At 37.2% G+C, this 276,372-nt stretch overlaps 8 protein-coding genes across 13 annotated transcripts in view; 5 read left to right on the forward strand and 3 right to left on the reverse strand.

Annotated features, from left to right (window-relative positions):
• The window catches only part of LOC306851595 (BCAS3 microtubule associated cell migration factor-like), a 242,230-nt gene extending 194,068 nt beyond the window's left edge, over positions 1-48,162 (reverse strand). For all 3 annotated transcript variants that reach the window (XM_079387976.1, XM_079387977.1, XM_079387978.1), the window contains exons 1-13: positions 48,082-48,162; positions 47,321-47,409; positions 47,059-47,113; positions 46,753-46,828; positions 45,759-45,865; positions 32,541-32,622; positions 27,918-27,990; positions 14,108-14,215; positions 13,919-13,995; positions 11,233-11,309; positions 10,400-10,483; positions 7,316-7,486; positions 4,654-4,747 (exon numbers count right to left, since the gene is read on the reverse strand). In XM_079387976.1, the coding sequence (XP_079244102.1) occupies positions 4,654-4,747; positions 7,316-7,486; positions 10,400-10,483; positions 11,233-11,309; positions 13,919-13,995; positions 14,108-14,215; positions 27,918-27,990; positions 32,541-32,622; positions 45,759-45,865; positions 46,753-46,828; positions 47,059-47,113; positions 47,321-47,391 (1,075 nt within the window). In that variant the 5' untranslated portion in view covers positions 47,392-47,409; positions 48,082-48,162. The remainder of the gene's footprint in view (positions 1-4,653; positions 4,748-7,315; positions 7,487-10,399; positions 10,484-11,232; positions 11,310-13,918; positions 13,996-14,107; positions 14,216-27,917; positions 27,991-32,540; positions 32,623-45,758; positions 45,866-46,752; positions 46,829-47,058; positions 47,114-47,320; positions 47,410-48,081) is intronic.
• A 411-nt stretch (positions 48,163-48,573) lies between these two features.
• Positions 48,574-56,858, reverse strand: ppm1da (protein phosphatase, Mg2+/Mn2+ dependent, 1Da). Its single transcript, XM_079387273.1, has 6 exons — positions 56,289-56,858; positions 52,778-53,006; positions 52,130-52,254; positions 51,487-51,668; positions 51,172-51,402; positions 48,574-49,769 (listed from the first exon to the last, which is right to left on the reverse strand). The coding sequence occupies exons 1-6, from the start codon at positions 56,767-56,769 to the stop codon at positions 49,389-49,391; spliced, it is 1,629 nt and encodes a 542-aa protein (XP_079243399.1). The 5' UTR covers positions 56,770-56,858; the 3' UTR covers positions 48,574-49,388.
• Positions 56,859-58,415: 1,557 nt separating this feature from the next.
• ccdc9 (coiled-coil domain containing 9) lies at positions 58,416-73,108 on the forward strand. 3 transcript variants are annotated; one of them, XM_079388318.1, is made up of 16 exons: positions 58,417-58,499; positions 58,948-59,003; positions 59,280-59,384; positions 59,588-59,737; positions 61,149-61,466; positions 61,837-61,920; positions 62,019-62,186; positions 62,617-62,798; positions 63,214-63,272; positions 63,521-63,568; positions 65,476-65,590; positions 66,456-66,594; positions 66,724-67,186; positions 68,381-68,512; positions 68,617-68,715; positions 71,599-72,902. In XM_079388318.1, exons 2-16 carry the CDS (start codon positions 59,001-59,003, stop codon positions 71,601-71,603), a joined length of 2,070 nt encoding a protein of 689 aa, XP_079244444.1. In that variant the 5' UTR covers positions 58,417-58,499; positions 58,948-59,000; the 3' UTR covers positions 71,604-72,902. The 3 variants fall into 3 exon arrangements, with proteins under 3 accessions (XP_079244446.1, XP_079244444.1, XP_079244445.1); XM_079388319.1 differs by having other exon boundaries at positions 58,424-58,499; positions 63,524-63,568; XM_079388320.1 differs by lacking the exon at positions 63,521-63,568 and having other exon boundaries at positions 58,416-58,499; positions 71,599-73,108.
• Positions 73,109-89,305: 16,197 nt separating this feature from the next.
• Positions 89,306-106,524, forward strand: LOC306851145 (interferon-induced GTP-binding protein Mx-like). Its single transcript, XM_079387266.1, has 12 exons — positions 89,306-89,344; positions 96,352-96,562; positions 96,679-96,816; positions 96,935-97,089; positions 97,208-97,346; positions 97,437-97,635; positions 98,447-98,525; positions 99,464-99,586; positions 100,179-100,320; positions 100,545-100,703; positions 103,715-104,010; positions 104,381-106,524. Exons 2-12 carry the CDS (start codon positions 96,367-96,369, stop codon positions 104,612-104,614), a joined length of 1,860 nt encoding a protein of 619 aa, XP_079243392.1. The 5' UTR covers positions 89,306-89,344; positions 96,352-96,366; the 3' UTR covers positions 104,615-106,524.
• A 3,809-nt stretch (positions 106,525-110,333) lies between these two features.
• On the forward strand, positions 110,334-140,782 carry kiaa0753 (KIAA0753 ortholog). Of its 2 annotated transcripts, none has more exons than XM_079387128.1 (17): positions 110,334-110,764; positions 110,926-111,457; positions 111,538-111,644; positions 112,380-112,442; positions 112,537-112,758; positions 112,836-113,019; positions 113,425-113,594; positions 114,129-114,262; positions 114,378-114,524; positions 114,708-114,788; positions 115,425-115,512; positions 115,687-115,740; positions 115,941-116,111; positions 118,082-118,157; positions 118,383-118,503; positions 135,650-135,871; positions 139,362-140,782. In XM_079387128.1, the coding sequence occupies exons 1-17, from the start codon at positions 110,648-110,650 to the stop codon at positions 139,498-139,500; spliced, it is 2,628 nt and encodes an 875-aa protein (XP_079243254.1). In that variant the 5' UTR covers positions 110,334-110,647; the 3' UTR covers positions 139,501-140,782. The 2 variants fall into 2 exon arrangements, with proteins under 2 accessions (XP_079243254.1, XP_079243255.1); XM_079387129.1 differs by having other exon boundaries at positions 110,349-110,764; positions 114,132-114,262; positions 139,362-140,776.
• Positions 140,783-142,556: 1,774 nt separating this feature from the next.
• LOC306851137 (membrane-associated phosphatidylinositol transfer protein 3-like) lies at positions 142,557-224,205 on the forward strand. The gene is made up of 19 exons (XM_079387253.1): positions 142,557-142,816; positions 156,638-156,733; positions 169,937-170,041; positions 183,730-183,800; positions 183,890-184,110; positions 192,249-192,438; positions 194,114-194,221; positions 195,293-195,465; positions 197,693-197,850; positions 197,983-198,153; positions 203,589-203,789; positions 204,437-204,585; positions 206,519-206,635; positions 216,994-217,110; positions 220,958-221,106; positions 221,336-221,485; positions 221,842-222,025; positions 223,578-223,706; positions 223,817-224,205. Exons 1-19 carry the CDS (start codon positions 142,792-142,794, stop codon positions 224,135-224,137), a joined length of 2,835 nt encoding a protein of 944 aa, XP_079243379.1. The 5' UTR covers positions 142,557-142,791; the 3' UTR covers positions 224,138-224,205.
• A 15,819-nt stretch (positions 224,206-240,024) lies between these two features.
• LOC306851711 (uncharacterized protein) lies at positions 240,025-257,384 on the forward strand (the record flags this gene model as incomplete). Its single annotated transcript, XM_079388152.1, has 35 exons — positions 240,025-240,165; positions 240,391-240,492; positions 240,723-240,791; positions 241,030-241,178; positions 242,386-242,428; positions 242,566-242,610; positions 242,857-242,954; positions 244,249-244,346; positions 244,462-244,575; positions 244,887-244,954; positions 245,427-245,535; positions 245,628-245,703; positions 245,788-245,857; positions 246,639-246,771; positions 247,070-247,164; positions 247,844-247,918; positions 247,996-248,250; positions 250,810-250,816; positions 250,910-251,079; positions 251,595-251,696; positions 251,813-251,881; positions 252,784-252,932; positions 253,071-253,113; positions 253,231-253,275; positions 253,365-253,462; positions 253,551-253,648; positions 254,267-254,380; positions 254,601-254,668; positions 254,762-254,870; positions 254,956-255,031; positions 255,216-255,285; positions 256,219-256,351; positions 256,452-256,546; positions 256,629-256,727; positions 257,082-257,384. The coding sequence occupies 35 exons, from the start codon at positions 240,025-240,027 to the stop codon at positions 257,382-257,384; spliced, it is 3,588 nt and encodes a 1,195-aa protein (XP_079244278.1).
• Positions 257,385-261,804: 4,420 nt separating this feature from the next.
• LOC306851652 (multidrug and toxin extrusion protein 1-like) lies at positions 261,805-271,064 on the reverse strand. Its single transcript, XM_079388059.1, has 17 exons — positions 270,916-271,064; positions 270,151-270,252; positions 269,973-270,041; positions 269,729-269,877; positions 269,499-269,541; positions 269,221-269,265; positions 269,049-269,146; positions 268,868-268,965; positions 268,635-268,748; positions 264,273-264,340; positions 264,090-264,198; positions 263,862-263,937; positions 263,362-263,431; positions 263,015-263,147; positions 262,586-262,680; positions 262,438-262,480; positions 261,805-262,340 (listed from the first exon to the last, which is right to left on the reverse strand). Exons 1-17 carry the CDS (start codon positions 271,021-271,023, stop codon positions 262,126-262,128), a joined length of 1,635 nt encoding a protein of 544 aa, XP_079244185.1. The 5' UTR covers positions 271,024-271,064; the 3' UTR covers positions 261,805-262,125.
• Between the last annotated feature and the right edge of the window lie 5,308 nt (positions 271,065-276,372).

Below are 276,372 nucleotides of genomic sequence, written 5' to 3' on the forward strand. Positions count from 1 at the left end.
AACAGAGAACTGCATTTTAAGTTGTTAAATCGCTGTCACCATAAAAAAAATAAAGATATTTCTTAAATATATATATTTTTTTTTTACATAACTTTTTTTTTGCTTTTTTTTTTTAATAGCTTTTCTATATTTTATTTTCTAGACAACATGAATCTAAAATCTAAAACACTCCAGCTGGGTGTTTGTAAGTGACTCATGGGAGTGGGTGCTAGAAAGGCCACATCCGCAACAGACAAACAGGCACTTCAGATCACCCGTCCCCTTTAAGAACCCGCAAGCAAACACTTGCCTGAATGAACTGAGCTAAACCAAGCTGCCTCGCAAGAGCAGATTCCTTGATGCTTATCAGTTCCGTGATTGAGCAGAATTACAGTGAATCTCATGGGCCGTGAGACCTGTCCACCCTCGCACTGCATGCGACCGTACCCTCACACCAATCGCTCACTCTGTTATCGATTAAGACCAGTTTAGTGCCATTTAAACTTGGTAGAAACATCCTCAAAGGGAAGAAGAGAGAGCAGAAGAGGACAAGGAGTGAAAAACAGATACTCTGGCTAAAGTGAATCCTGCACGCCGCTGTTCGGAGCAGCATCCTTTAATTATGCGCCTATGAATAGAAGCTCCAACACCACAGCACAAGCGCCAGCTACCCGACTGGCTGCCATTTTCTACCCTCGCCCTTCTGTTTTTCGTCCAACACACACTGTTGAGTTGGATTTCTTACATAAGTGCTTTAGATTTTTTTTTTTTTTTTTTCAGTGGAGGTTTGCACGTTCCAGTCAATGTCAAGTCACCACATTGTTTCTTTTCAAGTCGGCCTTTTCTCTTTCTGAAATCAAAACCGTCCGGATGGAGCTGCGGTCGTGCCTGTGGCCAGAGTGACACTTTCAACTGTGGCTTCAACATAGTTAATTTTGGACAAGTCAGGCTAGGCGGCCGAGGCTAAACTTCTCACTTAAAAATCAAGCCGCCGTTCACACTCCTTCACAGTGCTGAGGAGACATTTCTTGCGAATCTCAAAGAGCTGGTTTTGATTATGTGTTAATGATGTCAGGAACGTAAATTACAGCATGAACGTGAACACCAGTCTCGGGGAACGTTCAGCCTGACCTTGTTAGTCAGCATATCTAGAGGCTTTTTTCTGTATCGAGGACTACGGGGATTTCTTCCAGCCTTCCTGGTGCCAAACAATTTCATAACTCAAAACAATTATTATAGCCCTTTCGATTTATGCCCGAGCAAATGAGGTGATAACAGACACATCCCATTATTTCTGAATAAAGTTGACAGGTGAAGGTTAAACCGTTTGAAGTTTACAGCACCCCGCAGTTATCTAAAGCAAGTCGCCTCAGAGCACTTTCCACATGAGGGCAGAGGACGCCTGACAAAGGGCCACACTGGGGGCTCAGCACTTGGGGGACCAGGACTGGGGCCTCCCTAGGCTGGGACAAAATCTTCAGAGTAACCAAAACATTACAGAACGAGGAACCAAAAAGCAGTGATTCTCAAACACAGGTCAGTATTTAACAATATTTTTCAGTTAGCCTGGAAGGATTCGAATTTAACACTCCTATTAATTGATTACAAAAGTGATTGTAAAAAACATTTACAATGTTACACAAGATTTCAAATAAATTAATCAAAGAGTTGTAGACAAAAGGGTCATAACAGTTTACCAAAAAAAAAGGAACAACTGTTTTCAACATTGACAAGAAATGTCTCTTGAGCAACAAATCGGCATATTAGAATGATTTCTGAATGATTATGTGACAATGAAGACTCAAGTAATGTCTGCTGAAAATTCAGCTTCAACATCACAGGAATAGGCTAAATTATATTTTAAATTATATTACAATAGAAGTCATATTTCATTGTATAACTGTTTTTACTGTATTTTGATCAAATAAATGCAGCCTTGGTGTAGCATAAGAGTCTTTTAAAAAAATCTGACTGCAAACATTTGAGTGGTTGTGTACATATAAAAAAAAGGAAATTAAATAAATAATCATGAATATGTTTACCAACTTTCCAACAGTCCAACTCTTGCTATTAATAAACCATTAATTACAACTTTTGCCTCAATAAACTATTAATTTGCTGCTTATTAATAGTTAGCAAGATAGTTGTTAAGTTTAGGTATTGGGTAGGATTAGGGATGTAGAATATGGTCATGATGAATATGTGCTTTATAAGTACTTATAAATAACCAATATATTATTACTAGGCATGCTAATAAACAACTAGTTAATAGTGAGAATGGGTCCCTATACTAAAGTCTTACCAAAATGATATATTACGTAACTCCTTTAAAAAGAGCTATCAAAACATTAACACATTTTTGCTGGAAAATTATGGCATATGATTGCTTATCTTCACAATTTTACTGATAATACTGGTAATGTGTCTCTCACACATGCATTTACACCATTATTGTCGAGCCCTTCACATAATTTTCCCTGCAGCATTTCAGATTGATAGGAACGGTTATGTAGTCACACTTGTTTTTATTGTGACCTTCAATTCTTTGTTGATCTAAGAAAAACACACATTTGCACTAATATTTGCACAAGTAATGTCCCTGAGCAGGCCTTGATTGTTGACTGTATATTTGCTTTGTCCCGTGATCCATAGCACTTTTCACTGACTCATGAATATAAAAGGACTACTGGGCTGAAAGTTCCAGTGCAGTTGACCATAGTGATGGGACACCGACTTCACCTCCACCTCCTGCTCCACACATGCTAATGGGGAAAAGGTGGCCTGCTACTCTGAGGTCTAAAGTTTAACCAATAGCGCCACCTAGAGACAAACATGTTCTGTCCAAAGTGAGGTCAGGACAATCTAATTAGAAGACTGTAATTCACTGCATTTTATCCCCTCATATTTTACACAAATCGAAATAATGCAATGGTTGAATAATGCTGAAAAATTTGAAGGTAAGAATATGGGGCTTCCAAACTGAGAAGAAAGAATGAATAGGATTTAATAAATTAGTACAGAAAAAAACTTGAGAAATTACTCATAAATAATAACTTAAAATAATAATAAAAAATAAGTAGATCAATGTCAAAGTCCACAATGTTTTATTTTATAATAACAAATAAAAAAAATTCATTAATTAATCAATCATAAATTAATAAGTTATATATACTTGTTCTAAACTCTTTGCATAAATCCTCTTTATAATATTACTGCACCCAAGCTCAGTCACAGCTCACAGGCACAAGTTTTGTGGCATGGCTTGGCATCAGTTCAGTATTGTGCGGTTGATACAGAACATCCATCAGGAATATTTTGATGTACTAAGATATGCACCATTTCCTTACAATCTTTTAGTAACCCGATGCAAAAATCATCTGTGCCTGGAGGTGTATACTATGTACACAATGACTCATCCTCAATGGAGTCTCCCATAGTATTTCTTAGTAAGGACAGATATGTGAAGGATTTCACTTAGGGCAATGGCTATCATTAGCTTTCAGCAACTTCTTATTAAAAGGACTCTCAATCTGCGACACACACCTTACAATGAGCCATTGTGACTGGACTGGATATCCGGAGAAACAAACATGACTATATGTAAAATTGAAAAGCGATCAGATAACTGCCTATCAAAATGAGCCAAGATGCTCGTTCAAGGGCGGGTTGAGGGCAATGCTACCATAGTTTTACTGTATTTTTCCATTAAACCCAAGAAACAGTTGGAGCCATGGCCTAGTGACAAAGTCATGGTGCTCAAGCAGGAAAGAATCATAAAATGAAATGAAATGGAATAAATCCTGAATATAAATAAAAATCAAGGTGCAAAATCCAGCAGGTAATGAATAACAGCCCTTATAATGACTAAAGCACGTTGTGATGTGGCTGTCTAAATGCGCTAAGAATTATGAGCCCGTCCTGCGCCTTCTGAATAGCATGGCTCTTCTCATCTTTAAGGTATGTAACTGTACCTGTTCAGTGCTTGGGGTATTTCATTTAAAAGAGACCAAGGGCCTTGTTGACCTCAATTCACTTCAAGAGTGACAGACATGAACAAGATCAATGAGCAGCACTAAATATTCCACTATGTGTTAAGAAGAGACAAGAGGGAAGAAAGAGAAGGAAGGATAGAGAGCAAAAAGAGGGAGAAATGACAGTGACCTATGTGCCTGGGGGTATATTCATCAGAAGACACACAATGGCTGCTTTTCAGAACAACAGATCTTAAGGGCCAAGCAGACAGTACCGCTTACAGAACAAGATGAGGTTACATGAAGGTTACATAAAAAGGTGACATGACTGACACCGCCATCTCCTTCTCAAATGGGCCTTATTTTACACATTTTTTCCCCCTGAAAACTTAAATTTTTCACCCTTAGAATTAAAGGAACAGTCCACTTTTTTGGAAATAGGCTCATTTTACAACTTACAGCTTTGGTTATCAGTGCAGTTTGGTTTATATAAATGATCTGGGTGATCTAAGAAGAGAACTTTGCATTGTGAACATAATAAATCAGCATTGTAATTTGTAAATCTAACAGTTTTAATTCAAAAAGGCAAGGGATAGCCACAATGCGTCCCCTTTAAGACCATGTAAACGCCTGCCAACCAAGTGCCTAGAGTTTTGTGCTTTGGTAGGACTCAGTGAGGCATCAAAATGAGGTGTTCACTTACCACTCGGATTAAACGACATGCAGGATATAGGCTTATCGTGTGCTGGAAAATGCGCAATCACTCCTTCTCCATCAGAATCCTCACTAACAAGAACCTGAAACATATACACCCAAAAAACACACAATAAAGCTACAGTAAGTTGACGGAGCTACATAAATAAAAGCTGACTTCTTGTTTACCTCACGTCTCAGTGTTTTAGACACATAGCTGGTCATTAACTCTACAGTGGCCTGTGCAATCTGATCTTCACAGTTACATAAGATTTAATCAGTTTTACAAAGATGTGTTTTGGCATTTTGTTTAAAACAACGTGTGTTCCAAGTTGTGCTCCATTGTATGGAGCTGAAAAGGTTTCCATGTGTGTTTTTTTTTTTTTATGATCATCATCCATTCTCCATGTCATTCAGCATTAAACATGTTGCCCTCTTGCGGGTGCTTAACAATTATCCTTGTGTCTACTTTAATCCACACTGGAAGATTTTAGCTTTAAATGACGCATGTTCTGCAAAATAGTTTCATTATGGAAATCAAATAGACATTTTTTAAAAGATGTCCGCAAATATGTTGGTGTATCTTATGAACACGGCTTCAAAGAAATAAAGACTAACCCACATGACCACTGTGATCAATGTGCATATTCTGCCAAAGCCCACATTGCAACAGTTCTATATTAGACAGGAAGAAAAAGTGCCATGTTGAAGGAGTTAAAACAAACACAGCAGGAAGAAACTCTATAGTATCTCTTCACGTTTTGATACCCAAAAGAGATTAATAGCTCCCAGTTAAAAGAACTGTAACATGAATCCGTAATTCATCCACTCATGTACATTACTACAGGAAAACAAAAGAAAGAAAGAAAGAAAGAAAGAAAGAAAGAATGAATGAAAAAACAATGTCCATTTTTTCTTTATTTATTCAATAAACAAAACAAAAACAAAAAGTAAAAAGTAAAAAAAGCAATTTTTTTTTTAATAATTCAATAAAGAAAATTTAAAATATATGAAAAACAAAACAAAAAATAAAAATAAACAAGAAAATGTACAAAAGTAAAAATAAAACAAAAACACAAAATAATGAGAATGTTCATTTTTATTTATTTAATAAACCAAATATGAAATTAAAAATCAGAAGTAAAACTTTTTTTGCATTTCAAATATCAAAAATTTCTCCAAAATGGGTGTAAATATTAAAATTCAATATAAATTCTGATATCTTTCAAATAGCCTATTAAACTCGAAAGCAAAAAAGAAAGAAAAAGGAGAGTGTGTTGCTCATAAGGGGCTATTCTCTGGTCAGTGGTCCTCTGTTAAGTTTGCTCATGAAAGAGATTATAACTAAGCCCAGACATGAGACAGCCGGAGAGAAGAGTGATAAATCTAGCAGAGTGTTGCATTAAGGAGCAAGGCAGCTTTTAATAGGATCCAGTCCAAACAGAAAACAGCCTTGCTCTAAAACCCAGACATTTATTTCAGACTGCAAAAAATGCCCCTGTGACACAAACCAGATCACTTTTATTAGGGGCAAAAACAGACAATGTTGTTCTGTACAGGAATATACTATTGCTTTTGAAAAGTATTAGTGTGCGGATAGCTCCAAAGAGCAACTTCTTGCAGGAAATACAGAGCTGCAAGAGCTGGATGATGATGATGAGGGGGTGGGGCGTGTCCCCTGAGACTGGGAGTGGGGTAGATGGGAAAAAATGCCAAGACCACTGCTGGAGTCACGGGAGAATGGCACTGACAGTAAATTCCAAAAAATGCTTTGTGTGAACATTGAAAACATAACTAGTCCGCTTTGGGAGGAGCACAGCTTCTTGTGAGGTTGGCTTTGGAACGGATGGCGATATAAAACACAGGAAACCTCTCTTAGAAAGTGTTGACTCTGGTAAATCAGAGTGGTATAGGTTAATAAATAAGCACAATAAATCACACCTCTAAATAAGAGTAACATGTCAATCGGGTCGCGGTAGACTCTCTGGGGAATCGAGGGTTTAACTATCACATTTTTAACAACCCACTAAATGGGAGGATCTATTTACATGGGTCAGAATCAACAGGATAGCGAAACCTGTTCCAACTTAACCTTTCTCCAAGTAAAAATCCTTGAACAGAAGAACTGCAAATATTAAAAGTTAGCCTTTAAACTTAGTGCTCTATTAAAGTGCTCATGTGTCACACACCTACATGTCCTCTTTTAACACACATTCATGCCTTGGTGGAAAAGGAAAAAAAAAAAATGCTTTTTCCGCAATGCTTCTGCAATGACCTGCCTGTGATCTCATGCTAAAAGGCTATGGTTGTGCCAGCCAAGGGGGAAACAGCCACAGGAAGTGGCTAAATCATGAGATCAGGAGACTGCGGCCTGGCACGGAGTCTGTGAACGAACGGTGAAGCATGTGCTCTTATGACAAGGTGATGACAAACCCCCTGGGCCACAAGAAGCACTAATACTGAACGAGTTATGAATGGGATTAATGGATTATTTATCTCGGAGAAAAGGGGAATGAATCCGGGTTCTTTCGGATCAAGGTCAGATGGATGAAGAAAGTACCATAAACAGACACACTGTTGTGATACTGTTGCGTGCTAGAAATCCCATCATTCACAAACCTCCATCCCTGGAAAAAAATACACATTATTATGTATGAGTGAGCATTTCGTACCTGTCCTTCTCCCACAGTGTGTGTGTCTATGATGGTGACCACACCAGGCTGGTGAGGGCTGCGGCGGGTGCCACTATGGGCAGTGCCCTCCTCATCAGGTGCCCCTGATGGCAGTGTACCGGTGAGCTGGGTCACGACCTTCCCCACCATTGTCAGGCCCGTCTTCAACGTCTGACAGGAAGTCAGAAACACAACAAAAAGCTGTAGTGGTTTATGATATTGACGCACATAAATTTTTAAATACCAAAACACAGAAACTAAAATTTAATTTTTACAAAAAACTACGAAAATAAAGTTTGGGCAGTTAAATTCATCTTTGGAACACAAATTAAGATATTTTTCCTGAAATCTGAGAGTTGCATAGACAGCAACGCAAATGACACATTCAAGGCCCAGTCAGCAGCACCACATAAATGCTCCGTGGTACTCTCGTGAACATGTGTCGGAGACTGACACGGAAGAGAGGAAATTGTTGAATAAAGTCATTACTTTTGTTTTCTTTGCACACAAAAAGTATTCTCGTAGCTTCGTAAAAGTACAGTTGAACCACTGATGTCACATGGAGTATTTTAACGATGTCCTTATACCTTGCTGGGCCTTAAACATTTCAGCTGCATTGCTGTCTATGCAGGGTCAGAACGCTCTCAGATTTCAGCAAAACTATCTTAATTTGTGTTCCAAAGATGAACGAAGGTCTTACAGGTTTGGAATGCCATGAGGGTGAGTAATCAATAGCAGAATTTTCATTTTTGGGTGACCTATCCCTTTAAAGATCCATCAATGTGATAAATGTTAATACAAGTCATTCCCAAGTTGCTGAGAACACGACACCTTGAACAGCATACTAAATTTAATTAGTTTTAGCTTTTCTAAATATGAAGTTGGAAAAAATAAAGTAAAAAAAAAAAAAAAAAATAGTTTGCAAAGGGTTGAAAGAAAAACATAATTCAGCAACATTTGTGCCAACTAAACATAAGTACTATTGCAACACTCAAATCAATACAGCAAACAATGTTCGCACATAGAGATTTTGTTGAGCAATGACCTAAAAAACATGTTTGCATCCAGTGTTGTTTGAGGCAATGTCAACAGACAGGTGTGTGAGTTAGCCGTGTAGGCTAACGGTTAGTGTTTGTGTGAGTGAGTGTCGATGTTTACTCTGAGCAGAGTGCTGAGAAGAGATGTCCAATTTCTGGCACGGCAGTCAGTGCAGTGTCTGCCACCAGCCAGGCAGCCCCCTCCCCTCGCCGACCCTGATCAATGGGGACTGTTTGGATTAGAACTAAAAACTCTAACTGCAGTGATTAGAAAACACATTAGTGTTGATCAATTAGGAGGCAAACGCTTCTCTTAATAATTGATGGGGCAAAGCAATTTACACACAGTCAGTTAGTGGGCTTGTCAGAGCATTCTCCAAAGGGCCCAACAAACACAGGCGCCACGAGGTATTGACGCTGCCGCTTGGCCTGAATGCCTGATTAAGCTCTCTGGGGCCTTGGCAGACAGACCCACACATAGAGCAATGCTCACTCCATTAAGTGAGAACTAGAGGAGACCCTACTTAAGCTGTGCTATCCACTTACCCCAAACACAGTTCACAATGGCAGAGGTCTGAAAACAGAGCCCTGGGGCACCCCGCTCATGCAGACTTGCGGCTGGCACAATGACATCTCTCTTTTGGTCACATCACACTCATTTACACAATCTGTGCCTTGCAAGAATTCAATTTTGCAAAAGGCACCCTCCCCCTCCTTTTTTGTGATTGTGTTACAGGATTGATGGGAGATGGCCCCCTGGCCCCCAGACGGCTGCACTCAGAGCCACTCAGCACAGGGACCGTGTGTCAGAGCGGAGGAGATGGTTATAAATCACAGCCCCGTCTGCAGACGGCCTGTCTGCGTATCAAGGCTTTTTTAACCTTGTTTTCCTCTCTGCTAACCTTTGCTATGCTCCTTTTGATGTATACCGCCATTAAAGCTAATGGCACTTCTCTCACGTAAGCCGTTAGCGCTCGTTAGGCGGTGATCAGGCCGACGGCCGGGGAATACAGATGTGGGCTTAATAAATCAATTAAGCAACAAGGAGAGGAGACTGGAACCATAAGAAAGGTTAAGCACCAAGGTTCTGGCACCACTAAATGAACTCTAGTGGGTCTCTGAATCACTGAGGACTATGCCAAGACCGCTCTGGGATGCTATATGGTGAATAAAGTGAGTGGAACAGCACACATTATGAGCTTCATTTAAAGCGGAGCAAACAGGAAAGAAAGCATGACTGAAAATACACAAGTAAGTGCAAAGAAAAAACACAATTGCAAGAGCCAGATACAACTTAAAAGGTTTAAGCTGATTCCTTGCCTTGGAAACAGGTTTATCATGAATTAATGTGACACAGCTAAGGATTACTGGGCCAATCGTGTCTTTAAAATAAAAATGTGATGATACTGAATGTCCTTAATGCGTTTTAAATAAAAAAATAAAAAAAAACTTTAAAAAGTTTGGCCAGTGTAATGAACAGTATTGATTTCATCACCATATTGAATGATTTTTAAATCGCAGTGTACCAACAGTTATAAATGTCAGATTTTACAAAAGAATGGCTGGTTTTAATCATATAAAACAAAATTAATAATGCTCATAAGAACGAGAAATCAGCAAGACACAACTGAAATAATCTGTGCATAAATCATGCCACAAGTGTTGGTCAAACGTGTGGACTAATGTGTCAAAGTGGCCTCAAATCATATTTGGACACTAAAACCACTAAAAATATATGAATTTAGAATGGATGGATTAGACAAATAAATAACGCTTTTCTCTAAACTAGACAGGTTTTAACATTTTACCCTGAATAACCCATTAATGTAAGATGACCAGAAAGTACTTTTAGTGTAATTTTTTTTAGAATTAATACCTACCAAACATTTTTTTTTTTTTTTTTGGTGAAATGCATTACTATAAAAGTTTACTTATTCTATCTATCTGACATTTATTTATGGCTTTGGTGAGCAAATACTTCTTCACACAACTACCACGTGTTGAAGCCTGTGACTTGTCACAGCAACGGTAAGAAGCGCATACTCACTTTAGCAGCACTGATGACAGTGGCAGTGTAGGACTGGGCATTATCTCCACAGGCCCCACCACGGGACTGATGACACCGGATCAGCTACACACACACACACACACAAGAGACAGAACAGAGTCACATTATCATCCAGAACCGTTCAGCTCCCCAGCACTCATTAACCCACAGAGGCCTGTCACAGCTCGCGCCAGGACGTCTGCAGGCGGGCACGGCGAGTAAGAGGAGGAGGAGGATTCCATTAGGACAACAAACAGTTCTTCAGCCCCATTCTACGACGCACTCCCTCTAGGGTCCATGTCCCAGACCTATACAACACTTCAACTGCCATTGGCCAGAAACTCATTACCTTTGCCCAGACACACTGTCCCATCTGTTCCTTATTAAGCAGCAAGTGGCCTCTCTAAGGCAAACAAACCGCACCCATTACATAAATGATGGTGAATCAAGGGTCTACTTAATAATAATAATATGTTATATTATATTGTTAGCTCATATTGATATGACACACATTGTCTTTATAATGATATGTGCAATTCGTAAGAAATAAAAATATTCATAAGATTGCTGCAGTTTGATTTAAAGTTAAGCAAAGCAAAAAAACTATCAGCAACAACTCCATCTTAAGGAAGGCCTAAACGATTAGACTGACTATTAGGTGTTGTTGAGGGTTTACAAAGGGCATGTTCTTGTGCTTAAAAACATCTGGATGGGGCACAACAAAATGTGCTACTAAACTAAACTAAATAAAATAAAATGTTGGTGTCTTTCTTAAGAAAAAAAAATAAAAAATTGGGTGCGTCTGGGGTTGTTTAAAATACTAGGTGTACTACCTTGTTCTCAGCATAGGCCAACCACCGGCTTCCCAGAGCTATAGGGTTGAGGTTGGGCCCTGGACAGGGGTAGCAGCCTGCAACACAAAGGGAAACACACAAATATAATAAGAGATAAACTAAATAACAGCACAATGAACACATAAATGATCCATCATAGCAGCATCTTGCCCACGACTGTGTTTTACTAGAGCTTAGGGTTAGAGTAATACCAGAGGTTAAATAAGGGTTATGGCATTTTGTGACAGTAGGATGGCTCCTCAGCTTATTAACTGCCAGACAGATTGACCCATGAGAGCAATACAGCCATATAATCTGTACTGATTCCACATGCCAGGATAATGCAGCTGTACATCACATGTGGGACACATACAAACAGGGCAAACATGCAAGCAAATGCAAATCAGAAAAAGTCTTAAACCTAATAAATAAACACAGAAACACCAAACATCTTTCTCTGCCTTTGCACACGGAAAGGTTATGCAAGTGCATATCACAGTGTGAAGTACGCTGACAGTAATTTATAGCATGGAGTGAATATAAAATATACACAGACAGTAATTTAGGGTGTAGAGACTGGATCTGAAACTCGGGTGAATGGGGCTTGAGGTAAGCCACAAGCTCAGTAATGCAAAAGCCTTTTGTGCCATTCCAAAGTGGAGGGAGCCAATGCAGTGAGATAACGTATGTTTAACACATCCTGTGAGCTGGGCTTGGGGGATTTTCACCATTGTTTTGTGATCTCACAGCCAGAAAGAGAAGACTTATTCAACGCTTCCACCCAGGCCAGTAGGACACATAGACCCGGTTTCACAGACAGGATTAGGCCATAGTTAATTTAGGACATTTAAGTAATTTTTATAAACATGCTTAGAAAAAAACATTACTAGGGTGCATCTTGAGACAAGGCACTGATATATTTTAAGATCAGTCAGTGCAAGTTTATTTCAGTTGAAACAGCTGAGACTTACATTTTAGTCTGGGACTAGGCTTAAGCCTTGTCTGTGGAACCGGGGGATAGTGTATAAAAGAACTCCATATTTTGTATTGTTCAATGTCTTTGACAGTGTTATTTTAGTATCCCAGAGATACTATTATAGATTTTATAATGATTTCGAATTAGTTTATTTTTCTATTTTCTGTTTTCATTTTAATTTCAGTTTGTTTTAGAAATTTTGTTTGTGTATTCTTGGCATTTTTATATATTTTTTTGTTTGTGTGTTTTTTTTCAGCTTTAAGTTTGTTTGTTTTAGTACACTAGTTAAACTAATCGAAAATGAGAAATATTTTCTTGTTAACTAGCTGATTTTTTTTATTTTCCTTTTTTCCTTATTTTAATTTCAGTTAACATTTATATTATTTCACATACTGTATTTTGCTAAAAAAAAAAAGTTTTGTTGATAGATATTTGATAGATATGATATTTTATCATTATATTGGGAAATAAATATTGAAATGTAATGTAATCCAATGAAATGTAAAATACAAATGAAATGTTTACAAACACTATGAACAGTTTCAGTTTCTATTTCAGTTATCCTCATTCCACAACAAATCTTTATAACTTAACAGTATTCAGAAAAGAGTAGGAATTAAAAATCTAAGTATAAAACAAACATAAATCATAGTGGCATTCATTATAAACAAAATTTGTTATAAAAGCCAAGTCTAAACTATTTTATTTAAAGCGAAATTAAAACTACCTGAGAAATGTGCTATATACAAATAAACTTAGGCTCACGTATGTTTCTCATCGGCACAAATCCAAATGTATGCTCTTTGCTTTGAAATACATGTTGCAGCATGTTAAAATGTGACTTATATTTCAGAAATTACAGTAAGGAACTTTTTTTATGATTTCAGTTTTCAGTTTTTTAATAGTTTAGTTAACTATGGACTTCAGTCTGTCACTTTAAAAAATTAATCTAGTCTTGTTCTTCCTATGTTGAGGAAGCTTTAGAGAAGCGATTAATGATGTAAAGGGTTATTGACCATGCCCGTTTCCTGTGGCGCAGATGTTGACAGGGAAGTCGGATAGACAATGAGAGCCATTAAAACAACACTAATGGCAATTTACAACAGACGATTGCTTAAGTGGGCAGCAGAGGCCTGGTTTCACATGGTGACATGGACAGTTTATTCTTCTGAAACCATATACGAAGACCAGTCACGCACATGAGAGTTGGGACCTTATGAGCATCATCTCCTTCAAGGGTGCAAAAAAGCCATTTGGATTTCGCCCGTGGTCTAGATTGGAGGAGAGGAAATTGCTCCTTATGTGCTAGAGCTGGGCTGAGTGACAATATGCATTTGTTTGCTATTGTTTACACTGCACGATGGCAGCTTGACACAGACGTTTCTGGTAATGTCCAGCTCTGACACACTATTAAAAAAAAGCCATTTGTGTAAACAAGCAGGCCTGTGGAGTTGTGGATGAGCTTTGATATCGTATAGCCATGAGGAGTGACACAGGGGAAAACGGCTCCATTGGTGTGACAGCACGTATGAGGGTTGTGTGGGGTTTTGTGGGTTTAATGAAGTCAGTGTGCAAAGAGGATTAATCAAGACTAGGTTTCCTGTTTTGCGAAGCTGCAGATCAAAGACGCAAAGAAGAGTTGCGTCGGAGACTAGAGAAGGTCAAGAAGGGTCAAGTTCAGCAGACACATCTATAACGTGAAGCACTTACTTGTGACAAAGAACTTTTTCATAAAGGTGCAGCTGTCAAAGGCAGCGATCTTTTCTTGAAGACTAACGATGAGGATCCTATGGTCATCAAGGTATAGAGATTGAGTCAGAAAAAAAGTGTATATTAACTTAATGCTGCTTTTAAAATTATTACGAGGTAAAATGCAGGACAAAATGTGTGTTAATGCACCTTTTGTTGCAGTGCAGATCATAGATGGGTGTTTTAAACTGTATGGACTTGACCATCTCTCCTGTCCTCAAGGAATAAAGATCCACACAACAATAAGGGGGACTTGTCCTGCAAAACACAGACAGAGCAGTGATTGGTTAGTCGAAATAGCTTTAATACTTAACCATATTATTTATATTTTTATATATTTATTTTATTTTTTACATATTTAAAAATTTATGTCAAATAATCAAGGAAATGAGTCTGAATGAATACTTTTATTCAGCAAGGATGCATTAAATTGATCAAAATTGATAGCAGAATCATTTCTGAGGAATAATGTGACACTGAAGACTGGATTAATGCTAAAAATTTATTTTAAAAGTAAATTTATTTTATTTTTTATTTTAAAGCTTATTTATTCAGCTTTCAGATAATGTATAAATCTCAATTTCGGAAAATTGACCCTTATGACTGGTTTTGTGGTCCAGGGTCACATATATTAAAACAGAAAAAGGTTATTTTGAATCAATAATATTTCACAGTATTACAGTTTTTTTTTTTCCTGTCAATTTGAAGTAAATACAGCCTTGTGTAAATACAGCCTTGGTGAACTGGAGAGACTTCATTCAAAACATTTTTTAAAATGTTTGTTGTTTAAAACAAAACAAAAAAACTAAGGATAGAAAAGAAAAGAAAAACAAAAAGCACTGCAAAGCACAGAAAAACAAAACAAAAACAAAGCAAAAAGCAAGATAAAATAAAACAAAAAAAACAAACAAAACAAACATCAAAGCAAAGTAAAACAAAATAAAACTAAAACAAAAAGGCTAGTACATTTTCATTGTAATTTGCAATAACACAAAACCTAACATTTAAGTTCCCAAAATACATTACAAGATCAAGACCCACCAGAAAACTCTCTCACACTGGCCATTCTGTAGTTATTTCCTCTCTACCTTCATCAAGGAGATGGGAGTTAAGTGAAAGCAGTGGCTGCTGCTTGTGATAAAGGCAGATATTAATCTTCATTAGGTGTTCTGCACTCAGCTGGCACAGCCTGGCCTGCCATATTAACCATCTTAACAGAATGTTTCTGGTAAGACGCTGTGCTGGGCACTTTGCTTTCCGCAGGATATTAGTCTTGTGGTAATAAACATGGCATCAGCATTGCCCAACCCAGTGGGTCTGGATCAGAAAACCAGTCTAACATGTCAGGTATTCTGTTGGAGCCGTAGCTAAGTGTACATAAGTTGCTCAAACATCAGTAATAAACTGAAGGATGTCAGGAGTCTAACTATAGACGAAACTGGAACCAAAGAGGCCAGATTATTGACACTGACGCGGAGCTGATCGAGCACTCCATGTAAATGAAGATGATCAATAGCTTGTGCTTCATTGACAAAACAATTGGCTTTGGAAGCAACCACTAATAATTTGCTGCGTCTGACTCTTAATTCGACCGACTGTCTGCCGCTTCAGAAGAAGTGATTATATCATGCATCATAGATTAGCATTAACATACAGTTTGGCAATAAAACGTATAGTGCATAGTGCTATTGGCTCTGTTACTAATGTAACACAGCTCCTGTGAAAAGTTTGACTCGGGTCTATTGACTGATGTTCTGATGTCAAAAAAGGCTAGATAGTTCCAATCCTGGATTCTGATTGGCCAATACAATACGCCAGCTATAATACACAATGCAATCAAATACGACGGAAAAACAACTATTTAGCTTTTTTTTTTTTATTGACTAATTTAACTTGACACAGTGCCTTAAAACCGCAATGTTCACTGCAGGATGCTCAAAAAAACTGAGACGCGACACACTGGCCAAAATCATCCATCTGCATATGTATGGATATATTAACGGTGCTGTAGAGGATATGAATACATAGATACAAGAGGGTTTTTACTATGCAAAACCAAACAAAAGAATAAAACATTCAAAAGAAAATGAGAAAAAAAAAGTGTAAGGATCAAGGATTTCATCGGCACTAAGAACATGTGGAAAATAAAACGCATCAAAACTGGAAACAAACAAACAAATACTTATTATTATTATGGAGAGGGAGAGAGAGAGAGACAGAGCGAGAGAGAAATAGAACAAATAGCCAATCATTAAGAGCCATCAATAATAAATATTCAAGCAGAAAAATGGCACTGAATTGAATGCAAAAAATGGCCAACAAAAGAAAGATGCGTTAATGTTTACAAGATAGCACAGCATTTTATACCTACTTGTTTAAACGTCTCATTTTAAAAACATCTCATTTTAAAAGCCCTTTTCTTTGTTTCCTCTTTTTTAATGTTGGAATATGTCATTTTACTCCTCATTAATAATTTACAAGCATGCAAACAGTGGATAAAACAGCGTGGACAGCATGTCGAGGAAAGAACTCTTTTTCCAAATATGCACATAGCAGTTTTTACAAAGCAGCCAAGACATCAAACCACAAATTGTGGAACATGGAAGTACTTAAACCATAAATGAAAAAAGCTGTGGTGTCTCTCAACATCCTATACTTTTGAGTTCTGATTCTGAGTGATGAAGAGCCAGGAAGGTTTTTAATTTGTCATTACTTTCACAGACAGTGAGTGATCTCTGAGTGAAGCCGTAACGATTGCAAATCCAGCCTGTACTTTAAGCGTGTTCCCAAACAGCTGCCATTTGAGCCACTTCTCCTCAGCGCTGCGGCTTGAGGTCAGGGTGGACATATTGCGCATAATGTTTTAAAGATAGCATGATAATGTCTTGGAGCAGGAGGCTCACTGTGTGTGTGTGATACACATCCCACTCTCAAAGTCTGGAAGGTCAAGCCAGCAGCTGAGGCTCAGTGTCTCAAATCCATCAGTGATTGATGGAATCGCCCCACAAGTCTTAAAATCGTGCTATGGCCATTTGGAGGTCTGGATTGGCCAACAGGTAGAGTAGTGTGGCAAAACTGACCCGTGGTCTGTCTCAACCCACTGTGGGAGTTTGAGTTTGCCGGCTTACCCAGGGCTGGATTACAGTATGCGTGTCAACAACACAATCCAGTGAGCAGTAGAATCCACCGCAGATACGAACGTGTGCCCAGAGCTGCATCTCTACATCGGCCAGCTGCCAGTAACAACCCTGTCTCAGAGCCACATCACAAATACAAACACACAATCACAGGGTAGCGACTGGACAGTCTAGTGAAAATAAATAAAACCAAGTCAGACAGACACAAATTCTTTCCAAGCATGTTTGAAATCAGTCGTAAATTTGTGTCAGTAACAAATAAGTGTAAAGAAAAGAAAAATAATAATTTAAATTTGTAGTTCTCAGAAATGTACTCTTTCATGTTAGTCTGATACGGTTTTGAAAAAGTTTTATTTTAAGGAATAATATCATGTAGTGTAGTATCCATCAACTAAAACAAATATATTTATAGTAATACATATTACAAATCTAAACTCTTTTTTTCCAAAAATGTAAATAAAATAAATAATAATTAATCATGCATCATCTATAATAGAAAACATGAAAAATAAATAAATAAATAACATATATATATATACACATATATATATATATATGTGTATGTGTGTGTGTGTGTGTGTATATATATATATATATATATATATATATATATATATATATATATATATATATATATATATATATGTGTATATATATATATGTGTGTGTGTATATATATATATATATATATATATATATACATATACACACACACACTCTCTCTCTCTCTACCAGTAAAAAGTTTTTGAATAGTACGATTTTTAATGTTTCTTTTCTAAAGAAGTCTCTTCTGCTCACCAAGCCTATATTGATGTCTTTATCATCACTTTTGATAAATTTACAGCATCCTTGCTAAATAAAAGTATTAATTTCTAAACCCCCCCCCCCCCCCCCCCCCAAAAAAAAAAGAATTACACTCACTCTAAGCTTTTGAACGGTAAAGTGAATAATGTTACAAAAGCTTCTTATTTCAGATAAATGCTAATATAATATAATAATAATTTTAATGTATTAATATATCATTAAATTTTGGGGACTAACATTGCCTTGCCTGCTGTGTGAACGTAGTTTAAGTGTGTCAAACGGATGACCGTAAAAATCTGTGAAAGCTATTAGTCTGCATTTTTATTCTCTTCTGCTGTCCTTTCACAGCTGCGGACGCTTGCAGTCTCGGCGAGAGAGACACAACTATCTACAAAGAGATTATCATCATAGCTAAAACCCCTCTGGATTCAGACACTGAGATTAATAGGGGCATTTAACTTCCTAAACTTGTCTTAGAGCCACTATTCATTGATTTCAATATAATCTGGGTCATATCAATCCAATTTAAAGCGTTTTAGAGCCAATGTGACACAAATGATATGCTCCCAGATTGATTAACGGGACAATGATAGCCTTGAAAAAAGAATCATCAAATTGGCCACTTCAATTGTTTGCCTTTTTGCATTGTAACTAATGGCCCGCTACTAATGGACGCAGTGCACGCTCAACATAATACAATTTCCTCTCACTGAGAATCGAGACTTCCATTTGAAAGCGTCAGTAAATTTCAATTATCGTTATAAAATCATATCAGCGTTTCAGTGTAGCACACTTTTAGGTGATATTGAGCACAGATATGATGACCTGTCCTATGGCTTCAGTCATCCGACTTTATATATGTCACTTTCATCCCGGCCATTTTTTTTAGCAAAGGCCAAGTTAATACATATACTAAATCTGATTAACATAAGGCCATAAAATTTATTGTGTTATCATAATTTTAAGGATAAAGAGCAGAGAATCCTTTTTCCCCTGTTTGCCTGAGAAATCAGGCTCTCTCTTTCAAATAACACATTCTTACTTGTCACTGACCGTTAAAAAAGAAAAAAATCTAGAAAGAAGTGTATATTTTCTTTAAAAATATGTCTCAGTTATTTTACATACTGGAAGTGGTGGTGACCTGAACTCACAAGTTCATGTCTGGTAAATTCAACCTTCTTTATTCAGTGTGACATAACGTCACAATCCTTCAAATGTGAATATCTACAATCTCAAATAGTTGGGTACAATCTCACTAAACTTCCTAGACACGCACCTGCAAAATCCATCTCCCCTCAGCATGGTAAGACAATAAAAACGGCCTTACGTCTTAGCCTCCCTTGTGGTAACCAAATGGGAAAACTCTCGAGTGGAGCATTAACAATTTTTACAGTAAAGGTTTGGCTTAATTTTAGCATCACATATGTTTACAATGGTAATTACGCCACTATGTGACGAGCTGGCCAACTCATCACTTTTATAATCTCGTAAATGTTTTGATGTCTGTATTTCAGCATGACTCTGAACCCTGTAAGATAACCATTTTGGTTCTTTTTACATTGTGAGGTTTTAATCCTTTCACTAACCTGAACAGAAACTGACAAGGGGAAAGGAATATAAAATAGGAAGTCTGGAAACTAAGAACAGTGCTAGCGAGTAAATCCATTTACAAGGCGACGTCATCAAATTTTGGCTTCAGCTACTTTACAAGCTTTCCGAACACGAACAGACAAATACATGCTCTTGAAATGCAAAACAAATACTGCCTTACCCCAAAATACCAGCCGACTTTCTGAGAAACACACCACAAAACATGAGCTTAACTAAACTCAATAAACGCACCATAAATAAAAACAAATCTGTTCAAAGTGGACAATGTTTAAGTCTGTTCAAAAGTTTAATCGCCTGCGATAAACCCACCCCACGTATTGTTTCTTCTGAGATAAGGCAAGGTATGAAGGTATTTTATTATCCTCTTAGGCTTTTTGCTATCGTTCGAGAAACATGGAAAACAGATGCTTGAAGTGCGAGATATTCCTTTTCAAAAGGTGTTTGAGGAAAATGAAGAAACAGACAAATCGCAACTCTGATCTTTGGACCGTGATAAGTCCCTCGAGCCAGCCTCGTATTGATTTATAACAGCTATTTCCAAGTACGGCAATGTAAAAACACAGATGAAAACAATTACTCTATTTTTGTAGGCAACAAGTGAGGTGGGTGGTAACTGAGACATTTTCGAGCAGAAAAAAAAAATCTGTCACAATTTTGCGCCCTCTCTCTCTCTTTCTGCCCCGGTCTTTCTCAAGCCGAGCTTCAACACACAACAAACGCTGGCCACATCACAGGCTTCTTGGGGCCTGAGGGGGCCCTTTGATTCCAGCACGCCGTGGGCATTAGCGGGAAAGTAATTAGGGTAAAAAGTTCAACCGCAGCTTCATGTCTGCAGCATTGCCAGAAATACATTTCCTCCCCTTTCACTGGGCTCTCCACAGATTCGCATGCATATTGGAAACACATTGAAATGAGGAGCCTGTTGCAGGGGCACTGGTGCTCTTGTACTGGTGTTTACAGCATTTAATTACTAAAAAAAAAAAAAATAAGAAAAGAGGAACAGACGCTGGAAAGAGAGACAGGAATAACAAAGTGAACAGGTCAGGCCTGAGAACAGCTTTTTTTTTCTTTTTTTTTCAAATGTTCTTATGAGTAGTCAATATCTAAGTGTGGCGCATTGATGTTTAGAATATAAATGGGGGGGGGGGGGGGGGTAGTAATACCTTTGTACCTTTTTGCTATTTTGTTCATGTCAAGCCATTAAACATTTAACCAATATTAAACATTTAAAAACAACAAGTTGACTCAAAGTTCTATACAATTGTAGGAAAAATTTAACAATTATCCAGATTAAAATGAATAATTAACTAAATTAAAATATATATAATGAAAAATGTACACAAGTAGCTTTTCTTAAAAATACATAAAAATATACTGTTTAAAAAAATGTTCTTGGAAAAGTTCAATTAAAGAGGTTCCTAGCATCCTATTTAAAAATTATTTTTTTAAAGACTTATTTTTTAACTTAAGAAAGGTAATAGGCACATTACTCCTAAATTTGCACAATCATGAAAAGGATGATGTTACACGCCTGTGCGCCTCCTCTGCAATTAATCGGAAAGATAAGGAGATGTATGATCATGGAAAACCGATCTGAGACAAGTTCCCTTGAAAAACAGGGAAAACTTCAAAGCCATGAGACTCCCATCCTCAGAGAGCTTGAATTATGTGGCCATCCAGTCAGCATGAAAAAGCACACAGGGATGATCTGAGAACCAAAGATGCACCTGGCATGAACTTTCCAAATAACTTGAAGGGTGGAGGATCCATCAAGGGAAGGAAATGCATTAATCTTTAACATGACTGTAAGAGTGAGGATTGTGTCTGTCAGACCTATCAACAGATCATAACGCTTACCTCAAATTACACTGAAACATGAAGCAAAAGATACATATGGTAAAATAACGCAAATGTCAGAAAAAAGAAAAAGAAAAAAAAAAGCGAATGTGTGTGAGGTGGGGTGACAAACTTTTAACATTGCTTTTTACTCCCTGAGCTTCCAAATAAAGAATTAGACATCTCAGATGATTCATGACCATAAAGAGGTTTTATTTCATCTAATCTTTTTTAATGTCCATATAAGAACCCAAAAGCAAACACTGGTTTTAAAGCAAGGCCCATGCATCAAATGCAACAGCAGAGGAAAGAGACAAACAAATCTTTATATCTTGTGTGTGGGCCAAAAAAATAGGCAATTGAGCCAGTAGCATGAGAGATGAAATATTACACTTTATCAGCACTCTGGGAGTGTAGTGTACACACACACACACAATAAACGCCAAAAGAGCTAAACAATTCATTTTAGCCACTTAAAGAATAATTCTCCCAAAATGAAAATTTGCTAAACATTTACTCACCCTTAGGCCATCCAAAATGTAGATTAGCTTGTTTCTTTATTGGAACACATTTGGGGCCAGTTTTACTAAACAGGGCAAATTAGCGCAAGAGCACAATTCCAAATCAGCGCAGATGGCCGTGAAAATGTCTGTGGGTAATTTACTAACAATGCGCAAATTAAGGAACACAGACACAACAGATCATTTACATATCGATCAACGCAATATACCAAATGCAGCACAAATTAGCATAGTCGCGAATAAACAGTACGTTGAAAAGAACCGGAGGTCAAAAAATGAAGGGTTGCAACAGTTTTGATAGAGCTGGTATTGCAAGACTCCTAGTTGAGGATTCCAAGTCGTCTTTTATTCCCTGAAGCAAATTAAAAATAACATGGCTTGGCAAATGATATGTTCGGATAACGTGTTCTTTCCAAACAAATTAATACGTATGGAAAAATCCTCTCCCTTCTACCACATGCTCTATGTTCTCTGTGTTGCCTTCTCCTAGCAACAAATTGCATCCATTTCAATCAATTTGACGAGCGCAAACGTTAGTAAAACGCGTTGCGTGATTCATTTGTATGTTCTCCTCCCATAAATTTTGCGTCTGAAAGGGAAGCTCTTAGAAATGCATATTCAATAAGGCCAGGTGCAAAAATAACTGTCCACACCTTTTCAGCGCCAATTCGTTACTGCGCGTCTTTAGTAAAACCTGCCAGTACAACTTTAACGGCAAAAGACGGTTTGCGCTGGCGCAAGCTGCAAGTTAAACTGGCCCTTGGAGAAATTTTGCATTGCATCACTTGCTCACCAATGGATCCTCTGCAGTAAATGGGTGCCGTCAGAATAAGAGTCCAAACAGCTGATAAAAACATCACAATAATCCACAACACAACTCCAGTCCATGTCTTGTGAAGCTAAAAGTTGCATGTTTGTGTTAAACATTTTTAAGACATTTTAACATTTTAAACGTCCAGCTAAAATATGAGTGCTCTTTCCACACTGCTTTCTCAGGTGAAAAAGTCATCTCGTCTGAATCAGGAGAGAAATATGCCAGATCAAGCTCTTTTTACAAGCGGAAACTGTCCAAAATAGTTCTAAACAAATATGTCTGTGGATTTTATAGTGAGATGACAACAAGGGATGGACTTTTTCACTGGAGGAAGCACTATTATAGATTATGGACTGCTTTTTTTTTTTGGCCAGAAGCGATGGTTTAAAGTTAAAACACCTTTATGATGGGTTTGTTTCTTGCAAACATACACCTTTTCACTTCACAACATGTTAATTGATGGATTGGAGTAATGTGGATTACTTGTGGATTTTTGTGATGTTTTTATCAGCTGTTTGGACTCTCATTCTGACGGCACCCATTCACTGCAGAGGATCCACATGTGAGCAAGTCTTGCAATACTGAATTTCTCCAAATCTGTTATAATTAAGAAATAAACCCATCTACATCTTCGATGGCCCGAGTGTAAGCAAAGTTCCATTTTTGGGCAAACTATTCCTTTAATATTGTAAACTATAAATAATTCATTTATAAGATGAAACGGCAGCAGTCTGAATTTTTCGGGTGAACTATCCCTTTAAATGTACTTTGTTTTCGCCCTACCACAAGTTGACATCTCTCCTATTCACCTCCATTGATCTCTGCATGATCGCACCATCTGAGCCAAGAGATCTCACAGTTCCGGGTGTGATGGCAAGAGAGTAACAGGCTCATGGGCTCTAAAAGCATCACTTCCCAATCCTCCCATAATCCTGTGTCTAATACAAACGCACAGAGATTTATCATTTAATACACTTAAGAGGGATTTCTCACATCTCAATAAAAATGCAATGAAAAGCACAGCTTAATAGCACAGTAGGCTTTAGCTAAGTCGCTTTAAAAATAGTCACTGGACAAAACAGGGTTCTGCTCCTCCCAGCTATTGTGCAATTAATAAGCAGGCAATGGGTGCCAGCAGGACTTTGCATGGATACAGCTTTGGGTAAGGACAATTAGGGCCATGGTTAAAGAAAAAAAGTAAAAACAGATCTCATTGATAACACTGGGCGGACAGTAGGATGAGGCTCTGCTCTTCAGAGCCATACAGTGGGAGAATCACTGGATCTTTGCCACCGTCCCAGAGCCAGGCACAGTGTGGCCGCTATGGAGTGAAAAATCATGGCTCTACGCCTGTGAGTACCGGACCTTCTACTGAACCTCCACGTGCTGTAGTCCCTGACAGCGGTCCAACTGTAATCTCCACAATGACAGAGGATTGCATTAGAGGATTGCAAAAAAAAAAGAATTAGAAAAAAAAAATTCATCCACATCCGCTCCATGGAGATCTGGAAATTTGAGGGGAAGGAAGAGAGGGCACTGTTTTCTGCCTGCCCAACAACTTAATTTCTCCACAGTCCAGAGAACAAAAGCAGGCCTCTTGTGGGGTGAACTTTTACCCCTTCCAAACATACTCACTACAGAAGTCACAAACGGTTAAATGGCATGCTTTTAAACCCTGCTTAATGACTAATTTTTATTTCTTAGCTCCAGATACTTTGCAGATATATCAAATGTTCTGCAAATAATTTTGTTATTATTTTTAATTTTTATTCATTTATGCATGTATGTATTTATTTACCTTTTTAATTATTTCACTTTTGGTTTTAATGTTGTTAGACCTTGGATTCATGAATTAAAAGTGAGAATTTAATGGCTGCATTCCATCTATATGCTAGCATATATACACTTTATTTTTCTTTTCATTTTTTTTTTTTATAAATTTGATTTGACACTAAGTTGCATGCATTTGGCATGAGAGAACACCGGCTCAACCTGGTCACTGTAATACCTGTAGCACTAATTTAAAAAATAAAATAACAACAATGGTATGGTGGAAAATCAAATCCTTTCCAGATACAAGTGGGAGCCAACGGTGGATTGAATAGCGCATACATTCCTTGCTAATTTGCAAACCCTACCGGCACTGCAGCACAGCACGAAGGGCTTCGTGTGTACTTTGCTGTCAGGAAATTCACCAGATCCATACATTGTTTGGACTTAAGACATAATCCCCTCCATTGATAAAATTATGTTGAATATGTCTGGCTGGAGTTCTGCAATGAAGGATTTAGCACACATGCTTTTTCCTCTTTCTGGTTTTCCTTTAATTTGCAAATCTTGTAATCTAAGCCTAAAGCTGAGTGAACCAACTTCTAAACCAGCAGTGCTGTATTGGCCAAGACTGCAATCTGTTTTCCATTTGAGTGTCAAGACAGCATCCACACTGGTGGTTGACAAAAGCTGTTATTTCAAAATGATTATATACTAAAAATCGTGTGAGGACTTTGGTAAGTTTATGAACTATTTCAGTAAAGGGGAAAGAACCGAGCACAGCGCAGCCTTTCAAAAAAAAAGAAAGAAAGAAAAATACAGAGCTAGGCTATTTACCAAACACTTCTACTGGAACGTAGCAGCAGCAACACCATTCACCCGGAGGGAGAGGGTTATGGTTTTCAACACGAGGCATGTTTTCAGCATTAGACCAACCGTTGCAGGAGTACAAAGCCAAACCGTCAGAGTCTGTCTCCATGTCGGGGCGGACACGGCGCATTTGGCTGCATAAGCGCCGGCAGAGCAAAGCTCTACTCTTGGAACGGCTGGGATGGTGGTCTCCATCAAAGTGTGCTGAAGACAGACTTCCTTATTCTATTTCCTCGGGAGGAAATATTGAGTTAAGATTTGCAGCAGCAGCGGAGGAGTTCATTTTAAGAGGTGGCAGACGTAGCCGAGGGGAGGAGAGGAGCCAATAACTGATGCGCCCTGCTCCCTCTCACTCCCTAAGGGGGCATATTTCTCACAGATTGCAGTCCGACTCTGTCAGGGGTCCAAGGTTGCAGGTCTGGCCTTCTGGAGCCGACCGGGTTGGTCAGTCAGTCAGCAGGGTTTGGCCGTCTTTCTCCAGACCACTCTCTGGCCCCATAAGATCTTTGATGCAGGTTATTATGTATAACAAATTACAGGTTTTCAAATGTACTTAGGATTTGTACCTCATAATATCTAAATGTTGCACACACTGAGGGATGTGGCTTGGACTCCACCACACATTAAAACAGGAAAACGCCATAAACCGGACAACGATGGAACATTCCATTAGCACATAGGTTTCACCTCATGAAGAGTTTTACTTGTCTCCACTCGTGTTGCACACGCCAGGAGATGAATACAAGCCTAGTATATCCATAAAACTTCACTTGGGGAAAAAAAATGCAAAGATCTTAAATGCCTCTGACCTGTATTCAACCTCAACTGGACTTTCTCAAATCAACAATAAAAATACTCAGCTGACCAAAAGTATACACTGTACAAAAATAATTTCACAGCTGACACCTTTCAACAACTAATGAATGAAATATATTTTATATATTATATTTACAAACTTCATATATTTATATATATTTGCACAAAACAAAAAAGGAGCAAATTAATGTTGACAAAAATATTCATTTTAATGACGTGTGTATGTGTGTGTATATATACAGTATACACACACACACACACACACACACACACACAGAAGTGAACTTGGGTTCTGCAGAAGGACAATGATCCAAAACACACCAGAAAATCCACCTCTGAATGGCTGAAGAAAAACAAAATGAAGACTTTGGAGTGGCCTAGTCAAAGTCCTGACCTGAATCCTATTGAGATGCTGTGGCATGACCTTAAAAAGGCAGTTCATGCTCGAAAACCCTCCAATGTGGCTGAATTACAACAATTCTGCCAAGATGAGTGGGCCAAAATTCCTCCACAGCGCTGTAACAGACTCATTGCATGTTATCGCAAACACTTGATTGCAGTTGTTGCTGCTAAGGGTGGCCCAACCAGTTATTAGGTTTAGGGGGCAAGCACTTTTTCACACAGGGCCATGTGGGTTTGGATTTTGTTTTCCCTTCATAATAAAAAAACTGCATGTTGTGTTTACTTGTGTTATCTTTGATTAATATTTAAATTAGTTTGATGATCTGAAACATTAAAGTGTGACAAACATGCAAAAAAATCAGGAAGGGGGCCAACACTTTTTCACCCCACTGTGTGTGTGTGTATATATACACACACACACACACACACACACACACATATATACATATGCACATATATACACATATATATATATATATATATATATACACACACACACACACACACACACACACACACACACATATATACATATGCACATATATATATATATATATATATATACACACACACACACAAACACACTCATATATACACACATAAATTTAATTTATGATATACAGTGGTGGCCAAAATTATTAGAACACAAGTAAATCCAGAAGAACTGTGGCAACGTCTCCAAGATGCTTCAAGAAACCTACCTCTAATGGTATAGTACTACTAAATGTTTTAGGCACTTGTGAAGATGCTGTAAGAGGATTCTGTCAAAAAATAATGTCATAAATAGATTTTCTTTATCAGTTAACTTATATTATATATATAAATCTATGTATATACACTCAGCTATTCGAAAGTTTGGGTTGGTAAGATTTGTTATATTTTTAAAGAATTCTATGATCACCAAAGCTGCATTTAGTTGATCAAAAATAAAGTAATATTCAATTATTATTATTATTATTTCTGTTGTCACTATAAACATTCAATAACATAAATTATATTGTTAACATGTTGGTCCAAAAAAACAATCCTAGTAGAGCCCCAAAACATCACTGCTCTAGAGGAGATCTGCATGGAGGAATGGGCCAAAATACCAGCAACAGTGTGTGAAAACCTTGTGAAGACTTACAGAAAACGTTTGACATAGTTGAAGTGTACCTATGATGAAAATTACAGGCCCATCTTTTTAAGTGGGAGAACTTGCACAATTGGTGGCTGACTAAATACTTTTTTGCCCAACTGTAGATAGATGCTGTGCTGAAACTGTGCTTGTGTGTAGCTGAAAAACAACCAGACGTGACCTGTGAATATGAAAGCTCCAGCACCATGTGGGACACTATGCTGAGCTGACAGTGGAAGTGACGCTGTCGTTGTGCACTCACCCTGAAGAGCCCGTGCTCTTGCACACGCCGAGGAGGGGCCGTTTCTCAGCGAAGCTGTCATTGTTGAGGGAACCTGCAGCCGGAGGGACAGAAAGGGGAACATTAACCACTGACCCGCATAAAGAGGGACATTCATTAGCCACACGCACATGAGGCCTGTTGTCTCTCTGCCAAAGCCACCCACCCACCGAACTTGAGCTTAAAAAACAGCTACCACAGCAGGAAGTGTGTTGATTGCATTACAAGATATGTGTAATCAAAATGACGCCTTGAAAACGTCCTCCAAAAAAAAAAAAAAAAAAAAACTTTCCTGTCAGTTTTGACATTCACACACCCTCACTTAGAAGAGAATAATGCCCTGTTCCTCACAGAGACTTATGGGGATCAAATGAAATTAAAATACCAGCATGCAAGACATTAAATGGAGACAGAGAACAGAAATGCCACTCAGTGCAATGTGTTGAATGCAAACCATTTCTCCTCCGACTCTAATGGAGAAAGCCTTCAAAGCTTTAGGAGGAGTCTTCTGTCTGACTGGCTTTAATTTCAGGGCTTCAGAGGAATTACAGAATGGCAAAAGGCCGGTAGGCATATTTTGGATGGAGAAAACATGTTGCAGTGAGTTTACAGATCCCATATTTATCTAATTCTCTTGATTAAAAAGAGAAGGGGGAAAACTTCCATTCATGTCCGGATAGAAGATGATGTTGGCCTTTGTGAAGCTGTAATTTGGGCAGCCATGCCATGACACTAATCAGCTCCAGGAACGTACGGTCCCTGTGGCGTGCCGTGTGAGTGCAAATGTGTCATTCTCAAGCCTTAACACTTTAAAGGGCCTCTCCTCCATCTTCACTTCTCTGTCATCAGACATTGCGACTGGTCACGATATCCAATCATAATGCAAATACAACAGGCCTCTAAAAGACAACAGCTGTCTTCTATTTGAAAGAACAATTAGGGAGCAGAAAACCACCCCGTGCTCCTCTGCATCCGTAGCTGTGTGTGTCAAAAACGGCTGGACTGTAAAACAAGTGGTTTTCATTTGTATTTTCCAGTGCCTGTTTTAAATCCATGCTGTGAAATATTGAGAGAATTGTTTTCTGGAAGACATAACAAATTTCCTGCATTTCAGTAAATAATATATTTATAGTACGAGTGCACTTTCAGCAGTGGGATAAATTTAAACAGAGGAAGCAATCGTAGATTTTTGGTCAGCTGTGGATATGACCGTCCGTAGCTGTCACCTGGAAATTAATCACTGCAGAAACAACAACAGAAGTCAAAAACAGAACGGATGCGGAAAAAAAGTCAGTTTGCCTCTTTAGAGAGAGCGGAACTTCCTCCTTTATTCTGGGAAAGACCTTGCATTATTAAAATTGACACCTATTTTCAGGACTTTCCAAATCCGCTCACCCAGCTAAAACAATTACTCTTTTTAAATCCCACTACAGTATGACACTGTTCGCGCCAAACAGATCACAATCAGTTTCCCCACTACAATTCATTTGATTTCGCTGAGAAGCGTTCTCCTCATGTGTCGGCCGTCTGCTGCTTCTTATGACAATTCTCTTTTATCTGAATCCAGCCGGCGATTAATGCCTTTATTGTGCATTGTTTAAATCTGCCAAAAGGACAGAACACAAATTCTGTGCATAAATGTCACACTACAATACGACTCAGTGCATTTCCTATTCCTTTTGTTTTTACATTTGAATATGGCCATGCCACTTATTTAGCGAGGGATTAAAAAAAAAATCTGACTACATAATTTCTAAACAGATAATATCCCATTTTAGTCACAACAGAAAGTGTGCAAAAAGATCAAACATGTGAAATGTGTAGGGCTGCAACAACTAATCGATAAAATCGATTATTATCGATTATGAAAATCATCGACAACGATTCTCATTATCGATTAATCGGGTCTGCCCACAGTGTACGTCCAACTTCAGCTGGTTAGTCAAATTACGGCACTGAATAATGCATTTCTATGGACAAAATGCATCTAAAAATAGTGGAGGAAACAGAATGAGATTCTGCCGGAGAAGCACGTGATCCAAGCTGCCCAAAACATGATAATTCTTTATTTTAAGCTTTAAGTTAATGCATAAGAGTAATGGCTTGCCCTGTCAGGCGCTTTGACAGATGCGTGTGCGTCCTCAGCGCAAAAACGTTCAGTTTACGGTCATATTCTTATCTATAAATGCCACAAATTCACGCGAGCATTTCCATTTTTGCATAAAGGTCCGTCCTGACAGTCTGTGTTAAGTTTAAAATACCGAATGAGCGCCGGCGCGGCGGGCGGACAGAACACAGTAGAGAGGGAGACAATTAATAGGCTTTTCAGCGCAAACATATCCACTGTGCTGAATTATCTGTTGTTGAAAGTTAATTTAAGGTTTAAAAGTCAACATGCAGTGCGAATATTTTATGAGAGTAGGAACTTTAAAGGGATAACAGCGTGTAATTGTCTGTCTGAATATAAACATGAGACGCTCCATAACGGCCTTTTACAGGATAAAGAAATGACGAGGTGACTGTAGTAGTTAGTAGAAAGTAGTTCCTGCAGAACATTACTCTTACCTGTTGGTTAACACCGAGTTTGTGTTTTTATTCGTCTTTATTATTATCTTTATTATTTTAATTTTTAATAGAGGTTTAAACTATATTCAATTTTTACAATGCTTAACAAATTTATGTAAGTTTAACAATGTGTTTATGTAAGGTTTGTGCCACTGCTGCTCTAAAGTAACAGTATTGGTGATAACCAAAATCATTTTTCGGCTTTCTGTACTGGTTAGTACTCCAATATGTGTAAGCTCTTTAGTAACAGTAGTAGGCTATTTTTAATGCTATAATATCATTATTGCTGTTATCTATGAAAGAAAACCAGAGCACTTATTTTTTTTTGTATTTTTATTTGAGTATTTTTTTTTTCGCGATACCCAATTGCAGTCAAAAAGTACATAAACAATACCAGCAAGAATGCAAGCTGTTATGAGGCCATTTTTTATTATTATGTCCAATAAATGACAATAACATTTTTAAATTTAAACAAATTTGACAAATTTCTAAAATATGTTTTCTCTTTATTATGATAAGTGGTCTAATAAATTAAGCACTGTATGTTTTCATAGCATTCAGTTGTCACGTTTGTTTGTAGAACATTGGGCAGAATGTGGAATAGTGTTTTTTTTGGTCAATATTTTTTAATCCGATTAATCGATTAATCGAAAGAATAATCGGCCAACTAATCGATTATCAAAATAATCGTTAGTTGCAGCCCTAGAAATGTGAAAGGGACAGTTTGGCATAACATTAATATTTAGGCATACCTAATCAGGTTGCGTGTTTTTAGTTTAAGATGTGATGTGCATTTATTTGTCAGCGTATTCATTTTCGTCCTTTAACAAATGGAATGAGAGCAGGCATGCGATGGCCAGTGAGTGAGTCGTGATGAAAGAGAAGGAAAATCTCAGAAGTCTGCAGTTCCTTTCTGCCAGAGCGGCGGTATAAAAGTCCAGGCAGCCAGCTGACAGCAAGCCAACATAATCGTGAAGGACTGATTTTAATATTATGATGGGAAAACAGCAGGGCTCTGGCGAGCTCTCTGCGCTATTAAGAAACAGAAGGTAGTCTTTAATTTAAACATGATATATGGAAAAGCCAGTAAGGAAGAGAGACATGGACCTTTATAAATTGCCACATCTCGGTCTAACTTGATTTGAAAAAGCATGTAACTGCCGAAAACTGATTTAACTTTCTGAAAATTGAGGCAAATAACAGCGGCAAACCTGACATGTAAAATAATGTGCTGTTTATGTAAAAAATGACATGAAATAAATTTAAGCGTAGCGGGAGATCACGCTCTCACAACAAATATTTCAATTTGCAGGTGGACGCTTGTTCTTGACAAGCTGAAAATTAAGATGTCATTGCAATGTAGAATTTGTAATAATATTTCAGAGCAGCAGTTTTACATGCAGTAATGAAAAAACTTCTAGCAGGGGTTATAACCCCAATATGGAGCTTAGGTATATTCTAGAAAGCAGTTGGGGGGGGGAAACAATGGTAAATGCAACCACATTTTTGTGCCTTCTTAAAATGCCAAATTTAAAAAAAACTGTCTTGCTGGTCAGTCTAGACTACCATTCAAAAGTTTGGGATCTGTAAGTTTAGTTTTTGTTTGTGTGTATGTGTGTGTGTGTTTCAAAGAGGTTTCTTATGTTACCTAATGCTGCATTTATTTTATCAGAAATACAGTAAAAAACAGTAATATTGTGAAATATTGCAATGTAAATATAAACTTTTTTTTTTTAATTGTGATGTAAATTAATGTAATAAATGTAATTTATTATCATCCTGTGATGAATAGATGAATTTTCAGCAGCCAATACTCCTAATGCATCCTTGGTTAATAAATGTATTAATTTCTTTCAAAAAAACAAAAAACATTTGAATGGTAATGTATGCCAAGCTTTGCATATTGCTATGCAGTGTTAACAAATTTCTTTGTTAGATTTCAAAAACATTTTGTTGGGGCCAATATGTGTTAAAAGTAATGCACTTATGTAGCTCTGCAGGATGAGCGAAGCCCAGGCTTTTGGGGTGTATGATACTCACTGATATGAGGTGCAGGCAGGATCCTAGCAGTTCGCACAGGTCCATGCCTCACCGAGAACAGCTCCTGTGCTTCCCCGTTCAGCTGCAGAGAGAAGAAACAAACAGGCATGCTTAAAACACACTGGACAGTGATGTTACAGCGATAAACTCAGTTCAAAGACAGCAAAGAGTACTGTGAGTGTGAGAATGTGGTGATGCATAAACTGTAAAGGTGCATATGGGTTTGCACCAGAGCCACATCACAAAGGTTATCAGACTCGAGACAAAATGGCAACCATATAATTACAGTACAGAGTTGACAGGGCTCCAGCATTTTGTCTTTTATTTGTACATCAGCTAACACATTCCGTTTGAAAGTTTTGACACAGAGTGTCCAACTGAGAAACACCCATGACGAATGTCCTAAATACTGTGGCATCCCTTTTGGAACATTAACATAAAAGTACTCGATTGTGAATCACACAATGCTCTGTTTGGTCTGCAGCAGCTGTGATGTGGTTTGATAATGAGTCACCCAATAACTAGAAGATAAACATCAGGCATCTGTGGACGAACCAAAGCAAGACATTAAAAAAAAAAAAAAAAAAACACTGCTGTGTAATGTTATCTGGCCTTCGGATATGAACAGAAAAGGGATAAAAGCTGCAAAACTCAATTCTGTCATTGACAAAAAGGCTCTTAAATGACACTTGTGCTGTTTTCAAAGCTACAGTCTGTTTTTTTTTTTTCATAGTTAAATTATCCTATCCCAGCTTAATGGAGCAGTTCACCCAAAAATGAAAATCATGGGTGAATCACAAACCCTGTATGACTTTGTTTCTTTAGTGGAACACAAAAGGAGAAATTGTTAAGTATATCCCAGCCATCCTTTTTTACATAATGAATATGAGCGAGCACTGGGACTGTCAAGCTCCAAAATGACAAAAAGGTCCACTGAAGTATTATAAAAGTGGTTAATATGACTCATACATTATATTCCATGACTTCTAAAGCCATAAAATAATAGCTTTGCTTTGAGAACACACCAAAATTTAAGTCATTATTCAAACTTTGATTGTTCTTCTTGGAGAAGTAGATGAAAATGATTGATGTTCAGTTCACAAACTAGTTATTCTTTTGAACTGGATCTTTTCAAAGAGCTGATTTATTGGTTCATCATCTGAATGTTTCAGTCACAATGATTCAGTTAACGAGGTCACAACTTCTTATTCAATTACTTATTCAAAGTCTTCAGTAGGTCGATTTCCCTGAAACGTGTAACATTGTGGCACTACTGTTTGTGCATCTTGCACATGACACTGGCTCAACCAATGGTGTGAGTTTGGGGCGGGCCTATTTAAAATCTCAGATCCATTCAGAATGAAGTCTTTTCTTGCCTCTGCCAGTGTAGGAAAAATCAGAATTGCTGATCAACTCAATGCCATTTGGGGTCAAAAATGTGGTTGCGGGACATCAAAGAACAATGGGGCACAAACAAAGAGAGATTTGTTCACACTGTAGGACAAATCAACGCAAACTGAGAGAAAACAGACTTCACGTGAAGGATGGAGGTTGAGCCAACAACTAAACCACAAAACAAAAGCTACCATATTCCATAAACGTGCTCCTCAAGTAGACAAACTGTCCCAGGCCGATATTCAGCACCTACACTCTTAGAAGAAAAGGTTAAAAAAATGAACCTTAGATTGTAACTGTGGGGGAACCTTAAAGGTTCATTTTTGAACCTTTTTGAAAAGGTTCTAATTGGAACCTTCATTTAAAGGTGCATTAATGACCCTCATGGGTTCCTTTTTGAACCTTTTTCTAGATAGCAATAGCATTATTATTATTATTATTATTATTGATGTTTTTGTTATTATTATATTATTTTTATTAATTACTAATCCAATTTCACTAAATAGACAGAACACCACGATTGTCCATAAACTGATTAATACGTATTACGAACAAACCACCAAACACATAAATAATTAAACAACAATCAAACATAAATATGTATTACAAACAAACCAACAAACACATAAATAAACAACAATCAACATCATGCATTTATATACATACATTCATTTAATCAAAAAAAACTGGCCATTGTGGCTGGCATATTGTCTTTGGCATTGTGATAAATTAAACAGTTTTCAATGATTGTTAGGGTGTCTCTCAACTTTGAAGCATAATCAGTGTTGAAGTGTAGATCTGTGTTCACATCGTCTACTTCTCAGATCTCCTCCTCCCCTTCCATCATTATTTCTAAAAGAGACTCTGCATCCAAGGCACGTCCCTTTATAAACAGCACAGTGTTGGGTGTATGTGGTTCCTAAAAAAGGAGAAAATAATGTTATACTATAACAATATTTAGTAGTTAAAGTGAAATTATTTTTTTAATTAAGATTAAAAAATGAGTCTGTAATAAATCTTTGACTATTTTTGAACCTGTCAATGTAATAAAGGCTTTGAAAAGAAAGATGAGGCAGTGTAAACTATATTAACAACATAATAAAGATAATAGAGAGGGTGGCAAGTAGTCATGAAAAACTACAAGAGCATTTTGGTTGCAAGAATCCCTTACTAAGATTATAAATTGACATCAGTGAGAAAACAATTTATTCTAAATATAACAAATTGTAATCAAAAGTATATGACCCATTAAAGGGATATTTTGTCATCATTTACTCTCCCAGATGTTGTTCCAAACAACCCTTTTTCTTCTGCAGAACACAAAATAAGATATTTAAGAATGTTAAACATGTCAATGATTTTCAGTGACATTTTTGAAAATAATTTCTTTCACAGAACAAAAAGGTAGCTGAATTTGTCCGCAAACCGCAAAAAAAAAAAAAAAAAACTGACCAAAAAAGGTCTAGCAAAAATCCAATTATTTATTTTTCATATGCAAAAGTGCAAAAAGTGCAAAATGTATTAAAAACAGACCAGAGAGCAGACGTTTCAGCCCATGATTTCTTCAGTGCTCATGAGGCAAAAAAGCAACACCACAGCTGATCGTAATCATTGAGGGATAATTGTCATGCCGACAATTTCCCTTCACAAAAAACATACAAGATCCATCTCTTCATTTAATCCTGTTGGGTTAATGATTTTAACTCAAAAATACAAAAAGCCTCTCTAAAGCCTGATTCGGACGGTAATTGTTTCTCACATGGACGTCTGTAAAAATGTATTTACATATCACCTCTGTGATAAAACTCATGGATTCGGATGGTGATTTATTCACAGTGGAGGATTGAGTTCTGTGATCCTGCGAACCAGAGAACGAGCTGCTCATGTGGCCAGCCACATGATTGTGTGCTGTAAATAAAATGAATTGTGTATTTAATGTATTTAAAAATACTTATGTAAAATATATTCTTATTATTCCAAGCATATTTTATAATGTACAATCTTATTTATTATTTCATTATTTAAATCTCCTGTTTAAAAATACGTGCTATAGTTGTATATAATTATACGCGATATATATCCGTTTATAATACACATTTTAAAATTGTATTGCATACCTGCTGCTGCCATAATAAAGACCCATTTCGAATGTTTACGTGCTTTTCTTCTCTTTCTGCTCTCACTCGCTGTGGTGGAGCAGTTATGAAGTATTATTCTTTTAAATACTTTCCAGCATTTCAGAAATAAATATGTATGCTAATCACTCCGAAGTACAACAGTTACCGTACGGTGTTCGGGAGTGTTCAAAAAGGGTTTAAACGCTGAATTTTGAATCGATTTCTTCTCGTAAACTCAGAGATGTGGATTCAGACGGCAATAAAATTACCACACGACCTTGGTGTTTGTCAAAAAACAGTAGGTAATTCGGCCGGGGATTTTTACAGGGGTGGTGAGAGAAAAACACAGACGACCTGGATTCGGACGGCAATTAAATCACCAACTACCCCCTGTAAATAGTGAAAAATCACTTGTGTCCCCCTGAGAAACAATTACCATCCGAATCGTTCTTTTGTAACAATTTTCTATCACGGTTACCACCTCTCCTATGTAAAAGTGTGCCACTATGGCCCCTGACTGTGCAAGCCTATACCTTGGTTATCTTGAAGATCAATATGTCTTGAATAATAATCCTTTCATTATTAATTGAATAACTGCTCTTCATTGGCATCCATTGATCACTGTTTGTGCTACCAGACTCTGTCTGTGACACTTACCCCTACTGGCCTTGGCCTCTTTTGATACAAATCTTGGCCAGATCATCCATCTACACAATAAATAAATAAATAAATAATAGAAAAATAAACATATACATGAAACATTCTCACATGATAATGCAAATGTAAGTATTGAAGTGTCACTTTATTTTAGCAAACCTACCTCTACAATGGCTGCCATATTTTTGATGGACTCCTGGTAAAATGATCTGTTTCCTTACTTTGCCAAACCTGCATCAAATTTAATTTATTTCTTCAACATTAATCAGAGGTGATCTTTCTTTTGTTTGAATCTGTTTTTAAGCACATCCTCAGCCAGTCTTTACTCTCAAGAACTGGTATTTGTTAACAAGGGCTGAAGACATCTTGTTGTGCTTTAGGTTTTCTTGTAAACTTATGAATTTAACTTAATCCTTAATTTTTGGGAATATTTAAGCTTTCGTAGTCTCAGGTTCATTAAAATGTCTCCATCAATTTCAGTCTCTGTTAAAACAACAGGAGTCATGAAATTATAGTTATAAAGGCAGATATAAAGTACATACAAACAGTATTATTTTAAATTCAACATATTACCTTGATAGGGACAATGGTGTCTCTTTTGAGAATTGATGATAATAGCGCCCTGCTGTCGTCCAGGTTCAGTTCTTCATGAATGAACTAGCGGCACATGACCAAGCAATCAGTGTGGCTCGCAGCGCAGCCTCTGTTGGTGAAAATAATCAATACACGAGTTCTCGTAAAGCAGCAGGCTAAAATCTTTAAAAATATCTTGAAATAAAGCATTCGAAAAAAGGTCTTCAGGTGTAGTAACCATGGTATACGTGGAATAATTAACTCTGGACCGGTAAACTGACTTAATATTGTGGCCACATTATCATTGTGTGTGCTTAATTTTTCTACAATTCTGTGGCCCGTCGACATTTATTAATTATGAAACACAATTATGACATTACGTAGCCGTTATTTTCATAGCTTTTCCAAAAAGATAATAGTTTATTTGAAAGGTTTTGTTGCCTTACCTCAGATCCAGACAGCAACATAGTTTTGGCCCGTTTGGCCACATCTGGCCCATTCATGCTGCTCCACTGAGTGCTGCTGTTTGCGCTTGAATGTTTGTAACGGTTTTTCCGCGCGACCTCTGACCTTGCGCGAATCAGTTTCAGTGCTTTACGTTGCGTTACGCACCAAGCCCAGAAACCCTCGGCCTGGTTTAAATGTTTTTGCTTAGTTTGTTTTTATTCTCAAAATCAAAACAATATAATCAAAATGGTAATAATAATAGTATAATGATAACAACAACACTAGAAAGAAAGAAAGAAAGAAAGAAAGAAAGAAAGAAAGAAAGAAAGAAAGAAAGAAAATCTTGCTGATGAAACCTTAAACACATTTGAAGGAGTGTTACAGAATGGCATAATGGTGTTCCTCAATAATATAAACGTGCCCAACCTGATCATGTCTAAAAGGTGTTTGCCAACCAGATTCATTTAAAATAATTAGCTTTGGTCACTTGTTATGTTCTGAGCTGAATTAGTAGGCTATCTGAGATCTGAAGGTTGAATGTGAAATTTTAAAGGATGTACAGTTGTAAAATATGAAGATAGCCTATTGAATATAATGTTTATTTTTAGGGGTAAGAATTTCACCCTCTCAATTTAACACAGAATAGCTTCGTGTTCATTTATGAACATAAAACTGAACTTTGATTTTTAATTTGTGTTCTAAAAAGTGACAACAACATGGTGCCCTAAAGGTTATTGTGCCATTTAGAGATATGTGAGGTGGTCATGGGGCACAGACGAAACACATTGTGTCAACTCAAAGCCTTAACATTTTGGTTAAACTGATGGAGGCCACAACTGCATCTGACATCACAATTAGTAACTGAACCAGAGTAAATTCATTTATACTAAGTATGTGAATTAATAATTTACTAACAAGCAAATGATGTTCTAACTGTACTCAGTCTAGTCTTTACAGTAGCTACATCTTAGAAAAGGTTCATGAAAGAGCCTTAACTATGCTAGGTTCTAATATAAACCTTTTACAACAACAAAGGTTCTAAAAATAACTGCCAAATAACCAGTGGATCATTATAGAACCTTTAAGTTCAACTTTGAACCTTTTTGATACACTGTAAAAAAAAAAAAAAAAAAAAAAAAAAAAAAAAGTTGAGCCAACTTAAAATGAAGGCAACCAGCTTCAGCAGATTTTTGAGTTCTCTTAATTTATTTTAAGGAGATTCTCAACTTTTTGTTGTATAAACTTAAAACAACAAGTTGAGAAAACTCAGAAATCTGCTGAAGCTGGTTGCCTTTATTTTAAATTGGCTCAACTTTTTTTTTTTTTTTTTACAGTGTAGCTAGAAGTTCATATTTGCACTTTAAAGTTATTTTTTGAACTCTAAAGGTTCAATCTCATCTAAGAGTGTAGAATGGCCAGCTACATTTGATTGAGCTATAATAACAATACAGACCTAAATCAAATGAAGTCTTAATCATGTCATTATCATACCGATACTGTAATAAGCTGGTGGAAATCCGGAGATCTGTGAAACCAAAGCTGGGGAGTGGCGCATCACATTGCAAGGGCGGAAATATTTTGATTGGCGCCCACACCCTATGGCCTTTTATTCTATCTTTTTGTTTTAAGAATTAAGCCCTGAATGTGCATCTCTATGTGTGTTAAATTACAGAAACGTCCTTTATCACATTACTGGGCATAATCCATGTGTCTTAAGAAGATAAGCCCACAGAGGATGATCACTCTTTTGGACAATTAGTAGCTTTTTCAAATGCAGGATCAGAGTTGTGTTTTTATTAAAAGCGCTCGGTGCAGACTTTGTAGCTGCCAAGTGGGAGATTAATATGGCATCTACAGCATGGGAGACAGAAGGGGAAAAAACAAGAGAGAGAGGTAGCCTAATGCACGCGGGCCACCACAAAACAAAACCCCCGGCTGGCAAATGGGGCAAAGGAATAATGGAATTTAGCGGATTGTGAGGTTTACATTAATGTGACTGACATTGTGCATTACCAGACTGCTCATCCTTGCTTTACACGGCTTTAGTGGTGGCATCCATCACCAACCTCTGAGCTATTACATTACTATTTATCACAGCAATATGCAAACTTGAGGATTCTTTTTGTTTTTCCTTTTGGTTGTTTCTAATTTCATTCACATGGATACAGTATAGTTGCTGGTCATAAAATGAGTTTTGTTAATCTCCAGCCACTCTGTGTGATGGAATTCAGCGAATCGGAGAGCTGAGAGAGAGACGGCAGCTCTGTCTGTATTCTTAGAAAGTGGAGAGCATCTGAAAGTAGAGCAGACAGAGGACAAAGCCCAGCATTAGACAAGAAAAACTGGTAACGTCGCCGTCTCCTGGCCTTCTAGGCTCTTGATATGATCGAGATACGAGCGATAATATCACCCTGCAGCGCAAGACTGGTTGCCCACTGAAGCTAAGCAGGGTTGAGCCTGGTCAGTACCTGGATGGGAGACCTCCTGGGAAAACTAGGTTGCTGTTGGAAGAGGTGTTAGTGAGGCCAGCAGGGGGTGCTCACCCTGCAGTCTGTGTGGGTCCTAACGCCCCAGTGTAGTGACGGGGACACTATACTGTAAACAAAAGCACCGTCCTTCGGATGAGACGTTAAACCGAGGTCCTGACTCTCTGTAGTCATTAAAAAATCCCAGGATGTCCTTCGAAAAAGAGTATGGGTGTAACCCCTTCATTATCATTTATTGTTTATGTGAAGGGAATTTAAAGGTTTAATCTGAGAAAAAAGGGGCCATAATTAATCCAATCCAATCCAATATTCCAATGATTTAATGCATTTTATATTTAACAAAAAAAGTATCAGTACCTACTGACACATACTCAAAATGTGTAAAATTAAATGTTGGAAAATAATATTTAAGTTAAGTTATATATATATAGTAATACTAATGACTAGCAAAATGGGCACTATCTTCTCTAATACATTAGAAGCTGTTACGCCCCTCAAATTGAAAAAGGTTAGAGAAAAACGTACTGTGCCATGGTACAACAGTTATACCCATTCTCTCAAGAAAGAAACTCGTAATCTTGAGCGCCCAAAGAAAAACTGCAGTGCTTTACAACTATAGGACAGGAAGAGCTAAATAAACTTATCATTGCATCTAAACCAACAACATGTTTATTAGATCCTGTACCCACTAAACTACTGAAAGAGTTGTTACCTGTAGCAGAAGAACCGCTTCTCAATAGGGGTGTAAGAAAATATCGATACACGCGAGTATCGCAATATTTTGTTTGGTGATACTGTATCGATTCTCCAAAACGGAATATCGATATTTAAAAAAAAATAAATAAATAAATCATACAAGATTCATGGCAGTTGTTTCATTTTGAGTTCATATCCCGACCACTAGTTTTCATCTCTGAACTTAAGCAGTGACAGGAAATACTATCATCAGGGCACTCCACTAATGTTAGCGTAATATAGTTCGCTGCCAGTAATGGAGGATGAAAGAATTGTTCTCGTTTCGATAAGCTGAAGTGTGGCACCATTTGGGCTTTTGTGATAATGTCCAAAAATTGGTTCAATAATGTTGAATGTTATAGGGACTGATTATTGCAAATGCAGATCCCAGTGTGTTCTGGTTAAACTATTTTTATTTATTTTTTGCTAAGGTTTGCATATGGTGGTAGTAACGCACTCATCCCACTATATGCACACTAGACACTTTCTATGAACACTCCCTGCTACAAAGACTCAATAAAAAAAAAAGTTTACTTGAGCATTGCACTACAAATCTTTTTGCACTATGCGCTGCTTCCCACAAAATCTCTCTTTAATCTGTACAACAATTTAATGTACGAAATATATATAAAATTTTTATTTCTATCCTTTTGCACAATTTCATGTACAGTATATATGTAAAGTTCTTGTACAGTCTCAGTTTGTGTATGTCTAGGCAACTAGGTATAGTAGTTATAGTATTTATAGTATATGTATAGTCAGATGGTTTTTTTTCCTTCTTTTTCTCTTATACTTGCATTGCTGTATGTTTATCTTATGTTTAACTAGTATGTAGCACCGTGGTCCTGCGAGACACAACATTTCATTCCACTATATGTCCACACGTGTATCAGAATGGCAAAGCTCAACTTGAACTTGATGGTGTTCTTAATGACAGCTTTCCTAAAAAATATATATCCTATTCCTAAAATAAGAAATGTCCCAATATATCGCCTTGCTTACAGTATCGCAATGTATCGTATCGCAACCCCTGTATCGTATCGCCAGATTATTGCCAATACACAATCCTATTCTCAATATTATTAACTCATCGTTATCTTTAGGTCACATCCCAAAACCATTCAAGCTGGCGGTTATGAAGCCTTTTATTAAGAAACCACAACTAGATTCTAATAAACTGGCAAATTACAGACCCATTTCAAATCTTCCATTTATGTCTAAAATTTTAGAAAAAGTTGTGTCTGCTCAATTGTGCTCCTTCTTGCAAAAAAAAAGATCTCTATGAAGAATTTCAGTCAGGTTTCAGGCCTCACCATAGTACAGAAACTGCACTTGTTAAAATCACAAATGACTTGCTTCTTGCTGCAGACCAAGGCTGCATCTCATAGTATTACTTGATCTTAGTGCTGCGTTCAACACTATAGACCATGACATACTCATAGATCGATTACAAAACTATACTGGTATTCAAGGGCAGGCTTTAAGATGGTTTAGATCCTACCTGTCTGATCGCTACCACTTTGTTCATTTAAATGGGGACTCATCTCAATTATCACCAGTAAAGTATGGAGTACCACAAGGACCTGTCCTAGGTCCTCTGCTATTTTCAATATACTGTACATGTTGCCCCTTGGTAATATTATTAGAAAATACGGGATTAGTTTTCATTGTTATGCTGATGATACTCAACTATATATCTCAACAAGACCAGATGAAACTTCTAAACTAAGATAATAGATTGTGTAAAAAATGTAAAAGATTGGATGACCAATAATTTCCTCCTATTAAATTCAGATAAGACAGAGATATTACTTACTGGACCAAAAAAACAGTACACAGAATCTCTTGGATTACAATTTACAAGTCTCTGCACTGGCTACCTATTAAGTTCCGTATAATTTACAAAATATTATTACTTGCCTATAAGGCCCTAAATGGTTAAGCTCCTACATACCTAACTTGTCTTCTACCACGCTACAATCCAACCCGCTCCCTAAGGTCGCAAAACTCTGGACTTTTGGTAGTACCTAGGATAGCAAAGTCCACTAAAGGAGGTAGACCTTATTCACATTTGGCTCCCAAACTCTGGAATAGCCTTCCTGATAACGTTCGGTGTTCAGATACACTTTCTCTGTTTAAATCTAGATTAAAAGACACATCTCTGTAGCCAAGCATTCACATAATTCATTTTATAATCTTGTACTGCAGTTATATCTGATCAAATGTACATTATTATTATTCTTTAGCTTGGGTTGAACAAATCATTTTTGCATGATGGAACAGCAGCTACGCTAATTATGTCTCTATTTGTGATTAACATTCCGTGGTAACTAGGAATTACAGAAGCTTCAGTCTGGATCCAACCCTTAAATGATCTGAGATGACCGAACACTTGAGAAAAGATGATGCCAACCCCTCAGAGGACCTCAGAGGATGCCAAAGCTCAGACAACATACAGAATTACCAAATTTTGCCATAAGTTAAATATATTAAGGTTCTGCAATATATAAATATATTGTGGAAACTTAATTTCCGGTAGAGCTGCTTTGCAACGATTTGTATCGTAAAAAGCGCTAACTTGAACTTGAAAACTGACCAAGGTGATTTTTGGCTAATGCAATAATATCTAAATTCCATAATATCTCCTGATAATTATATTATTATATCTTAAGCCAGTACGAATAAGCAGATATTTAGTTTAACTGTTATGGCTAATAACTTATAAATGGCCTCTATTAAAATGTATTTTATTTATACTATGTTCTAAATAAATTCAAACTAAAGCTAAATAAATCACTAAATTCTAAACATTACAGTATAATGTGCAGTATGAAAAACACAGCGTTATTCACGTTAATCAGTTGTTTCTTGCTTAATTTATAAATAAGTGTTTGTTCAATGAATACAATGTACAATATAAAGTGATTTTAAAGATTTACTTTAAGTGATCAAGTGATGACAAAGATCATCTAAATGTAAAAAATAATCAAATAAGAATGAACAATGAAATACTCAATATCCATCTGTATAGTATGTTCATATCACCCATCTGTATATCATACTGATAGTATTTTAAAAAATTGTAAATTATGTCCATAGTACTACTGCCTTATCTGTATATTCTGTACATATGTAACATATTGTAGGCACTGTATATCCTGTACCTCTGCTTATTGCACTTCTGGTTAGATGCTAACTGCATTTCGTTGCCCTGTACCTTACATGTGCAATGACAATAAAGTTGAATCTAATCTAATCAACTGATGACGTTATTTTAACATTAAATAGTTAATAATAATATCATGCAAAATTTTGTGCATCCCTTATCAGTCAATCACTCTTAAACATGCAATTTCTGCAGCACTATCATCACCAACACAGATTTCTCAAATACCTGTCTCTACACGGAAGAAAAAAGTGAAATGCACTGGGCTGCTTTAATGATAACAGCAAAGCAGACACCTTCGGTGTACTGCATGTCATCCCTCCACTCCAACACCACTTCAATTAGCTCAGTCTAATCTAACTGCTCTCTCCTGCCAGCCAGCAACACCTCCATCAAGGATTCTGCTCCACCAAGATGCTAATGCACAGGAATGCAGAAATGTACTACAACTAGTGCCACTCCTGCTCCTCCCTTCAACGCCATTATAGAAGGTGTCGGCTCAGCAACTGTCACAAACACTTTGCAGGCAACTTAAAGCCAGACACTGTGATGCTTTCAACACTTTCACAAAAAGTGTGAGATGTTGTGTCTGTAATGATGCTTCCAAATTCATGTCATAAGGAAGTGTAACGCGTTCCTAAAGTGCTAACTGTCAGGACTTCTAAAATACAGGCTTAGTCAGGGTGACAAATCACATAATATGACAGATATCTTTATCTCTATTACCATATGACTGAGACAGGCAAATCTGAGAAACCTTTTAAATTGAAATTGACATTTTCACTACTTTACTGGGGAAGTGGTATCATGTTTAGTTATCATTATTTTTTACATTTGACATGATTCAGAGTTTAACATGCATCTTGACATAATTTCACCCAACTTCAATACTAAAATCTGTATTCCAGGGTACAGTCTTGCTTTTGTCTATGACGACACCAAGTGGTGAAAAAGAGTCACAGCATTACTCAGCACCTGAGCAATATCAAACACAATCTTAAGGTCGTTTGAGAGTCATATTTGACTGAATATTGATTGTAAAAACCAAACTGGAATAAAAAAAATTCTAAATTCCCGTATTCATTTTCAAAACAAAGGATAATAAATGCAGTATACAACAGATAGTATGTAGTAGGCAGTACAACAGTATTGATTTCACTGCTGAGTTTCACTGTCTACACCTTATTGTCACCAAAATGAATAATTTCCATTTCCATTTGCTTTGTCAATGACATACAGAAAGAGTGGAAAAACATGCTGGCTGCATCCAAAAATCCTAAGTACTGTACTTTGCAACCGTTAGAAAATATGTTCTATATAGTATGAATGCATTCCAGAATATTTGTCATGTTGTCATTGTCATGTGACCTACAGCCTTGGTTGCATCACTTCACTGCCAATCACAACTCCTCTTCAGTAGACTCATAGGATAGTAGTGTCCACTGGCTGTGCATGTCAGAATCTCACCAGAAGTAGTAGTTTTTTCCAAATAATGTTTTCCTACTCTTTTATGAATACTGTGAATTCGGCCATACTACTCTTTTCACATTGTATTTTTAGCCTACTACATTATCAGCAAGTATGCATAGTCGGAAGCAGCCTGTGTAGTGCAGGCAAGAGAGACCATTTAAAATGTACTGACTGATATGCTCCAAATCTGCATTCCATCAGTGTATCCAATCATCAAGCAGAGAGGTGGGTCAGTGCCGCTGCCGTGCATCTCTTGGAACTCTGATAAGCGAGCCACATCTGCACACAGGGCAAGAAACTCAAGTTGTAAGAAACGATACAGAAGTACAACAAATAATTCACAAAGCAAGTAATTCAAAAAGGCTTGACGTAAGTTGTAAACAGCTCAATAAACAAACAAGACGCAGATAATAAGAACAATGGAACACATAAATAATGATTCAAAAGCTGGCAAAATATAGCACCTTTCTGATCGCCATTGTTTTTATTATTCTAACAAAAAGAAAGTGTAAAAAAAGATCATGGCTGTCAATACAAGTGCCAATAAAACTGGACAATTAAGAAAGTTATGTCTAATCTTCTGACAGTCATCTCATCAAATATGAACTACTAGCCCTAAACCACATTTAGGATTTGTGTAACATCTTGTTAAATCTTTTTTGCATTAAATTGCTCACATGGGACAGTAAATATATTTACATCACAAAATACTACAAATAAATGTTGCTATTTATAACTTTTTAATCTTCAAAGAATCCTGGGAGGGGGTAAAATAAAGTTTTTTTTACATGATTTCTGAAGGATCATGTGATACTGTAAACTGGAGTAATGGATGCTGAAAATTCAGGGTTGCCATCAAAGGAATAAATTACAATTTAAAATATATTAAAATAAAAAAAGTACATTTAAATATTAATATTTCACAACAAACATCAACGCAGCCTTGGTGAGCATAACAACTTAATTCAAAAACATTTAAACCAACATCAAGTAGTACAGCATGACCAATGTGGTGTAGTCTGATTTACAAAAAAAAGACGACTTGTATGAGCCAGTTCTTTTTAGTGAACCAAAAATATGCAGCATGACCAATGTGATACAGTCTGACTAACAAACAAATATGAGCTTGTTCTTTTAGTGAATCAAAACATACAGCACAAACTTACCATTAATGTCTGTTTTTTCAAAACGGACCCAAACTATCTTCTCTTTTTCATCATTTGGAGGTGTCCCAGTATATGCCTGAAAATTCAAGATTAATACAGGCTAGATATTTTCTAACTAAATTGTTCTTGCTCTCATTATCTATTACTTATGTCTAAAAAGAGAGTCTTTCATAGGCTCTCAATATTTTTGCAACAAAAATACACTGAAAATTAAACATAATCCAACATTGACTTTAAATTACAACACACGTTAAAAAAAGTGAATCTCCAGATTTGTACACAAAATTCCAAGCAAAAAACATTTACCTGAGGGACTACATCCTGCAAGAACGTAACTACGCTCTCCATGTATGACTGCTCTCTGCAAAACAGTAAAAACAATCCTCATGAAAATAATATAACCACACAAGAAGAGACCTGACCATTTAAACTTAAAAGCTTGAGCAGCAATGCAATATTTTATCACCTTTTTGCTTATGAGAACCAACATATTAACATTTACAATACTGATCATTGAATTGGCTTTACAACTGTAATTTCATTCACAAATGAGCCATTATGGTCTTACGTTGCAGCCTGTGCTCGAACCACAACCCCACCAGCACAGCGGCTCGGTCTGCGCGGGGAGTCAGACGCCATGGCCAACCACTCAGGATCCTGTTGGAGCAGAGCATCATGGTTTTCACATGATAATTGCAATACATATCACTGCAGAGATGCCTCATTGATCATTCTGACCTCATTATTAATCTAAATTCAACAGAAGTAATAGGCTACAAATGATATCTGCACCACTACAGATCATGCACCTTGCAGATGGATGTAAACAAATCAGGCACAGATGTGCCTGGCTCAGTTAAATCTGCACAACAGACCCATTCCTATTAAGTATTGATCCTGTAAACGATCTATAATACAGACTTGTTACGACAAGAGAGATAAACAAAATAATCAACTCCAGCAAAATTTACTAGTAACCAAATTATAAGATGTAAATACCTTTATTACCATCATAACAATATGAGTAGCTCTTGATTTAGTTACATTTTACCATAAATTTAACAATTTCATTTAAGACAATGTCCAAAGGGATATCAAAAGTGTGTCAGAGAAAACACAGCTGTGAGTTTAGCCAGTTCAACATTTCATCATATCAACTATCTCCACAGTCTGTTAGCTTAGCCAATACCGCTATCTGTCATTACAACGCTTCAAACACCATAAACTGAGCAATGACAATAACTTTTCTCACTTCCTGAAAGAAATATATATGTAATGTATGTAAGAAATCTGCAGTTGAATGTTTAACGATGCGACATTTGTACTAACCAGAGGTTTTGTGTTTTGAATTCGGATCAACAGAGGTCCTCACAAAACGCCACAGTGAACCTGACATGCAGCGGAAACAACAGATGCTTTGGCCAATCAGAGATAAGCTTCGGAAACGGATAGCCAATAGTGTAAGGACAAAGGTGGGCACTTGGACCTTTCTGACCAATAGTGGATGGCAGGGACTATTTGTGTTTTTTTTGTTCGCTGAACGAATCTGACTCGTTGTTAAAATTACCATTAACATCGTGATGAAGTGTTATATAAAGCAATATTTGTTTGGTTCACACTCATATGAGCATCTCCTCATCTGAAAATTTGCACAACAATCTGGATAAGCGCGCATGTTACACCACGTCACGCTGATGCGTTTATTTACATCGAAAAGTATCGCGTGATGAAAATAAGTTTTAGAAAGGAAAACTATGAAGGAATGTATAATGGTTCTTATCGTCAAAGGAGGTCTTGAAATTATTTAAACTAGTTATATTAAAATAACAAATGGAAATCCTTTTTTTATTATTTGTCCTTTTAACAACTTCCAATATTTTTTATTGAAGAACGTAGTTTTCATTGTAATTTGTTTATTAACCTGTTTAGCATAGCAGCACCTTCAGTTTAGAATGACAATTTCTCCTATCACAGGAAAAAAAAATAATGTTCATGAAATCCTTAGAAACATTAAAATAACCATAATGCTTAAAATCCAAAATGCATAATTCGTAAAGTTCATGCTTGCATACAACATTAACATTAAACCTTATGACACAGGGTTAAGTTACCAGTGAACACTAGAAATGAACCATTCTCCTTGTTCAGTAAAACCACGTACAAAAAACAAACAAACAAAAAAACTAACATTGATCCCAAAAAGATTAAATATAACAGGTGACATAAGCTTCAGGGAGATATCTTCTCAGAAGATAGAATTTCTTTCTTTCTTTTTTCCCCACAATCCTCCAGTTTTCCACAAAGCCTGCACAAATTCAATTTAAAGTGCAAAAATCCCTATTTGATCCATGATGTCTAGCTGACTGACCTGAAGCATAACAGAACTGAGCAGTGGAAACATAATGGAGGAAAAACTAAAACTCATTTAAAAATCAAACAACATTTTCATTAGTCTCCTAAATATAAAGTATAACAACATAACACTAACATACACTAAAAACATGAGTGTCGTGAATGGAAGCGAGTGATTTTTTTTTTTTACATTGTTATTTGGTTTTTCAGTAGCTTATATCAACTAATATCAGAGTCTGACTGTCCAGCATGAAATGTACAGATTGCATTGTAATTGGACCATGTCAGCAAACACATACAGTAGTCTTCCCATGCTGCTGAAGCAGCGCTTGGACATTTTCAGACTGTTTCTGACCATTGCTGCCACCACCACCGCTCCTCACCGACGACTGTGTGCTCTGTTTCTTTGAGGATGTACGTGAGGACTCGTTAAGAGGGGACTGGGACAAACTACGACAGGGTTTCTTCAGCACAGGTGAGGTGGAGTCCTCTAGCACCCGCTTGCCTATAGGCATTCTGTCACAATGGGCATCATTTTCCAATGAGCCATTACAAGGCAGGTCTTCAGAGTTTGTATGGCTATCGGAAGATGATTCAAATATTGTGCTTGTCTCACAGCTGCCATTTTGCTCCTCCGGGATGAGCTGTACTTGAATGTCAGGAACCTAAAAAAGAAGGAACTATATATGAAGCTTGAGTGTGGTGTTATTTTGAATCAAAATCCACAATATAACACAAAAGAAAAACAACCGCCTTCTAAAATGAAGCAGGCCTTACTTCATTAAATGGATATTTTTGTTGTATTTTTAAAAGAACGGTTCAGCCCAAAAAATAAACCAAATTCCCCCCAAAAATTTCATCCTTAGGCCACCCAAGATGAAGATGAGATTGTTTGTTCATCAGAATCGATATGAAATCTTTTAGCATTACATCTCCTGTTCACCAATGGATCCTATACAGTGAATGGGTGCCATCCAAACAGCTGATAAAAACATCATCATAATCCACAACCTGTGATTAACATAATAACATTATTATGATTAACAAAATCTTAATTTTTTCAACTTTAAACCATTGCTTTCAGCAAAAATACAAATCCTCTATTCATAATTTAGATTTCGTCAGTGAAAACGTCTCGTCTAAATTAAGAGAGAAATATGCACAGATCAAGCACTGTTAACAACTGAAAATAGTCCAAAACAGTTTTAAACAAATATGTGACCCTGGACCACAAAACCAGTCATAAGGGTCAATTTTCTGAAATTGAGATTTATAGACTTATACATCATCCGAAAGCTGAATAAATAAGCTTTCCATTGATGTATGGTTTGTTAGGATCGGACAATATTTGGTCGAGATACAACTATTTGAAAATCTGGAATCTGAGGGTGCAAAAACAAACCAACATACGGAGAAAATCGCCTTTAAAGTGTCCAAATGAAGTCCTTAGCAATGCATATTACGAATCAAAAATTAAGTTTTAATATATTTACGGTAGGAAATTTAAAAAATATCTTCATGGAGCATGATCTTTACTTAATATCTTAATGATCTTTGGCATAAAAAAAAAACATCCAAATAATTTTGACCCATACAATGTATTTTTGGCTATTGCTACAAATATACCCCAGCGACTTAAGACTTTGTGGTCCAGGGTCACATATGTCGTCGGATTTTGATGTGAAAGGACAACAGAGGATAGACTTTTTCCCCTGGAGGAAGTGTTATTATGGATTATGGACTTGTATTTTTGCCAGAACCAACAATTTAAAGTAAAAAATGCCTTATTGATGGATTTGTTTCTTATAACCTTTTCACTTCTGAAGATTTCAATTGATGGACAGAGTCTGTTGTGGATTATTGTGGTGTTTTTATCAGCTGTTTGGATTCTCATTCTGATGGCACCCATTCACTACATCGGATCCATTGGTGAGCAAATTATATATATTTCTCCAAATATATCCCGATGATGAATCAAACTTCTACATCTCGGATAGCCTGGTGTGAGTAAATTTTCATTCTTGGGTCTATGATGCCTTAAAATAGAAAATCTGAAACATTCCTAACCTGAGTGGGCAAAGAGTTGGTGCAAGATTTAGGAACGGAGCCACACTTTGGTCCTTGTAGATAATACACAGTCTCGTAAGGTGGCAAGCACTCAGAGGATGTCCCGAATGGCTCCAAACAGATAACAATGGCACTGGTATTATCAGCACGGAGCATGCGTTGACGCCATCTCAGTAAGGCATGGTTTACGAGCAGAACAGCATTTGAAACATTTTCCTTTTGGTTCTTTGCCTGTTGGAATAAACATTTAGATAAGCAAACGTTTCTAAAAAGACAAGTAAGACCTTTCCTAAAGCATACATTTAAATTATACACCTTGGCATTGTCATTTTCCTGGCAAATAGACACAGCCTCCTGTGGTGATACCATGTTCCATAATCCATCACTGCCTAAAATGACGTAACGATGCTGCTTCAAATCCAGCTTGATAACAGCAGTATCAGGCTCTGGTGACACTACAAACTCCCCGCTGTAGAAGTCATAACTCCACAGGTCACCTGAAGACACATTAAGGTGCATTAAATTATAACATTTTACATACCAGTGAAATCTCACTGTTCGCTCAGTCAGGAGCAGTGAATGATTCTCTCTTTTTATTCTGTTGCTTGATTAACATTTAAGACACATACAGCAGCTTGCTGACATAATTTTATATGCATTTGTCCATTCAAACATCATAAATTGACAATTCCGTCAACTGTCCTGAGTGTCTTTCACACGGGCCCCGGGCAACTGTTGAGCCCTGACAACAGCTAAACAGGCTATGTTGCAATTCAACATTATGTTTGTCATTGCTAAAGAATAGAGAATATCATGACGGTGTGTTGCAATTTGAAAAACAACAGAGAATCTCTGCTGACTTGTTGGATGTGTTGAAACTCACTCAACAATATAATCTGTTTTTACAATAATAACAGCAATAATGACCTCATGTAATGAAATATCATAACCCTCTTACCAAGAGCTCGGGCCACAGCCAAAAATGGGATCTGATCGATGACGGTGCTCCTTCTTACTGGTCCATTGTGTGTGAGTCTGGGTCTCTTCCACACCACCCTATTGACTCCAGACTTTTTAATGACACTAGAGGAAAGATGTGACAGTGATCAGTGTTGGGTCTCATCATAGTTAAAGAAAAACTGCTGACCAAAGATACTTGTACCTCTACCTAAAACTATGCCTGAAAACGTATTCACTAGAGTTTAAACCTTGCCCTAAGCCAAACATTTCAAGGGGCAAGACTGATACAGGCCATTGGATGCTGGTCTGTATCATGTTGACATGCTTTTTATGTTCTTTTAGGCTAAACGACAAAGAAAGCTTGTGTTTAGATTATGATAATGAGGACAAATGCCAGAGCATGTTTGGCTATGTTGTCCCACTTTTGAAGCTGTGGGTGCATAAACAAAAACCAGTCAGACCACTGTGGACACACAGGGCTGAAAGAAACGGGTAACATTTTGTGTTTTCCTGATCAGTGTTGACATAAAATAAAAGAATGAGGATGGTTACTTGTGAAGGTTAACCTAAAAAGCAGATAACATGAAAGTCTACAATCAAATTGCAAAATAATCTCATCCAGCTGCGTTTTATTAGAACAACTCACCTGCCACCAAGCCCCTCTATTCTCTCCCTTTCCTTTGGGAGGTCAGGCTTGTGGTCCTGTGTAATTTCTACAGCTCGAATGAACTCTTCAGAGGGGTGATCCTGCACCCCCAACACCACCGCCGAGTCCCCAACATGGGCAACATACATACGGTCACGTCGTATTACAACAATACTTGCAGTTGTACCCGACGTGCTGGGAAGTCCTGTAACCGTCTTTGGCCATTCCGCTAAAAGAAAGCAGATTATATAGTTTTCAAAAACAGATCAGGGATGAATTCATCTTTCTGTTTTAGATGGATGTTTCACACGAAAATTTTAATTCTGTTATACATGTGGAAGAAAAAACAAATGTTTGGAAAATATCAGTTATATATAAATATATAAGTGCATGGAACCCAAGGACACTAGTTATTCTGCTTGAACTTTCTTCCTAGAGGTCTTAAATGAAGGTAAATAAACAAAAAACATTTTCATTTTTGGGCGAACCATGGTTTTAATGCAGAATCAATGATATATTGATGCGTTTTACAATTGGTCATAATTGAGAGCATACATTTTATAGGTATTCAGTAAGTTAACATTATTTTGTGCTGTTATTATATGTAGGTACTCAGTCAATTGCAGGACAGTCTAGTCATATGTTGTCAACACACGGGTCTCCATAAGGGGGCGACCCGCTCTGCGTGGAAAACAGCTTATTTTAGAAGAATTATAAAACTACTATTCCTCTCATGCGAGTGTACATAGTTTAAAAAATATCTATATTTGAAAGAAAAACTTTTTAACTGGCAAAAAATTACTACGTGCGCCTTTAAGCAAACCAACTCAGTTTACAGGTTTCTACGGTGTTGTTTCTGTAAGCAAATCACTATTCTGATCTGGGGGCTGTTCCATAAAAGACGCTAAGAAAAGCGGGAATTAAAGTCCAAAACCTGACTTGAAATAACCAAACAAATCAATCGGGACTAAAGCGGTTCCATAAACGACAATTCAACTTCACGCAATCTGACTAATGCTATCCAGGTTCAGTGAGTCAGGATAATGTGACGTACACGCTTATTCTGAAGCAGCCCTTAATGTCGATCATGGATCAAATCGATCCACCATAGCAAACAGCGAATATTTGTGCTGTTTAACGCATTTGAAACATTGTGTTTTCCTCACTGCATAACTGATACGTCACAGGTATATTTTTTACATCTGTAAATGTCAGAAAGCCATGCAAATATATCCATTTAGCTGTCAGGAGTGGGCGAGGCTTATGCGAGAGAACGAGCGCTGCGGCGCGCATGCGCGCTACACAGACAGAGCAGAATAGAATACTAGCGCAAGAATTCTGAATAAAATATACATTCTGCTAAAATATTTGTTGTTGCACATTAAATGTGACACATAGAATTTTAATTTCCTACATATAAGTGTATTTCTATGATAGCAGCAACTGTTAATCACTAGCTCAAATGAGTTAAACGTGTGTTCCTCTTATCAGTTAAAATGTACTCTGATTTCTATTATAAATTTACATTTTTAATTCAGTGATTTTAACTTTTGATTGTGTTTTTATGCTTTAATGCTTTAAAGAGCCATTTTATATTGTAATGTTTTAATGTTCTAATAACCATAAAAGGTACAGCTGTCATAAATTCAGAGAGAAAGGCTGTATGGCTAGAAACTTCTGATCAACTGCATGCACAAGTAGCAACTATGTTAAAATGTCATTCGCCTACATTTTGGGCACAATACATTAAATACAGTTGGTTGTAGCCTATTTTTTATTTATTTGATTATTTAAGGTGTATTTTCTGTATACTTTTATTTTTGGACCGATAATAAATTCAACTGACTGTATGTGAGAGAGTCAGTGGTAATATCGATGCGTTCCTATTGGTCAGAGTTAGAGGAGCTCAGCTTAGCCTGACAGTTAGCCTGCTCTGGACCAGGGGGCTGTTCCATAAAAGACGCTAAGAAAAGCGGGGATTAAAGTCCAAAACCTGACTTGAAATAACCTAACAAATCAATCGGGACTAAAGCGGTTCCATAAACGACAATTCAACTTCACGCAATCTGACTAATGCTATCCAGGTTCAGTGAGTCAGGATAATGTGACGTACACGCTTATTCTGAAGCAGCCCTTAATGTCGATCATGGATCAAATCGATCTACCATAGCAAACAGCGAATATTTGTGCTGTTTAACGCATTTGAAACATTGTGTTTTCCTCAGTGCATAACTGATACGTCACAGGTATATTTTTTACATCTGTAAATGTCAGAAAGCCATACAAATATATCCATTTAGCTGTCAGGAGTGGGCGAGGCTTATGCGAGAGAACGAGCGCTGCGGCGCGCATGCGCGCTACACAGACAGAGCAGAATAGAATACTAGCGCAAGAATTCAGAATAAAATATACATTCTGCTAAAATATTTGTTGTTGGACATTAAATGTGACACATAGAATTTTACTACATATAAGTGTATTTTTATGATAGCAGCAACTGTTAATCACTAGCTCAAATGAGTTAAACGTGTGTTCCTCTTATCAGTTAAAATGTACTCTGATTTCTATTATAAATTTACATTTTTAATTAAGTGATTTTAACTTTTGATTGTGTTTTTATGCTTTAATGCTTTAAAGAGCCATTTTAGATTGTAATGTTTTAATGTTCTAATAACCATAAAAGGTACAGCTGTCATAAATTCAGAGAGAAAGGCTGTATGGCTAGAAACTTCTGATCAACTGCATGCACAAGTAGCAACTATGTTAAAATGTCATTCGCCTACATTTTGGGCACAATACATTAAATACAGTTGGTTGTAGCCTATTTTTTATTTATTTGATTATTTAAGGTGTATTTTCTGTATACTTTTATTTTTGGACCGATAATAAATTAAACTGACTGTATGTGAGAGAGTCAGTGGTAATATCGATGCGTTCCTATTGGTCAGAGTTAGAGGAGCTCAGCTTAGCCTGACAGTTAGCCTGCTCTGGACCAGGCTAGTTTGCCAGCATAAGTTGCCGGGGTAACTGAGTTTTAACTTTTTTAAGTTTGATTTATGAAACCGAATCTACCAAAAATAAGCCTGACTAACCGAAATAAGCCTGGCTTATACTCTAATCTTGGTTTATGGAACAGCCCCCAGGTTAGTTTGCCAGCATAAGTTGCCACAGTGACTGAGCTTGAGCTATGGTAATTTTGCTTTCAGAAACCAAATCAAGTGAAAATAAATCAGAATTACTGAAATAAGCCTGGCTTATTTGGTAAACTTGTTTTATGGTACAGGCCCCTGATGTGCTGTCACTCTAGTTCTCATATGTATTAGTTGTTTGGTGTGGCCTGCAGAGGTTGTGCAACTGCTTTTGGCGGGCGGGATGCATCTGATGTTGCAACCTTCATTCAAAAAGATCTCCGCCCTGACTCTTTCCATTGCACGTCCATAAAATGACAGAGACTTCACAGCAGAGTTAAACGAGAACATGTGTATATGTAGCGTTTCATTTCATAACTTACGTAATTTCTTCCACATGGCATGGTGACAAGAGATGAATCCCTTTCGCAGAGCCGCGCACACCTCGTCGTCGTCCTCAGACCAAAAGCCTCTTTGTTTTTTTATGTGGTCCCACAAATGGCTGCGAGCAAAGCGCGCGGCGTCCGGACCCCCGTGTCCGTCGAACACGGCGAACATAGCCACAGCCGGCGGCCGGCGGGCGTTTTTGGACGGGTGAGAGGAGGGCATCGACGCCTGCTGAAGAGTAGAGCTAGGTTCATCGTCTTGAACATAGGTAACAGTGATAGACCCGGGGATGGAGTCTTGGATCGAAGCGTCGGGGTTTTGGTCTTTTGCTGGTGCCGCGATTTCGCCACGTTCGGCGGCGTCCAGTTCATCCTCACTCGGCTCATCCTCCTGCTTCATCGTCACTAAGTCCTCCATGTATTTCCTACCGCCTTGGTCATAATAAATACTTGCCCGACATGAAAATATCCCATCCATGTTTTGATCGGGTAGAAGAGCAGCGCTTAATGTTTAGGCAGGACTGAGGCCGGGTGCGCGCTTTCCTCTTTGTTTACCTTCGATGTTGTGAGCATGCGCAGAAGCACCATGACAATTCAGGGGTCAACGGAGGCCCTAGGTTATTTGACCCTTGAGAAGAGCCTTCTTCTTTAGATGTTTTATGGCGGTTGGCAAACCAACTTAAATAGTGCATTTACCTTGAGTCCTTGAGATAGCCATAACATGATATACAATTATAAAAACTGTCTATCTATCTATCTATCTATCTATCTATCTATCTATCTATCTATCTATCTATCTATCAATCAATCAATCAATCAATCAATCAATCAATCAATCAATCAATCAATCAATCAATCAATCAATCAATCAATCAATCAATCAATCAATCAATCAATCAATCAATCAATCAATCAATCAATCATCCATCCATCTATCTTCTATCTATCTATATCCATCCATCCATCTATCATCTATCTATCTATCATCTATCTATCTACTATCAATCAATCAATCTATCTATCTATCTATCTATCTATCTATCTATCTATCTATCTATCTATCTATCTATCTATCCATCCATCCATCCATCCATCCATCCATCCATCCATCCATCCATCCATCCATCCATCCATCCATCCATCCATCCATCCATCCATCCATCCATCCATCCATCCATCCATCCATCCATCCATCCATCCATCCATCCATCCATCTTAAAGTTAGTAACTATAGTAATGAAAAGCTTGTAAAATTGTGCATCACATCACACTCATCTTTTAATGGTTTATTTAATTTCTTTGTTTTATTGTGTTCCACAGTCTGCATTACAGTAGTTTTGACATTGATAATATTTGCTCAGATGGTGGAATAATTGTGGTTATGTTTTATTTTTTGTCTTTTTTTTCCTTGCTGAGAGTGATGTATAGCAACAAATACAGCAATTTATTGTTTTATTTGAGCTTTATTTATATATAAAATGACTGCTTATAAACACACCACCCTGTAGATATACTGTCATTACATATAAGGGCATGGTAAAGATTTATACACACTATGCTACTATAAAATATTATTATATATAATTGTATTTGTACAAGCCATTATTTATTTTAAGTTACAGCATATCTGAAGGAGTCTTTGCCCTTGTGCTTATTTGTCTCAAAGGCAGTTTCCTATAGTAGTGGATCTTGAAAATCAAGAAAGACATCCAGACAGAGCTTATTGTGATCTGTCTGTCCAGTGGAACTGAATGAGATGTGCAATAATTTTAGTGGATTTATTCCAGAGTAGACAGACAGATGGATCAGATAGAAAGACAGACAGATAAATCTGCTTTACGTGTTATTCTTACATGTCAACCGGTGTCCAGCAGATGGTGCTTTAAGCCTAAAGATACAATGCACCCTGATCTGATTTTACATTGTTAGAGTATTTATGAGACTTTTAATAATAAGTCTATGAAAGTGTAGATTTATTGAATTAATTATACCAGTTCTCTTGTTTTTTAATGCGTTTCTCTTTGAACGTCCAAACTGTGTGTGGCAAATAAAATTGGTGAAATCCCAAACTAAATTACTTTTATTTTGAAGTTCCGTCTAATTTGATGCTCACAACCGTTCCGGAAGTGGAAGCTGTTGTCAACGGAAGAAGATTGAGTGATAGTCGGTCTCCGTTGATCGAGTGCACCTTACAAGCCACTTTTAGGGGTAAAACAGTGTGAAAGCGTTGAAACATTTATTTATTTTTCTATATTTCACAGACATTAATTGAATGTCTATATTTCATTTGAACTGCCTTTTTGTTTCACTTAACAAATCAAAAAGCTACGTGAGCTCGTCTCATGAATTGGGCTCAAAGACTCTTGGCAGCTTCTCTGAAGATATTGATACGTTGTAGTAGTCTTCACACTCGTTTCAGAGACATAATTTATTGTAAACACGCTCTGGCAATGTATTATTTGTTCATAGTGTTGTGTTCTCACTAATACGCTTATTCAGGGCTTTGTATAGTCTGTGTTCATAAGAGGGTTTATGATGATGCCAACCTCTCCTGTTGTGTGATTTGAATGGTTCTGGTCGCGTGATCAAGCATGCAGTTACATTGAGAAGGAAAAATGTTTTTGCTCTCATTGTATTCTTGTCTCCTCTCGCGTAGGTTCAGGGATTTCTTCAGCTCTCCACCTTTTGCTTTAGCACAGGCTTCCAGCCATGGTGAGGCTAGCTATCATCATTCTGTTATGATTCATGTCAAGATGAAAAAACTGGGGTGTCCAGATATATAAAAATCTGGTACATTTCAGATACTTTGCATGGGAAACTGTGTTTATTTTATGTTAAAAATATTATTGCGTATCGTTCCTAGACAAATTTTCCGAGACCAAGAGGTCAGATCTGGTCTAAATTGTGTTCAGCTTGCATACCAAATGTGTTAAAACTGTAATATAATCTGTGTTTTTTCACCTGTCCCTCTTTTTCTGTCATGGTCAGTCTGCTGTGGTGGATCTAAAGACGAAGGAGGAGAAAGACGCAGAGCTGGACAAAAGAATTGAAGCTCTACGGAAGAAGAATGAGGCTTTGGTCAAGAGATATCAGGTGAATTTGAGTGCCGAAATCTGATACACTGCTGCCAATCTGCCAGTTTGTTTATTTGGTGTACCGCTTATAACTATTTAATTTGACTTGAAGTATTTTTAATTGTGCATGGATTCAGTCCTTGAGATGTTCGGATTCAAGGCTTTTATCTTGGTCAGTTTTATTAATTCATTCAGCTTGCTTGTCTTCTCTTGCGTCACTAGGAAATAGAGGAAGATAAGAAAAAGGCTGAACAGGAGGGCATCGCTGTGACAACAACTCGCAAACCTCGCCCTCATGAGCCTGAGTCTGAACGGAGAAAGACGGAAAAGGAAAACTTCACAGTGACAGTTGACTTGTCCAAACCTGCTGGGGTAAAGACAGATGGCAGAATATTTTCACAGAATGGCCATTTAACATAATATTCCATCATATGGCACTATCATAATTGGTTCTGCAAAAAATTGAATGTCTTAAGTGTCAGGTGCGGTCTCTCTTGTGCAGAAACCCTTTAGAAATACTGGTTTAACTGGTTTACAGGGTCATTTTTATCTTTTATAAGATATTATTTCCCCCTAACTGTATTAAATGTGTGCATCATCTATTATGTCAAATTCTTACATTTAATCTATAAATTCTATAAGGATAACAGGACGCTGTAGAGCTGTTGCCATGTAAATGAAATCTGTGTCAACAAAATCCCTATTTGCAATGCAGAGGTGGCATGGAAGCTGCATCTAAAGTGGCATTTCGATATACTTTCACAGACTTTTTAATGCAGCTCAGAGGTGGCATTAATGCATCTACACTGCAGTTGTAGTTACATAAATAATGATATTAGATTTTAAATATTGAAATATGAATAACTGGAAATAAAACTGCCAGTAATGTTATCATAGACTATACCTATTGCACACCCCTGTAAAGAACTATGATCTTTGTCTTCACAGCCATAGAGTCCATAGTGTGTTAGATACGTTTTGCTCTTGCTGTAAATGTAAATATTTAATATTAATAAGTGTATACTATGTTTCTTAAGTCAAGTTTGATATGATTTTGAATCATCTCAGACTGCTAATGATTTGCATCAGCTCCAATATAGAACAAGAGCATGTAGAAGTTAATAAGCACTCCCATTCCTCACAGCTCTGAGGATTTTAATTTCCCACCTGGGGAAGGATGAGACAAGCTGGAGAGCATTTTAATCAATACCTGTAGGGTTTCAGTGGATCACAGATGGCCCGCGCAGCTGTAATAGATCCTCCTGTCGTGGTCTGTGAAGGTCATGCCTTTCAGTAACTGCAAAATGAGGGCATTTTCCTCAGATATACTTGTTGAACTAGATGGGCAAATGGGCATTGCCCTTTAAAGAATGTGATTTCCAGTTTTAAAAAAAGTAGGTATGGTAACATGTCTAATGCAGTGTTGATATTTTTAGCCAAAACTATTAGTTTTTTTTGTTAATTTATATAAAGAAAATCATTTATTTGAACTTCCGAAATTTAGCATTTTGGACAGAATTCAATAAAATAAGTACTTAAAATTACTACTTAAACTGAAGTAAAAATGAGTAGAAGTTAAATATTAATAATAAAAAAAAAAGACCAGAAATTCAATATTTTTAAACTGTATTGAAAACTGAAAATAGATTAATAGATACTCTTATTAGTATATAAAATGTACTAAAATTACATTGGTCTTATGAACTTGACTGAGTAGAAGTGTCATGAACTTTTTGCTCCTGGACTAAAACAAATCTAAAAGAAAAGCACACTGCCTTTCTAGGAAAAGCGTATGGTGAATGACAGGAAACCAGCTGTTCATCGCGGTGACCAGGGCCCAGAAGAAGAAGAGTCTGGTTGGCCTCATGGTGAGAGTCCCCCCCACAGAACAGGATTGGGCCGGCTGAGCAGAGGTGGCCACCGCGGCGGAAGAAGAGAGCCTCGTTCAAACAAAGGCGAACCATGGTCGGAAAGGCAACCTCAGGATGGTGAAGGTGGAGAGGGTCCAGCTCGAAGTGAACGCTCCTCTAGAGGAGGGTGGAGAGGAGGAAGAGGTGGAGGAGGAATGCAAGGAGGATCAGGCTCGGACAGGAAATCAAAGGTCACTATTGACCGCCACCAGTGACCTTTTCTAATCATTTTGTAATTGAGATATTGTAGAATACGGTTGTTACATTAATTTACTTACACAGTCATTTATAGGTGTGTATGACAAAATGTACAGAAAGGAAAACACAAGTCCCACATTGCTGTTGTCTTCAAAATGAATTATTTGTACACAGCAGTGCTTCTTCAAGCATATGTTGTATCATTGTAAGACAAAACATTGCTGTTTAAATAAATACTAGGAATTTCGCAAGCAATGGCAGGACGTATTCATAATGTTTTTTTATGTTTTAGATCTTCTTTGAAATAGCAACACAGATTTAATTTTTAAACACTGGCAACATAATTGATATCCAATTTTTCAGGAGTGGGAGGAAAAAAGAAGACAGAACATAGAGAAGATGAATGAAGAGATGGAAAAGATTGCGGAATATGAGAGAGGTCAAAGGGTATGTTTTGGTCAGCCCAACTTTCTCTTTTTATTGTATCATTCCAGTTCCAATGTGATACATGCACACATACACACTTAACATTTATTTTTTTGCAGGCTGATGGAGAGAAGAAGCCCATCAGAAACTTTCTTGATGACCCACGGCGTAGTGGGCCGATACCAGAAACTGACCGCAAGGACGGAAGCCGGCGACATGTGCGCAATTGGGGTGGTGTTGACTTTGACAATGTGAAAACTGGTCCAGAGGTTGAGAAAGAATGGACGGTACTAAGCAGATTGACTTGTTTGGTTTCATATTTCAAATAATTCCTGATATTAAAAAATTAAAATAATTAATAATCCTAAAAAAGATGTCAAAGTTTCCACAAAAAGCAGAACTGTGTTCAACATTGATAGGGGTAAGAAATGTTTTTAAGCACCAAATCAGCACATTAAAATTATTTCTGAAGGATCATTTGACTATGAAGACTGGAGTAATGGCTGCTGAAAATACAGCTTTGCCAGCATAAGAATAAATAGTTTTAAATTAAATTAGAAATTGGGTGCTTTAAATTATAATAATATTTCACAATTTGACTGATTTTAGTGTTATAATCGTACCAACCGCACACCTTTTAATAGTAGTGTAATGGTAGAGATCAGCATATTATTCATACTTTCAAACTTTCTTTCTCTCTTTTTAATCACATAACAGAATCGTAGGCCAAGCGGTAAAGGCTCAGTGGATATGACTCTGTCCATGACTGGCCGAGAAAGAGCCGAATATCTCCGTTGGAAAAAGGAACGAGAGCAGATTGACGAAGAAAGACTGGCTCGTCACCGTAATGCCACTGGCCAGTGGAGACGAGAGTGGGATGCCCAGAAAACGGATACAATGTGAGTATCAAAGACATAAAGGCTCACTATTGTAGCAAGATTATGCCATATCGCTATGGAATCCTTAAAGGGCTAGTTCATTAAAAAAAAAATTATTGTCATTTTACATACCCTCATTTGGTTCAAAACCCATGTGACTCGAATTAGAACACAAAAGTAGACATAAATGCTGCACATTCACTATGTGGCAAAGAGGCCTGTACATTTCTCTTTTTGTGTTCATTAGAACCGTATCATGAATGACATAAATGATGATTTTTATTTTTAGTTGAATTATCCCTTTAATGTCAGCTCTTACAATTCTATTTCTGTCTGAGTGTTAAAAAGAGAGGCAGATAAATACTCGGTGTATAGGAATAATTCATGCTGACAGGGTGAGAATGAGATGACCGGTGACCCTGTGGCGTTTTCACAGGTTCAAGGAGGACTCAGCTGTGGCTGGAGAGGGCACACAAGAACAAAGCAACAGGAGAGGTAAATCACACACAAATACTTCCACATCCATCACAGTGACCACCTGACACCTGATCTGCACAAACCATGAATGTCACCCCTCATTTTTAGAGTGACTATTACTTCATACAGCCAGTCAATAGACTATAATACTTCAACAAAAGCATAGAGTACTTACAAGTACATGTTTATACACATTTATAACATTTCTGCTTTGTGAAACTTGTGTTTGTGGCTCTTTGGTGATGTTTTGTGCTGTGGTTTCTCAGCAGCTAGAGGGCGCAATGCCCATGTACAGCAACGCAGTGGACCTTCAGGTCAGCTCAAGGCATGGGACTGTGTGTGTGTGTGTGGCGAGTGTCTCTTTGTCTTGCTTCACATTGGCCTTAGTCTGAGTGCAGGCCAACAGCTGTTCCTGCGCTGATAGTTTCTAATTGCTTTCTACTCCTTCATAATAAGTTACAGTGGGGAGTGTGTGTGTCTGACTGGATTATCTATTGTCTGAAATGCAGTTCACTGATAGCTGAGATAACATTTCCTCATCATTGCTTTCTGCCAGTTGCCCATCCATTATTTCAAACTTGCTTCCCGGTCATTTTGCTGAGCAGAAAACATGTACCCGGCAACTCCTTGCATTCTTGACTTGAGTGACCTTTTACTCCTTAAAAACTCCCAGTAAAAGCAACAATTGTAAAAAAAGAAAAAACATTCCCGTGGCCTGTTGCATGAAACTAGTTGAACAATCTCTAAGTTGACAAAATCTAACAAATCCAGCCTGGTTTTGATTAGGTACAGCGGGCTCACAATGCTCAATTTAAACAATCTCTGTCAACTCAGAGTTTGATCCAGAGTTTGTGATCAACTCTGAAAAGCGTGCACCTGAAAGTGTGACACGTGCAGCAAACAGCCAGTCAAGTGGAGCATGGAGAGCATTGGTGTGATTTACTCGCGAGACTCGGCACAATTCATACACAGGGGGAGTGGCTTTTTTGCATCAGATGTGTCACTTTGCTCAAAGCTGATTGGTCCAGTTTGGTTTTGCGACCTCTGACCCAGAATAAATCCTGCTTCAAAGCAGGGTAGCCGTGTAGCGTAAGTTACCCACTCCCACCTTCAGAGTTTACTCAAACTAAACTCAAACTTACATGGGTAAAAACTGAAGCCGGCTTTGTGCAACATGCCTCTGGACACTCTAGTTTTGACTAATTATTGGTAAATAAGTCTAAACCATTCTCATCATAAACAGTGTAGAAAAAAGGTCTTGTGATTTGTGGAGAAGTTTAATTTGCAAATAATTTGCTAATAGGCAGGAGATGCTTCAAGGCCTGTAGTTTCCTTAATTTAATTTTTAAATCCTCCCAATATCAAAAGCTAAAAATGTATATTTAGATTTATATAAATTTTTTATCATGTTATACAAGCATTGTGAATGTTTATTATTTAAAACTTATTTCTGCTATATTATATTGTTGTTTAAAATAATATAATTTTCTTAAACATTTAATATAAATAATATCTTTGTCACAGAACTGGTATTACATTTTCGACATTTGTCGTAAAAAAAGAGTTTTAAATTAGGACATCAGCACGTTTCACATTGGTGTTTTCGTTTGGGTACTTTTCAGATCAGTCCAGCAAAACCAAATGTCCTAATCAAAAACAATGCATTATCATTTTTAGATATGCACTGTGAGAAGTGTTCCGTTATGTTCAGGATTGTAGCATACTTCCAAATTGGCTTATACTCAAACGATATTCCCCTACTAAGGCACAATCCTCTAACTAACATCACTCTTTCCCTAACGCTGTGATTTTTACATTACATTTTCCTCTAGAATTTTGATATTCAAAAGCTGTCACTCATAACAAACCTAAGTACCTCTTTTGCATCAAAGAAAGTTTTGAAGCTTTTGACACATGCTCATTTGCTGATGTCTTGGCTTTGAGTGCTTCACAAACCCAGTATCTACCTCACAACTTTCAAGTCAAATCTCATCAGTGCTGTCAGATCAAGGGCACATTTGCATGTTTTTCTCATCCATTCTCATCCTGAAGAGTGATGCATAGAGGGGCAATCCATCAGAATGACAGGGGGCCATCTGTTACTGTGAGCTCACGGTCATCTCTCTCCAGCACAGATTTCAGACACAATTGTTGTCCAAGGTCTTGCTCAGCCCCACATCACCCTTCAAAGATAAATATTGCTGTAATCTCTCTTATGCAGAAGACGGCAAGAGGCCGCCCAAGGCACCAATCTTTGGCGACTTCTTGGGACAGGGAAAACCCAGACAGGGAGATCGTGGACGAGGGAAGGGTCGTGGTCAAGGCAAAAGCTACAGGTATGCAATAATCCTTTGCACTGTGGAAGATGATGCACACCAGCATTGCTCCTGAGCAAGGGGGGTCCAGTCTGCTCCTGAAGGGCCATCAGTGTCCTAGCGATTTTATTATGGCTTAACTAGACCATTTTTTCTTTCCCGTGTTGATGTCCTATTAAAACACGTAGTATGGGACATATCAGCCCTGCCCTATAAATTTTACAGTCCACGCTTGGGAACGCAAATGCCTCATACAGGCAACAAGTGACCCGTAAGTGCACCATTTGGGATGGCTCCATTAAAGAGTTTGTCCCTCTCAAGAGTCTAGTCCCACTAGGCTTTAGTTATGTTGTCTAAACCTTGGTCCAGTTTCCACCTGGTAGTAAGATGCATTTTCTGTGATCTGATCACAAGCAGTCAGATGCATTACTATTTCCACCTGGTATTACCATTAATTTCAAATGCATCTGAAGGAGATGAACCTATGTTACTGGGGTTAGCGGGATAGTAAGCAAATGAAAAGTATAAGGAGGAGTACATTTGTGTTTTTGGTATAAAACAGTAAAATTTAAATCACTTTTTTTGATGTGTTCTCACATTGTGTCTCAGAACGATCACATGTTAGGTGAGCGGGCAGTGAGTAGGTGGTGCTCTGGGATTCATTCAGGGCAGGTACCGTTTCCACTACAATGTGGTCATGTCTTTGACTACTTTTATATTTGGTTTCCAGGATCCACTTGTGATCAGATCACTAAAACGCATCTTAATTCCATGTGGAATCCGCGATTGTTATTTGGAGCAAGTGGCATTATAGATTGAGAAATTATCATTCTAGACTGCATTTGATGAATTAATGTTCTTTGATCAACCTACTTCCTTCCTAAAGCATGCATGATAATCGGTGGGAAGGAGAAAACGAAGAGGAGAAAGGGGGAAAGGAGGAGCAAGAGAAGGATGAAGAGAAGGCCAAAGAGAAGGAAAAGGAGAACAAGGATGACACCCTCAAGGCTTCATTGTCAGACAAGGTAAGAAGCCTGAAAACACTTATTACTGAGTATCATGGTACTAAGAGTTCATTTGAAGAGCCTTATGAATGAAGGTTGCTTTTAATTAGTCTGTGTTTCAATTGTTCCTGACCTTCTCCTGCTGTGCAGAAGACTGATGGAGGCCTTGCTGAAGAGGATGACGATGAGTGGGAGGATGCTAGCGATGGTGATGTGGAAGAGGATGAAAAAGCAGAACACAAGGAAGACTCGAAAGATGCTAAACCAACAGAAAAAAACTCTACCTCTCCTGCACCCTCTACTCCCAGCCCAAAAGAGCAACGTACCCCGAGACCCAAAGTCCACATCCCTTCCCCACAGGAGATGCTCAGTACACCAGAGGGACCTAAACCCCTCAGCCCTTTCTCCCCACTGGACAGCCACCAGCCAGTATCAGACTGGGGTGAAGAAATGGAGATGCTTTCTCCTAAGAGCAGTCTGGGCGAGAGCCCTCTGAGGCCCAGCAGCACTGAAAGCAGTCCTGCTCAGCCCAAGAATAACCCGGCTGAACATAACACAACGACCACCCCCATCCAGCCAGAAGAACCAGAAAGCAAAGAAATTACATCTACAGGTGGAATAATTATGGTCTTTATTTAGTACTTTACAGTTTCTTTATTTAGCAGTGCTTGTTAAGACACTTAATAAGGTCTGGGTTGTGCTTGATTTTTTTTTTTTTTTTTTTTTTTTTTTTTTTTTGCCATTACATTTAAGCATTCTAGCATTTTAATTTATGGTGTGTGCACACCAAAAGCAAAATTAATTATTCCCAGAAGTACATTACATACAAAGTCAATGCAAAGATGCTAATAGATGTGAATTTGCATCGAGCGATGCGATTGCTGAGAGAGCACAATAACACATCTTCTTTGTAAAGTTGAAAAATTCTAACTCGAGTGGAAAATTTGCATGACGTGTTTTTGCGTAAGCCAATCAGAGAAGAGCTTATTTTCATGTTGTATCAGAAAATAGAGAAGAGCATTACACGATGTCTTTATTCGTGCGAGTGACACAACAAACATCCCACGAGTACCCATCTAGAGTGCTAAGGCTATGTGAATACTTGCTTCGCTTTTCGTGTGCACACACCATTAGACCCGTTTCCGCCACTGATTGAAAAAATTAAAAAAAGGTTATTGCGACATTTTATCTCACAATTCTGACTTTTTTTTCACAGAATTGAGATATAAACTCGCAATTGCAAGTTATAAAGTCAGAATTGTGAGATATATAAACTCATAATTCTGAATTTGTTTCTCGGAATTGCATGATATAAACTCGCAATTGCGAGTTAAAGTCCAGTTTTGGGGTGGGGGGGCTGATATGTTCTCAGAATTGCGAGTTTATATCTTACAGTTCTGACTTTATTTCTCAGAATTGCAACTTTGTCTCGCAATTGCTAGTTTATATCTCACAATTATAACTTTTTAGCTCGCAATTGCGAGTTTATATCACGCAATTCTGAGAAAAAAAGTCAGAATTGTGAGAAAGTCACAATTACCTTTTTATTTTATTTTTATTCAGTGCCGGAAACGGGCTTCCATGGAATTCAGCTTCCATTGTTTTTATTTCCTTTTAAGATTCTTATTACTTCTACTAGTTCTTGCAAGCATCGTCCCAACTCTTAGTGTTGCCCCCTATTGGAGCCATTAAGCAGGGCAATCAATTTCATGCATGAGTGGTGTATGTGTGCATGTGTGAAATATAAATAATAGATGAAAAACTTTGGTATCCTAGTCGTGAATCTTAAGTATTTTTTCACATGCAGTGGTGGAGTCAGCTTCCTGTGAAACGCCAAAGGAGCCTGTACCAGCTGAATCTGCCAACACAACCACCTCGAGCAGCCATGACACAGCAGATCCCATAGTGCCACCCACCCCAGACAGCGCCAACCAGACCAGTAAGTCAAAACAATTCATTAACACACAAAGTTTGAATTATGGTTTTCTCCAATTGAACCATTAATTGTACTCTTCTGCATATCCTGTTTATCCTCTTATTCAGAGGACAGCGATGCCCCTATTTTAGAGCCAGATCAGAGTCAGCCTGAAAAGAAGATTGTGGAGGATATAGCAGTGGATTCTTCAGATCAACCGTCCTCAGGTGCTGTTCTTATTACCAGCTTTGAGACCGTGGCTTTTCGAAAGAGGTCCCTTACTTCAGCTGACTTCTAACAACTATCCAACGACCTCCCCTTTTCTCCGTGCACTTCAGTCTTTCTGGTCTCTCTGTCTCTCCCTCCCTGTTCACTATACTCATGTCTCCTTTATGTTACTGTGTCCATCTCTCTCATGGCATAAGATAGCGTCTGCTGTCGGGCTTGTCTCTATCGTCTTTGACAAATGTCAATGCAGCTCCTCAAGCTATGACAGTCCTCCCCTCCTCTGGGACTGACTGCTTCTGTCTGCAGCTTCACACTGGCTGTCATTCTCCACTGTGAACCTTGCACACCTCCTCCAGCACGACTAATATCCCATGTTTACTGTGCTCCCGGATTCCCCTCATTGTTGTTCATGTACCTTTTTGATTTAGCACCTTTCCTTGGATGACATGTTTGGATATGGGTTTTGGCTTTTTCCCCTTTCATGCATGTCACAAACTGCTTGAGCAAATAAGTGTTGTTTTGATTTTCATTCCATTTTTGCAAAAGCATATATATATGTGTGTATGTGAGAGTGTGGACTGCAGACGTGAACGATCTATAACAACATCCCAACAGGATCCCATTTGATCGCTGTTTAGGATCATTATCATTGAGGAGAAAGCTGTTTGGCTTTTCTCCCAGAGCAGCTTGCAGAGATGAATTACACGGTAAACCTAATGTGGTTCCAGAGACTGTATGGCGTCTTATTAGATTTCATGTCATTTTAATGTTCATCATGTATGAATGTTTATCAAGCCACACAGAATGAATGTACACCAGAGTTTAAATAGCTATGTTTCCATCCACCTATTTTTATGTGCATTTTGGAATATCTCACAAAAATGTGCATTAAAAAAACTTATGCGCACAATTAAGAAACTTTTTATCTAAGAAAAAATGCACAAACTACGATGGAAACACATTTACCGAATAAATTCCACCATGCGAGTCCAAAAATGTCATGTGACTTTGCTCAATGGGATGGGATAACTTGACTAATCTCATTCCACAGCATCTGAAACATTCTGAAAGTCTGTCATCAAAGTAAGTCTGTATAATTGTCTTAAATGACAGGATTCCCAAACAGCAGGCATCTACCTCCGAAAGCAATGACACAATTTATTTTGTTTCATCTGCTTGCTCTGAGGCGCAAGTAATTTATCATATATGAAAATTATTATATTTAGTGGCTTCTCTTACTTTTTTGATTTGATATTTAGTGCCAGTTTATCAGGAAGTGACGAATTTGTTCTCTTTAACTCATTGGATTATCATTTATATAACAGTTTTGTGCATAAGTCAAATTCGCATCTTTGGATGGAAACATAGCTAATGAGGGTAGTTTTTGCAAATAAAACCCATTGTTTATTCGTATAGACTGTAAAAAAATAAAATAAGTCCTCCGAGATGATCATGGTTTCTATAGTTTTAGAAAACCTAGAAATATCAGGAAATCAGAAAGAGTCTTTTTACTCATTTTGAATAAAAGATTTGACACGTGACGTATTTGGATGGGTATATGGTGGCTTAAATAAGCCACAGTAATCTCAGTAAAATGATTTTTAAGATTCCTTGTCCAGTAATCACAAACAACTTGAAATGTCATGGAAATTCTTTGATTACAAGAAATGGGAACCCAGAATCACATTCTGTTACAAAGCAAACTAAAAACAAGCCTAGCCAAACATGAAAAAAAATGAATTGGTGGCCTTTATTCTCATCAATTTGTTTTTTTTCTGAAGTCTGAAATTTGAATGATCTCTCCTTTTTTATTGCCCTTTTGAGGTGCGGTCACACTCACCGTTTAGCGAATTTTCACAGGCAAATCCAGTCATTTCAATAGGAATCCATGCAATCTGGAATTAAGTGTGAAGGCGAAGCATTTCCCCACAGACTGCACAATAGGTTTAAGTTGGTCATGCAAATTTGCCATGTTGACCAAAGCAAAGCTGCTTGGTTTAATTAAGAAAATGGCTTTAGTGTGAGCGTTTCATCATACATACATACTGTTGACAACAGACAACGGACCTTTCGTTCCTGTGAAATTTTGCCGAAATATCACTGATGTGACTGCACCTTATTCTGTACAAAGTACTCTGTCTCTCTAGGATTTTTACTTTTGCAAGTGTTGAATTTGTAGTTTATACTGTTGACATTTGGCACAATGCTGGAATGGCGAATAAATGTTGTGCTGCTTGTTACTTCTGATTGTCTCCCTTTCCCTTTGAGCCAATTTGAATTGAGAAACCACCCCTTAGTGTTTTGTGTTTCGTGAATGTTTGACATCGTATCCACTCCATTGCCAAAGGCTCAACCTTGTCACTCAGTCATTTGGATCACTGTCCTTCTCCAACTGCTCCTGCTTATTGCCATTACATCATACCAGTTTATTATGCGACTAATTGCTCATTAGCAACTAATGAGTGGATGTGATTTCTTGCCATTTCCCTCATTCAGATTTCCATTGTCTACTGGAAATATAAAACAAACTCTAATGGCTCAATAACAAGATTCTTGTATTTCCTTTAATTTGATTACTCTGTTACGTTTAGCCTGTTTACCAGGAGGAAACATCCAGGAAAACGTTTTTTATTGCTAAAAATGATTTTATGAGGAAACTGCAGTCGACTTTCAGATCAGAACAGTAATGAAACCTTAGAAAATCAAATGCACTTTTTGTCTTAGAGTTTCACATTAGGAGACACGTCTATGAAATAGTACCTACTACTTTTTTTTTTGCTGTTTTGTCAAACAAAGCAACTGAAATGGTGGTTTACAGTTTATTTTATCACTCATACTTCATGTTAATCTTTTCATCCTGACTGATTTATATATGTCAACAGGCTGAGGACTAAATGCAGGTGAACTCGGTGCTTCACAAACTGGAATAGGAGGTAAGCGGAGGAAAGAGAAGACATCAGGTGTAATAGACGACTGTTGACAGAAAATTAAAGGGGTCGAGGGGGCGTCTTTGGATACCTGTCAAGGCTTCATCCAAACAACTCGCTGTATTGTTTAATTATTCCTCATTCGTTGGGACTCTATGCTGTTTTCGAGCTAAGCTGCTGTTCTTTTCTTTCTTCTACCCTGGGATTAATCTGTAAAGCATGTTACACTCAAACCATAAGAATATTTTTTTATGATGGAGTGGTGGAAGTGCCTGTTCCCCAAAGTTGTTTAAACCACCCTAGACACTGAATTATTGGCACAAAAGCAGTCAGATATATGATATGAGCTCAAATTTAGCTTTGAGGGTCGATAAGGAACATATTAAGTATTTCTTTCACTAGCATGCTTCACTTTTTGCAATTCCTTTGTAAACTAGGGCATTACTTTTTTTTTCTTTTCTTTTTTTTATAATAAATCAGGGCTACTTTTGAAACTGACATTTTAATATTATATTCATGAAGATGAGCTGTGGATTAAGTTATAAATGATTGGTGCCCTAGACATTATGTACTCACTGACCAAAGATAAAATCATGGTAAATTGTAAACAGTTTGAATGAGGAAATCTAAACAATTGAGGCAGCAGAGATAGTGTACCTCATTGCTATCAAATCTAATATTGGTTTATTGACCATTTTTTAATGTTTTGTTCGTGCATCATGTTTGTTTAGTAGTCTTATGCATTTTTCGAAGGTGTATTTGTGCGTGTTCCTGAATTTAAATGAATTGAGCAGGAGCTTGAAAACTTGCAATATATATGTCTTGTAGACTGACAGACATTCCAATGCTTTGGTGTGAGTGCTTGTTCTTCTCTTCACATGTGCATTGTATATCCCTGTTTTTCAACTGAGCTCACGGAGCAGAAAGAATCATGACATTTGTGATTGTATCGCACCCAATGCATCTCCCTGCAGATGAAATGTCTTCCTGTTTGGGTAGAAAATTTATATATAATTTGGTTTGCCTCTTGTAGGAGGTTTGGTTTGGTTTTTCAGAAGTGCACGTAGCATGATACTGAAATGTTTGCAGGATTTTCCTCAAGTTTTCTTCTAAGACTACATGCAATTTTTTTTTTAAGCTTGCTGGAGATTTTTTGGTTGCTTTTATCACCTTATTATGATATGTGAACAGTAAGCAAGCAGTGCATCAGTTTCTGTACTTTGTAAGCTGTCATATCAAATAAATGACATCTTTGCCTTATGTATTATTTCATATTTTTTTCAGGATGTTGTTTTCTGTAAGACCAGGGTAATCATACACTTTGTTTCTTCCAATAAGCAGTTTTTAATGTTACTGGTATACTGATTTTAAAAATATGTACAAATAAATGTGTTAGCACTGATCATTCATAACCTATATGATGATACATACTTTTTACCTATATAATAAAATGTTAATATGAATATATTATACAGTTTCTTTACATGAGGTGCAACAAAATTTTACAGTATATTTACAATATTTTAAAATACTTAAGTTTTTTGCAATAAAGTAATTTACGACATACGTGTGATGCTGCTGTCGTAGGAGCCAGCGTTCTGATGTAGAACGTATATCTCTCTAAGTTCAGCATGGCCTATTATAACAATGTCCTTGCTACTGGGCCTTGAAAGTGTCAGTTGCGTTGCTGTCTATGCAGGGTCAGAATGCACAGATTTCATCAAAGATATCTCTAATTTGTTTTCTGAATATAAACAAAGGTCTTACGGGTTTGGAGCGACATGAGGGTGAGTAATTAATGACAGAATTGTCATTTTTAGGTATACTATCCCTTTAAGCAAGTTTTACTGAAGCACTCTTTAAATTGGTTTTCCTATTAAAATTATTAACCATTCTTCATAGCAAGTTATTGAAAATGAAATGATTAAATCAAAAGGATTTAATCATTTTAGTAGTCAATATAAAATAAAATGTCATATCTCATTTAAGAAGCTAGTTGTGTTTTAATAATTTTCCTTACAAAACTAGTATTTCAGCGTCGTATTATAATAATATATTCATAAAAAAATGTATTTCCTAATAACATTTTGTCTGAATAACAAGGCATTTCCAAATCCTAATTTCTGAGTCTTTGCGTAATATAGAAGAATTTGTTCTGGATCCAACCATTACATGATCTGAGATGACCGAACACCTGAGATGGAGGATCAGCGCCGGGAGATGACGTATGTGGCCCTGAGAATTGGCCCCCGACTGAGCCTGGTTTCTCCCAAGGTTTTTTTCTCCATTCTGTCTCTGATGGAGTTTTGGTTCCTTGCCGCTGTCGCCTCTGGCTTGCTTAATTGGGGACGCTTCATTTCCAGCGATATCATCGACCTGATTGCAAAGACACTATTTAAACTTATTGACACATTATTTTCCTTTTTTTTATATTGTGCAGTTGCTTTGACACAATTTGCATTGTAAAAAGCGCTAGCTAAATAAATAAAGGTGACTTGACTTGTTCCATAAGAGATGAAGCCCACCAGTGGTGGGGACGACAGCAAACTCCGCCCAGCGTTCAATTAACACTAGAGTGCATCTCTGAGGCACAAGAAACACTCTGATGGTGCAGGAATCCAGTCACCTGAATCAGCGGATTCGCAGCAGACCTCTCAAAGCCTCCGAGAAACACACACCGACCGCTGGAAATATCAGGAATATCCGTCATCTCAGAATGAGAGGAGACAAACCCGTCAGCACCGGCAGGACAAACGGAGGAGCGGAGCGGAGACCGAGTTACCCCGGGGACCAGAGGGTGAAACATGCGAACAGAGCCACGAAGATCTGGGTGAAAGTGGCGATGGGCATCGCTTACTTTCTGTGTGTTTCAATCGCAGCTTTCGTCTTAGCTATCTACTATGTGCTCTTCTGGACCCCAGATGGCCATAACAACGCCACGAAGACGGAGACTGCTTCGCCGGATTCAATCACATGTAACTGAAAGAAGCTGTTCCAGCTGTTTCTAACGCACTATGCAAACCGTCCCAACACAGCACACTTAGCTATCAGTGCGAATGACCTTCTTCTGCTCTGACTTTGCTTATTTAAAATGGGCGACTGATAAACTTACTTTTTATTTAATAGGCTAAGTATTATATTGTGATTTATTTTTCTATTGCACCTTAATGGCAATAATGATACGGGATGATACGATTCCGACGATGATACGATTTGTGTGTGTGTGCTATAGAATTTAATGCATAATTTAATAACATTCAGGTTTTGTTTTATAAATTCATTTTGCAATAATCCGCACATATTGACGTTAGACTTAGCTATATAATTTTGAATGCTTTCCCTAATTAATTAAAATGTTAGTTATTTTCATTTTTATTTTAATAGAGTTCAAATGCTATAGTAAGTTACTTACTGTGGTAAAAAAAAGCCTATAATTTTACATAAACAGCACAATTATAGCTACTGTAAAATCTATATCATACACAATACAGTTACTCCTTTACAGCAAAATAGTGTAGTAAAATATAGTAAAGCAAAATATTCTAGAAGTAAAAACTAGGCACCTTATAATATATATATATATATATATATATATATATATATATATAAACTGTACAAGGATGTTCCAAAAATCTCTACGTTGCATTTTTTACTTTAGTTACATTTCTTATTATTTTTAAGATCAGCTATCATAGTGGTTTATCATACATTTTATGTTGTTCTAATAATATTTGCTACTTTATTTTACTTATGTATTCATGATGTTTTCCTTTTTTTATGGTGAAAGAAATCTTTTGCTGTGGGATATAAATGTATTATAACCTCCATATGGGAATGGGAGCCTTTTTCCATTTTAAAATTAAAAATGGAAACTGTTGTGGACCTCCATGGATCTTCACAAGTTGGCTCTTAGTTTAGTTTTAGTTTTATTTATTTATTTGGAAAGGCACCATATACAATATTTAACATAAATGTTACTGCACTGTACCAGATTCAGCCAGCTGACTTTCATCCACATTGAGAGATTGTTGCTTTGTGTGACCTTTGCTGACTGGACTTCAAAGTTACCAAAATGACTATTATTTTACCCACTTTGATTGTAAAAGTTGAATGAGGAAGAGGTTCTTTGGGGTTTGTTCTTGAGTGTGCATTATGTTTACACATGTTCTCATGAAGTAACTTCTTTTGTCTTCCTGCAGTTAAATGTTATTTTTTATTTACATCATCTTTGTGCAAATAATATTCTAGTTTTAATGGGAAATTACATATGATGCACTCACCGGATAACTCTTAACAAACGATTTATGGCTAGAATTTTTACAATGAGTGCTAAATATATCTGTCTTAGCTTTCTGTAATAGACAGTTACAATTTGATTATGCTCTGTTTCTCCTAATTAGAGCCGACTGGATGTGATGATGAGAACATGACTGTATTTTACCATACAGTAAATCAGATATGGATTTATTATCTTCTTGATCATGCCATTTCCCACTCTTAGTCTCTGTCAGTGTGTCTGTGTGCATTTGCTTGATGAGTGAATCTACTGGAGACACTATGTCTCTTCACTTGCTCAATAATTAAACTGAACTGAAAGTTGTCAGGACATATTTGTTCTCCCTCCGTTCATACTTCCAGCAGAGAGGTATTAGTTACAAGGTTCTCGAGTGAGATAAAGATAAAGACTTGTAAAATGGGACGGCACTCTCATACCTGAACACAACAGCTGCAAGTTGCAGCAAACTAACACTGACCATGTTTACATGCGTCCTTTCTGATTAATGTCAATCCTGTATTCTGAAAATATTGTCTGGAAGTTCTGCAGTAGGCTAAGTACAATATTTCTGTAAATATGCAAATATGCTGTTCTATTCTGGAAATATTATACTAGTTCTTGCTATTTGTTACTTTGCATATCAGTAGTTTAATCTCATTAATTCTTGTTCATGTTACAGAAAAGTAGCTACAGAAACATGACGAACTGCAAAATGAAAAATAAAACTCCCCACTTTTTTTTAAATCGTATATCAATTCACATTTTGCCCCATGTGTTCATTTAGAAAGGATTGGCATTTTGTTATTATCACAAGGTCATCACAACCTGAACCCAATTACCACACTGCTTTGAATATGCAAACATTTTATTATGCATAATTATTTATGGACCGGTCAGAAAAGAATGTATAAATGGGACACAGGTGAGTTTATTTTTTTATTGGGAACAAAAGACAAACTGAAGTAGAAAAGGTGCAAGGCCCAAGGGCAATGAGAGAACATTGGTTTCTGATGAGATTTGTGTTGATGGTTGACCTTGGCTGTACAATGGCAGAAAAATAAGCTGAGCACACTTTAAACCACTTCACTTTAGCATCTACACATAATTCGTTCACAACAAGAACGATAATATTAGCGTCCACACCAGCACACGATAACGTTTATTAGAGCGCTGTAGCTAATTAGGCTATGTCTTCTGTCGCTCGTTAAAACACAATGGATTTGTTATGCTTTTATTGCTCGTCATCTGGAAAAATTGTAATTCCAACATGTGTTGTTATATATGTGTTGTTATAGTTGTGCTGTGATTCTGTTTTTACATTTAGAAGGATTTTTTTATCTGTATCGTTATTGTCCTGGGTGTGAATAGGCCATTACTGTACATGAACTTGAATTACATTCTTTTTTTGGTAAAAATAGCTGCCTGCAGCACAATAGTAGGCCAACCTGTTCTATTTTTGCAGAAAAGTGAATTAGCAAGCTCAAGGAGAAAGTAAGAAACTGCAATTAGCAGCATGGTCGTAGTCCATATCGACAAAAATAGTTTTTTAGCAATCTTTTGGCATTCTGCATTTTCTGCATCACTGCCACCTTGGCCTATGTGGCAGATTTGTTGGCTGTCCTCAATTATTTTTGGAATAATTAGTCGTCAAAAGGAGAGGAAGCAGAGTGGTCATGCTTTGTGCCCGTTTCCACAGCACTGTCCTGTGGGGAGATTAGCTTGGAGTCTTGCCAGGTCTGGATAAGGACGGTAATTCCCCTGCGGCCTGCTGGTCAGGGCTACAGTGTGATATAGATGACATTCTGAATGCTTCCTAATGTAGAGGAAATTCATTCAAATTATTTGTAAATCAGTGAAGTTTAAACAAGGTCATTACCTAGCATCGAGTAACATTCCCACCTGGCCAGCTTTTTCTGCAAAGCCATTCTGAATGTTGGTTTTACTTCCTAATGATGTAAAGATTGGGTTCTTGAATTTCCAAAACTGTATTTCATTCTCTGAGAATTTGTAGCAATAGTAAAACTCTCATAAGAAAGATGCTTTAGCTACACAGAGATCCAAAACTTTGCAATACACTTTCCGGCATGAAGCCCATTTCTGCCACATAAAAAAAAATGCTTTGGTAAATCAGAATTATCGCATTTGTTTATTGCAAATAAATTATTGCATCGCAAATATTTAGACTTTGTCATATTTTTTTACCTTATATTTAAAAAAATATATATATTATGGTTTAGCAAAAGAATTACTTTTTTCTTATGTTGTGAAAATGGGATTGTTATGAAGAAGTTATGTAGTTATGTGAACACTTGTGCTTATCTAATAGTCTTTTGAATCCACAAGAGGGCGATGTAATACCATACAATCTGTGATTCAATGTGTTTTAATAAAGATAATAAACTGTAGAAATGATCTTGATATATTTAACTTAACAATATGTTTTTTTCTGCCTTTTTAATTACATATAATTAATTTACATAGGAGAACATAATGTAGTAATTTAATAAACTATCCAACATGAGAAATCAATAGCCTATATGACATTTAAAACAAATCTATTGAATATGCACTCAAACCACACAATTGTAATTTAATTCACAATCAATATTTTGTCATAATTCATTTCATTCAACTGAATATTTGTTACCTGTTAAACAAAACAAAATGAAAAACACTTGGCCCAAGTTTGGAATGAATTAATGAATTTTGGAGACATTTCAATTTTAGAGATTTGGGTAAGTGTGTTGCCGCTGTGTCCAAAATACATGTGATGTGCTGTAGACATAATTCTGATTATAATGTGCAAACAAATGAAAATAATTCTTGTCTGATTTAGGAAAATGAACAAGCCTGAGATTGTGCCTTTCCATTCTTTCAAGTCCAAGGAAGTTACAGCCCTCTAGCAATGGTTTCGCACAACTTTGTCTATGAATGGTATCTCTTCTGCTGTTGAAGATTCAGAAAAAGGTGTTAAGGTGACCTGGTCAGGGATTTCCAGCTGTGTGGATGGCCAAAAGTCACCATTGGTATATTGTTTGTGTCCTTTGAGCCGTTTCTCTTCATCATGTTCCAGTCCATAAGGGTTGCAATTTAATCAGATGCTCAGTCAGAAACAAATCACACACACTTCCTATTCATGATCATTCTGATAGCACTTGAAGGCAGAATCAGAGAAAACACACATTGACAATGACAGCTTTAGCAATAAGTCTTACAGAGTGCCAAGAAGCTCTTGAAAGGCAATTTGGAAAATAAATGTGTGATACTTACTTTGCAGCTGACGAGGAAGGCAGTCGACATATTCACCTTCTTCAGCAAAAGGCCTGTAAATTCTGAGAACATTTAGGGCTTCATTTACTGCAACAGTGTACCAATTGTTTTGATGAAGTGATGGGTTAAACATCTATGCTTCTTGTTTACTTTTACTCTCATTTGAAATGAATTTGCACTTCAAATAAACATGAGGGTACTTGCAGTTGAATTGCAGAGCGACTTTTTTTCTATTTTGCTCTATATAAATAGTGGACAGGTTTTTGCATTCGGTAAGGCAATAAAAACAAAATCATGATATTATCTCTTAAAGACGTTATCAACGCTGTCAAAAACAGTAGTATTTAACACTACTACACAGATCTGTAGCTATGGTCATATCATTAATGTTAATAATATGATATTATGTATTGCATTGTTATCTTAAATATGCACTATATATACATAAAGTGGAAGTGAAAGAGACGATCACTAAGCAGAAGTTAATTTCTTAGCTGAAACTGAAACTGATTTTAGAGAAGTAATGTAATTATTAGCAGAATTTGGAAGATACACACATCTGAGGTCTTTTGAAAGAGACGATCACTAAGCAGAAGTTAATTTCTTAGCTGAAACTGAAACTGATGTTAGAGAAGTAATGTGATTATTAGCAGAATTTAGAAGATACACACATCTGAGTGTGTTTGCTTTTTGACTTTGAAAACAAACGCCTTTGCTTTTATTTTTGGAGCTTTTTTGCCAAGTAATTACACGCAAATGAATCAAACCCATGCCCCTTTACAGTTTTTTTCAAAATGCTTAAACACAGTTTTTGAAACTATGGCTCCATTTCTCAAAACTCTACACACAAAACCACAGAATACACGCACAACTTGCAAAATGTCTCACGCATCTTGCAAAAGCAAACACTTCTTCTTTGAAAACTATTTTAACTCTTCTAAAAATTGAATTTTTGCATAGTAACTCCACACACAAACACGTCAAACTACACACAGATGTGAAAAATTTAAAACACTACTCTTGTGTGTCTCTTGCTTGTTCAGAGTGCAGAGTTTGTCATAGCACTAGCACATACTGTACATGCATATGCACATATATACACTGTATATACAGTATGTATTGTGGCAAGCGTCCTGAGTCCACATCAGCGATGCCCTGGAAACTCACGAGGAGCACCTGCTCACAAGTCATCACAGGCTGATCGGCCACACCTGCGGCTCAGCAACCTGTCAGCACATAAGCAGCGTGCTCACAGACTAAGGGTGAGAAGCCTCTCCATGAGACAGCAGACTAACATTCTCTCTATATCCCGTTCCAGAAAGCAGTGTGTGACCGATCAGCGCCGCCACGAGCACCGCACGGATTCACCCACACTTGGACACGACCGAGGGCACTCCTACAAGCAAGAGCACCATCACCATTCACGTATTCACTTGTCTCTCAATAAAATTCACCCTCTTTAAATGGAGCTCTCCTTGTTGCGTGGTCCTTCCACCCTGCCACACTGGTGGAGAATGCGGGCAGATTAGTGGAAGGAACATCGACGAGCGATCTCCCTGCAACTCACCGTTCTTTTTTTTTTTTTCTTCTTTTTTTTTCTGTCTCCCATCTCCCAGGCGACCGCTCCTCCCCGACATGGATGAAATCCTCCAGCGGCTAACGGAGGTCAGCATCCGCCAGCAGCAGATTACTGAACATCTTGCTGCCCAACAGGAATGCAGCCGCATGACGCATTCCGCTACCAGACCCCCGTGTACAAGTAACACAACTGTTGCCGAAAATGACGGCTGATGATGTTGAAGCTTTTCTGCAGATGTTTGAAAACAGCAATCCAGGAGGGCTGGGAGAGTGAAGAATGGGCGCGATTGCTAGCGTGATTGCTGGTGCCCCTCCTCACTGGGGAGGCTCAACGGGCCTACTTCGCCCTGCTATCTTCGCTTTCAGACAAGTATAGCGAGCTCAAGAAGGAAATCCTGGCCCTCCTGGGGCTTTCTTCGGTCTGTGCATACATGGATGACGTGGTAATCCACTTTGAACGTTGGGAAGACTACCTAGACCGTCTGCGGAGGGTGCTGATGGAGCTACATAGGGCTGGGCTCACTGCCAACCCCTGCAAATGTCACCGGGGCCTGTCTGAGGCAAAGTACCTGGGCTTCCAGGTCGGACGGAGCCTTATTAAGCCCCAGGGAAAAAAAAGTGGAAGCAGTCCGGTCCTCCCCGAAATCCAGCACAAAGTCCCAGGTACGAGCCTTTTTGGGGTTGTCAGGGTAGTACCGTTGTTTCATCCCTAACTTCTCCTCCATAGCCGCCCCCCTGACAGACCTGACCAGCCAACCAGGGGCAACCAAACCACCTTATGAAATAATAATAATAACAATAAAATCAAATAAAAAAAGTAATCATAAGAACAAGTTTTTATATGGTGTAATATGACATTTAGAATAGCATAATGCATACTACTGTCTGCTATTCATTTGATATATTGATGATAAATTGCATTTTCATAGGTTCAATTTCAGAATGGCTTAAGAAGTGTCAGATTTTATGTATCTGTAAATAACATATTAGTATCAAAGAGAAAAAAGAAAGAAAAAACAAGGGTTGGGTTGTTCTTGGTAATTACAGTTCCCTATCAGTCAGCCACGTTCGACGTAAGAGTCAGTGTGACTGACTAATGGGATCTCGCCTGAGAGCCCAATCACCTTTGAGTGTTAACAAAACAAGCCAATGACAGTTGGCGTGCGTGTTTCGCCACACGCACCCCGCCCTACAACGCGGATATAAAAGGAGAGCGCATCAGCTTTTCACCCTCTGGCACCCGTGTCCAGGCTTGTGGAATCTCCACGTGTGGTCCCTGGACGGGACGCGGAGGTTCTAGGTGGGCTACCTCCAGCGGTAGTAAACACCATCACTTCGGCTAGAGCCCCGTCTACAAGACAGGCTGAAGTGGAACCTGTTTGGAGATGCCAGATCGCGGTCGTGCTCTCTTTACTGCAAGATGGGTTGGAGCGAAGGCTGTCTCCCTCCACCCTCAATGTGTTTGTTGCTGCTATTGCCACACATCACGATACAGTAGATGGTAAATCTGTGGGGAAGCACGACTTGGTCGTCAGGTTCCTCAGAGGGGCGAAGAGGTTAAATCCTCCGTGCCCTCATCTGGTACCCTCTTGGGATCTCCCCTCGGTCCCCGAGAGGAGGCAGACCCAGCCATTGCTCTGCTCTGTCCCGTCCGCGCCTTGCACACAGAGCTTCAGGACCTCAGACCAGTTCTTTGTCGTCTTCGGAGGACAGCAGAAGGGAAAGACTGTCTCCAAACAGAGACTTGCCCACTGGATAGTGGAGGCTATAGTCTTGGCCTATCAGGCCTGGCGCTTAGCGAGTCCCTTCAGTGTGAGAGCACACTCTACAAGAGGCGTTCCTCTTGGGCATTGGCACGGGGCGCCTCGATAGCAGACATTTGTAGAGCTGCCATCTGGGTGACACCTTTGCAAGATTTTACAATCTCTGTGTAGAGCCCGTGTCCTCCAGTGTACTTGCCTCAGATGGCCAGTAACACTGGAACCTGCTCGGTGTCAATCACGCTTGCTGCGCCATTCCCCTCTACGGACCGGATATGTGCGCTTTTATTGCTTCTCAGTTCAGTTCCCCGCGGCGAACCCTGTTGAAGTTCCTCCCGCACCCTCAGCAATCAGGCGTGGCGGAGCGCCAGACGCCAGGTCCAGCACACGTGTGTTTGCCCAAGGTCAGCCCTTGTGCTGAGGTAGGTGCCCGTGTGTAGTGATTCCCCTTCGGGTGAACCCACATGTGTATTCTTCCACGGTACGGCTCCCCTCACAGTGAGCCCGTGTCTTTCCCTGGCAGAGACCTTCTGCCGTCTTTGCTATGTAGTTATCTCACCCCAGGTTGGGGTCTACCTCAGAGACTTCCATATGTAGTACTGCCCCTGGCCAGTCCATATGTGTAATCTCCACATGGTACCTCCTTTACGCAGGATGTGGCTTCCGTAGCATTCCCCTACTTGGAGTACACTTTCCCAGTGTTATTCATACCCACTGTACGGAACAGCAGTGGCTGTCATCTCTGCCTAAGCCCTGTCCTATCTTCCGACCCAACTGGTGTGGGGGGACTTGCCGGCTTCCGCAGGGCACTGGAGGGGGTCAGCAATAGTAGCGTTTTCCAAGGGATCCTATTAGTCAGTCACACTGACGTTACGTTGAACGTGACTGACTGATAGGGAACGTCTCGGTTCCGTATGTAACCCTCGTTCCCTGAAGGAGGGAACGGAGTCATAACGTCCCATCGCCACAGTTGCTGTACCACCACTGTACGGCCGGGTCACAGTCTCGGCTCCTCAGTGAAAAACTGATGTGCGTTTGCACGCGCTCTCCTTTTATATCCGCTCTCCTTTTAGATCCCATTAGTCAGTCACACTGACGTTACGTCTCCGTTCCTTCTTTCAGGGAACGAGGGTTACATACGTAACCGAGACGTTTTTTTACAATCGCTAGTACACATTTCTTAATGCTTGGGTCACCTTTTCAAAACTCTTCACACAGCTAGCACAACATCAGTCTATGTGGGCTAAACTGTGTATCATTTATCATTACTTTGGCAAAAAGTGTATGCAATAACTACATCATTCAAATTACATAAATTCCTTTCTCACTCAGCCAAAAACAACAGCAAAACTCTATGTACTGTAACGGGGTGGAAGAACCACGCAACAAGGAGAGCTCAGATTAAGTTCCCCGGAGGGTGGATTTATTAGGAAAAAGAGTCTTTAACTGCCGTGATTCGTGCTCCGGTGCAAAGGTGCTCTTTGAAGGGATGATTCCAGATGCGGTGGGTCCGTGCGGTGCTCGGGGTGGCTGCTCAGTCACACACTGCTCTCTGGAAGAAAGTAAGGAGACGCATTAGTTCACAGCTTCCTGGAGAAAGGTCTCACCTTCGTCGGTGCTCACTCGGCTTATCTAGCCGTGGGCTGATTAAGAGCAGCTGTGACCGATCAGCGTGAGATGAGCGGGTGCAGGTGCTCCGTGTATGTTTCCAGGGCAATGCTGATGAGAGCTCGGGACGCTCGTCACAGTACCTACAAGCCAGTTTGCACCGGTTTACATATACTTTACAAAACTGTTAGGCCTAATTTCAAAACCTAACATGACACAAATTTGCTACATTCCTAAATTAATACCATACTGAAATATATTCTGAATTTAAAACAAACAAATACAAAGTAATTTGATATAGCTGAAAAGTGTTTTTACAATCATTTTTGCACTAATAACAGAACCTTCATGTAATTTTTCAAAACTCTAGACACATAATTCACAACCAATGATCAAAATGCATTTTTCATAGCACTTAGCACTTTTTTCAAATTCCTGGATACAATACACATAAACCAAAGTTCTTTTGTTCATTGAACTAAAATCACTGGTTCAAAACTTGACATCAAAGTATTACTATTTCAAAATGCAATTCACACATTACATCCGAACTGAGTGTCATACAACTGATACAACTGCTCAAAATGCTACGTAACTGTTGCATTACTCTTGAAGCATAATTTTTATGGGAAATGATGAACAATATTAACTACATGTTTAGATTATGAAAGTTAAGCAATTCTAAATCATTGTTATTGGTATTTGTTTTTCCTACAATTCACGAGTTCGCCTGCCCATTCAGTCCTGCTAGATAATGGTAAACGAACTTGGCTTGTTGTCCTCGGAGGAGGCTCGAACCTTAGGATCGGCTTGAGCTCCGAGTAAGAAACAACAGCACTGAGTACTATCATGGTTTCAGGTCTATCTACAGTTTATCACCTTGTATTGACACCCATACTCCCCTTTCTGTACTGTAACCCGACAGAAGAATTTTTCTCCACATGGAGGTGGAGGGTTCACAGTAGTTTACAAGTCACTCTTCTCCAGGCCATAGATGATGCAGGCAATGACATCACAGGAGACCAATGTCAAGCCTGGATTTTTCCAAGATATTTAGCTAATGAAAACATACATTATGATGTGGATGAGAACCTATGGCCAAATGGGTGGAATTGTTTTTTGTAAAGTATACTGCAGTAAATTATACGCAATATATATTTTTATTCTTGTTTTGTTAAGAAATGTTACGAAAGCAAACACTGTATAATGCTACCTGTTGTTAGTGTTTTTTAGGTCAGTGTTTTATGAGTGACAAAGTGTGTTTGTTGGTTGAAAGTCTATGCTAGTGTTATGGAAGAATGAGTTGATTTGAGACATGTATGAAATTTTGGTCGCTTTAGTGCATTTTAAATGTGAAATTAACTGCTGTGCCAAGCTGAAATTTGGTTAGAACTGTGTGAAGAGGTTTGAAAAAATTACTCTGGAAATAACCTCTGGATGTGACGCTGAGCAAGTGCACTCAACTTCTTTTGTCGACCATGGCAAGGCCTGTTCTGAGTGGAACCTGTCCTGTTAAACCGCTGTATGGTCTTGGCCACCGTGCTGCAGCTCAGTTTCAGGGTCTTGGCAATCTTCTTATGGCCTACACCATCTTTATGTAGAGCAACAATTCTTTTTTTCAGATCCTCAGAACTTCCAGTGACCAGTATGAGAGAGTGAGAGCGATAACACCAAATTTAACACACCTGCTCCCCATTCAGACCTGAGACCTTGTAATACTAACGAGTCACATGACACCGGGGAGAGAAAATGGCTAACTGGGCCCAATTTAGACATTTTCACTTAGGGGTGTACTCAATTTTGTGGCCAGCGGTTTAGACATTAATGGCTGTATGTTGAGTTATTTTAAGTGGACAGCAAATTTACACTGTTATACAAGCTGTACACTCACTACTTTACATTGTAGCAAAGTGTCATTTCTTCAGTGTTGTCACATGAAAAGATATAATAAAATATTTACAAAAATGTGAGGGGTGTACTCACTTCTGTGAGATACTGTAAGTATTGTGAAATGTGTCCTAACGACTGGAAACTCCCTGGCTAGAAATGGGTCTCACTCAGGCCCTGACTTGTACAAAATACAATGTGAAACCTACAATGAAATGGTATTTGCAAGAGTTTATATTAGTATTGATAATTAATTGATAATTGAAGAAACAGCCCCATGCACAAAACCATGAAATGAAAGCATGATAACCATAATCTTTTACAAAAAAAAAAATTGTATTGTGCAAACCATGAATTTCTTCTAATCCTGCTCTAAGAGTGAATGAAAGTGAAACCTAAGCATTTATAACACCATCAGGCTTTCAGAGCAACCACAAAGGAGCCCTTGGCAAACTGAGGGAGTACCTGCTTCCTTCTCTTCAACTTAATTAAATTCTCTCCTTGTAGACCTAAGTTTTTCATAGGAAACCTTGAAAAAAAACGTTTTTTTTGTAGGGTGGACTGAGTACAGTAGAGACACTTTCTGCCTTTTTAATACACAAAAAATAAATGCTTAATATGAAGTGATATTTCACATGTTATCTCTTTTGCTTATGCACTAAAATATCATAAATTGATAATAGCCATAAGTAGCTTATATTTTCACAATGAGCCCATAAACATAAGGTGCATTTTTGTCTCAAATGTACCTATATAGTGTACAGTTGAAACAGTACCATGGTACAGTTTAGACAACCATTCTTAATGCTCTAAAGCTGACTAACCATTATTTATTCTTACTTTTTTTGCAAATGTAATAAATGACAGTTGTGCCTTTTTTTAAATTCAGATGTATTTATTCTTTTTATTTCAGATTCAGTTAAACAAAATACGAACAAAATAGTTAACACTGGAAAAAAAGATATGGCAAACAGTACAAATTTATAAATAACAAAAAAAAAAAAAAGTAATGAAAAACAACAGAAACAGAGAAAGTCCGCTCACTGACTACATTGCCTAAGACACATGCAAACACACAAACACACTAGCCTCTGAATATGCATTTTATTTTCTATGATTGAACTGTTACTGTAGCAACCTATAAAGGGTGAATCAACTGTACCCACTTTACCACCTTGTATATTTCACAAAATGCTATGTTATCCTTTTAACATTCATGTTAGAAACATGACAAAAATACTAAGCAAGATATATATTCTTACTAAGTAAGAATTCTAAGATAGACTTTCGTTATTTTCCGCAAAAGCCATTGCTTGGTTTGCTCTTGGCAAAGCGGAAAGCAAGGGACCGTGGGGAAAGTGCGAGTTTTCTTCATTTTTTGTTATACCTTGGTTGGTGTTGTTTTTGTAATTTGTATTAGTTCAAGGGCTTACATATATTTAATAGAAAATGAAAATGCAGTTATAAAATTTAAATTTGCCATTTTCTACACTAGTTTTAATATGCAAATTAAAAACATATTTTAAAGGGGTCATATGATGCGATTTCAAGTTTTGCTTTCTCTTTGGAGTGTTACAAGCTGATTGAGCATAGATAAGATCCCTGAAGTTGCAAAGACCAAAGTCTCAAAACCAAAGAGATGTTCTTTATCAAAGTTAAGACTCTGCCATGCCCCCCTAAAACGGCTCATTCAAACACGCCCCCACATGTCTACGTCACGATGTGGAAATATTTGCATAAGGCGTGGTTTCAGTAACTGCAGTAGTGTTGATACAGCCATGTCAGTGAGAAGCTGTGTGTTTCTAGGATAGAGCAAAAGCACTTTATTTGACCTTCTGAAAGTAGATGCATTTAGGAATCATTAAGATTACTTACAACAGTGGTTCCCAACCATTATCCTGGAGGCCCCCCAACACTGCATGTTTTCCATGTCTCCTTAATCAAACACACCTGATTCAGATCATCAGCTCATTAGAGAGACTCCAAGACCTGAAATGAGTGTGTCAGACAAAGGAGAGATGCAAAATGTCCCGTGTTGGGGGGCCTCCAGAGACATGGTTGGGAACCACTGACTTACAACAGACCGTTTTGTAAACCTAGGAGAGGAGGTAATTCTGACTTTGCTATGACAATCTGGCGCTTCTGAATCAGTGACTGTAAGCATGTTTTTTTATTAGTATAAGTATTTGCTATTGACTGTTCAAATGCAGAGTTTTACGTGTCGTGCGTGTGTGTGTGAGAGAGAGAGAGAGAGAGAGAGACAGGGTCACATCACATCGTAGTGTACAGCCCGTCAGAAATCATCTTAATCGCGGCTTGTTTGCAAACACATACAAGCATCATCACTGTGTTTGTCACGCGACTCTGTTTCCCTCTCGGGCTTGAACTGATGGTAAAACTAAGGACATTATCTTTACTTTAATTTTGAAAGCTGAAGCTCGCGATCATGGAAAGGAGTGTTACATTTCCGACAAGTGCTTGTGGTGTTCGGCCAATCACAATGCACTGTGCCATCTTTATGTAGAGCAACAATTCTTTTTTTCAGATCCTCAGAGAGGTCTCTGCCATGAGGTGCCATGTTGAACTTCCAGTGACCAGTATGAGAGAGTGAGAGCGATAACGCCAAATTTAACACACCTGCTCCCCATTCAGACCTGAGACCTTGTAATACTAACGAGTCACATGACACCGGGGAGAGAAAATGGCTAACTGGGCCCAATTTAGACATTTTCACTTAGGAGTGTACTCACTTTTGTGGCCAGCGGTTTTGACATTTATGGCTGTATGTTGAGTTATTTTAAGTGGACAGCAAATTTACACGGTTATACAAGCTGTACACTCACTACTTTACATTGTAGCAAAGTGTCATTTCTTCAGTGTTGTCACATGAAAAGATATAATAAAATATTTACAAAAATGTGAGGGGTGTACTCACTTCTGTGAGATACTGTAAGTATTGTGAAATGTGTCCTAACGACTGGAAACTCCCTGGCTAGAAATGGGTCCCACTCAGGCCCTGACTTGTACAAATGACAATATTTACGAAATCAAACTTACTGTGAATAGTGTGAAACCTACAATGAAACAGTATTTGCAAGAGTTTATATTAGTATTGATAATTAATTGATAATTGAAGAAACAGCCCCATGCACAAAACCATGAAATGAAAGCATGATAACCATAATCTTTTACTAAAAAAATAATTGTATTGTGCAAACCATGAATTTCTTCTAATCCTGCTCTAAGAGTGAAAGTGAAACCTAAGCATTTATAACACCATCAGGCTTTCAGAGCAACCACAAAGGAGCCCTTGGTAAACTGAGTGAGTACCTGCTTCCTTCTCTTCAACTTAATTAAATTCTCTCCTTGTAGACCTAAGTTTTTCATAGGAAACCTTGAAAAAAATAGTTTTTTTTGTAGGGTGGACTGAGTACAGTAGAGACACTTTCTGCCTTTTTAATACACAAAAAATAAATGCTTAATATGAAGTGATATTTCACTTGGTAATTCTTTTGCTTATGTACTAAAATATCATAAATTGATAATAGCCATAAGTAGCTTATATTTTCACAATGAGCCCATAAACACAAGGTGCATTTTTGTCTCAAATGTACCTATATAGTGTACAGTTGAAACAGTACCATGGTACAGTTTAGACAACCATTCTTAATGCTCTAAAGCTGACTAAACATTATTTATTCTTACTTTTTTTGCAAATGTAAAAAATGACAGTTGTGCCTTTTTTTTAAATTCAGATTTATTTATTCTTTTTATTTCAGATTCAGTTAAACAAAATACGAACAAAATAGTAGTTAACACTGGAAAAAAGATATGGCAAACAGTACAAATTTATAAATAACAAAAAAAAAAAAAGTCATGGAAAACAACAGAAACAGAGAAAGTCCGCTCACTGACTACATTGCCTAAGACACATGCAAACACACAAACACACTAGCCTCTGAATATGCATTTTATTTTCTATGATTGAACTGTTACTGTAGCAACCTATAAAGGGTGAATCAACTGTACCCACTTTACCACCTTGTATATTTCACAAAATGCTATGTTATCCTTTTAACATTCATGTTAGAAACATGACAAAAATACTAAGCAAGATATATATTCTTACTAAGTAAGAATTCTAAGATATACTTTCGTTATTTTCCGCAAAAGCCATTGCTTGGTTTGCTCTTGGCAAAGCGGAAAGCAAGGGACCGTGGGGAAAGTGCGAGTTTTCTTCATTTTTTGTTATACCTTGGTTGGTGTTGTTTTTGTAATTTGTATTAGTTCAAGGGCTTACATATATTTAATAGAAAATGAAAATTCAGTTATAAAATTTAAATTTGCCATTTTCTACACTAGTTTTAATATGCAAATTAAAAACATATTTTAAAGGGGTCATATGATGCGATTTCAAGTTTTGCTTTCTCTTTGGAGTGTTACAAGCTGATTGAGCATAGATAAGATCCCTGAAGTTGCAAAGACCAAAGTCTCAAAACCAAAGAGATGTTCTTTATCAAAGTTAAGACTCTGCCATGCCCCCCTAAAACGGCTCATTCAAACACGCCCCCACATGTCTACGTCACGATGTGGAAATATTCGCATAAGGCGTGGTTTCAGTAACTGCAGTAGTGTTGATACAGCCATGTCAGTGAGAAGCTGTGTGTTTCTAGGATAGAGCAAAAGCACTTTATTTCACCTTCTGAAAGTAGATGCATTTAGGAATCATTAAGATTACTTACAACAGTGGTTCCCAACCATTATCCTGGAGGCCCCCCAACACTGCATGTTTTCCATGTCTCCTTAATCAAACACACCTGATTCAGATCATCAGCTCATTAGAGAGACTCCAAGACCTGAAATGAGTGTGTCAGACAAAGGAGAGATGCAAAATGTCCGGTGTTGGGGGGCCTCCAGAGACATGGTTGGGAACCACTGACCTAGGAGAGGAGGTAATTCTGACTTTGATATGACAATCTGGCGCTTCTGAATCAGTGACTGTAAGCATGTTTTTTTATTAGTATAAGTATTTGCTATTGACTGTTCAAATGCAGAGTTTTACGTGTCGTGCGTGTGTGTGTGAGAGAGAGAGAGAGAGACAGGGTCACATCACAGCGTAGTGTACAGCCCGTCAGAAATCGTCTAAATCACGGCTTGTTTGCAAACACATACGAGCATCATCACTGTGTTTGTCACGCGACTGTTTCCCTCTCGGGCTTGAACTGATGGTAAAACTAAGGACATTATCTTTACTTTAATTTTGAAAGCTGAAGCTCGCGATCATGGAAAGGAGTGTTACATTTCCGACAAGTGCTTGTGGTGTTCGGCCAATCACAATGCACTGTGCCATCTTTATGTAGAGCAACAATTCTTTTTTTCAGATCCTCAGAGAGGTCTCTGCCATGAGGTGCCATGTTGAACTTCCAGTGACCAGTATGAGAGAGTGAGAGCGATAACACCAAATTTAACACACCTGCTCCCCATTCAGACCTGAGACCTTGTAATACTAACGAGTCACATGACACCGGGGAGAGAAAATGGCTAACTGGGCCCAATTTAGACATTTTCACTTAGGGGTGTACTCACTTTTGTGGCCAGCGGTTTAGACATTTATGGCTGTATGTTGAGTTATTTTAAGTGGACAGCAAATTTACACGGTTATACAAGCTGTACACTCACTACTTTACATTGTAGCAAAGTGTCATTTCTTCAGTGTTGTCACATGAAAAGATATAATAAAATATTTACAAAAATGTGAGGGGTGTACTCACTTCTGTGAGATACTGTAAGTATTGTGAAATGTGTCCTAACGACTGGAAACTCCCTGGCTAGAAATGGGTCTCACTCAGGCCCTGACTTGTACAAATGACAATATTTACGAAATCAAACTTACTGTGAATAGTGTGAAACCTACAATGAAACAGTATTTGCAAGAGTTTATATTAGTATTGATAATTAATTGATAATTGAAGAAACAGCCCCATGCACAAAACCATGAAATGAAAGCATGATAACCATAATCTTTTACTAAAAAAATAATTGTATTGTGCAAACCATGAATTTCTTCTAATCCTGCTCTAAGAGTGAATGAAAGTGAAACCTAAGCATTTATAACACCATCAGGCTTTCAGAGCAACCACAAAGGAGCCCTTGGCAAACTGAGTGAGTACCTGCTTCCTTCTCTTCAATTTAATTAAATTCTCTCCTTGTAGACCTAAGTTTTTCATAGGAAACCTTGAAAAAAATAGTTTTTTTTGTAGGGTGGACTGAGTACAGTAGAGACACTTTCTGCCTTTTTAATACACAAAAAATGAATGCTTAATATGAAGTGATATTTCACATGGTATCTCTTTTGCTTATGTACTAAAATATCATAAATTGATAATAGCCATAAGTAGCTTATATTTTCACAATGAGCCCATAAACACAAGGTGCATTTTTGTCTCAAATGTACCTATATAGTGTACAGTTGAAACAGTACCATGGTACAGTTTAGACAACCATTCTTAATGCTCTAAAGCTGACTAACCATTATTTATTCTTACTTTTTTTGCAAATGTAATAAATGACAGTTGTGCCTTTTTTTAAATTCAGATTTATTTATTCTTTTTATTTCAGATTCAGTTAAACAAAATACGAACAAAATAGTAGTTAACACTGGAAAAAAAGATATGGCAAACAGTACAAATTTATAAATAACAAAAAAAAAAGTAATGGAAAACAACAGAAACAGAGAAAGTCCGCTCACTGACTACATTGCCTAAGACACATGCAAACACACAAACACACTAGCCTCTGAATATGCATTTTATTTTCTATGATTGAACTGTTACTGTAGCAACCTATAAAGGGTGAATCAACTGTACCCACTTTACCACCTTGTATATTTCACAAAATGCTATGTTATCCTTTTAACATTCATGTTAGAAACATGACAAAAATACTAAGCAAGATATATATTCTTACTAAGTAAGAATTCTAAGATAGACTTTCGTTATTTTCCGCAAAAGCCATTGCTTGGTTTGCTCTTGGCAAAGCGGAAAGCAAGGGACCGTGGGGAAAGTGCGAGTTTTCTTCATTTTTTGTTATACCTTGGTTGGTGTTGTTTTTGTAATTTGTATTAGTTCAAGGGCTTACATATATTTAATAGAAAATGAAAATTCAGTTATAAAATTTAAATTTGCCATTTTCTTCACTAGTTTTAATATGCAAATTAAAAACATATTTTAAAGGGGTCATATGATGCGATTTCAAGTTTTGCTTTCTCTTTGGAGTGTTACAAGCTGATTGAGCATAGATAAGATCCCTGAAGTTGCAAAGACCAAAGTCTCAAAACCAAAGAGATGTTCTTTATCAAAGTTAAGACTCTGCCATGCCCCCCTAAAACGGCTCATTCAAACACGCCCCCACATGTCTACGTCACGATGTGGAAATATTCGCATAAGGCGCGGTTTCAGTAACCAGTAGTGTTGATACAGCCATGTCAGTGAGAAGCTGTGTGTTTCTAGGATAGAGCAAAAGCACTTTATTTGGCCTTCTGAAAGTAGATGCATTTAGGAATCATTAAGATTACTTACAACAGTGGTTCTCAACCATTATCCTGGAGGCCCCCCAACACTGCATGTTTTCCATGTCTCCTTAATCAAACACACCTGATTCAGATCATCAGCTCATTAGAGAGACTCCAAGACCTGAAATGAGTGTGTCAGACAAAGGAGAGATGCAAAATGTCCGGTGTTGGGGGGCCTCCAGAGACATGGTTGGGAACCACTGACCTAGGAGAGGAGGTAATTCTGACTTTGATATGACAATCTGGCGCTTCTGAATCAGTGACTGTAAGCATGTTTTTTTATTAGTATAAGTATTTGCTATTGACTGTTCAAATGCAGAGTTTTGCGTGTCGTGCGTGTGTGTGTGAGAGAGAGAGAGAGAGACAGGGTCACATCACAGCGTAGTGTACAGCCCGTCAGAAATCGTCTAAATCACGGCTTGTTTGCAAACACATACGAGCATCATCACTGTGTTTGTCACGCGACTGTTTCCCTCTCGGGCTTGAACTGATGGTAAAACTAAGGACATTATCTTTACTTTAATTTTGAAAGCTGAAGCTCGCGATCATGGAAAGGGGCGTTACATTTCCGGAAGGAGGGACTTTGTAGAAAACGAAGCGTTTGAGAGAGGCGGGGCATAGAGGACCTACAATAATGTACAGTATTTGAAAAGAAAAACACAAAATAATGATCGTTAAAAAGGCATCATATGACCCCTTTAACGCTTTATAAGTTGCAAAATTTAAATGAAAACGTATTACCCAAATTGATTAGATATGTTTAATATGTCCAAGCAAAAACTGTAGCAAAATTATCATTTAAATAATTGTAACAAAATTCAGTGAGAATTTCAGAGGCACGAGTAAACGTTCAACAGCCTTTAATCAAGGAAGCTCAGGAGATAATCCACAATGGGAGCTGCACACACACATGTAGCAACAAAGCAGACCCAACAAACACAGACTGGACAGACTGGGGCTTTTAAACACAAGCTAATGAGGGACACAAAAACACAACAAAAACAGTCCAGGGGCGTGACATTACTCCCCCCTCCCAGAATATGGTTTTTAATTTGCATATTAACACTAGTGTAGATGACAAATTTAAATGATATAATTGAATTTTTATTTTGAATTTCAGGCCTTTATTTTTACATTTAGATGTATGGCAGAAGGCCATAAAATTGAGAAAAGATACTGTATGGGTTTTCCATAATGTCGCACCGCGAGTGTGGCTCATGCAGTGAATCCCTGCACGATTCAGAAGGACGCAGTGAGTGAGTATGAGTTTCGTTCTTCTCTGCTCGTGGCGTGGAAAGGCTATCTTAAGAAGACCTCAGATTATGACTTGGGTCTCTTCTGTAGCTCAGGCTTACAGAGCCCACTAGTGAATAACACAAACGTTAACAAATCATGCTTCAGTTTCAGAGTAAACAGGAGTTTCCCCAAAGCGTCAAAGCTGATGCAACACTCGTTCCCTTACCTCAGGGAACCGAGGTTGTGTTAGTAACCGGAGCGTTAACTAGTAGTAGGACTAACTTTAAAGTTTTAGTTGTCTTTCCTTGTTATGTACAAATAACTAACTAACTAAATACTGTTGATAAAATAACTGCATCATCTGCGGCTCTTGTAGCACTTCATGTCTTTTGTGATAAAGAGGAGCAACGTGTACAAGCAGAAATGTCTTTGAATGAAGCGTGTTTGGCTCCAGATAAAAATTTAAGGGATGTTGTGCAAAAGATTGTGCTTGTGGTATGTACATCTCCATTATTTTGATGTGTTGCAAGCTCACTTCAAACTGCAGAAACAGTAAAATAGTGCTACTGTTGTCATTTTGTCTTGCGGTCCGGTTGGAACTGAGCTGGGGTCTGGAACAGACCGTGTTCCGCTATTTTTTGGACCCCTTCTCTGTACTACAGGTGTGTCCAATCCTACTTCTGAAGGGCCAGAGTTTAGCTACAACCTGTCCCAAACATACTTGCCAGCAAGTTTCTAGGGCCCAATCCCAAATGGCACACATCATGTGCTCTTGCAGACTTAAAATGGCCATCCCATTCGTGTGTCTGTTAAGTCCATGAGACAGTAGGGTGTAGCATTTATCATTTTAGCTTTCAGAAGGCTACTCAAAAGCACCCCCTTTGCAGCCAGAGAGCCACTATGCACCTTCAATGCCCACTTCAGAGCCTGCACTGAGGCCCAATCACAAATGGCACATTTCATGTGCACTTGTTGTCTTGAGGACTTACAGTCTCCACCGCAGGCGTGTGTCCATTAAGTCCACAAGAAAGTAGGGTGTCCCATTCATTATTTTAGCTTTCAGAAGGAAGCTTGTGAGTGCCCCCTTTGCGGCCATTATGTGCCCTCGATGAACACTTCTGCTGAGACCGCACTAAGGTTCAACCTGACAGCCAAAACAGCATTATGTTACAAAAGTGAGGTCTCAGAGGAAGTGTGCAAGGCTTTATGGTGCCATTTGGGATTGAGCCTGAGGCGAGCTCTGAGCAGACTTGTACCCGACAGTCAAAGCAGCATTACGTCATTAAAGTGTGGACTTGGAGGAAGTCCGCAAGGGTTTAGGTTGCCATTTGGGATTGGGCCTAGTGATCCTAAAAAAAACTTAATTAGCTATAGTTCAGGTGTCTTTAATTAACTCTGCAAGACAATGACCCTCCAGGAACAGGTTTGCACACCCCTGCAATGGCACAACATCTAGTACTTAGTGCTTAAATAAAATAGTTACCACATAATATAAAACTCTGGCTCTTGGTCATATTTTGCAGATAGACTTTGCAGCCATGTCTGAAAGTAGTAGTCTGAGCCAGCTCTATGAAGAGAAGGTGCGTCCATGTATTGACCTAGTGGACTCTCTCAGGTCATTAGGTCTTGAAAAAGACCTGAACCTGCCAGCTATTGCTGTCATTGGTGATCAGAGCTCAGGAAAGAGTTCTGTGTTGGAAGCTCTGTCTGGAGTGGCGCTGCCTAGAGGAACAGGTAAGCACAGTACTTACATTACACTGTGGAGTGGAAATACCTGTTTTCTCTTTCATTATTTGTTAGTCGGAATATAAAGGTGTTGTTCAGCTGTCCATCTAGTATGTTAAAAACAGGTATTGTGACACGCTGTCCTCTGGTACTGAAACTGAAAAACATTACAAAGGACAAAAAATGGCAAGGAATGCTGTCATATAAGGATCAAACAAAGACACTAAAGGACCCAGCGGAAATAGAGAATGCTGTCTTATATGGTCGGTATTATTCCACATTAAAATATATTAATATACAGTTCATTGAGAACTTTAATGCCATGTGAGTCTTTAGAATGTTTAATCTGTGGAATGATTGTGTCATTGTGTTGTTTTGTAGCTCAGGGAGTATTGGCTGGAAATGGAGAAGGGATCAGTCATGAGATGATCACTCTGGAGATCCAGTCATGTTACGCTCCTGACCTTACTCTTATTGACCTGCCTGGCATTGCTAGAGTTGCCACTGCCAACCAGCCAAAAGACATTGACAAACAAGTAAGATGCAATTTGTGTATGGAAATGTTTACAGCATTCAAATATTTAGTAAAGAAGCTAATTTAGCCCCATGGATCCTTGCAGTATTGCATTCAGTCATTTTGCTGTTCTGTAACAGATAAAAGATCTAATTGAAAAGTTCATTCAAAGACAAGAGACCATCAGTTTGGTTGTGGTGCCTGCAAACATTGATATCGCCACCACTGAGGCACTGCAGATGGCATTCAAAGTGGATTCAACTGGAGAAAGGACTTTGGGTTCGTAATATTCCATACAGGTCACTCCCTGAATAAGTCAATTATTGTCAAATATATTGTTTGTGTTTTCTTCAAATATTCAATCTGCAGGTATTCTGACTAAACCGGACTTAGTGGACAAAGGCATGGAGCAGACGGTGATCAGAACAGTGAATAATGAAGTAATACCACTAAAGAAGGGCTACATGATTGTTAAATGCCGAGGCCAGAATGACATCAATGACAAACTTGATCTGGGCAAAGCTCTGAAAAAAGAAAGACATTTTTTTGAAGAACATGCTCATTTCAGGCAAGCAGTGAATCTGATTATAAGAATTTCTCTCAAAATGTGTAGAACAAACCATTTCAATTCTATGTATGAAAAATGAGAGAGTGAAGTAGGCAGGATGGTCACGAGATATGATCTAATATATGTATTGATCATTCATCTGACATTTTTTTTAGTATAGCACATTTTTAGCTCTATTTCAGCTGTATAAAGAATATGCAACTAGTCTATAGTCAGAGAAAATTAATACCCTCAGGGAAATGTCGTGGCAGGAAATTAAAATGTTGGCAACAACACACTCTTGTTGAGGTGCATCCTCAGATGTTAACTTTATATTTGCTGTTCACAGTGTTTAGGGCACTATGACACATATTGGGGGCTGTTCACACAGAACTTGATTTGCCATTGCACTGTGCTGGTTTCCCATTGTTTTTCTATGTAAATATGCACTAGATGGATGTGTTTTGACGTGTTTTGCGTTCCAGTGGAATAGGGAAAAAACAAGGCCTGGAGACATTTTTTTTTTTTTAAATGTCAAATTATTTTAGCTTGAGCATCACATTTTTAGAAAACTGTCATGCGTAAGATGTGAGCGCAATGGTCAAACATATCTATCTAGCGCGTGTTTACATAGTGGCTCATGTTTTTCAAAGCAACAATGCATTCTGTGAGAATGGCCCTTTATAGTGCAATCTTTTAGGTCTTAGGCACATTGTGTGTATTTTAAAATATATTTTCTTGTTAATATTTATAATATTTACAGAAAAAAAGCTAAATTCCCCAGTTGTCCTTAACTTCCTTCTTACTATTCAAATGACTTCTTTCCTTACAGGTCTCTTCTTGAAGAAGGAAAAGCTACAATACCCCATCTTGCAGAAAGACTCACAAAAGAATTGTTTGAACACATTATTGTGCGTATGCAAAGTCACATGACATACAGCAGAAACATTGACACAGTACAGAGTATCCCTGTTTGAGAAAAACAGCATATGCTGTTAGGTATGTTTTAAAGGATATTAGCTGGCTTTAGCTGGTTCTTAGTTGGTCATGAGGTCATTAGGACCAGCACATGACCAGCTTAAACCAGCTCAAACCAGCTAACATCCTTTAAAACCTACCTAACCAAAATGTGCTGTATTTTTGTTCAACAGGGATATGACTACATCAACTGCTGTAATACTCTTTTATTTGGTTTACCACACAAGCTTCTCAAACTCCAGCTGATTCAGAATTCTGCTGCTTGTATCATTACCCCGGACTTCATCTATAAAACATATTACTCCATCTCTCCAACAGCTTCATTGGCTTCCCATAAAATTCTGCATTTTTCCGAATTTAAAATTCCTCTTCTCACTAACAAAACTCTTCATAACCTCGCTCTACCTTACCTCTCAGACCTCATCCAGCCCTACATTTCTTCTCAAACTCTTCATTGGGTCTCCTCCGTACACCCCTGGCTCGTATAACCACTATGGGTCATAGAGCCTTTAGCCATGCTGCTCCTCGTCTTTGGAATTCCCTCCCAGCTATCCGTATCTTAGACTCGTTATTCCAATTCAAAGCTAAACTCAAAACTCACTTATTCAGAATAGCTTAACCTACATGATTACTGTTTGCACTCAAATCTAGCATTTCTTACTTTTTTCTTATTTTATTGTTGTCATTTTTCTAACTGCTGCTTCTCTATATGGTTCATTGTTATTTATTGTTTTATTTATTGCTCCTGATGTACGGTGACATTAAATAAAATGTGTTATTATTATTTTTATTATAATTATTAATATTAAAGAAAAGACGTCTGGAGTAAACTAAAGTCAGAATTGGGTACATCTTATTTCTTTACTTTTAGAAAACTCTGCCAGAGTTGCAGAAACAACTTGACATGAAATTAGAGAAGACGTCTGTGGATCTTGGAGCACTGGGTGATGGAGTTCCTCTTGATGATTATGAGAAGATCAAGTTTCTGGTTACGGTAAAATGGGGTTGCACATTTGGTGTATGCTACAGTGTCCTAAACTTCTAAAATATTATTTTTCTTAATTGTAATCTCACTGGTGCTGCCCAGATAAACTTCATAGTTTTCTATTAAACTACATTATATTTGTTTCAAATCATTGTTACTGCTTACTATACCTTCTTATTTCACTATAGGCTGGAAAATATACCATGTATAGACATTTTTACACTACAAAGGTTTTCTTTTTGTATTTTGACCACTTGAATAAAGTCTATTTTACAGTACATATGTAACGGAGGCCAGCGAGTAGATGCTGAGCAAGTAAACCTCACTCCCCTGATTTCAAGGACGCACTGCGACAGATGCTAGTGGCCACTGCCATTTAACCTCCTTGTTAGAGTGTCCGCTGGAGTGCAGGAGTTCAGTGGTTCGAGACCTGTCTCGGAGCAGCCGAGAGAGACCTGTTACACATATAAAGCATGAAAACAATCTACATGCATTATATACATTGCCCTTTTATACATAAAAATTGTATATGTTCCACCCCAGCAATGTTTTATCTGGCTTTGTTTTTACATTTGTAACTTTGAGATTTTGTGCTCTGCAGAAAATTCGCCAGTTCAATGATGCTCTTGAAAGAGTTAAGAGTGCAGAAGAAGATGTAAAAAAATCAAACACAAGGGTCTTCTCCAAAATCAGGGAGGAATTTCATAATTGGAAATACGCCCTGAATGCCAAAGCCATAAAGAGTGAGTTTATAATAAAATAAAATACAAGCGTTTGTATCTGAGGTGAAATACTATTATTGATGCTTGTTTTGTGCAATTCAGCCTTTTCTTTAATTATATTCTCACAAACTTGTCTTTTCCCTTTAATGAGGCATGCAGTTTGCATTTGATTTTCATGTTGCAGGGAAGTCCAATACGCTAGTAGTTGTATTCTTCCTGAATTTCTTTCTGTATTTTCTCTCAAGCGGAGGATACCCTCAGAGTTGAGGCAGAAGAGTATGTAAAAACTCATAGAGGAAAGGAACTTCCTGGATTTTCAAACTATAGAACTTTTGAGAGCATTGTCAAGGAATGCATTGAGGAGCTAGAGGAACCTGCTTTAAAGATGCTCAAAGATGTCACAGGTGAAGGGCTGTGTTTCAAGATGGTTTTCAGTGCCCTCAATTTTTATTTTTACTAATGTACAAGAAATCTAACAACTTTATTTCAAAATGATTGATAGAATCACATAAATGCATAAAGTTATGGCTCGTTTCCACTGAGCGGTACAGTACGGTACGGTATGCAATTATGTTCGTTTCCATTGTCAGAAGTTGTGAATGGTACCAAAATAGCGAACCATACCATACCACTTTTTTTGGTACCCTTTCGTTGGGGTACCTATAGCACAGCAAAGGGTACCAAAAGGGTGGAGCTAAACTCTGCAGAAGTTGATTGGTTTACCAGAATCCTCACTTTTGCTGATACTAGGGGATAAAGCTTGTCCTTCACCCGATCCGCTGTGTTCTGCTTATTATATCAGAGTGCGCAAACACACACAAAAAATATAACAGTGTATTTTATACTTTTATATTTTCACACAGATAATAACCATTTCTCAATATGTGTTTGTGGACTTGTGAAACGTCATTGCCCAAAAACCCGCGTAATTTTCTAAATATTACTGTTATTCTGTCATGAAATATAGTTATAGAAATATGAAATATAGTCTTTATATAATTTATAAAGATATAGCGCCTATTTGAAAATTTGCTATGCCGATTTCGAAGCTCTAGACCAGGGGTCTCCAACCTTGTTGTTGTTGTTGTGGATGGTTTTAAAAACAGGTCTATTCATTTATACTGTTATCAGCACGTTGAAGTATATTCGTCTCTTGTCTCTTCCCAGATAGCACACGTACGTCTGCAAGATGTCTGTTAAAGGTCTCTTGATCTGGAAAGCATCTGCTGTCTACAAACGTCTGGCAGACGTCTTTCAGATGTCAGTTTTACATACATAAAACATAAACATCTTAAATACATCTAATAGACGTCTATTTGACATCTAAAAGGAAACGTCCTATAGACGTATTTCAGATGAGCAAACACCCTAAATAATACGTCTTGCAGATGTAAATGCAGACATCAAATAGACGTCTCGGAGATGTACGTGTGCTATCAGGGTTAGAGAATATGCCCTGTTAATGCAGCACTAGAAAACTCCATCAGTTTTTTTTTACTTTCACTTTCTGTATGACTGAAGTTTAGACGTTCACAGGCATAACTATTGCGCAAAGTTTGCACGTTGCTTTTGTGATATCCATTGGCTCGCCTTCATGGTTTAAAACAGAAATATTTTCAGTATTGTAACGTAACTGCAACCCCCCATGCATATGTAGCCTATCTTAGACGCAGGGATACATGAAAGAGGAATCAAATCCTTGTGCGCGCTTCGGGTGTGTGCCAGTACAGCGCGCAAGTAACAAAATGAGTTGTTTCGTTTTTTTCTTCTTGTGGTTTTAAATAGCTTGAAAGTGTAAATTGGCAAATTACTCTGCGAATCACGCGCCGAACGGTGGGGTCTGGACCTGGTCGTATATCACGAATCAACTGCAATCTTTTATTTACTAATTTAACAGAACTCGTCAAATTGCTACTCGATATCAATCGCATCTATACACATTTCCCCCAGAACTTTCTCGCGACCCGGTAGGAATTCTTCCACGGCCCGGTAGTGGGTCGCGACCCGGTGGTTGGGGACCTCTGCGTCTAGGCGATCACCGGGTGCTCCGTGCTCATGTATCCGCCTCGGCTAGTCCTTCCGACATTTGCCGCTGGCTCTGATGTCTCTGTAGTGATTAAACGAGAATCAGTTAGTTTTGTGTATATTTAACAGGCATTCGTGGTCTCATGAATCTATTATTTGTTCCTGGTCATATTGTTTTGACTGAGCACAAAGTTTAACTTTATATTTATTTTAAACTTTACTGTAGTAACTTGCTTGCTGACTTTGTAGCAAACGTTTGACTGTGAATTGTTTGCTTTTGTCTTTATTTCCTCTTATAGAAGCCTCTTATACTTTGTACTTATACTTTTATAATGGCTATTATTGTTCATTAAAACTGACATAAAAGAGGCAGAGTTGTGCTTATTGTCGATCGCTACTTTCCGGCATACACCACACCTATCAAGTAAAGGGTACTGTTGGCAGTGGAAACCAAGCCTGATCAGGGTTACCCATACCGTACTGAACTGTACTGTACTGTAACGCTCAGTGGAAACCAAGCCTGATCAGGGTTACCCATACCGTACTGTACTGTACTGTACTGTAACGCTCAGTGGAAACCAAGCCTGATCAGGGTAACCCATACCGTACTGAACTGTACTGTACTGTACTGTAACGCTCAGTGGAAACCAAGCCTGATCAGGGTAACCCATACCGTACTGAACTGTACTGTACTGTAATGCTCAGTGGAAACCAAGTCTGATCAGGGTTACCCATACCGTACTGAACTGTACTGTACTGTACTGTAATGCTCAGTGGAAACCAAGCCTGATCAGGGTTACCCATACCGTACTGAACTGTACTGTACTGTACTGTAACGCTCAGTGGAAACCAAGTCTGATCAGGGTTACCCATACCGTACTGAACTGTACTGTACTGTAACGCTCAGTGGAAACCAAGCCTGATCAGGGTTACCCATACCGTACTGAACTGTACTGTACTGTAACGCTCAGTGGAAACCAAGCCTGATCAGGGTAACCCATACCGTACTGAACTGTACTGTACTGTAATGCTCAGTGGAAACCAAGTCTGATCAGGGTTACCCATACCGTACTGAACTGTACTGTACTGTAATGCTCAGTGGAAACCAAGCCTGATCAGGGTAACCCATACCGTACTGAACTGTACTGTACTGTAATGCTCAGTGGAAACCAAGCCTGATCAGGGTTACCCATACCGTACTGAACTGTACTGTACTGTACTGTAACGCTCAGTGGAAACCAAGTCTGATCAGGGTTACCCATACCGTACTGAACTGTACTGTACTGTAACGCTCAGTGGAAACGAGGCATTAGTGGCAATTATGCATGTAGGATGATGTTTTACCTCCACTGATTGAATCCTTTTTTTCTTGTCTTTTCTAAATTTACAGACATTGTTCACTCCTCTGTGGGCTATATGGCTAACACTCATTTTAACGGCTTATCTGACCTGGTGAGGGCTGCGAAAGAGTCAATTGATGGTATTCTTGATGAGCAGTTTCAGAAAGCGGAGAAGAAAATACGTTCACAGTTTAAGATGGAGAAGATTGTTTACTGCCAAGATGATCTCTACAGTAACCAGCTATACAATATAAAAGCAAAATCAAAATCAGGTCATGGGCTACTGGCATCATTTGTCAATGCAGATGTACGTGACATGGCATACCATCTCATCTCCTATTTAACGGTTTGTATGTCTTATAAGTAATCTTTATTAATTAAAGAGTGAAGTGTGTATCTACCTAACAGAATTGGACTAATAAAGATTGTTTCTAAATTTCAAATACTCCAAACAATAATTTCTCTGCAAACTGCTCAATTGCTAAGCATCTTGCTACTACCGGTTGCCATAGTCTTTACATTTAATTGATCCTTCACATAAATGTTGGATACAAGGGAAAAAAAATAAAACTAAAAAAAAAAACAGAAAAAATAAACCACCTTTTTAAGATTAAAGAATCATAGCTCATCGTTTACATGCACAAGGTCATTTCTGTGGCAATGTCTTGTGACAAATATTGACTTTTTGAATTTATGTAATTTGCATGTATTTGTAGATGACCTCTGAACGTCTGGCTAATCAAGTTCCACTGATAATCCAGTATCACATGCTGGACCAGTACATCTCTCAGCTTCAGAGTGCAATGCTTATCATGATTGGAAGGAACAATCCAGATATGCTGCTCCAAGAAGATTCTGGTGTTGTACATAAGAGGGAAGAACTGAGAGAGCAACTGAACCGCCTGAAGAGAGCTGGTATGGCAGTCAAAGTATATGCATACTGTGGGTAAACTCACTACACATCAAGGTCCCTGGTTTGAGTCCCTGCTGACCGTAACACTGGGATAGGCTCCAGTATCCCTGCGACTCTACCATTGGTGGAAAATCCTCATTTTCAAAATTTCCTATTTGTTTTTTTATTGCATATTACTGGTCTTATTATGAATGATTCACACTGCATGTGAATATGTATTTTTTTTTTTTTTACATTTTTGATGATGTTCTGTAATTGGAAATTAAAGACACTTTCATCCCTTGGAAGATAAAAAATCACATCTGTTTTATGTAGATTGTGCTTTCCCTTTGATGTTTGTGGTGTGTTTTCATTTGAAACATTTACAGTATCTCACAAAAGTGAGTACACCCCTCACATTTCGGCAACCATTTTAGTATATCTTCTCAAGAGACAATATACACTGTAAAAAACCAACTTGCAAATTGTTAACTCAGTTTAAAATTATAAGTTAGGTGGACACATTTTTGAGCACAGTGTTGAGTTTACTTATAAAAAAGATTTAACTGCATGTTTACTACTATTTTGTATAATGAAAATAAACAATTAAGTTGGGCAAAAGTAAGATTTTGAATTCTTCATTTGAGCGTTCACTTCCTGTCATTGCGTATGCGCAGTCTGCGACATTTTGCATTTTTGAAAAACAAATTTGAAGTACCAAAAATAATTTGATATATTGAGGAATTCACAGGTGTTTCAGGCCAAAAAATTAATTTAGATAAATCTGTATTATTTCCCCTCAAAGATTGCTCCTCTTCCGAAATAGAGAACATTCCAGTTAAAAATAAATGAATATATTTAGGTGTAATAATTTGCAAAAATTAAAAACAAAGGAGTCAGTTAAATTTTGAACCAATTATTGAGAAAACTAAAAAGAAATTTAATTTGTGGTTAATGAGGGACATCTCAATATTTGGGAGGGTATTATTATCAAAGGCGAAAGGTATATCTAGATCTGTCTACATCATTATCATTAGAGGTGCCTCCCAAGATACTTAAAAATCTAGATCAGATTCTTTATAACTTTATTTGGAGGAAGAAAACACATTATTTAAAAAAGGAGGTCATTTGTAATCCTAAAGAGCAAGGGGGACTGGAGGTCTTAGATTATAATACTCTCAATGACACTTTTAAAATTAAATGGTTGATAGAGTTTATGAAGAATAGAGGAAGTCCATGGAATGCATTTCCTAATTATATATTTAATACTCTTGGAGGCATAGACTTTTTGTTGAAATGTAATTTTTCTGTTGGCAAAATTCCTGTTAAATTGGCCGGTTTTCACAGACAAGCCCTGTTAGCATGGAAATTGGTGTATAAGCACAATTTTTCACCCCAAAACTATTTCATATGGAATAACAAGGACATATTATTTAAAAACAAATCTTTATTCTATCACACTTGGTTCAAGGAAGGTATTCTTTTAGTAAGACAATTAGTTAATTCCCATGGGTACTTGTTGTCGTATACTGAATTTCTTCAGAAATTGCAATTACCAGTTAAACCAAGAGAATTTGCTATTGTTTTTGACGCAATTCCAAAGAGTGTGATGTTACTTTTGAAAAACTGTATCTCAGAAAAAATCAACATGTTTACTCCTTGTGAAAACATTTTCATTGAAAATGTTGATGTTTTAAAACAACAGTGTAGCAGTAAGATTATAAGGAATGCTCTTTGTTCTGTGTCCTTACCGGCAGCAAGATTTTTTTGGTCTTCGTTATTTGGTAATATGGGTTAAAGCATGGAAACTGCCAATTAAGTTTTGTATCAATAACAAGATTAAGGAAGTGTCTTACAAAATACTTCATAGAATTTATCCTGCTAAGCATGTTTTGGAAAGATTTAAGCTTAATATTTCGTATTCCTGTGAATTTTGTGGTCAAGAAAAATAAACTATTTTGCATCTTTTTTTCCATTGTATTTACTCAAGATTATTTTGGAAGGATTTGGAATTCTATATTACCAGAAAAATGGAGTGTATGATAGAAATTTGTATATTTGATGTACTTTTATATACAGAAAATGAAAATTTGAATTGTAAAGAACAACATATTATACATTTGTTTATTTTGTTAGGAAAATTCCATATACATAAGAAGAAGTGGGCTCAATGTAAACCAAATTTTGCACATTTTATAAATGACTTTAAATCATATGTAAATCTCTTGGAACAAACAAAAAACAAAAACGCATTGAAAACATGTAATGCTCTGAAAGTACTGAACTTTATGTAATTTTCTTCATTTATTTTTTCTCTTTCTTTTCTCGCTCTGGCAGCTAATGCTAATTTGAATATGTGAATATGTAATACCTCTTGTTCTTGTGGCATTGAATTAATAAAGCAATATAAAAATAAAAAATAAAAAAAATCTTTTTGCACGGGGTTTCCCCTCATCAACTGGATTTTAGAAGAGGCTGGATGTTTTCCCCCTCTATTTAACAATACAATAGTGACGACTTTCCTTGTTTTAAACAATTAATGTCAATTTAGTTGGAATGTAACACTGCACATGTCAAACTGTTTTTATTTTTATTTTCATAGGTTTGGAATGCAGTGTAAGCTTTGCAAATGTTCCCACAGTAGCAGAGTGGTCCTCTTGAAACATTACAGGCTTCGGCACTATCAAGGGCGATCCTGGCAGCATCCTTGTTTGTAGACTGACTGCATCTGCACTTTTAAAACTGTAGGTGCGTTAAAAACACATTTGAAAAGATCTCACAAACACACTGCTGAAGTTACTGAGTTATGTGATTTCTATTATGTGAGTTTTTAAACCATATCAGAAATCATTTGAGGAGGCATGACACAGTCAATTGTCCTTTTAAAGATTGTGAGCTGACAACCAATGTCCTTTCAACTTTTAGTAGCCATGTATCTCGGAAGCATAAATCTCAAGGTTTTGAAGATTTGAGAATACTTATATACTCTATGAGAATACTTTTTATTGGTACTCTCCAAAATGGCACTAAGGGTGACGCGGAGGAGAAAACATCTTGAATAAAGGTATTTTAGATTTTTTGCACACAAAGTATTCTCGTATAGCTTCATAAAATTACAGTTGAGCCACTGATGTCACATGGACTATTTTGTCAATGTTCTTGGTACCTTTCTGGACCTTGAATATGGTAGGACGCTTGCTGTCTATGCAGGGTCAGAGAACTCTCGGATTTAATAAAAAAAAATCTTAATTTGTGTTCCAAAGACGAACAAAGGTCTTATGGGTTTGGAACGACATGAGGGTGAGTAATTAATGACAGAATTTTCATTTTTGGTGAACTATCCCTTCCATGAATTTGAGTCTGCATATTTTTTTCAATAGGGCCACATATCTAACTTTAAAGATTAAAAAAGACCCAGAAATCTCAAAAGCACTCCATTTTACTTGCGCATTATATTCCATGTTTTGTAATGTCTTTGGAACCTTTAAGCAAGTCAGTATACACTGCTGTTGTGTTGAAAAGACAGACAGTGATATTCATTCTAAAAAATCTTATTTTGTTTCTTCTGCATTAGAAAGTAACACAGATTTGGAATGACGTGACTTGGCAAGGCTTAGGAAATTATGAAAGTTTTCATTTTTGAACTACCCCCTTTAAGTCATTTTACATGTTACCACATATTAAGCTTTCCCATATACTTAATGTACTTGATTTATTTTTAATCAGAATTTTTTTTTTCAGAATATGCAGCTCCGTGTTGTGTTGGCCCCTGATAATATTAGGAGGCTGGATATTTTGGAAAATCTCACTTCGGTTGAACACTTGAAAACAATTCTTCAAGAAAGGCTTGAAATCAAGGAGGATTTTCTGATTCAGTTTGAGGATCCTGAGTTTGGAAATGAACTCTGTAACTTGATCAATATAACAGAGCTTCCACCAGAAAGCAGTGCTGAAGATACTCCAGAAAGTACCTGAAGAATCAGAACCAGACACCTCGATTTCTTCTTTAGACACTGCCAGTATGTCCTCCCCATCTGATAGCTCAAACCAGAGTTTCCCCTTTGTGTCTGTGAGACAGCGTGAAAATTCTCAGTGAGTTTTACAGAATTACACCATTCAACCTGAAGAGTGCTTTTTTGTCTTCTTTGGATGAATACGCATCAAAGATGATCATGTTGTACCGATCACGTGGTGGAGCCTATGGAGATGAAATGAAGACCCTCCTAGACCAATTTGATCAAGTAATTATTTAGCAACCTAAGTAATTACTTAGTGTCAAATCATGTAAACATATTGTCAAATTTGTAACCTGTGAATGAGCATAATAGTGGCCCGTTAAAGGTAAGCCCTAAGGTTTTGGTTGAATATTTAGGACAATATAACGTTGCAAGTAAATTAATAATAATATAATAATAATAAATAATACACACACTCAATTCCTTGCTCAGGCAGTTTGGCGTGACTTGCCTGGAACGCTACAAAGCCGTGAGTGGTGGTTTGAAGTTGTGACTTACGGGCTCAAAAACCTGCCTGGAACGCAGCATTAGTAACTCAAACCCCTTTTTGTAAACCTCTCTACCTAATGGTTGATCGCGTGCATCCGCCACTTTTGTAGTTTTTCTAACACGTTTTATACGTAGTTCTGGACCGAATCCTTCGCCAAAGCGCAATGGATTGTGGGCAATTTTAGCCATTTAATTGATTAATTATTTTTTTAAATTGAATCTCTCAACATTTTGCACAAGTAGCCAGGTGGTGAAGACAAGAAAAAAGAAACTAAATTACTAAGTCACTTGCAATCGCTACTTGCACTCTTCGCTGCCTGCGATGTCACTTGCAATTGCAAATAGTATGCAATGCTCTCATTAAGCGCTTTTAAACCTCCCATAGAAAATCATAAATACTTATGGCTTAATGTGTTAAGATAGAGCTATTAAAAGATCAAATTCGATATGTAGTTTATTAATTTCATGCATGGCCGTAGCCAGGCTTTGAAAATTTGTGAGGTCTGGGGGTGGGAGGTGTTAAAGAATTGTGCTATAATAACCCCTACAAATACAACTCATTATGTACACTATAAACACTTTAAAAGAGACATACATGTAGATGTTTTGCTGTTCTGTGGCCATGGATTTGCAGGTCTTGGGCTGACATTTTTGACACACCCACCAACGTGAAGAAACATGAGAAAACGTATCTCACACACCGTTTCCAGGAAACATGTCATTCAACCTGGAAACCGTAGCAAAACGTTGTGCACCGGTGTGAGCCTGAACATGCCCCCGCTGAGCTGTGCAGAATATTGTACAAATGATTGCCCTTGAAATGTCCTACGTAGGTGTGTGTGTGTGTGTGTGTGTGTGTGTGTGTTTAAATGCAGGTACATGGTGCCCAAAGTCATTATTTACCTATACAATTCCATGATTTTTAATGACTTTGTATGATTTTATTAATTTTAATTTTCCTTTTCCATATATGTAAAGAAAATATAGTAACATGGACCTCCTATTTTTAATTTAACACACTGTAATTTTAGTTTTATTTACAAAATAAACTTTAATGCCAAAAAACGTGTAGTGCTCAGTCTAAGATTTGTGTGTAACTATATGTTGAGGGGATTTACAACATGAATAAATGAACAATACACTGCCAAACGAACAACAGACTGCCATATTTAAAGTTCAAAATCATGAATTCAATGAATTCAACTTTTTGGGGTCACCTCAGACCGCAGTAAGTCAGTCCGATAGGGGGCGACAACACGCCCGAGCGCTTTTAAACAGCTGACAGACAATCACGAAGAAGTGTTTTGTTGTCATGGCGGTGTTTTAAACTGCCTGACACTTCCTATAAACAATTCTTGATTTTAGCTTCTCTTTAACAACTGTCAGTCATGTTTAAACATACCCGGATTTACTCGTAGGTTGTCCATTTACTATGTGTTTTCGTGCGATAAATCAATTGCTTTTTCGCAGTCGACCGGATGAGTCAGTAGATGATCATTTGCTCTGAGAAGGATTAACGTTACTCAAGCCGGATTGGTTGAATTTATTACTTCTATCAAGACAGCTGGGAAAACAATATTATCAGGATGATTTCAGATTTCCAAAGGGGGTCTGCTACGACCATTGGTGAACTGGGTTGGGTGAATCGCGAATGGATTAAAAAAGGCTCCTCTGGGTCTCAAATGACTGGTCTGCAAACACAGGTAAGTTGCTGATGCAAGAACGTATTGTATATGTATTGCCGTATATAATGTAATGCTGCATGCTATATTCTTGTGCATTTGATAAATAAAACTTGATTTTGTTGTCGATGAACAAGCTTCTCCTTCATTCTCATAATTGGTTTTGATTCTTCTTATCGCAGCTTCAGTTCAATAACACAGTGACAGCCAGTGTTGTTAACCGAGCCACCCGCGTGGGACCCCCTTCTCCCATCATAATAGAGAAACTTATACCCCGTGCAGAAAGGCAGGATGATCTGGAGAGCTGCAGCAGCTCCATACATCTCTCAGTCCTCTCAGAAGAGCGTCTGCAGGCTGCCGTAAGACTCGCCAGGAGAGATCTGCGCAGGAAACATCAGGAATCCATCAGCTGTTTGTCACTTGAGCCCGCAGAGAGATCCCAGGATATCAGCTCTGAAAGAAGCAACATAGATTACAGTCCTCATGTGGTCCACACAAAGATGTCAGGTCCAAAGAAACAATTAAAAAATGGTGCTCAGGTGCTTGTGTATACTCCTCAGGAACCCAACAGCCAACGTAAACAGGGGCAGCAACCCACCAAAGACCTCGACCCGAGAGTCAACAGCGGTGAACCTCAGCTCACACAGGAGATCCGGAAATTACAGAAGGAGCTGAGCACATATGTGCAAAGGATAGAGCAGTTGGCTAATAAAGGTATTCTCCTTAATCCTAAGCACCCGTAGTATGTATTTTTTGTATGCTTTTTAAAAGTTGTGCATGTGGGTTTTCTGCAGGACATGCTGTGGTGGTTCTGGAACCTGATGAGAAACAAAGGATGGAGATCCGGCGACAGGAGCAGGCAGCCCGATCTGCACGCATCATCTATGTGTTACAACAGCAGGTCTGTGACCAGCACTGCAATTCACAAACACAGTGTTTTACACCCCCAAGTAGAAGTCGCACTTTCAAACTGGTAGTGAAAATAATTGAAAAGAGTTCATGAAAAACGTAGTAGGTTTCCTGGGGCTAATTAATGTAAATAATTGTGAAATAGTTATAAAATTATTATTTCGGACATAATTATTCACAATTCCATTTATTCATCATGGTAAAATGAATGAATAATGAATGTATGAATATATCCACACAAAACAAATGACTGCCAGTACATCTGAATGAAAAGCATAGAAGATATATATTTTTTAATTAAAATAATTGTGAAATAATTACTTTAGTCATAATTATTCATAATTCCACTTATTCAACATGGCAAAAAGCTTGAATACTGAATTTATGAATATATCCACACAAACCAAATGACCATCAATATGTTTGAAAGAGAAACATAATATATAATATAATAATATTTTTAGGGCTTATTTACATAATTGTGTAAATAATGATTTCAGACATAATTATTCATAACATCCCATTTCACAGATATAGTGCACACATTTAACTGCAAATGTTCAAATATTTCAGGACACATAATGCTCAATTTGAATTCTGCATATAGTCAGAAAAGCATGCAAAACCATGCATTCTTGTATATGAATGACTTCTGGTCAGTCATTTGTCAGAGATGAAAAGGCGGCTTTACAGAGCCACATCAGGACTTTTTGTTGTTCTGTTCAAGGTTAAAGAAATACAGGAGGATCTAGACAAGCTGCGTTCCCAGAATGTCAAACACACCAAAAAGGTACCAAAGTTAATTTATGTTTCATTATAGTTTGATTTTAAAGTGCAGGAATGAGTTTTAAATGTTTTAAATGTTTCTATGGATGTCTTCTCAGTCCAGGGCAATGGACAGACTGGCTGCTGTGCACCGGGGGGCTGTAAGAGCCATGCAGGTTTTTATCAACCAGCTGTCAGACCCTGCAGAGAACAGAGTGCCCACCCACTGCAAAGAGCTGGGGCAGCTGATTCGCCAGCTCTCTCTCTGCTCAGCCAAAGCAGAGGTGGGGCAAGGATCTATAGTACCAGAGACAGCCCTTGACATCCTGCAGAAATTAGAGGTGACGAACCGTACACAATAAACTTTCAATGAATGTCAGAGCCTTAATTTAATGCCGTTTTGTTTGTGATTGCTCAGACGCTGGACTCAGCACTGAATCACCACAGCAAAAGATATGTAGATTTGCAAAATGTCAACCCAGTGGAAAAGACTTCTACCAGGGTCAGGGTCCGCAGCATGTCCCCTCCCCGTCCTGCCAGAGCACCAGCTGAGAGGACCTCACAAAGACCCCGACAGCCAGCTGCTGCAAAAAAGCCTGGTGGTGAGTCATGACAACCAATTTGATGTTCATTTTTCAAAAAGAGTTTTGGTTTTGTTTCTGTTCATAAGCCGTGTCTGAATGTCTTTGCATTATATAGCAAAACATCTAACCAAGTTTATTTTAAAGAAAGGTATTTTTATTTATTTTAACACACAAATACACAGAGTTCTTAGAAAACGAGCAGCGTTTGTTTGATATTGTGTCTTGTTTTGATATTTTGTATTTTTTTAAGTATAACTCAACAGTACAAATACTTTTTGTGCCACTGTATATGAAAATCACATGAAAATCAATAATTTATCTTGTGTAGAAGTGGTTTGCAGAGTGAGCTGGTTGCTCTCTTTGTAGGTATTTGATTTCAGGGTATTGCAAAAGAAAATCTGAGATTTTTGTTAATGAATGCAGGCAGCAGACTGGCAGAAAAATCCCACAGGACCTCACAAGCACTGGTGAAGGAGCGCAATGAAGTTCTGAGGGCAGGGCTAGAGAGCCTCTTACAACATCAAAAACTGCAGAAGCCAGAAGCACAGAAACCCAACAAAACTACCAGTGCCATCAACCCAGGCAATGTTAAGGTTTATTATTATTATTATTATTAATAATTTATTTATACTTGGTTTAGTTATAACTCTACTTTTTATTGAGAAACACTAACTTTCAAAATTTTTAAGTAAATAAGATTTTGAAAGAAATTTATTATATTCAGCAAGGATGCATTCAATTGCTCAAAAGTGTCAGTAAAAATATTTATTTTATTTTATTTTAAAAATGCCTTTCTATTAACATCAAATAGTCATGAAAAATCAAGGTTTCCACAAAAGCATTAAGCTGCTTTCAGCATTGATAATAATAAGAAATGTGCACCAAATTAGCATTAGAATTTTTTCTGAATGTTTTTGTGACACTGAGACTGGAGTAATGACTGCTGAAAATTCAGATTTGCCATCACAGGAATAAATTACATTTTAATATGTATTGAAATAGAAAACATTTTAATTTGTAAATAATATTAAATTTGCTGAACCCAAACATTTGAATGCTAGTATATGTTTGTAATATTCAAACAGTTTTCAAAAAATAAAGATAAAAGACGCACTGTCTCTCATCAGCAGGCCAGTCATGTTCGTGATGCCAGCTTCCAGCAGCCCACTGTCTCATCCCGACTGAGGGAAAACCAGGTACCTCAGAAAGAGCCCACTGTGCCTTGGATACCAACATCCCCTCACTCTCCTCCTCGCCCACGGTCAGTACATCCAGCCCTCTTATCCATATTTGTCTTGCACACAGGACTTTACATAATTGCACCTTTGTGTTTTCCTAATATATATATATATATATGTATATATACATCTGTGCAGCGATGTGTCAAGCCGGCCAGAGCCCAGATGTCTGTTCTCACCTAAAAAGAGCCCTGAAAAGCAGAAGCCACAGACCAGACCCAGTGGCAGCACACAGATTAGCCCTTCATCATATGACAGGAAACAAGCCCAAAATGAAGCACTTAGGTATGTAACGAACCCTCTCTTTTCATTATCACTGGGCTCTCTTTCTAACTAAATGATCATCGCTATGATCCTCAATTGTGACTTTGAAATGCTCATGTTTGCTGTTGAAGATGATATTTTTTAACTGTTGATTATGAGACAGCAGTAGAAGTTCACTGGTGTGCTTGTTTATGTGCTATATAGGCAAGCCTGGCTAGATCGGGTGACTGCAAGGGAACTGAATCGTCTGAGTAAAGAGGAGGCTGACCGCATTAACAAACTCCGGTATGACGGCAGCTCTGTGTACGCAAGACATTAATTTTGCTGCTTGTTTGATTGAGTTAATTAAAATGAGCTAATGCAGTGCATTTCTTGAACATTTTATCACGAAATTTCATTGGTTGCCATCAGTTTAAATGAGCAAAATGGAAGTTGACATAATCCATTTGCATTGAATAATGATGCATGGAAATCCAGATCTAGACAAATTGGCTGGAAATGAATTTGAGTGTTTTAATTTGAGTCTCATATCATCATATCATGTAGTTAATTTAATAAATATATCACTACATTAAAATTTTTTATTTTTCATATTATATGCCAGAAAAACTGCCAAAAATATTGGGGGGAAAAAACGTAAAATAAACTAAAATAAAGTAAAGAAAAAAAAAAAAACTTTTTTAATGCAATATTTATACATTTAATATTGTACTAACATATATATGCATAAAGCATCAATAATCATTCAATCATTCCTTTGCATGTAGTTGCCATAACTAATTTAAAGTTTTTAAAACAATTCTATCTGTTCAAATTTTGGAATGTTTTCCACAGTTTAATGAGGGGAAAAAGGGTTAATTGAACTTTCTGTTTTTTGAGTGTGTGTTTGCATTGATGTGTATTAATATGTGGCCATGGTAGGACCACAGTGGGCTCTCCGACACAATGGGCGGAAAAAGCTGAGCAGGCTGCTAGACAAAGAATTCAACCTTTGTTGGATCAAGCAAAGGTAAAGACATTCATTTGATGTTGTTTTCCCCAAATAATCTCTGACATGTTAGTGTATCAGCAAAAGCTATAAATCCTTGTATGACTGAGTGTACAATTTGGACCATGTGAACAGCTGTTGTGTGTGGATGTAAATAGAGAATCCTGTCTCTACTGTTTCATATTTGTATGGCAGGTGTTTGGAGCAGGAAGTGACACACTCAGAGAGCGGCTGAAGGTTGCAGATAAGGTGAGAACTCACACTTTTCTTCACTCTCGTATTCCTGGATCTTCAGTTCAGAGAACTTTTGTAAATTGAATATTTAATGAAGGTTCAATTTATAAATGTTCACACAAAACAAAAATGTGAGAAGGATTAATTTGAAGTAACAGTGAAAAATAAAAAGCGCTGTATAATTCTGTGCTTTGTTGTGCTGTAAATGCCGTCAGCCTGGGGCCAGTGCGGACGTACTGAGTGAAGCTCTTCTGGAAGATCTTCTGGAGGACGCAGCTCGAGCTCTGTGGGTGACTGAGAGGCAGCAGGTGGCCGAGGCTGATGCTGAGAAGCAGCTGCAAGGCCCCACTTTAGAGAGCATGTTGCTGAGGATGGAGGAGATGGAGGTCAGTGTGTGGAAACTAAAGGCATAGATTATAAGATTTATGAGTTTAGAGTGATGCCACACTTTTTGTATTTTAATGGTCTGAACTTGATATACATTTTGCATTTATTATTAATAATAAAAAGGTTATTAAAAGTAAAAGATTGTATAACAATTATAATATAAAATTCTCATATTAAAAGAAGTGATAAAATAAAACAAAATTATTAAAGTTAATAAAAATAATAATGTATAGAATTATTATTATTATTCATTTTATACATTATTATTATTTTTAATGTATAAAAATATAACTTATAAATATATGTATATTAGGGGTGTAACGATACATGTATTTGTATTGAACCATTCAGTAGGAGGCTTTCGGTTCGGTACGCATTACAAACCGAACGATTCGTTGGACTAATCCTATATTATCCTATTAGGTTAGACTAGTCCGTGTGCCTTCTTTCACTGCATGATTCAGTCTATTAAAATGATCACAAAATTCAAGATATGGGGGCAGAAAATATATTTACATAATTTCCATAGACAATTTCATATAGTTAATCAATAGCACAAAAGAGTGCCGTTTTTTCTCTCCAAAAATCAGCATGAATTTATTTATTTTACCAGGATAGTCCCATTGAAATATAAAATCTCTTCTTCCAGGGAGTCCTGGCCAAAATGGCAGCACAAAAAGTTTCACACAAAACAGTTTACATATACATTAAAACTTGTACACACACACAATTAATTTCTTAATTAAAATATTTACACAAATGAATACAAATGATTTTTACAACAGTTCAATAAGCAAGAAGTTAATTAATAGACTTACGTTTTAGACAGCATATTGCCTGTTTTTGCTCCATTTCGCCAACAAAAATTATTCCAAACAAAGCCACAGCACTGTTTTGCGTCTCTGAGCAACATGATGGCGTTTCGTTCCTGAATGAATCAACCGTTTAAATGATTCGGTTCAATCACAACGACTCACTTGTTAAGTGACTTGCTGCCACCTGCTGGCGGTTTTAATTTCACATTTAAAGTATCTTTTAATTGTTAAATTAATTTCAAATATCATTTGCCAACGTTTTATGTTTAAAATATCAGAACATTATTTATGCATTTGTAACTGCAAGGTAAAGCATTAGGCTACATGTCCATCTGAGCTGCATTAAACAGTGTGTAAAAGCATCTAAATGCCATTCAGATGCAACTTCTGTTTCCTCTGCATTGCACAGATGAGTTGTCAATACTGACTCCATTGGCTTGGTAACAGCCCAAATGTCTTATTGACTGAGTAAATGTAAAAAAAAAAATGACTCAAAAGGTGATGCACACTTTTAGAAAAAAGGCTTTATAAAGTAAAAAAAAAAAATGCCCATAAGAGGTAAAAAATCAATTTAAACGTAATGGAAAAGATTAATCTGCTACATAACAATAGGCAACATCAGCTTGAATACTTCAAACTGGAGCTGTTTTTGTTTTATATGCTGCTAAGAAGACACCCCAGAAGATGGGTCAAGTGTAGCTCCATTGTTTATGGTAAAAAAATGAGTTTTAATAAATAAAAAAAAATTGTAAAAATCTATGAAATTTCTCTGGCATTTCGAAAACATACCAAACCGTGACACTGCTGCATACATACACACACACACACACACATATGTATGTATATGTGTGCAGTACATAATAATGCAGTACACGTAGCAAGGTTTTTTATTTTATTTTTATATATATATATGTATGTGTGTGTATATATGTATATTTATTATTATTATTTATTTTATTTTATTTTTTCCTGGGGGAAAACTTGGTTTTCTTTGGAACATTTTCATTGGTTCAAATAAATACATATAAAATAAATTTAAAATATTAAATTAATAAAGAAAAAAGTAAATATTTTATTAAATTAAAAATAAAATAAAATTTTGCTAAATTAACTATGAAATCACATGACTCACAAAGCTGTATTTTGTTACGCAGAGAGACCAGGAAGAAGTGCGTCGGCGCTTTGCTATGATCTCATACTCTGACCCTCTTATCTGGGAAAAAGGCACAGGTGAGTCACAGGACCCAGATGGACCATTTACATTCCCCAGTAGATAGTAGAAAGAAAGAGTGACAAAGAAGTTATCGGTTGTACTTTTGGGAGCATCAGAAGGTCAGTCTCAATATGTCCCCACTTTGTCCCTGGACAGACAGACAAGTATGTGCTCTGCATTTTGTTTGGTTGACAGTGGTTTCCACCAGATGGCAGCAGTTTAAAACGTACTGTGTCTTGCAGATGCTCAAAGGAATATTACTAGCTCCAGGCCAGCCTCCCCTCAGCCAATCCGACTGACGAAACTAGTCCTGAATGCACCCAGTACGGCCGACATCCTCTTGCAAAAGCCAGTGGAGACTGGGTGAGTGACTATCAGCTGATTTTAGAGTGTATTGACTCCTTGCATGGCAGGCACATTTGGATCAGTCACAATTTTATCTGTCTTCAGTTGAATTGTAGGGGAACTGCACATTGACCAGGGTGTTTTTTGCACTGCATTATCTGTCTGTTTAGGGAATATTCAATAACAGCTACATGAAAATCAAATTCCAAAATATCTGCTGGTAAAAGCAAGTCTCTCTCTCCCTCCGCCTCCTCCTCCTGTAGTTCTGCCAAGAGAGAGCGGGAGCCTCGCTTCTTTCTGCCCAAAGCTTTGGCAGCAGCTGTGGCTCAGTAAATTAATGAGGAAAATAAAAGAATAAAAAGGGACAGTCTTGAGGGCCTGAGAGTTGTCTAAAGCAAGAGGGGCATGATGGGAAATTTAGTGGAACAGGTTCAATAGATACATTAGAAGATTAAAATCCTTCTCCTTTTCGGCTTCAGCTTGCAGCAAGGCCCTTCAGCTTTGTGAACGCAGTGTAAACATTCAGCCTCCACTTTCTTTTTCTCTCGACGTAGGAGCACAAGGTCTACACAAACTTCAAAGCACCATCTCATGTCTAATCTCAGGGAATTACAGTGTCTACAAGCCTTTCAAGTGTGCATTCTGTCTGCTACATACTGACTAAAATGATCAACATACCTTTTAATAATTTATATTTGCATTTATTCATTTAGCAAATGCTTTTATCAAAGCGACAACACAAGCAAATCATTCTAAATACTGCAATACAAAGTTTCAAAGGTACATACTAATATAATGATGTAAGTGTGACAGTAACAAGTAAAGTGTTAATGGAAGTGGAAGCATATGTGTAATAGCATATACTATGTTACCTGTACCACTTTTCTGGAGTTCATGTCGCCGAGTTGTTCAAAACAGTTGTTAAAAAAAACGTAGCACTCAGCATACCCAGTTAAAAAAAGTCACCTCTCGCCACTGAGATATGGGCCTATACAGTGGGGGAAAAAATTATTTGATCCCCTGCTGATTTTGTATGTTTGCCCACTGACAAAGAAATGATCAGTCTATAATTTTAATAGTAGGTTTATTTGAACAGTGAGAGACATAATAACAACAAAAGAAATCCAGAAAAACGCATTTAAAAAAAGTTATAAATCTTAAAGGGAGTGGTCCTAATCTCAGTTTGTTACCTGTATAAAAGACACCTGTTCACAGAAACAATCAATCAATCAATCAGATTCCAAACTCTCCACCATGGCCAAGACCAAAGAGCTGTCCAAGGATGTCAGGGACAAGATTGTAGACCTACAAAAGGCTGGAATGGGCTACAAGACCATCGCCAAGCAGCTTGGTGAGAAAGTGACAACAGTTGGTGCGATTATTCACAAATGGAAGAAACACAAAATAACTGTCAATCTCCCTCGGTCTGGGGCTCCATGCAAGATCTCACCTCGTCAAGTTTCAATGATCACGAGAACGGTGAGGAATCAGCCCAGAACTACACGGAAGGATAACAATTGGTAACACACGACGCCGTGAAGGACTGAAATCCTGCAGCACCTGCAAGGTCCCCCTGCTCAAGAAAGCACATGTACAGGCCCTTCTGAAGTTTGCCAATGATTCAGAGGAGAACTGGGTGAAAGTGTGGTCAGATGAGACCAAAATCAAGCTCTTTGGCATCAACTCAACTCGCTGTGTTTGGAGGAGGAGGAATGCTGCCTATGACCCCAAGAACACCATCCCCACTATCAATCATGGAGGTGGAAACACTGGGGGTGTTTTTCTGCTAAGGGGACAGGACAGCTGCACCGCATCAAAGGGACCATGGACGGGGCCGTGTACCGTCAGGTCCAGGGCATTGAAAATGGGTTATGGATGGGTATTCCAGCATGACAATGACCCAAATCACACGGCCAAAGCAACAAAGGAATGGCTCAAGAAGAAGCACATTAAGGTCCTGGAGTGGCCTAGCCAGTCTCTAGACCTTAATCCCATAGAAAATCTGTGGAGGGAGCTGAAGGTTCGAGTTGCCAATCGTCAGCCTCGAAATCTTAATGACTTGGAGAGGATCTGCAAAGAGGAGTGGGACAAAATCCCTCCTGAGATGTGTGCAAACCTGGTGGCCAACTACAAGAAACGTCTGACCTCTGTGATTGCCAACAAGGGTTTTGCCTCCAAGTACTAAGTCATGTTTTGCGAAGGGGTCAAATACTTATTTGACTCATTAAAATGCAAATCAATTTATAACTTTTTTGAAATGTGTTTTTCTGAATATCAGTCAAATAATTTTTTTAAGGATTATGATAAATGCAGGGCACAGGATTCTGGCTTTCTCTGTCTTTGGAGCTCCTATGAAATAACAAGAGAGAAAATACTGTCAAGTTCAACAGTATGATGAATAAATATTAATGGTAACACTACAATAAGATTTGTCATTTGTCAGCATTAATGTATTAACTAACAATACATTTATTACACAATTTATTAATCTTTGTTAATGTTAATAAAAATACAGTCATTCATTATTCATGTTAGTTCACAGTGTTACTGTGAACTTATTACTGTTTACAAACACAACTTGTGATTTTAATAATGCATTAGTAAATGCTGAAATTAACGTGAACTAAGATTAATAAATGCTGCGGAAGTATTGTTCATTCTTATTTCATGTTAACTAATGTAATTAACTGTTAACTAATGAACCTTATTGTAAAGTGATGCCATATTAACATCTAACCTGATACTTTAACCTGTTAACTTGCGTACCCGCATTTTAAGCTCTTTAAACTATAGTTGCACAGGCGCCACTGAAGTCATGCAGTAAGAGCGCTGCTAATTCTGTATTAATGTGCACCTAGAATGACCGCAGATGAGGCATTAAATGCATGGCACTGCGACCAGCTTAACATTTTACAGAGTTTAATGTAGCAATGTGGTCACTCAGTTTTTCAAGATCAGTTTTAATCGTGTAATTCAGATTTGAACAAAGAAATAAAGTGTTACTACGCACAGGCCGTATTGATTGCAAATACAAAAATAAGACGAGTAAAGAAAACGCGGTACTTATTAAAATAATCACCCTTTACTTAAATATATGAACACAGAAAACCTCTGTTAACAGGTTAATGTAACATTTCCCATTCTATGACAAGTAAAATAATGGCAACTTACTCTGATGAACACGGCTCTTCTCGGAGTATGTGCGAGCGCTGCGTCTTCTTGTTTGACAGTTGTCAGGGTTAAGGCACAATACTGTCACTTGGAGGTCAACCTGGTATTTACCTGGCGCTGGAGGATTTACATGTGATGTTATCAGTCCTGCTTATTTTAAATATTGTGGTTATCGCCAATACCGGTATATAGTCACACACTAAATTAACACGATATCGATAATTGTTGCTTTGAATATCACGGTTATTGTCAATACCAGTATATCGCGAGACCCCTAATACATATATACACACACACACACCCGATTCCAAAAAAGTTGGGACACTGTAAAAATTAGGAGACAAGGAAATACTGTTGCGCTCAGATGAAGGCTAATGGTAAGTCCAGGTGCGTGGAAACCAATGAAGTATAGAAGAGACTGTAGATGGTTCGCACTCTGAAAAACTAGACAAAGTCTTTTACAAAAAGAATCAAATATTTTAATAGAGCAAGAGCAATAATGAATCAACACCAGACATGCAGTCAATTAGTACTCAGTAGGTAATCAGGGAACAAGTAACATGTGCAATGGGAGGAGCTTCAGCCCAGACCCAGAGAGCAGGTAGAAACACAATCCCTTTTATAGAAAAACTCTCATAAACTTATATTTTATTCACAATAGAATATAGATAACATATCAAATGTTGAAAGTGAGACATTTTGAAATGTCGTGCCAAATATTGGCTCATTTTGGATTTCATGAGAGCTACACATTCCAAAAAAGTTGGGACAGGTAGCACTAAGAGGCCGGAAAAGTTAAATGTACATATAAGGAACAGCTGGAGGACCAATTTGCAACTTATTAGGTCAATTGGCAACATGATTGGGTATAAAAAGAGCCTCTCAGAGTGGCAGTGTCTCTCAGAAGTCAAGATGGCAAGAGGATCACCAATTCCCCCAATGCTGCGGCAAAAAATAGTGGAGCAATATCAGAAAGGAGTTTCACAGAGAAAAATTGCAAAGAGTTTGAAGTTATCATCATCAGTGCATAATATCATCCAAAGATTCAGAGAATCTGGAACAATCTCTGTGCGTAAGGGTCAAGGCCGGAAAACCATACTGGATGCCCGTGACCTTCGGGCCCTTAGACGGCACTGCATCACATACAGGAATTAACATCCCAGACAGTAACCACAAGGACTGATTAGCACCACTTGAAGATTTGTTTATTCTCCTTATATTCCAGTGCATTCACCATGGGTATTTGGGTTAGCATGGGCCATAGTTTCTCTCCACTGCCCCTGATCTGAACTATTGTTTGGATTTATTTATCCTCAGCCAGACACTTAATGCCGACAGAAAACATCAGCTCTAAAATGTCACTGTGCCAAGAGACTATTCTTCAGTCTCTCTTACGGTGTCTGTGTTGAAACATGAGCAAAGACTGTGACCACGATTAAGATCCCTCTGGAGAAATCCAGTGAGCTGCAGTGACTGATAGGAATGCAGGGATCAAAGCTCTTTCAGTTACACTGGCAGTTTTCCAGGAGAAAATCACAATAGAAGATTATTTTTGGGGTTGGTTAGATTTTTTTTTTTTTTTTAAATGATTTTGAAAGAAGCCTCTTGTACCAAGACTTCATGAATTTGATCAAAGATACAGTAAAACAGTAATTTTGCATATTACAATTTAAAACAACCGTTTTCTATCTTAATATATTTTAAAATGTAATTTATTCATTTGATGGCAAAGCTGAAATATCAGCACCCATTACTCCTGTCTTCAGTGTCAAATGATCATCCAGAAATCGTTCAAAAATGGCGATTTGGTGCTTAAGAAACATTTCTTATTATCAATGTTTTAAACTGTTGATCTGCTTGATGTTTGTGTGAAAACTGTGATACATTTTTTTCAGGATTCTTTGATTAATACAAAGTTCAAAAGAACAGCATTTGTTTGAAATATTTGTTTACTTTTCACCAACAGTTCTGTATATACTATATAGTATAATGTTATATAAAAATGTTATATAATGTTATTTTATAATGAAATATTAAGCACAATATTTTGTAATATTTTATATACTTGCATGTAATATTATATGTAAAGGGGTCATGTGATGCTAATTTAAAGATCATTATTTTGTGTATTTGGTGTAACAGAATATATTGACATGCTTTAATGTTCAAAAAACACATTATTTTTCAAATACTGTACATTATTGTAGTTCCTCTATGCCCGCCTCTCTCAGACGCGTCGTTTTCTACAAAGCCCCTCCCTCCAACAAGTGCAGTCTGCTCTGATTGGCCAACTGACCCAGTGCATTGTGATTGGCCAAACACCACAAGCACGCGTAGGAAATGTAACGTCCCTTACCATAATCGCGAGCTTCAGCTTTCAAGTTAGTTTTATCAGTTCAAGCCCGAAAGGGTAACAGAGTCACGTGACAGACACAGTTTTATGATGCTCGTATGTATTTGCAGTACACAAGCCACGGTTAAGACTATTTCTGACGGGCTGTACACTCCGCTGTGATGTGACCCTGTTCCCCTCACACACACTCACGACGCGTTACGCGCAAAACTCCAAATACTTGAACTAATAACAAAACATACTTACAGTTGCTGATTCAGAAGCATCAGATTGTCATAGCAAAGTCGGAACCTTTTTTTTTTTTTTTTTTATTAAAGAAATTGCCTTCGTGCACAGCCAGCCTTGTACTCCTCTAGGTGCACGAAACTGTCGTCCATAAAATGCATGGAACAAATTCGAACATTTGGGTTGTGCTGTTGTGTTGTAAACAAATCTTAACCAACGATTCCTAATTGCATCTACTTTCAGAAGGCCAAATAAAGTGCTTTTGCATAGAATCACACAGCGTCTTCCTGACATGGCTGCATCAACACTAACTGCGGTTACTGAAACCACGCCTTCTGTCTTTGCGTGAACATTTGGGCGGCATTACGCAAATATTTCCACATTGTGATGTAGACAAATGGGGCGTGTTTGAATGAGCCGTTTTAGGGGGCGTGGACGAGTCTTAACTTTTATAAAGAATATCTATTTGGGTTTGAGACTTCAGTCTTTGCAACTTTAGGGATCTCATCCGCTTGTAACACTCCAAAGAGAAAGGAAAATTTGAAATCGCATCATATGACCCCTTTAAAAGCTTGGCTACAAGATCTTGAGCTATTATAAAACGGGGTTTTTATTTTTTATTTTTAGCATATTGGATTTTCATGTCAACAGATAAAAAGCAACATAATTTGACAAATTACATTTAGAATATATATTTTGTACTGGTTTGTCTAACAGAAATGCCCCCTTTGTGTGTAAAAACTTCACCTAACTTCACCTGTTCTTTTTAATCACTACATCAGGTGCACCAATTAGTTAAACTCAAGTACAAATTAGTATAACCACATAAAGAGGTTACTTTTTAACGATAAACTTACTTTTTCATAATACTGTAGTGTTAGTAAGTAGTCTTTTATCCTAAGCAACTATTGCACTTCAGGATTCTTTTCTGCTGATTAAGCTGCCAGCTGGCCAACTAATGCGATATTTAATTTCTGAAATTGTCACTGAAAGCTTTTTCAAGTTATTTTTGACTAATCCTTCCAAAAGAAGTGTTCTACGTTCATCCTGCTTGCAGAGTATAGTGACGACTTGGCAACTGCTGTTCATTTAAAAGCCACATAGATGGACACTGCAGTCTTGATCAGAAAGTTACAGTCAATCTACTCATCAGCTCTCTCTTAATGCCATTCATTCTTCCAGCCTCAGCTGTAAATTCTATCCTTATGTTACAGTTTTATATATAAGAATCAACCTAATGGTTCAATCAAACTCTCAGTGAACGTTTACATCCTTTTCTGCATCTTATTTACATCAGAATGGACAATTATTGGGCGGATGTGGCCAGGAAAGATAAAACTCATGGAAAATGAATTATGCAAAGCATTATGTTAATTATTCGGCTTTTAGTACAGCCACTAAAGGCCAAGGCCGAACTGAGGATTTATGATGAGAAACCGGTAAAACTTTATTTGCGTATGAAATGTGCCACTAGAGGGGGCAAGGTCTGGAGTCTTTGTTTCGGTGTAGCGTGTGCTCATGGGAGGTAATTTGAGGAGCGGATATTGGGCCTTGATGTTGATTAGCACGCAGAGTTTATTATTTGTTGTCTAATCTGTGATTACCTGTGTAGACGACACACTGTTTGACATGGAAACACTGCAGAGTTTGTAAATGCCACACACAAACCAATCGGGGAGTCATACTATTTGTCATTGTTAGACTGGTTGCAATGCAGCAGTGTGTGTCCTTACTGTAGCACAATAGAGAGCTGTTAGTGTGACTTTGCTTTTTAGCTTTTGTTGTTGTTTTTTTATATATATATTCCAAGAACCATTTTGGCTTGAGAAAAGGGATGGAAGGGGGCCGGGGGGAGAAGCTAAAAAGCTCTGCTGGAACATAATCAATCATCGTGCTTTGATTTGTAATGAAACCCAATACATGTGTTTGCTTGTCGCTTTTTCTCCCTCTGTGATTTGTTTTAATTTTTCTATCAGTGGGTTGTAGAGTCAAGTGTCATTTGATGCTGCTGTAAAAGCATCAAACAGACCAATCTGAGCACTGAAATCACCAGCCACTCCTCTTCCATTCCATTCCATTCCATTTTGATATGCTCGTTTAATATCAATATTTCATACAATACTCAGACAGAGAGGAAGGATTTTGATGTAAAAGACAATTGTGCACCAGTTCTGTTTTCTTTGTTTCTATGTTTAAGTTGATATTTCAGTTTGACATAAAATGGCTTTTAGAGTTGCACAGGATTTGATTTTATCCATCTTATCCATCTTGAATGGGTGTAAGAGGGCAGTACATGCAAGCGTTACAGTGGTTGTCGAGGCATGGTTGAAAATGAGAATGGCGGGTGCCTGGGAAATGATTTTATAGACAACAAAAGCTTTTTTTTAAAGAAGTACTTTTATTCAAGCAAGGATGCATTAAATTGAACAAAATTTATAATATTAAATTTTATTATATTTAGTATTAACTTTTAACTCTATTCATCAAATTAATTCAGAATATAAATCCTGGGGGAAAAAAAAAAATCATAGTTTCCACAAAAATATTAAGCAGTATAACTGTTTTCAACTTTGGTAATAATAATAAATGTTTCTTGATCACCAAATCAACATATTAAAATGCTTTCTGAAGGCTCATGTGACACTGAAGACTGGAGTAATGGCTGTTAAAAATTCAGCTTTACCATCCCAGGAATAAATTACTTTTTAAAAATATATTAAAACAGAAACAAGTTATTTTAAATTGTAATAATATTTCATAATAATATTATTTTTACTGTATATTGTGGTCAAATAAATGTACCCTTGGTGAGCATAAGAGACGTTTTTTTCAAAAACATAACTTATGTTTTTGAACTTTTCTTTATAATAATTAAATATATTAAATAATTAAACAGTGTTTTTTTTAATCAAGATATCAAGTCAATATTGCATAGGATATGGCTTGCTTTCATAAAATATATTTTTAACATTTATTTCTTACACCATTGTCGAACGTTCTTGTTTTAAGCATAGATCTAAATAAATTTAGGCAAGGCAAGTTTATTTATGTAGCACATTTCATACACAATGGTGCTTTACATAAAATAAAGTACAATTATCATAAAAAAAATATCACAACAATAAAACAGGGAACTTAAACTTTTAAAATGATTTAGAAATTGATTTAAAATAAATTTAAAGCAGTTAAAAATAGAAAATGATTATACATAAAATACAGTGCAAACAGTTCGGATGTAGCACAGTGCTCATTCAATAAATGCACAGCTAAACAGATGAGTTTTGAGTGTTTTTTTTAAATGTGGTTAATGTTTTAGCACATCTGATCTCTTCTGAAAGCTGATTCCAACTGCGGGTGGCATAATAGCTAAAAGCGGACTCCCCTTGTTTTGTGTGAACCCTTGGTATTTCTAACTGACTCGATCCTAATGATCTGAGTGGTCTGTTTGGTTTATGTTCAGTGAGCATATCTGCAATGTATTTAGGTCCTATGCCATTGAGTGATTTATAAACGAGTAAAAGTACTTTAAAATCAATCCTAAATGTAACTGGAAGCCAGTGTAAGGACCTGAGGACTGGTGTGATATGCTCAGATTTTCTGGTTCTAGTCAGAATCCTGGCAGCAGCATTCTGGATGAGCTGCAGCTGTCTAATGGTCTTCTTGGGAAGTCCGGTGAGGAGACCATTACAATAGTCCACACTGCTAGTGATAAAGGCATGAAAAAGAAGTTTCTCCAAGTCTTGACTGGAAACAAAACATCTAATTCTTGCAATGTTTTTGAGATGATAGTGATTTAGTTACTGCTTTGACATGACTACTGAAACTAAGGTCTGTCTCCAGAATCACACCAAGATTCTTGACTTGATTTTTAGTTGTTTGACCCCTAGATTCAAGGTATGCATTCACTTTGAGAACTTCATCTTTGTTTCCAAATGCAATGACTTCAGTTTTCTCCTTGTTTAACTGAAGAAGGTTTTGGCACATCCAGCTGTTAATTTCATCATTGCATTGGCAGAGTCGATGGGGCTGTAGTCATTTGGAGATAAGGCTAGGTAAATCTGGGTGTCATCTCCATAGCTGTGATGCTGTAATAGGCAATTTGGTTTTTTCTCGTTATTTGACTTAGTGGGAGCATATACAGGCTAAACAGGAGCGGTGCAAGAAATGAACCTTGTTGGGACTCCGCATGTCATAGACGTCCACTTAGATTTATGCTCTCCTATACTCACATAATAACCTCTCCCTTCTAAGTATGACCTGAACCATTTGAGTACCATCCCAGGAAGCCCGACCCGGTTTTCTAGTCTCTAGAAGTATGTTATGATCTACAGTGTCAAATGCAGCACTAAGATCTAGTAGTACCAGCATTGATATTTTACCAGAATCAGAATTAAAGCTAATATCATTTATTATCTTAATGAGTGCTGTCTCTGTGCTGTGATGCGGTCAGAAACCAGATGGAAAATTGTCCAGGTATCCATTTGAGTTTACGCAGTTGTTCAGCTGATTAAAAACTACCTTTTCCATAATCTTGCCTATAAAATGAAGATTTGATATTGGTCTATAGTTGCTCAATATGGTGCTATCAAGATTGCTATTTTTCAGAAGGGGCTTAACAACTGCAGTTTTCAGGATTTTGGAAACGTCCCAGAAAGAAGTGAGGTGTCTAAGAGATTTGCTTCTAAACAGTTAAGCACACTTTTGAAATAAGATGTGGGAAATGTGTCAAGATAGCAGGTTGATGGTTTAAGGTGCTGCACTATACTTCTTCCAGAATAGGGATGTTTATTTTAAACCGATTAACCGTTAACCGACCGATAAGAATTTTGACCGATTAATACAATCAGTTAAACTGTTTAAAGTCAATTATTTATAAAAAATTTTCAGTAATTTATCAAAATATTTTTAAAGGTTTGCTGCATGGTTAAAATAAGCTACACGTATAAAAAAGCCCAACGTTTTTTAGAGAGAAAAAACAAGTCACCTATAAGTGGCATTTTATTATTTATTATAAACGACAAACCAAAATGAATTAAGTTAGGCTAAAATTAAACTGAAACCAATGTTGGGTCTCTCGTTTGACATAAAATCAAATGTTTCTGTATTCACGATGTATTTGCCAAAATATCATTTACCCTTTTATGTAGCTACTTCACTTGCGTTCCAATATCTACGTACTAGCAACTAGGCTACTCCTTTTTGTTATGAAGATAATCGGAATTGTAAAAGGTTAGCTTTTATTTGTGTACATTCACAATAAAACAAATCTTTGCGCTTTTGTAAAATAAGCCTAAAAAAATAGGATGCCGCTTTCTGCCGTCTGGTTTCCTTTCACGCAGCACAAAAATTTATCGAAACTCTGCATACTTGTTGCACAGTTTTTCTTTCGTTTTCTTAAATGATTATTTAAGTGAAAATATATTTCTTGCATAGGCTTATTTATTCGTTATTTTATATATATATATATATATATATATATATATATATATATATATATATACTGTGTATGTATATATATATATATATTAGGGCCGGGACTTTAACGCGTTAATTTAGATTAATTAATTACACAAAAATAAGGTGTTAAAATTTTTTAACGCATTTTAATCGCACTTATTTTTTCACCGCGGAACGTTTCTCACTGGATGAGTTTCGGCGGACCGATTATACTGGAGCACCAACTAGTGTTCAGACAAAAACAAACCACAGTGAACATGGACAAAGAAGTTGATGAGACCGCTTTGGTTGGCCCTGTGGATGGGAAATTTTGTTATAAAAAACGAATGGATGGAAGCGTCGATAAGAGTTAAGAGTGAATTTCTGAAATGTAGGCTACTATATTTCTAAATATCCTATTGCCACACTTAATGGCAATATTGCACTGGTCTGTTGGACTTGGTTGAACAAAAATAAACTATTTTGTTGCTTAAGCTTATGTATTCAGTCATTATTCAATGGTATACTAAAAATCCATATGAAAACTTACTTCTCACTGTTCTCAGGTCAAATATTTATATGCGATTTAAAATGCGATTAATTTCGATTAATTAATTACAAAGCCTCTAATTAATTAGATTATTTTTTTTAATCGAGTCCCGGCCCTAATATATATATATAGCGCCCAGCTTTATTATGTTTTTCTCCGCTCACAGAAGCGCTGCAGGTGCGTAATGTGATATGATATGGCCATGTGAATCCTCATGTTCTGTTGTTTGCTGCTTTTTGCGCATGTAAAATTAATCTCTGGAAAACAAATGTTAGTATTTTTAAGGGGTCACAGACACTTATTCTTTCTAATTTAATTCAGTTCTAATTTAAAATAATCTTGTCGGTTAACGGTTAATAATCGGTTAACGAGCGTCGGTTGTCTGTTAGGAAAAATAACCGAAATGAACATCCCTATTCCAAAACTTTGCTATCAATTGCTTCAAAAACAGACATGGTAACTTCTTTTTGAAATTTTTAAAAGTTCTTTTTGATTTCTGCATAACTTGAGGATGTGCTAATCACCTTTCTGATATTATTGATCTTCTCAGAAAAGAAGGAAGCAAACTCATTGCATTTGCTGTTGGAGAGCATTTCACTGGGAATCTGACTTGGGGGGTGTCTGTCTCTCAACAGTAGCAAAAAGAGTGCGAGTGTTTAAGTTACTGTTTATAAGATTTGAGAAGAAGGTCTGTCTAGCTGTGGCTAGTTCCACATTGGAAGGATGAAGGCTGTCTTTACAGATGCCATAGTGAATTTCGAGTTTTGTCTTCTGCCACATCTGCTCAGCTTTTCTGCATTGCCTTTTCATACTCTGAACTGCTGTTGATTTTCTCCAAGGTGATTTTTTTCTGCCAGTCTTCTTACTGACTTTTACAGGAGTAATATCATCAATAACATTCTTAACTTTTGAGTTAAAGGAATCAAGGAGAAGATCAACAGAGTCTGCAGAAATGCTTGGTGTTATATTATAGATATAGCCTCCATAAATAGCACACTGGTGTTTTTGTTAATGCATCTCTTTCTGACAGAGACGGATCTAGATTCAGTGGTAACAGAGATCAATATATCAAAGAAAATACAAAAGTGATCAGATAGTGCTACATCCTTAAAAACAATGGATGTAATGTTTAGACCTCTACTGATGAGTAAATCTAGAGTGTGTCCTCGATTGTGGGTCCATGCACATGCTGAAACAGGTCAAAAGTGTTTAAAAAAGTTATAATTTCTTTTGATTTCTGCAATAGCACACTGTAAAAAATAAGTGTAATTTTAACTGTAAAATTTTGTAAAAACGCTACTGAAAAGGTTAACAGTAAGTTCCTGTACTATATACAGGAAAAAACTGTAAAAGATCTAACCAGACATTTAATGTAATTTTACATTTGAAAGTATTTTGTTTAAATAATCATGTTTTTTAATAGTTTTTGTTATCAGTTATGAACATTTAGGCTTTATGTTACATCTTCTGTTGTTTAATGAAAGTTTATTGCATTATTTAAGTATCGTGTGTGTTACCACGATGGTGTTTTGTGTTTGCATGAATGACTCTGTGCACCTTCTATATATTCGTGTATACTTCTGCTTTGTGGCGAAGCTACTTGTGACGAGCAAGTACAAAACAGATTTTAATAGCAGTGTGTGTTGTTGAATTTAGTGGTTTTCATTCAAATTTCCTTGTTTGTAAATTACAGTTTTGTACTGTAAATTTTACAGTTTTGTTCTGTAAATGTGTTTACAGATTTTCTGTATTTTTTACTAAATTATTCTAGCAACCACAGCTACCAAAATTATTTTGTAAAAACTACAGATTTTTTTTTATAGTGCAAAACAGTCAAACTCTGAGTAAATAATTGACAACAGTTCAGTGAACTCTTCAACAAAGGCTGGAGAGTATTTTGGAGGCTTGTAAATAATGATAAACAGAATGCGTGGAGCACCTTTCAGCACAATACCTAGATATTCAAAAGACAAGTACTGACCAAATGACACTTGCTTGCATTGATAGACATCTTTAAATAGAGCAGCTACACCTCCACCTCTCCTAACAGTCCTGCATTCACTTATAAAATCAAAGTTAGGAGGGGCTGTTTCATTGAGGACTGTTGCACTGCAGCTGTCTTCTAGCCATGTTTCATTTAGAAACATAAAATCCAAGTTATTTGTGGTTATTAAGTCATTGATCAGAAATGTTATTTTTTTTAGTGAGCGAATGTTTAACTGAATGGCATTACTTTGTGTCTCTACAGCAATCTTAGTTTGAAGGCCACAGATTAGATGGGTCAGCCGTACGGCTTGAGAAGGCCTTAGAATTTCTGTCATGTGAGAAAACCGAAATAGAGAATGCTACAGGCATTTAGTGGGGTTTCTGCTTAAAACAAGAAAAAAAAATATTTTCTAGTGGAGTGGTGTTTATTCTAAATCTTATCTTATACATTTTTTCTGCTCAAGTACATTTTTATTGTTTTAAATTTACCTTGTTTGTCTCCAGACAAACTCACTGAATGAGGATTTCTAATGTGTAATTCTCAGGAACAGAATCATAGAGGAGAGATAACTGATAATGTCCTATGATAACTTATAATGTTCTTTGTCCGCGCACAGAGGTTATTGGTGTTGGAGGACTCCATAGAGTGACCAGCACATCTGAGAGAGTGTGTGATTCACCACTGCTCATTCAAAGTTCAAAGAGATCAATGCGGAGCCCACGGTGAGGCTGCGGTTTTTGGTTTGATCCTCATTCTCTGTTCTCAAACCGTTTATTTCAAACCGCCATCTCTCTTTCTTTCGCTCCATCTCTTTCTTCATCTAACCTTCATCCAGCTAATTTCCCTCTCCCTTTCCAGCTTCTCGACTGTAACCTTGCTGCTGACGATGGCCTTCTTACTGGATTAAAGGTGCAAATTGCAGCCTTTTAGCTTTATTGGTTTTGAACTCTGGTTTCAGAATATTGATAGAGCATTGGTCGCCCAGAGTCTCATTCACTGACTTTTACACGTCTCATTTCTGTTTGCACAACCTTATTACAGCTGGCTTTCTCCATTATATCACTCCTTATCTGTCCAGGTCAAACGGTGTCCATTTATCCTGTGATCTGCTGCTTTTCTGGCCCATTCTGTGTTCCTTGCAAGAACTTCAATAAACCAGTCTGATGAATTTTTTATTAAAGAACTGGTGAGACATTTGCTTGTGAATTGGACTACACTGGTTGCAACCGTTTACTGCTATTTAAATGAAAGACATTGTCACAGAATGACAATGACACATTCAATGTTATGTATCAAAAATGTTCACTGTAATGTATTTATGTATGAGGTATTTACTTAAGAATTATCATCAAAAAAGTTGCATGCTGTCTTAGTAGTTACTACATTTGAATTTGAACTTGTATGTTGTGTGTAGTATGAATCTATATGTTCTATATAGTATGAATATGAGTAGAATGAATGGAATGTGGACATGCTACATCCTCCATGTTGATACGGTCTTGTGACCTACAGCGTCAGTTTTGTCACTTCACTACTATTCACAAATCCTCTCCTGTGGCCTCATGGGATAGTACTTTTTGCCTACTGTTTTTAAATACAGATATAGTATTCTTTTTTTTTTTTTTTTGTCTTTTTGATTTATTTTTGGCATTTTCACCTTTATTACGATAGGACAAATCTGATGGATCGGGAAAGGTCCTCGAGTTCAAATCCCAACTCGAGGACCTTTCCCGATCCATCAGATTTGTATATCTCGGCGCTGATATACTACTATATATATTTTTTTTTGCATACTACTTTTCACATACTATATAGTAGAGAAGTATTTGATTTCAGATGCACTATACAATTGAAGGGTAGTGTAATTCTTTATATCAATCAACTATTAAATTATTAATAGTCAAATAACTGTCCTTTGCATATATCCTTCTGCAAGCTCAAAGTTTAATGTTCTACAAAAAACAGTGTGTTGTTAGTAAATATTGCATAATAGCATAAAAGGCTTGTTTTCATGGAATATACATCTTGAAACTCATTTTCAAGTCTGTTTGTATTCAGTAATTTCATTCAGCGATTCATTTTGTCAGACTGATTTAAAACCATTCTGATAAAATTTTCATTGAAAAAGAACTGGTTCATGGTTGTAGAGTAGAAATAGAAAATTAATTTCTATTTTTCATTCACATTCTGTGTGAAAAATTTCACCCTCCATGTAACCTTCTAATTGCCCTTTAGGCATGCTATTGCACTCTGTAGAAGTGAGGAATTCACTTTGGTTCTTGTTTTATACAGTAGGTGTTACCTTGTAACCTGTTGATATTGGATACCTTATTGTTGATGAACCTTCCCAGAAAAGAAGTTCTCATCATCTCCCTCTATATCTGTCTTGCCTCATGCTGTCTGCCAAACACTGGAGCGTGTGCACAAGTCAGCCCAGCATTGTGTCTGCTCGTATAAATTATATGTGGAGCGTTGACAGTGTTTTTTTTCTGCTCTGCTTGTGACTGCTGGAGCTGTTGTTGAAAGCAGGAAGGGGAGAAATTTGGTCATTATATTTGGCTTGTTTTGACAGAAGAAGCCTGGAAAGCGTTTGCCCATTTCACTATGTGTGTGTTAATTTTTACATCTCACAGAACTGCTTGTGCGCTAATTTCTTTCAGCACCTCGGATGACCTTTCTTGCTTATGACTACAGAGCTGAATTAACACAGGGGACGCCTTCTAATTTGAATTCCTTAATTGAGTGCTTTCCTTAACCGTCCTTTCGCCTGTTCATGCAATTTTTGTTCACACTGTGAAACCACTCAAATTTTGACATTATTCTCCTGGCTGTGGTCAATTCCTCACTTCTCCAGAGTGCCACAGCATGCCGAAAACGCTTGAGGTAGCTGTTAGCCGAGCGGTATTCTATTAGCCGCACAAAGGGGTGCCTTGCGGGAACGGTAAAGGGGAAGTGATTGCACAATAGCAGCGCCGGCCCCTATAATGTTCCATTAGAGAATAAATGGCCCTTGTGCGCTGTTGGCGGCCTTGCACTTTAAGTGTCTAGACTTAGCTTGGGTCTAATATTGTCTATTAAAGGCAACCCGGAATATCAGTGTGAGATGTTTCTTACTTCTGCTGCTATATATAAATGTGAAGAGTGTTTGTGCCTTTGAGGGCCTAGATTTAGCACCACTTAAAACAAATTGAAATATTAATTTAGAGTAGTAATAATTTGTTGTGATTGTGTGTGGACCAGCATTTAATTCCCTGAACTGTTGATATGGTGGTCTGAAGTGTGAATAAACTTTACTGATGTTTCTCCTTTAGCCATGAGATATAGATATTCTCTCTCTCTATTCTGTAGACTACTGTGATTGGCTTGTTACACTACAGACTAAATAGAACAAACTATTCCTTTTGAAAGAGAGTGAAAATTATATATTTTTTTCTGTTTACAGGGCTGTATCAGATACATCGATACTAGATGAGGAGTCTTTAACTCTAAATGACCCCAGTCATCCAGCCCCAGCTGGAGGGGGAAGCACACGAGGGGTTTACTTGACTGTGCCGCCCAGCATGCAGAGGAGTATCCAGAAATACAGGGAGAACCATAATACCTTTCTACGCCTGGTTTCGCACGAGGCTCTGGGGAGCTTCAATCCTTGGGCTATAGCAGACAGGTTTGAATCTAATGATCGCTTTATTAATAAAACATCTCAATCACCACTGAAGTGTGGGTTGAATTATACCTCAAAGAGGTATGATTTATTAATTCATTATTTGTTATTTTTTAGGGTCCTCCATTAGATTAGAAATCATAGAAAATCACCTACCATATATTTATTCCTAATTATGAGAACATGTTAAAGTATTTGACATCATTATGTTGCAGAAGCTGAAATTATCAAATTAAACATTACTCTTTCTTTTTGTTTTCAGTTAGCAAGCTAACAGCTTAGCCTAGATTAACCTTTTTACAGCTTTCCTGTAGCTCAAATAGTAGAGCATGGCGCTAGCAACGCCAAAGGTCATGGGTTCGATTCCCAGGGAAAGCAAGAGCTGATAAAAAAAAATGTAAAAAACTGTAACTTGAATGCAAAATGTAAATCGCTTAGCGTCTGCTAAATGCATAAATGTAAATGTAATTACATGTCACATATCACAATATATTTCAGTAGCTTGTATGGTCAAATTAAACAATTTTCTTTGTTTTATTTAGCCTTCAGATGAAACGTATATATATATTTTCAGTTATTCGGTTAGCTTCTGTTAGCGAAGCCTAAAAGCTTAGTAGCATGGTTCTTTCGATTAGCTTGAACAAAATATTTAGATAACACCTTTTTGATCAGGTATCAAGGAAGGGGGATTCCTCAGGAGAAAAGAACAACACATATTCATTGGAAAAATTTGCTTCTATGTACATTTTTGCAAAAAACTACTTATACATATAATTCAATGCAGTTTCCAGCTGAAATGAACACTAGTGGGAGTAAAACACTAACAACTTTATTCCTTTTCAAATTATGATGAGTAGATTAAAAATTACTATTAGATTACTTAACCACATTGTGTGGTTACAAGCACAATACTACGTCATGACCTTATTACTAAATAAATGCATTTTTAAATTTGCAACACGCAACACATCACATATATACAGTATATATAGTTTTATATAAGTAAACTTGCTCAGTAGTGCACCTAGTATAGCATTGCTCTTTTCATAAAGAGCATTAACCTTTTAAAACCACTCAAGAGACATTTAATTTCCAAACTGTCGCGATATGTACAACAACTAACATCATAAAACGATTCACATTCATCTATTTATATAAAACTGAATGCACTTTTAGCGCACTCACTGGACATTCTACTTTAAAAGTGTCGTGAAATATGCAAGAAACATTGTAATATCATTTTGCACAAATCAAACCACAGGCACAGACTGGATTGGAAAAGATCTTGCATGACTTTTTGTTCATTTCACAACCAAAAATTGCAAATGAGTCCTGACACTTACCAATTTAGATGTCATTATCTGCATCTTAAAGCAGTGACTTCAGTAAACAACTCGACTATGTGTGTACTGAAGCTGCAGTGTGCATGTGGCCCATAGACATCTCTTACTCGTTCATCACCGATATCTAGTTTCCTGACATATTTTCCTTTGTTTTGTTTATGCTCAAGACACGTTCCTGGATGTATAAACACTAAAAGCTCCGCTCTTCTATTTGCACCCAGAGCAACAGCAGATTAGTCATAAGCCCCAGTGCATTTCCCACAGTGACACACGTAGTAGGAGTTGAGATTGTTTACAGCCTCGCGGCTATAATGATCCTTGGGCACGATGCCATTTTAAATGTAAATATTAGTTCTGTTTTTTGATGGGTGCTAATGTAGAGCGTGCTCCTGTGCAAATGAGCGTCTTTGTTGTGCCGCTAGTGCTCCTGCACGCCCACCCCGCCATTAGCATAGTTAACAGAATTTTTAAGTTGGTGCAATGCGGTGGATATTTATCAAGTCCTGCTAGTCCACAGAGAACAGACTTTTAACAACGGTGAGAAGAGGAACACAAAATTTGATCCTAGAGCTGAGGTCTCATTTGTCAGACTTGATCCTCGTGCCATGGGCTGTGTGGGTGGTGAGAAGAATGGTTGCAGAAATCATTTAAAGGTGAAAGGAGAAAGTGAAGAATCAAAAGTGAAAATATTTTTCTGTGTGCTGCAGCTCGAAAAAAGTATGAGTTATTGCACGAATATAAAAAGAAATTGAGGATCTATTTTTTATTTTTTGAGAGGTCAGTGTAGTACCGCAGAGACTCTGAATGGTTATTATTCCAGAGAAATAGAGAAGATGGGAAATGTCACGGCAATTAGTGCTGCTGCTGGGAACGGGTGCGGGCACTTGTCAGTCAGCGGTGCGTTGTGGGTAATAAGAGCCTTGAAGGCAGTCAAGGCCTTGAGTGAGCACAAACTGACTGGGCTCTCTGAGTAGCTCTGCTCTTTACACAGAGGAACTTTAATACTTGCCTAAAAGAAAGGATTTAGATGATCTCATCACTGTCCTAAAGATGTAGAAAGATGTCACTTTTATTCTTTAATGCCGAGAGAACAAAAAACGGTGTTATTTTATTTATTTGTTTAGTTAACAGGGACATTGTACATTAATAAAACATTTCTGTAAATGTACCAGAATTAGCCAAAGGCTATTTTTCATCTGTAGTCCCTGGACAGATGTTACAAGTCACTCTAAAAAGATGTGAATAGAATACATAACAATTGACAATTTAACATTTAACAATTACATAGCACAATCCATAAACAATATATTAATAAAAACAATCAATAGAATGTAATAATAAAAACAAATACATAAACAATCAAAAAAAGAAAAAAGAACAGCCACCAATATATAATTCTATGTTTACATAACTGAGTACTAATTAACCATTTCTTTAATTGAACCCTGAATACCTTATATGTATCTAGATCTCTTATGGTTGTCGGAATAGTGTTCCATTCTCTTGCAGTTTTAACAGAAAATGCGGACTGACTAAACTTACTCTAAGTGGTATAATACAGTCTCCGCTCAATGCACCTCTTGTAGAACGATAAACAGTTGTTCTAATGTTGACTAACTGATTAAGAGGGGGAGAAGTTAAAGCATGAATGATCTTATACATCAAGCATGCATTTGCATACTTAATCATGTTTTCCCAACTCAGCAGATTATAATTTTATGTGCTTTTGTCTTTTATTTTGTATATTTCTATATAGCTTCAAAGTTGCAATGAAACAGAAGTAGCATTGACATTTTGATTAAATATTACAAGGTCAAAACATTAAAAAGAATTCTATATTCTCGGATGAATTGCTTACAATAAAATCTGTAACATGCATTAGAATAGAAATAGAAAATAGGGTGATCTTTCATGCTTTCATGCATTTTATTTAAGCTTTATTTTATTTTTCAGCATTTTCAAATACCAAAAAATGCTAAATGATTGTTTGTTAATGATATCACTTACACAAAAAAATATACCCAACATGATTTTTTTTCCTCTCCTGAATGAGGCATTTATAACTTTTTGGGTGAACTGTCCCTTTAATGTATGAGTTTGAGCAATAAGTGCTGTGTAAGTGTAACTTTCTTTTCCCTTGTTTCCCGCAGTCTGGCTGATGAGCTAATGGCTGAGGCTCTGGCTGATGTGGCGGCAGAGTTCCAGGATGTTTGCGAAGAGTATGCGGAAGCTGTTTTCACTTCAGAGTTCCTCCAGCCAGTCCAGTCTCCCACCACATCAATGTCATAGAGACTCCTTAAAAACAGCTTACAAGCAATGACACTTTGATATATTTTTGGAACTGAACATTTTTGTATGTTTTTCCATGAATTGCATTTAAATATTGAACTATGCAATCACTGAATAGAACCTGGTGGTTAGAGCTCGGTTTTTACTCAGACAGGCATTTCTGTTGTAATGCTAAACCTCAGTGGGCGGTCTGACTTTTAAATGCAAACAGATGCTTTTTAGCACACAGCTAACAAATGTCACATCAATGTGTCATAATCGATACAACCTTCTTTGTGCATTAGTCAATGAATTAGTCGACTTTTGTATTTGCTATTCAGCACAGACAACAGCCTTAAAAGAACCTCTACATTATTATTGCATTACAAATGATAATTTACACTGTTTTCTATAAATATCTCACATTGGAGGAACACACACTCGTTTCCTCCTGAGTTGCATTAATGCTGTCCGCATCAGAACGCAAACTTGTTACTTTGTGGACTGATTTCATATGCTCTAAATGTTTTTTTCTCTGTGCTAATTCTCTTTAAGTTCACTAACCGTCCATATGTTGCCCAGTGTGACTGGACAGGTGAGGTATACTTAGTGTATAGTTTATGTGTCAGTTTATGTTTATGAGCCTGTGGGGGAAAGTGGCCTCCAGATGGGTCCAGATGTTGTGCTGGTATGCTGGAAATGTGCTCGGACAGGATGCGCATTGCAAGGATTCTTTCCATCGAAATGTACACGCATACAGCTCCTATATAACAAAGTAAGGCTATAATAATAAAGTGTGCAGTTTAGACAAATTTAGGAATATAAAATGAGGGCCCATGTCTTTTTGAGGGCTTTTTGTGGCTTTAAAACTATCGGTTGTCCCTTTATTGCTTAATTCTAATGCAGTGAGCAGATTTTATGGTATGTTTCTTAACCTGTCACGTTGTAGTTTAAACCCCCAGATGTGAGTCACAGGTTTCTTCCCAGTGTTCAGCAACCTACTTATTTGTGAAAAGTGCCAAAAGTAAACTAATGCACAAGTAACTGCATTTGCCAGCGAATTCTTGGCTTTGTGCCATGAACTATTATGAATGCTGTGACGCTACGGGAATATAGTCACCATTTTTGTATGAACTTGTTCTTGGTTGTTTTTATTGCTGGTGGAAGATACCTGTTGAATTTGTATTGTATTTATAATCATGATTTAATTTAAAAAGAAAATAAATGTTTTAAAATGGCTCTTTCAAGCATCTCCCTGGCCTTGGCACATTTTACTCAGTGCTCTGGATGAAACTGCTTTATTAAAAGAAAAAGTTAAATTAATTGAACTATCCATTTTTTCCCTACGTGTAGCCGGTGTAATCAATGTTATCTATCTTTCTACTTGTCTGACCTGCAGGCTGTTTTTCTGCTGCTGCTTTTACCAGAAACACAATGCAATGTTTGGAGTCAGAAGTGTTTTGTCATTGGGTTTCCTGACTGCTACAAATAGGCCAAGTCCCTCAAGGAGTGGAGTAATGCAACATGGGCAGTTCCCTGGAATTGAAGAACTCCAGACTTCACCTCTATCAATAGTCATTTAGAGCTACTCGAGAACAGTTATTTGGGATGCCTGATGTGCAGCAATGCCTAGCCTGGGGTGAGAGCTGGGTATAACTTGGTGCGGTTTGATATTTTTATACATGGCAACACAAACACTAAACAGATAATGAGCTGTTAAACATGTTTATTGAAAGTGCATCATATTTAGCCTTGATTTTGTCACTTTTTCTTCCAATTACTGTTTGACAGCTACCACGAGACTCGTATTTTATAGTCATTACAGCCCAGCATTAATCAGCTGAACTGCTGTTGGATGTACTCTGACGGAGCTGGTTATTTAAAAGCCTGAGGAGGAATCACGACATAGTGATTTATGAACAAGCTAACATTTTGCACAGTCATCCTACTATAAGGCTACAGAGATACACTGCCATTGGCAGGGTGAAGACATTTATATTTCTGTTTTGAAGTGCACAATGCCTTTTGTACTTTTGCTTCTACAATGTAGATATTCAGTTTCCCTCAGCTATGCGACTGTGTTTTGTATCACAGAGACGATTGAATGATACTGTAGGCCAAATTTTGAAGCACTTAAGGGATTTTTAAGGTAACTGTCTGTCAGTGTTGTTTGGCCCTTGTTGAAAGTGTTCTTCTGTTTTCATTTTGCAAGTTTCAACTGGCCTCAGAGGGGTTTTGAGTCATTCTTCAATTGTGGCCGCAGATTCTGTCACTCACTTTTAGAAAGTAAAAACATAACCAAACTGTTACACAATTCCTGTAAGAAACCATAGGCTACATATTTCAACACATTTTAACAGTACTATGTGGAATGATAAAAATGCAAATTTTATATATTTATTGATTAACAAATTATAAATTGAAATGTTCTAGTTAGGAAAACGATGCAAGTGTAATATATTTTTGATACAGGCTACATAATATAAAAAATAATGTGCCGATCTCGCGTTTCCCGCCTCAGCCACGTGTTCATTCCAAAATGGCCCATTGCGTGAAATAAGCAAAGAATTAGTTTATTTTGATGCGCTTTTGTTGATATTTTGTGTTAGTTGGCTTTGCACCTTGTTAGATAAAATTACAGAAATTAATTATATTAATATTAAATTAGCCTATTATATATGGCTATAATATCAAAACCAACTTGGTGTTGATTCCATGCACGTCATCAAACAATTTTAATGTACTGGGCGTCCTATTAATTCCTTTATTATACCGTTTTATATAAATACATACATTTACTGTACAAACATTTTTTTATGTAAAAAGTTGCCGAGCTGAAAATGCGCCGCGGAATTGATTTTATTCACTATTTATCAGCGTTTGTTTATATGATCTGCTCAACATCCTTAAGGAGGCGCTAGTGTGGCGATATTATTTAAAGTACATAAATGAATAAATAACTAATATATGACGGCGGGTGGTCTGAAGCCTGCATTAATGCGCTTGGCGTTTTCCAAGTTCACTGCAGCTCGCGCAGAGCCACTGGAGGCAGTCGAACATCACACCTCGAGCTCAACAGGAGGAGAGGAGGACAACAGCAAAGTCTGTCCACACACAAACAGCCCCAAGTCCGCGCTTACTTCAACACAAGGATCTGTCTCAGCGTTCATGGATACTCCCACCTTCGCATGTCATTTCCACAGCATCTTCAAACACGGAACGCGCATAGACTTGAAATCGCTTCTCCCGCGCACAGACAAGGACAGATAGAAGAGACGTGCGTACTGTCCAAACTAACTGCAAAGACGCAGGATGGCTAAAGAAATCAGAGGGAAAGGTAAGAGATGTCACATCACATTCAGAAAACACCGACATCTCCGGGATTGATGTGCAAGCTACGGTGTCACAGCAGAAAGTGTAGACAGTCAGTTTGCTCTCTTCACTTTCGGCGTCAATCTGTTGGAATGCGTGATGATCCAGGGCTGTGTCTCCAAACCTAGTGAGATGCCTACCTAGACAACGTTTTGGGGCGTCATGGGCGCATTCCAATGCTTAGGACGGCTTTAAACGCTGTCCGGTTCACTAGGTTTTGAGAGACAGTCCAAACGTTGTTTTTTTCTTCCTCTTAACATGTTCTCTTTACAAACTGGTCGTAGTCCTAAATGTAGAATGTTTTATGGATGTAGGGCAGGAGTTGTCAACCATATCTGACCCAGGGATCCCCTACACAGACTCGCAGGCAATCCAGGGATCCCTGATACAAAAATACTAGGATTTATTAGGTGTATAATAACTTGTAGAGCCCGACCGATATTGTATTTTAATAGCTGATATGATCCAGATTATTTTGTTTAAATGTCCAATAACTAATATCAAAGATCAGTTGTAATTAAAGTTTTTTTGACCAAAAAAGAGACTATAAATCAATAAATAATAATCGGTTATTTACATTATTGTTGTTGTTAATACAACTGATGCAGAATTCATATTTATTTGTTTAACTGGTGAGCTTAAAATGCTGTGTTTCTGAAAATTAATAGGTCTATCTTTTGATTTAAACAAAAGGTAGATGTAAGCTAAATTACTTTACCTGTGAACACCCTTTATTAATCTCCACTGTGTTACGTTGGGTGCTATTCACTGATTTATCAGTAGACCTGATATCAAAGAACCAGTTACGTAGAAAAATCTGAATATATATACATTTTGCTTTGTATTTCAGTCCATAGACCCTCTGCAGTAACTTTTTATTTTTTATTTTTTATTTTTTTGGAATTGCATCATAAATTAGTGTAAGTAACAAGAAATAAGGAAATTTGTACATAGCCTATGGTGTGATTAATAATTCTAGCTATAAATCGCATCTGAATGTTTGTTTCTTCCAGATGGTCATAGATTATGACTGGACATATGATTCATCTCATTTAATTAGAGCCCAGCTGGAGAGTGATGATCCATTGTTCAGCTTTTTTCTCTACCAATATGCTTTAATTTAAATAAACAATATGAACTGTGAACTTCAAACACTTAAAATTAGGCAAAATGTGGTCTTCAAAAACCAGAAGCAAGTCATAATGCATGTTCTGCATGAAATGTCAATGTGCATCCTGCGTTGTATCCACTCCTTATTCTGTTTCTATTTAAAGGTGAATTGGCCAGTGACATGTATCAGAAGTTTCTTTCTTTCTTTCTTTCTTTCTTTCTTTCTTTCTTTCTTTCTTTCTTTCTTTCTTTCTTTTTTTTGTCAATTTGGCTCCTTGAATGTTGAAAGAGGCTGATGTGAGAGAGGGAGAGCTGATGGTCTCTCTTTGAGATACACTGTATATCCTGTAGGACACTCTGATATGATTGAGTCTAAGGCTGAGTGCTGAGACTGTCTGCACTGAACATCTCCGCATACATAGATACAGTTTAATCTGTTTATGGCAGCACATCCAGTCCAGCATGTCAGAGCAATTATTGATCTGGAAGAAAACTTACCCATTGCATTTCATGATTCTGAATTATGGTTGGTAGTTAATGTGGTACTTTGCAATATTTCTATAAGTTTATTGATTATGCGATTCACTTAGGCTTCTGAGATGCCATGCGGGCAGAGAGTGTTTTGAGAACCCTATTGTTTTAATGGTTTCAAATAATTTTTCCAACTAAGCTTAAAGTGATTGTTCACTCAAAAAATGTCATGTGATTTTCTTTCTTCTGTAAAATGCAAAAGAAAATATTTTGAATGTTTTTGGTTCATACAGTGGAAGTCAGTGTTAAACTGTCAGCAAAAGAAAGTAAGTCATACATTTTTGGACCAACATAAGGGTGAGCAAATCATGACAGAATGTAAATTTATTTTTGGTGAACTATTACTTTAATATACTATAGACATCTATAAGTGTATGCCATAGAAACATTGAATCTATCAATGTGTTTGGTATGCCATAGTGAAGCTGGTGGTCCGAAACAACACACTTCCAGTTTAAATCTAAATCACTTTACATAAAAACTGTTCAATTTTAAACATGATTATGTAGATCATTGCTCACTCCCTAGGGGTCAGGAAACCAGTGAAGAGAGCATCAGATGTTAGCCCCAAGTCTGTAGCTTATGATCATGGTCGTTTTCTACAGTTTTAAGTGGTTTGTTATGATGTGAAGCTCACAGCATGTGACTTCTGGGTTTTGAATGTGAAACTCTATGAAGCTCTCTGGGTTATTGGTGTGACAGCATGTCATCCATGTTGTATTTCATGTAAGTATAACAGTTTCCATATGTTGGACAGCAGTAACGACTACAGACTGTTATAAGCTTCCATAGGCATTAGATTTCTCCTCAGGCATGTTTCAGAATCAGCCAAGAATTCTCCTCTCGCTGTCATGTAGGAAATCAGCATTTGATTTTGTAGGTGGAAATGTGTAGTCATACATACTCCTTTGGTTTGGTTACTTAATTTACCACAATGTTTATGAGATTCCTAGTTAGTGAATCAGTGTTGTTGAGGATGGGATGGTGGGATAATTGAGTACATCATATCAGCATTACATAAAACAGATCACTGTATTGAACAAGCAGAACGTATACAGATAGCCTACATTATCACTGGAGCAAAATTTGTTCTTTTATATGATCAGAACTGGCAGCCCATCAGCAAACACGGACTAGGTTGGCTTCATTTATATGTTAAATAGCAAGGATGCTTCATGGATATCTGTTCGGTCCCAGATTATTTTAGGATTTTCATGTATTTCTCAAGATTTTTGTATTCATATTTATTATTATCCAAAGTCAAATCAATCACTTAATCTGCTATATGTCAGAGGTCACCATTAGCACAAATTAGTCACCAATTACCATCCGAATCTTTTTTTTTCATAGACATAAAATATATATATATGTGTATACACTACAGGAATCATAATTTAAGAAGCAGTGAATGAAGTAGATGCCTTTTAGTGTCATCTATTGTAGTTTCTCCAATCGATCAGGTTCACTTATAAATGCAACAGCTAGTCAGTCATTGTTAACACTGACATGAAAGAAAACCCCTTTTTTTAAATATATTTAGTGTATTCACCTCACAGACTATTATTTGCATAATATTTTCATGAAATGCACATTGCTTTTTTCATTTCTTAGCCAAAATATTGACTCCTGAATAAGTTATACTTTATCTTGCCACTTTTGATTGTTCAAAACTTCCCTATTGAGAAGAAAATTTGGATGTTGAACCTATTTCCAACATAATTGTATATTCCTACTATATATTGTGTAGTTAATGCTCATTCTCTATAGATTACTCAATGAATATAAGTCCCAGACGCAGGAGCCGCAGTTAATTTTTTTTTACAGTCTGTATTCCCTCAGCAGAAGAGCCCCAGAGTGCATCACTCCACACCAACCCGAATTCAGAGCAGTTTCAGTGAGTCAAACCATCATGTTGTGTTTGCCTGTAAGTCCAGCTCTGCGTGATCTCAAAGCTTCAAAGGGGTGCGATTTCCCATTGCACAAAATGTATTTCATTGTGTGCTCAATTCATCTGTATTGCCTTTCTTGGAAGAAAGAAGGTGCCTGGAAAAATAGGTGTAAGAATGCACTGCTCAGTAATGTGAATAGGAATTCATATATTGGCATGCTTAGGCTGGTGAAGGTCTCTGTTGAATTGGTTCGAAATACACTTTTCAGGTGTAACGATGTTTCTTCACATTATGTCTCCAGTATAGCTAATGTACAGTTATATGTTTCATATGTACATAGAGGTTATAGTCAGTGCTTCAGTGTTATATTTAATCTTTCAGGAATCTTTCAGCCATTCAGGAAGTGACCTTTTAGTGGCAGATAAGCAAGTAGTATTCTGTGTCAATTCTCAAAAACTCATTTTAATTGGCTTTGGTTGAGAATAAAAACAGGGAGTACTGATTGTGATGTTCACAGTAGCAAAATTGAATTGCAAAGTTGGCTTGTTTTTGCCAAACCAATTAACGTGCACCTCATTCAAGGTGTTTCCTGCAGCGTCCTTATGATGTACATTCAAATGAGAAACATTTCATCTCCTTTGTTTTGTCCATTTTGTTTCCTGCTTTTTTTCTATGGGGTTTTGATGGAAGGCGTTGTGACACTATATCTGTGTAATGGCATTTCAGTCAATAGCGCACTCTGTATCTGTGGCTGTCAGACCAAGAGACTTGGATGATCTAGTATTAGCTCTCAGCAAATAACATTGCATTTACTTCAGGTTTCACGTTTATTTTGGCTCTTGCTTGGTTTTTGTCCCTGAGAAAATGAAATTCTATTTTTATCCTCAAACCAATAATTCAGCATTTGCTGCACCCACGCAGTAGAGTGAGAAATGACTGTTATTCCTGTTAAAAGCATCAAGGACTTGATGAAAACTCATGAATTTATGTAACTAAGCCAAGCATAATAGATCAAGCATCTTCTAGATCAATGGATCTCAAACTGTGAGACCACCTGAAGTGGTGCGTGACATGAAAATACTGTTCTGCACTATATTCTATATTATGCTTTACTATTCACTACCTAAAAGGTTTTTTAAGTTAAAAAAAAAAAAAAACTGCAACAGTAACAACATTTATAATGATACAAACGATTTCTATTGTTTTAATTTCTATTCATTAAAGAATCCTGAATAAAAGTATCATGGTTTCCACAAAAATATTAAACAGCACTGCTCTTTTCAGCATTGATAATAATAAGAAATTTGTCTTGAGCATCAAATCAGCAATATTAATGGATGCTGAAAATTCAGCTTTGCCATCACAGGAATAAACACACTTTAAATTATAATAAAATAAAAGTTATTGTAATACTATTTCACAATCTGGTTTTACTATATACTTGCTCAAATAAATGCAGACATGGTGAGCATAAATGACTCAAAAATATTAAATATTTCAAAAATATTACTTACCTCAGACTTTAAAATGAGAGTGCATATGATAGCACTTTTGAAAAAATTATGACTTATAAATTTAACATGGTAAAGTAAACAACTGAAATGTGGAAATGTAAACAATATGCACATTTATGGTTTAATTTAGGCATTTATGAAGAAATGTCATATGAAGCCTTTGTTGTGTAAAATGATGACTCTGTGTAAATTTGTTGGATTTTTTATTTATTGACAGCCTAACAAAAATCATAGGTCTTATTGGTTTGAAAAGTAATAGCACAGCTCTCGTCAACAAGCTCTATGGTTTGAAGAATTATGTCATTCAAATGAATTGGACTCTTAAGTTTGATATTGAAGGAGTATGTTGATATTTGTGAGCCTATGTGTGAGTGATAAGGTAGCACTGATAAAGAGTACTAACATGACGATTTGTAGCGCAACATTGGTTAGTGAAATTGGTTTTGTGGTTACGAAATAGTTTGCATGTTCCCTTCATTGGAAATTGTGAAACTATGGCAAGTTATGGCAGGTTCGTTTGGGTGGGTCAGTCAGGAATATGTGTATCAACAGTTAAAACCTTAAACCTTCGTTTTTTGTGAGAAAACCTGGGCCCATATTCCTAAAGATTCTAATAATCCTTTTAGAGAGCTCCTAATTTAGCTTAAAAATGTCTAACTAGGAGTCTTATCTTAAAAGTGATTCAGGACCAATCTGAGAGCAACTCTGAGCAAGGAAAAGACAAAAACTTTTATCTTAGTGAGGAGGCGGGTCTGACCCCGTTGCTAGCTATGACACAGTCTTTTGAAGACTATGATTGGTTTGTTGTCCAAGAAGGAAATAAAAGAGCGCTTTTAGGGTTTATTATAAGCCTCCACTTGTAATTTTTCCTGTTTTACCGTTTTCTCTCTCTCTCTCTCTCTCACACTCTCACACACACACTCTCTCTCACACACACACACACACACACACACACACACTATATATGTATATATATTCTTTATTTTTTATTTACCATGCTGTCATACTTAAGGTATTTTATAGGAAATGAACAGCGACACAATACGGTTCTGAAAGTGTTGTCAGGTACAGACCCAAATCATCGCTGCTGCATAGTTGCATTTTTCCAGTTGCCAAATATGTTAATGTAGTTAATGTAGTGATTTATGGCGCTATGGCATTTCTGAGCGATGTCTGAGATGTTAGCGTGTCTCAAATAATTTCGGTCACAAACATGATGCCTGCACGATCTAATGTGTAGCGTCTTATTAATTCACTGTCATGCATTGTGTGCAACACATTTCTTCTCCCTCTTCATGTTTCATCCATTTTCTCCACTGCTAAAGAAACTCTTAAGCCTCTTAAATGTCCTCATGCTGTTTAGCAGTGAATAAAACGCTTAAAAGCTACCTGACACCTCATTACAAACGTAACTATTCAAAGCAGGTTTCAGGTTCCCTCTGTAATGATTGTGTTCTAGCGAACGTGCACAATTATTTGGGTAGAGCACAGTGCTAAAAATAGCCTTGCACGAGAGGCAGTGACAGACTCACTGCTACCCTGTGGTCCTGTGAGAGAGAGAGAGAATGACAGCCTTTCATGACCGTCTGTAGTGCTGCAGTCTGGCTTTTTTGTCTGTTTACAAGCAGTTCAGGTCTTGATTTTTTTATTTTATTGTTATTTTCATGCAATGATTCTGTGAGATGGGAGACTGACTTATTGGCTTCCTTAATCAAGGGCTATATTTGGATAGTATATAGATATTATATATGGAATTAACTTGATAATGTAAAACGTTCAACTATAAAACTGCTGGGTTAAAAACAACCCAATTTGGGTTATTTTGGCAACCCAGCGCTGGGTCAAAAAGGGACGAACCCAGCGCTGGGTTATTTTAACCCAACAAGTTGGGTTATTTTGTTTAACCCAGCATGCTGGTTTGCTTTTTTATGGTTTAAAATGAGTACATTGCTAGGCTAAAATGATCCCAAATCGAGCTAGGCATTAAACCTACAAATCTTGTTCATTTTAAAATCACACAAAGAATGATTTTCAAAAGGTAAATATTTATTAAAAACAAGGGAAAACAGTCAAAAATGCATGTAAGAAGAAATGCAGCAAAGTATGGCATTAACAGCTACAGAGTTTATAAATGAAGCTTTGATGAATATAACTTCTGATCAAATTTGACTTTTTTGGTAAATTTTATATATTGTATAAAAATATACAAAAACACTATTATTCAATAATTGTACAATTAGTAAATAGTTAAGTTCTTTACAAACTATTCTGGCATGGCAGTGCACAAATAAACCACAACATTAACACTGGTATTATAATATTCAACAGATGCATGTGTGTATGAATGACAGCGTGTAAACAAACTACTAAACAACACATTTAACATTTTGTTTTTACAAATTATACACTTACAGTTTGTTTCATAGTCCATGCAGCATATGCACATTTGAACTAGGTTGTGTTGTAATAGACAGATGGCTCTTTAAAAAAACAGTGTTGCTGTGGTGGCAAATTATAATAGAATCTGTTTTTGAGGATAGGAGGATTTAATGGATAAATATAAAACTAATAATATATAGTTTGACAAAGGCTAAGATAGATGGATAGCTAGAAAGTTATACCTTTGTGTATGAAAATGTTTCAAAAGAGGGTGTGACCAAAGGGAATTTTGGTATTCAGCATGATTTCAGATTATACAACGTGTTCATAAAAGAATAAGATGATCGTGATGACTGTACTGCCTAATTGGATCATTTCAGATGGAACCTTTACACGTTATGCAATGGCATACAAACACTTTCTTTCAGAGCTTTGTGTAGATATGCTTGGTTGAACAGCTTCACCTCAGTAGATGAGATGCCAAAACTGATTACAACTCTGAAGCGATACAACAGTGCTGTCTCGTTAAAAGAACATCTCGATTTTCTGTTTGGCATTTCCTTGGTTATGTAAAGGCACAATTAACGTCCATCTGAGTGAGCTTTTTGTGCTCATGCCTCATGCATCTGTAGCATCGCCTCCTTCAGTCCTCAGTTGCGCTTTGTCAGATGGAGGAGGCGGCTCTTGAGTAGCCCATGTCAAGTGGTTCTGTTCCCCACAGTTTACTCTCAATCCCCTCTTGATGTTGTGACCCTACATGAGGTTTGCCCACTGCATTCTCCCCTGCTGCAATAATTTTACACTTACCTTTGCATGCCGTCTGTTGCAGTATAAGCAGCTGTATCCTTTCTACTCCACTTAGTCTGAAAGTCTTGACCCTTTTCTAAAGCTAAGAGCACACTTAATGATTTTGGCCGTGATTTTGCCATCTAAGAACAATTTTTCAGGAATATCGTGTAGTCAGCATCGTCAGTCACATCCAGAGTCCTAAGATCGTTGATGTTGCACAGTCTCCTTTGGCTTTTACCCAAGATGCGACAGCAACAATCATAAATGACAGAAAAGATTGCACAGTATGGCTTTAGCCTGCACTGCCTGGAAATACAGCCTTTGTCAGTGTTTGCATTGTCAGGTAGCATCCGCTTTTGCATTTGTGGTCTTTTAGGTTTTGAGTCACAATTCTGCTTCGTAATGCTAAGTTATTTATCTCACCAGTATTTTTTGTACAACTGTGGCGTATGTGCTGTTGCACAGCGTGTGCGGCGCTGATTTGAGCTGCCAAACGGAGGTGTTTACAAGCCGCACGGTGCATATGCTGCAAGCGCACACGCTTTGGTGATGCAGGGATAAGGATGAGAGTATTCCTCTGAGCAATTTAATGAAATAACCGATTGAGAACTGTTTGCTGTTTTTCTCTTGAAAAGGATGTCGACCCAAGGTTTGAGTGTTCAAGTGGACAACAGAAAAGAATAATATTAGTTTCATGCAATATTGCTGTCATAACTCCAACTCCAACATAATTGACCCTGTTTATTTTCTTTATAATAAATTTGAAATTAATAATTTAAAATATATTAAAAAAATTGGATTGGATGAAGGATAAATATGTGTGTGTATACATAAATAATATAAAATGTATTATTTTTCAAAAAATGTCATATATAATTTATAATAAAATATTTTCTAAATAAATTGAAGTTATTGAAGTGTTTAATTAATTATTATTAATAATATTTACTTTGAATCCAATTCAAAATAATTAGATTTTAACACTTTATTTTAAGTTGTCCTTGTTACACGTTACATGTACTTATTACTATAATAACAATAAATTGTGCATAATTACATGCAAGTAACCCTAAGCCAAACCCTAAGTACATGTAACTAATTAATATTACTCACTACTTAAATGTTTAATTACAGTGTAACAAGGTCACCTTAAAATAAAGTGTAACCTTAGATTTTAATTTAAAATCATTTGATTTAGGTTTATGTATTTGGAAGATGCTTTTATCCTAAGTGACTGTTGTATTATGCAGTTTATCAGTTCATGCATTCCATGAGAATTGAACCTGTGGCTGCAGAAACACAATGTCGGATATATATCTGGTTTCAGTTGGAAATGGTTCTCATTACAGCAATAAAATCTGTTTGATAATCACTTGTTGAAGAAAACAGCTAAGCTTTTTGAATTTAATAGGGAAGTGGTTCATGCCAGTCCCCACTAATCAGACGCCTAGACCTGGCAATAACAGAATCACATTATTTTCCAACAAGTATGCCCTTGTGGCCTTTGTTTATCGTCTCTTCCCTTTCAAGGCACACACGCTGCCTTAAAACCAGTGCAGTGAGCCAATGGGAGCCATCTGATGTCATAATGGCCTTTACCTTAGCACTTTTCTCTAGAGGGGCTTTAACATGAGGCTGATGAACAAATGAGTAGAAATGGTGGAGGAGCTTCTTGAGTGCATGGGTAACAGGGTGAGGCTGAAGAGTGGAAGAAGAAGGAATTGAAGGTTGGGAGAGAAAGTGTAAGTGGGAGGGTGAGATATAGAGATTAAAGAAAGAGAGAAAAGCGAGATTGCTGGAGGGAAGCAGCTCCTATCTAGCGGAGATTATGTTTTTGATTAAGAGCAAGTCTCTCAGTGAGTCGTGTCATGAGTGCTCTGGAGAAAATGCCATTTTTGTACTGTGCAAGCTCCTCTGAGAGGGTGCATGTCAAACCTCGATATCGACCCTAATCAAAATCCATGACCCAGCATTCATAACTCACAACTCTATCTAAAATTAGTTAGATGGGTTATGGAGAATTCAATAAAAAAGTAATATTGAGTAAATAACAATTTAGAATCAAAATTGCCAATTCAGTGCATAGTGAGAGATGTCATAGTGGCTTAAAGGTTGTTGATTATGTCCGGTATGGAGACGATTCTTAACCACCATCAATATGATCAATATTAGAACCTCACTGAATAAGAAATATTGGGAAACAGATATTGATATGTTTATAGCTAGCTACCTGAATAATAGCATGTCCAATTTAATGGCACAGACAAATGAGATTGCAAAGTCATCTTTCCTTAAGAGCTTTCAGCTGAAATTAGATTTTTAGTCAAACCTCAATTTTAAGTGTTTTAAAGGAAGATTTCCTTTCAGCATTCAATTTCTTTTAATCCCCCTGTAGTTGATGACGCAATTAAACAGAAAAGTGCACATGCTTGCCTAACTTTAAGGAAGCTGGTCAAATTATTTGTTCTTTAGCTTTTATTGAACCAGAAGAATTGATTTGGTTTTTCATAAATTTATCATTCATGAGGACCATACCAATTTCATGGCTGAAGTACATCCTTTACGCTGTTTTAGTGCAAAAGCATCACCTGCATGACTTGCCAGACTGAAGCCAGCCAAACAATGCCACTTGTAATGAAATCCATCTCGGTTCAGCTATCCACTGGCTTATAATATAACTTTGATTATAGCTTGTGAAACCATGACCATCTCCGTTACTGGTTAAAACCATTCATGTTTTTCTAATACATTCTTTCTCAGCCAAAACAAGTCAACCTTTCCCTTTTCTCAGCCTTCATTCCAGGGTGAATTATGGATGATGTGATTAGAAATGTGAAAATGGTAATGCTGAATAGACTCAATTAGAGATGCTTTAGTGCAGAAACTGAGGTTAAATCCTGCCTCCCATCCCTGAAGACAGGCCTCACTGGACTCCCTCATTCAAACTAATCTGCACCTCTTTATCTCCTCCTGGAAATCTATTTACTAAGCTTTAAAAGCCATTTCTCAATGTTAAGACTGCATTAATGAAACATCCTGCGTCCCAAAGGAAAAAGCATTTAATCTCCATCTAAGTATTTAAAACAATATACTGTATGTGTATTTGGCCACTCTAAATTTGATTACCGTCACTTATGTAAAACAATAATTGAGCTGGTAAACCTTTCTTCACAGTGGAACTTTTGCTCAGTTATTGTAATCTCTTTCACCTTATGTTATGATATTACAAATCTCACATATGCAGTGGCCTCAAAAATGTGGCCACATAAGCCATATTTTTTATCATACCAAGTGGCATTTAATTTAAAGGAGTATAGCATATGGAGACTTTTCAAACAAAACATCTCACAAAGAAAAACACAACAACATATGACACCGAGGATCCCCCCCCCCCCCCCCCCCCATTCACATCCTGTCTACTCTACACTGACCTATAGTAATAAAAGGAGAAACGCCAATAATAAGTCCTTAAAAAAAGAAGTTGTTAAGGCTGCTTAGAAGATGCCAACATCTACTTATGCTGCTTATTTGAATTCTGAAATTCTGTGGTGGCTTATATGGTGACTTATGTTGATGTTGTCTGGCAGGACTTGGGTCCAGTGATGCCATTGTCAAATGCGTTGTGATTATAATAGAAAACTTAGAAGGCTGAGATACTCATCTCCATTGGGTGCATTAATAGTGCCAACATTTGACCTGCTGGCTTTGCAAGAGAGATGAAAAGCTCATTAAATCCTGCATTGAGATGTGGGGGTTTAGCAGTCAAAGGGAGAGAATGAAAACAGTGGAGATGCACCGAACCCAGAGTGAGCAGGATCACGAGGAGGTCCACGTACAAGACAGCAGGGGAACGAGAACTGACAGCTTAGGTGACACCTCCCAAGTAATGCCAACCAAATGGGCAAAATCATTTACTGTGGCACTGCTGATATTGGTTCTTCATGATTAATCTCCTGTGCTTGTGTTTTTCTTCATTTGTAAGTCACATCTGCTAAATGAATCAATATAAATGAAATTCCTTACAGTTGGATTTCTTTGTTGTGCTTGTTTCAGTGCACTTTGATTTTAAGCCTTAGGAATGCAGCAGTGAGCTCACTAAGCCTGGATGTATGAATTACTGGATTTACATTACTTATTATGCAAAATGATTTAATGCTTTGAGTAAAGAAGCAATTTGCTGAGCTATAAAGCGTCAAAAATCCCCATCGCTATATGTTCACTCACAATGGGGGAAGTTGTGGCCTAATGGTTAGCGATTTGGACTAGTAATCCAAAGGTTGCGGGTTTGAGTCTCGGGCTGGCAGGGATTGTAGGTGGGGGGAGTGAATGTCCAGCGCTCTCTCCACACTCAATACCACGACTGAGGTGCCCTTGAGCAAGGCACAGAACCCCCAACTGCTCCCCGGGCGCCGCAGCATAAATGGCTGCCCACTGCTCCGGGTGTGTGTTCACGGTGTGTGTGTGTTCACTGCTGTGTGTGTGCACGTTGGATGGGTTAAATGCAGAGCACGAATTCTGAGTATGGATCACCATACTTGGCAGTATGTTACTTCACTTCACTTCACTTCACAATGATGCTGATCTATAATTATTAAATCATGGCCCTCTTAATATGATTGGGTAGAGGATAACTTTCGTTTGACTTACGCTGATTTGTAATTGACATTATTGCCGCTATCTGCCATTAGATTTAAAGTTATTAACTTTAGATTTAAACAGCCCAGGGCTCCTATGAGTATTAGAACATGTTATTCCAAAAGGCCCAGATTATTGTGACTATGCTTTGTGAGCATGTCATTACTTGGAAATAATTTGGTGAAGGTTTTTTTCATGATGTCTGTACTAATGATTTGTGCAAAGTTGGGTAATCTAGTAGCTGTCGTAATTAGCTGGGAGAACCATCTTGTGTTGAAGACAGAGTATAAATCAGATTTTTGCCTTTTGCTTCTTACGGTCATCTTAACAGCAACAAAAAGAAGTCACACCACCTGCCTCACTAACATAACACAGAGTTAACAAGTACTCTGTCTTCAGCCATTGAAGGAATTAATTTGTGTTGTCATAATTTTTCTACAAGGAGTTTTTGTTTAAAGCTCTTGAAAATAAAGCAAAATTAATAGTGGCAACAACTGCACAACCAGTCAGATATCAGAACCTGCCTATATATATGGATGCATGTATGTAGAATTATAATAGAATGTTTGTGTGTGTGTACATATTTCTATGTCTAAATCATTTCAAGCATTTAAGCAGAAACTTTTAGATCAAAAGGTTTTTAAGATCAATTGAAGCAACCTTTTGACAAGTCATCTTTAGTATGATCTGCACTCTCATTTTTGAATTCCTGAATCTCAAATTTTACACTTTGATTTCCACATTAGCCAGTCTTAATTAAAAAAACATGATTTCAATTAATTCCCAGCCGTTCCATTCCTTTGGACGCCTTCACGTGGTAATATTAAATAATATTGTCATCATGCATGTCTAATTAATTAGTCACACAATGCTCAGTAATTGCATGCAGCACTAGTGACCTTTTGGTTTGATCGTATCTTTTTCATGTTCTCCCCTTAGCGACCCTACGCAAGCATAGCGCTTCTCACTGGCGCATGCAGAACATCGCCCAGGAATCTGTTGACAGCTCGGATGATGAGTTTTTTGATGCCCGAGGTAAGTGTCACTTATTTACAAGCCTTTGTAATAACCTGATGGCTTCAGCTCTTCAGCATCTGTGCCCTACTCTCTCTCATTCTCTCTCTCTTTTTATGTCCATCATATACTGTCCATTACAGGTGCCTCACGTCATAATGGATGTATTTCTATGAAGCAGGAATTAAAAAACCTGTAAACCTGTATGAAGTAGGCCTATTTCATGATGAACGCAAATGCTAAACTGTGGCATTCTGTTATTTTGATATGGACTGTTGTGATGTGACCTGACTGTGGGAAGTCGTGGCCTAATGGTTAGAGAGTCGGACTCGTAATCCGAAGGTTGCGGGTTCGAGTCTCCGGCCGGCAGGAATTGTAGGTGGGGGGAGTGAATGTCCAGCGCTCTCTCCACACTCAATACCACGACTGAGGTGCCCTTGAGCAAGGCACCGAACCCCCAACTGCTCCCCGGGCGCCGCAGCATAAATGGCTGCCCACTGCTCCGGGTGTGTGTTCACGGTGTGTGTGTGTTCACTGCTGTGTGTGTGCACGTTGGATGGGTTAAATGCAGAGCACGAATTCCGAGTATGGGTCACCATACTTGGCTGAATGTCACTTCACATTTCACATCACTGAAGAGTGTAGTCTGTCGTCTATCATGTACCAAGCCTTGATTTAACATTACTGTACTTTTGTCTGTAATATGGATCAAATAACAAGTCTTTACAATCAACAAGATGAAAACTGGCAGCCAATGTGCTTGTCAGCTTACTAGTGTCCCTGCATCAGCGAGCCAGTCGAGGCCCATACAATAAATAGCTCAAGATGTGCGTCTTCAGCAAAATGCCACCTTTAAACAAAATCCTCTATTTAAATTGACTGGGCTTCACTTTGCCTTCCTCAGCATTGCAACTATCCATTATCTCTTTATATAGGAAGCACTTACATTTAGCTGACGTAGTCAAAGCAACTTACCTTGCAACTTAAGGGATAAGTTTTGTACTCAAGCAACCCATTTTGTTTTCACTACTGTGACTTGTTTCATACTGGTTTACCAAAAAAAAGCACATCTTATGATAGTATGTTTGTATTTGGAATAACATGCATGGTTGAATCATACATTGAAAAATGTGTATTAGGAAGATAAATTTTGAGTCCATGTTGACTTTAAATGTTAATGGAGCATGTAAATGAGCAGATGAACAGATGTGGGTAGATTCTTGCTTTTTTGCAGCATACTATGTGCTGTTAAACCTGTGGCAGTCGAGTTCCAGAGCTGTCAGTGAATGGAGGTGTGACTAAAACAGGGGATTCTCCATTAGAGGCGCGAACAAGATCACATAGTCTCTTGAGACGCATCTGCAAATTAGTTACTTTGATTTGGTGTTCAAAATGAAATTATTCAGCTTTATAATTTATTCACATGAACTCTTGTGTTTGTCTACCCCACATTAGTAAAAACGTAAGAGTGGGTTGTAACAGTGTATAATGTAATCAGTATCCTGCATATAACCACATCATTCCACATCTAACTTTCATGAGACACATTTCTCATTCATTTTTAATGAGCCCCCCTGCTGTATCACACAACACAAAACCTCAATTAAAGTCCACATGTTACAGTGGGATGGAATGGGGAACATGCCAGATAGTTCCCTAATGTGTTTTTGGCTGTTTTTTATTATATTCCATCATTAGGCTTTGTTTAGATGAACTTTCATTTTTGTTATATGCACTACCATTCAAAATGTTGCACATTTATTTTTTTTCTTAATCAACTTTATCAAAACTGACAGTAGCCGGGTTTCCATCCGAAGCTGTGAATTTAACTTATGCGCAAAATTGTAATATCGCATAAAACGTTTTGCCAAACAAGCAGTTTCCATCCAACAAATCAAAGAGATATCAAAATCGTCACTTCCTCATAATCTGGCACTGTAAATCATATTCATCATAATTTTCATATATAATTAAATTATTTGCACCTCAGAGTGAGCAGACTAAACAAAATAAATGCGGTCATTGCTTTTGGAGGTGGATGCCTGCTGTTTGGAAACGGAGTTGTGTAAGATAGATCTGGGAGGCAATTATACATAAATACTTTGACCACAGACTTTGCTCTGGCATTTCAGAATGACCATAACAACATTTCAGATGCTGTGGAACGAGATCAGTCCACTGGTTAGTCAGGTTTTGCCGTCCCATAGCACAGTCACATGACTTTTTTTGATGTGCATTGAGGAATTTATTCTGCAAATGTGTTTCCATCTTCCATTATTCGCATTTAATCCTTTTTCACACAAATCCACCTCAAGCTGTCTATGGAGGGTCAGAGAGCTCTCGGATTTCGTCAAAAATATTTTAATTTGTGTTACGAATAAGAATGAAGGTTTTACGGGTTTGGAACGATATGAGGGCGAGTAATTAATGAGAGAATTTTCATTTTTGGGTGAACTATCTCTTTCATTTTCAAAGAATCTCATGTAGAATAATGAAGTAAAAAAATGTATAATGGCTGCGGAAAGTACAGTTTTGGCCTCATGGGAATGAGATGCATAATAAAATAGAAAATGGATGGTTGTTTTGTTTGTTTATTTATATATTTATTTTAAAAACATTAAAAAATTCTTACCAACCCCCAAAATTAGAATTGCAGTGTATGTTAGAGCTTGACTGATGCAAAGGGTTTTCCCACTATAGTAGTTTTTTCTCAGTTTAGAGAAGATTTAGCATGAAAGAAGAGACCACAAAAATGAGGAAAGTGAGAAATCATGACACTTAATATAGCAGCTGTCGAAATAAATGTTTTGCATTAGCATTATTCTTGAATGATAATGAGAGGGAACAGTATGGTGACACTATTGTCCACATAGAAAATAACTGCCCAAGTGCATTACCAAGATGACCACTGACTGAAATGACTTGCCTTAAAGGGACTTAGAAGAAATGTATTATACTGTCACAGTGCATTATAGGAAATATGCTGAGAGGATGACCAAGGCTGCAGGCACAGAGGGACCAACACTAAGTTGTTTATTAATGACAGTGACTACCAAACTTTTCAGAGCATTCAATGTGTTCTTGCATTTCTAAATTGATTAAAATCCAAATTTTGTGTATCAGAAAAGAATTAAGTATAGTTATAAAGCTGATCGTTTTTGCTTTCTCCTGCTGTGATCGATGAGTCACTTTTGAAATATTCTACTGTTTAAAAGGTTAGGGTCAGGATTTTTTTTTTAGAGGGATCATCCAATGCCCATTTTCCACAAGTTGATATGATTCTTTAGGGTCTTAATGAAAGATCTATAACATACTTTGGTTAAAATTTCTCAATGGTAGTGTAAAAATAATTTTTTTACCATGTCAAAATCAGTTCTGTTTTTAGCAAGCCATTCTAGTCCATGTTGCTTTAAATGCAAATGAGCTTTGCTCACCCCACCCCTCTCTTCCGTGGGGTGAATGAGCAGTACTGTTTACTTTAGCCACGAAACTGGCTAACTAGCACATTATTAGGAAAGGCGATTTGCAAAGATTCATAAAAAACACTTAGTCGCTTCTTCTGTAGATTAAGCTGGATCACGATGATTCGCACGAACATAGACACATTTTGGCAGATTGGCGATCGGCACATTCCCTTCAAAACGAATTAGAAAAAAAAATTAGAAAGAAAATTTAACGTTAATCCTCTGTGTCTTCAGTGGCTCAGATGTCGGGAGTTAATGACTGCTATTTTCATAATTACATCCAACAACAAAACACCAGTTTCTTAATCGTAGACATCTTGTCTTCCCCTGCACTGGAGTTGACACAATGGCAGACAGCTCTCAGCTCACTCAGGGCGGGACTAAGGTAAGAGGACCTTGTCAATCAGCTATCGAGGGAGCGGCCTGTGCAGAACTACGTCATTCTGACAGGAATGTCAGAACAGCCTGACTTGAGAAAGGGGATTTTACATTAGGGATTAAAAAAAAAAAAACACTGGGTGGATTTTTATCATTATAGGATGGATGTGTACACGCTTCCAACACACATTTATGTTCAAACAGCTTGTAAAGTGAATTTTGCATTTGATGACCCCTTTAAAGAAACTGTTACTTTTATTCTGTAAGGACACAGTAAATTGATCTAAACTAAGTGGAAGTAAATACATTTAAATGTCACAAAAGTTTTTTATTTCAAATAAATGCTTTTCTTATGTAATAAGAATATAAAATCAGTTTAAGGAAAATCAGAAATATTTGATAAGAAATATTTAATGAGCATCAAATCAGCATATTCTAATGACTTCTGAAAGATCATGTGACACTGAAGAATTGGCTTTGCAAAGCCAACATACTGTTATGCTATTTAAACTTTCTTTTATTATTATTCTTCTGAGACTATTTTCCAAACCTATCTCCTCCTAGGGCTTTAAAGCCACAAGCCCCAAACTCGGCAGAGACCTGGGCCCTGATGTCTAGTTTGTTGCTATATCTTTTCAGACTGATCAGACTTAGTTTTTTTTATTAATTATTAAAAATTTCCCATAGCCTTACATTGGCTGATGAAAAAATGCACCCCAAGAGGAGCAATTTCCCTTCCACTTGAGGGAGGAGTCTGATAACCCCTCACACTTAGTTTCACTTTATAAAACTGTTAGTTCCATTCCTCAATTCTGATTGGTCAGCAGCTGTGTTTTATTCACGATACAGCATGGCTAAGACCGCTTCACCAATCATTGTGTATCACTGAGCAACACCCTTAGCAACATAAACAATCAATAGCATAAAAACGTCTTTATTTACACATCTTAAAGCATTGTCAATTAAAACATTCCAGCGATTGAACAGAATAATAGTAGAAGAACATATCACAAAGCTAAATTGAGTGCATGTGATCTTTTTCATGTTTCACGGACATTTGTGTTGCATCGCGCTGGCTTAAACACACTGCCACGCGAAAAAGACGTCGCACGCACTCAAAGCGAACTTCCGCAAACACCACGATGACGTCATATTTGCCGTGCGAACCCAAGCGAGCTTGTGGACTAGTCAAGTATAAATCAGCCTTTAACGGCACTCGAATGGGCATACATACAGAAACTACATAATTTCCATGAATTTTAAAGCGTTATGAATTTATATATAATATTTTTATAAAAACATTCCAGCGATTGAACAGTAAATGTAGAAGAACATATTATAGAGGTAAAATGAGTGCTTGTGAAATATTTTTGTTTAACTGCAGAGCAACGCGTCGGGACTCGGACGCTCGCGCTCTGGAACGCATTCATCCTCGCTTCTCTCAATAAGGAAGACTTCTCTCGGACAAACACAGAGGAGATTATTTCAGAATACACGATAGCTTGGCGAATATGTAAATGTAAATCCTAAAACACCCTTGGAAACAGCCATATTTATGAAAAGGTGCTTGACCTATTGAAAAACAATATGAATGAAATTAGTGTTGATTTTTTTTGTAATGACAATTTTTGTTGTCATAAAAACCATGTTCATTACAATACAAACAACAGTAAAACAATAACTGTTGTACTTTTTTCATCATTGTATTGTTTATATATTATAATTGTTAAATAATCATCTAACAAGTCACATAATAATCCATCATTACTGCTTAAAAATGCAAGTCGAAAATTAAGATACAGAATCAATACATTTGAGTTTAATGTGGGTATATTATCAGTAAACTGCCCATACGAGGGAGCCACAGGATAGTAAATCCTTCAAGATCTGTTCAAAGACTTGGAAAAGGTTTAATTTAAGTGACTAAATGCATACAAATTCATTATTTAATCCATCTTAATTCATCATAAACTTTAATAAAGCCCAATATAGTAAGTATGCAAAACCTGTGATCTCCTAAATACTGATTGACCATTACTTTTTTATCTTAATTTTAATGGTATAGACAATGTATTTCTCAAATTGTTAGACATAACTGAATGTACGTCCAAGTGAAGAAGGGACACTATATTAGTTATCTATTTTCATATTGTGCATATAATAGTACTGACATAATGACTCATAATTTACTTGAAAAGAGACATGCCTATTGTGTAACTGTATCATCTACACAAACCATTGTGCTTGGACCCAGATGATCACCTTAAGTTAAACCGCATTGTTTCAGTTACCTTCTTTGTCGTTACCCACAACACTTCGGTGATAGGACTTTGAAATAGCAAACAGGGAAGACAATAAAAGGCATGACTTATTTCGCATCCAACTAGCCAACTCTGTTGAAGCTGTCATAGCCTAAGCATTTTTATTAGAATAGGAAATAGCAAGGGCCCATAGAAAAATACTGTTGTGCTTTTTTTGCATTGGGACAGCTCAAGAACGCCGGACACACAAGTACTCTGGCTCTTTTTGCCACAAGTCTGCCGAGGCTGGCTTTGCCAAGCCAACATTAAAGTTAGTTCACTAACTTTATAGCTTCTAGTTTCAAATTGTTATATTTCACAATTTTACTGCTTTTTTTTATCAAATAAATGCAGCCTTGGTGAGCACAAGAGACTTTCCTTTCAAAAACATTAAATACATCTTACTGACCCCAAATATTTGAAAGGTAGTGTTATGTGAGATGTGATTCATTGTATATGAAATAATAATATTAAAGAATAAATAACTAATTGAATGAATATATATATATATATATATATATATATGTATGTATATATGTGTATGTGTATGTATATATACGTGTGTGTGTGTGTGTGTGTGTATGTATATATATATATATAAAGTGAAAAGTGAAAGTCGTGACGTATTGTCAAGTATGGTGACCCATACTCGAAATTGGTGCTCTGCGTTTAACCCATCCAAGTGTACACACACAGCAGTGAGTAGTGAACAAATGCACACACACACACACACACACACACACACACACCGTGAACACACACCCGGAGCAGTGGGCAGCCATTTATGCTGCGGCGCCCGGGGAGCAGTTGGGGGTTCGGTGTCTTGCTCAAGGGCACCTCAGTCGTGGTATTGAGGGTGGAGAGAGCGCTGGACATTCACTCCCCCCACCTACAATCCCTGCCGGCCCGAGACTCGAACCCGCAACCTTTCGATTACGAGTCCGACTCTCTAACCATTAGGCCACGACTTCCCCATATATATATATATATATATATATATATATATATATATGTATATATGTATATGTATATATGTATATATGTATATGTATATATGTATATATGTGTATGTATATATATGTGTATATATATATATGTATATATATATATATATATATATATATATATATATATATATATATATATATATGTATATGTATATATATGTATATATATATATATGTGTATATATATATATGTGTATATATATATGTATGTATATATATGTATGTATATATATATATGTATGTATATATATGTATGTATATATATATGTATGTATATATATGTATGTATGTATGTATATATATATATATATATATATATGTATATATATATATATATATATATATGTATGTATATATATATATATATATATATATGTATGTATATATATATATATATATATATATATATATGTATGTATATATATATATATATATGTATGCATGTATGCGTGTATGTATGTGTATATACAGTGGCTTGCAAAAGTATTCGGCCCCCTTGAACTTTTCCACATTTTGTCACATTACAGCCACAAACATGAATCAATTTTATTGGAATTCCACGTGAAAGACCAATACAAAGTGGTGTACACGTGAGAAGTGGAACGAAAATCATACATGATTCCAAACATTTTTTACAAATAAATAACTGAAAAGTGGTGTGTGCGTAATTATTCAGCCCCCTGAGTCAATACTTTGTAGAACCACCTTTTGCTGCAATTACAGCTGCCAGTCTTTTAGAGTATGTCTCTACCAGCTTTGCACATCTAGAGACTGAAATCCTTGCCCATTCTTCTTTACAAAACAGCTCCAGCTCAGTCAGATTAGATGGACAGCGTTTGTGAACAGCAGTTTTCAGATCTTGCCACAGATTCTCGATTGGATTTAGATCTGGACTTTGACTGGGCCATTCTAACACATGGATACGTTTTGTTTTAAACCATTCCATTGTTGCCCTGGCTTTATGTTTAGGGTCGTTGTCCTGCTGGAAGGTGAACCTCCGCCCCAGTCTCAAGTCTTTTGCAGACTCCAAGAGGTTTTCTTCCAAGATTGCCCTGTATTTGGCTCCATCCATCTTCCCATCAACTCTGACCAGCTTCCCTGTCCCTGCTGAAGAGAAGGACCCCCAGAGCATGATGCTGCCACCACCATATTTGACAGTGGGGATGGTGTGTTCAGAGTGATGTGCAGTGTTAGTTTTGCATTTTGGCCAAAAAGTTCCATTTTGGTCTCATCTGACCAGAGCACCTTCTTCCACATGTTTGCTGTGTCCCCCACATGGCTTGTGGCAAACTGCAAACGGGACTTCTTATGGTTTTCTGTTAACAATGGCTTTCTTCTTGCCACTCTTCCATAAAGGCCAACTTTGTGCAGTGCACGACTAATAGTTGTCCTATGGACAGATTCCCCCACCTGAGCTGTAGATCTCTGCAGCTCGTCCAGAGTCACCATGGGCCTCTTGGCTGCATTTCTGATCAGTGCTCTCCTTGTTCGGCCTGTGAGTTTAGGCGGACGGCCTTGTCTTGGTAGGTTTACAGTTGTGCCATACTCCTTCCATTTCTGAATGATCGCTTGAACAGTGCTCCGTGGAATGTTCAAGGCTTTGGAAATCTTTTTGTAGCCTAAGCCTGCTTTAAATTTCTCAATAACTTTATCCCTGACCTGTCTGGTGTGTTCTTTGGACTTCATGGTGTTGTTGCTCCCAATATTCTCTTAGACAACCTCTGAAGCCGTCACAGAGCAGCTGTATTTCTACTGACATTAGATTACACACAGGTGCACTCTATTTAGTCATTAGCACTCATCAGGCAATGTCTATGGGCAACTGACTGCACTCAGACCAAAGGGGGCTGAATAATTACGCACACCCCACTTTTGAGTTATTTATTTGTAAAAAATGTTTGGAATCATGTATGATTTTCGTTCCACTTCTCACGTGTACACCACTTTGTATTGGTCTTTCACGTGGAATTCCAATAAAATTGATTCATGTTTGTGGCTGTAATGTGACAAAATGTGGAAAAGTTCAAGGGGGCCGAATACTTTTGCAAGCCACTGTATATGAAGGTTTTTAGTCCTTCTGAAATGGAGATTAGTTCTACTCCTAGTAAATGTAGTTTTCTAAAGAATTACATTTGTCATGATTCAAAGCATTGTAGATAATTGTCTATGCAGAGTGTCATTTGCAGACTTGTGACCTGTGAGAACTCTTTCAGAAATAACAAAGAAATGTTGTACACACTTAAATGTTGTTTTCTAGTGGCTGAGGGTTTGTTTAGCAATCACTTTTTGTCAGGAGAGCCACGGTGAAGTGTTTTGACTCAGACTCTAAGTGCGAACTTAATGGCTTTTTGTGTGAGCGACACTGCAAAGGTGTGTTTGTGAAATCACAGAGGTTGTGTGTGTGGATATATGTCTCTGCGGGTCTGTGTGGATACTCTCTGCGACTGGCTGTTGTTGACTCCTCTTCATTGACCTGTGAGATTGACCCGTCAGTCAGTGTGCGCTACAGATGATCAGAGCGCCGAGCGGCAGGGAAATTGAGGCTCATCACGGTTCCAGCTTTGTCAGCCTGCCTTCACCTCCGTGACACATGAACCCCTTTCACACGTCAGACTCTCACTTGCCCTGTTCATGCCTCTCATATCCGCTGGGTTGATCTCCTTCAAGTCGCATCATGGACTGTCTCTGTGTAGGATGCAATCTGAGATGTGTGACCAGGGCCTAAGTGCCAAATGCAAGTAAAAGTAGTAGCAAGTAAAGAAAATGCAAATGGATAGTGATTTTTATCTTTATCAATCAACTTTACCAACTTTTAATAGGAAATACTTCAACACTGTGCTGGATAAGTCTTGCCATGGGGTGTTTAAGGACAAAGCTGTTTTGATTATGAATGAGTGCGTTCAGAATCGTTTTTAGCTGAGATGTTGGTAAATGTCTAAGGAGGTTAATTCAGGTCTGTTATTGGAGCGTGTGCATTTGAGTAATGAGATTTGTCAGAGTGTGCTTAAACGGAGCCCATTTGTACAGCCTGAAATAAGATCGGACCCTCATTAAAACTGTGTAAAGTTCATCTGGAGACAGATTGCTGTATGCTTTCGCAGTCATTCATTGTGACTCTTAATGGTAAATGTTTAGCAATGCCTACACAGGCTTTGCATTTTGAGCTGAAGTGTTTTTCTATTGCATTGATTGTTCTTTGTAGTCTGGTAGCCCTGGGCCCTTTTTACACAAGATTCATCTGCATTGACAAATCAGCTATGGAAATTGGCTATTTATAACCTCTGTCAGATTATAAAGCATATCTGAAAATCATGTTACCTTACATTTCAATATAAAGACACTGTTAATTGAAAATACCATCTTAGCATCAGTATTTTTTATGATTTTATGAATATCATTAGCCATCTGAGAGTTGACAGCTTTTATTTGAATTCATATGCAACTTTGTATTATTAAATGTTAAATTGTGGCATACATGGACACGTGTCCAAGTTACAAAACTGTCATTGCCAATCGCGTAAGGAAAAAACATTTCTTCTTAGTATTTTAGTTGGAATTTTAAACCACCGTGTTGAGAAAAAGGTCAAGACGTGTGATTTTCATAACCAAATATGGGCCTTTATTTGGAAGTTTTTCAAAGAAAAGCCTGTTTTCATGAAACCGTGTCAGACAGACAACGCTGTCTTCTGTTCAATGCCTCTAGACTGCCACAGGCATCTACGGTCATATTCTGGTCATGGGGAAAAAAAAAGTATTATTCGGACAAAATATGTGAAAAATTAAGACTGTGCATGTAGAAAATGCTCCTTGGTTTACTACTTTTAGCTTTTAATGAAGCTGACTATAGGTTTGCATTTTTTTTTCCATAATGAATGTGAATGTTGATGACTGAGGCTGTCATTTTGTCAACATTTCCTGTTGTGTTCTACTGAAAAAAGTCATTTGGGTTTGAAATAACATGGTCTTGCTTTGAAAGTGCACATAAATGTAATTTACAAGGAAAATATACTCCCAGCAGGCTTGTGTTGCAAATTTGGTTCATATACTGAAGATGTTCGTAGGAAAGAATTGGAAATAGGACCAGCTGAATTCCACCAGTATTTGCCCATCTTATAGCCCACACGGACATGTCCTTTGACTCCTATCTTTGTCTTTATTTTGTCTGAGTAAAAGAAGAGTTGAAGAATGTTAATGGATAAGCTCTGGGCCTCCATGAACTCATTACCTGCAGGTCTTTCTAGAATTCATGAAATTTAGTTTCAGGTTCCTTTTAAAATCTTTTTTAATAACCTCCAGTCAAAGTGTTTCCCCACCTATACGCACTTTGTGTGTGTTTTATCTTTATCTTGCTGGCAGTGTTACTTACTGTTAGACTGTCAGCAGAATAAATTCTCTGAGAAGTTTCTTCATTCCCTAAATTCATTCTCTTTAAAGCACTGCTGCTACAGGCATCAAGCGTGGCTTATTTAACAAACACTCCGCCTTCAACAATACATTTCACAATTATGGTCAGACTTCAGATCTGTGAGCAGCGTTCCAGTTGTTACGCAATTCGGCTCTGTTTTTTTGAGGTCTATGATAGTTTTGTGTAATAAAAGATAATTTATTTGCTGAATATCTCTGTCTGTTAGTCTATTAAAGTGTTGCATATTGTTCTGTGATGTTTTTAAGTTGTTGATCTGTGTACAAATTCAGATTTGGCTGTCATTATTCACCATGTTTCGCATGAATTGCATTGTGTTTTAAGGTGATGTTAGTTAATGTGTTTTGACTTTTATGCTCTTACTGTACTGAAGCTATAAAGCAAGTAATAAAAAGCTATATTTATATTTTTAATGGTAATATTTATTATCTTATTGCAAATGTATTTTAAATGTATTATGTCGTATTATAAATATAAACTTTTTATTATTTTAACTGTTTATCTTGATCCTTTTCCACCATTTAAATGTTATATAAATCTGAAGATAAATATTTTCAAATTTGATTCAAGTCTGATGAATGTAGTTTTCTAAATAAATGAACATGAATAAATATATTTTAATGTTACTTTGACAACCCTTAAAATGCATTTTGTAACGTCTTCTTATAAAAACCATAAGTCTGTAGTTTTGCACATCCCTAACTTCCATAGTAACTAGTATCCAATAATTCAATGTACATAACATGAACGTTTTTTCATAATTGTGCAGATTACACTGAATACTTTAAAATGAAATCTTCTGAAAAGCTCATCCACTTTCTTTCTGAAAGCATGTTCCCACATTTTTACAATGTTCTTTTTCTTCTTTTACCTCCCACTTTTTGCCGTCATCCTTTCTCAGTGAGCCTTGCTGCAGACTCTTGTGCGTTAGCAGTTTATGTGTTTTATTTACTGAAATAGGTGGTTGTCTCTCCTTCAGGAGCCAGGCTGCTGTCGTTGCTCTTCTTTGTGCTAAGCAAATTTCACACTTCAGAAGATCTATGTTCTTCCTGCTCTCTCTAAGCGCCGTTCCATTCGACCCGACTCAGTAACTGGCAGTATTTGGATTATGATTTAAAACCCTTCGTCTCTCAACTCAGAGCTTCCCTCGCATTGTTTCTGTGAGCGTACTTGTTTGTATACCCTTGTTTGAGCCAACTCAAAAACCAATTCAAATGACAGTCTAGCGAATAGCATGCAACAAACAGCAGCCGATCGGCTCGAGCGGGTGATGCAGACGAGCAGGCCTGACAGAGCCCTGTCACAACCTCTCTTCCACACTGAAATATCGGCCCAGCGAGATCCGACACGGCATTGGGCTTACATTTCACTGTCACATGCTGTGAACCGCACAGCCGAGTCCTCCATCAAGCACTCAGGGGCTGTCTCACAAGGACCGGCGGAGTGGCTGATAGCTCGCTCTGTGCTCATTAGACGGACATCACTTTATGGCTCTAGCTGTATTTAAAGATAATTCGATGAATGTTAATAGTCTTTGATGTACTGCTGCATTCCAGCTGAGATGAGCATAGCATTATCCTGCCGATGAGCTAAATGATTGATTGTCTCATCCTGCTCTCATTGAATGTGTGTTTGTGTGTGATTTCTTTCAGAGGTGCTGGAGGGGAAGACGGCCATGCTTTTAGGCATGAGTCAGTGGAACTCTAATGATCTCGTTGAACAGATAGAAACCTTGGGCCACATCGACCAGACGCAGGGTAAGAGCTCATAAATGGAAATGTTATGGTTGCTGTCATCAATCTTACTTCTTATATTACAATTCATGGTTTATGTATATTACATGAAGATACTACAAATGTTCTACAGTGGTAAAAACATGTACATGGACATCTGAGTGTACCTGGGTCTAATGGCATGGGTTTAATGGGATAGTTTATATATTCTCCCTCATGTCGTTCTAAACCTAAAAAAATTTTTCTTCTGTGGTCTTCAAAAAATCATCTTTGGATGTTGGTTGGAACAACATGAGAATGAGTAAATGTTTTTCATTTGTGGGTGAACTTGGTATTTATTTTATTTATGGTGGGGCATTTAGGTTGTACTTTGTGATTGGGAAACTGAAACCAAGAAATTATAAATGCAGTTTTTAAAAGTATTTTTAACGACACACTTAAAAAGACATTGTTTGTGGTGAGAGACATGAAAGGATTAGTTCACTTCCACCGGAATAAAAAATTCCTGATAATTTACTCACCACCATGTCATCCAAGAAGGTTTAGTCTTTCTTTCTTCAGTCGAAAAGAAATTAAGGTTTTTGAGGAAAACATTCCAGGTTTTGTTCTCTATATAGTGGAATTTCATAGGGATCACTGGCGATTTAAGTAACTCTTATTCCTTGGCTGGGTAGAGCTCTTTGAAGCTGCACTGAAACTGCAATTTGGACCTTCAAGCCATTGGTCCCTGTTGAAGTCCATGTGGAATGTTTTCCTCAAAAACCTTAATTTCTTTTTGACTGAAGAAAGAAACACATGAACATCTTGGATGACATGGGGATGAGTAAATAATCAGGAAATCTTTACTGTGTAAGTGAACTAATCCTTGAAGCAGTGGCCGGAGACATCAGTGGCAGTCTTGATACATATGAACATAGACCAGCTACCCATCAACCTCACCCGGAGCACTCGAGCAGTCAAAATGACCCAAATGCACATCTCTAGCTCATATCCTCGAGAACAAACCAGGCTGTAATCTGAAATGGCATTTTATAACACATCTCATTATGTTTTACATTAACCACCCATGTCAAAGAAATTGTTCAACCAGCTGCTTACCAAACAAATCTGTAATTTTTCATTTTTGCCATGAAAACAGAGGAAACAGACGTCAGGCTTCATTAAGCAGCATCATGTCTCGGCTGTCTCCATTGATTTTTCTTACTCTTTGTTCTTATCTAGTCTATTCTTGTAATGTAAGAGTTAGCTAGCATGAGTCATTAGTGAAATAAACATCGTGATTCTTCACTTTCTTGCTGCTTGGAGCTTTTTGAAGTTGCTTTCAGGCTTAGTTTTTACATAATGTAGCTGTATTTATTAATATCTCATTCTTTGTGTAAAGGTCCATACATCTGTGAAACTTAAAGTGGCTCTTAGCTTCAAGCTAATGCTGCTGAGAAGTATCTTGCTCAGTGCTCTTCTTGTGTTATATTTAGATTTTGAAAGCTCTGCTAGTATTTTTTTCAGTGTAACCTGGAAGGAGAATAGTGTACATTTCTGCAAGGTTTGCTCATGTAGTAGCTGATATGTCCAAATTGAATTTACATACAAAATATTGCTCGCTCCTGTGAATTATTGCCTGTGGCGTATGCAATTACACAGCAATTACATATCGATTTACTTTTCCATATTGAGTGATACCGGTGGTGTAAATCCACCATATAAAAACCCTTAACACACAACCACATTACATTCCCATATATTACTGAGTTCTTGGAGCTGTTTGTTGTCCTGTCTTCCACTTACTTTTGGCATCGTTCATGGAAAATGCCGTTTTACCTCAGACTGTGCATGCTGGTATTGCTCAAGATAATTCAGCCTTTGCCTCAATTATTCAGGTGGCCTTTTCTCACATTTTTGTTTTCCTCCCGTGTGCAATATGATTGGTCTATTGGATGGCACTCGATGGAGACTTGAGCTGATGCGACAGAGCGATAAATGTGCTAAATGAGAGGCAGGCGTTGACCCCACCAAGCCCCTATCAGTTTAGTTTTCAAGTGTCTTATGCCACAATGCTTCTTCCTGCAAGATTAAAGCGATATTAGCTTTAGGCGGTCCCTTTAGTGAAATTGCATGAATAAATGCCTCTTTCAAGACCAATGCTGTGATTAATACTCAGTCCAAAAGAAATGCACTCATTATACTGAAAAATTTAATACTAATACTACATGCAGGTTCGTGTCCGCAGGCAATGAGAATAGTTTTGTTAATCCTCAAACTGATGAATATTGCTTGAATAAAAGTGTTTTTATTCCTGTATAATCTGAGTTTGGACTATTTGTGTTGACCTTACTGTCAAACTATATTCACTATATTTTTGACAGTTTTGTTAGTAGTAATAGATTAGTTTCGGATCTTCCTTGTTTTGCACCTTGAAAACTCATAATAGGGCTGGACGAATAATCAAAAAGTAATCGAAACCGAAATTCAGAACCTCTAACTGACATTATTTTCCCACGTTGGTTATTTTGTTTTTTTAATCTTGTTAATACTTTCCCCAGGTTTGCCAGGTCCACAAAACAAAACAAGCCCCATTGCTATTCAAAACTAGATGAAAACTAGCCAAATCCTGTTTTTTCCCTGAATTTTCCCCTCCGTTTGGTGTCCCCTCCATTAAAATCGTGTTAAGGGTGATCGTTTTAATTAAAAAACAGTCTAAAAAACAATCCGTGGCAGCAGCTAGAATTGGTATCTTTGACTTTCCCCTCAAAAACATACTACTTGTGTATTCATGTGACTCCATCTAGTCAGCGGCATGGAAGTAACCTAGCATTTGAAGCAGCCAGAGTTGCATAAAAATATGCTTTTTATATATTTTTAGCATGAAAACTGAAAAACTTTTTTTACATTAAAACTGAAATGTGACTTTTTTTATAAGATGTTTTCATTTCAAGAAATGTATGCCTTGATTTCAGTTGTTCGAAATATTCAATAAATAACCATAAATAGTTTGTTTCCTTCAATTATTTTAAAGTCACAAAGATAAGAAATGCACTTCTTATATAAAAAATTATTTTTTTTTAAATAAAGTGTGTGTAGGTCAGATCTTTGTGATGTTTTGAAAGTCAAAACAATAATAGTGTGAAATATTATATTTGGTGTCTCATGATCCTTCAGAAATCATTCTAATATGCTGATTGTGTTCTCCAGAAACATTTCTTGTTATTATTATTGAAAACAGTTGTGCTGTTTAATGTTCTGTTGAAACCATGATATCTTTTTGCCAGGAATTTTTTACCAAATTCATCAAAGGAATGAAAGATATGGACATCATCTAGAACTATATATCTTAGCTCTAATTATTTCTTCAAGTGGAAATGGCCTGCTTCCAAACTTAGCATTAATTATATTGAATCCCAGTCTTATTTCCCCATATTCCATTACATTTGAGACATTTTATTGACAGGATTCTCGTCCATATTCCAGCCAGCTTGAGTTCAGCAGAGCCGTCTGGATGCTGTCTGATCCTGTCGTGGAGTTAAACAGAGGGTTTCTTGATTGATCTGTGTGCAGTGCGGGAACACTTGAGTGACCGCTGTAGGTTCCTGCCCAATATCGACATCCTGCAGCATCCATCCTTCAAATATTACCATTAGCTGTCAGATCATTTGGTTAACCCTTCTACATGGGTAACATTTTGAGGCATCATAAAAATCTGCTGTTATGAAATAGTGTCACGTTCTAAGGTGTGGTCATAAATGGTATATAATTTCAGTGACATTTCACATGCAAAAAGGCAGATTGTACATTGCCAGTAGGAATAAATGTGTAACAACTCGCACAGATATCAGTTTAAAAAATGAACTGTTTTTTTTTTTTTTTTTTTTAGTTGGTGAACTTTGATTCCCTTCTGAAAATAAAAAAAAATTAATTTAAATTAAAAAGTGTTTATTTTTATTTCTTATTCATTAATGTGTTTTATTTTATAATCTTATTGTGGATACATATTTGTGCTTTGCATGTTTAACATGCTTTGCAATGTCCTAATGCCAAATTGTATTGAAATCAGTGGTCATTTATCCCATGTGTAGCACAGTTTGTTTGGCATGCAAAGTTATTGACTGAGTAGACCGTTCAATATCTTTGGCTAGAATGATGGACATTTCTTTTCAAATATCCTTTCTCTGCATTAAAGATGAGCTAGAGTTATTTTGATGGTCCTTTTATATAAAAGTCCATTGATGTCAAATCTTGTAATATCAGCAATACAGCTAGTTAGATAAGCCAGAGATGTGATGATTTTTTTTTCTCAGAAGTACCTGTAGCTTTTATTCTTTGTTTCTGAATACTGTCTTGCTTTTCATCAGTCAAACAAGCTCTTTGTGTGCTGCTGTACTTGACTGGCTTCTAAACTCACAGAGTTTGAGGGATTGCTTTTATTCCATCTGCTCCCCTTGATGTGAAAGCAGTATGTAATTTTTAAAATTTGACTTGTGTATTATCCATGCTACCATTTTTTCATTTTCATAGCAAAATGGTAATGATTCTATAAATCAATTTAATAGGGACTCATTAGGACCTTTAAAGCAGACACTCCTGCGAGGACCTGTTAATTGCAGGTCCTCGCAGGTAGAAATCTCATCAATCTCTGATCTAAAGGTTCTGGGATGCCTTCCCTAAGGACTACCTGATTGACGACCTAATTGACGAACTGATTATTTAAGGAATCACATGCGTGACTGACAGCTGGAGCCACACCAGACAGATTAGGGAGTTGGAGACTCTTGTGATACTCTCTGTAAATCTATAAACTCACGCCTTGGCAGCCAATTACATCCCTGTGCAGCAGCTCTGGGCTGAGGTTTTGTTTTTGCTGATTTAATATTTCAAGTAATTACATTTAGATCATTGGCATTGCCTAATCATCTTGATCACATGTGTATTAGTGGGGTGAGGGCGTCGTGAGGGCAGTGATTGTTTATGTGAGCACAGATGGAAGTTGGAGCAGAATCCCAGTGGAGTCCAGGAGTAAGGGGGGCTGTTGGCAGAGCTAGGGTGAGAAGACGGAAACAGCCTGATGAAGCCTCAGAGAGAAACACCAAACAGAAGCCAGCAACCTCCTTTATCTGGGTTGCCCTCTATACCTTCCTTTTCTGTCCACTGATTGAATTCAATCAGTGTAAGTATGATGGACTCCTGTAGGATAGTACTTGAGATTTAAAGCTGGAGCTCTGCTTTGAAGTCGTTTTTTCTTAATTTATGCATTTTTCTCGTGCTTCTGAATCTGTGTACAGTTGTGCTGCCTCTGAATCAGCAGCTTAGATGTGCTTTCTACCGTGGTTCTTTACCAGGGGGCCATTTCCATTTTTGAAAATGATTTAAAATATGACAAAACAGCATTGAAGTAAGTGAAAGCACCTTAAAATCAAGATATTTCTATAATTCTCCACTTTAACTTTTTGAAAATCCTTAATATATGAGAAAGTATCACTTTAAAAGTATGAAAAGTGGAAAGTGCTAAAAAGAAATCATATAACTACATGAGCATTTTTGTAATAAATAAATTTTTTCGGGTAGAATCACAGAAGATCTGTCCTCTGTGAGATACTGTAGTTGAGAGTGATTCATTGTTATTTTTTGTATCATTGTGATACTGAAATGAGATATAGTTGAGATGCTAAAATGAGAGAGAGTTTTAATTTAATGTATATATATAAAAAAATATATATATGTGTATATATAATATGTATGTGTGTGTGTGTGTGTGTGTGTGTGTGTGTGTGTGTGTGTATGTATGTATGTATATTATATATATTTTTTTATTTTCCCTCATATCTCATTTATGACGACGTCTTCCAAGTAGGGGTGTAACGGTTCACAAAATTCATGGTTCGGTTCAATACGACACGGTGGTGTCACGGTTTGGTACGTTTGGTACGGGGGTAATTGGCAATGTTGGAAATATTTCTGTTTTAAACCATGAAGGCGAGCCAATGGATATCACACACAAGCAACATGCAAACATTGCGCAAGAGTTATGCCGGTGAACATCTTGATCTCAGTCAATTAATATTGCAGAAAGTAAAAGTGGAAGGACAGAGTTTTCGGCATCTGACGCTGCATATTCTCTCAGAGACAACGAGAGACGAATATACTTCAACATATGCTTATATCGGTACATAGCTGTTTTCATTTATTAATTTAATATTTCTATTGTGGCCCGTACATAGTGAAAACAAATGAAAAGAAATGTATTTTGTGTTAGACGGGTTGTTTTTGAAAGTCGGTGCTTGAATAAAAGCTTTTTATTTCATTGATTTTTATTAATGACTGCAGTGTTAATATTTTAATTGTAGCCCTATAATTCATTGTAGGTAATAGTTTTAAAATTCTTTTTTTTTTTTACATTTTAATTGAAGAGTAAATAGCCTTATTTTTTGTTATCCTCACAGCACATCAGTTATTTGGTAATTATTGCGGGGCAAATTCATTGTAATTTTAATGTAATAATAAAAATAACTTCAAAATAGGCTAATAATAATAATAGGCCTAATAAAAATAAGAATGTAACAGGCCTACATTAATTGGAAATGCCAAATCCTCTTAATATTGCCAATAATTGATGTTTTTGACAATACCTCTGGCTATCGCCGATACAAGATCATCGTCTTTCGACGCAACCCAGCAAGGGGAGGTTATCACATGGCAGACAGCACGTTGCCTGCTATGTCGTTTGGGCTGCCTTGTTGAGCGCAGTGGCACTGAGAACATTATAGTATACGTGTATCATTACACCCTTGGCTGTGGCCAGTTGTGCAGCTCACCAACATCAGCAGTAGCAATATATGACAGTCATGTAGCCACTTGGCCAACGATAAAACAAAGCAAAAAAAATCTTGCTCTTTAGCTTAATATTGATCTGAATTTTAATGACTTTTGATTCTACACCTCAGTGTCCAGAGTGTTTGTCTGACATAAATATATTATATATTTCACTTTCTGTTCCTTTCCCCCTTAACATTTTGCTCAAGTTTTCAAATGTTAATCAACTAGTCAATGGCGTTGTGACAAAAACAAACTCTATTCAGTCCGGTTTCTGGTTAGACCTCAAGCTCTGGCTGAATAAATTAGAACAGACGACTAATTAATGCAGAAAATCAGAGCCCTAGCCTCTGTCGGATGATCGAATCACACACGTTATCTTCTCCGCTTATCTGAGAGACCACGGCTGACAGGCTCACGTCGCTTCTAGTTCCTCACAGACACAGCCTCTCAGTGCCTCGCCAAAGCCAGACACTCAAACACACCTCATCTGTATTCTCCCCACGCAAGCTCCTGCCATGTTGTTTTTTTAACATATGCTTCTTGTAAGCAAAATCTCCCTCAAATGCTAATTCCCATTTAATTACTTTTCCTTCCTTTTCTTTCTCAATTTAACCAAAGAATGCCCCAAGCAGGAAAAACTGAAGACACACAAAGCTAGGAACAATACAATGACTCCACAGAGAGAAAGAAAGATAGAAAAGGGAGGAAAAGGACCATAATAAGATGTTGATGCAGCGTATTCACACAGGAGGAGGTCTCACGATTGCTGTATTAACATGTATGTATCTGCCAGCGCTGAAGGACACTGATACCAGTCTGCTGTTCTGAGAATTATGTGTTTGGGGTCCAAAATTAACACTTGCCAAGCACTAAAGCCGAGTAAAAATTGGCTTTGGCAAGTAGATAGAACGGCATTATTCGCCAGTTGGCTAACTGCAACATTACATGGTTTAAGATGAATAGTAAGAATTATGGCCTGGCCGTTCATGAAGTTAGTTATTCAAATCACCATCTACCAAGAAAAGAAAAGTACAATAATAATAATTTTGTCTTCAGTACAAAATTCCCCATCTTAAATTGATCTATTATGTCTCACATTTCCTCTTTACACAGACCTCTATTTATTACATTCCATTGAATATTTATTGAAGTATGCTAACAAAATACTAAAAATACTGAAGAAAAAGTCGTTTTTTTTTTCATGTTGTAACCATGTTGTTACCATGTTTTATAATCAACAAAATTGTCTTCACTTTGTGCTCAATAGTTAAGAGAATAGACTATAGTTTTGCCAGGTTTTTAAATCACACTACGAGTGTACCTACCTCAATACAAATGTTACTTCAGAATCTCTAGTGGCTGACACATTTCTGTCCTACAATGGGAGATGAATGCTGTTGATGCATCTAGCCAGAATAAATTAGCTTGCTCAGTATTAAAACTACACACCTGTTGTGATGTGTCCTTACAGGTTGATGTGTTTCTGTTGTGTAAAAATGTGAAGGAGGAGAAATGGGGATTGCGGTGGACAGCTGTTAGACCTGGACTCATCAGTTGTGCAGCGAGGGTGCCCAGACTTGTCCACACACAGCATGCCAACGTACACATAGCAGAGACTACAAATGCTCCGGGCCAGTCACTCCACTCGCATACACACACTCCAATTTGGGTGGAATTCAGCTCATGTGCTTTTCGTTGTGAATTTGTGGTGGTATATATATATATATATATATATATATATGTGTGTGTTTGAATGTGTGAGAGAAAGAAGGAGAGAGTTTGTGTTTTGCCTTCATATTCTCTTATTTGAGAGGGTGAGTGCTTGGGTCAGATTGTTGAACATATTGCTGTCCATGGCAAATTTGACGAGAAGCTGGAATCTGTTATTTTTAACTTGCTGCACCTGGGATTTGGTACAGCCAGGTGTGTTCCCTGGCAAGCAGATGGTCAAAAATGTCTGCTCTGCTCTTCCTGAAATCGCATACTTTTCCCATGTGGCAGTGACACCAAACTCATTGTGATGTGTCTCCAAGTAATGCATTGCAAGTGACAGCCTGTAACTGTTTCACAAAACGTCAATCACACCGTGCTGAAGCAATCCATTCAAATATTGGATTTATAAAATAAAATAAAAATATAACATGGTGATAAAAACATGGTCAAATAAAAACATGGTGTTACTATAGATTTTTTGGTTAAATTTAAATTAAATAAAAAAGAACATTGGTACTGTAGGTTTTTAAGTAACATAATATAAAATCAAATCCTGATAGTATTTTCAGTATTTCTAATATATCTGTTTATGAAAAAGCTTCTTGTTTTCAGGCTTGTTCCAGATTTAATAGAAACTGGGAGTCTTAGTCAAATATATTATCCCCGAAGGGCAATTTGTTTCACAGCCAGCAGAAAACAACGACAAACACCACAACACACAAACAAAACCAAACAAAACAAACAGAAACAAAAACCAAAACAAAAACAATGACTTCCAATAATAATATACATAAGATCATTTGTAATTTAGGAAACCAATGGCAGCTGGCATAAAATAATTTTTAAATCTATTGGTCCTACATAAAGGCATATAATATCTGCGACTAGAAGGAAGCAACTTGAAGACATTCTGCAAGGGATGGCTGGGATCATTCATAATTAACTCAGCCTTCTTCAAAATCCTGACCTTATACAAGTCGTTCAACTCATTTAAAGTGGTACCAACAATCTTACCACACACTTTAACAATACCTTGCAGTCTGTTTCTGTTTTTAACATTAAGTGACCCATACCAAGTATTGATATTGATGGTATTGATTGAGGAGTATTGGTATATTCAGATTAATTGTGATTCCAGATGTGTCAAGATTAAGAACTGTTTTTTTTTTTTTTTAACAAAAAACGATCGTTATTGAGGCAGAAAAATACGATTTCACTTCTTTCACATATTGATTTTGTTTTTTCTTCTTCATTTTAGTATTTAGGTTATAGTTATATTATTTTCATATATTAGAATATTCTATTTATTTAAATACTTTTAAGTCATCTTGTGGCCCCTTTGGAAGTTTGCTGAGGCCCCCTAGTGGGCCCCAACCCATGGTTGAGGACGACCAGTATAGGTATGATGTAAATTTGATATACTTTTGTTAACCAGATACCATAAAAACAAACAAATTGTTAAAATCTGTAAAAAAAAAAAGAAAAGAAAGTATTATAGCTTTATTATTTAAGCTCTAAATCATTTTGGCCTTGAATTGATCTTATCTGCAGAAGTTCAGCTTTTCCTTGAATTTCTGATACTGTTGCTGCTTGCTCAAGTCATTGGTCAAACCAATTGCATTCTTTGTCCATTTTTGCATTTTTGGTTCTCAATATACACTGCCCTCCAAAAGTTTGGAAACACCCAACCTTCCTAAACCTTCCAGAAAGACAATGACCCCAAGCACACTTCCAAGCTGTGCAAATCCTATTTGGAGAGGAAACAGTCAGTTGGCATCATGTCTGTCATGGAATGGCCTCCCCAATCACCCGACCTCAACCTAATTGAGCTACTGTGGGAGGAACTGGACCGTGATGTCCGTAAGAAGTGTCCAACTAGTATGAATCATCTTTGGGCAATCCTTCAGGAGGCTTGGAGTAATATACAGTATCCAAATGTTTCCAAACATTTGGAGGGCAGTGTATGATCCAAGCAACATTTCATCTACATCATTTCTAGCTCTTTTCAGTTGAGTTGTTCTCTTCACTTCTCTGTTCAGTCTCTTCATGAGCTCATTCAATTGCTGAGTTAAAGGCAGCCTGTGGCCGCTGTCGACCCGGGTGTATTTTTGGTAACACGTTCATGTTCCACTTTAAATGCGTATCTGCATTCTGAACAGCCTCTCTATCTCCTTCAATCTCAATCTATTTCACTCTTTTCTCTCTGTCTGTCTCACTGTTCTCTTGTTGCTCTGTCATTCTCTGTCTTTCCTTGATCTCTATCTCTTTATTTCTCTCTCTGTCTTGATACTTCACTTCCATGTATTACTTTACTTTACTTTTAGTCATTTAGCAGACGCTTTTATCCAAAGCGACTTACGTATGTTAATTAAAACTAAAAGTCAAAACTCTGTAAATACTATATACACACATTTAAGAAAATAAAGAAATTACATCAAATTGACAAATGCATACAACAACATTTCAATACTGGACATTTAAATGAAAACAAAATAATAAGCTAAAAACAATTCAAAATATTAAAACAACAAAAGGTATGAGTATAATAATGCTTATAACACTAAGCCAAACACCAAAAACCAACTACATGTGTATGTACAGCCACACACATATACATATACATACATATAAAATAAATTCAATATACAGTTGGGCAAAAAAGTATTTAGTCAGCCACCAATTGTGCAAGTTCTCCCACTTAAAAAGATGAGAGAGGCCTGTAATTTTCATCATAGCTACACTTCAACTATGAGAGACCGAATGGGGGGAAATAATCCAGGAAATCACCTTGTAGGATTTTTAATGATTCTAAAATCTTTCTGTCCATCTCCTTTTCTCTGTCACATTCTTCACATGCCCTCCATGGTTGTCTCTCTTTCTAATTGCTCTGTCTTTCTTCATGTCCCTTGAATCCGTATTTCTCTACAGGATGCTATAAATCTGCAGGAGTAGTGCTGGATGACTTGGTTGCTGTGGGAAATAGAGGACATGAGCTAAAGCAAGAGAGACAGGCAACTCCAGAGCAGAGTGAATAAGAACAAACTGTCCCCATTGCATTTATAGAGAAGTGACATTCTGGACCAGAGGGTGTGAGGAATGGGAGGGGAATCAATAATCTTGTCTAAAATTTTGCTCGGCACCCACCTTGTTATTTGATTGTCCTGTCATTATTGCTTGTTATCCTTTTTCTCCATCTCTTTGCCATGCTTTCTCACCTTTTGAGCCCAATTGAAACTAAACTGTGGGAGTTCCCAGCATTCCCTGATCTGCCACTCTGGCATAAAACTCCTACTGTGAAATTTCATTAACACACAAAGTTCAATAATTATCCATCTTTCTGTCAGTCTGTCTGTTTATCCATCTATAGTTCTGTTGTTGCTTCTATCATTCTATATGTCTGACCATTTGTCTTTCTAATTGTCTCTGTCATTCTTTCTTTCGTTCTATTTGTTATCTATCTATCTATCTATCTATCTATCTATCTATCTATCTATCTGTCTATCTGTCTATCTGTCTGTCTGAATGTCTGTCTGACCGTCCGTCTCTGTCATTCTTTCTTTCGTTCTATTTGTTGTTGTATATCTATCTATCGTCTGTCCGTCCGTCCGTCTGTCTATATGTAGTTCTTTCTTTCTTTCATTCTATTTGTTGTTCTGTATCTGTCTGTCTGTCTGTCTGTCTATCTATCTATCTGTGTGTATGTCTTATCTATCTGTGTGTATGTCTGTCTGTCGGTCTATTGATTGATCTAGACATTTTATTACTTTAATTATCCATATATATGGCTCATTATGTAAGCTGAATTGGTTTGTGTCTTACAGGCACCTGGAGAGGCAGACAGACAGGCGGTAGTAAGAAAGTGGCAGTGAGCCTGATAATGCTGTGGCTGATTGGCAGTGTATACAGTGTTAAGCACAGGAGAGAGCACAGCTCAGCGCCCTGGCTGTTTTCCTCATGGTGTGGCTGTGAATGAAAGCCTGCAGCTGGGCTGAGCACTATTGGGAGATTTTTTTTGCAGTCAGTACAGCTTTTCAATGAACACAATTGCTCCTTGGAGACCCAATGATTTAGAAGTGAATGAATATGCCATTAAGAGAAGCAGTCTGGTCTATCATCGGTTCAGTCTGTTTGATGTCATAGTAGCTTGGGGTTGTCATGACATCATTCCGGTGGTTCACATATGTGCAGGTTCCCACGCTTGTCTGTGAAAGGATGCATTATGAATCAATGTGGTGTTTGTTTGTACAAACTCTTAACAGGGTCTGTTTTCAAATGACGTTTTGTCATTACAGAATGATGGGATTGGACTTCAATAACTGTTGCAGAGTAGATTCATTGAAAAAAACACCTGGAATTTGACAATATGTTGAATTAGTAATGTGGAAAAGAAAACCGTTATTATTCATAAGTTTGCCATTGTCAAATAGAAGGGATGGAGTTGTTAAGTGTTGTGTTACCTTGAACAACCACTTCAGGGGGTTTTATTTATTTATTTATTTTTTATTTTCACTTTGTAGATTGCGAGTTTCCAGCATTTCCCCCCTAAGCAGATAGACTGAAAAAAGGCATTGAGAAGGCATGGACACAAGCTCCATGCTGACAGAATGACTGGAGGCCAACCAGAACAGGAGTGCTAGATCATGAGAGTGTGAGAACGAGATGGCAGAACAGAGCGGGAAGCTACAAACAGAAAAAAATAGAGCGTGGAATGGTGAAGGTGAGGTGTAATGACTTTGGCTGAAGGCCAGCGGTCTTATTTGGAGATTCAGAGACACTAAAAGGCTTTTTGTTGGTTCTGTTCACTTCCTCTCATGTGTAATTTGTTACTTGGTTTTGTTATTTTTGTATGACACCACCTGACATCAAAATGAAGGGGTTTGTCTGATACAAATCCCAAGCTCGGTCTGTTTCCTATTGATGTGTTTTGAAATATGATGGTACCAGTGGTTTCGATGATAATGCTACATTTTCTGTGTCGTCTTATGAAGAAAATAAATGGAAGGTAAAATCATTAATGAAAGGGGGATGAGTGGGCATTGTAGGATCAATAATCATTTGTGGTTCTGTTTGCTGTGCATCTATGCAAAGTGGCTATAATCACCTTTTCTCTCTCTCTCTCTCTCTCTCTCTCTCTCTTTATATATATATATATATCCCCATCTATCCATCTCATGCTCTTTCCTTAATGGGGTCAGAGAGTCTGTACCGTGTAAGGAGGCAGAAATGTGTCCCTCAGACTAGCATTGACGGTCTAGAGGAAGCTGAGGTAAGATGATCTTTTTGAATATTCAGTGTGCTACTGCTTTCTTTTCTATGATATTGTGTCATGACCTTTCCATGTCCCTTGTTCACCAGAACAAATGTCAGACGCATGTGCTGGTGCTGGTGGTTCACGGGGGAAACATACTGGACCTAGCAGGCGGAGAGCCAGGCGCAAAGAATGCAGATGTAAACACCCTGTCCTCAGTGCTGGAAAAAGTATCTCAAGCTCATTTCCAAGCTGCAGCTCAGCATGTCGTCATCAAGTTGGTGCCATGCATGGCCGTATGCGCAGAGGCCTTCTGCCTTGTGTCAAAGTAAGTAGCTAGTACTGAAAGCCACTTTTAATGACCATGTTTTTTGGAAATGGGCCATGGTATTTTTTGAAGTTAATACCATATATACCTGATACCATTACTGTTTCCTTCCAGCAGTACTGTGGCTGAATTTCCTAGAATGGAGTGTTTTGCTCTATTGTGAATATAGACTATGAAAGAGATGCTACATAATTAGAGGTTTTGCTCTGATGTCATGGAAAAACCCTCAGGTGAAATGCACGGCTAAATGCACAAAACTCGTTTTTATGGGGAAATGCTGACAGATTCAGTCACAGTTGTTCTTGAGAGTTGGTTTTATGAACTAGCTGAGCAACTCGACTTCAACTAAAGAACATTTGAATGACATGTTACAAATTTATGTTCTCAAATAAGAGCCCATTGGCCCCCTTGTTTCACCGCTGTTCAAAAGTTTTGGGTCAGAAGATAAAACATTGTACATGTTTTTACTTTCATCCTTGATCAATTTATTGCATCCTTCCTGAATAAAAGTATTAATTTCTGCTCAAAAACAAACAAACAAAAAAAGCTCTGTACAGACACTCCTCTTTTTAATTGTACATTTTCACATGGAAAAGTCCAGAAGGGAATGCAGTATTTTTTTTAATCAATTTTTTGATACATTTTTAGTTTGCAATAAAATGTCTGTATTAAAGTTGTAACAATTTAGAATTATTTACAGAACAAAAAGCAAAAAAGTTTAATGTAACAACCTTTAAGAATATTTTACAAATTTGTGTCCTCAAAAATCCCCCCATTAGCCTTCTACTACAGATTTTCTACTAGATTAAAGAGAATTCATGAGCAGTCTATTAATTCCATTGCCTTTCGCATAGCATCTCTTCATGTCATGCAGGTAGAAAAGAGTGCAGATAAGATTCAAAGCCTAAGCTTAGTGTGATTTGTTTTCTTGATGAGACATAATGAATTTTGTCATCCCTCTATGCTGCTTTTCGTTTATAAGGGATGAAATGAATAAGTGGAAAGAAGACAGCCCCAAGTAAGCATGTAACCCTAATGCTTTCTGTGAGAATCAGCCTTTATAATGAAGAGACTCCTTTTAAGCCGTGAAAGCGGATCCATTGCTTCATGAGCTCAGTGGCTCGGGGCTCTTCTGAGGGATTTCTTCTATAGCTTTATGGCTTTTGTGTCCTTTTTTGTGTCTTTGTCATCACCTGGGTGAAACAATGAAGAGGAGCTCCATAAAGTCAGAAAGGGTCTTTGATCACATGATCACAATCTCTGCCCACTCCACACATTGTCAAATAAAAAATGTCAGTCATTGGTGTACCACAGAGATTAACATGATAAACCCTGTTCATGAGTGACATACAAACTGCATTTGCTCTTTTGCTGTGGTTTTATGGTTCAGTGGCTGTAGCTGCAGTGAGTATTAAACTGACCTGAGCAAAGGACAACAGAATAGATGCAGAAACCATGTGTAGTTTTATGTCTCTCTGTCTGCGTTTTTCCAGTACTGAGAAAGGGGATATGATAAAAGTGATATAATAAAGAACAACAGCCTACAGGGAGAGACTGAGTAATTGCTGCAGGTCGTAATTGTGTGTATTCTGGAAACAGAATACACACAAACACACACCCTTACAATCACACAGTGGGGTTTTCTTTTATCAACACGGCTTCCTTTTGCTTCCCACAGGATTAATGAAGGCATAGGCGGTCAGTTTACTCGTTGCTTAGACCAGCATCAGCTAAAACAACATCGGTAGACTCTGGTTCTCCAGGAAGAGACGTGTGGCTGATTTGATCTCCTGCTGAGATCTGGCAGCTTGTTGGACAGGACTAAACAATGGGGTGAATCTAAGGAGCCTGTCCAAAACATGTTCAAATCACATTTCGCTCCAAAATCAAAGCAACAAATTAAAAAGGACATTTTGATTGAAGTAAATATAGTAATTTATTTTGCAGTTTAACTTTTTTTTCAGATTGTGAAGGAAATGTATATTTTAAGTAATATATTTAAGGAATTATATTCATTTTTAATTTCTCATCCTTCAAGTTCCTGCAGCCTACTTTGTGACTTCTTGCGTTTTTCTTTTTTTCCTAGCAGTTTTAATTTCAGTTGTTGCAGCCTTAATTCTATATCATTTTATTTAAATAGTGTTTTACTGGCTTAATTTTCTTTATTCATTTGTCTTATTATTTTCTTCATGGTGTTGATGTGAAATGTGACCTGGAAATGTTTTTGTGAGAATCACCCAGTTAATGCTCACTGCTCTCTCCCCCTTGACAGACATTTCAGATGTAAACAGCTCACTGCTGTGTTTAGAGCCCCTTTTATAGCACACACATCTTCTGTCAGTACAGCTGTCGTGCATGTATGTTCTCATTTCCTCAGTTTAAGAGCTTTGGGAATTGCCTTTGAGACCTGTGGCCGTCCTGTCAAGCCATCACTGCTGCTAATGAGTTTCCTCTCCTAATGAGATGTGTTTACAGATGTGGCTTTACAGTGTGTGTATGAAGCAGCGACTCATGCACACAAGACACTCACACGTGCATTAGTGTTTGTGGAGAGCAAGCATACAAAAGAAAAGGAGGGGCAGAATGTTATGGAGCTTTGTTTTTGCAGCCTCCACACAGAATTTCCAATTAGTAACTCTGGCAAAAAAGCCTCCACATTGATTTTCTCTCACCGAAGCAAGTCAATTCAAGATGTGATTCCTGGAGTAAAACAATTTGGGGCTCTGTCACAGCTTAGATAGGAAGATAGGAAGTGCACACTGATTTGTCTCTCGAGGACAGTACCACCTGTGAGCATTGATGGTGTAAGTTTGCTCAGTCTTCCTCTTGTACTTTGGGACTAGACAACCTGTAACTCCTCGTTAGTCTTTGGCCTGAATCTTTGACCATTTAGTCATTTTATTATGGGACCAACTAGTCTATCGACTATTTAAGCTTCTTTAGTTTGCTGTCTTTCCTCCTTACTTGTCTCCTACTTCAGTATAGTATATATTAAAGAATATAGTGCATATATAGTTAAGCAACAGTTACTTTTGGTTCTCATAAACTGTCAGTCTGCGCATTAAGATGGAGATTTGACTGGCTGTTACATACTTATGTCAGTAGGTGGCGACAAGTGACTGTCAGTGAGTCACTGAATCACTCAATTAGCCTAAGAGTCATTGATTCATTCCCTTAACTGACTTGTTCAAGAACAAGTAATAAAACCATTCCCTCAACAATAACACTTTAGTAAAGGGACCAATTCTAACCATTCAAATATTGGCTGTTCATTAGTACTTACAAAGCACATATTCTGCATAACCATATTCTACATCCCTAAGCCTACCCAATGCCTAAACTTAACAACTACCTTATTAACTATTAATAAGCAGGAAATTTGGCCTTTTATTGAGGCAAAATTTGTAGTTAATGGTTTGTTAATAGCAAGAATTGGACCTCAAAATAAACCCCCTTAACCAATTTTTCTTTTTAAACACCGATTCATTCAGGAACCAGCGAGTCATTGAATGATATACTCAACTGATTTGTTCAAAACTGATTCATTCAGAAATGAGTGAGTCATTAAATCATTCACTTAACTGATTTGTTAAATGATTCTGATTTATTCTGTTACTGAATCATTCACTTGACTGTTTTCCCCCCCAAAAGATACTGATTCACTTTGTTGCCTTTGTTTGGAGCTATTTTCATTGGTAGAGCAAAAACAGACAAAGTATATTGTGTCTTAAATGCAATAACTCTAACCTCGTAAATATAGCATATTTATAGTTATAGACTTTTGTTTATAGTAACTGGTGTAGGAGACAATATATCAACATTGAAAAAAATTACGCCCGTCAACTTTAAGACAAATTAATTGGATTGTTTGTGGCAGATGTTAGCTCCCTGACATCATGGAAAGGATGAGGAAATATTTACTATTTACTAATCTTATGTTGATTGAGTGATAGAAAGACGTAGCTTTCAGATAAATATCTTTTATCTGAGCCCTATTGGCCCTAATGATCGGAAGAGAGATCTTGTTAATGAGAGCTACTGCTTTAGAAACAGAAATGAGATTTATAATGAGACGCTCCTGCAAATTAGATCTTCAAACAGATGACTTTCATATGTGCAGCAGTGTTTGTGAATGTCTGGTTAGATTTCAGCTTGTGTTTTTACAAGAGGTATTTTGGCAGTCTAAAGGTGTGTTATTGATCACAACTCCTTCCTCTTGCCCTCCTCAGCTGGAGCTAGGTTATTTTGAGACCCAACAGTCAAAGTGGAGCAGGCTAGCAGGGAGCACAGGGGTCTTCATTTGTTCTGAGTAGGCTTGGAAGGTTTTGTCTTTGAACATGGGTCACTTCTGCTAGTGTGAGTCATACTAAGATCATTAATGAGGGTGGTAGAATTAGTATGCTAGGATTAATATGACATTAGATTGATGGATACATTCTTGTGTTAATTATTTGCACTTGATGTTCATAAGAGAGAGTTAAGTATGTCTCCTGACTGTGGTGTTATATGGTAGACTTAAACAATTGTGGTACACTACTTTTTCAAAAGAAATATTTTGAAATATTATTACAGCTTGTAATATGGGTTTTCTATTTAAATATATTTTAAGTAATTTATTCCTGCGACGGCAAAGATGAGTTTTCAGCAGCCATTACTTCTGTCTTCAGTATCACATGATCCTTCAGAAATCATTAATATCCTGATTTAGTGCTTAAGAATAATTTATTATTATCAGTGTTGAAACAGGTATATTTATTAATGAATAGGAAGTACAAAAGAAAAACATTTATTTGAAGTAGAAATATGTAACATTTTAAAATGTCTTTACTGTCACTTTTGATCAATTGCTTAAAGTCCTTTCTGTATTAATTTAAAGAAAAAAACCTGACCTTAGACATTAGTCATTTTGGAGATCTCACTAACAAAAAAGTACCATATTACATATTATTTTTGGACATGAAAAATGATAACAGCATGGCATTATTTTGAACACTGTTTTGTATCAACATGGTCATTCAGTACCATAACAAATTTCAGACTATCCTAATTTTATTATCTGATATGTACCTTTGTACTGCTACGTGCTGTCACTTTTTGCATTATCTTTGCTTGTTTAAATTCACAATTGCTAGTACTAAGCTAACATTTTCTTGTACAAGAGCTTAGTATTCACAACTTAAGGGAGGGAAACTAGATGAACATCTGATCAAAATGTTATGGCTAACAGGAAAGTTCAGTGCTCATTTTCTTTCTTCTCTCTGAATTCCTTGCAGCTTCCTCACTAGCTTTTTTTCTGGTGAGATTTCTTTTTTGACTCCCCTCAAGTAAAGAGTGTAGGCAGTTCAACGATAAAGACATTTTTTTGACAGACAACGGTTCTTAAGATGCCGTTTCTACTACGGACATGAATAACACCTCAAATCATGCTGCTTGTTGAGAAGAGGTGTGCTATTACTTTTCCAAGCAATCTGACTTTCACCTAGCAAAGAAAATCGCAGACTTACCTAGACTTGATGGCCACTTCTAACTGAAGTAACCACCTAGCGACCACACTGAACACTAAATCAATGCTAGCATCCACCTAGAACAGCCTAGCAACAATGTTGGCATGTTAACACTGATTAGAAAATTGTATAGCAACCACACAACATTTTGATGTTAGCCTTGCCTAGACCTAATGGTTTCTTTCTGGCAAATGTTTTATACAGTGCATGTTTCATTTTGTAACTTAATTTATAATTACAGTTTATCATTGTTATTTTTCTTACTATAGCCATTTGATTTCATGAAGGGCAGGCAGTTATAACAGCCAGCAAGGCTACACATAAGAGTTATGAGAACTACAAAGTCTCAGAAAAGACAGTCATTACTCTTAAAAAAAAATGACAGGTTGTTACACTTCATTACTCAGCCTGCTATATTCATATTAGTGAGGTAAAACAGCACCCCAGCAACAATGCCAGGTGCTAGCATGGGCCAAACATTAATTACAGACTGTTTAAATAAATAATGAAGCTGGTGAGTGGCCATATTGAGAGGTTTGGAGGTGCTCTTTGAACCCTCTCCTGCTGTGAAGCCTGTCTAACAGGGCTGGCCCATGGTCTGCAGGCTTGTTACTGTAATGGCTATGTCCTTCTCCAGCCAGGAGAGTTCATGTAAACATGACAGGAACTATTGTTCACACTGGGTCATAGCACATTAGCCTAGTCTTGTGAGGAGTCAGGGTGAAGATCAGCAGCCAGAATGCAGTTTGGAGGAAATTTATGCATGATTTAGAGAAGAAAACAGCAGTAGATTATTAACGAGAAGGGGGAAAAAAGCAGGCTTTGCCTTACCATGAGTAAGGTGTAAATGTGACCTGCTTTAGTGTTACACAGGCAATGTCACTGAAGACTGATTGCAATGAGCTTATAGGTTGTCATTATAATCAGAGAAGTGACTTCTCTGTGACTTCTCCTTCACAGCCCTCCTAGAGCTACATAGTTGCCCTAGTCAAAAGGATGATTAAAGGAGCTTGACTACTTTTTCAGGTCTCCAGCAGACAGATCCATTTGGGACTTGTTCATTTCCACTTGGAGGCTTCACCTTCAACAGTCATTTATCACCAGTAGCCTGTGCCACACTTTGCCAAGCAGCAGCCTATCACAGCTACACACCTGGGAAGTTTCATATCTTGGCTCTGCACATCACTGCCATTTTGTTGCCAGAGTTTGGCGCCATTCAGATTTGAATTGAAAATGCCTGTTAAATTCCAAATCGAAACTTGAATTTTCATTGGTTTTGTATTGAGGCAGCAAGCGGGATGCGGAATTGCAGTTCAAATTTGAACGTAAAGAAGTTGAATTAAAATGATTTGAAATTCGAACTTCTAATTCTAAATAAAGCCTTGTTTAAAAGTTCAGAAAAAATATTTAAAGCCTTGAGGTTTGAATGTTCATAGGCCTTGCTGATGGATGGATTGATGAATAGATGGACCTCTTAATTTCACAGAATACCGTACCTGTGTTGTGTTTGAATTATTTTTCCTGTCATTTCAGTTTAAATTCCTGTGGGATGAGTCCATTTCAGTTCAAATTCCAACTCAAGAATTGAAGAAGAGAACCTATGATCAAATTTAGATTTTTGCACAATTAGACCATTGGGTGGTGTGTTCTCCTCAAACAGGTAAAGCTCTTGCCCCAGTCCTGGCCTGGACTTTAAGAAGCCTGTACCCCCTCCATCATCAGTACTACCACCCCGAGCACTGCTGTCTCTCTGTCAGAGCCTTCGGGTTGCTAATCGTTGTGCTTGATCGATGGCTCTGAGGTTAGCACAGCTGTTCAAGGTGACAATGTTGGGGCAGGGCAATCTTTCAGTTTTCTCTTTATTTTATTCTGTGCACTCATTCTGTTGAATCATCTCTGACCTAAGTCATGCATTTAAATCATCGCTGCTGAAAACCTTTTTGCTGTGAATTGGGAAATGGTAATCAGTTTCTAGCTGGTCTAAAATGGTTATTAGTTGGTATATGGTGGTCATTAGCTACTTCAAGCTGGTCGTTAGTAGTATGAGCTTGTCCAGCAATTCTAGTTGGTCAAAGATAGTTGTTAGTTGGTTCAAACTGGTTATTAGCCAGTCAAAACTGGTTGTCTGCTAATCTGAGCTGGTCATTAGGTGTTTGTCTAGCTATTCTAATTGGTCGAAGATGGTCAATAGCAGGTTTAAGTTGGTCATTAGATGTTCTGAGTTGGTCATTACGTAGTATGAGCTAGTCCAGCTATTCTAGCTAACCAGCTACCAGTTATTGTTTAGGCTGGTTTGGGAACATCCAACTTGCTAATGACCAACTTGGATTGACTAATGACCAGTTTACACCTAGAAACCAGCTATTACTTTGTTCCAAAACACTACTACCATCTTTAATGGATTTTCCTTAAAAAGAACAATCAATCATTTTGACATGAATGAGTGGCATCAACTTAAGTAAGTACTGGGGCACCTGCCAAATGTCCGGTGTTTAAAAAAACTTACTGATGTTGTGTCTGGTGCATTTAATCTCTTAAAGTTCAGAAGGTAGCAAAACTAAAATGTCGCATGTCTTCTGTTGCTTTGTCAAAGGGTCACCAGTTTGGATACTAACATGCTCTTCACTTCCACAGTCTGAACCCTTACAGCTATGACGAGAGTTGTGTGTCCAGCAGCGTAGACCATCTACCTCTGGCCGCTTTACCTCTGCTCGCCATAGCTGCTCCACACTACCAAGATGCCGTCGCGGCCGTGATCGCTCGGGCCAACCAGGTGTACCACAGCTTTCTGCAGTCTCCAGAGGGACAGGGGTTCACAGGGCAGGTGAGTTCAGAAGCACCTAATAATCTTAAGGTGTGGTCACAATAGCAAAATTTTGGTTTATAAATAAAGCTTTGCTTACACAGAATTCAAGCAGCTTACTTTTGATTAACGCAGCATGAAATACTTTTTCACCATTATGCAACATTTACAATTGTGGAGATTCCTATAGATCAACAGTCCACAGAGAAACTGATTTATTTTTAGAGAAACTGCTGATCATCAAGTGGGCATTTAAAGACAGGCCTATTGTGAGCTCTGAGGTTGGTGGTATCATTTTTCGTTGATTCATCTTAATTTTTTTAAATAAGAATTATGCTTAAGAGTGGAATTCCTGGTGGAAACACTACACTAGCCATGATGTTGCAAAGAAAATTCCACCAATCAGAAAATTGCGGTGAGCCAATTGTGGCATAAAAAGCTCGACAGGGAACACCACTCCCATGAATCACAACAAATTAATTAATCAAGTCAGCCTTGCTATACTCTCAACAACTTTGAAACCATTGTGGTATCACTTTACTTAAAGTGCATTGTAAAGGGCTATTTAAGGGTGTTATGCATTATAATTATTCATAATGTGCATTGTAATACATTATATCTCATCGTAAATAATTCTAACCTAATTTAAAATGCATAGTGTAACAAAGAATTAATAAGTGTTGTAATGTATTAACTGTGGTCACAATTCATTATTAGATAGTGCATTACAAGGCATAATTAATGCATTAAAACTACTTTTATAATGCATTATACATTATAAAAGCTTTAAGTGCTACCAGTGTCGTTTCACCAATGTTCAATTATGTTGATTATGTCATTCGTATAGTTCGTTGCCCTTATTACAGCTGTTACGTAAACTGTTTTTCTTTTTTGTCAAATTTTCAACTACTTTTGGTTGATTAACCACATAGATGGTTGGTTTGGTTCACGGCCTATAATTCCTTAACTTTAACTCATAATATATTTTTGGCTGTTTTTTTCACAACAAATGAGATTCGGCCACACAGGCAGATGAGGGTGGTCCCAGATTAGTATTAGGAAGGCAAACTGTACAAAGCAGCAGTGGGAAGGGTGTGTGGGTCTCTGCCAGGGAAAGTGACTCATCAGTGATGACTCATTCAAAACAGACGAAAAGGAGGGAGTCTTTCCACTCGTTTTACTCCATAATCTCACACGATTAATCCAATAACACACTCTTGTCAATTTAGAAGGCACAATGATTTCCTGAAGTGGTGACCGCAGTTTATGAGCTACGTGTCAAGTGTTGACTCTCTGGAGCTGGACCATTCAAATAGCGCCTGAATAACACATTAGCCTTCTGATTTGAGGGAAAATTGGGGTGTTTTTTGACAAAGCATAGCCTTGTAGTTTATTTACAGCATTTCACAGACTCATCTGTTGTTGACACAGATAATTAGCCCTGTGGATTTGTTTGTTTGTGGAACATCCATACATTATTTGAGCTCAACACAGAGGTGCTCATCAACAGCAAACAGGAAAGCATAGAGTTGCAGCTGTGTTGATTAATTAAATGTGCTATTGTCTGTCAGGCTGCCCTGTAGATTGAGCTGTCATCATGCAATCCTGAGATTTGCCTGACAGTGTTGATTGCATGGAAGAACGCCTCACTGATTCTGGCTGAATTTGTGTGTGTGTGTGTGTGTTTTTTGTACAGGTGTGTTTGTTGGGAGACTGTGTGGGAGGTGTGCTGTGTTTTGACGCTCTATGTTTCAGCAACAGCCCACGACACAGCAGCCGACATAACAGCACAGAGAGCTTAAAGGTATGTACAGAAACACTGAATCACTCGCTCAGTTTGAAAACACCTGTAACTTTGGTTCTTTGCTTCTCTAGTCTTTAGAGTGAATCTGGTAATAAAAAAAACACCTGATTAGGGATACACTCGACTGATGTCAGTTAAAACAGATGCCATATGTTATACAAAATATGTAAAAAAATAAAAAGCTTAAAAACTAGAATCAGTCATTTTAAATGCTACAAGTCAGTTTAGGCATCACAACTTTATAATGTGCAATATGAAAAGTGCATACAATGAAATATCCCAATATTAGCTGATAAAAATATATTACATTTAACAGTGTTATTACATGATTCATGCTTGTAATGATGATGATGGCAAAGAAAAATAAAGGTACCACTTCATAATAAGATTCCATTTGTTAACATTAGTTACTACATTAGTTAACATGATCTAACAATGAAAAATACTTCTAAAACAATAAATATACTTATACATGATTAAAGACAAATGTTGTATCTGTTAATATTATTTAATGGATCTGAACCAACAATGAACAGTTGATTTTTTTTTTTTATTAACTGACAATGATAAATACTGTATCAACTGTATTGTTTGAGATTGAGAATATTTGTCTGATTTTCTTCTAGTCGTATCACATCTTTAAAGTTGTAGATGAAATCTCAACAATGTCACAAACTCTGCTCAGATATGCCAAGATATCAAAGTCTGAATATTTAATATCTCAATAAAAAAATGTCTCATCAAAATTCATGGTGAAAAATTCTGAGCTATTCTATCCTCATTAATTTCATTGCTCTGTATTTTAACTCTAAATGTTGATAATTGTCTCAGTTGTGCTTGTTTTTATCTTTTGAACCCTCTGAGACGAAGTTGATAAAGAAGCTTCACTGAGAGCTCATTTTAGTCTTCTGAGCTATCACACTACTGTGATCTGCAGGGAGCACAGAACAGCTGTCACTTCAGTCACACCATCCAGACACTGTACTTCAGTGCTCATTTATATTATTTCCACATTTATATAAATGATGACTCTGTTCAGCTGGCTATGTCTCATATTTTCCACACACTCAGGATAACCCTGATGTCAGTCCGAGTCTGAGCTCCAGCAAACGTCTTAGCAGGAGCAACATTGACTTATCTGCCCCCAGTGAGACCCGCAACAGGAAAACTCCACTCAGCCGCAAACAGAGCGACTCGTATGATGGAGACTCCTCTGGCAGCCAGCACCACCCGTTCCTCAGCAGGTACTGCATGCATTAAAGAACACACACCAGAATTTGAACCTGCTTCTAGAAGTGTTTCTATTACAATATTTGCTCCATGCAGAAACAATCTCTGAAGAGTGTCAATGTTGCTCTTGTAATTTGGTGTGGTCATTTTTTCGAACAATGGCAGGACAAATTTGCCTTAGTTTCGTAATTAGTTTTAGTAAATTGGCATATTTTCATTGTTTTTTGGTGCAGATAAGCATTCTTAGTTATTATTAGGATTATCTATGCTTCTATTTAATATGCTTATTGCTTGTAATAAGAAATCAGAACAAGATTACCCAGATGTGTCCTTCTGGACAAGCCATCCATAAATGTGTCACCTTTTTTCTTCAATCCTCTTTATCAATATTGGCTGCTTGGTGGCATGTTGCGTCTGCCTGCAGTGCTATTAATAGTCACAGCTGCAGTCAGTGTGCGAATACTGTATGAGAGAAGCAGAAGTTGCTCAATGCCACAGCAGCAAAGGACCAAATATCTGACTGTTTATCTTCTAAATGATCCTATTTAGGGTATTGATGTGGCAAGAGAGATTTCTCTGCACTATTGTTGTCGTAAGTCTACAGCAAAGCTCTTTTATTTAAAATGTTCCTGAATATTCCTGTGTACAACAATAGTATTCCCTCAGTTACAGCTAACAATTCACGTCATTGTGCAATTCATGTCATCTATCTATCTATCTATCTATCTATCTATCTATCTATCTGTCTGTCTGTCTGTCTGTCTGTCTGTCTGTCTGTCTGTCTGTCTGTCTGTCTGTCTGTCTGTCTGTCTGTCTGTCTGTCTGTCTGTCTGTCTGTCTGTCTGTCCTTATTTTTTTATTTATCAATTTGAGTATTAAATGTAGTAAGTGAAACAATTTTTGCATGTTAATTTTTACTATTGAATTACAATATTTTAAAATATTTATTTTCATATATAATATTATACTGTAATGTTCACTTCAGTGTAATATACTGTAACATAGTCCACTGTAATATTCATTTTAGTGTAGTAAAATTTTCAGCATTTATTTTTACTTAGTATTTCCTAGTTACAATGTGTGCTATCACTTTTAGTCACAAAATTGCTTCATTTAGTAATTCAGCCTAATAATATTTCAAAATGCATGTTATTTATTGGCAATTCATCAACAAGCCCCCCACTTTTTGTATGTTTAAATGTATGTGCGATAAATTTGCTGTTACGTAAAACTTATTTTGTTTGCCATATAGAGAATACATATTGATAGGCAAAATGCTATAAAAATGCTGGCTTAAGGGCACCATGATGCTGGTTTCCTATTGATGATTGATCTAGCGACCTTTTCATTACCAGCCCTTACAATGCAAGTTATCTTGTCATAGGTTATTATATCTTGCGCCTTTGTGCAGTCACTAAACGGCCGCTGAGAGGAGTACTGGACAAAAGCACTGTTTCTCACCCAGGACTGATAGCGCTGGACCTGAGGGAGACTTATCACTTAGCTCATCCATACCCCTCAGCTCTACTACATTTCACTCCCAATCATCTGTCCCCAGGGTCCTGTACACCCCATCCTTTTCACACTCAGTCTGGGATGAGCTAGCCAGTCAGAGTCTTTAAGAGCTTTGCTGTCATCGCTCCTAGCATGATGGTAATAAAGACAAACAATGTGTGAAAACAGGGTGGAGATTTGAAACGCATTGAGAAGAGTTGTTGACAGTCCAACCGAAAGACTCATACTGTAATCCGTTGGTGTTGAATATGATTTTATATCAGGGCATTTTTGATATCCGTGAGGACAACTGTATATTCTGCTTTTGTCTGGGTATTCTGGAAGGATTAGCGCACCAAAAATGAAAATTTGCTAAAAACGTACACATCCTCAGGCCATCCAGGATGAGTTTGTTTCTGTAGAAAACAATATCATGAATAGAGGACTTGCATTTTAGCTGGAAGCAACAGTTTAAATAAAAAAAAAATTGTTTCTAACAAACATGCTGCTTTCTGCTTCGCAAGACATAAATGGATGTAAATTGACTTCTAAATTGGTTTGTGTGGATTCAAATTATTCTGATTAAGAAACACATGCATCTACGTCTTGAATGGCCTGAGGGACAATTTACAGAAAATATTTGTGTGGACTGTTGCTTTAAATAACTCCCAAAATGCCAAAGACAACAACTACGTGGCATACTATAACTTTATAAGTAAATGCCATCTTTTGTGTGTGTGTATTCAGTCTGATACAGGATGGAACAGACCTGAGACCGAGCAGCAGACCCAGTTTAGTATTGAATCCAGGTCGCTTTGACTTTGAGGTGTCGGATTGTTTTCTGCTGGGTTGTCCTCTTGGATTGGTGCTTGCAATGAGACGCACTGTGCTTCCATCTCTCCAGGGTTGGTGTGGAAATTCTCTAATTAATGTTCAGGACACATTGTCCTCTGAATACATTCCTGTTATGGTTTCTCTCTCCTCAGTCATATTTATAATTAATTTTGTCATCTTTATCTTTTCTATTTATCCTGCAGTGTCTCAGCTCCGGCCTGCATGTTCACAGATCGTCAACCTGTTTTACCCCTCTGACCCATCGGCCTCTAGACTCGAGCCGTTGCTGCACTCACAATTCCACAAACTGCCTCCGTTCCCTGTGCCCCGCTACCAGCGTTATCCTCTGGGAGACGGTCGTTCCAACCTTATCGGTGAGTGAGATATCCCGCCGAGAATCAATTATACTGTAGGCTGCTAAACCACATGCACAAATAAAGTGCAATATTCACTCATTTGTTCCTTTTATTATGTTTCATAATTGCTTTGCCACAGTAATGCGCTTATCTTGGGTTGCCAAAATGTCTCCGTGTGCTATTTTGAGGAATTATTCTGCTTTGGCTGTTAACAAGGTTTTCTGGGGAAGAAACTAAAGTGGATTTTTCTGTGACTTCCTGCTTTTCCAGACAGACAACTGCTAACCTGTGCAATACTGTGCCCCCTCTCGCCCCCCTTACAGTCTTTTACTCAGTGTCAGATTCCCTGGAGTTTCACCAAGTTCTGCAGGCTGGTGTCTCGCTCTGTAATGAGGTCCTGATTTATTTAGAGCATATTTTATCCTGCTTTGCAGGCATATTTAACTTACATGTCATCCATTTTAGGCTCGTTCTATATTCTAGGCTAGGCTTAGAACTAGGACAAATATTATTGAGCTAATGATGTATCGTTTAGAAACATTTCAATGACAGAAATAATGAATCTGGCTAAACTAGTGTTTTAGTATTTTTCATATAATATTATAGTATTTATTAATATTTTCTTTTTAGTTTTAGTTTAAGATTTAGTCATTTAACGTGATTGTCATTTTTATTAGATTTGTTTATCTTTCAAGTTTGCTTATTGATTTTTCAGTTTTAATTACAGTAATTTAGTATTTTAAAGGGGTCATCGGATACAAAATTCACTTTACAAGTTGTTTGAACATAAATGTGTGTAGGAAGTGTGTGTACACATCAATCCTATAATGAACAAAAATCCAGCCAGTGTTTTTAAAAAAATCTATTTTAAAATCTCCTTTCTCAAATCAGGCTGATTCCTGCACAGGCCGCTCCCACGATAGTTGACTGACAAGGCCGTCTTACCTTAGACCCGCCCCGAGTGAGCTGAGAGCTGTCCGCCATTGTGTTGTGCAGGGGAAAACAAGAATGTCTCTGATTAAGCGATTGAGGTGTTTTGTTGTTGGATGTAATAATGAACATAGCAGTCGTCATTAACTCCCGACATCCAAGCCACTGAAGACGCAGAGGATTAATGTTACTTTCATTTTGAAGGGAATGCACCGATCCCAATCTGCCTAAACGCGTCTATGTTCGTGCAAATCATTTGTGATCCAGCTTCATCTACAGAAGTGAGTATAAGGGTTTTTTTATGAATCTTTGCAAATCGCCTCTCCTAATAACGTGGTAGTTAGCCAGTTTCATAGCTAAAGTAAACAGTACTGCTCGTCACCCCACGGAAGAGAGGGGAGTGGTCAGCAGAGCTCATTAGCATTTAAAGCAACATGAACTAGAATGGCTTGCTAAAAACAGAGCTTTATTTTGACATGGTAAAAAAGGTGTTTTTTACACTACCATTGAGAGATTTTAACCAAGGTATGTTATAGACTTTTCATTAAGACCCTAAAGAATCATATCAACTTGTGGAAAATGGGCATCCGATGACCCCTTTAAAGCTATTTCAGTTAGTTGCTATGTTTTCTAATTTTGCTTGAATTGAAGTTTGCATCTAATACACACACACACTAAATATTTTTCAATGTTATTTCAACTAACTGACTTTTCAGAAGATTAAAAGATGAAAATGTATTCAAAAACAAACTGAAATAATGAATAGTAAACAAATTTAAAAATGCTCAAGGATAATAATCTCAAGGAACATAAAAACTCCACTCTAAATATGATGTGTAAATGAGCTGTTTTTAAGATCATCTGACAGGGAAGCAAATACATACAGTATTAACTATGAAACCTTCCTGAAAAAGGAGGGATTACAACCCTCATCTACACAATGCAACAGAGAGAGGCATCAGCCATTGAGAGGAAGCAGTCTGTGTCTCACAGGAAATGTGACACTGACTTTTAATTATATCAAGTCTCACTCTGCTGATCATAGGTGAAGAATGTCACAATATTTGTTAGATACTGAGGCGTGGATGTGTCTAATTTAATGCATGTGCACACACACATGCCCTGTTTTAATGCAGTACTTAATAATTGCCATCCCAATGGAGTATCTCTGGAGCACCCTCCCATGTGTAGGGTTCTTTCATTATGAATCATTACAGATTTACTCAGCGGGCCTTTAATGTGAGAAATGTATCTGATAGCCATCTGTTTTCGTGTTTATGCTGTTCCTGGTGCATTTGGATTGATTCATTTCATTTGGCGGCTGACTGAAAATCCAGAGGCATTCATTTCAAGTAGCTGGAAACGGGACTGCGATCCCAAAGCCATATGTGAAGCGACATCATGGAGTTCCTTTTCTCATTATGCTGAAGAACAGCCTGATTCTTTCCAATGAACTCTGTATTCCTTTCATCTCCGCATTGCCTTCAGCCCCTCATGCCCAGAGCTCATATACCACCTCGCCCTCATCTCAAAGGTCCCTCGTGTTATTCTACAGTGTAGTAGTAAATGCTGTGCCTTAGTCTTCGATCTTCTCCGAGTTGCCCGGTTGTTTTATAAGTCATGCTAAGCCAGTATTTTGAGCAAGACCTTTTGCTCAATTGATCTTCCTTTTTGTGTTCCATTGCGTTTTCCTTTTTTTTCTTCCTAAAAGTTAAACATCCCTTACCGCTATGTCCCTTACCTCTAGTCATGGCTCCTGACTTAAAATAAAGTATTTTGACGTCACAAACCCGGGAAGTAGCTCATTATAGTCCCTGTCACATGCTCCAATTTCTCCTTCCTGACCACATTTTACCTGTTTTCATTTACTTTATCTCTTATCGCTATCACTTTCTCTCTGTTGCTCATGTCTCACTTCTCAAGTATAATTGAATGGGTGACTCATGAACTTAGGAAGTGGCCATTTAATTGTATGTTTTCAATTATGCTCCTTGATGTATTATCATTGCATCTGTGCTTCCAAGCCAAGTGTTTGTTCATTTGTCAAACTAATCTCTCACGCAAATGTTTTCGTCAGTGTCGTGATCACACCAGAATATGTTTGCTACTATTTATATGCATGCTTCGTCTTGGTAAGAATGAGTGGGATTGTTGTAAAAAGCCCATTGCTCACATAAATAGATGGCTTTGCTAACACTAATGAACTCTGTATCGAAAGTGTGATCAGTCTCCCTGCCTGTTCCTCATGTCTGCATAAAGAGCAATAGTCTTTCCTGTGTTCATCCAGGTTTGGTGTAATGGTGCTTTCTGATTCCAGTCCACGCTTTCTGAAGAGAGAGCTCCTGTGAATTTGTATTCTGTGGCTGCCTCCAGGGCCTTTAGTGACATGAGAAATTAAGCAGCATACTGTGCCTGGCAAAAACTCTTCGGAAAATGTCAAGCTGAGAGACTGTGGGGGTTAACTCTGCAAAACTGTACCCAGATAGGAGAGCATTTTGCAGTTTGTGGCTACAGTTGTAGCGGGCATAAGCAGATTCTGAACACGCCTTAGCCAAGCTCTCAGAGATGTCAGCATGACTGGAAAGGAATAAAATCACTGAGGATCGTTCTGATGACCAGCACGGATAGGGCTGCCCTTGCTTAGAATTCACACCTAGCCTCGGTATCGTGCTCTCTGTCCACCAGCCCTCCACCCTGCTCATCTCCAAGCCCTCCATTTCCCCTTTTCCCGTCCCCTATTACCAGGGTTGTACCAATCATTATAACTCGCCTCATATATTTATTTTTATTTATAAATTGTCGCTACAGTGTTTTAGAAAGCAAAATAAATTGTTGCAGAAATACTAAAGTGATGGACATTCATGTCAAGTTTAGTTTTAAAACTTTCTATTCACCTTATTTTTAAGAGTGGGCGTGGCCCTTTGTACATTTTATGGGTCTGGTTCATAGACTGTATAAAACATGGAGGTAGTGTCCATGACGTCACCCATAAGCCCAAAGTGGGAGGAGTCAGTCATCGCCATCTTGACAGTGCGTCACTGTGCGTCACTCGTGGATAAACCAAAATGGGCAAAGAGGCGGGACGTGGGTCGAGCGAGTAGTGACCATAGTGACAGCAGCAGCATTCCACCTGTACCTCAAGTGGCCACGCCCTTAATTATGCAATACTTTAAGGCTTAATATAATTTAAAAGGATGAGTTATAAAAAAATTCACCCCCCTCACAGTTATGAAGGGCAAAATGATATTGCAAACTGGTGTATATTACCATATTGTTTTAATGTATTATCTTATTTATGAACACACTGGTTTGTAGTCCTCAGACATCCAACCATCCCCGTCCCCCTCATTTCAGTGACTGTCATAATAATTGAAGCCCTGGCCATTTGTGAGCCCATGGCAATGGTAAATGAGAGAAGCCAATTGCTGGAATGACAGAGGAGAGGTGACCTTTATCACCTGTAGTGGTCAGTGGCACACAGCTGCCAATGTGACACACATATATTCCGGCTCACACGTGCATGTGGTTGCGCCCATAATGTGGGGCAGCCTAATGGGATGTTTTCTGCACAGGCTGCTGGACTAATGAAAATAGATTCAATTTACCCCTGTCAGAAATAACAGGCCATGTGTGCACGAGGCAGCAGGCATATAAAGGGACAGATTAGCCAGGGTGGATACTTAAAGAATTTCTGCCTGCATGTCTATGTTCTCAAAGAGGGAGGAAAGGAGAGCGCTTGATCCCTGTCAGGAAGCATTTAGGGCCGTTGCACAAACATAGTTTGACGTTGTGCTGAGTTATATTGAGAGTGAAAGGGAGGTTTTTGTTGTTTTGGTTGTGCAGTGACTGAGGGTTTTATAAATTCAATTTAAACAGGCTCCTCTGGGGTCATGGTGTGGTGTTGTCTAGAATCGTGCCAGTTCTCTTTCTTTCTGTCTTTCTCACACATGCTTTCCATGAAATCAAAGACAATCCATAAAATGAGGCAGATATGTTTTAATATGTTTAATATACTGTTCATACATTTCAGTTATTTATTGGTTTTAATAACATATACATGTGCACACATTTAATATTCACAATTTATCTAATTAATTTTTTAGATGTTTAACACAGCTGGTCAAATTTAATTATAATTTAAGTTAATGAGATGTTGAGAAAAGCCAATCAAATGAAAAAATAAAATGTAGTGAATTGTTGTATTATTGCAGCTTTGGATTAACAGTAGGTTTGCATCTCCCAGATACTTTCCAAATTAATTACTAATACTTGAACATTATTTTTTCGTTCTTTTAAAAGCTAGGGATGTGTTAACTACAAAAATAGGTCAAGAATTATTGGCATTAAACGTCTGATTCTATTGACAAACCTAGTTTCATTTCATCATTTAATTTGTTCTAAGGTATTGATTTTTATCAGTACCAGAGACAGCTATTGTACCAAAGCCAAAATTCTGATATTGATCCAACCCTAATCTACATATCCAACTTTCACCACAATGAAAATGTTTTTTTTTTCTGCAGTCGATGAGATCCACAGCTACCCTGACTTGTTCCTGCCCGGCAGCACAATTCCAGTGGGCGCTTCGCACTCCTCCTCTCCCCAGACGGAGCACAGCGCAGGTGGGCGGGTGGTTGGCGAAGTCCGCAGGTCCAGTTTGACCAGCATGGACAGCCAGTTATCGGGCTGCTGGGAGAGCAGGCTGAGCAGCACCGTCACCAACAGTGAGTGGGCAGCGGGTGGGCGAACATTGGGCACAATATTAAACTCTCTTTCTAAGTTTATCTAAAGCTCTTTGATCTTTTGTCAGACCCAGTACTGTTCAAACCTCGTAATTAGAGATGCTTTCTGCTCTCTAGCCAAGCAATGCAGTGTTAAGGGCTCTCTGTGCTGCCAAAAGGCCTGCTGCAGTGTATTTAACTCTGTTCAAGTAGATCATATCTCAGCAGCAGAGAAAGCACATAATGGCAGTTATTAGTCCAAAAAAAAAATGGCAGTTATTAGTGTTTTACTGGCACTGCTTTATTCTTACAAGATCTGTCTGTCTCTAATGAGATATATATATAATGGTACAGTAGAGGCAAGTGTGCCATAATGTGTAGCATTATTCTCTATTATATGTTTTTCTCTTTTATACAAGGACATGAAAATGATCTTAAAAGTGGGGAAACACATTATAAACCCTGTATTCCTGGTTTATGAATGTAAATTAGGTCCTCTCGATAATAACTGAAAATTATGTGGTTGCCAGGTATCTGCTTTTGTGATTCTTTAATATTTAAAGAAATCTTACTGATTTCAAACAATTGTGAACAATAGTGTGTAGTTTATATAAACATATACCAATAGTTTGTTTTTGTGTATGTGATAGTTTCCAGCAACTGGTGGGGGTCTAAGCGGTTGGATTACGCTCTGTACTGTCCGGACGTCCTGACAGCATTCCCTACTGTGGCTCTGCCTCATCTGTTCCACGCATCGTACTGGGAATCCACCGATGTGGTCGCCTTCCTTCTGCGACAGGTACATTCAGAGCCATTTATTAAACTGGGACAAAGCTCAAAATCGTTTTCCATTTTGCTGTGAGACAGTGACACCTCAGATCTTCCCAAGGAGTTTGCTATAGCCATTTTATTTTATTGTTTATTTTTTTTGTTTTATTGTGCATCTTTCAAATCAAAAAATGTAATAACTTTCAGACTCCCTTACTATTGCTCTCCTCATGCCAGAGAAATCAAATTAGTACTACGTGACAAGACTGCAGGACTTGCCTTTTACCACAGAAAGATTTTAGATACGCTGTTCTCACAACCTCTATCTGTCCTCTATCAAAAGAGTCCCTTTCTCTCTGCCCGCTGTTCCTAATTTTTTTCCTTCCTTCCAATCTGTCTTTTGTGCTGGAAATTTCGATACAGCCAAATGTCTGAATAAGAATAAGACTATATCTTATTCTAATATGCCTTTTTTTATTCATATCAACCATACCTCTGGCTGAGAGATAAATAAATGTGGCACATCCTTCACTTTCAGAGGCTTTTGAAGATCAAATCACCAATGTAGTTCTCAATGCAGATGTACACGGGCTTCACTTTAGAGTGTCAAAAGCAAATGGGACCTCTTATTAAATTCACTCTTAAGAAGCGGCCTCGGCACAGGTGGAAAGGAAGTAGTCAATTTAGGCAAATCATAGACCAATATATCTTTCTGAATGCAGTTCCTTCATAATTGTCTTTGCCTGCGTGAAGGAGAGGAATAGAGCTGACTTGAGTTCCAGCTGCAGTGTTTGATTTAGGTGTCACACACCAGATAGTGTTGTGATCTATGTGCAAATTTTGTGCTTTTGGTTTCATGTTTTATGTATTTGGTCTAATATGTTTGTGTTCTTAGTTTATTGTGCATTCCTCAGGGCCTGCTAAATGGAAAGCTGTCATTGTAGATGCCATTATGACAAGATTATGTTATTACATACCACTTATACATTTCAAAATGTCACATGAAGAGGATTGCCAAAGTGTGTACAATCATTCAGAGATTTAAATATGGGTTGTTCAGTCTGAAAAACTAGGATTTCTCTGCATTTTTTCTCTGAAGACTCATTGGTCCAGCCACTTCATCCACATTTCTGTGTATTAAACAATCAAATATGTTCTCATTGGCTGTGACTGTAACGTCAATTTGAATTGAAAAATAATCACTGGGCCTTATGACTCGATGTCACTGGTGTTCGGTTAATGCCTCCACTGACAGTCTGCATACAATAAAACACCTTTATCAAAGTCAAAGTTTGACATTGATATTTTGACAAAGATTTAGATCCTCAAGTGCAGTTATCACAAATCCTCAAGCCCCAATAGTAAGACGAAAGACAAGTAAAAATTATCCTCTTGATCCAGCTCAAATGTTACAGCAACAAAGATGTTTCATCTACACCTGTAGTGATTTTTTTTTTTTGTTGTTGTTGGTGTTAAATACAGTAGCACAGGTCATAAGGAACGTTTTTGATTGTTGGTGTATTTCTCACAGTAGTGAGTTGCACTGCAGCAGGAAACGGATAAAATGACAAATTTTGTATTTCCTTCAAGAGTTAATACTTGCATTCTGATTCAATCAGACATGTGCAGTAGCAGCATTTAAAGAATATTGTTTATCCTTGGGGAAAATAGCTTTTCTTATTATTTACGCTTGGATGGAAAATGATTACAACTTGACTATTCATCCCTTAAGAAAAAAGGACAATACTGCTGATTCATAGTTGGATTTAACACCGCATACTACACATTTTATTATCAATTTTGTATCAAGGAAACCTGTCACCTTTTGAAAACAATTGCAATTCCGTGTGTTGCTTCTAATTCCACAGAAATTACACACTTCACCTTTAACCTACCTTAGAGGTTGCACAGCCTCGTGATAACAATAATGATTGGTTACTAATATCTGTGTGATTGTTTGACAGGTGATGCACTGTGATTATGTGAAAGCCCAAGGGATGGACAACTCTGACTCCGCCCCCTTCTCACCTTCAAGTCCGAGGGAGAAGTGGCTACGCAGACGCACACACGTCAAGCTTAGGGTAAGGACAAACATGGCCGAGCTGACAAAACAAAGCATACTGTCAAATACATTGGAAGACTTCCAAACACCATTAAGCTTTGTGTTCTTACCAGGTAGTTCACTTGCACTTGCTTTTCATCTTCAGTGTCTGTTGTGATTAATAGTACACCTCTTTGCATTAAATCTGCTGAGTAATGTTATCCATCAGTTAGGTGGCAGTGTTATAGAGGTATCCGTCTGCAGCAGTGTCAGATATTTAAGATGCAATGTTTGCCTCTTGGAATTGATTTTCAGTTGTTAATATGTGGGCATGTTGTTTTTCTAACCACATAAAAATGGGACTGCATGATATATTGGTACTATATTGGTTATCGACTGAGTTTTTTAAAATTATATTTATATCAGTCAATGTTGGAAACTTAAATTCTTAATGTAAGTAGCAGTAGATGTTTTCATCTGTATTGTAACATATATCCGAGTAAAACAGATTATTGGAAAAAAAGAAAAAATGTAGGCCATCGATTGTAAGAAACAAATGGATTTAAACTGACTAAATGATTGGAAAAGTCCAGCATATTTCACCAGAGAGAAGTCTGACATTTTACTGTATAATCCAGAATTTTAATATCAATTTAAATTGAAATCCCTAATAATAATAATAGTAATTAAAATAGTTATCTTGTCTCTATGTCGGAGTGTAAAGTATACTGTCTGCTGTCACTGTAGATTTTTATGTAATAGCTGTTTCGATTGGGGACATTTTGTTGGCTCCTATATTTAAATATCCAGCATTTTTGTCCCTTTTGAATGGTATTTTTCCCCCCTGAGCCCTGGCTAATTTCTGACTCTGGTCTACAGATTCAGACAGACACACACACACACACACATATCACTCAAGTGAAAATGTGGACTGCAGCAGAGTCCTGACATTGTAGAAGAACTAAAAATATCCCCCTCTGCCAGGGCTTTGAGTTTCTCAAATGCGGCACAATAGCTCAGCATGTGTGGGCAGAAATCCGCGCCTTACGAAAATAAGCATCGCGGCCGACCTTGATTTACTGCTCTGAGGCACATCAACACAATTACCTAACAGTGCTGCTGAAAACTACTGCCTATGCAGGTTTACAGGGTATTTTAGCGCTTGCTTTCATAAGAACCCACCATAACAAAGACCAATTCTTCCCAGTCCTTCACTGAGGTTAAGCATAGCTCAGTGAAACACTTCTGTGTTAAGACTGCTACCTTTTCTTTTCACAGGGAATGATTTTTTGATCACTCAGGACCTTGATCTGAAATCGTGGTTATTTCTGCCGCCCGCTGAGCCCTTCTGAATGCGCTGATGGCCTCAATAGCATTTGATCAGAGCGCTTGCTAGCCTTTCAAGTCAAAGACGTTTCTATACAGTCGTGTTGTTTTTGAAAGACTCTCCTGATTCCGTTGTGAGACCCTGAATGCTTCTATTTGTGTGTATATGCTGCATCATTCTGGCTCGGTGAGCGAGCTGCAAGGCATAAAGTCGGCACCAATCTGGATCCATTCCACAAACATACATGCTTTTCCTACACAGCAACATGCTCCTTTTAGGATTAGCCTTGTGTCTGAAGATCCACTCAGGTGTGTCACCAGCACATATGGTGGTGTGTTGCTTGTTGGCTGTTTGTGTGTATCTCGGCATATGAGTTGGTTTGGAAGCCCATCATATGGCAATCATGTATGGGCCCATGCCAAGATTAATTATTGACTGACTTAATATGCAAATGGCTGCAAGCTGGGAAATGTTTAACCGCTTCATTAAATGACAAATCAGTGCAATCGGTCTCATTAGCTTTTTTGGGCTAATGATTTACGGGGCTGTACAGCTCTCTATGTGGTCTCATGCCATACCAACATGATAGCATAATATTAACAATACTAACAGTACTTAGATTCTCATTCAAAAGTGACCATGGCAAGAGTTATTTTAAAGTGACGCACACACTAATGTGACAAAATGACCTGAAGTTATTCATTTTCAGTGAGAGTTGGTGAGAGCATGAATGCCAGTGACTGTTCGGTTGAGTTTCAACATTTACATGACATTCAAACTTCAGCTGAGATTCAGCTAGTGGGGCTTACTAATTCAAGCATTGCTTTGACTATTTCTCATACTTAGATTTTTTTTCTGACTTTTGGACAATAAAACGGGCAGAAAAAATCCCTCAGACTTTCACTGTAGAAGGGACGAGCCATATGTACATACCAGAATAACAGAGGATGGGCTCTTTTGATTTGTAGTAACTAACTAATAAGCACAATCATCAAAATAATGACTTGGTGTTATTATCAAATCTCAAAGGCTGCGTTTTAATTATATAAATACTGTGTGTTTAAGAGTGCAGCTCTGTTTTCTTTTACAAGCAAGCAGCTCATTATCCAGTGTTTTCTGTGTCTTAGAGTGGCTTTGTGAAATGCAACTTCACACAAGCTCATCTTTGCATATGCTTTGGGTTTGGGTCACTTATAACATGCATTTAGGAATGCAACATGCACCAACAATCTTCCCAAAGTTGTACTGTAAAATTAAAGTATTATTGTGATGATGATTATCAAATTTAAAGAAAATTCTGCTACTATGAAATATTACAATAGAAATATGTCTTATTTTTATTTATTAATAGTAATAATCATAATAACAATACTAATAATATTTATTTAGTCATTTATAATCACAGCATTTTGGCAAAATTGTGTAGCCTTACAAACAAGCTCTGCAAACAAGTATCACAATGTGCTGTCAATCGAAAAATCAATAAAATTAACGAATTAATCACACATTTTTTCTAAAATGAATCGAATAACTGTGATTTATGCTGCCTTCACACCATGTCGTAATTACCGTAATTCCGAGATGACAACACGTGGCATTTTACTCATAGCTTTCCATGTTGTCGGACTCAGAGGTAGCGCCCAAGTAGTGCCAAAATGAACCTGGTGGCGGTCACGTGGTACATCTGTCACTGGTCCAAGTCGTAACTCTCAGAACATTCAGAGTATGTGAGGGCTTTGGCATTGTTGCCATAGAAACAAATAATTTACATAGAGTAGAATGTCACGTGTTGTCATCTCGGAATTACGACATGGTGTAAATGCAGCATAATCCCACCTAACAGTTTTTCACACATTAATTTCACATTCAATCTTATTAATGTAGAAACATATTTTTTATTTTGTTTAATGTTTTTGTTTGTTCAAGTAATTCCTAGATTTATTTTCATAATGTTCATGACTCGCACATGCATGTGATGTCTCCAGTACAGCAGGCAAGCTTGGAATATGGAAAAGCTTACATTCAGCAGATGGAAATATTGCATTATATTGATTTTGTCAGGAAAAAAGATGATCTGAACACTGTTGTTTAAGTTACGGCTGTACTTTACTCTGGCATTAAATCCCACCCACAATTAGCTTAAAGCTGCACATGACAGTTAATGAGATAAATACAACACTTCTACTTGAATGTCACTAGTAATCACCCCTGAGTGTTTGTAATAACTTCTGACTGCGATCCAATGTGGATTTTGGTCAAATGATGAGGCAGAGATATGTTATTAGTAACATTCTAGAAGAATTGTATGTGGAAGATACACAGTTACAACTTCTGTGGGGCTTGAAGAAACAGTAATGTAACTAGTAATGTAACTAATTACTGTTGCCCTAAAGTAACAAGTAAAGTAACAATATTACGTTTGAAAGGAGTAACTAGTAATGAGTAATATATTACATTCTTTGAGTAACTAGCCCAACACTGGTCCTAATTAAGTTAACTGGTAGAGGTGTGTTTGATTAGGGTTAAAGCTAAACTGTACGACAGTGCCCTCCAGTACCAAGTTTGCCCATCCCTGCTTCAACTCACAAAGAGGCTTCATAAAAGATAAACCCATTAATTACATACTGTAGATAATTATGAGAGTGTCATTTACAAGATGATTAAATATATTTAATATATTTTAAAAGATTATAAACAAATGTACAGTATAACAGTGAGTGATTTCAGAAGAAAATGTACCTTTATTGGTATTTGCTGCTATTATTTTACAACCCCATAAAGACTATAAGCACAATAACTCATTAGCATTTGTCTTTATAATATTCTTTTTAATTGTTGAACATGTTCTTTTTAAAAATACAAATTACAAATCTTCATCTCTAGCATGTTGAGCTGAAAAGGGGCATCACCACAGTCCCCTGGGGACAGTATCTGCAGCATGACAAAACAGATTTCACAGAAATAAAATACAGAAAAAATTTCTTTGTGTTGTGTTAAATTTCAGTAATTTTGGCAAAGTTGACAAGCTCTCTGATGAGAAACACCACGAGGGGATTCAGGCTGATGCTTTGTCTTTGCGCACTCTTTCCGGTAATCCATCTGATCTGTGACTCTGAATGGCATTTGGTGCCACCAGGGTTGATTCTCAGAATGAACCTGCAAGCACAAAAAAAAAAAATCAAAGAAGTGTTTACAGAATTTGCCCTAACTGCCAGATTTGTGCTGTATGCACTTTGAGATTAATAAAAAATACGATATACTCTCTGAACGCACCTACAAGGAAAGTGCATAATTAGTTAATCCATCACAAATCATTAAATTTATAATCCATTCCTTATAATGCATTCCTGTAGATCAAAGTCAAGTTAAGTCACCATTATTTTATAGACCGCCTTTTACAATGCAGATTGTGTCAAAGCAGCTTTACAGTATTAAACAGGGAAATAGTGTGTCGTTCTCCTCTGGCCAGACGAAACCAGCAGGTTGTTCCATGCTGCAGCAGAATCAGATTGTGCAAAGGACTCATCTGGTTCCTGTGGTCTTGTCCCAATGACCGTCTTGGAGACAGGGTCTTCACTGGGGATCAGTGTCTGGGGCTCATCTAGGTGTCCTGGCTGTAGAGGTCATCTCTAGCTGCTGATCCACCATCTGATCTGGATACAGTCTGGATCTGGGTGGCTACGGTGATCTCGGAATAAGAAAGAAACAGACTAATATTAGCGTAGATACCATTCTTCTAACAATGTAACAAGTACATCAGGTGTTTTGGGAAGTGTTCCCGGTTCTGGTTGACCTAATTAATGCAGTCTAACAATCCTTTAATGGATTTGAATTATAGAAATGCGATCGTGTATTATGTGTAAGCCAGGTTAAAGAGATGGGTCTTTAATCTAGATTTAAACTGACAGAGTGTGTCTGCTTCCCGAACAGTGTTAGGTAGATTGTTCCAGAGTTTGGGTGCTAAATAGGAAAAAGATCTCCCACCCGCAGTTGATTTTGATATTCTAGGTATTATCAAATGGCCAGAGTTTTGAGATCGCAGCGGACGTGAAGGACTATAATACGATAAGAGCTCACTCAAATACTGAGGCGCCAAACCATTCAGGGCTTTATAGGTAATTAGCAAGATCTTAAAATGTATACAATGTTTAATAGGGAGCCAGTGCAGTGTTGACAGAACCAGGCTAATGTGGTCATACTTCCTGGTTCTAGTAAGAACTCTAGCTGCTGCATTTTAAACCAGCTGGAGTTTGTTTATTAAACGTACAGAACAACCACCCAATAAAGCATTACACCTAGATGAGCCTCGAGGTCATGAGGTATTAATGTTTCTGCATTTGACATTGAGAGCTTAGTGTTATATTGCTGAAATAATGGGGTTGATTCCCAGGGAATGGATAGCGATTTAAAAACCAAACAAACAAAAAACCTTTAACTAGTTTAATTCGGCTAACTTAACAGTTGATGTTATCCCTGTTATGATGGCTATCACAAAAGAAGCCTCCAACTGGAATGTATTGCAGATGATATGATCCAGAGCACAAACTAGAAAATAATAATAATAAAAAAGCAGTAATTGAAAATACTGTTTGGGTAACTTAACTCAATAAAATGTGTACATACTGCAGCACAAGTTGTTTTGGATTAAAGCATCTGGCAAATGCAGGAATGTAAATATAATGTAAAATCAAATGTATTTTGAGTTACCTAATTTAAATAAAGTTGACAGCTGGCCATTTGATGATTCTGCCCCTCATAGTCAGCATCCCTGTTTGTGCTCGGAGCAATCTCCTGTAACAGAGTCACAATCCTGTTAGTGTTATTGTAGTTTATGGTCAGAGAAAAAACTACCATACAATAACAGATCTTACAGGTTATATTAAAATAAACAACATTCATAATATTTGTTAGCCAAACTTCCTATATATTGCTAGTCCGTTCCTATACAACCTGTGGGTTATTGAGCAGCAGCCAGTGTCTAATTCGGCTAATATAGTTGATGGCAGCTTACTCACCTGTTGTTAACACCTCTATGATTCAATCACAAGAAAAGACTCCAATACACCTCCGTTGCAGGTGACTTTACCAATAGACTAAAACCTGAAAATAAAATACAAAAGATGTACATAACAGCGGTGTGTCTTAACTAATTTTTCTTTACTATTTTCACGTTAGCTCGCTGTTATGTAACATCTGACATAACCTGAGATAAAAAGGCAATGTAGAATTATTCTGCTTCCCTGATTAATTCGGTAAACTGATGTTATAACTTACCTTACCAGCTGATGTAATCACCGTAATGATGGCTCCAAACCACACCCTAGACATTGCAGACAAGAAAATCCACAAACTTGAACATAAAAACATGAACAACTAAAAAATAACAAAAACCGGATACAGTGTAGCTCTTCTGATTGGCTGAAATCCTCTGATCTCTGAAGAGTGCTGATCACTTTTGCACCATTTATCACACAGATATGTGGTACAATAGGGAGAGTGCGCGAAACTAGTCATTTGCAGGAGAAAAACAGCGTTAAGACTCGTAGCAGTAGATTCAAGCTGTTGTCGTTGTGTACTTGTGTTTGTGCTCGAAAAAGCATCTGAGGAAATAAATATATACATGTAAGAAAACATTCTACAAGTGTGCAAATCTCATTGCAAGAATTCAGATACTGATCTGTGGATGTAGAAAATTCGTCCGTGACTTCACATTTTTTGATGCAGGTGTGTGAATGTGTTTTGCACCATATTCACTGCAGCAATAGCAGCAAAACATGTGAGTACGAGTTTCTTGATTTGTGATTCGTAGAATAGGATTTGTGTCTCTGGAATGAAGGATCCGAGAAGGTGCAACTATTGTGTTGTGTTTGTGGGAGAGAGAAAAACATCTACAAGTTTGCAACTTTTGTCTGTGGCTTCAAATTTACTGATACACATGTGTGGCTATTCTCTACAACTACAAATTCTGCTGTCACGGACGCTCAGCTGTTTTGGTGACTATTTACTTTCATAGTCAACTTGACGTCATTCACCATAGTAATCAATGGATATTCGAAGATACCACAGTCCTGCACAGCTGATGGTCTGCGAACCCATATTATGGTGAATGACGTCAAGTTGACTGTTCCAAGATGGCGGTTGCGTCTACAGGGCTCTCAAGTTATATCGAAAGTTTGGAGTGAGATTAGGGGAGGGGTCACTCAAAGGGGAGGAGCAACTCAAATATTTGCAGCACCCAAGTTTTTGCTAGCAGTTCAATTTTACCTATTGTTCATAATTGACCAGCACACATAGAAGTTACAACATCTGGTAAATCTGATGAAAGACAAATGTATTCTAATAAAATAAAATAAAAAGATTTATGTATTTAAAAATACAAATGTATAAAAAATTTAAATAAATTTTGCCCCAAACGAGCCAACTGAACAGCAGTACTCAATGTGCATACTGTACACATATACAGTAGGATTACAGTACTTACCCTGAGCATGTATGTCAAGCTGTGTGTGTGTGTGTGTGTGAGAGAGAGAGAGAGAGTACACATTTCAGCTTATGTTTCTTTTTTTTTTTTTTGTAAATGTTTGTTGCACATTTTGATGCCTGATGACAGGGGTAGAGGACTCCCACATAAAGCACTGTCATGATAGATAATAGTGCCCAATCCAGAGTCAAACTGTTCCTAGTTTTGGTTTTGTTCACACCCACCATGGAATTTGCATCTGAATTTGAGTGGGGAAACCACAGTGCTTTATATGGGAGCCCCCTACCCCTGTCATCAAGGCATCAAAATGTGCAACACACAAGCACACACACACACATAGCTTGACATACATGCTCAGGACAAGTACTGTAATCCTACTGTGTGTGTGTATACAGTATGTACATTGAGCACTGCTGTTCAGTTGCCATGTTTGGAGCCAAATTTCTTTTGTATTTTTTTATACTTTTTTAAATATGTAAAACAATTAATTTTTATCAGACAATTAGTCTTTTATCAGATTTACCAACTGTTATAACATCTCTAGTACATTCCTTTCAGGAAGCCAAAGCTAAATTAAAGCTTCCGGTTACAAAGCACTTGGAGAGTTTTTTTGACTGCATCAATAATACTTTAGCACGAATTTGGCTATATTCCCCAACATCAGGTCTCACTATCTTTTCACAGGCCAGTGATTTCGTCCAGGAATCGGAAAAAAAAATGAAGTGGTTACCTACAGCATTCATCGGATCTTTCTCTTCCAACTTACACTCCATGTGCGTGGCTGTGCGCGCATCCATGTTGCTTAGTAACGAATGCGCTTGTGGCCGAATCGTGTAATTTAAACGGAAACAACAACATCCTAATTTCTGATTGGCTGGTAAGTGGCATTAAACTCTGTATAACTCGAGACAGCTATGAACTCGGCAGAGAACTTACCTCCGTATTCCCTCATCTATTAATTGTATATATAGCAGGACAAGTTATTCCTTCTCAGCGTGAGAAATACACGGTGTGGCGTGAGAGCGTGTGAACTGGATGAAATGCGTGTCTCAAGGTGAATGCGTGAGACTTGAGAGCTCTGCATCTGTGCTTAGAGTGGTCGAATGGGGCATCTATATATATCTATGGCTCCAAGCACACATATGCATCCGCCATTCTAAATAATAAGGCATCTACCTATACATATCTATGGTTGTACCTGCATGAACGGTCATGTGCCATGCGTTTTCAGTTGTGTAGTGTGGACAGAGATCATTTCTGAAATGCAGTGAAAGCGCCAGTGTAGACAAGGATAATTTTCATTTTAAAACGCCGTTTCAGGACTTCAGGCCTTAAAGTCTCTACTAATGAGCTGACAAGTTGAATCGGGTGTGTTCAGTGTTGCGGTGCTCCATGACCATTTAGAAAACCACTGCATTTCAAAGACATGTTCATAAATGGGACTAGTATGTAACAAATACTTGCATGCATTTTCATGACTTAACTGACGACATAACTATGACATTGCATGGGGCATTTGAAAAGTTTCCCATTTAATGTGGCCGTAAATTCATTCTCAGTCTAAATAAACGCAATTCTCTTGGTGTTGATAGCCTTGTGGGCAGTGCGCCGACATACACCGCCGATCCCAATCCCTCTCCCACTTCGCTTCCTTTCAGCTCTAATCTGTTCTAACATAATAAAGGCAAAAAAGCCAAAAGTAAATTCAATTCTTGTCAAGAAAAAAGAAACAGAAGCAGCAGTTGTGAGTGGGATGGCCAACCCTAGATCCGCCTAATTGCGTTAAATATTTTTGAAAAAATTAATCGCATGCATTAATGTGCTAATTTTGCCAGCACTAATCACAACTTGACTTTTTTCCCGCCAAATCATGCAGCCCTATAAATAACCATCTAGCAACCACATGGCAACATGCTAACAACTACTCACAAAGCCTTAGCAGTGGTATATAAAGCCGTGGGCAAGCCCCACTCAAACTTAGTTCAGAAATGTGAAAATCTAGTACTGTTTGCAGTTTTTAAGGCCCCAGTTGATTTAAGCTTCAGTATTCTGTTGGATTTCGTCACTATGTTAGCTGGTATGTGAGAGGGATGTTTTGAGTCAGGCTTATGGGAAGATGCTTTTGTGAATTCAAACGCTGTCTCAAAGTCTTGCCTTTGCTCTATAAAGGAATAGAGTAAAAGCTTCTTTCATTTATCTTCCTCTCTGTTTGTCTGCTTCCTCTGCTGGCATGAAGGTGACTGTGGCCAGTTATTTTCAGGATTTGCTTTTGCTTGCTTTAATTTCCCATTTAAGCAAAGCTGCCTCAGTAGGGGCAGTAGGATTTATCTTCACTAAGCTCTGTGTAGAATAGCTTTATTACTGAAATGAAATTTACTGAAGAAGGGAAGGATTAGAGTGTGACACCCTCTTTTGGAAGGACTTTGAACTGCATACTTATTAAACTGCCCCTTTCTCTTTTTCCATCTGTCAGAAATGGTGCATGACAGTATTATCAGTGTCATTTACACTTATCCTATGCCTTATTTGTCATAACAGACTCTCTTGTGGCAAGAAAATGATATAACCTGACATCTTTTTCTGTCTGCAGAATGTCACCGCCAACCACAGAGTCAATGATGTCATCGCAACTGAGGACGGGTATCAGACCCTGGTTGGTCGCTTCATGTACGGTCCACTGGATATGGTGACCCTGACTGGGGAAAAGGTGAGAGAGCTGTGGTCCACTATTATAGAATATGCATTCAAACAAGGTTTTTTTGCATGCAACCAAAATGTCTGTGGAATTGTAAAGGGGTTGTTGTTTTCACAGTGAAACTACTAATAAAAAAACTAATGCTAATACTGGTACTTCAGCCGCAAGTGAAACCTTACCGGTAACTTTTACAGTATCAGTACACATTCAGTTCTCTGTGATAAGCACTTGCACCTTGTAATGTGTGGCTGCACATGTAAACATCTGATGAACCTCATATTTAGACTTAAAGGAGACATATTATGTCCCTTTTTACAATATGTAATATAAGTCTCTGGTGTCCCCAGAATGTGTCTGTGAAGTTTCAGCTCAAAATACTCCACATTTTGAAAATGCCTATTTTGAGTGGAAGCAGAAACATGCTGTTTTTCTGGCCTGTCTCTTTAAATGCAAATGAGCTGCTGCTCCCTGCTTCCTTTTCCAGAATAGAAATGAGTCATTACAGCTCGGACCTGCTAAAAACATCTGTTTTGGTTCTGATTATCCTGTTAATCGCGCTGAAATCATGCGTTTTAAACCATATGAGTTTAAACTTCTGATATACGGTTTTCTGAGCGCACATATCCGAAACACACGGACAGAAAGCGGCTGTCACAGCATGTAAACTTAAGTTCTCATTCACACACAAGTAGGGCTGAAACGATTCCTTTGAATACAAATTTGAATACAAAAAATCAAAAGGCCGCCAAAAATATATGCTGTGCCACATCGTTGTTCTACTTGGCGGAAATCAGTGTTCAGGTTTCACTCTCATCACTGCGCCGTGTGACGCTCCATTCAATATTCCGCTCTATGAATGTGCATTCTGCTCATTTAACGCTCATGAAAAAGCTAAGTCCGCTCAAATAACGCGTATAAGAAATATAATAAATTTCTATGTAGTATACTTGTTCCTGCTTGCAGTAGCGCTACTGTGCTGTGGCATGCTGTAGTACAGCTGTACTGGGCAACGCTGGTTAAATCTCCTTCACTGATCTGCTTCTTCCGCTACACTCTGCTCACATGCGCTGATAATAATAGCTTTGCAAGGGTTTTTATATTTTTTTATTTTTATACATGTTACTTGATATTTGTTCAGCAGAATGTACATACTACCACTACTAAAATGATGAAAACTTTATTTTTTAAGGAATGATCGCACAACATTTCTTCCATGTTTTAATTTTAATAGTGAATCCCCTTTGTTTGCCAAAAAGTTTAATTTTCAATAATATAAAGATAAATGAAATTGTTTTATGGCTTCGTTTGAGAACCAGATACACCACACATAATTTCTGAGGAAAAAGAAAACATTTCATAAGGCTATTTTAAGAATAAATAACATTAGGTGAGAGAAAATAAAACACAACTTTATAATTGTCATTTTCGTTAATCATAGCTATAAATATTATAACACCTAAAATATGTTGCGTTTAAAAAGTGTTTGTTTCAGCCAGTTGATGGTAGGTACATTGTGTGCACATGATCAGGATGGTACCACCTCTGCCGAATTTTGAGAAAGGAAAAACCGTTTGCAGGACTATACATTATTTGGATAATTAGTCAAAAACAACAACCACAACAGTTATGACTGATTCTGTCGCATAGAACTGAATAAAAATGATACATTGATATTTAATATTAATATATTTTCTGTCCAATTTTCTTTAAATAAAAGTGCGGTTATTTTATTGGCTTGTGTTTTTTAAATTCCGTGTCATTAAAATTTAGTTAAATTTAAAAAGTCTTACAAAATTACTTTATTTTATTTAATAAAATAAATAATTATTACAAAGCATTTTCGGTTTCGGTTTTCGACCAAGCACATCCAGAATTCTCAGTTTCGGTCCAGAATTGTCATTTCGGTGCATCCCTACCATTTACTATAACTGCATACAGAGCACTGTGTTTGCAACTACATGCTCCTTTTAAAGGATTACACACACACACACACACACCAGTATGCAGAGAGACATTTAAGAGGTTCATTCTCCACATAATTTTAAATTCATGTTGCTGAAAAATGTGGTAAGAAATTTTATGTGTATGGACTCTTGTTTTTGTTCCACGTTAGCTGTATGTTCGGTAGAATACTCGATTGCTAAAATATTCGATAGCTACAGCCCTACACACAAGTTAACGTTAAAAACACACAAATTACAAAAATAGTCGGTTATGTCTGTGAAGGTAAAAAGCTGGGAAATAAATGGCATGTTTATTTTAGATCTGTGTGGCAGCAGCAATATACAGTAAATAAATCAATAAATCCACTGCTTTCTTGTCTCCTCTGAGACTCTAAATAGTGTTCTGTGCTTGTCTGTGCAGCCAAATGCAGAAAAGTTAGTATGTTTTGCTCAAACTTTCGCCATGCCATTAGAACTGGTACACCGTTGTCACTTGATAAGTCAGAATGATGGGGCCTTGGGTGGAAACTTACAGATTAAGGGGCGGTAATATTATAATGAGATCCCTTTGCCACATCACCAAGGGAGCGGAATCAAGGGACGCTTGCAGAAAAAGGCTTACCAAAACAAAGTTACTGGGTTAAACTTTTTCACGTTTCCTTGGTTGGTAGATGCACCGAGGACCTGATTATAGCACTTAAAACCTGGAAATGTCCGATTTTCATCATATGTCACCTTTAAAGGAAAGGAAAAGACGTGACTTGTGGCCAGGTATAGTGACCCATACTCGGAATTTGTGCTCTGCGTTTAGCCCATCCAAGTGCACACGCACAGTAATGAGTAGTGAACACACACACACACACACACACACCGTGAAACCTTTTTTTATTTTTTATTCAGTGATGGAAACAGGCTTCCATACTTATGCAATATTATTATTAATATAAAAATAATATTTACTTCTAAAAGCATATTTACACTGCCATTCAAAAGTTTGGGTTTTGTCAGTTTTGTTTTTTTTGTTAATATTGTGAAATATTATTGCATTTTAAGGTAACTGTTTTATTGTTTTTATACATTTTAAAATGTAATTTATTTCTGTAATTGCAAAGCAGAATTTTCAGCTACATTACTCCAGTTTTCAGTGTCACATGATCCTTCATTCTAAAATGAAATATCAAGTCATTCTAAAATGCTGATTTGGTGCTCAAGAAAAATTTCTTATTATTATCAGATTCTTTTATTAAAGTAAAGTTCAAAAGAGCAACATTTATTTGAAACAGAATTCTTTAGTGGCATTATAATAAAGGAAAAAGGAAAGGAAAGGAGGTGACTTGTGGCCAAGTATGGTGACCCATACTCTGAATTTGTGCTCTGCATTTAACCCATCCAAGTGCACACACACAGCAGTCAGTATTGAACACACACACACACACACACACACACACTGTGAACACACACCCAGAGCAGTGGGCAGCCAATGCTGTGGCGTCCGGGGAACAGTTGGGGTTCGGTGCCTTGCTCAAGGGTCTGACCTCAGTCGTGGTATTGAGGGTGGAGAGAGCGCTGGTTATTCACTCGTCCCACCGACAGTCCCTGACAGACCTGAGACTCGAGCCCACAACCTTTGGGTTACAAGTCCGACCTTCTAACCATTAAGCCACATTAAATGTCTCTACTGTCACTTTTGTTCAATTTGTGTATTAATATTTAATGCTTCAAATAAAGGAGTACATTGAATAGCGTGACAAAACAGTGCTTGCTGTGGTTTTGAAACTAGTATAGAGCAGTGTCACTGGTACTGGTATCAACTACTGACATTTTGGTGTCGTGACAACCCTAGTATGCCTCAATAATCTCCCTCCATCTCACTCGCTTCCTCCCACTGTCTGTTTCTTTGTTGTTTTCTCTCTCAGGTCGATGTGTACGTGATGACCAAGCCGCAGTCGGGTCGCTGGGAGCACTTAGACACCGAGGTGACCAACAACAGTGGCAGAGTGACCTACACCATCCCCACAAGCAAAAAGCTGGCCGTGGGGGTCTACCCCATCAAAATGGTTGTCAAGTAAGTCAATGGGACCCTGAAGATTACTTATAATGTATCCAAAATGGCCGTACTCTCAAGGTTGTCTCAGCGGGGATAATTTGCAAGCATTCAATTGGCACTCGTAAAACTCTCACCCTGAGGGCTGAAGGAGAATTACTCCTCGCTGTTAAATTGATCTCGGGCTTCATGCCGCATCTTGAGCTTGATCAAGAGCCGGATCTTTGTTCATGTCACTGTTTTCTCGCAGGGGTGACCAGACAAGTGCGGAGGCCTTCCTGACGGTCTTGCCGCGGGGGATGGAGTGTGTCGTCTTTAGCATTGACGGTTCATTTGCCGCCAGCGTCTCTATTATGGGCAGCGACCCTAAAGTACGGCCCGGAGCTGTGGATGTGGTCAGGTAACAAATTCAAAGGGTGGCTTTCTGTGTAAATGTGTGTGAGAGAGAATCGATGCTTTCATTTCATGCCATGGCAATATTGAAAAGGGCCGGCCTGTCGGTGAGTCACAATTGGATTTAATTTAATAGAGAGATAGCAAAGTGCTGATATCAGATATCAGATGGGGTTTGGGATTTACAAATAGACAATCTTGGGTTGTTTCCCAGACTGTCCTTGGGCAAATTTACTGCTTTGTCAAATGCAATCTGTTGCTGGAGGACCAGGCACCGTGACTATCCAGGCATCGGTCCCCAACTGTTTTTCACCAAGCATTATGGGATTGCTGAGAGGTTAAATGATTGTATTGTGCATCCAGACACTGGCAGGACCTGGGCTACCTGATCATTTACATCACTGGCCGTCCAGACATGCAGAAGCAGAGGGTTGTGTCTTGGCTGTCTCAACACAACTTCCCTCAGGGGATGATCTTCTTCTCGGAGGGGTTGGTGCACGACCCTCTTCGCCAGAAAACCATCTTCCTCAGGAACTTGGTGCAAGAGGTTAGTTTTCTGCTACCGTGTCCACATATTTGGTAAATGGGTCATTCCTGTTTTGCATTACCTTTTGAACTCTGTAACTGCAAAATATGAATATTCCTGTGTTGTGGTTTAAGGAAGTGTTTCTATAACAGGGTACACTACTGCTCTGGTTAAGCTCAGGCACTTTATGAGTCATAACTTACGGGCACATTTTAAAATGAACAGGATGCCTATCAGGATGGGAATAAAAAGCTGTATTTAACCAGTGCTCAAAGAGGGATTTAGATTTAGCACACATTTTGCAATTGTTTAATTAACCATCTTTCAAATGTTATGACATTTATATAGGTTTTGAAATTTAAACAAGAATAAGAATTAGAGTAAGATAAACAAATACCACAAAACATCAAAGCATTGCAAATTTCTTCAAATCCATTGCTAATACTTGCTGGTGCTTTTGCTGTTGGTTTCCCACCAAAAATGAGGCTTTTGTTAGTTTTTGTAAGAATTTTTAACAGGATGTAAAGTGAAATTCAAGAAATATTTTTAAAATGTTCAATTTAAATTATATAATATATATATTAAATTATATATTATATATTTAAATTTATTAAAATGTTATAAATTACCAGATTTTCACGTTAGAAGCACCCCAAAACATAGCAAAGATGCACAATTCCATTAAAACTAGCAAAATTGTTTAAAATTCACTTTTATGTCCAGTTAATTGTGATAAACTAGCCAATATGAATTCTGTACTTAATACTAAGAAAGTATTTTATCCTATATATAGAAATATACACTACTTTTAAAAAGTTTGAGGTCAGTTTATTAATAAATAAATAAATAGCGATGCATTAGGTTAAAAATACATTTTATTTAGAAAGGATGCAGTAAATTGATCAAAAATGAATACTTTTTATTCAAAGAGGATGTATTCAATTAATCAAAAGTGACAGTCAAGTAATTTGTTACACAAGATTTATATTTCAAGGAAATGCTGTTCTTTTGAACTTTCTGTTGATTCTGGGGGGTAAAGCATATCACTGTTTTCACAAACATATTATACACTGCAACTGTTTTCAATTTTCATAGTAAAAAATTATATTTCTTGAGCACCAAATCAGCATATTAGAATGATTTCTGTGACCCTGAAGACTGGAGTACTGACTGCTGAAAATTCAGCTTTGTCATTACAGGAATAAATTACATTTTAAAATATACTCTAATAGAAAATAGTTATTTGAAATTGTAATAATATTTCATGATATTGTTTGTACTGTATTTTTGATCAAATAACGCAGCTGTGGTAAGCATAAGAGACTCCTTTTAAAAACATAAAAAATCTTACTGACCCCAAACTTTTGAATGGCAGAGTGTACATTTCAAATACTGCATTTGATGGAGACATGAAAATACACTTTTCTTTCTTCCTTTATTTCTGCTTCTCTTGGTCCATCTCTCACGCTTGCTTCCTCTGTCTCACGCATGAGTAGTCACACAGGAACTGAGGTGTTTTTGTAGTGTATCCTCAGCCCGTCTATCACACTTTGTCCTTTTCTCATGTTGGCAGTGTCACATTAAAATCAACTGTGCCTACGGCTCCATGAAGGACATTTCCGTCTACAGCATGCTGGGCCTCAACCCCAACCAGATATATATAGTGGGACGGCCCTCTAAGAAGTACCAGAATCAGTGCCAGGTTAACTAACTTTGATTTCAATCATCATCTTTCATTCAGTTTCCCCCATAACTGGTCAAAATGAATCTAGTTTTCTCTAATATCTTTTCATGTCTTCTGATCTACGACAGTTCCTAAGTGAGGGCTATGCAGTGCATCTCTCCTCCCTGCAGTTCAGTCACAGAGCCCGGCCCAAGAAGAGCTCCTCGGTACGAATGGTTCTTCGAAAGGGCTCATTTGGTCTGTCAGCTAAACCGGACTTCCTGTGTAAGCGGACACACCTTCGCCGCACCATGTCGGTGCAGCAGCCTGAGCCACCCATGACACCCAACCCTAAACCGGAGCGAGCTCAGAGCCAGCCCGAGTCGGACAAGGACCACGGGGGTGGAGGGGGTCCAGGCCATGCCATGTGGGCACGGGGGTCCATGTACCGTGGCGACACCACTCCCTGACCCAAGAGAAACATAGGAGGGATGGAAAAAGGACAGATGGTAATGATCTCTTGGTGGACAGAGCCCAGGTAAGCTTTGGTTTTAAGCCTGTTTGCACAAAACACAGGGCTCTCAAGTTATAGCGAAAGTTTGGAGTGAGATTAGGGGAGGGGCCACGCAAAGGGGAGGAGCAAATATTTGCAGCACCCAAGTTTTTGATAGCAGTTCAATTTTACCTATTGTTCATAATTGGCCTGCACAAATAGAAATTATAACATCTGGTAAATCTAATGAAAGACAAATTCATTCTAATAAAATAAATAGATTTTTGTATTTAAAAATACAAATGTATCAAAAATAAAAAGAAATTTTGCCGTACTCAATGTACATACTGTACACTTATACAGTAGGATTACAGTACTTACCCTGAGCATGTATGTCAAGCTGTGTGTGTGTGTGTGAGAGAGAGAGAGAGAGAAGAGAGACTGAGAGAGTACACATTTAAGCTTAGAGGACTCCTACATAAAGCACCGTCATGATAGATAATAGTGCTCCGTCCAAAGTCAAACTGTTCCTAGTTTTGGTTTTGTTCACACCCACCATAGAAAACACACTGCATCTGCATTTGAGAGGGGAAGCCACATTGCTTTATATGGGATCCCCCTACCGCTGTCATCAAGCCATCAAAATGTGCAACAAACACAACAGTGTTGGTTTAAAAAAAACAAAAACAAAAAACTCCCTCTGTCTCTCTCTCGCTCTCGCTCTCTCTCTCTCACACACACACACACACACACACAGCTTGACATACATGCTCAGGACAAGTTCTGTAATCCTACTGTGTGTGTGTGTATACAGTATGTACATTGAGCACTGCTGTTCAGTTGGCATGTTTGGGGCCAAATTTCTTTGTATTTTTTTATACTTTTTAAAATATGTAAAACTATTTATTTTATTTGGAAGAATTTGAAGTCTTTTATCAGATTTACCAACTGTTATAACATCTCTAGTACTTTCCTTTCAGGAAGCCAAAGCTATGTTAAAGCTTGGGGTTGCAAAGCAGTTGGAGAGTTTTTTTTTTTTTTTTTTTTTTTTTTTTTTTTGACTGCATCAATAATACTTTAGCACAAATTTGGCTATATTCCCCAACATCAGCTCTCACTATCTTTTCACAGGCAAGTGATTTCGGCCAGGAATCTTAAAATCGAAAAAAAAAAAAAATCCAGGAGTTACCTACACAGCATTCATCAGATCTTTCTCTTCCAGTTTACACTCCATGTGCATGCGCGTCCATGTTGCTTAGTAACGAATGCACTTGCAGCAGAATCGCGTAATTTAAACAGAAACGACAACATCCTAATTTCTGATTGGCTGGTAAGTGGCATTAAACTCTGTATAACTCAAGACAGCTATGAACTCGGCAGAGAACTTACCTCCGTATTCCCTCATCTATGAATTATATATATAGCAGGACAAGTTATTCCTTCTCAGCGTGAGAAATACACGGTGTGGCGTGAGAGCGTGTGAACTGGATGAAATGCGTGAGTCTCACGGTGAATTCGTGAGACTTGCGAGCCCTGAAAACACATTTTGCATGCTTTTACATTTTTTCACGTAAACATGCTCTAGACCAGTGTATCTCAACCAGGGAGCCGGGACCCACTAGGGGGCCTAAGCACACTTCCAAGGGGGCCACAAGATGGCTTGAATTTAAAGTAAGGCTTATAATGCCAATATAAATAAGCTTTAAATAAATATAAATAAAGCTATAAATTAATATATAAGCTTGAAATGAAATAACTAAATTATGCTTTTTGAAATAAGCTTTTTTTAAGGCTCACTGAAATATATTTATTCATATAATTTTTCTCCTTATCTATGGTCATTTTTAACAACAATTATTCAATGTAATTTTCTCCCCTTTCCATTTTTTTTCTGTACTTTTAAAAGCAAAATATACCGTGTTGAACAGTCCCTTAGGCTTTTTTGTTTAGTCTCTAATGCATAACAAACAGATTTTGTGTGTGGATAGGGCATGACCATGTTTTAAATTTGAGTTAAATTAAAATTTCAAATGAGCATGCATCCAATATTCTCACCGCATTACAATTGCGCTGTAAAATTTTCCTAAATTCAATCTCAGCATCACTGAATTCATAACCCAAAATTTGTATTCAGAACCTAGCAAGACCTCAACCCCCACGATATCTGTTTGCAACCCTCCTTGAATGATTTAGCGGCTTTATCCCGGCAAATGGACAAAAAGTGATTAAGGAGAGTACTAGTGGCTCGACATCCTTCCGAACCTTGCCATTAAATGAGAGGGTACCCCTCCTCTAGCTCTGGTTCATTCATAATCAAGACTATAAAAAAGGCTGAAGAATTATTAATAGAGCTCGGGCCTCCCACCGCCTCATCACCCATCACGCCGTGCCAATCTGAATGCAAATGCTCCTCTGCTGGGCCTGGTGATCCGCAAATAAGAGTGCTCAGACATGCCCCGACTCAAGCGCTCTTCCCTTTTGCCAAATAATGTTTGCCTGATGAGATAGATGCTGACCGCGGCCTGCGTGTGGCTCCTTGGGAAGCCGTTTGTAATTTTCTCTGATTATTTTCGTAATGAAATAGATATTTATATGGGTGCTCATTGAAGCGTGGCTGCTGTGTGAAGTGCTCATTGATTCACAATCTCTTTCCTCCTTCAACCCCACAGCGTCTTTACTCCTTCTGCTGATATCACACCATAAAATAAGACAAATCCCACCTGAGCTGATAAAAACTCCTCCTGAAGTGCCATCCGCATGGATCTGACACAATTACGCACAAACTCTGAGTCCCGATGCTTTGTTTCGGGAACAGGAGCAGAGGAGAATCTATTTCTAAATTCAGTTTCATCCATCTGTGATGCTTTGGAGAACTTCTGGATTTATTTAGCATCATACGAAGGATTCCTCGCATCACCCATCAGGAACAAAGAGGATATCTGATAAGATCCTTAGAGAAAACATCAAATTTCCTCACGCCTAAGCAATATGGAGGAAGAGGGAGGGTGAGCATCCCGCTGCTCGGACAGGTGGCAGCGCTGACTCCTGCAATAATCCCTCTGTTTTAATATTGCAGGCATTTGTCTGTTCTCTGGGCGGCTGTCTATGGCCCGCTTGTGGCCAGAAGGACTTGCAAACTGTACATTAACCTTTTGTGCCAGAGTGGCGACCTGGCCTGAACTCTTGTTGCCCCTGTCTGTGTTCAGCCACTCAGCCAGAACAGAGTCTGGCAGCAATGGCCACTGCTACTGAACTCCACCCACTCCTCTGCCAGGTCACGCCACGACTGCAGAAGCATATTTACAACCATCGGTGGATCTTCTTGTGCCTGTCTCTCACTCGTGTTGTAAATATATAATAAGTGGCACTGAGGCGAACTGAGTATGTACAGTATGATGTATTTGTGTGTGGCAATAGCTGACTCCAGCAGTGCTCACACTGCAATGAAGCATTTTCTTAATTGGTATTTTTGCCTCTTTTCCAGTACAAATATTTAAACATCCTTAAACAAGATTAAATTTCATGAAGCATAAAACGGTAACACTTTATTTCAATAGTCCACTTTAAACATTGTACTAACAGTAAGTAACTTTGCAACTACATGTCAACTAGCAGTTATTAAAGTATTAGTAGACTAACTGCTTAATATCTGTTAACACTTTATTTTGATGGGTCCACAACATACAACATACTGACTATATGAAACTTTATGAAAGTATATGTCAACTTATTCTACTAACCCTAAACCTACCCTAACAGTCTACTCTGAGAGTTAGTAGACATGTAGATGCAAATGAATGAGAATTAGTTGACATGTAGTTACAAAGTTACTTATAGTTCGTAGAATGTCTAAAGTGGACTATCGAAATAAAGTGTAACCCATAAAATTATTTTCAGACAGTATATTTCGGGAATAAATAAATAAATGGAAAAATTGATTATAGCGTTAGTGTAAGAAAAATAACCATAATAATAAACATGAATGCAATTTTCACTTGTACAAATGATTTCCATATTAAATAAAATAATGTTCTTTTGAACTTTCTATTCATCAAATCCTGAAGAAAAAAAAACACGCATTATGGTTTTCACAAAATATTAAGCAGTGCATTTGTATTCAACACTGATAGTAATAAGAATTTTTTCTTGAGCGGCAAATCAGCATGTGACCCCTGGACAACAAAACCAGTCATAAGGGTCAATTTTTTGAAATTGAGGTTTATACATCATCTGAAAGCTGAATAAATAAGCTTTGTGAGGATCAGACAATATTTGGCCGAGATACAACTATTTGAAAATCTGGAATCTGAGGGTGCAAAGAAATCTAAATATTGATCTTTAAAGTCTTTAATATTTCCTTGAAAGTGTCCAAATGAAGTTCTTAGCGATGCATATTACTAATCAGAAATGAAGTTTTGATATATTTACGGTAAGAAATTTACTAAATATCTTCATGGAACATGATCTTTACGTAATATCCTAATGATTTTTGGCATAAAAAAAAAAATTGATAATTTTGACCCATACAATGTATTTTTGGCTATTGCTACAAATATACCCCAGCGACTTAAGACTGGTTTTGTGGTCCAGGGTCACATATTTGAATAATTTCTGAAGGATCATGTGACACTGAAGACTCCATGAAAGGAATAAATAACATTTTAAAGTATATTAAAATGCAAAACACATTTCAATGTATTACTGTTTTAGTGTATTTTTGATCAAATAAATGCATAAGAGACTTCTTTCATAAGTTTACTGACCTCAGACTTTGGAACAGTAATGTGAATTTAAAATATGCATTCTCTTAATTCTTTATTTTGCTTCTCAAGTAAATTTATTTTTTTATGAATGCTCAGATATTTTGACTGAAAACCAAGATTTAAAAATCTGATTAAGAAAACTTTTTTTTATAGCACACATTAAATGGCCAAATAACCGTTTTAAATTTGTATTGTAAAGTGACTGTGGTTGTCAAGATGTTGTCGTGTCACATTATTGGTTTTATCGGTACGACAACTTGCGCAAACACAACACGTCGATATTGTTTACATGTAAATCCATCTCACGGAGTACGATGGTCTTGTCGAAGAACATACTATATTAGTATTTTAAACTATACTTGAGGACAACCTTGGTGTTACAATAAATAAATGTAAATCAACAAAATACATTCAGACCACTATAATGCTGTTCTCACCACGAGGGTGTTCCGTACTCAATAGTTCTTGTAATGTCACATTTTCCTATCGTAGTTCTGATTTTGGTATTTTGTATGGGGCTGTCTATTGAAAATTGCATTTGCACAGCGCCAGTATTTATGTAATTTTATCTTGTTGTATATTTAACTGTACATCTTTATATAACACTAGAGACAGTGTGAAAGTGGGTAGGCATGAATGTTTTGGCCTGTATCTACGTGTGCACATGTCTGTTACACGTGTGCAAGTCTCGTGTGAGTGTTAGTTTGGAGATTTTTTGTATTGTACATATTTTTAATTCAGAGATCATACTAGTGGCCTTTTGATCCTCTGATAGTTATAAACTAAGCCTGTAATTTGTAGAGATTTTATAGGCAAACTTTTTAATTCTTTCGTGTGTGATCATTGCTGAATTGTCAACATATATGAACGTGTTTTCAGCCTTATCAAGATGTATATTTATTTGTCTAATATCTATATTCTCAGATGATGTGTGAAAAAGTATATTTGTATTTTAAAAACATGTAAAGTACATATATTCAGTACACAACTGTGTCAAGGCCTCTTGTGGTAATTGGTCCAGTCGGTCTATTTCAGTGGATGTGCTTCTGTTGGGCCTATACCGAGCTGTATACTCATTCTTCAATAAATCATTATAAATCCTGCTTGATATATCTGTGTAAACTTTAGATCTGTCAGTGCTGTGAAGATTTGTGAAGTTGTGACCTTTTCTCTTACCAGCCTGAAAGGTGAGTACAGCTCTATCTGTTCACACACACAACGTCAGAGGAAGCAGCTCAGCGTTTTCACACTAAATTACTCTGTCAAGAGTAGCTATGCTCTAGATGGACTATTCCTGTTCTTTAATATGTATGCAAATCCAAAGCTAATTATACAATCCGATCACTTTTACGCTGGTATAAATGATACCTGAGCAAAACCAAAACACCCCAGTTGCTTTTGTCTTCCTCATTCAATTCTGTTTGAGTAGTTTAAAACAAGTGCAAATAACATCTGTCCTTGAAAGCGACAAATGTGCAGACAGCAGGTTTCCAGTGAAATTAACTTTTTTTTTCTTTCCCTCTCAAGGGACAGTTTTTTCCTTGCAGGCTATCGCCTGTGTCACCATTAATGAATGTATCCCGCTCATTCTTTGGGATGCTATGGAAATGGCCCTTTAATCTCAAATCACACACTTTAGCTGATTAATGCTCCAGGCATGTGCCGAAGAGGTCGGCATGTGCAAATTGTGTGAACGTATCGCTGGGATTATTGATGGGCACTTGTTAATCTATTGTTCTCGACGTGCCAGCATTGTTGCACATTTTTTTGATTGAATGCGTCTTTGTTGCTTCGTCTTTGCATGGTAATTACATGGTAAATAATGAGGTTTAAAATGAATCATTTCCTTTCTATAGTGCAAAGCAAAAATCATATTTGTATTTTGTTGTCAATGGGTGGCTTTGAAATGAAAATGCCCTGTCCGTGCTATTCTGTGTGTTTTTTAATAGCTTAGGGGAATAAAAACAGATTTAACTATTTGCATTTTCATCTGATCAGATTTGAACTCAATTTCTCCTTTTATAGAAAAGCCACGGACATTTTTCAAAGGCAGGGACCATATCTGAAACATCACAAATGAAAGCCTATTTCAATCTGATATTATACTGTAGCTTTAAAAAATGAATAATTACACATTAGTGCCTTCCTCATCATTATGAAGATTGGTCCCAGCACGACACCATCTATTAGTTACTGTTCTTTTTCCACTCCAGCCTTTTTATGGAAGCCAATCAAACACTCGACACATTATAGATATCATTCCAGTCAAGAGGGCCCTTAAGATCAGCAGTTTCATTGCAGCGTTCGATCAGCATTGCCATGGAGATTTGTGTGAATCTGGGGCTTTTGAGACTGCTCTTACTATTGAGTGACTTCCTGGATGATTTTGGAATAAGTACAGGAAATGTTTTGACCTGACAAGCAAGACTCAGGGATAGAAAGCTTACCCTGAATGCAGACCCTCTGCAAAATGAACACAAATTGCACAAACTATTACATGCAGCAGCCCGTCTGTCATAATCCATATCCTGCTACAGAACATTCTTCAGCTGCAGGGTCAAGCCCATGAGGCCCTGGGGACTAGTTTCCCAGTCACTGTTGTTCATGGGAAAGTCATGTAGTATCCAGCAGCGTCTCCAGCAAGCCTGTTAAAGGCCCTGTTGAAATGTTCCGAATCATCATTTCTGTTTTCATTTTTGTTTTTTGTTTTTCTTCAATTATTTGTATTATAATTATATTATTTGATCATTTTATTTAATTTATTTGTACTGTGCTTTGTAGCTGTGTTTTGTTTATTTTCCATCTCTTTTTCTCATTTTATACTTTTTGTGGAATTTTAGTCCTGTTTTTTTTCTGTTAGTTTGTCTTTTTTTACTGTGCTTTTGATTTTTTTTGTATTGCATTTTGTTTTGTGTTGCATTGTGGTTACTGTTTTGTAGCAATTTTTTTGTCTTGTGGTTTTATTTATTTTTTTCATTTAGATGTGCCTTTGCTTCATTTTGCTTTGTTCTGTTAATTTCTTCTCTACTTGTTTATCGTATATTTTTTTTTCTTCATGCTCTCAGACACCACATTGGACTCTGCTTTCAACCTAAGCATGAATATTTAACTTGAATGTCATATCTTTTGTGGTTTTAGATGCATGACTTCATACAGCCTTACAGTAATGTGTAACCTATTCTATTAGATGCTGAAATCATTGTGGTGAATCATTCAGATAATTCAGCCCATAATTTGGTATCTGTCCTATCCAGAAAAATAACTATTACAGCATCTCTTCCGTCCATTAAAGCCTGGTAACCATGAAATGAAAACTAGAAAACTTCCATATTTTCCATATTTCCATATTTTATTTTAAGATTCATGAGCTATGATTGTGAAATTTTGGCACATCTGTTATATGTACTTTCATAAGTTGAGAGGAGAACAACTCGTACATTTGATGTATGAGGAGGAGGTAATTTAGTGAATAAAAATGGCCTGGTGGTAACTATGTTTTTTCCATCAAGGAAATAATGACAAGGCCCTGAAAACAGTTTGACCTGCTCTTGCTGTCACTCACAAAGACACTTTGGAGAAGAATGTGACAGATGAAATAAGTTCTATTAAAGATTTTTGTGCCACAGTTGAAAGCCTCAGGGGATTTAATGTGACACGTGACCACCGTAGTGTCCTGGTTCAGAGTGTAACCATCCTCCAGCCTGACATTGTGGGTTAGCATGTACAGAACAGCCTCAATCGCTGTTGCCGCTTTCATTCTCTAGAGGGGATGTGCACTGTGTACTAGCCTTTCTGATTGCATAACGATCAATATATTACAGTGTTAACCACAAAGCAACGGGGCTATTTTTACATCATTCAAACCAATTATCTTTGAAAGTTCATTCTCTCTAAAATGGTCTGACAAGAGTGGACAATAAGAGGTTCCCATCACCTCTAGACAGGGCTCACAGTATTTGTCCATCTTCATTAGATGGAGACTGTTTATTCGGTCTTAAGTGGCAGGTGAAGGTGATCTGGTGATCTTCTAAGGTCAGATTCTTTTCTCCATTTGTTCCTTCTCCAGGAAGCTGGTTTATTTGTGTTCAGTTGAGGTAACAGTAAAAGAATTTCAACAAAAACTTGAAAATTTAATGTGATTTGCAAACATGCTTAATTCTTTCTCTCACTCCATACTTTTGATTGCACAACTGATTGTGATTGCATAATTTCATTAAACCATCTGCCAAATGAGAAACTACAACATATGCCAAAGCTGTATATAACTGGTTAGGAAAAAAATGTATTATATGACTGGCTTGAAGTCGCAGCATTTTTGGGTGCATATAGCGTGCTTTTTTAATTTTTGCTGTAAGAATAGTGCTGAGTTTATTCTGTCTGACATATTCTTGCACTATGATATTATAGGGATAATAATCTGACCTTTGTTTTCCTATTGTTTACATATTTGCTGAAGATAATGACTGTTTAACCAATAGAATGTATAGGCATTGTTCATCATCAACCAGTCGTCACGTGCAAGGTGATGTGGGATCTACAGAGAACGGTCGTAAAACTTAGAGAGATAAACTCTTGGAAAAAGAGGAGTGGTCATCCTATTGTTAATATAATTACTAAAAGATTTTCATATGTGTTCAATTTCACTATGAATAAAACTTTGCACACAGCTTTTTCGACAAGAGGGCTCTTAAAAAAGTCATATTAAACTAAGCTTAATTTGAAGTGTGATGTTTTACATGCTGTCCTTATTTTGCTTCCATTCAGGTTCTTCCAGACATCAATTTCAAAACATCAAGTGTCAAGCCTGTAAACATTTATAAAAGCTGCCCATTATAAATTCATCGAACTGACTGAAATCTTAAAAATGCATCTTGCTGACTTTCTATCAAATTCACCATCTTTTTATACTACAAATGTGTCAGAGAGTTTGTGCAGGATAAATGATGCTGTTATTTTCCTACCTGCTAGGCTATTGGATGATATAGAAAGCACAGGAGAGGGCGAAAGGCCCTTCACATTTGGGTTATTTTCATTCCAGACTGCCAAAGCTAAAGGTAGAGTACAATACAATACATTATACCTGACAGAAATAGCCAACAGTGGGCTGAGAGTTTTGAGAGCCCACTTCTGTATATAGCACGAAAACCGGAGCGGGAATAAACAAGCACCTGACCCATAAGTCACACGACAAGCCGTATTGATTTGGACTGTACCAGCAAACTAAATAATAGTGCCAAAGAATCAACATAATAGGCAGAATTTCATTTGCTGTCACCCTCCCTGCTCTCTAAAGCAATTTATTTGAGCTGATTGGTGAAATCGGGATGTATATAGAATACTGAGACTGTCATTGAAATGCTATTTAAGAACAGAATTGAATCGCTACAAAATCTTCACGGAATCGTCTCGTTAGCCGTCTTCAACAGCCTGTTCAAACTTATTGTTATTGGCAAAACATGACGACGCAATCTCCATCATGTCAGCACAAATCATGCGTTTCAGTTTGCTTATAGATCAAGACGTGTTTGCATGGAGACCCCTTCCTCTCTGCGCCGCATCCTAGGTAATTAGTAGATGATCACACCTTGACGATACACTAAATCTGGGGCGGAAAATTAAATCTGCAGAATTAAGCGTATGTAAATGTCGTATTACAAACAATTAGAGAAGTTACGTGAGGACAAGGAAATCAATATCAAGCATTCCCCTAAGTTATATCCCTGATAGCACACATACATCTCGGAGACATCTATTTGATGTCTGCATTTACATCTGCAAGACGTATTATTTAGGGTGTTTGCTCATCTGCAATACATCTATAGGACGTTTCCTTTTAGATGTCAAATAGATGTCTATTAGATGTCTTTAAGATGTTTATGATTAAGAAATAAGAATGTATGTAAAACTGACATCTTAAAGACATCTGTCAGACGTTTGTAGACAGCAGATGACTTTCCAGATCAAGAGATCTTGCAGACGTACGTGTGCTATCTGGGATCTGTCTGCGCTAGATATTGTATCTGTCATGTATTATCACTAGATTTCTTTGTCAGGAAACATGCTGTCACGCTGTACAATAGTACATTAGGCTACTAGAAGAACAAGACAACTCTATAGACTCTATATACATTATGAAGTTGAAGAACGTCCAGTAGGCCTATAATTAAAGCTCTGTTGCCCCCTCTTGTGTGCAGTTCTAGTTCATGTGGAAGAATAACAGTGACATAACAGGGATGAGAATCTGGAACGATTCCAGTCCCTTATGATTCCATAAACGAATTGTTTAGCACATAATTGTTTTCAAATAACATCAGTCATTCTTCCCATGTGAAAAAGACATGCACTTAAGTATACTTTTACAAAGTATACTTATTGCAGAAATAATATACTTTAAAAGAACACACATAAGTGCAAATTAAATGTTATTTTCGACGTTTAAATACATTGTAATTATAATTAACTTCAAATGTATCACATTTTAAAGTGATATTAAATGCAATAAGTTGAACTTTTGAGTGAATTTTTTTTAAACCACTTAAGTGGTACTTTTTAGTACATCTTTATATGTACTTTCATAATTGTTTCTATTGTCTTTAAAATATGGTTAAAGTGTACTACTAATGTACTAACAAGCAATTCATGTTAACTAAAATACACTTTAATGTCAGTTAACAATACACTTAAGCATGAATTAAATGTAATTTTTTCGACCAACTAAATGCATGTTATTTGTAATTGATCGCAAATATGTTAGTTTAAAATTACATTAAATGCAATTAGTTGAACTTTTGAGTGATATTTTTGAACCACTTAAGTGGGACTTTAGTATATTTTATATGTACTTTGAAATATGGTAAATATGTACTTCTCATTAAGCAATTAATGTGAACTAAAATATACTTAAATGCCATTTCAATGTACTTCAATGTTATATATCTCTGGCAATGAAGTTGAAATTTAGTATAGGCTATTTAAAAAAAAAAAAAAAAAATCTCTTAATTACCTAATTACAATCAACACAAACACAAAATTAAAAACCCACTACATTTATTGACAAAACAATCTCTGAAACAAATACACAAAAATGATTTTTGCTTATGCACAAGAAAAACCCAACACTATACACAGCTGCAACACTTTAACTCTCTTATTACAAAGAGTCTGGAGAACAATGCAAAATCACAAACATACAAAAGTACCTAATCTCGCCATCATAGAAAGAAAAATAAGACCGTTTCCTCATTGGGGACCTAAAAATGTCCACAAGGTCAAAATTTACTGGTATTACTATCCTTGTGGAGTCATTTGGTCTCCATATCTTACAGGATTACTAACACAAAAACACATAGTTAATACAAAAAATTAAGAAAAGTATCATTCGTACAACAAATGAGACCTTATTGTAAAACATTACCAAACTGTGTTAATAGTACGACAAGGCTTAAGACCAGCCCCAGACTAACATGTAATTCTGAGCTGTTTCGACTGAAAGAAACTTGCACTGACTGATCTTTAAAAATATCAGTGCCTTTGTTTTGTCTTAAGATGCACACCAGTAATGTTTTTTATAAGGCATGTTAATGAAAATGACTTAAATGTCCTAATTGAACTATGGCCTAATCTTGGCTTAGTCCAAGCCCTGTCTGTGAAACCAGGTCATAAATTCTCAAACCTGTACTAGCACCAACATTAAACAGGACCGAAAGTTTTCTACTAAAATCTTACTCCAGCATTAGTGAATGCAAGTTTGACTAAATAAATAAAGTTCCAAATGAACTTGCTGGGAAGTGGTGTTTGTCAGTGTCCCAGAAGCTCTTCATCGGCAGTAAACTTCAAATGTCATGAAGCTGCTCACCATCTCTCCACAGTCTCTGTGGAAATGTTCCAAAGAGGCAGGAAAGTTATAAAACATATCTAGTCATTATAAATGGTTCAGTTGAGTGAAAGCAATAGACACAGTTGCAGTCCAAAGTTTACCTTGCAGCATCTGCAAAATGTTAATAATTTAAGCAGTAAGAGGGTAGAGGGGTAGAATCATTAAAAAAATTGCAATTTCTGCTCAGATGAAGCAGTTTATTCTGCAAGGTGTGTGTAAACTTTTGACCACATCTGCATCACCTAAGAGGTGAATTACCTCAATCATCAGGGCAACATCGTAGTAGAATGCTGGGAGATGTTCCTTCAGATTTCCAGACCTCACCATCTTCACTGACACAGGGCTTTAAAATATATAAAAAATGTTATTCCTACTTTACAGGGAATAAAACATAACTTTATCAATTACCCAAATACAGATAAATATCCCAAAATCTATGAAAATTAAGAAAGGTACTTTCATTTTTTTCCCCTCATCGTGCCTTGCAAGCTTCTCTCGCACATCTTCATGAAGAATGTTCCTGTATTTACCACGACTGACACAGCAAAGCTGCTGTCATCTCCCTTTGGTTTTTTACCTGTAAAATATAAGATGATTAGAGGGGGATCTGTAAATGCACAGGTGGGAATATATTACTTGCAAATGGAAAATATTCAAAGCATTTAAAATCCACAGGGATAGTGAATATTACATACAAATACAGCACTCATAAATGACAATGGCGCAAGAGCTGGTGATGGAAAATTCAACAATAAATTTTATTGGATTATACTGTATAAGAAAGTGTATTTAAGTTTAGAATAAAAATAAATATCAAGTGCATTAATGCACAGTATATATTGTAGACTAAATACATTTAAAATACATTAACAAATGTAATTTTGAAGAACACACTAAAGAATGGTGAATCGAAATGAAAATAAATCATTTTACATGTGCTTTAAAATATTGATAAATATATCAAAATAAGTGTACGTATTTAAAACGCAATAAAATCATAATTATTTAAAATGTGTGTTTAAGTAATACTTAATTAGACATTTTTATAAAGTGCATTTTTAAAAAGTGCACTTAAGTATGTTAAGACATTATAGTGTACTCTCTTTAAGTACACTTAAGTGGCCTTTAATTTAGATTATATTATATTATCTGCAAGTGCACTTTTTAAAAAGTATACTTTTAATAATTGAAGTACACAAAAAGTACACTTTTACTGCAATTAAGCACACTTCTTTTTCACAAGGGTTGAGACATGGGACAATACATGTCCAGCAATTGTACCTGCTATTAGGTTTAAAAATAAAAAATATATTTTCAATTGTAAATGTTATGGGGGTTAATAATACAATGTATTTAACACAATTATCCCCTTCAATTTAATTTTATCATTATTATGTGAAATCTATGACACTTATTGTCTTCTCAGTACATCTAAAACAGTGTGTCCACAGAGAAGGGTTCAATCATTCATATGCTATAAAATGGATAAAAATGTTTTTTAATGATGAAAACTTGTTTTATGAAAAGCAACACTTAATAATGTCTCATATCAAAGCAAGGTTGTTTTTCGGTGACACGTGCATGTTTCATAAGGTTTCAAAGTTGCGTCCCACTTTTTGTCAACACCATCAATAATAAAATCAGGGAATATCAGGGGTAGCTGTCACTCTAAAGCACGGTAGGACCCCCTTGCCACAATCCTCTGCAGAGTACAACAATGTCAGACAGGCTCAGTTTGATAGTTTTAGAATATTTTAAATCCTAATGTTAATATTTCCTGTGTCACAACCATGATATGTCAACACCATCTTCCAATTTCTGAGGAAATTATTTGAAATATTTAGATCATTTTATTTTCCTGAAGCAGGTTCCATTAGCATCTAGCATCAACAGAAAAAAAACGAAATAAAATGGCTACTACATGAACTCTATTTGTTTTGTGAAAGAAATTCCAAATTTGTCAACACCGTCAGATGTCACCACCGTCAGATTTTGTGTTCCAAACATACTTAAATGTGACTCTTGTATAAAAGCTTTATGAACAATAACATACTCACTGTTTGTTGTGTTTGTTTTAATACAGTAATTGATTGATTCAATGCATTTGATAGTTAAAAAGACTACAAATTCAGGTTTTCGTCACCACTGTCAGATGTGTCAACTCCGTCAGTTCTGTCACCTCGGTCAAATGAATATTTTGATCACATTTCATTATATTTTCTATTTGTTGAGGAGTCATTGGTCACATGTGAAAGTGTAATCTGTCTGCTAACATGAGAATGTGTTTTGAAATGTTAAAAACATCTTGAATGCTGTTAAAGATCAATTTGAAATGATATTACACAGTCCAAGGTAAAAAAGCACATTTTGTTAAAAAAAGAGAAAAGTTGGGAGGTTGCATCAAAGCATAGCTCAGTAGCTTAGTACATATCAGATTCATAAATGTAGTTTCATTTGTCTGAGTACAAAGTTATTTATTTATTTTTTTTCTATTTTGCACCGTTTTGTCCCACTTCTCAAGAATGACTGATATATGAAAAATAAGTGTTCTTTAGCTGATGAGAGAATTTTAATAAAAACATTTTTACTGTCTTCCGTAAATAAGAATTCAGAATCATTAGATAGAAGGACATTTAAGAAAAGTAAAATTTGTTTTAATTTTTGTTTGCTAAGATTTTCTAAGCAAATTAAGGCCTAGTAGCCCGCCCCAATTTGGTTGTGTAAGTAGGTGGGCTGTGCTTTAAAATGGCACTGAAAATAATAATTTTTCTAATTTTTCGATTTTGGACTACGTTTTACTAGAAAACACTGTTTAAAAAAAAAAATAAAAAAAAATTTGCATTTAATTTGTCGTCACTTGACATTTCTTTGCAATTATTTGTGAAATTTACTAGCAATTTCTGAGTTTGTTCTAAAATTGTTTCAAAATTTTTTTTCCATTTTATGTGTACTCTGTCATTCCATTTTATTCAATGAAAATTCTGATTGTTCTGGCACTTTCCTCAAATTCCCATCTTGTAGCCATTCTGAAGAAGTAAAGGTCTCTATTGTATTTAGGTCATCTAGCTGCAGATTTCAACCCTTCCACTCATATGCTTCATCTAATCAGTAAGCTTTTAAGATGGTGAAACTTTGGCACATTGACCTGTTAGCAACACAGCTGCAGCAGCGGGACCGGCCCCTGCCGCGTCTCTGGCCTCATTGCAGATCAGGTCTAAGGAGATCATGGACGTTTCAAGTCCCGGGACTGAAGCTTCATCAATGGAGCCTAGTTCCAAGCTTTTCCGCTGTAGATCCGTGAGGCGTTGCATCCCTCTGGTATATAGACAGGAGCTCTACCACATCCTGTGCATGACCGGACCCCTGGTATGAAATTTTTTTCTCTCACTTACACCCATGTATGAATATAAAATATGAATCTGTTCATATTTCCATAAAGGAAACTTTATAAGTTTTGTATCAATTTCACCTCATGTGGCAAAGAATGAATCTGCAAGCCAGAAAAGCAAAGAAATGTCATTATTTCCTCCATACAGCTCAGTGCTCTCATATACTTCTCATCCACTGAGAATTCTCAGGTTGTCATTCCAGGTTGCATCGCGCATTCTGAATTATCTCTTGCCATTTGTCATAACAATGTTTTGCGGTCGCCTGGGAAACAGTGTGCTGGCTGGTTATGGAATGGCCTCAGCTGTGAGTTTATGTTTTGCTCTGCTTATTGTTTCTCTGTAGTATTACATACTGCTTTCTTTGTGGTAAAACAGAAACACTGGTGTATGAAATGCAAATGTTGGCACAGTATTGTAAAGGTTCAGCCATCAGGGGTTTGACGTATCACACACTTTTGGTTTTGAAGCTTGTGTATTGAAGTAGTTCAGAGCATGGCTGAGAAGAAGCTGATGCTTGTTATTCTGATTTATCAGACGATAAACATAACAACTGCAGCTACAGGTGGAGGTCTTGCACTGGCGGCTGACACCCTTATCTCTCAGGTATGAAAATATGCATGGCTATGCAGTGGGGTCCAACAGAATGAGACCACACCAGAGAGCTGGGATTTAAACCTAAATTGAATTAGGAAAAAAAAAGCTAAATAAAACATTGGACCCCTCTGGGGCTCCTGCAATGAAACATGAAATATATAGCATTCTATATTTTGTACCATATGAGTCATTCAGGAATACAGAATAAATTTGAAGTGTCTGAGTTCTGATCTTATGTTCTTGTCAGACCTTCGGTGGGAAGAATCTGCACCGCGTTGGCATCATCTTGCAGAGGAGTGTCCTGATCCTCCTGATCTTTTGTTTGCCCTGTTGGGGTCTGCTCATCAACACCCAGCCCCTCCTCCTGCTGCTGGGTCAAGATCCAGAGGTGGCCAGGTGATTCATTAATTTTAAATTAATTAAAATATTGTTATCTTCTTGTTCAATAGAATATATATTTTTTTGTTCATATTAAAAATGTTGTAAGATATTAAAATACATTTAATTGTGTTTGTCTTATCCTATTAGCATTGTGCTTTTCCTTGTTTTAAATGTAATTTAATGAACATTTGCTGAACATTTACTTACCCTCAGGCCATCCAAGATGTAGATGAGTTTGTTTCTTCATCTGAACAGATTTGGAGAATTTAGCATTACATGACTTGTTCACCAATGGATCCTCTGCAGTGAATGGGTGCCGTCAGGATGAGGGTCCAGATTGCTGATAAAAGCATCCCAATAATCCACAAGTAATCCACACGACTCCAGTCAATAAATTAATGTCTTGTGAAGCAAAAAGCTGCATGTTTGTAAAAACAAACAAACAAACAAACAAATGTATCATTAAGGTTCTATCACTTCTGGAAAAAATACCAATCCATAATTCATAATAATGCTGGATTACAAACACGCAGCTTTCACGTCACAAGATATTAATTGATGGACTGAACTCATGTGGATTGCTTCTGGATTATTGGGATGTTTTTATCAGCTGTTTGAACTATATTTTCAGCACATTTTCACTTTTTGGGTGAATGTCTAACAAAATGTATAGAGGTTTATACAAGAAAAACTAATATTTTTCATTGGGAAATATTCTCTAAGACATTTTGCTTCAAGAAAATATATCTTGTTAAGACATTTATGTTTTACTGGATAACAAAACAAAAATATAGATTTATTTATTGGCCAACACTAGGTTGTGTTAAAAAGTATGTGCTGAATGACTCATTGTTTACTGTTTAGAATGAATAAATCATTTTGACAAGAACCAAAAAAGCAATATTTATTCATGTTAGTGTAAAGTTAGAGATCCCCAAGGTTTTGTACAAACAAGATAGTGTCTGAGAATGACAGTCCTTCCTATCTCTAGCAAATATATTTTGGAACATATTTTCCTAAATAAATATTGACGATGGTGTTAAATGAGGCATTTTAATGTGCACAAGCACACGTTCTAATACTCAATTTAGATGCATGCCAAGATGGAAATGGCACTGCGCAGCAGATTTATTCTGCTGTATGATAACTCACAGCTCTCTTTTTAAAATCATTCATGTTCCCTTGTCCTCTAAATCACAGTTACAAATGTGTTTCTTTCCAGGATAGCTCAACTCTATGTGGTTTGTTACCTGCCAGCAGTTCCAGTGAGTCATAAAAAATAGCATAATTTTCCTCTTGCCAGCACAGTCACATAACATACATGATACAGCTTGAAATATAATACATATATACACACCCCATCTCCAACCAGCAGTTTCTCATTCTCTCTCTTTTCACACAGGCTATGTTTTTGCATCAGCTGCAAGTAGCCTATCTCCAGAACCAGGTATGCAATCTTTTTTTGGCAGATAAGTGTAGATAAGCACCTTAGCTGAGCTCTTCAAAATCTTAAAACTTGCAGAGCTCTGTAACTATCACAGTCAGCCTCCAGCTGTTACGGTATGATCTTTATTGGTAGAGATCATCTCGCTGTATGATACAGAGTGACTTCATTTGTGTCACTCAATGTAATGTCACAGCAGTGACTGTAGATCCAAAGGATGGTTTAAAAGTGGTTGTTTTGGGCTTGTAGGGAGTGATTCTGCCTCAGATGTATGCAGCCATTGCAGCCAACATTGCAAATGTGGTGACAAACTACATCCTTCTGAACTGGTTGGACCTTGGGTTATAGTAAGTTTGAAGGGTTGTAATCCCTGTCAATCATTTATACACAGTCGTGCTGTTTTGGTTATTTACACAATAGTTCTGGTTCTCAAAACAGATTGAACATATTTAATCATGAAGTAATGTAAGTACTTGAGCATTTGAACTGTTTATTCAATAGATTCGAAGACACTGATTCATTTAGGAATAAATCAAGTCACTGGCTTTATGAGTGTGTTATTGCATCATTCACTAAACCAATTCATTCAAAACACTGATTTAGGAATGATAGGCTCTAACACTTGCGACACAATTCTATGAAAATCATTCTAAGAAAAAAAAATCATGCTTTAAAAGTCATAATTGTTAGATAAAAAGTTGAAATTATAGCCTTAAAGGTCAAAATTATGACATACCAGTAGAAGTTTTGACTTAAAAAGTTGAGATAAAAAGTCATCAAAATTATGACTTAAGCCCGAGACAGACTGCACGATTTTCGGCTGTCCCAGATGAACGACTGGCATCGCGAAACAACGCCATGATTGTTCCACGATGCCAATTTTTTGTCTTTTCCCAAAAGGTTGCGAGTTCGAGTCTCAGGTCCGGCAGGAATTGTAGGCTGGGGGAGTGAATGTCCAGCGCTCTCGCCACCCTCAATACCACGACTGAGGTGCCCTTGAGCAAGGCACCGAACTCCCAACTGCTCCCCGGGAGTTTTGACTTCAAGACTCTCTAACCATTAGGCCACGACTTCCCCAAATACATATAATATACAATCATATATTCAAATCAAAATTTTGAATACTGTCATTATGACTATTTTATGATATCAACTTTTTGTGATAATTACACCAATTAAAGTCATTATTTTGACATAATTATGACTTACCACAGCATGATTTTTTTTTCTTATGTGGCAGAAAGAGGCTTCCACGTGCTTTTGCTATGGCTCTGTTTGGAACTATTTTTGTTAGCAGAGTAAAAATACTGTGATGCTCGATGGAGAGCGAAATGACATGGGTGGAGTTTGTCCTAGTCCAGCTCCACCTCTATGGATCTAATGGGTGGAGCTTGACCTAATTAGGGTTGGGGATAGGGTTAGGATGTGGCTGGACCTTCAAGCACCTATTGACTATGCACTGACCATGTTGTAACTAAAGTGTAATTTATTCAGTATTAATCGTAATCATAATCGTACTCTTATATTCGGAACAACTACACTTGTTTTAGTTTGATACTGCTTAAATTTGAATCTATACAAGGACATACAACTACTGTACCATTTTTACAGTCCTGTATTTTTCTGGCTTTTGTATTTCAGTGGATCTGCTGCTGCCAATACCATATCTCAGGTCTATATTTGTGTTTTCCTCTATGTATATATTCGCTGGAAGAAGCTCCATGTTGAAACATGGGGAGGTGAGCCAAATAGCTAGTTAAACTTACAGATAAACCAGACAAACATACTATATTGTTTAAATAAATGCATAAAATACCACTCTATGTCTGTGATATCTTTCTCTGCTCTCCACAGGCTGGTCATGTGACTCACTGCAGGAGTGGGATGGATATATGAAACTGGCCATCCCCAGTACCATGATGCTTTGCTTTGAGTGGTGGATTTATGAGGTTGGAGGATTCTTAGCAGGTGCTTTCTAAAATCTAAAGTCAAAAACAAACCTTTGTGTTAATACACAGAAGCGACTGCCTGTAAAATTAATTGAATTATGCAATTTATTAGGCCTAGACATGAAGAATGGCCTCCAATTAAAATGTCTGTTTGGATATAGTGCTTAATGTGGTTTAGGTTATTAATTTTGGCCTCAGATTATTTTTTTATGAGTGATTGCTTCAGGAAAATAGAAAATAGTTGTGTAAAAGCTTTAGCACAGAGAGAAACCACTTTAATGTAACATTATAATGCTGTTAAATGCATTCCCTTATGTCCTTCTCTTTCAGGCATGCTAGGAGAGTTGGATCTGGCAGCTCAACATGCAGTAATTATGCTGGCTTTTATAAACTACATGGTAATTTAAGCCCTAATATTTACCCAATTATAAAGTTCCTGAAGGAATATAACAGATGCTTCCGTTTTCCCACTATGTTCCTTGTCAAATAATGATTTACTTGATACATTACCAGACAAGCAAACTTTTGAACTTGAATCATAACTGTTTCCAGTATTGCTAATAATACGAAATATTTCTTGAGACTCAAACCAGTCAGCAGGAAAAAATCTGTATATTAGAATGATTTCTGAAGGATCATCTGACACTGTAGACTGGAGTAATGGCTGCTGAAAATTTGGCTTTATCAACACAGGAATAAATTACATTTTATAAAAAAATATATTAACATAGAAAAGTGATTTTAAATTATAATAATATTTTACTGCCAACATTTTTGATTAAAAAGTGTCTTTGAGCATAAGAGATGTCTTTCAAAACATAAAAACTGAACGGTACCTTTGAACAGTAATGTATTTTCCTGGGATGCCAGTTTCCATTAGGGATTCAAGGTGCGGCGTGTGTACGTGTGGGCAATGCACTCGGAGCAGGAGATACGGCCGGAGCGATCCGCACCAGCAAGGTGTCCCTCACCTGCGCAGGTTTACAAACAGTCATATTCCTTTGAGACACATTCATCTTTCATTGTCTGCTCATGTTTGACATGTCCTTTTTCTTTATCTTTTGGATGCAGCTGCCTTGGCTGTTTTGCAAGGTCTTATGCTTGCATCGACAAAAACTGTGATTGGTTTCTTATTTACATCAGACGGGTAGGTATTTGCTTTGCAAATCAGACTTGCAGTAATGATGTTCTTTAAACAGTACCGTACTGGTGATTGTGTCTTATTTTGTAGGCATATTGTGGTGCTCGTCTCCAAACTCTTGAATGTCTATTGTGTACTTCAGTTCTTTGATGGTCTTGTTGTGAGTACTTTACATTGCTATTACTTTTCTTTTTTTTTCTCAGAAGAATTGACAAGTGATTATTTTTAAGCATGGTTTTAGATGGCTGTGTTTTCCCAATGCACTGTTGTTGTTTTTTTCTTAAAGAATATATATAATGATTTTACAAAGTTGTAATTAAAACAAGATTAAAAGGAAATACCATTTCAGTCTTACCTGCAGCGTAATGTTTAAAGGGATAGTTCACCTAAAAATGAAAATTTTGTCATCATTTACTCACCCACATGAGTTTCTATCTTATTTTGAACATAAAAGAAGATATTTTAAAGAATGCTGGTAATCAAACAGTTATGGTCCCCATTGACTTCCATAGTATGAATGGGGACCAACAACTGTTTGGTTGTTCAAAATATCTTCCTCTGTGTTAAACATAACAAAGAAACTTTTGGAACAACATGAGGGTGAGTAAATGATAACAAAATTTTCATTTTTGGGTTAACTGTTCCTTTAATTCAGTGTGTTTCAGTGAAATTTGCTAACAATGTTTTTTTGGCAATAAACATATACAGTAAACAAAACATATATAATGGATAATGGAGAATATATCACCTCATTGGTGAATTGTGTTTTTGAAGCATAATTTGAACAACAATATAGTTGCCAGTTGGGTAAGAAAACATTTTGTTGGAAAAAAATCTTATGCAAGTTTTGCTCCTCGGTTAAATGTTTAGCTCAACTGGAAGGCTGTCTGTAAATGCAAAAATGTACATATCTAAATGTATTCTTTTGTTCTGTCCTCAAGTGTGTCAGCATGGGTATTCTGTTGGGTTCTGGGCAGCAGAAGATTGCAGCTGTAGCTAATTTTTTTGGGTATTACTGCATTGGACTTCCACTTGGCACCTCGCTCATGTTTGCTGCGAAATTAGACGTTGTTGGTTTGTTTTCCTTCATTTTTTCATGCTGTGATCTTATTAACAATTCAAATTGTCACTCATTGTAGCATACTCATTGATATTCTGTGACCTTGTCATCTTCTGTGGTCACCATGTTAGCATTTGGTTTCTAAATCATAATTTCATTGGGTTGAAGCACGTAGAGGACATCAGTGGATGCAGTACAGGTCCCTGCAGAATTGCATTAATGCATCTCGAGCACCCAGAACAGCATTCATTAAAACATTTCTGTAATGAGATAACAGCTGTCCTACAGCAATGTCCTCTCTTGCTTTCACAGGCTTTTGGCTGGGACTTCTCATTTGTGTATGTGTGCAGTCCAGTTTTTTCATTGCAGTCATTTTTAAGCTCAACTGGGAGAGAGTGACCAAAGAGGTACAGTATATTTCAATATTTAAGGTGTGCTTTCTATTTTTTTAAGATGTTTAGTAAAAATGAATGACAATTCACAGTCTATTTTACTTCATAATGTGTTGAAAACAGATATTCAGTGAGGGAAAAAAAATATAGGATGAGACTCTATGTCCTTCAGGATTTTATCAGATTATGAAAATTGGTTTTACATACCAAAATGGATCCAGAATGAATGTGAGTTTGATAAAACAATGTCTAATTAGTTAATTTAAAGCTGTATGTTAACATTATCCAGTAGCTTGTACTGCACAAATGCAGAAAATAAATAAAAAAATATGATTAATAATATAAAATAATAATTACATTAAATATATTATTTAAAAAATATTTTGTAGAAATTATTATTAGTATTATAGATTAAATTAGTAGTAGTATTATTATAAAAATATGATTATTTTATATATTCATATTTACAATGTGAATTTTGACTTTTTATTCAGCTTTACACTGCAGACTGATGCGTTATGTGTATTGATTGTTAAGTAAAGCTGATAAAAACATATTTTTTTTTGCTTTCTTGCAATTACAGTTATTTCCTTCCAAAAATGCAAGTGTAATTTTAGTTAAAATCTCCCAGCTTTGAATTCTTTTGTTCTCATCAATTATATGGCATGATGAATGTACATCCATAATATTTCAGGCAGTTGAAAGAGCTGGAAAACGTAAAATACCTGCAGTGTCAACTCCGGATAGTCTCACAGCGAGGCACAGAGAGGTATGTCTGATGACTTTTACTGTATTTTAACACAAAACATCTCTGAAAACTGATCTTGATGTCTTGTCTGCTCTCAGAGTGTGGATGAGTACATGAGCATGAACTCAAATGATCAGAACGAGGAGCCAGATGTGGAGGAAAAGCTCTCTACCGCTCAGCTGATCCTCAGGAGGGGTCTGACCACCCTCGCTGCTCTTCTCATCCTAGCTGTAGGGATAGCTGTCCATCTCATTGTACCTTTACCTGAGGTGTCTTATGCTGTCAGAGCAAATACTACTTTGGATTCAAACTTTACTACGCCTTCATCTCTCATCCATTCAACTTCAATCTCAGTCTGAAAACCAGAGCCTAGAGCTATAGCTGTTTATACATATATCCCAGGTATTTTCTGTTTAGCAATTTCTAGAAAGTTATAGTTTCCAAAACACATTTAATAATTTCTGAAGCATTACATACATGAGGTTTAAAAAAAGTAATAAAAACAAACAGAAAATGCAAATATATTTGGTTTTAAGAATAGTTAGTTTTATTTGAAAAGGCAAAACACTGATTAAGAAAATGTTTTATTTGAAAACCTGCCTACTTCTTTTTTTTTTTTTAAATTTCCTTTCGGTTTTTCAAAATTGTATATTTTATTTACAATTTTTAAATTTCCAGCTTGCAGCAGCATTTACTGATGTTTTGGACTCTCGTGTTTGACTGAAATTGTTTGAGAACAACATTGATAGTATAATCTATTACATCTTAACCTTTTCCCCAGGGATTCATGGGGCCGAAAGTCATTTGTACGGTCACCTTGAATGAAACAGTCCCATCGGCTGACCATGTTCTGCCGTAATGAGAAAGGAAAATGCCACAATCCTTAGAAAAAATCAGGGCTTTGTACCCTTTTCCTATTTTACTCATGTCCTCTGACACTTTTATGTTAGAATTTCTGAAAAAAGAAACAAAATACAAAGCACTTTTACATGTATTTTTAAACATCATTGTCAGACCTCTGTCCGTGTCATGTGTTCCCACCTCTTGTTTCCATATTTGGTTTGTTTCCTGTCCTCGTCTAGTGTGATTATTAGTTAATTCCATTCAGCTGTGTTTGTCTCTATCTATGATTATTATGTGTATTTATAGTCCTGTTTGTTCAGTTTAATTTCATCTGGTCTACTTGTTACTCCCCGGTGTTCCTGTCTGTCTCAGCCTTGCCTTGTCTTGCCCTGCCTTGTTTGGATTCATTAAAGACTTTTGATTTGAGTTTACTCCTCGTCTGCGTGTTCCTGTATCCTCCTCGTGCATGCACCGTGGCAATCTAGCTTTGTATAATATGCAACAAATACAACTGCAGAGTTTTCAATCATGAACAGTCTGAATCATATTTTATATAATCTTGCATTCCTGATTTGATTTGTTTTGGTTATATATATATATATATATATATATAAACAGTTTAAAGGTGAAAATGATAAAACCGATGTTCTGATATTCATTCATCCTTAGCACACATCCTTAATATTTTAAACATAATTTAAAAGAATAAAAGGAGACATATTGGTGCATGCGCAATATTTATTTGGCAAATGAAAGAAAAGTTTTAATTAAAATGACTAAAATGACATACGTTATGTTAAAATGTTATGTTAAAATGTATATACGATGTTAAAATTCATGTGTGCAGCTATAGCCACTCAGAGCAGCTGTTACAACATCTTTTTCTTTTTCTCTCTCTTTTTTTTTTTTCTTGAAATCTTGCCAGAACTTTCAGCTTTGTGAACATCACACTGGTTCAAAGGTTGGTGTGAGGCACTGAGGAGGAAGGGAAAAACATGTTAATCTTTGCCTTTCTCCTTAAAAAAGTAATCTTTTTAATGAAATCATATCTACTGTATATGATGGTCCAACACGTGTGAGTCTAATGTATGTTAGTTTAGGTATTAGTCACTCATGAAATTGATTCTTGGAACCTGATTGATGACTCACTGATTTGTTTGTAAATGTTCTTGGCTGTGAGATGCACTATATGAAGGAACAAAACTAAATAGATCTACAATTACATTGACATTACCGGCAAACAACAATCGAAAGCCAGTTGTAATGATAAACAAATCTTGGCTTTTAAATGTTAAAGTCTGTTTGTGGCTCTAGCTTGAAAGAGCAGCTGGATGAATCATTTCATATGGGTTAATGGAGGGGGATGTGAAAAAGAGGAAAAGAGAGATAATGTAAATAAGGCAAAAATATTTGTCATTAAAATCTGAAGGTCATTGAAAGTGAAAAGACCAAAGGTTATGTGGAGTATTAAAAAAAATGATGATTTAGTAGTACAAGTTTTATGCAATATATATATATATATATATATATATATATGCTTTTACACCCTGTATTGTTTAATGTTTTAAAGACATCTCTTATGCTCACCAAGACTGCATTTATTTGATAAAAATACAGAATGCTGTGTAGAGTTTTCATATGTACTCCAGAGAACCCTCCACTAGTAAACGTTCCACCAAGCTGTGATACAATAAGTCAATAATTGAAGTATAACAATAAGTAATATGTAACACTTTTTTCAAAGTAGGAACTTTGTTGTTATGGTGGAGCTAGAGCCAGCTGTAACTCGGGCATGGGTTACAGAGTTAGAGGTCTTCTGCTGTTAAATACACTAAACTATAAATACTCAACACAACTCAATACTGGCTATATTAAATATAATCATTATTCTTATTACATTTATATGTTGCAAATACAGTTTTTAATCAACTTGTAATTAGATTTTAAAAATAACTGATTGATCTTGTGAAACAATCTATCGTCACACAATGCAACTCTTTGCCAGGACTGCAAACATCCTCCTCCCATCCTGTGGATTAAATCAAAGCTTCTCATTGTCTTCACCTCAGTTAATCAGTAAGCCTTCAAAGGTGCTGAATGCGGACCTGAAGAATGAACAGCGGTTGAAGGGCCCCTTAAGTCTATGAAGCAAAGCCAGGCCTCTTACAGAGTCTTCGAGGATCACAACTGAGAAGATCATGGACGCCTCGAGTCCCAGAACTGATGGTGTATCAATGGAGCCCAGTGCCAAGCTGTTTTGCTGTGGTTTTGTGAGGCGTTGCATCCCTCTGGTGTATAGAGAAGAGCTATACCACATCCTGCACATGACTGGACCCCTGGTGAGAAGTCTGTCACACACACATCATGATAATGTGCTATGCTTGTTTTGTATGAATAGTAGAGAGCTGGCAGAGAAATGCAGCTGCTTATACCAAAATTATCCATTACTGAATAGACCATGATCTGTTTTGGGTAGAGTTTGTATTATGTCTTCATGCATGTCCATTTGAATATAAATGAATCCTGGATGAGCTGATTCTTGATTGTTAAATGCATCCATAATAATGTATGATATGTCTTGCATCTTGCATAAAATAAATACTGTATAAAAATATGCCTGTCAAAAATAGACTGGAAATCACATTAAGAGTATGGGATATTTAATATATTTGATATATAAGAGTAAGGATATTTCATTTAAAGAAATTGGTTTACAAATAAACTTCTCTCAAGAATCTTCACAGAGGTACTTTGTTTTTCATCTTCGACTTTGTACTTTCACAGCCATAATCCATGCGAGTCCAGAACTTTCATCTTCATTTTGTGCTAAATATTTCTTTGTTTGTATTCTTAGCTTGTGTGCCGGTTCCTGAATTTCCTCCTTTTCTTTGTGGTGACAATGTTCTGTGGCCGCCTGGGGAACACTGTGCTAGCGGGTTACGCCATGGCCTCAGCTGTAAGATCTGTTTGATTCAAAACTTCTGCCGGCCAATACGTGTTATGGACCACATTATGAATATGTGCAATATAGTTATAGAGCATTAAGTAAGATGTGTTCGATTTGTTTTCCAGACAATAAATGTAACAGCTGCAGCGACGGGGTTGGGACTTGCTTTGGCATGTGACACTTTGGTATCACAGGTGTGTTTTATATACAAATAGCACTCCAACTGCTTAATAAAATAATAAACCAAAAGCCTGAAATAAAAAAAGAGTTAAATAATGAAAGGACTACCATGAATCACACACAATTTTTTGACTAATGAACATGAGGCTGTGAGGGACTGAAGTACAGTGTGTTTAATGGGGCTTGTTCTGTTGTTTAACAACATACCGATTGTTCAGCTGACAAAATGTCTTTCCGAAAAAATCTTTCAGTGGACAAAAACTCCATAAACAGATGTGAAAATTGTTATCTATCAGTTTTATTCAGTGCCTGCTTGTTAGTTTATCCGTCAGAGCCTCATTCTCATCTGTGAGAAATTCAATATGGCGTCTAACCTAAGGTCTATAAATAACTTGTATTTATTATGTTAAAATACTTCAAAGGCATTAGAATACAAATGATTCTCAATTGTTATATTGTCTTGCATTCCCTATAGATTAAATGCTGTATAACATTATGGAAAGAAATCGTCATAAATAGCAGATTTTATGCATTATTTCCATTATAGATCAGTTAAAGTAATTGGTAAAAACAAGATTCTGTCATAACATTTATAGTCATAAGACATTCTTAGGTTGATTCCCCCAAACCTTTAACACACGTCAGAGTAAAAGGTATAACGCTTTCACTGAAGCAAAGGTGAAAAAATCTAAAATGTACATTTTTGTACTTAAATTATCTCCATGACGGTATATAATAGTACTTTAAAGGTTCATATTAGTACTTTATTAAATGACATATTAATGATTATTTACTTACATACCCAAAAAGTACGTTAATACCTTTTGAAAAGGTATTGTTCGAGTGAAGGTTTTGTACCTTGTTTTCTAAGAGTGTGTAGTAAAATAACTAATAGTTAATAGCATCTTGCCCTCAGACATTCGGGAGTAAGAACCTTCTCCGTGTAGGCGTCATCCTGCAGAGAGGCATCCTGATTCTGACGCTCTTCAGTTTGCCCTGCTGGGCTTTGCTTGTGAACACCCAGCCTCTCCTTCTCTATCTGGGGCAGGACCCCGAGGTGGCCAGGTGACCGGCGCACTCTTTAACACACACTGACTATATTTGGATTGATATTGACTGTTGAATGCTTAAACTGAACATTGATGCACTGGAGTACACTATGGAGACTGACTGACTGACTGACTGACACTTTCTCTCTTTCAGGATTGCACAGCTGTATGTGATTGTATATTTGCCAGCAATTCCGGTAAGGTCCACTAATGGATGATTATGGGTCGCATTTACAGCCCAGATGAACTCAAATCAAATAATTCTTTGGATACATTGCTGTTCATCCACATCCTGTCCCATGTCTATATTACAGGCCATGTTTCTGTATCAGCTGCAACTGTCATATCTTCAGAACCAGGTACAAAAAATGATTAAGTAAATCAACAACTTAATAACTGCATTCAGTTCTTGTATGTTGAATTTGTCATGCTCATGAACCCTCTGCAGGGAGTGATCAAGCCTCAGATGTATGCATCTGCAGTTGCCAATGTTGCCAATGTGATAGTGAACTACTTTCTGCTGTACTGGTGGGATTTTGGAGTCTAGTGAGTATAAATGTTTTCCATATTATTTATGTGATTTTTCACATGTCTTTGGTTTTCGATATTTTCATATTTTTCTGTTCATTTTTAGTGGATCTGCTGCTGCAAACACCTTTGCTCAGGTTTTTAATTGTATTGCCCTGTTTTGTTTCATCCGCTGGCAGAAGCTCCATGAAAAAACTTGGGGAGGTGAGTTTTGTGGATGCTACTTTGAAACTGTAGTTTGCAAAGCTACTTGTTTGTCTATTTTTAAACAACCTCAAGCTACTTTTTGTTACTTTGGTCTTTTCTGGAAAAAAATTACATTTTGAATGATGTTTAGGGCAAACCAGTAATTCGGATTTAAGCATGACAGGGAGCATCTTTGGAATGATTCGATTGAATTAGACTTTTCACGGCTGTCTACTAGGGGTCGATTCACTGGAATAATTATTTCGTATATATATATTCTTCCATGGCAGAGAAAAAACAAGCACATGAACTAAATTGAATAAAACTTTCCAAGAAAATAAATTGAATCAGACTAACGCTTCTCACTAAAATGAATCGCTTATAGGAAAGTTTCTGAAGAGCGCATTTGTCCATTCAGCTTGTTACTGACAACCTACTAAATATTCGTATAGCTGAAAGGTTAGTATACTGTTGCTACATTTGCTTATTTACTTCTGAATGCAGGTCCCTGTGTGAAGGATGGTTGGGTCGTGAAGGTTCAAAACACACTCAGACTTAGAATTTCTTTTCATAGAGCTTGGGGAAAAATAGTTACTCTGTAGCTCATTTCTTAGTGTTTTCCTTTTCCTCCAAAAGGGTGGTCTTCCGAAGCCTTGCAGGATTGGGGGTCCTACATGAAGCTGGCCATTCCTAGCACACTGATGACCTGTTTTGAATGGTGGATCTATGAAGTTGGAGGCTTCTTGGCAGGTACATTCCATGGTTGTAATAGTGAACTAAAACCATAGAAAAATAAAAACATATATAAAATATCGATAAGAACTATTATAGTATATCAATAGTTGTAACAGTGGCATATTCACAGTACAAAAAATAAATACGCTTACGTTTGTATACCTAACCAGTTTGCTTATAATATTGTTTTTTCATTGAATCATTCCCTGATGAATAACTCTCCTCTTCCCATCAGGAATGCTGAGTGAGATGGACCTGGCTGCTCAACATGTGGTTATAATGCTGGCGTACATCAACTACATGGTGTGTTTGAGAATATTCTTATTATCATAAAAAATGTGCCTTTTCCTTTTCATGATGGTGCTGTTTTTGGTCACCTCCTTTCTTATATGCCAGATCCCATTAGGAATGCAAGGTGCTGCGTGTGTTCGTGTGGGAAACGCACTTGGAGCTGGGGAAACAGCTGCTGCTATCCTCACCAGCAAGGTGTCTCTCATCAGTGCAGGTAAAAACATTACATATCAATCATTCGCAAGCCTGTCATGCAGCACCAGTTGATATCATGTAAACACGTTCATTTTGTTCCCCAGCTGTTATAGCAATCTTTCAAGGTTTTGTTCTGGGCTCGACAAAAACAGTCATTGGCTACATATTCACTTCCGATGAGTAAGCCACTTATCTCATTATTTCAAGCACAAAAATAAAAAAATATAAATATTTGTTGTCATAAGTACACTTTAACAAATCTGTAAACACTCTAGTCTTCAAATTAAGAATTAAGATTTAACAGAAACAATGTCAACAACAGCTGTGTTTCAACTATCCATTTTGTGATGTTTGTCATATTTAGGGCCATAGCAGAGCTTGTGTCTCACCTACTGAACATCTACTGCCCTCTTCAGTTCTTTAATGGAATACTGGTGAGTTCTACGCAACTTTTTTTCTCATTTTTATCAGTGACTGTATATAAATTGAGAGGAGAATGGACCACATGCATTAAAATGAATGGGATAATCTGTAATGGGTAGGAATGAAAGTCCTGCCTTTTAGTTGAAGAAACATTTTAGCATGAATTGAACTAAAGAAGCCCAACTTATGATGCCTTTGTTGCAGTATTATTTTACTATCATTGATATAATACCATAGTTTTTGTTAAATTTTAAATTATATTTTATATTTTAAATTATTTTATATTCAATGTTTAAAATATATAAATTGTATTTTATTTGAATTATTATTTTTAGTTTTCTTGTAAAAGTTTTAGCAATTTTGTTGTTTTTGTCATGTTGCTATAAATGTCTGTATATTTTCATAATTTTTTATTCATTGTTTTTAGTTGTTTTAGTATTTCAAGTTGAACTAAAAAAATTACTGAAATAACTGAAATAAAATTTATGTAATATATATGTGCCTGTGTGCAATTACTGTATTAAAATGAATATTCAAGTCAAGTCACCTTTATTTATATAGCACTTTTTACAATGCTTTACAGTGTTAAACAGGAAAAAAGTGTGTGTTGATAATGCAGGAGGATAATAGTAAACAGTCAATTTTTCAGTTAAAGTCAGTTCATTGTTGATTTAGTGATATCATCAAGCTAAGTTCAATTCTCTTCAAATAGTGTCTGTGCAATCAAGCTGACAATATTGCCAGAAATTAAGTTCATATTATATGTAATTTTTTTTTGGTTGGTTTATGTGTATTTGTGTATATTATGAGTTGTATTACCAGTGTTGGCCCAGATCCGGCCCACATCTGTTCCGCATGGATTTCACACAGGCCAGATGTGGGCCGGATCTGGGCCAATGTTGCTGTCTGGGCCTGTATTACAGTTGTTGTTTTTTTTCTTTCAGTGTGTTGGCATGGGCATTCTTCTTGGCACAGGGCAGCAGAAGATAGCCGCTATTGCTAACCTCTTTGGCTACTACTGCATTGGACTCCCATCGAGCATTGTTTTGATGTTCACAGCTAAATTACAAGTTGCTGGTTCGTATAAATGCATCATATTGGCTCTTGTCACAATCACTGGTATTCAATTACAGAGAACCTTTTAATATTTACAATTATTTACTCTCTGCTCTTTCAGGCTTTTGGCTGGGCCTCCTTATTGCAGTATTTTTGCTCGCAATTTTTTTCATTGTGGCTATTTTCAAATTAAACTGGAAGAAAATGACAGAAGAGGTAGGCATATCAGGTCTATAATTATGCTGCTCATGATCATGAGCTGAGTTGACGACTAAAAGAGGTTCTTTCTCTTTTAAAGGCAATTGAGCGTACAGGAAAGAGTGCAAATGGAGCTGCAAATGGAGCAATGACCCCAAATCATCGCAACAGCTTCTACCAAGTGGTGCTCAATGCAGAGGTATTTTTCTGTCTTTGTCATTTTTATTTTTAATAATCAACAAAAACTAGAAGTTTAGTTAAAAAAAATTATGTATTCAAAATCTCTGCTAATTTTCATACATACAGTACATATTTAAAGGGATGGTTCACCAAAAATAAAAATTGTTATTTGCTCATCCTCATGTTGTTCCTATGATAACTGTCTAAGACTTCATTTGCTTTTCACAGAAGAGATTAAGATATTATGAAAAATGTTTCAACAGTCGTGTCCATATAATGAAAGTCATTGGGGTCAAAAACATAATTGTACCTAATTCACATTGATTGTGTTGAAAAACGCTTACAGTCTAAGAATGGGATCTTACAGTTTCAGAATGGGAATGGATATGTGGTTGTGAGCTCTCAAGACCAGGATGAGGGGCTCAACCATACTGTGGTGAACGAGGGGCCAAACGTGACTCAAGTGGAGGAAAAGCCCGCAGTTCTGCTCTCTACCGCTCAGCTGATCCTCAGGAGGGGTCTGACCACCCTCGCTGCTCTTCTCATTCTAGCTGTAGGGATAGCCGTCCATCTCATTGTGCCTTTACCTGAGGTATCTTATGGTGCTGGTGCAAATTTTACCTTGGACTCAAACTTTACCACAGCCACTCCCATCTATTCAGTGAGTATCGTTTGAAACCTGGACCTCAGATAGATTCACTGTGAATATCACTTTGCTGTGAACATGAGAGGTAATGAAGAAATTGTATTGAATTGAATTTTCACATTGGTCTCAGGCTGTATATTGTGACCTAAACAGATGATCATATTTTTATTCTGTGTGCACTTGCTTTGTCCACAGCATTAGGCCGAGTAGTAAGAAAATTGAGCAGCTTAGCAGGAAAAGGTCTGTTCCCCAGTGACACAGTCATATAATCTCTTCAGTTGACATTTCTAGTCAGGCAGCTGGAGAGATGCTGCCAAAAAGAAGACATTCTATAAAGCTGCTGTCATATATTGAGAAATCTGTATTATTAAACATGGTGGAATGGTGGAAACTCAAAGCAAACGTTGTCAATTGCACGTGGAACCTTCCTAAGGAATCCTGCCTGCCTATATTAAGGGGCTGTTCAAACAGAACATGTTTTTGTTTAAAAGTGTGAGTTACAAAAGAGATTAGATTACAAATAAATGAGTGGGTGGATTTATAGCACATTTATGCTTGTTTTTTTTCACACACTGCGGCCACACAACTGTGTTCAAACACCTTATGAAAGTGATTTTTGCATAATAGGTCCCCTTTAATACTTTGTCCGTCCAAAATACTAAAGCTCCATCCTAAGCCTACTAATATACACTGAACACATTTTTGTTTAAAAGTGTGAGTTACAAGACTCACAAAAAAAAAAGTTTAACATCTTTTAACTTGAGTGCTGCATTTTTAGAATACAGTGTCTTGCATGAGATGCTTCAAAAGACATGAGATGCAAGCACAACTGTCAGAAGCTTTCTGTGTGAACAGCCCTTTACACTGCCTTGACTCTTGTGTTTTTAAACACAAAAAACACATTCTGAAAGAATGGTCCCTAAATGGTTTACACTGGAAGCGTCAAAGCAAATGTTCCGATCATTTTTAGTTTTAAATTTAAGTGGCTTTGTGCATAAACTGTATGCACCACTTATATATACTACATTATCTACTTTTTATCATTAAAGGGGACCTATTATGCTCTTTTTTACAAGATGTAAAATAAGTCTCTGATATCCCCAGAGTGTGTATGTGAAGTTTTAGCTCAAAATACCCCACAAATAATTTTTCATAGCTTGTTAAAATTGCCACTTTTAGGGTTTGAGCCATAGACTCTGATTTTGAAGCCGTTTCAAAGTCAGTCATCTGATTACACTGTGCATAATAAATTTGCGTTTATGAATTACACAGACAGAGAGCACAGCACCATAAAAATAACAACATAGCTGGTCTCATGGTGCATGGCATGCTATCACAAACTTCACAAGTCCCACTCGTGATTATGAGCTCAACAAACTCAAGCGATGGGCTCACATTGCTTTCATATGCAACTTTTAACTACCACATTCCTATTCACGATCATTAATGAAGACAGCACCAGAGAAAACAGACAGAGACAATGGTAGCTTTAGCATCATTAGCCTTACAGAGTGCCAAGAAGCTCTTTCAGAAAGGCAATTTGGAAAACAAACGCATGATACTTACTTTGTCTGGAGCTGACGTTCGCGCACGAAGTGTTGGTATTGATCTCTATACGTATTGGGGACTTTACCGATTTTTTCCAGGACATTTCCTCAGAAAATGAAACTTAACCACAGTGTCCACAGTGGCTCTGATGGAGGGAGTCTATGGAGACTCCTATGCTCTTTAGTGCATCCCAAAACACAACACTTGAAAAGCCTCTTTGGCGCTGACATAATCAGTAACGTTAATGGCGGAGGCGGACCGCAGCTTCTCACTCAGGGCTGTGTCTATGCTTATAGGGCAGCATCACTAATGGGCAGGACTTATTCCCCTCGGTGACGTAAACCGAGGGAGAATCTGAAACAGCTCGTTCTGACAGACTGTTTATGACTTTATTAGATTACAAATAAATGAGTGGGTGGATTTTTACCATTATAGGCTTGTTGTTTTCACACACTGCGGCCACACAACTGTGTTCAAACACCTTATAAAAGTGATTTTTGCATAATAGGTCCCCTTTAATACTTTGTCCGTCCAAAATACTAATGCTCCATCCTAAGCCTACTAATATACACTGAACTAAATTATAAACACAACACTTTTGTTTTTGCCCCCATTTTTCATCAGCTGAACTCAAAGATCTAAGACTTTTTCTATGTACACAAAAGGCCTATTTCTCTCAAATATTGTTCACAAATCTGTCTAAATCTGTGTTAGTGAGCACTTCTCCTTTGCCAAGATAATCCATCCACCTCACAGGTGTGGCATATCACGATGCTGATTAGACAGCATGATTATTGCACAGGTGTGCCTTAGGCTGGCCACTGGGATGTTTTCAGCTTCCAGGAATTGTGTACAGATCCTTGCAACATGGGGTCATGGATAAATGGCACAACAATAGGCCTCAGGATCTCGTCACGGTATCTCTGTGCATTCTAAATGCCATCAATAAAATGCACCTGTGTTCCATAACATACGCCTGCCCATACCATAACCCCACCGCCACCATGGGCCACTCGATCCACAACGTTGACATCAGCAAACCGCTCACCCACACAACACCATGGGTTTCTGCCATCTGCCCTGTACAGTGAAAACTGGGATTCATCTGTGAAGAGAACACCTCTCCAAAGTTCCAGATGCTATCGAATGTGAGCATTTGCCCACTCAAGTCGGTTACGACGACGAACTGCAGTCAGGTCGAGACCCCGATGAGGATGACGAGCATGCAGATGAGCTTCCCTGAGACATTTTCTGACAGTTTGTGCAGAAATGTTTTGGTTATGCAAACCGATTGTTGCAGCAGCTGTCCGGGTGGCTGGTCTCAGACGATCTTGGAGGTTAAGATGCTGGATGTGGAGGTCCTGGGCTGGTTAACTGGTCAGCTGGTCTGCGGTTGTGAGGCCGGTTGGATGTACTGCCAAATTCTCTGAAACGCCTATGGAGACGGCTTATGGTAGAGAAATGATCATTCAATTCACGGGCAACAGTTCTGGTGGACATTCCTGCAGTCAGCATGCCAATTGCACGTTCCCTCAAAACTTGCAACATCTGTGGCATTGTGCTGTGTGATAAAACTGCACATTTTAGAGTGGCCTTTTATTGTGGCCAGCCTAAGGCAACACCTGTGCAATAATCATGCTGTCTAAGCAGCATCTTGATTAGACACTATTTTCCTTTTTTGATATTGTGCAGTTGCTTTGACACAATTTACATTGCATAAAGAGCCTTGACTTGACTTGACATATATGCTGATATGCCTCTCCACAGCTCTGCTGTCATATTGTTTGTTGCTAACTTGTTATATGTAAATGTTTGATCCACCTATAGGCCATTAAGATTAACTAATCATAGGAATTTACCTGGTTAAACAGTCTGATGTGATTGTGACTCTGGGCTGTGTTCAGATAAGTGTCACATGTGGAAGGGTAATTCAGCTGTAGGGAGCAAAGAGTGACATTAGTGGGGATTGTTTCATTGGAACTGATAAAGTCAGTGACATGATTTAAATTGAACAAGACATATAAAAACATGCATGCCCTGTGCTGGGCAGTCAGGGGTTTCAGCACTCCCCGTTTATAATGTAAAAAGATAATCTATAATTAAATTTAATTCATACTTTCAAACAGCTGCAAAGATTGCACATAGCTGACTTAGAGCAGCTTATCACAAATGACAATCCCTGGGTCAATAAATCACTATCCCATTATATAGAGAGTGTATGGGGTTAATTTTCTATATCAGATATATTCAGAGCCAGGTCATCTAAGGACAAATAAAATACAAAAATGTACTACAAAATGCACATCCCCAGATCCTGGCATGTTGGTCCAGCGTGAAATCCAACGGCATCTATGTGAAAGTTATAACTGCAATGTGGCATGGTCTCAGTCGACATGAGACAAAAGTTGTGATAGTCTTTTCTTTCATATTGCAACAGTTAAACGTTTTTGAACCAAAAAAAAAAAAGTACAGTGGGACTTGATTTTGTCCACTTTGAATTGATTGGATCATTATTGTTTGATAATTGCTGAGATCATAATGACAGGTTGTATGTTTAAATCAATTTTATGAGTACACATGAATTATATGCATAAAAAATTATGTGCACTGATAAATCATTTATAATAAAAACTGCATAATTTCATGAAAAAGGATACTTAATGTTAATTTCACAGTGGCTTCAATTACACCAGCGTGCAAAAAGTAGATTTTTGTGCATTTCAGCTTCCAGTCCATGAAATAACATTAATTTAAAAAGGTTCCTGATATTCATGTTTGTCATTTGTGTTTGTGGCAACACATTTGCTTTTTTAATATAAATTCATGAAATGATAAAGATGTGAGAGCATGTGAGAATGAGAAAATAGCCTTATATGCTGGATTTATTGTAGGATTTGGGATTGTACAGGTTGTTTTTGAGTAAATGACATATTAATAAATATATTTATATGAATAAATATAAACATTAATACAAAATGAGTAAGTATAAAATGACAAAATTAAACAGTGCGTGGACATAATGGTCTGAAGTCCCAGAAAGCTGCCCCCGCTTTGTGCCTGACAAGCCTCACATGCTGTGCAGATACAGTACAAAGTGGACATAATGGACATGTTGCAATGGTTGCTTTTGGATGGCAGCCTAAGACGTGCACTGGCTGGACTCTCTGTCTGCTTTAAGACACTCTACCATTTCCCCAGTACCAGTCCTTCAGCTGTTATAACATCATCTCTTTAGAAAGAACTTAACAGAAAGTCCAGCAGCGAGGAGCGCTAGCATAGCTGCTAGAGCCAGACCGCGGCGCAGCACTAACACACTCAATGGCAGCTGCACCCTCACTGTAGCAACTAGCACTTCGGTCTCCTCATTTACTAGCCCATCCATATCTGTAGCATTATTCGCATCACAGCCATCAATATATCCACCGTCCTCTTGCGCACCTGTCAAGAAAATGACCCTCATTAGCATAAAATAAAATTTAATGAGGCATAATGAGGCAGACTTCTTGAGTTGTTAGTGTCACAACAAACATATTACCATCATCTGTCCCTCTCGTCAGTGCACCCGCCCTGATCTGTGCCTGGAAAGTGAAAAGTTCATCAGTAGATCAGTGAAAAGTGTCACTTAAGCGCACTGTAAAAGGACTAAATCAACTTTTAATGGAAGGAAATCCTATATTCCTCACCTCTTCAGAGGCTTTCTTCCAGTTCAGTTTGTAAAGAAGTGCAATGAGGAACACTGACTGAAGGAAGACGGAAATTAACAGCCCAGTCCACAGACCTTGAGAAGATTAGAGAATGGATAGAATGAATAGAATGCAAGACAGAGTGAAACAAAAACAAAAAAACATATATAAATATATAATGTTTTAAATGATATTTTAATGTATATAATATAAATTATAAATATTAGATTTAGATAATTTATTATGTTTGTGTATTATTATTATTATTATTATATACACACAATTAATATTAAGATAAAAATAATTAATTACATATAATATATAAGCTTAATAATAATACATTGTATTTAACAGTAATAAAATTAATAATACATTTTAATATGTAATTGATTAAAAAAAATCTATATTTTAATTGCATTCATGCGTTACCAAAAATTCCCCATTTTGCCGCAAACATCAGGGATATTCCAATAGGAATGCCAACAGCACAATATCCAACAAGGTTGCAGACTGCCCCAATCTTCTGCTTGCCAAGACCTTTCACTATACTGCCACCTGCTGCCTGGTTGGTTTGAAGGAAGAAATAATCATTCATATTTTCTCCCCAGATGATCCAATGCAGTGTAGTTTCAGATGTGTTTGAGTATAAGGGATAACATCCAGTATAATTAAGGTTTGAATTCAACTTTCTTGATCACTGTGTTGGTGTTGTCAGTATTGTTATTAACACTAATGAGGGCTGTGAGTGCTCTAACACAACTCTGCTAATGACTTACCGCTGTGGCATCAAGAAGATGGAAAGGAGCAAACAAGACCATTACCTTGGCAACCCTCATTGTGATGTCTCTGTGAGTGGAAGGAAAGAAAACCATTGCCCCAATATTAGTCCTGTTTTTCTCAAAATGCTGTTTTCAAAGTAACACTTTTACATATTTTATGACTTTGATGCTTTGAATTTTGTGGCTTTAAATTATTTTATTTCTTTTTCAAAGCAAGTTAATTTGATGTTATTTATAGATGCAAAATATATGATTACGAATTAAAAAATGTATACTATATATGACTAACTTTTTGTTTGTATTTGTATTAATGTTAATCTAAAACCTCTTGATTTTGAAATGCCTTAAATACATAAATTTCATATTTAAAGTACTACATGAGCAAAGTTCATTCTGGAATTGCCACTCAAGTACTAGTGATATTAGGAGAAACATACAGAGATAATTATGAAAAGTAGTTAAGAAGCAAATGTTTTTAACTAAGGAAGAACACTCACTTGTCATTTGTGAAGATATAAGCAATTACATTCCTTGAAGAACCAACGACAGTTGCCAAAACCACTGCAACAGAGACTGAAAATAAAATACAATAAAATATTTTCCACATTTTCATAAGAGTTTTAGCATGGTATTAAAATAATTAGCTGTACTAGCTAGGATTGTATATAGGCATAAGGTAATTTGTGTAAGCAAAATCTAAAATCTTTGTTTTTTCTTAGTATTACCTGCACAAATTATAGAGAGTTTGGCAGAGAGCTTGGCTTGAGCAACATCTCCTGCTCCCATGGCATTGCCCACTCTCACATTGCCAGCTACACTGAACCCTATAGGGAGCTGAACACAGGTCACTGACTTTAAGTGTTCATACAACCTTGAAATAAAACACTTTCACACTAATAAATATATACCATATATGCAATATTTGCCAGTCCATACATAACTGACTGAGCTCCGAGCTCCACTTCACTTATCAGACCTGCCATTAAAAAAAAAAGAAAAAAAAAAAAGGTCAGGAACAGGGTTCATTTAGAGTCAAATCTGAATTAAAAGGGATACAAAATTTCAATTAAATTTTGAATTTCAGAAAGTAGAATTAAATTTAAATCATACATCAAAAATATGCAAAAACTGCTGCTGCGGTATAAAGTCCATAAATCGATTTCTAAATTCATCAAAACACAAATCACTCCAAGGCACTAGAAATTATATTAAAAATGTAAAAAGCCTTTATTCACATGGCTTTACATTAAAAATAACACACACAAAAGTACACCGACGCACTGTAGCTAACAAGCCTTCATTATGGTTGTCACCCATAATTTCAAGGGCCCGTTTCAGAAAGGAGGTTAAGTAAAAACTCTGAGTATGTTAACCCCGAAATCAGGGAAACTCTGGGTTTTCTGTTTCATAATGGGAGGTTTGTCAAACCCGGGAAAGCAGGGTACGTCAAACCCGTTTCTGAAAGAGAGGTAACTTATTCTCAGAGTCAGTGGTACCTTATTCTGTGAACCTAACCTGGTCGGGAGCAGGTTTTCTTTGGTAAACCCAGAGTTTCTTTCCGTCTCCTCCCCATTTTTAAAGTGTAAGTGACATTTCAATACCGCATTCATTCATTCATGCTGCAAAATAGCTTTTCTTACTGAGTATTTTTGTCTTATTTCAAGTACAAACGTTAAAAAATTCTTAAGTTAAGATGCATTTTCTATAGATGAAAAATGATCTAGATATTTAGTTTTGTTAAAATATAAAATTGTTCTCCATAGGGTAAGAAAAAAAATCTTAATGCAAACGGAAACAAGAATAGGTTCTTTTTAATTTCTTACCCCATTGCCAGATAATTTGGAAAATAAAATAAAAAATCACTTAAATATTTTTTTCCCTTCATGGAAACAAGACTAAATACCTTATAGCCTATTATTTATGTTATTATAAAAAATGTTTTACACCGTATTCATGTGTTTATTTAGTTTTCTTTAAAACATCGGAGATGCAGAGCACATTATAAGTCCTGTATGCAAATTTTAAGGAAAGTGTGCATCGCTCTCACGCTCTTTCTGAGATTTTTTTTCCTGCACAAATCCGTCAAAGAGGAGTTTTCACAGGACTGTAGGTCAGTGGTGTAGCAATGAGTTTAAATAAGGCTAATCTGATAAATGATGTTCACTTGATAACAACTTTCTGTGACCTGTGGAAGTAACCCGAAATAATCAGAATTTCCTTCAGGATTTCCAGTGTGGTTGGATGCATTGGTGACAAGCATATCCCCTCCATCGCACCTCATGAAACTGATTACTGTATGAAATGGAAGGATGCCAGATGGAGCCATAACCACCACCACCACAGCTGTTAAATAAACTAATTATACAATTTTTTGGTCATCTTTATTTCCTAATACAATAGCAAAAGTTATTCTTTTTACTTTTGGATTTTAGAAATCTTCCAATACTTGAGCATCTCCTCTTCATCTGTCAGTGGTTCTGGTGCACTGGCCTCTGCCTTCTTGCTGTCCAGTCAGTAGTTAATTTTATTACTCTAATTAAGAAATGTAACAGGTTGGATTAGAGAATATTTAATTATGTGAAAAGAGTGTTAAGCCCCTTTCACACTGCACGTTGCTCCCGGAACATTGCCGGAAAATTGCCAGAGTGCCTTCTGTGTGAACGCAACCACGACCCGGGATTGATTCCGGGACCAATCCCGGGTTGGGGACCTAGGCTGTATCCGAAATCGCCCCCTATACCCTCAAATAGTGCACTATTTGAGGGGACAGCCATTTTAAGTGGTGTTCGAAACCATAGTGGATATTCTCGAGTGCATTCATTCAATCCCACAATGCACCGCAAAAACGAGTGTACAAGCGATGTACACTCAACCATAGCACTCAACGGCTAGAGAATCCCCAGAATGCACTTGAGAGAGTCGCGCGCCGAATGAATTCCTGCGTCTCACCAGAAGATGGCGCCCACAGCTGAATCATCCATCCATTAATTTTAGAAGCACTCGTCCACGGCGTAATACAACATAGGTACAAATTAATTGTAAATTGACTATTAGGGTTTATACATAATTTCCGTGACTGAGTTCTAGATAAATCCTTCAATCTTACTATTGGAGCTGCCCGTATCAAATTATTATTTAACAGGAAGCAAACTATGCAAAAGCGGCAGTCCTTCCGGTGCACTTAGTGTCCGAATTCACTCACTCGTTTTCATTCACTCCTTCAAGTGAACTATATGAGTGGACTAATGTAGGGAATAGTGAATGAGGGTATAGGGGGCGATTTCGGCTACAGCCCTAGTAACATTGCCGGGTTCAGTCCCGCGTTATATACGTCACAGGATGACGTCACGTGTCATTCCGGAACATTTACGGGTTGTGTGTGAACGCGCGAGATTGAGGTCTCTGCAGAGTAAAAGAGGGCGTTTCTGAATTTGTGGGTGTTTTCAAACTGCTGGGAGTTTCTCAATCATACAAACAAAATGATCCCCCTTACCTAACCCCACCCCTAAACCTACCATCACTATGACGTCAGCCAATCAGGACACATGGTCTAAAAACGCCCCGATCTGGTAACTCCCATTACTTTGCTGCAGAGACCTATACTTGGAACGCGCGCACAGATTCCGGAAAATCACTGGCAGTGTGAATGCAGCAAATTAACGACCCGGGAACAATTGCCGGAACACATTACCCGTGTATTTTCCGGAATCTCTGTGTGAAAGGGGCTTTAGACTATGAGGAAAAAGCTGCAGCGCATTGAAATAGACATTGAATGATATTTAATGTCAAATGTAAAGTCATTTAGCCCACACCCATGAACTTTTCATGTTTAAAGCTTTACCTGGATTGAATTGTGTTTTTATACTTCATTTTTAGCTGCTGCCACGTTCTTGTTTCTTTTTCTGTCTTTTTCCTTCTTTTTTTTGTCATTAAAATGAATATTAGTTCAATAATTTACAGTTTTCACCTCTGATGTTATAGCAGTTATTAAGTTATAGACAGTTATTAAGAATTAATAATTACTTTTTTGACCCCCCCCCCCACCCCCCAAACAAGAGAAAATGTATCTCAAACCCCGTTGCACACCATTTACAGGAAGCATGTCGTTCAACCCGGAAACCGGAGCAAAACGTTGGGCACCGGTGTGACCCTGAACGTGCCCCTGTTCTGTAACCGAAAACTCAGAGTTTCCCATCTCAGAGTAAGTCGACTCAGAGTTCAAGTTTAAACTCCGAGTTGGTTGAACCTCCTTATTGAAACGGGTCCCAAGTGCCTTGGAGTGATTCGGTTTTTATTCATTTAAATCACATTCATACATAAATTAGTTTGCTGTAAGAGTAGTGTTAAAAATACATTTTATGTTATATCAATTTTATATAGTTGCTGTCAAATGATTATTCACGATTAATCGCATCCAAAATCAAAGTTTTCGTTTACATAATATATGTGTGTATAATGTGTATATTTATTATGTATATATAAATACAAACACATGCATGTATATATTTAAGAAAAATATGTTGTTTATATATTAAATACATTTATATATAATATAAAATATAAGGATATGAATATATAAATGTATAAACGTAAATATTTTCAAAATATATATTGTATGTGTGTGTGTGTATTTATATATACATAATTAATATACACAGTACACATATATAATGTAAACAAAAACATTTATTTTGGATGCGATTAATCGTTTGACAGCACTAATTTTATGTTATCATACAATTAACCATCATATTATCAGAAACATTTTTAAAATACTAATAATCAAAGAAAATAAATTTTCATATATATTTTTTAAAGACTTTTGCATTTTGCCTTTTATTGCAATAGGACAGATCAGAACTGACAGGAAGTGAACTGCCCGTAGCTCTGTATGTCGACGCGCGGCCCACAAGCCTATCAGTGCTAACATATATTTACATATTTGAAAAGTATTTTATTTCTGTCATTTTTATGTTAGGTTTTAAATTATATAGTTTATATATATTATAGAACACTTAATTTTCCAGAAATTTACCACAAAGTCATAAAAAATGCAATAAAACGTATTAAAGTCATAATTGCTCAAAATTAATAGTGTATTTATGTTTTGTGAGCTAATTAAAAAATGTAACTTCTTTCTGTCATTCCAATTCAACATCCTGTGAGTTGTGGTCTATTCAATTCCAATATCAACTCTAATAATACTAAACAAATGACTAGACATGCTCTAAAAACGTTGTATAAGCAGTTTGATAAGTGTGCACTCTAACCTGACAGCAATCCTCCAATCTCATAAGTCCACCACTCTGCACACATCATGAGCATGCTTGGAATGGCCAGATGGATAAATGAGTCCCACTCCTGCAAACAGTCCATTGACCAACCTATACAGCAATACAGAAATGCTTTATATTGTCTCTGTCAACTGGATCAGCTTGCAGTGACTGTTGCAAACACACACATGGAGAGAGGTCATATAATAACAGATTTCTCATCAACTTACCAGGCCAAGTATCCTTATGAAGACCCGTGCATCGGATGTAGATAAACAATATGATCGCCAAGCTGTACTGTGAGATTGTATTAGCAGCTGCTGATCCACTGCAGATGAAATACACATGGTCGGTAAGTTCTTTTGCTACTTTCTGTGGCGTCGTTTAACAGCAAATATTATGGAAACTCACGGAACACCCATGTCCAGGACAAAGAGGAAGATATAGTTGATTAAAGCATTTAGGACATTTGCCACTACTCCTGTAACAACCAGAGGCCAAATAATTCCCTGTAATGAGAGATTTCATTAAGTTTCACATTCATGCTTTCACAGAGCTTTACATTTTAATGTCTTTCTCATACCTGATTCTGTAGATATTTTGCTTCAATAATGAACACAAAAGTAGCCTGAGACAAAAATAACGGTGTTATTTTTCTACACTGAGAACCCCAAATACATTAAATGATGTACTTGGTCATGAAAAATCATATTTTAGTCACCAGGTCTATGAAATAACAACCATTAGACCAAAAAGGAGAAGGTTTTCTTTTAAGCATTTAGTACATTTGAGACGTGACAAAATAAAAGTGTGTGTAACATTGAAGTGGGGATCGCTTTTCTGGATAATGGAAGTACATACCGGAAGACTAGGCAAAAAAATGTTCACATACAGCTGAGATACTCTGAAACAGAATAACAGTTCTGAGGTTATGCTGTAGCCTGTTTCATCTTTAATAACAAATTCCTGTTGAGCACATGAATATGTTCCATAAAGCTATTATTATTGAAGGATGTTATTGCATAGATTTTTGCTTTATTTCAGGGTCAGTATATGCTGATCTGCTAATTACAATCTTGAATAGCGCTCACCTGGCAACCTCTGGGCTTTGCCCTACAAGCAGTAATATTGACTCTGTATTGATAAGGAAGGCACAGCATGGCAAACAAGCGAGCAGCAGAATTAAAATTGCTTTCTGAGTTATAACACCAACTAGATGCAAGTTACCAGCCCCAAAAGCCTGCAAAAGACAGCGTAACAATGTAAAAAAAACCTAAACAAAAATGGTTATGTTTGTTTATATGTGAATGAACAGGAAAACCTAGAGAACTCTACCTGAGAAATAAGTGTGTCACATGCTGCGGACAAGCCATAACCAACACCAATACCCATAACACTGATGACCTGTTGGTGAAAACACAGTGAACTCTCATTAATCGTTTATTTTTTTTAAATATATTTAAAATTACATTACACATATCAGTTAAAGAGGAGATAAATATATAAAACTCACAGCTGTGGCAAGAGTCACACCATCAAGCTCTACATTTCCCAGGTGCCCACAGAACACAGTGCTTACAAAAATTATTAAATAGTCGAAAAGATAGGCCAAACACTATGAGAAGAAAACACAGAGACATGGATCACATGGGTGACATGGTCGGTGAATAATAAGGTTTAGCAGCAAGCCATTTCTGTGATGCTAGCTCAATTAAAAGATTGTTTTATATAAAGATTTTTTCCACCAAAACAGTACTATTACACTGCTATTGCTGGCTTGAAACAATCATGATGGCAATTGGTTTTCAAAGAAAGCAGTTTTCCATTTATTTGCTATTTTGTAATTGGTTGCAGGTAGTAGAAAGCAGACATTCTCATACCAGAGAAAAATACTGGATAAAATAAAATAAAAATGTTTTGACCAGCAGGCGTCACCAGCGTGTGAATCTTTTACGAAGCCTTTTTACTTGAACTGGAAAGTGGAAAGCTTCGTGTCTCCCATCAGGAAGTTTCTAATAATCTTGAACATCTTGCTTAGCTGGTTCAGGTGTGTATTAGGGAACTAAACTCTGATTGATGGATTGGACACCTCTGGCATAACTAAACAGGGCCCAAGAAGACACACTACACCTTTATGGATGATAAACTAATGTAGACCTACTGTACAAATACTGGTTAAAAAATAATGCTTAGAACCGTACTAACATAAAATTAAACCATAAAGTTAAATGTGACTTAAATTTAAAATAATCAGACGAGGACGTAGTAGTGTACTTACCACAGGCAGAGCTAGAGAGCATAAGTTTACAATTTCTCTTGTAAAGTGCACAGGTAAAAAACTTCTCAAGCACCCTTGACATCTGGATGTGTTTTCTGGCTCGTTCATCCTGACAAATGGTTTGATATATCAGATATAGCCTAGAGATATACGTGTCTTTAGAAAGCTGTTCTTATCTTTGTAGTTCTGGATATAAATTTCGACAGTTTACTTTCTTTTGGTGGTCCAAGTCCAATCCAGCTGACGTCAGGTGGGCGGATCGATCTTGAAATATTAATGGATACTTGTTTGGCGACAGGTGAGAAGATAGATCCCATAATAACATCGGTACTATGTTTCTTGAACTAGTGGTTTTATTATTTGTTTATCGCCCAGATTAATGCGTATCGTAAGGTTTAATACCGAAACACACATAGAGCAGTCTGTTCACTGCATAGCCACACACGCCAACAGAACATTTAGAGGTAGTTTGAGGGGTTTGTGGCAGAGCTCACATCGTGTACACGTCTCAATGTGCACCCCAGTCTAAATAAATGTACTATTATAAGAGCTTGTAATATAATAGCAAATGTGTCCCTCAGATGTTTGCCAGAAGCATTTGCTTGCTGTATCCTTCAATATCCAGTAAAGTATTGAATCCCATGCAATCTTGAACACTATCCTTATAATGGCAAAACTAACATTTGATATTTCTAATCGGTTGCTTTGTTCAGTCAAACACTGCTCATGGACATTACTACTGCTGCTACAGTTCCTAATGTCGCCAACTGGTGGCGTTATTTGTTGTAAAATTCTAAGAGTTTGAATTTTGGATTTTTGTTCCTGTCAATATTTCACAGGGTTGATTTATGCATGTTCTATATAAGCACATACCTTGATTATATGTAGGTATTGACTACGAAAAAGGATACTAGGCCCAATTCCACTACTGCTCAGGAAAAAACAAACAAACAAAAAACAGTTATGATCTTAGCAGTGGATGTTGTCACAATGGAGGCTGCAATTAAACAGGTTATTATACTATTTAGAGCTTATTTTAGTTTTATTACAGTCATTTAAGCTGTAAAACATTTATGAAACAAAACAATTAATTAAACAATAAAATTAAACAAATGTAAGGGTTTAGGACAGAGCTAACAACAACAAATAGCCTATACATAAATATAGTGGTGTGAAAAAGTGTTGGCCCCCTTCCTGATTTTTTTTTTTTTTTTTTTTTTTGCATGTTTGTCACACTTTAATGTTTCAGATAATCAAACAAATTTTAAAATTAATGAAAGATAACACAAGTAAACACAACATGCAGTTTTTGAATGAAGTTTTTTATTATGAAGGGAAAACAAAATCCAAACCCACATGGCCCTGTGTGAAAAAGTGCTTGCCCCCTAAACCTAATAACTGGTCGGGCCACCCTTAGCAGCAACAACTGCAATCAAGCAATTTTGGCCCACTCATCTTGGCAGAATTGTTGTAATTCAGCCACATTGGAGGGTTTTCGAGCATGAACCACCTTTTTAAGGTCATGCCACAGCATCTCAATAGGATTCAGGTCAGGACTTTGACTAGGCCACTCCAAAGTCTTCATTTTGTTTTTCTTCAGCCATTCAGAGGTGGATTTGCTGGTGTGTTTTGGATCATTGTCCTGCTTCAGAACCCAAGTTCACTTCAGCTTGAGGTCACGAACAGATGGCCGGACATTGTCCTTCAGGATTTTTTGGTAGACAGCTGAATTCATGGTTCCATTTATCACAGCAAGTCTTCCAGGTCCTGAAGCAGCAAAACAGCCCCAGACCATCACACTACCACCACCATATTTTACTGTTGGTATGATGTTCTTTTTCTGAAATGCTGTATTACTTTTACGCCAGATGTAATGGGACACACACCTTCCAAAAAGTTAAACTTTTGTCTCGTCAGTCCACAGAGTATTTTCCCAGAAGTCTTGGGGATCATCAAGATGTTTTCTGGCAAAACTGAGACGAGCCTTTATGTTCTTTTTGCTCAGCAGCGGATTGAAAAACACTTTTTCACACAGGGCCATGTGGGTTTGGATTCTGTTGTGGATCCCTTCATAAAAAAAACCCTTCATTTAAAAACTGCATGTTGTGTTTACTTGTGTTATCTTTGATTAATATTTAAATTTGTTTGATGATCTGAAACATTAAAGTGTGACAACCATGCAAAAAAAATCAAAAATCAGGAAGGGGGCCAACACTTTTTCACACCACTGTATATATATATATATATATATATATATATCTTTAATTTTTTTAATTCAAGAAGATCTACAAAAGCTGTGCTATAGAAAATTAGATTTTTCCCCTCAAAACCTTATAGATGCTAGTATATTGGCCTTTTTGGTAACCTTCCTTTGTGACCCAGTCTCCACCACAGTATATACTTTGTCACACTAATACAGGCTAAATGTAAATTAATTATCCTTTTAGCCACCATATTATTTTTCAGAAAGAGTTAACCATATTCACTTAGTTCAACAAAAGGTCTTACTCAAGAATAACTTCCAAGCAGAGATGAATTTTCTTCTTACTAATTTTTTGGGCTCTCATATGTATACAGCCAAATTGGAGGCTGAGGTAGGCTATATGCGCTTTTGGTTCAGATGGATAATGAGTGGGTGTTGAAGTTGCCGAAAAGCAGAAAAAGGCACTGTAATTATATCTGTTCCTTCCCTCAAAGATCCAAGATCATAGTAATCACAGTGTCACTGCACACCCAACCGCTTGTTAGCTGCTTACTTGTTAGGCCTATAACAATTTAATTTCTTAAATAGAAAACAGGCATTCTGTGGTGAATGGCAGACCTTTTTGAGGACTTTTTTCTGTAATTCATTTTTATCGCTTTGTTTCAGGCCAATGATTTTAATTTGTGTCTGACTGTGTATTTTTAAGAAGCATTTCTTTCTTTGGCACACTTCCCTCTTACTGCTGCCCATTTGGCATCATGCATGTGATCTAAACCTAACCAAAATCGCAACATTCCTGTGTAGCTATTGCAACAATTGCAAGAAATTATCATGAGGTTTTAACCTGGTCATACCTTAGCAATTGAGGATTACTATGCACTATGGGGTTGCTGTGTGGCCGCTGACTGGAGACTATAAACACATGGTCGTGAAGTCTAGTCTTTTGTCTCCACAAGACCGTGAACTATCATTAATCCAGTGCTTCTGACCTTGGCAGGTTTATGAAATCATCAGGTGGATTTGCAGTGGTGCAGTGCTGTCTCCCCTTAGGATTTAGCTTAACCTTAGATATTTTCATTGAGAGTCACAGTCAAAACCAGCCTAACATTGACTTGTTACTAAAACCTACAGAAAACATTCCTAGAATGTTGTTATTTAGATCCCTAAATAACCAACTGGGTACAGTGAGCACTGATTGGAGAATTGAAGAAGCATGCACATTCACCAACTGTAAACTCTGTTAAATGACAACAACATAGAGAGATTACTATAGTCTGATTCCAAAAAAAAAAAAAAGAAATTCCTAGAATGTTATTATTTAGTTTCTAAAATATCCAAACGGGAACCATAACCATATTTTCTGGAAGGAAAGTTAAGAAGAAAAAATATATTGAATTGTCAATCTCAGAGTTTTAGTTCTTGTATTGATCCTTCATGTGGAAAACTACTTTTATTGTGCTCCAGGCAAGTTGAAACACTAAGGATTTGACTTTGCACTTTGGGGAAAATCCGCTTGCTTTGTTTTTATATTACAGACTGGCATTTTATTTTTAAGTGACAAAGGGCATTTCTGGTTCTGCTCGCATGAGAGAAAGTCAGCTGAGCTATTTTATCGGACTCAGTGTTTATAGTACACTGTCATTGATTCTGTGCCATGTTGTTTCCCCAAATAGTTTTTGCTTCACATTTAATTTGTACTGGCGGAATCACTTTGAAAGTAATGAAACTTTATGAACTTAATGAAAGTTGAAGTTTTAGTGTACTTGGTGTACAAAGTTTAAATTGCATAATTATACTTATTTTAAAACAGCTGTCAGTTTTTCTACATCTTCATATACCAGTATAATATAATTTATTGACGCTAAATTTAACATTAGGCCTCTGAGATGTTATGAAAACCATTCTTTGTATAAATATACAAAGTGTCATTTAGGATTTCATCCATAATAATAAGCATAATGCAGGGAAAGATTTATGAAGTTTTATTCAGTTTTATCTCTTTAACATAACAGAACAGCAGTTTCAGCACATATTCCACTCACATGCCCTATAAGTGTTTTATTTTTTATAAACAGAATTATTATTTTTTACTTTTATAATTTCTCCAAAATTGCAAAATAATGTTTCAGTAAGTATTGCAGTATTCAATCAAACAAAATGAGATACAGTGTATCAATGAACTCACACATCACACTGGTAATGTGCATTAAACTCTGAAAGGCCATCCCTGCGTGTGCGTTAAGGTCAAACTCTTTCCAATTGTGCAGTATTTTCATTTTAGAAATATTCAAGTCATTTTGATGATCTAGGTACAGATGGGAATTATAAAAACATAGATGTATACATAGTATTAAAGTTGCATATATGAACTCTGTTTAGAGAGATTACAATAGTTTGATGTCCCAAAACAAAACACACTCATATAAAACAAAAGAAAATCAGTTGTTGCATTGATACAAGGAAAAACTGTAACATTTTAAAATTGCACTTCTCCAGTGATTTAATAATGCATGCATTTTTTTCATGCAGTTTCTGCTGCATAACACTATAAATTGTATATATAGAGTGAATATATATATATATATATAATTTATATATGTTCAAATGTTTCAACACACCTGTTATGAACTAGGATTATTTCATGTGTCACAACCATGAGGTATTTGCAGAATTTAATCTAGGAAATTGCCTGTGATGTGTCTTACTAGTTTAATGCCCTGAGATTTAAGGCAGTTGTTGGTGAAGCTTTCACATATCAGTCAGGTTTGTCCTAGATAAATTACAATTATTCATCATAATTAGAATGAACATCCACAATATTGTTTTTTTTTTTCCTGGTCATCATTTAGTTGAGAAAGGGATAGTTCAATTAGTTGTGATCTTATCAGATGAGCATGTCATATATGTTTGCAAATATATGAAATGTTTGAAACATCTGATTGCATATTTATTTGATAAAGTTGTGTTACAAAATGTGATGACCATGTACACTAGTGTTCAAAAGTTTGGGCTCAGTAAGATTCACCCTTTTCTGTTCATCAAAGAATCCTAACAAACATGGTTTCCACAGACATATTAAGCAGCGCAGCTGTTTTCAGCATTGACAGTAATAAGAAATCAGCATATTAGAATGATTTCTGAAGGATCATATGATACTGAAGACTGGAGTAATGGTTGTTAGAAAATTCAGCTTTGCCATCACAGGAATAAATTACATTTTAAAATATATTAAAATAGAAAATAGTTATTTTAAA

This window comes from Barbus barbus (assembly GCF_936440315.1).
Source record: "Barbus barbus genome assembly, chromosome: 31".
NCBI classification, from domain to species: domain Eukaryota; kingdom Metazoa; phylum Chordata; class Actinopteri; order Cypriniformes; family Cyprinidae; genus Barbus; species Barbus barbus.

Excerpts from the sequence above, each read along its gene's own strand:
- ppm1da (XM_079387273.1), bottom strand. The coding sequence starts at position 56,769 with ATGGATGGGATATTTTCATGTCGGGCAAGTATTTATTATGACCAAGGC. Across the intron at positions 51,669-52,129 it reads GGCTGTGGCCCGAGCTCTTG|GTGACCTGTGGAGTTATGAC; the intron begins GTAAGAGGGTTA and ends ATGTGTCTTCAG. Across the intron at positions 51,403-51,486 it reads AGGAAAATGACAATGCCAAG|GCAAAGAACCAAAAGGAAAA; the intron begins GTGTATAATTTA and ends TTATTCCAACAG.
- ccdc9 (XM_079388318.1), top strand. Across the intron at positions 66,595-66,723 it reads AGGCTTCATTGTCAGACAAG|AAGACTGATGGAGGCCTTGC; the intron begins GTAAGAAGCCTG and ends CCTGCTGTGCAG. Across the intron at positions 68,513-68,616 it reads AGACAGCGCCAACCAGACCA|AGGACAGCGATGCCCCTATT; the intron begins GTAAGTCAAAAC and ends CCTCTTATTCAG.
- LOC306851145 (XM_079387266.1), top strand. The coding sequence starts at position 96,367 with ATGTCTGAAAGTAGTAGTCTGAGCCAGCTCTATGAAGAGAAGGTGCGT. Across the intron at positions 96,563-96,678 it reads GGCGCTGCCTAGAGGAACAG|GTATTGTGACACGCTGTCCT; the intron begins GTAAGCACAGTA and ends TGTTAAAAACAG. Across the intron at positions 97,090-97,207 it reads CAAAAGACATTGACAAACAA|ATAAAAGATCTAATTGAAAA; the intron begins GTAAGATGCAAT and ends GTTCTGTAACAG.
- kiaa0753 (XM_079387128.1), top strand. The coding sequence starts at position 110,648 with ATGATTTCAGATTTCCAAAGGGGGTCTGCTACGACCATTGGTGAACTG. Across the intron at positions 114,789-115,424 it reads GACCGCATTAACAAACTCCG|GACCACAGTGGGCTCTCCGA; the intron begins GTATGACGGCAG and ends TGGCCATGGTAG. Across the intron at positions 118,158-118,382 it reads TATCTGGGAAAAAGGCACAG|ATGCTCAAAGGAATATTACT; the intron begins GTGAGTCACAGG and ends TGTGTCTTGCAG.
- LOC306851137 (XM_079387253.1), top strand. The coding sequence starts at position 142,792 with ATGGCTAAAGAAATCAGAGGGAAAG. Across the intron at positions 206,636-216,993 it reads GCACACACGTCAAGCTTAGG|AATGTCACCGCCAACCACAG; the intron begins GTAAGGACAAAC and ends TTCTGTCTGCAG. Across the intron at positions 221,107-221,335 it reads CCCATCAAAATGGTTGTCAA|GGGTGACCAGACAAGTGCGG; the intron begins GTAAGTCAATGG and ends GTTTTCTCGCAG.
- LOC306851652 (XM_079388059.1), bottom strand. The coding sequence starts at position 271,023 with ATGAACGAGCCAGAAAACACATCCAGATGTCAAGGGTGCTTGAGAAGT. Across the intron at positions 269,266-269,498 it reads TTTTTTTGCCTAGTCTTCCG|GCTACTTTTGTGTTCATTAT; the intron begins GTATGTACTTCC and ends TTTTTGTCTCAG. Across the intron at positions 264,341-268,634 it reads GATTGGAGGATTGCTGTCAG|GTCTGATAAGTGAAGTGGAG; the intron begins GTTAGAGTGCAC and ends TTTTAATGGCAG.